The following is a 288,358-nucleotide window of genomic DNA, read 5'->3' on the forward strand; positions in this document are numbered from 1 at the left end:
TGGCCGCTCCACTTAGCCACCCAGCTACCAGCGTCTACCCATGGCTATCCGACCACTCCACATAGCAACCCAGCTACCAGTATCTACCTACGGCTATCCAGACGCTCCACGTAGCCACCCAGCTACCAGCGTCTACCCACAACTATCCAGCTGCTCCACGTAGCCACCCAGCTACCAGCGTCTACCCATGGCTATCCGGCCGCTCCACGTAGCCACCCAGCTACCAGCACCTACCCACGGCTATCTGGCCGCTCCAAGTAGCCACCCAGCTACCAGCGTCTACCCACGGCTATCCGGCCGCTCCACGTAGCCACCCAGCTACCAGCGTCTACCCACGGCTTTCTGGCCGCTCCACGTAGCCACCCAGCTACCAGCGTCTACCCACGGCTATCCAGCCGCTCCACGTAGCCACCCAGCTACCAGCGTCTACCCACGGCTATCCAGCCACTCCACGTAGCCACCCAGCTACCAACATCTACCCATGGCTTCCCAAGCCACAACAAGTAGCTTCCACGCTACCATCCGTCTGCAAGCCCATCTTCTAGTAACCCGACCAGCTCAGTCAGCCTTCCTGCCGGTCCCAGTCCGGTTCGTCCAAGTCCACTCACCTCACGGCTCATTAGCTGCACCAAGTAGCTTCCATGCTACCATCCACCTGCAAGCTCATCTACTGGTACCCCGACCAGCTCAGTCAGCCTACCTGCTGGTCCCAGTCCGGTCCCTCCAAGTTCCTTCTGGTCTCATTCCAACGTCTCAAGTTTCCAGTTCCAGTCACTCATCACCAAAGGCAGTTTTCACTGCTACCCTCTTCTTATATTAAAAGAGCTATTCATGTTACCCATGGTTCCAGTCCAGCCGGCCTCCAGTGATTCCAGTTCATCACCTGATACAAGTAACTCTCTAGCACCAACTGTGACAAACACATTCCAGTATCTCATTGCAGACTATGTGCTGTTCTCACAGTGCCAACACATCTGTGCCTCTCATTACACGTGTACATGCTGTTTCCACACTGCTAACACATCTGTGCCTCTCATTGCACGTGTACAATCTGTTCCCACAGTGCTAACACATTCCAGTATCTCATTGCAGACTATGTGCTGTTCCCACAGTGCCAACACATCTGTGCCTCTCATTACACGTGTACATGCTGTTCCCATAGTGCCAACACATCTGTGCTTCTCATTACATGTGTACATGCTGTTCCCATAGTGCTAACACATTTGTGCCTCTCATTGCACGTGTACACGCTGTTCCCACAGTGCTAACACATTCCAGTATCTCATTGCAGACTATGTGCTGTTCCCACAGTGCCAACACATCTGTGCCTCTCATTACACATGTACATGCTGTTCCCATAGTGCTAACACATCTGTGCCTCTCATTGCATGTGTACACGCTGTTCCCACAGTACCAACACATCTGTGCCTCTCATTACATGTGTACATGCTGTTCCCATAGTGCCAACACATCTGTGCTTCTCATTACACGTGTACATGCTGTTCCCATAGTGCTAACACATTTGTGCCTCTCATTGCACGTGTACACGCTGTTCCCACAGTGCTAACACAGTCCAGTATCTCATTGCAGACTATGTGCTGTTCCCACAGTGCCAACACATCCGTGCCTCTCATTACACATGTACATGCTGTTCCCACGGTGCCGACATATCCGTGCCTCTCATTACATGTGTACATGCTGTTTCCACAATGCTAACACATCTGTGCCTCTCAGTGCACATGTACAATCTGTTCCCACAGTGCTAACACATTCCAGTATCTCATTGCAGACTATGTGCTGTTCCCACAGTGCCAACACATCCGTGCCTCTCATTACACGTGTACATGCTGTTCCCATAGTGCTAACACATCTGTGCCTCTCATTGCACATATACATACTGTTCCCACAGTGCCAACACATTCCATTATCTCATTGCAGACTATGTGCTGTTCCCACAGTGCCAACACATCCGTGCCTCTCATTACACGTGTACATGCTGTTCCCACAGTGCCAACACATCCGTGCCTCTCATTACATGTGTACACGCTGTTCCCATAGTGCTAACACATCTGTGCCTCTCATTGCATGTGTACATGCTGTTCCCACAGTGCCAACACATTCCAGTATCTCATTGCAGATTATGCGCTGTTCCCACAGTGCCAACACATCCGTGCCTCTCATTGCATGTGTACGCACTGCTTCCACAGTGATATTGCATTTCTGTATCTCATTGCACACTACGTGCTGTTCCTACAGTGCCAACGTATCCATGTACTGTTTTACATGCTACCAAACTACCACCCCTCGGAGTACCGCAGCTATACCCCTTTCAGTGTGTTCTCCCATAGAAGCAAAATCCTGAGATTTCACATAAGCTGGTGTAGTGTTCACCTATAAGTCACAAAGTCTAGAGTTAATTCAGCTTCAGGCATTGTTTTCAGGGCATTAACAAGTGCATTGTATGTGTCAGGCAGAGGATGAGGCACCTTGCCATAAGGCAAAAGTGATAACTAAGTGACCTGGGGAACAAAACATTGGAATTTTTTTGTCCATGGCCAGGAAACTCCCCAGACCTTAATCCCATTGAGAACTTGTGGTCAATCCTCAAGAGGCGGGTGGACAAACAAAAACCCACAAATTCTGACAAACTCCAAGCATTGATTAGGCAAGAATGGGTGGCCATCAGTCAGTATGTGGCCCAGAAGTTGATTGACAGCATGCCAGTGCTATATGCAGAGGTCTTGAAAAAGAAGGGTCAACACTGCAAATATTGACTCTGCATAAACTTAATGTAATTGTCAATAAACTTTTTTTTGCTTCAGGATACCATAGTAACATAGTAACATCTGACAAAAAGGTCTAAAAACACTGAAGCAGCAAACTTTGTGAAAGCAAATACTTGTGTCATTCTCAAAACTTTTGGCCGTGGCTGTACATATATACATATACAGTATACGTGTATATCTATCTATCTATATCTATCTATCTATCTATCTATCTATCTATCTATCTATGTATGTATGTATGTATATATATATATATATATATATAAACAAAGTTCAGAATCCTGCTGGAACTCACTATATACAGTGCATCCGGAAAGTATTCTCAGCGCGTCACTTTTCCCACATTTTGTTATGTTACAGCCTTATCTCAAAATAGAATAAATTCATTTTTGTCCTGAAAATTCTACACACAATACCCCATAATGACAACGTGTAGAAAGTATGTCTGAGATTTTTACAAATTTAATAAAAAAAAAAACACTAAGAGATCACATGTACATAAGTATTCACGGCCTTTGCCATTAAGCTCAAAATTGAGCTCAGGTACATCCTGTTTCCACTGATCATCCTTGAGATGTTCCTACAGCTTAATTGGGAGAATGTATCAAGCCTTGGAGGGATTTAAAAGTAACCATTTAGCTTCTGTTATTTACCTACCACAGTATTTTCCACTTTATCTTCTCCAAGGCTTGATACATCTACCATTAAGGGATATCTATGTGCTTGCAACATTAGCATATCAACTAAGGTGTAATCTAATGAAACATTGAGGATTACATCTCTCTCTCTCTCTCTACATATATATATGTAGAGAGAGCGTTTCATCCACAAGGACTTCCTCAGGGGTGAAAGTCCTTGTGGATCTGAGGAAGTCCTTGTGGATGAAACACGTTGGGTCCCCTGTTGCAGCTCCTCTCCACACTATTGATTATGCAGATAAGCATCCTTTTATCTTATTCCTATGTTTTTTAACCCTATGTGTACCGTGTATTCCCCATGTACTAAGTATTATTAAACCACTTGTTGATGTAAGCCCCCCTGAGTAAGAGTCACTTTCTGTTTGATTTAAGTTGACCTACTCCACCTGCACATGCTAATGCTGGGGCCATTGTAAGAGTTTGAAGTGGCGACTTAGTACTTGACGCATTAATCCAAGTAACATTCTGGTACGCATTTATAACTACTTCACCATATTATTTGTTTGGGACACAAAATTACTACACTATGTATGCGTATTTGGGCTCGACTTGAGCCAATTTTATTTAAGATTCCTGGTCACCCTGAAGTTGTGACACCATTTCACCATATGAGGTTCCAGTGAAACAACTACAGATAAGCTACAAAGATTTATTTTCTGGTACGCACATTTATATACGAGCACGTGCTAAAAATATTTTTTTAAATACTACACTATTAGGCGCATGTTCTTTCCATACCCTATTCCCAGATCGCATTCACCCTGACTGCCATTCAGGAATACGGGAAGACTGCTGCCACCTTCACCAAAAGGGATCTAAGTGTCACACCTGTTAGCACTAACTGGACTTTACCACTTTTGGACTACGGTGCAATACAATTTGGAAGTTGAACCAGAGTGCCGTTCTATACATCCTATACAAGTACCTATATATATATATATACATAGTCGGGCACTCGTGGTGACTATATAGGGATGGATACAGGACCCCTGTATAATATCAACGTTTCAGAACTTTAACAGCGGTCTTTCGTCAGGATACAAATGTAACAATAAGAACACATACATTTATAGCTTCACCTCGTGGGGACGCCCGCCCACCCACCGCCCGGAAGCGGAAGGAGAGGTCCTTGTATCAAAAGTGTAAATAAACCATCTCCATGGCAACAACCAGAACCAAAATAATAAATTTAAGAGACAAACAACATATAAAGACAAACAGTGCAATGACATATAATAACAAAGTGGAAATCATAATAAGATAGAGCAACATATGATAAGCTAAATCATAACAACAAAAATGTCAATCACAAGATTCACCACTACAAGATCGTATGCGTCTAAATGCTACTGCACTCTGCAATACTAGTAATAAGCAACGACCAATAAGAACAGCATCTCTGGACAAATAGCATACAGATTGAAATAAAACATATCACCTATAGGTGTAAGATATTGCGAACATGTAAGATATTGAAATACTTAAATATATATAAATATATGGTAATATATATGGTAATACGTTTAGACATTCCTCTACTGGCAAATAATTTACCATTCATCACCATCTCACTTGTACTACCAAGTATGTTGTTTATGTAATTAGCTGCCCATGCAGCAAAAATTACGTAGGCAAAACTGACCGCATGTTTAAAGAATGATTGACATTTTTGTTGTTATGATTTAGCTTATCATATGTTGCTCTATCTTATTATGATTTCTGCTTTGTTATTATATGTCATTGCACTGTTTGTTGTTATATGTTGTTTGTCTCTTAAATTAATTATTTTGGTTGTCATTGTTGCCATGGTGATGGTTTATTTACACTTTTGATACAAGGACCTCTCCTTCCGCTTCCGGGCGGCGGGCGGGCATCCACACGAGGTGAAGCTATAAAGGTATGTGTTTGTATTGTTACATTTGCATCCTGACGAAAGAACGCTATTAAAGTTCTAAACGTTGATATTATACAGGGGTCCTGTATCCATCCCTACATCAGTCACCACAAGTGCCATCTACCCGACTATGTATGTTACGTCTCCACACTTTTGTGCGAGCAGACTGAGAGAGGCACCGGTGCATTACTATTTTTTCTAATTAGTGAGTGCCATATATATATATATATATATATATATATATATATATATATAACAAAGTCCCTGGTGTAGGGGTCTGTCTATACATTTAGGCAAACCGCTGGACAGATTTTGATGTGGCTTTCACTATTCTATACAGCAGGGGTGGGGAACCTTTTTTCTTCCGAGGGCCATTTTGATACATATAACATTATTTGCAGGCCTGGTTTAGGCCATGCCCCCTCTGCTGACATCACACTGGGACGGGGCCACAATCGCAGGTAATTACAGCAATGCCCGGAGCATCCTGAGTATGCTTCGGGGAGCTGTAAGGGCAGCGGTGTGACCATCTGAAGCATCCTAAGGATGCTGCAGGTGGCACTGCTGCATAGATTCTGGCTGCAGGATGCCATGCTAGGCACCCTGCTAGCGAAATGAGGCTAGCAGAGAAAAGCTCTGAAGGTCAGAACAAATGATACCGAGGGCCTTATAAGGTCCCCTGGCAGGAGGTTCCCAATCCCTGCTATACAGCAATTGGCAAAGAAGGTTTAGGTGTATGAACCATTCATCTATGATAAAATGGAGCCAAGCAGTGATGATTTTACTGCAGCAAGTCACAGAAAAAACTGTTGTGCTGGGTGTGTGAGTGACTGACTGCTGCAGCAGGAGTGAGGGCTCTGATTGTGATACAGTGAGAACTAATCAGAGATAACAATGTACCCTGTTGCTTAGCAGCAGCCTATAAATGGGAGAGAGTCAGTAACTGAGCAGTGGCAAACATTGGATCGCCACCATCAGATAGTAAACACAGAAACATCGATGGATAGTAATGATCGGATTCCGATGTCCGTCCGTACGATGACCTGCAGGCGTACTCCGGCCACCACTCCTCCACCGCGAAGTGCTCCCTCTCCAGCATGATGTTCCCGCTCAGCCACCTGCCCTTGGTGAACAGGTGGCACATCCCATTGAAGTTAGCATTGTTCTTGGACAGGGGCACCATGGCAAGGAAGTTCAACAGGAAGACCAGGAAATACAGGGTACATTGTGCAAAGAGGGTGCGTGTGGAGGTTGTGGAAATATGCACAGGTTCCCCAGCCCCAGGGAAATGTTGCTGAAAATGCTTACGGTAGCTGCAATACAAATCTACATCCATGATCCTCCTGTCCTTCCCAGCACATTCCAGTGGCCGAGTCCCAGCCAGCTGCATGGCAGCAGCAGGGAGGTTGTGATAACACTGGAGAGATGCAGGGGGCAGGAGTTAGAAGCAGCGGGTTGTGGTGAGATGCAGAGGCCTGTGATGAGATGCAGGGGACAGTTGTAAGAACCAGTGGCAGGAGTTAGAAGCAGGGCCTTGTGGTGAGATGCAAGGGGCTGTGGTGAAATATAGGATGCTGTGGTGAAATGCAGGGGGCAGGAGTGAGAAGCAGGAGGCTGTTTTGAGATGCAGAGGGCAGTAGTGAAAAGAAGGAGGCTGTTGTGAGATGCAGGGGATAGAAGACAGAAGCAGGAGGCTGTGGTGAGATGCAGGGGACTGTGGTGATATGGTGTAGGATGTTATGAGATGCAGGGGGCTGTGGCGAGATGAAATTGCTGGGGCAGGTCATTAGTTTATTATAAAGGAGATTCATTATAAATGTTGTTTTATTTATTTCAGTAATAATGTTTGCATTTTGTTTTTTGAAGTACAGTTAATAATTTTGGATTTAATCAAAAAGTAATTTTCATTTTGCAACAAGATTTATTGTCTTGAACAATAATGTAATTTAAATGATATTTGGTGTTTCATTTTTTACTACACTATATAGTCTGAAAATAGTGTGTGTAAATGGTGATCTTGGCCATATTCTCTACTGTAGCTTGGATCTTTGTAAACCAACTCTACTCTATACAAATCAAAAATTTTATTTTGTTGCTTCTTTTCCCACAGATTAGATTGCATTAAAAACAAATGAACAAAAAAGATACACTATGCATATATTTTACATCTCTTTTCCTTTAGAAAGAAATGAATCCATCTGGCAGACTGACGCCACGGATAGATTATTTGTCAGTATGATGAAGTATAGCTGTAATGTATCATTTGGATATACTGTATAGTCTAGTCATTCTCCTTTCTTCATATTTATACCCTGGGAACAATCTACAGTAGATCACAACTGAATGAAATTGACCATTGATTGTCGAGGATAAAATGCTATAGCAAAAATAAATAATAATAACCTTTAAAAAAAACAAAACAGATCTTCCCATAACTACGCAGTGCAGAGCGTACTTTGGCCTCAGGCTTTAGCATTTATGCCAGCCTGATATTCCAAACCAATCTTATTTCCAATGATATGGGAACTGAAATTCCTCGAGGACATCATTCGCTTTACAAATCCAAATTAAGATGGAAAAAATCCCATAAGCAAGACTTTCAGAGCGCAGACTGAAAATTAGGAAACGGTGTTATGCTTGAAAGCTGTGCCACCCACATTCTCATGGTAAAATAACTTTTGTGCTAATATACTGTTTCATTTTGAGCCCTGGCAAGCCCATAGAATGTTTGCTACATATTTTCAAAGGTGATTTTGGCACAATTGTTTCCATTCAGCTGACAAATGATACATACTGTAGCTGTTATATGGAAGGGAAACTTTATATACAATATCTTCAAAAGGCACAAATATGCTATTTATATGTAAAGTCAGTTTTTGTTCTTTAATTAGTAATGTTCTAAGTAAATTATTAACCTGTATTATTAATCTGGTCGGGATCCCGGCTGTCAAAATCCAGACACCGGCATCCCGACCGGGTTAGGATACTGACACCTTTCGGTAGATATCCTAACCCTCCTCCTCTCCCTACCTCTAAATCTAACCTCACCCCCTAGTACGTAAACCTTACCTCCCCCTCCCCGCACCCTAAACCGAACCCTCCCCCCTTAGTGTCTAACGCTAACTCCTAACCCTAATGCTAACCCTCCCCATAACCCTGCTACTTACCTTCAGGATGCCAGCACCAGGATTTTGACAGGTGTCGGGATTCCAGCACCAGTATTTTAAGTGCAGGCATCCCATGTGCCAGGATAGTGACCGTATCCCATGGAAAGAATAGCATGACTTTTCCATTTTGGAGCATTGTAACAAGCCCTGTAAGGAGAGCTGCACTATCATCCTTACTGAGTGTGAAGATCTAATGTGTCTAAATCCCATATATATTCTCTATGCCTTAATGCAACTGATTAATTATCTTTGTTCTACCTGCAGCTGTATGTCCTTCCCTGATCACCCCCCCTCAAAAACAACAACAACACTAAACAGGACAGAGAAGAAAACGAATCAAAGTTTCCATGTAAAAGAGCAAAATTCTCCTCTGCCTAAAGAATATAGAGTTATGCTTGGTATTGATGGTCTGTGAGCCTGATTCATTAAGGATTGCAACTGCGCTTATGCACATAGACAGCCGATTGTTTTGCACTGCGCATGCATATGCATTGCAGTGTGTGAAACTTCCACAGTGATTACACTGCCACCCACCGCAGAGTTCTTGACAGGAAGTGACCGTTTGGGGGTGGTGATGGGAGGTGGTCAGCGAAACACAGGCATGTCAATGCGTCTGAAGGTCGTCGCATGGGCGTGTATAAATTTGCCACTGCAATGCCATATGCAGCTTGAGATTTCACTACGTGCGAAGAAGTTAGCAATTCCTGAGTAAGGTCAGACCTTGTGCAAGTGTGCGTGAGGCTGCGATGGTACTCAATGTTACCGATGGTTTTGCAGACTTGCAATGCATTACAGATGTGAGTAAGGGGATGTGGGCTTCCTTATGTTAGGCTGCGACAGCATTGTGATTGCAAACATTAGCATATTTTCGCAGTGGGTCTGCGTGCGTAATCGCAACTGTGATTGCAATAGCGATCCGTAATGAATCAGGCCCTGTAGCTCCACCATTCGCTTCATATATTTAAGTGATTGTTAAATAAAAAAGAAAGTATTAAACTTCCCAAATATTGATGGGGCATACGTATCTGACCACTTCAGTGATCTTCAATTATTAGGCAGATATATTAAGTCATTGTAAAAATTCCCTGCACATACTGTACTACATTTCCAGATCTTTACCTAGCAACTAAGATAATTCACTCTATTGTGGTTATTCTAATATGCCTTTTTTGGGGAAATATCATCAAAGTTATTATACTTATTATGTTATACTAGTACACCTAAGGCACATGTAGTCTTAGCTGCTCCTTTGGGCATCAGTTACCATAATCTAAGGCTAAGTAATACTCTTACAAAGTTACTCCTACCCATCATTTTCAAAAATAGCAGACTTCAAGCAAGAAAAGCATGTGTTCAATTCCCTAAAATGGGCACTGAAAGTCAATTCGTTAGAGTAATATGAGACCCAGATATCTTTACTTCCTCTCAAGTCCAATTGTAAACCCAGTACATATATTTCCCTTTTGTAGGAGGCCCACACACCACTGCTTTTATTTAACTGCATTGTATTTGTCAGTACAGAGTATTTCAGCTCAACCCATTCCAAGATGGCTATATATGCTGTATGTCGCTGTCTGACAATTTCCAAGATGTTTCCCAGTTCTACAAGTCTTTCTTACATTACTACAGATCACCATCCAGGTCTTTGTTTACAAAACATTGATAATTTATTCCTAAAAATGTTTGCCCCTTATAATGTCTCTATATCTCAGTGCTGACCAACTGCACAATTACATGTCTCTTTTTCTGCATGTTGGATTAATTTCATACATGCTTACATGCTACTGTATTCTTAGTATCTTAGCTTCATTTAGCATTATAGAAAGAATTTATCAATGGTAAAAATGTAGAAAACTCAAAAAACTTTTCTGAGGTTTACTGCAATAAATCAGAGATATCTACTGCGAAGCTGCGGCACAGCAGTCCCCATGGATACTATTGGGCTGCGATGAGTCCGCGTGCAGCAGGCTCCGGGAGAGCATATCTTATTGGAACTTGTGCCTGCTATGCAACACCATCAATAGATGACATTGCCTATAGAAGCCTATAAGCTTCTTATCACAAAAATCCCAGGATAGGTATCTGATGGATCCTCTCTGTTCCTTGGGGCTTGCGCATGTGCAGGCTTATGGCCTCACATGCGCATTTGGACTCCTGAGCCATATATCCTGAAATAACTGCATCACTAGGACAGCTCTGCATCTGTAGAGGGTAAGTATTCCTGTATACAGGGGATCAAAAATGCTGGTATGCCGGCAAATAAAGGGGAGATGTATCACAATTTATTTATGATGATTGATACATCTCCACCTATGTATTTAATATTTAAAATGCAAGAAATACTCTAGAATGACATTCACTTCACATGACATAAAGGGGTGCTTCAAGGTCACAGAGACACAATGTGCTATAATATTAAACTGCAATGTAGGTAAACTACAGATGAATATTTGTGAATATGCAATCTTCAGGTTGTTGCAAAGTTTTATCTTGTTTATTTTTTGTATTTATTTATTATAAATAACAGCTTACGCAAAATAACATACTGTTTTGGGGCCTATATATCAACAATCTATCAGCACAATGCTGCGTTTTGGCGATAAATTGTGTCAAAAATTTTGCAAAATCTAACAAGTTGAACATTTTTGATTCGACGATTCTGACTCAAAATGATTGGAAACTGCAAGTCGGGGAGTTCCAACATGTTGGATTTTGGCAATCGTTGGAGAAACAGAGATAGGGAAATCAAGGAAAAACATGGCAATGGGTCAGGGAATCGGATTGGGGAAATCTGGCAATTGATGTTTGGGCTCATTATGTCGACATTTCAAATAATTGGCACTGCATATCATCATCTTAATTATTTACTGGGTTGGCTGGTTTAAACCACCTTGGTTCAAATCAAATGTAAAAAAAAAAACCACTCTGGTTTTTTTAACATGCTGTGACTACAGGCACAGCACCATGACTTCTTAAAAAAAGCCTATTATAAGGGAATCCCCCTGGTATCATTCCACATATAACCAATACAGTGAATTCACACACACACACAGAGAAATAGGAAGGGTGAATCTCCAATATCAATCCTATAAGACAGGCGAAAACCACAGTAACCATTCTCAGAGGCTCATTTACAACAATCCTAAGAATCCTATAAGACATCTCCTCCCCTAACAATCCTATAAGACAGAAGAAAACCACAACTACCATTCTCAGGGGCTCATTTATCAATGAGTTTTATTGTACGCAATGAGTTTTAAAACGTGTTGCATATGATAATGATACTCTAGCCAATCAGCTCTTAACTGTCATCTGTTTTAAAAATGACAGTTGGGAGCTGATTGGCTTGACAGCCATTCATCATATGCAACAAGTTTTCAAACTTGTTGAGTATGAGAAATCTTGTTTATAATTGGGCCCCTCAATCTTAAAGGGAAAGCAACTCCAGGCAATACACAGAGAAACACCTCATGGTTTTATCTCCTTCATGTTTATTTCAATTCAAAACCTTCAGTCCTACTGAGATGAGTGGAAGGAAGAAAGACATAAGCTGGGTACACACTGACACTTTACACCAGTATGATCTTCCAATATGCCCCCCAGCACATCAACATACCCACTTGCACACCAACATGCCCCCAACCCACCAACATGACCCCTCTGCACACCTACATGCTTTACTAGCACATTAATATTTTCCCTACACACCAACCTGCCTCCCAGTACACCAACAAGCCCCCCTGAACACCAACAGACTCTCCAAGCACATCAATATCCTCCCTCTGGAAACCAAATTGCCCCCTCTGTACTACATGTCCACCACACACCAATATTCCCTCCTGTACACCAAGATTCCCCTCCCACAGCTGGTTAGTCTCATTACAATTTTACTTACCTAATTTCCTACAGTGCTGTCTGACACACAGCACATGGAACAGCAGCTGTGTGTGTACCATGTGACTCCAACAGTCACAGGTCACATCAGCAGAGTGTCATCTGATTTTGATTCAGATATCTTTGATATTACACAGCCACAGGGAAACAGCTGTGCAATACCTTACAACTAAGATAATGCAACTAATATACTGGTGCCTGCAGGAGGTGTCTGAAGGGAAAAAGATGCCTCCAGTCGGCATCGTAGTTGTGAGTGCTGTGTCCGAAGATGCAGAATCGGATCAACATCGCGACCACCATCTGAAATGTATCTAAACCATTGGGTTTATGTACATTTCTGAATCCAGCCCTCTGATTGGTAGCTACTAGGGGTAGTTTTCTTCTGCACCCTAAACGACGCCCCCTACCTGCCCTGGTGCCCGGAGCTTGAGCTCTACCTGCTCCTCCCATGATAGACTCCTAACTATACCTCATTACATTGTTAAACAAGATACATTTTGAACATACATATTGAACTACCTATCCACTCTGATTTATTTATAAATATTGGTTTAATAAATTATGTCACCATTTTACCCTATAACATTTTAGTGTAACATAATAGGGGGTATATTTACTAAAGGTCGATTTTAGGCAAAAATGACCTTTAGTAAACATACTCCTTGTAGTTTTTGTTGCTTACCATATGCATCCCGAGTTTTAGTCAGTGTTTTGTATTGTTTATGGCTTCCATAAGTTATGGTATTGATAATTTGTGCCACACATGACATAAAAAAAGTTGACACTAACTAAAAATATTCCCTTTGATCTATATAGAAAATTGGGAATGTAATTACAAAAACTAATGAGTATAGAACCTTGTGCAACATATGTAGATAATTATTAATAATGCAGTAATCAGACTATTTACTGTAATGTACCTTGTCATGGTAGAGGTGGGATCACACAATATGTCATAGTAAGTGGTCATTAGTTTTCAAATAACGTGCCCTACCTACATGGAGTTTTTGGTTGGATTTGACCGGTGACTGACACCCAAGTTTTATTGTATCTGCAACTTTTAAATGTTTTCCTCTACATTCACCTATTAGTTGACTGATGTCAATTGGTTAAATTCAAGTTAGTTGTGATGCTAATGCTTTTATTTCTACAGAACATATTATTTTGGGCATGTTTGATCACAGATCGCAATTGCAACAGCGTACGCAGATCGGCTGATGTGACGTACTGCGCAAGCGTATGCATCGCAGTGCACATGCGTGAGTTAGCATTGCGATAGCACTGCAATCACTTCTGTAGATACAAAGACACTTCTGTAGATACAAAGACATCGCAGAGTGAGTGACAGGAGGTCAGCATTTGGGGGTGGTGACGGGCTGACTGGTCGGAGAAACACAGACGCGTCTGTCCATCTGAACACCGTTACCTGTCAGTTTGTACACCGCAATGCCATCCGCAGCTTGAGTTCTCACTGCATGCGATGAGGTTAGCAATTTCTGAGTAAGGCCAGACCTGCTGTAATTCTGCTGTAGGTTCCTATGTTACTCAATGTTCCTGATGTATACGCAGGACTGCGAGGTATTACGGATGTGAGAAAGTGGTAGTGGGCATCTCTATGCTGGTTGTGCGGTGGCTTTGCAGTTGCATTCATTAGCATATTCTTGCAGCAGACCTGCATGCGTGATCCCAGCTGCGATTGCAATAGCGATCCATTTTGAATCAGGCCCATTGCCTTTTTTCTCTAAATCTAGCAGCTCAATATACTCTGGTATTATTTTGTATTTGAGGCTTTGAAACAAGGTATTTCTGCAATACAAGTTTTTTGTTTACTCTGACCAGTTATCCTGTCTTGTCGACTTACTTCAAAGGCATCATAAACATCATATATCAAGAACCTCTCACTAGATCAAGCACCCCACAGCCCACTTCTTCTCATCCTGGTGGAGATTTATCAAAGCTTGGAGAGAGGTAAGTGGAGAGTGATAAAGTACCAACCAATCTGCTCCTAACTCTAACATTACAGGCTGCGTTTGAAAAATCAGAGTTAGGTGCTGATTGGTTGGTACTTTATCTCTCTCCACTTTATCTCTCTCTAACCTTTGATACATCTCCCCCAATGTTCTTTCTCTCCTGTTACTGAGGAAATGATGATGATGAGGAGGAGGATGATGATAGTGATGATGATGATAATGATGATGATAGAAACATCCCTTGGCAGATTGCTTTTAGTTACAGTACCTTGTCCTGATCAGTGATGGATGTACTGGATGGATGTAATGCTCTACAAGGTTTAAATGTAGCTGGTAGAACTTTCTTTGGACCTACATTCTGAATTTTTGAAGTAGTAATGATCTATCCCTTGAAAGCAGTGTATCTGCAGTTTAGCTATACTTATAAATCAAACTAATTAAAATGTTTCTGGTTGTTTTCTCTGAAAAAATAATTGGTAATGCAGGATAGTACAAAGCAATTGATTAATACACAAAAATGATACAAATTCTGTTTAATGAAGTGTTTGGTAATTGGATGAATTGAAAAAAATACTTTCGAAACTGGAGCTAGTGAACTAAGGAGAAACATAACATTTAAAACCTTTGAAAAATTAATTGGAATGGCAAGTCTGGAATGGAAAACTTGTATCATTCTTTAATGTTTTTCATCTTTTTCTGCATTCGTTTTAATTTTTTTATTTCAACAGTTGGATAATAATACATTTCTTAATTAGCCCGCGAAATATGTTTATTGAACATAATTAATCTTTAAAAGCAAAAATCATAACAAAATTAAAATAAAATGTCTTTGTAAGTAGTCAGGATAGATCCTTAAAGTATCTTACCTAGACACTTGTGAGGCACTAAAGCATAGAATATTAATAGCATTATATACACAAGCAATATTGATAGAAATGTCTGTTTAAAAAAAAAAAATAAAATAAAGTAGGTCAGCTCTTTTCTAGCTTATTGCAACATTCTCGCTATTGTGCCTATAGTGAGAGAAAGAGATGTGAGGGGCATTACTCATTTTCTGCATCCTGATAAAAATAGACTGCAGTTACAAAGACTTGTCAGAAGTTAAGCTGAAGAAAAAAAAAAGGTATTGTATAGGTTAAACAAAGCACCTGACAAGTATTAAATGCTGTAGATTATAGCCCAATACTGGATAAACAAAAATAAAATACAGCGCACAAAATAGAAATATTTTTAAAAAGCAGTTGAAGCTTTAAAATTGCATAAATTCTGTACTTTTTGGGAAAAGTAATTATATCCTAAATTGATTCTGAAGTTTCCCATATCTAGTCCTTTTCACTTTTTTTTACAGCTAACCTCATGTGCAGTTTTTTCACTTGTTCGTTAAAGGTGCAAAATAGATATTATGGAGCTGTAAATGTAACTAGGACTTACCTGTTCTAGATCACCTACCATGTTTGTGGGCCATTTGCAGCATGTCACTGCTCACCTTACCAATTATCTTGTCATTTGATTTCAGCAATTTAGTCTGAAAATCTATTTAGTTACATCCTGATGACATTGGAGGACTGATGCTGAGTTGAACATATTTCTGTTTGCAGAGCCTATCTTGCACGATTTTGCACTGTGCATGCTCTGGAACTAAGAGCCTGATTCGGAGATGGACGCAGTGCCGATGATTACACAGTAGAATGATTATCTGTAATCTGTGTAATATGCATCTGACTCGCAGTGCGCATCTGTCATGTTTTATTACCATTGTCACTAGTAGTGTAGATTTATTTGCAAAGTGATTGACAGGCAGGGACCATTTGTGGGCGGCAATGGGAGGTGCTGACTCAAAGACAGGTGTGTCACAACCATTTTTGTGTGACTGTATGCTGTAAAAATGGCTCCGGTGTCTCAGTTCCTGTGGCCATGCAGCATGACCATAGCGTTACTCAGAAGGCTAATTATTGACTGATCTGCGACCAGTGCTGCAACCATGTATGCAATCGCTGGCTGCGGCAGCATTAGTGTCCATCTCTGAATCAGGCCCTCAGCGTATGCAAGTACCATCAAGCCAGAGTTGTATGCTTCTCAACTGCATGTCCGCTTATGATTGAAAGGGTGTAACTGGGTTATAATGGGGTATTCTCACATAGGAAAAGATCAATGAGGGCATGTTGATGAAACTGTGGACTATTCAGAGTTGGGCATAAGCAAAGGCTGGTGCAAGTGTGCACTGATGATGACTTGCAGCAGATCAGGACTACAATTAAGGGGCATTTGCATGGTAAGATAAAAAAAACTCAGTGATAGGGGAAGCTGACTGATGTACTGTAGTCCTCTTGCGGACTTTTGTGTTTTTAAAATAGAAAACAAGAAGAACAAATGCTCTGGCTACACTGTATTTGTAAATGTGAGCATAAAAGAGTTTATCTATATTTAATGTACTTACTTATGACATACCACCTTATCAGGGCCATGGAGAGCAGGACTGGTTAGGGTAGGGACGTGGCCTAATCGGGGAGGCGTGGTGTCCTACAGAAAATTATTGACATAATCTCATTGTCAGTGCTGTAATGCCCCTCAGCCAGTGGAAGATCCAGGGTAGGGGGGGCAGAGGGAGCAGGCATAGCGGCAGCAACCTCCCTGGACCCACTGCAGCTAAGCACACAGTAACATGTTCTGGGCTGGGGAGAGAGGCTGCTGCTGATAGGTATGAAAGAGGGACGGTAGACCCTGACCCCCACCAAGCCTCTCGAAGCAAAGGCCTGGGTAATTAGTAACCCACCCCCCTTGGCGCCCCTGCCCCTCATGGTGAAGCCACATACACTCCTGATATTTACCTAATAACAACATCACATCATCCACAAACAAGAATGCATAAAAGTATAGAAGAAAGGAAAAAGACATGCAATAATGCACAGATATAAAAAGACAAAATTCAGCACTAATTAGATACATTGTCAATCTATAAACAATCAGTGTTTATCAGTATGATATCAAAATTTATTTAGATGAATATCTAATTTAAGCAGCAGATAAAATCAATGTGCCTGAGGCAGCATACAAAGAGATGCACCTGACAATCAGGTGTACCCAAAAATGGAAAAAATGTATATTGAATATCTGCGCTAATAAAAATATAAATATAATCCCAATAGAATTGATGCATGCAAATCACCACTAGAACAATAGTTATAATTAAAAAAATATATTTTTACTGCAGTTAATCCAATATGACCGGTCAAAATATAAACAACAAGAATAATCATACACAATTAATAATTACAATAAAATGAGAAAATAAATGTTGCAAATATTATACTATATTAATGTAGTATTAAATTAATACTGATATTAAAAAATCGCTGGAGGAGGTGGATCCAAAAAATGAAAACAAATACATTAATCCATACTGTCCGCATTTGCAGTTGGTGATCTTCAATCTCACCAGGAGTGTAATGAGATGTTGTTAATTAGTTATAAGCTGCATGCAGCCATGCTCCTGGCAGGTAATGTTATATGCAATAACTTACAGATCACTTAATTCGCATCTGAGCAGATGAAAGGTTGTATGAGCGGTGGAGGAGGCTTCGGAGAGACGGAAGTGTATCGGCTCCTTGGTATTTAGGTAGTGCTAATATCGATCTGGCCACGTCTCAATCCTGCCTCTACTCCAGCTGCTGGCTAATGTCCAGCCAGACCATAGTTCTCCAGTCTCGGTGTGCGGATGATACAACCAATGCACAAATGCAGATGGATAATCCAATGGGTTCAAAAGAAAGTACACTAACACGTTTCGTTCCACAAATCTGGGGCTTTATCAAAGAGTGAATAAAAAACTCCACGTGGACCTCTTTTTAAATGCAAACTACTCAATTTCATTGGTGTATAAATCATATAGATTGTTAACACCTGTGCAGGATCAACCTCCCGTTCACCTCCCCCAGCAGATACTTGATTCCTGTATAGTCTTCAAAAGTTACAAAACAATATATATATAAAACATAAGATATACTATAAACACAAATAATGAATAATAGTTAATATAAACAAAAAAATAACAATGCTCCATATCGTTTAAAAATAAACCTATATATAAATCCTTATTTTGGACTCAGTTTGTCTCAAACCTGTAACCTTGTGTATCCCAAAACGTTGCCTTACCTCTACACTATTGCTCTTAGCCTTACTCTGAAATAGGATTGCTAAACCTATCAACCATAAAGTTAACTGTAAATAATCCTTCTATACAAAGCACAGGTCTCATATCTAATGTAGCACATCACTTAAATCCACAAATCTTTTATTATATATCTCAATCTTATGGAGAAATATGTATAATTACATTTAATGATGCATGAGCCCTACTGATAAAGCTATACTATAAAACAGTACAAGAATAAATACTAAGTGCGATTGAACTATGCAATATTCTAAACTAATCACCATAGTTGGAAATTTACAAACTCATACACATGTGTACTAAAAAACAATGTGAGCCTTTATTTTGAAGAAAGACTCAAAAAGCTGCATACAAGTGTATATATATATATATATATATATATATTATCGATCTACTATTTTCCTTCGTTTGATACACAGCTGAGGGAGTAGTTGGGATCCATGGTGTAGTGGTAACACCATGAACTGGGAAGAAAGAGATTTTGAGGTCATGGGTTCTGGGTCCAATAAAAGGAAATCGTAGAACGATAATAAATATATATATAATATATATATATATATATATATATATACTGTATATATACACTTGTATGCAGCTTTTTGAGTCTTTCTTCAAAATAAAGGCTCACATTGTTTTTTAGTACACATGTGTTTATATGAGTTTATAAATGTCCAACTATGGTGATTAGTTTAGAATATTACATAGTTCAATTGCACTTAGTATTTATTCTTGTACTGTTTATAATATAGCTTTATCAGTAGGGCTCATGCATCATTAAAAATATTTATCCATATTTCTCTATAAGATTGAGATATATAATAAAAGATTTGTGGATTTAAGTGATGTGCTACACTAGATATGAGACCAGTGCTTTGTATAGAAGGATTATTTAGAGTTAACTTTATGGTTGATAGGTTTTGCAATCCTACCCCAGAGATAGGCTAAGAGCAATAGTGTAGAGGTAGGGCAACAGGTTCGAGACACACTGAGCCCAAAATAAGGATTTATATATAGATTTATTTTTAAACGATATGGAGCATTGTTATTTGTTTTGTCTATATTAACTATTAATTATTGAGGTTTTAAATGATTTATGTATATTAATTAAAGACAATAGATTATTTAATATTTATTAATGTGTTTATAGTATATCTTATGTTTTATATATATATTGTTTTGTAACTTTTGAAGACTATACAGGTATCCAGTATCTGCTGGGGGAGGTGAACGGGAGGTTGATCCTGCACAGGTGTTAACAATCTATATGATTTATACACCAATGAAATTGAGTAGTTTGCATTTAAAAAGAGGTCCATGTGAAGTTTTTTATTCACTCTTTGATAAAGCCCCAGATTTGTGGAGCGAAATGCGTTTGTGGACTTTCTTTTGGACCAATTGGATTATCCATCTGCATTTGTGCATTGGTTGAATCATCCACTCACCGATACTGGAGACCTATGGTCCCACTGGACATTAGCTGGCAGCTGGAGTAGAGGCTGGATTGAGACATGGCCAGATTGATATTAGCACTACCTAAATAGCAAGTAGCCGCTACACTTCTGTCTTTCCGGAGCCTCCTCCACTGCTCATACAACCTTTCATCTGCTCAGATGCGAATTAAGTGATCTGTAAGTTATTGCATATAACATTACCTGCCAGGAGCATGGCTGCATGCAGCTTATAACTAGTTTACAACATCTCATTACACTCCTGGTGAGATTGAAGATCACCAACTGCAAATGTGGACAGTATGGATTAATATATTTGTTTTCATTTTTTGGATCCACCTCCTCCAGCGATATTTTAATATCAGTATTAATTTAATACTACATTAATATAGTATAATATTTGCAACATTTATTTTCTCATTTTATTGTAATTATTAATTGTGTATGATTATTCTTGTTGTTTATATTTTGACCGGTCATATTGGATTAACTGCAGTAAAAACATATTTTTTTAATCATAACTATTGTTTTAGTGGTGATTTGCATGCATCAATTCTATTGGGATTATATTTATATTTTTATTAGTGCAGATATTCAGTACACATTTTTTCCAATAATGCACAGACCCCATCCAGAAAGAACACCCTGTAGAGGAGAAAAGGGGGAATGTGCCAAAAAGTACAACAGTAAAGATGAGTAGACAAAAAGTAATGCTAAGGATAATCTGTATAATAAATGAAGTACTGATAAAAGAAATAGATGAAGGGGAAGAGAGAGATGGAATAAGTGGGGAAGAGAGAGAGGTGTAGAGAATCTGTTGGCAAGCTGAAGATAGAGAGGAGGAAAAAGAGAGACAGAAGGAGGAAGCGAGAGAGAGAGAGAGAGAGAGAGAGAGAATAAATCCCAGACAGTGCCGGGGGCACCATCTAGTAATGAATGGAGCTGTGGTATGGTTAGGGTAGGGCTGTTATGAACTATGGCCAAATTACATAGGGTAAATTTGCTCAATTTCATGCCCAAAGGAGAAAGGTTTGCTAATTTTTATATAATATATAATTGAAAGTTTTACATTGTAATATATATATATATATATCTGTTTCCTACTAATTTAACCCATGGTTGACTGTGGCACTAGGGCTGTTGATATTTTGTAGGAGAGTGCCGGACTATTATTCTTACATATATATACACATATATATATATATATATATATATATATATAGAACGCAAGGCGGCACTCCGTAATAAATGTGTTCACAACCAGAAGATAATTTTGCAACGTTTCAGTCTGACTTGTATGCTTGACGAAAGCGCGGAATAAAGCACTGAAACGTTGCAAAATTATCTTCTGGTTGTGAACACATTTATTACGGAGTGCCGCCTTGCGTTCTATGTATCCAGTTTGCCCTGCTTCTTGAGGCTGACTGTGGAAGGCACCCGGCTCAGATACCTGTGGAACCTGTGAGTGCCGGAGTGATGGCTATGTATATATATATATATATATATATATATATACAGTCAGGTGCATAAATATTGGGACATTGACAGAATTTTCATATTTTGGCCTCTATTCACCACCACAATGGCTTTGAAATGAAACAAACAAGATATGCTTTAACTGCAGACTTTCAGATTTAATTTGAGGGTAATTACATCCAAATCAGGTGAACGGTGTAGGAATTACAGCGGTTTCTATATGTGCCTCCCACTTTTTAAAGAGCCAAAAGTAATGGGACAAACTAAACAATCCTAAATATAACTTTCACTTTTTAATACTTTGTTACAAATCCTTTGCAGGCAATTACAGCCTGAAATCTGGAACGCATAGACATCACCAGACACTGGGTTTCATCCCTGGTGATGCTCTGCCAGGCCTCTACTGCAAATGTCTTCAGTTCCTGCTTGTTCTTGAGGCATTTTCCCTTCAGTTTTGTCTTCATCAAGTGAAATGCATGCTCAATTGGATTCAGGTCAGGGGATTGACTTGGCCATTGTATAACATTCCACTTTTTAGCCTTAAAAAACTCTTTGGTTGCTTTTGCAGTATGCTTCGGGTCATTGTCCATCTGCACTGTGAAGCGCCGTCCAATGAGTTATGAAGCAACTGACTGAATATGAGCATATAATATTGCCCGCAACACTTCAGAATTCATTCTGCTGCTTTTGTCAGCAGTCACATCATCAATAAATACAAGGGAACCAGTTCCATTGGCAGCCATACATGCCTACGCCATGACACTACCACCACCATGCTTCACTGCTGGTGGTAGTGCTATGTTTTGGATAACAGTTCCTTTCCTTCTCCATACTCTTCTCTTCCCATCACTCTGGTACAAGTTGATCTTTGTCTCATCTGTCCATAGGATGTTGTTCCAGAACTGTAAAGGCTTTTTTAGATGTTGTTTGGCAAACTCTAATCTGGTATTCCTGTTTTTGTGGCTCACCAATGGTTTACATCTTGTGGTGAACCCTCTATATTCACTCTTGTGAAGTCTTCTCTTGATTGTTGACTTTAACACATATACACCTACCTCCTGGAGAGTGTTCTTGATTTGGCCAACTGTTGTGAAGATGTTTTTCTTCACCATGGAAATAATACTTCTGTCATCCACCACAGAATGTTCCAAACACTTGATTTGGCCACACCTGATGTTTCTGCTATCTTTCTGATGGGTTTGTTTTGATTTTTCAGCCTAATGATGGCTTGCTTCACTGATAGTGACAGCTCTTTGGATCTCATATTGAGAGTCGACAGCAACTGATTCCAAATGCAAATGTCACACCTAGAATCAACTCCAGACCTTTTACCTGGTTAACTGATAATGAAATAACGAGGGAAGAGCCCACACCTGTCCATGAAATAGCCTTTGAGTTGATAGTCCCATTACTTTTGGCCCCTTAAAAAGTGGGAGGCACATATAGAAACCGTTGTAATTCCTACACCCTTCACCTGATTTGGATGTAATTACCCTCAAATTAAATCTGAAAGTCTGCAATTAAAGCACATCTTGTTTGTTTCATTTCAAAGCCATTGTGGTGGTGAATAGAGGCCAAAATATGACAATTCTGTCAATGTCCCAATATTTATGCACCTGACTGTATATATTTCTTCTTATCACATCTGCTGTCACTTTTTAGCACTCTAGCATCAATGCATAGAAGGTCCATCACATTATTAATATGAGAAACATATAAGCTGCCTTTGGAAAAACAGTGGTAACAATAACAAACTAACTACAAAATACAGAATTCTGTAACTGTCCAAACTTCAATGAATTGTCTTGTTATTCTATCATTCACAACCCAAGACTGAACCGCAGGGGAGGTGGAGTGACCATCTGCTTTAAAAAAGCACTTAAGCTAAGGATACACCCAATGGAAATTACTAACTCATTGGAGTGCATTGCTGCTCGAAGTTCTACAGGATTAGGATTCAGAGTATTTCTCAATTACCGCCCCCCTGGAGATGGATAGATATTTCTACAAGAATTTGCAGATTTTGTTGCTGGAGTAGTTCTGTAGCATCAAAGATGGCTGATTCTTGGGGAATTCAATGCAAGGGTTCATGATGAACTCTCACACCTTGGCCAATACCTCCTGTGCACAATGAATGCTTTGGGCCTCACATAAGTCATTCCTTCTGTTACACATAAAAGTGGTCACACTCTTGATCTATTCTTTCAGATTGGATTAGAAGTCTCTGACCTGAAAATAAACCCAGTCATGTGGTCAGACCACCACTCAATTCGGTTCTCAGTGGCAACCCCTTGAAATAGAACTTTGTCCATGGAGTTGACCAGGTATCATCCAAGGAGGGGTATGACTTCCCAGGCTCTTGCAGAAAACCTGGATCTCTCTGCAGAAATGGGGGACTGTGAAGATCCTTGTTACCTAGTCCATTACTAAAACAGGGATGTGACAGCTACAATGGATATTATTTCCCCTGTGCATACCACATCGTCAAGCCCCTTGTTTTGACAACAGTGTTAGTGAACACAAGAAAAATGGTCGTAGACTTGAAAGGCAATGGAGGAAGATGAACCTGGTACAGGATAAGTTAAAACTAATCAAACATATTGGAGAATATCAATCAACAATCAATCGTAAGAAAACAGAGTTCCTTTCGAATGAGATAATAGCAGCAAACAATAGGCTAGCTCAGCTTGCAGATGCTTTGCAAACTAACATGCCTGCAACCTGATGTATCCCTCTCCCTGTAAAGATGCAATGAGTTTGCAAAATTATTTGCAGATAAAGTATCTTCCATATGTGCTGGAATCCCTACAGTGCTATCAAATGAGTGTCAAACTACCAAGCCTGCCAAGGTGAGTAATCTTTCTTCACGGAACAACTTTGACATAATGGATGGAAAAGACATTGCTAAAATTACCCGAATGTTGCAAATGTAATAGGGTGAGAGGTTAAAAAATGTGAGAAACTTACATGTTTTTCAAACTCAAAAAACTCTCAAGATTTAAACTCTCATCTAGGTGTTTCCTGTATTGAAGATACAACTCAATCAATGTATTATTGTGGGAGTTTTACTGCTAAAGTCTCACATTTTCTAAATTCTCACTCTATTACATTTGGCAATGCATGTCTAAGTACAGACCAATAGTAAACCTTCCTTTTCTAGGAAAGGTTATTGAAAAAGTGGTGGCAACTCAACTAGAAACCCGCCCGTCAACCCATGATATTTATGATCCATTCCAGTCAGGATTCGGGAGCAGACACAGCACTGAAACAGCCCTAGTATGTGTGCTTAATGATCTTCTGATGGCAAGAAACAGAGGTGTCTGTTCAATCTTAATCTTTCTGGATCTCTCTGTAGCATTGATACCATGGACCATGGGATTCTAATTGAGTGCCTGAAACATTTCTGTGGACTAGATGGCACAGTCCTTAGCTGGTTCAAATAATTTCTCACAGGCTGGTCACATAGAGTTTCTTCTGGAGTAAACTCTTTGTGATCAGTGCCATTTCCATATGGTGTCCCACAGGGTTCTATACTATCTCCCATGCTCTTTGCAGTATAAGGTACATTCTACCACTGGGTGAAGTAATCAGACCTCATAGCCTGGTCTACCACTGCTATGCAGATGATACACAACTGTACCTGTCTGTTGCTCCAGGTACTAAGAGCCCACAACCTTATATGGCTGTCTAGTTGAGCTCCAGGAGTGGTTGAGTGCCAGTTTGCTGCAACTGAACCCTGCTAAAACAGAGGTCCTGATGACAGATCACAGGACAAGGCTGCAGCATAGCCAACCAATAGGACTAATGCTTGGGGGTTCAGAACTACAAAACATTGAACATGTGCGGAATCTTGATGTTGTCACAGATAGTGGCTTGCCACTTAAACATCAGTTATCAGCCACAATGAAATCCTCATTCTATCATCTGAGGAACATAGTCTGAATCAAACACTTAATTTCCTCAGAAGATCTGCCTAAAGTCATACATGCATTTATGTCATCATGCCTAGACTACTGCAACGCCCTCTACCTTGGTGGTTCCCAACAAAAGAATTGCACACCTTGCAGATGGTGCTAAATGCAGCTGCCAGACTATTAACCAACCAGCCCCGTTCCAGCCACATAGCACCCATTCTTTATCCCTTCACTGGCTGCCTGTAAGATGGTGAATAATTTCCAAGATTGGCTTACTGACATTCAAAGCCCTACATGACCAGGGCCCAAGGTACTTAAAGCAGCTTCTGATCCCCTATTGTCCCACTTGATTACTGTGATCCATTGATGAAGGACTATTAACAGTACCTAGAATCTCCCGGAATTCACTTGAGGGTTGAGATTTCAGCTTTGTGTCTCCGACTGTATAAAACTCGTATCCCCACACAGTTCGAGAAGCCTCCACTCTAGAGTCCTTCAAAAAGACTTTCCTGTTCACCCAAGCATTTCACTAATGTCCCTTGTTAAGCTTGTTTTCTATTTTGTGCTGTAAAGGCAAATGTAAAACACTTTAAGTCCTCTTAGGAGAAAAGTGCTATATAAATAACATTATTATTATTATTATTATTATTACTATTATTATTATTGTTCATATACAAAGTAAGGGTTATTCAATGTGACAATCTAAATGAACAATTATGCATGGTTATAATATTGCCGTATTAACTACAAACAACAGTGTAATTTTGATAATTTATTTAATGATTGTGCTCTCACACTTGTGTGAAACTATAAATGTAAAAAAAAATAAAGCAAAGAAAAAAAATAACATGAAATATATATTTCTTTAGGAGATTACATTTTCCTGATTGTTTTCACCATGCTGCTCTGTATAGCTCCTATAGTGTATGAAGCCTATTCTTGAATTGTATTGCAGCATTAAATCATCTGTGACTATTTTGAGAGAGAAAATAGCTATTATCTAATGTTCTCTGTGTTTTCTCTACACTAGTTGTGGAGGCCTGTTCTCTTACAGTAGGACTTAGTACACAGTATGGATCTATTCAGTTCACCTTTTAACTCTTTGATGTCATAGTCACAAGTCAGTGTGCTATTTAATATATGTGTGGTATGGCATTTATTTTATTTTAGAGTTATGAATGTTTAGACACCAAGAGAAAAAGGTGCATGATTTTAATTACAATTCTGTCTCAGCATGAATTCATTATTGAGCACATTTTATTTTGTTATTGGTAGATTGAAAAAGTGAATATTCCAATATTTATTTAAAGCTGTTTAACAAAATCAAATAAGCAAATTGTTCTGATTTAGGTTTTACAGCCCCGCTGTGAAAGGACTGTTCTGCTGTCAAATTATCAGGACTTTTCCCCTATTCAGATGTTGCGTTATATCCCCCACTGTTTAATGCTCTGTTCATGTCACGCTAGTATGAATGAGTTTTCAGGGGAGGAGGAGAGAGGAGTTTGGAACAGCCTACCACATTGAGGGGGAAATGTACAATATCAACCCTTGGAAAGTGATAAAGTGGGAAAGTTGCTCATAGCAACCAATAAACATCTAATTGTCATTTCAAAGACTGTACTAGATAAATGGCAGTTAGAATGATTGGTTGCATTGGGAAACTTCTTCTGGGTGGGCCCTCTCCTCCTAGTAGTGGACCCACCCAGCCTGCAAATTACCTTTTGCCGGCAAACAGGTATTTAGTAAATGGCGCATGCGCATAAGAGAACATAGGCTCTGGGACAGTGCCAGAGTATATACTTTCACTGTTTGGTGCAATCTTCCCAAAGATCTGCACACCCTCCACCCATAATAAATACGCCTATGGCTGTATCCCAATTCAGAATGTCACAATATTGGGATATACAGTATGTAAGATTACCATGTCAGTAAAGTAATAATAATAAATCTAATGGCAAATCTTCTCACTGTGGGCCTGATTCAGAAGTGAATGTTGATGCGGCTGCGACTTTAGCTGCAACCATTATGGCATCTTTATGCCACAACTGATTGTTAGTCCCACTAGCAGTGGCACCATTTGGTCTCTGAGCATTTAGATGCACCATAATTCATAACATCAAAGCTGGCACCAACCCTATGACAGTCATCTGAACATGGAGTCCTGTGTCAGTGCTACTATGCCTTGAGATGCAGTCACTGTCAGCGACATGCCCATATCTGTCTATCTACCACCAAGTTATCGCCCATGAACACCCATTGAAATCCCCAGATCTTGCATCCAAGATTATTCTGCATCTCCCAGCAGTAATCATCAGGACGCAGGCGCAGTGCGACTAAGAAAAAATCCCCGGCCACTCTATTGTCAACCAGTAATAAGGACCAAATAAAACTAAATTAATTTTCTAAATAGAATGCAGCTGTCCCAGTTAGACACATTTGCAAATACGTATATGATAAGCCACCTGCTATTCCATGACACTTCTTACTGACCATAACTCTACCCTACATTTAGTCTAATATTTTCCCTATACTGGCTAATGTTTCTGAATTGCGAGCTTAATTGCCATAAACCTCCTGTGCTCTTTCTGCCAGCTACCATACTTACCTACATTCCTGGAAGGTGCGGAAGACTCACAATTTTTCGGGTAGTCCCTGCAGCCCGGGAGAGTGGACAGATCTCCCGCATCTCGCACAATTCCTAGTGAAATGGGGAAATAATACTGGGAATTGCCGGTCCATAGTGACGGGGTGGGGCTAAGCACAGGAAATAGCATCATTTTAGCAGGGTGGGGGCGTGGCCTAATAACGTGAGAGTCCGGTCCCTTAAAGTGGTATGCTGCACCTCCTCTCTGGGCTTCTCTTGGAGAGGAGACTTTAAAAGTAGGCAAGTATACCAGCTACTGTTCCCATGCATGCCACATACGCAGGTATAAACAAAATGCAAGCTGCAGAATCAGCAAATAAGCAACAGCAGGTTCTAGAAAGGGAGGGGTTATATAGACAACCAGGAACAAAGGTCAAATAAATTTGCCTTGCATTTCTAAATAAGATGACAAAGATTAGCAAGTATATGATAGGATACCTGCCACTTCATTGCGCTTCACTGTTTACTACATTTCAATAACTTGTATAAGAAGGAACATTTTTCAGATTGGAAATGTTCTTCTTTGTATAGATAATTATATTTTCCTTGAAGACGATAATCCCCTTTGTTTTCTCACAAAAGAGCTTTGGTTCCCCAGAGGCAGCCAGCTAAGCACACAGTTCTGTATATCTGGTTTAGTGAACAGAACAGTTTATGGCTTCATATAAGATCAGAAGAAAAACCAGATAAATCAAAAACCTATTCATCTATCTTACTGAGCAGTATGAGATTATATTGTAGTATTATTTACGAGCAAGATATTATTTGCTCCACATGATTTAGTTGCAAAAGCTACAGATGACAGATCAGCAGTTATTGTACCAGTTTAAATCTGTATAATCCATTCTCTCAAATGGCAAAATAGGATGTGATCTGTAATGGGTGTTTGAAATATATATTTTAAATGAGATTATAAATAAAGGTACTGAGACTTTGGCTTCCTCTTGGGGGCTGCAATCATTATGGTGGCAGATGGGGCTTCAGCCACATGCTTCCACCTATATCCCTATATATGATGGATTATAGTAGAAAGTGACCGCATAGACCAGAGGCTTGTTCATGGCAGGAACTGATGTGAATGGCCTAATATTCTCTGTTTAAAGTGCTGCGGAATATGTGTGCGCTATATAAATAACAGGTAATAATAATATTAATGAACCATGCATCACATCCCCTTACACTGCACCATAAGCATTGGATGTTCCCTGTGTATACATTGGCTGTGCATGTAGCCTATGGAGGTATGCCTAATAAAGGGCTGCAAATGGCATCTATTTTAAATGAACTACTGTACATTTCTATCTGGAACTACAGTTTACAAGTTCCTTAATAAAAATAAGCATATTAATTCACCGTTGGCAACAGTCATTTGCAGATTGTTCCCAAATGTCAGCAAATAAATAATGCCCAGTGGAAATCAGGAGATTCCCAGTACATGGAACGTAAATAACCCAATGAGCAAACTTCAACAAATGTCACGTCCTGAGCTTTTCAAGAGGAGCCCCTGAGACGCTGATTCTTCCTGCTTTGTACTATGGGAAACAACTGTGGACTCTCCACTGTGGCTAGTAGTAACCCAGACTAATGTACAATTGTGTCGTATTGCCAGCCTGATGTATTTTTTCATTTTTTTCTGTTACAGATTTTATACCCAAGTTCCAGAACACAATTGTTTTTGTATTTGTCATTAGCACCTTTAAATATCTAGATGTAAAAATACCTAAGAATGCAGTCTTTCTGATCTCAGTTTGGGGCACTGAGAGAGAGTGGTGATGGTGGAGGAGACATGTCTATTTATACTTGATTTTTGCCATCTTGGCATTTCAATGAGAGGCGTACCTTGCCACGAGTGACGTTATAGCTGTTATAGCAGAGGTAGGCGTATCACCAGTGCTACCTGTTCAGTCTGCTAAGCCTCACCTGTGCCAGATGCCTTCAAGTTTGTGGCCGGGTCTATCATTAACACTTGCCTAAGTTTCTATACTCTATTAGGGGGCACTATTTTTCAAACATCTCCATCCATTTGACATACCTCAGTTTGATCTCTGGCCATAATGTATGTATTATATTATTTCATTCTTGCTAGCATGTAGTGAGGAACACCATGGCATGCCATATCTGAGTAATTAGTCCTTCAGTAGAGAACAATGGTGGAATTTTTCTATGGAGAAGCTTGCTTCCTCATGTTTGCCCAATATTGATGAATGCCATTGCCAATATAGTAGAGCTGTGAGATCCACCTCATACAGGGCCATAACTAAGGGTTTGTGAGCCCAGGACATTGGAGGTGGCATCATCGCTCCCCACAGCACCTGCATTTGGTTTACAGAGTGCTCGGAACAGCACCCTGCAGCCAGTAGTGTTGCTGCAGAGCTGTCCAGAGAATGCTCCCTGCAGTCTGTACAGCCTTCTGAAGCATCCTAAGGATGCTCCAAACAGTGCTAAAGTTCCAGGTGCCGGTGGCCCACCCCTTTTGTGTGACCTAAATCATCCTGCTACGCCATGACCTCATACCTTTGTCCCCTTCCCTCAGCTCCTGCATACTTGTGTTGTTCACACAGATCATCTTTTAGTTTTTGTAGAAGTCTTAGGGGTAAGTTTACTAAAGTGAGAGTTTTTAGAAAGAGTTTTAGAAGAGATGTTGCCCATAGCAACCAATTATATTCTAGCTATTATCTTCTATAAGGTGCTAGTTAAATGTTAAATATAATCTGATTGGTTGCTATGGGCAACATCTCTTCTAAAACTCACTTCTAAAATCTCTCACTTTAGTAAATTTACCCCTTACAGTGCTTTTTTCCTTCCATTACACTTCTAGTAATAGAAGCTACAACATTTATTTTTATATAATTTGCTGCCACTGGGCCAGCTTGTCAGCTACAAACATGTATCTCTTTTCTCTATTTCCGCAAAATATGTAAAACTGATACTGTATTTCCACCTCTTGTTTTTGTAAAGTTGTGTTTGATTTTTTTTTTCGCTTTCTCGCTTGCAGAGAACTGTTGTCTGGCTTAGAGCTTGATGGGTAAATTTACTAAGCTCTGTATTGGTCCGAATTTGCAGTCACAGGTGTATTTTGTCATTTTTGCAAACTTGGAAATTTACTATGGCAAAAATGGGTACATATTCTGTATTTTCAGAGGTGAACAAGCCCGAATCTGAAGTTACAATGCACCCATAAATACAAATAGAAATGAATACACCATCATCCAAGTAAGGCAGTACTTTCCATAGACAAAAATACAACACAGGAATTTACCAAGAATCGTGATTATAATCACGAATGTAATTGAAGCAAACTTGGTAAAAAATAGTAGTTTTTAGTAGCTGTCAATCAACAGCCACATGGCACACAGCCAATCATCGGACAATTAGTCTAGAGCAGACTCTAATTGGCTGACGGCATGGCAAATGATGTTAGTCCTTCATTTACCGGGGAAGAGCTGTAGGTTGAAACACAGACATCTCTTCAATGTCCGCATTGGTCTGCGTTACTCGGTTTGTTATTTTTGTATGGTCAAAAACTCTACTGGAGAAGAGGACCGATCTGCACCAGGAGTATGTGAGTATTTTTTATTTGTTTTGTAGGGATAACCGTGGATTACTACTGGTGAAGGGGACTGATCACCGGGTAGAAGATGAGTATGTCTGTGTGTGTTTTGTGTGTATTAAACCTTTACTTTACATGATGTGTGTGTACTGTAATTTTTACTAGTTTCACAAGTGCCAAAGGGCAGGCATGCTGACACCTGTAGTCTCATGTAAAAATAAAAGTATAAATATATTATTATGACTATTACCCCTGAACCCACCGGCCAGGGGTGCAGGGAAAAGCCCCGGGCTTCAGCCTAGGCCTGGGATGCTCAGGTGAGAGGGGAGCCCTTTATTGGGGGGTTCCACCTCCCCTGGTATCCCTGACCTGGGATGACTAATCTGGGGTGTTAATGCTTTGGCTGGGGTGACCCGGCGAAAGAATCCCATTGGTGTGACATTACATTCTGGCTAGTTTGAGTCCGCTGCTTGTTTTATATATGGGGAACCCCAGACCATTTTTCCACAGATTTTTAAAACAAGGACTGGCTCACAGAGCCAGGTGCTGGTTCACAAAATACGGGGGACCCCTACACATTTTGTCCCCTGTATTTTTAGAAACAGTACTAGCTCCCAGAGCCTGGGCTGGTTGTGCTTTTGGGGGGAACTCCATGCATTTTTAAATTAAATCAACCCTTTATTTAAACATTAATACACACAAGCAGCCTGCACGTATATCGCTAATATGTGCAGGGTGCTTGTTTGGGAGTGTTGGGTGGGGGAAACACGGGCAGGAAACACAGGTAGGAATGATCACATACACCATCAGAAAACACGATCCCGTCAATAACGGGAGCTTAGAAAATTTCTGAATTTCTTTTAAACTCCCCCTGTGTATAATCGATCCTATCCATGTTTAAACTCGGGTAATTTCGGACCAGACACAATTCTTAGTAAATTTACCTCTGTGACTTGCTGAGCCTATAAGAACATTAGGAGCTGTGTACATGCAAGTAATGATACAGCTTTCAGTACGCCCACTAGAAAAAAACACAGGAGAGGGTGTATAAATTTTTTTTAGAAGGGGTGTACCATTGCTTTGGGGGCACAAAAATGGATGGTCCTTGGCAGTAGACCTGATGTCCACAAATGCTGGCCCTAAATAAGGTTTTTACTATAAATGTATTTGTTCAACAGTTAAGCTATAATGTACGAAAAGGAAGACATGAATAATGCCATTGCAGCTCTTAGAAGTAGTGTCGCATGGCCTATTCTTCTGAATTAAGTACCAGAGCTCAATTAGAGGCCTGTGATCAACCCTCCAAAGGTGTAAGCAGAAATCAGCGGTAACTGCTTCTTCAGGGCTGCTCGCAGGTTGACCACAGGTATCTAATTGAAAAAAAAACAGGGCACTGTATCTAGAAGAAGAGACTGCGCGATGCAACCCGTGGCTAGTTGAATCTGCCCTTTAAAGTTAAAGAACAGGTCCATAAAAGACTTCAGGGATAATCAGATGAAAATCTGAATGTTTGATGATAGCTGGAAATTCATTATAATAATGAGAGAAATAAAACTTAACTACACTGAGCACACACAGAACATATGCTCTTTATGAAAGTATAATAGATGTGGTTGTAAAGACCAGGGCTACAAGATAAACTGAGTGACTTATACTATATTGCAGTGGGATTACAGTATGAACAGAAACATGAAATGACAATTCAACTGAAATACTATTAAACAGAACATTGAGGGTTATGTTATACAGGTTGGACTAGGTGGAAAGATAAAAATGTAACATTCTAAAGATAGCCACACTCAATAAGATGTAGAGAATACAACATCAGGAGATGTGCTGTATGGAAGAGGGCAACATTTAACAAACAACAAACTAAAAGTACAGTAGACATCTAAACTACATGAAAGAAAGAAGAAGAGACTAAAGCAGGAACATAAGTTGATACATACTGTATGCCTAAAGCTAGAAAGTAAGCTGATATTAATGTCAGATTCCTGTAATATTTATTAACCAATTTTTATATAGCATCCACAAATGATGAAGTGCTTTACAGGGAATGGGTAATCATTCAGATCAGTCTCTGTCCAATTGGAGTTTATGGCTATTGTCATTAATATACTGTAAGCAAAATGGTAACAATTTACAAAAGTCTCAAAAATAGCATCTTAATAATTGTCACCTGCTCACAACTAGTTTATTAGAAGCACAATAACCCCATAGAGTAAAATAAATGGAGGATTAAACACCATCTGAACATCCTAACAACTGTGGGTGGGGACATGCAATTTGATCCTTACTAAACCGCATTGGCCTGCTGCATTCAGAAGCACTAGTTTGCAAGCAGGGATACAGCCAGAGAGACAGATCCATAAATCCAATGAGCAGACAGCTGTTTCAATAGTGTTAAATCTCATCAGCGCATCATCAGTCTCATCATGTTAGAGATCATTAAGGAAATAGAACAGAGCAGTAAAAAAGCCAGTAGTAGAGTGGAATCCCAAAGGGACGAGGAAGCAAAGGAGATTTCATCAATCATGAAAAAGGGGCCATTGAAGCAAAGGTTTTATCCTATTTAGGAAATTAAAACACTAGACGAAAACAGGATGAGATAATGAATTTGTGTGGAATCCCTGAGTTACAAGGAAAGGAGTAGAATAAAATTCTCTTCCACAATAAGAAAACAGTCTTTTACTGATCTTTATGTAGCAAGTAAATGCTTTTCTTACAAATGGAACTAAGCAGGTCCAGACATTCACAGCATATATGTACAGTAGACAGTAGTGGTGGGTCAAGATTGCTCTCCTGTATTACTATAATAATGGATATAAATTACTTTTTTAGAGAAGAATGTATTAAAGTATTTATTTCACTTGCCATGCTATGCCATTTAAATCTGCTATCAATCCGCAACATACAGTAAATTTATGTGTCTTCAGATTCCACAGTGATGCCATGTATATGTGATATTATTAAATACAGTATCGAGATTGAATATTGTTAATATGTTGTGGTAGATTGAAGCTAGGTGTCGTTAGAGGGCCACTGAATCTGTGCTAGGATTGTAGGATCCACCCAAGCAAGTTTAAAAATGGTGTTACCATAGGTGTCAGAACAGGGGGGGCAAGGGGGTGGATTAAACCCCCAAAAACATTTCTGAGGTGCCAGTGGAGCAGCAGCCATGGAGGGTCAAGGTTTGTGCATTACAGCAATAAACTGCACAGCCCATGCACTGCACGGAGGAGTAATGTGCAGTCTTTAAGTTAAGTTTTTTACTAAAGGTTAGTTTTGAGTTTTTGGTCATCTTTGGTTGGTTTTGCAATCCAACCATTTATTAAAGTCAAAACTGATGGCAAAACAATCAAAAACCCTGACGTTAGAACATCGGACGAACAATCGATTTTTTTAATAACACATCTGCCCAGTGCTGGTTGTTTTCTTGTGAGAAGGTACCCCATTTTATTTTTGGGGTCCAGACAATCTGAGAAATTCCAGTCGTGGGCTGACCAGTTTGAGGCTGGTTGATGTTATGGCAGGGGGACTCCATTTCTCTTCTCTTTTTTCTCTTTCTCTTTTGGTTTTATTTCTTTAGCGTTTATCCTTTTTTTCACATTTACTTTTTATTTTCCATTGCCCTTACATGGTTCTTGTGCAGAGCCTTTGATTAACCTTTTATAATCAATTTCTGGAACAATGAGGCAACAATATGGCTTCCTAACTGCTTCTACGCTAAAATATAGATTATATAATTTTACGCATAATTACAAAACAGCAAATCACCTTAGCTCCTTGCCCAAAATATCAAACCAACACATAAGAAGATAAAATCCATATTTGCCTTTGCATAGGTTTTCAGACACATTTTTTTGTACATACAATACTTGGCTCATGCAATTTTATAGTTTAAAAGTTTTAAGAATGCTTTATTCTTATTTTTATATTTTTGGTATATTTTACACTTCAAAAAGACAAATTTGCTTTTGCTTATCTCCAAGAAACTATGATGCTAATTTTTATCGAGCAGTGATTTATATGCTTTCTCGAGTCTGCTTTAATTCAATGCACTTTGTAAATCCTGTCCTGAGATGTCCTTCTTCTTACTTAGAGATAAGCTGATAAAATAGTTCTAAATATGTCATTGCCTGCGAAGGCACTTTGAGCAGATTAAAAAGAATAAGAAGACTGAGGAGCATTTAAGAGTTGTAAAGAAGGTTTTATTCTTTAGTCCCTACTTTATTTATGACACTAGACTCCTAGTTCAAACTTTTGTTAACCCAGCAGTAGTCTTATTAATCTGTAACTGGAATTATGTCCTTCACAGCCAGAAAATAAACCATCAAAACTTATATTGATTTTAGATTGGTCAGTTTATTTTACATCATGTTTACCATAGAAACAATAAAAACACTACAGAATTAGAAATTATAAATGTAGTAGAAAGATAGTTTAACGGTGATAGAGGCTGTCAAATGAAATATGGAAATTCGCAGGTAATTGGAACTAATGTCTCAAATTAAATCAAAATGTAATATGTTATTTTGGAAATGTAAGAACCATTTTTATGTTTTGAAGAATGCATAAAGAGTTATTGGAAAGAACTATTAGTGATCTGTTAGGCTGCTAAAGCCTTTGGCTGGTAAAGTTAGTGTTAGTTTCAAAGTGTTAGATTATAAGTGTACTTACAATTTAATAACTAAGACGGAGTTACGCTGAAGATTTTATTAGCCATATGCACACCATGCAAAGACTGATCTGACTTATCTTTCTTCTGAATTTCAGGTAATTTGCTACTACAGTCCTCATCAGATGCTATTACCTTGATTGCTATTGCGTGGTTTTAAAAATTATTATTTTAGGTAATCTGCTACCACTGTTCTCATCAGATGCTGTTACCTTGATTGCTATTGCGCAGTTTTAAAAAATTATTTTAGGTAATCTGCTACTACTTTTATATTAGCTGACATTACTATAAATTAAGTAAGGGTTTTTTTTTTCTGGTGAATGTGTGATGGTCTGCTCCCATCTCAATATTTGTTTATCTTAGACTTTATTGCATCCAAATCTAGTGTGTGTTAAGTACTGGGGGAGGGTTCCCAATCAGTGAACACACAGACACATGTTTGTAGCTATACTTATTAGCGACCTGTTAGACTGCTAAAGCCTTTGGCTGCTAAAGTTAGTGTTAGCTTCAAAGTGTTAGATTATAAGTGTACTTACAATTTAATAACTAAGACAGAGTTGCGCTGGAGTTAAACTGGAGAAAAACTGAAAGAGAACATCCTGAAAGCCAGAACACTTTCTTTGGGACATCAAACTTACTTGCAGCACAGACGGTGTAATGGTTAGCGTTACTGCCTCACAGCACTGAGGTCATGGGTTTGATTCCCACCATGGTCCTACCTGTGTGGAGTTTGTATATTCTCCCTGTGCTTGCATGTGTTTCCTCCGGGTACTCCGGTTTCCTCCCACACTCCAAAAATATACTGGTAGGTTAATTGGCTCCCAACACAAATTACCCCTAGTGTGTATGTGTGTGTACATGTGGTAGGGAATATAGATTGTAAGCTCCACTGGGGCAGAGACTGATGTGAATGTCCAGATCTTCTCTGTAAAGCGCTGCGGAATATGTGTGCGCTATATTAAATAACTGGTAGTAATAATAATAATAATAATAATAATAATAATAATAACTTGTATGTATATCCAGTAAACTCCTTACTGCACTCCATGCTTAAACATTGCAAGTACTTCCCAAACTCTGTGCTACCCTAACTGATTGCTCTTGTTATTCAAAACACTTTTGACTAGATCAGCTCTGTACATTATAATTTTTGGCTTCATGCTACTAAACATCTTGTTTGTACTCTGTTGCCTCTTTCCATTGCTTCACATATATCTGCTTTAACATTCTTTATTTTAGTAACTAATTTCTGCTCCCACTACTCAATTATTTCTATTTATATCTCACCTTTGTAGCTGTGCTCATACATTAGCAGCACTGTTATACTGTTACACTGTATTTTGAACATCTAACCACTTTTATCCACACTGTCTCCACATCACACAGCATCACACAGCATCACACAGCCTCCACTCCAGTTTTCTTCTCACTTATTACCTCATCCACAGCATGAACACCTTTACCTCAATCACCCCCCATATTCAGTGTCAACATAATCTCTGCTTTACCTACTTTTTCCACCTCTATCCTCCCCCTCTAGTCTGCTCTACTTGCTGTTCCCCCTTTTTTCTCTCACTAGTCTCCCTTCCAACCCTCTACTTCTCTCAACCACCCTTCTTGTTCCTCCACTCTTAACCACCTTCCTCCCTCCATGGACTTGCTACCTCACCACTAAGCTCTATTACCTACTTTCTCTGCTGGTCCCCTTTATGGCTGCCATGAGAAATCCTGGACCCGAGTATAGCAGCATCCTGGGGGTCCCCCCTTGAGGGGGCGTGGCCACTGCATTTTGGGGATGGCTGCACCTCCCTGTAGGTGGACCTAGCATGTAAGAAGGACCCACTAACAGGAGCATGGCATAGCATCCAGCAGCCGGGACTATAGTACTCACTAGTAGGATGGCAGGGCAGTCCAATATAGCCACATTTTTAGCTGGATGTATTTAGATGCTAAAATGTAAATGACAAAAATTATAGGGCAACTACTTTATTTTGTACATCTCTCATGTAAATAACACATAAATAAAATCTATTTTTGTCATAGAGATAGATGAACGAAGGACTTAAATTTGACATAACACAATGTCATCTTATAACATACACATTCCACGGCATATATCCTAACCAACTGCTCCATGCTCCTTCCTCACTATCTACCCATCTTTTTTGCCGCTGTCTGTTGCCCCTCCCCTTTAGAATGTAAGCTCTCACGAACAGGGCCCTCATCCCTCATGTGTTTTGCCTCCCCTACTTTTACTATCATGTATTGCTAACTCCCAAATTGGCACCTAACACTTGGTTGCTAATGCCCTGCTGCTTGTGCTATGCAGCAATGTTTATAAACCATGTCTTTGTTCTGCATTGTTTTGTACTACTATTAATGTTTTTTCTTGTGTGCTCATTTATGTACTGTGTAAGGCGCTGCAGAACCTTTGTGGCGCCATATAAATAAAGGATAATAATAATAATAAGAAGAATAACTAAAGGAGTCAGAGACTGTCTGTAATTCTATGTGACAAATTTGTTCAAATAATCTTTTAGCAATATTATGTTCTCTACATTAGACATTTTCAATTTGGGGTACAAGCTAGAAGCAGGTGGCATGCAAGGAAAGAAGCCCACCTGCACATAATCATTTTCCTCCAGGAGAGGTTGTGGCAATATGAGCATACCTCCCAACATGGGAGTTCTCTGCAGCGAGACAAAGGGCATGGTGGCAAAACACTCACAGGCATTTAAAAAAAAAACAATATTTTTCTTAATGCTGCACGCTATGGAAACACCTGACTACACTACGTGGTGGCAGCTCAACACCTCCCAACCCCGGGTAAAAGTTCTGCCCATTGTACACCAACAGGAAGTCTGACTATGACCTCAACTGCATAATATGTATTCTGGGATCCAATGTTACCACTCTGTGAAGTTTTCATCCAAATCCATCCAGTGGAAGGCCCAGAACAGGCTCCCTGGATCAAAGTTCTGCCCAGCGTACACCAATGGGAGGTCCGACTAGGACCTAAACCCCCTAGGATGGCTTCTAGGATCCAATGTTACCACTCTGTGTAGTTTTCATCCAAATAATGTGATGTCGTCCAAATCCAGTCATTGAATGGCCCAGAACAGGCTCCCTGGGTCAAAGTTCTGCCCAACATGCACTTTGCCGTGAGGTCCAACTGAGATCACAAGCTTAGGCTTCCAAGACAAATTGCCACCCCACTGTGAAGTTTTCATCTAAAGCCATGCAGTGGAAGGCCCAGAACAGGCTCCCTCGGTCAAAGTTTTGCCCAGCATCCCTGGGTCAAAGTTCTTCCCAGCATACACCAACCAGAGGTATGAAAGGTACCCCAACCACCTTGTATGTCTGGGATCCAATGTTACCACTCTGTGAAGTTTTCATCCAAATCCTTCCAGTGGAAGTAACTGCAAATGATGGGTTAGAACTGCGCTCTGCTGTACGGGCAGATGGGATGTGAGATGTATTGTTTGTGTCGGGGTGCTGCACCTTCCTAAAAGCAGGAGCACCGGGTCCTGTGTAATGATATAATGGGGTAGAGGGTGCGGAGGGTTCGCTCGCCCTATGGGTGTAATGCTGGAGTAATAGTGTGTTGTGGTCTTTTGTGTTCGATGTTGTGTGTGGAGTGATGGGGTGTAGGGAGGGAAGGGGGTCTAATGGACTGGAGGTGGTGGGTGAGGAAATGAAGACAGAGGCAGAAATGGGGGCCAAAGGGTTTATTGGAAAAAAACCCTGGCATTCCACACATCATACAGGTTAGCAATACTAACCACTACTCCCACCCTCCCACCACACGCGGCCATCATCTAGACACCATTATACACATAACAGGAATGTCCACTACAGCACTACCAGCTTGACACATGCCACACGCACCAGTCTTATTCCATCTCCCCCTGCCCGATCACCTAGCCACCATCCCCGGAGAGATGCCCATCCACACCTCCCCGGACCCCTGCGGTCACCCGAGCCACCAACCATCACCCTCATAATCACCCCCACACACACGCTTGGCCGCCTGCACCACGGGACTAAACTACCACGACAATGCGGTTTCACATCCCCACCTCCACAATAATTGCCTTACACACCCCGATGCCCCTGACCCCCACCCTACTCGCCACATGCCCCTGCCCGCTCATTAAATCCTCCACACAGCACACAGCACTCCGCATACCTCCTCCGCCCAACGCACGCCAGAGCCAGCTGTCACCTTAACCCATGTAAACATACGGAAACCCTACACAGCACAAGATTGGCTGCCAGCACCACGTGACCACCTCCAACCAACCGCACCTGGTCTCGATCCCCATAGCAGCTGCATAATGCATTAAAGCACTCCAGCCCCAGCATACACACCCACACCAGCAGAGCATACGATTGGCTGCCGACACCACATGACCGCCGCTGACCATTCACAGCCGGTCACAATCCCCATAGCAGCCACATATGCACCCAGACACGAGCCCCAGCTAACACACCCACAGCAGCACAGTAAACCATTGGCTTCCCAAACCACGTGATGTTATCACCCAACCACAGGCTTAGCCTCGCACAATCACCCACGACCTATCAGATACATGGGCCACGCCCACTCTTAGCCCTGATTGGTCATCTCCACCACCTGACAAACACAGAACCCGGAAGTTCCACATTTAAACCTCACACATGCATAGCCACACTTCTTACCTCCTTGAAGAAGGCAGAGCCCCTGCCGAAACACGTTGGAGACCCCCTACATTCTGACACCACAGCCAGCTTACACTAGAGCTCTTCATTCCTGCGGAGAACTCGGTCGAGCCTTGCTGCTTCCAGAACCCTCTCTACCCACCACCCGCAGGGCCGCGCTGGGCATCACACCTAGCAAAGCCCTTCGCACCCCTCTTGATCACCACTCCACCTGCTAGACCCAGGCGACCACGCACGGCCCCCTGGGAGCAACCAACACCAGCTCCACTCACAGCTGTTCGTCCAGCAGCAATCCCTAAGTGATCCACACCAGCAGGCACCCACCAGGCAGCGGGAACAGAACGCCAGCAATGCGGTGCACCAAGCCCCACAGTGCACCAGCAAGCCACTACCACACACAGAGCTTCCTCCAAACGCTGACACCACAGCAGCCAGCCAACACCGCATCTGCAAAAGGAAACTAACACCAGCTACCAGCAGCCCAAGCCTTTTTCACCAACAAATCCTACCGGTAGGTAAGTGACTCCGAGACTTATACCCCTGCGCGGGACGCCGCCAGGGTGTACATCCACAACCGCCAGACCCGCTGCCAACCCACCACTCCCCTCCCCCCGAGACATCCTAAGACTGTTGACCAAAGGTCCAGCAGGGGTAACGTGCCAGTCTATTGAACTGCACGGAAAGGAGCCCCCTAAAAGGGTCTACTCACCTCCCCAGTCTCCACCCACACACACCCCCAAGTGGATCGCTCACCCCACCTGGGTACCTGGGACCGAACAGAATTAGTACTGTTTTTTTCCAATAAACCCTTTGGCCCCCATTTCTGCCTCTGTCTTCATTTCCTCACCCACCACCTCCAGTCCATTAGACCCCCTTCCCTCCCTACACCCCATCACTCCACACACAACATCGAACACAAAAGACCACAACACACTATTACTCCAGCATTACACCCATAGGGCGAGCGCACCCTCCGCACCCTCTACCCCCTTCCAGTGGAAGGCCTAGAACAGGCTCACCGGGTCAACGTTCTGCCAAGTGTACACCAATGGGAGGTCCGACCGGGACCCTAACCCCCCTAAATCCTGGCCAGGATCCAACTGGACCACCTTGCATTGGTTTCTTCCTAATCGGTCCATGGGTGACCGAATGCATAACCAGACAGCAGACAAACAAACAGACCAATGAATTTTATATATAAGATGTTATCTTATATGAAAGCATGAGTGTGTGTATCATACATTGATTTTGAAGATACTGAGAATTTGGACTTTTTTGGAGCAGAATTTATGGATTGCATATTGTTTTCCTTAATCTCATGTGGTATTTTAGGGATTTCAATCCCGGTTGGATACAGAAACCCAGCGGTGACCATTCCAATGGTCACAATATCAGTAGCAGAATCCCAACGGTCAAAATCCTGATGAATGTTTGTAAGTATTCTAACCCTAACCCTTATTCTAACCTTAACCCACCTTTTCCGCAGCTTAACCCTAACTATCATCTTTGGCAGCCTGACCCTAACCCTCCCCATAGTGCCTAACCATTACTCTAATACTCACCGTCAGGATTCTGAACATCAGGATTCTGGAGCCGGTATTGTGATGCCAGTCTGGATTCCATAGCCGGGCTTGTGACCGTTGGAATGGTCACCTGCAAGACTACGAGAAACATGCATTACCTTGGAATTGACACAAAGGACTTTTTTTAAGTACTTCATACATTGGAACAAGAAACATGCAGAAAACAAAGCACAATATACATTGATGCAGACTTAAAACAAGGAGAAAATTAAAGTATGTGTGGAAGGAAATAAAGGAATCCCTTGATGTTCCCTTACTCCCAGAGGCCAATGAAACATAAAAGGTGATATATTAGGGGTATAGGGGAGGGGGGGTGGAGTGGTGAATATATATTTTTTTAATTAATACAAGGGTCCAGGCCAAAGTTTCAGTTCTGCGAGACATAAATTGTGAAATCCAGCATTTTAAATCACAATGACTCACTCCTTGGATGCTCTGATGGATCTTAATATTGTTCGGGAGGTCAGAATTTAAACCGCAGCATATCACAGCACATCACCAGTTATTCTGCCCTTCGAACTCATAGATTTATAGTGTAGCAGCTGCTTTATGGTAATAATGGGACTTTTAAAAAGTGATTTTATTTTCTGACTGGTTGATTTCAAACCACTTAAAACATATGTGCAATATTTAACTCACCTGCACTATATAAGGCTGCCTATTGCCTACTATAAGGTAATAGTTCGTGCAGATATGATTGTTAGCAGAAAGAGCAGGGAGAAATTGTACACTAGAGATTAATAGATTGGTACAGTATGCTGTAATTGAATATTGATTACTGATTGTTTTGTCTGGTGCCTATGTTTTGTTGAGGCAATTTTTTTGGTCTGTTTACAATTTATTGGTCATTGCCGTTTTAATTTTATTGTATTCTGTCCTATTTGTGCAAGAGTAAGTATTAGTACTGTCATGTTTTTTCTCTGTGTTTTCGCTCTTGTCTGTCTTATTTGTTTCTGTATGCCTAGATGGTTAGCAGCAGGACAGGGGGATGAAGATAGGGATAGCGTTGACAGGGAGGTAGATATTCCTTAGGGCAGCACGATAAAATCTGTCCACATTGTCAGATTCACTTATGAGGCGAACAGTGATCTAGTATCCAGCATTATCCACTGCTGTCAGGGCATTTTGGGCAGCCAAACTTCAAAAACATCAGTGGATAGAAAACAACAACTGTGGGTAATAGTGTGCTGAACTATATTAAAGGGAAAATAAAATATCTTAATTGGAAAACTCCAAACAATAGCAAAAGATGAAACTTTTGCCTTGATCTCTATCGACATAGAAGTCAATGACAGGGATGCCTATTTTTCTAGTGTAAACAAAGTAATATAGGAAAGAGGTTGATGTGCTCTCAGTGTGCCATGCTGTAAGGTTGTTTTTGCTGTGGTTTGGTAGTTGATGACAATACAATACAGTACACACACAGTACAGTACTGTACCAGGATAAAGGTGTCACAAGTTTAGCCCACATGGCAATGTGAGTGTACTGGGCAATGCTGTCAATATAACAAACAAACAATGTCATTAATAAACAATTTTAAAGGTTAAAACAACAGAAGCTTAGTGATGTCAATTTTGCATAAACACGTGAAAAATGTGCCAATGAGCTATAAGTTCAGCAATGTTACTAAAATGTTAGTAAATAGGCTTCTCTATATAAATGAATGGCAATTTATGTAAGTAATGTTGCTTTAGATTAGGTTTTGTTGGTAACCCATGGATTGATGTAGGATTGGACACATTTGCATCCAAAATGTTCACTGAAAAACAGTGTTGCAAAAATATAACAGCTACATAAGATATGTGCGACTCAGCATAGTGTCCATATGAAGATACATCCCATGGTACAGCCTTCAATTTGAAGATGATGACTAGTGTTTCAATTTAGGCTTAAAAAATAGAAATGAATATAAATCGAAAAACAAATATGTGGCACAGCAAAGGCAGATCCAGAGCCAAGCAGTGATAGGTTTAGCTGGTCACACAACAACAGGTAAACTTGCAGTGGGGCATTGAGAAGGTAGACAAGAGGGCATGTGACCGTAATGGGTCATTGATGGAATGCCTTACCACTGGAAAGATTAGCTCTGATCTAAAGGTTGCTGACTCTGCTGATGATCTTCTTGTGGCTGTCCTCACCTTGGTTCCATGGTCATGGAATACAGAGATGTGCCTTCACCCTTCTCTCACTTCTTTGTTTTCCTCTCCTCAACTGCCCACCTCCTTTACTTCCACAGCTAACACAAGTTTCACTGTCAAACTGCATGGTTAGCTTTTCCCGGCTTGCAACCTCTTCTTATGCCATGACCTCTCAGGTTAGGAGTGGGACATGTACAGTGTCAGATGTTTATGAGTTGAAGAAGATAAAAAGTAGCTGCAACAGTTCATTAACTAAAAAAGCCAAAACAATACCAAGTATTAGTGGTGCCACTTGTTCAGGAAAACTAGGAGGAACATGAATGGAACTTTAACTGAGCTAAGTCATCCATCTGAAGAAGAAAGAGGCAAGAATGGCTATTATGAAGTGTAACGTAGTTTTACTGCCCCAAAAGCTCTATTTAGCATATTGTTTGGGTACCTCTAGATCTAAAGTCATATATTTTTTGCTGCTTAATATTCAAAAATGTACAATTACTATGAATACTCCTCAACCTCATGAACTTTTTTTTAGAACGTTTGTTTTTCATGATAAGTAGTACACACTACTGAAATGTAAGTAAACACTGCATCCACCTTCTTTACAATGATTGGAAGTGACAATTGCCTATGCCCTTCAGGGTCACAATCAGGAAATGAGATAGTTTTCACATGTGCAAATTTTTCACACATAAATGCGTATCGTGCAATCCCATTCCCGGAGTTATTGCATGTGTGAAAACTCCATAGACAATAACCGGCGAAAAGTTTTAATCTCAGAGCAGGTGAAAAAATGTGCAAATTCACTATTTTTGGCTAAAATTGCGGGGACTTGGTTCAGAACCCTTTGGACACCCCCCTAATAACTAATTAGGCAAAAATTACTTTTTCAATTAGCTTAATTCCCCCTAATAATAAGTCATTTTTAGGTTGAAAATTTTTAAATAGTTGGAAAATTGGTTTAAAGTACTGGGTCAGGTATTTTAAGGGGGCTTTATGGATGGGGCAGGTGTTTTTAGGATTGCAGGTGGCTGCAGCAGGTGTTTTTTTTTAAACTGCACTTTATAGACACAAAAATATACTAGCATCCATTTTTATGTACTCCCAATTTATATACAGCTATTATTTTCTTAAAAATATTGCTTTTTATCATTTTTCAACACTTATGTAAATATGCATATAACAGCCATTTGACACAAATTAAGAACCCAAACTACTTTTATTAGGGCTATTAATACACTTCTATATTGATTTCTAGTGTCAGTTAGACTTTTCATGGGGTACAGACTTATTTTCCCAATATGTGCTGTACTTTTTGCTGGTTTCGCCATGCGCTGTTTTCGCATGTATGCGTTTTTGCATCTTGTATTATAGAATAGAGTGAAAAACGGGAGCGCGCATTGCCGAAAGACGCAAAATTATTGCACCAAAACCTGAGAATAGTGCGAAAACTTCTCAGGCTTAAGTTTTGATTTTATCGCGGCTACTTGAATCCGGACCCCAGTGTGATTGCAAGATAAGTGTTGGTGTTAAAAGAAGAAACTAAATTCTGTGCTGTGGATAGGTCCCTGTTTAAATAATAAATAGATCATATATGTAATGGCCTTAGAAGACCAGAGATGTGACAAACCTGTACCCCCACAAATGTCTGGATAAAGCAATGTATAGGTTCACATAGATTAGAGCTAATTTGGTGGCTATAGCCGTCCCCATCACTTGTAAGTAAAAAGTGTCAGTAAAAAAAATAATTTTGTTGATCATTTCCTATTTCACCTGACACAGTCTCCATCTCATATTAAAAGGATTATTTACCTGTTGATGTTTGTATTAGTTTGAATCATGACATCGGCCCTCAGACCACCCACCTCACTTGGAAAGTGGACGGCCACGGGAGACTAGCCCACTCTTCCAGGGATCTGGGAGAGCCAACCAAGATTCGGGAGAGTAGGCAAGTACACCACAGCATAACAGTATAATCTGCTCTCTATTGTTTAATATGTATGTATGCTGTGCTTTCTATTTTGGGCTATTGGGACACTATAGTTGTTCCTATTGCAGCAGCTTGGCCTATGTATGTGTTTGTAAATCTGTACTAAATTCTCTGCTTTTACTGTTTATATTCATGGCTAGATTTTTTAATATTTGGTCAATGTGTGCCTCTAGAATTTTTTTCCTTGTTTAAAGTACAGGGATGTGCCCCATGCCATGAGCACCTGGCTATACATTGATTAGTAAACCAAAGTATATAAACTGAAACATATATTGGGAATTCATCAAAATATCATTAAAGTGCACTAATAAATATCAATCTCAAAAAGTTTTAAAATAACTTAAAGGTGCAAGATCTTTCGAGGTGTATGTGGAAGTGCCTCATTAAAGCGAACAAGAACCAAAAATATAAAAAAAGATCTGCACTATTTTATATCTCTGTGGAATCCTGAATAGGAGAACTCACAAATCCACAACAGATTTTAAAATAACATCTATTACACGTAGATCCATACCACAATATAAAAAATGCAGGCTATTAATGAGGCAAAAGAAAAAAAATAATAATCTAGCACTAACCTTTGATGTGAGCCAATATATTACAATACACGACAATAGGCTGACTGCTGCTTCCAAAATATTTTGGGAAAACTGGAACCCCAAAAAAATTAAATAAAAAAAATTATATTAGGAGCACTGTCAGCTCTAATAAAGTTATTAGAATCAGTATGTATAAAATCAATTCATATACACAATATGATAAAAAATAATAACAAATCCCACTGCCGGTGTTAATATATATATATGTATATATATATATATATATATATATATATATATATATATATATTACTGATATACATATTAAAAGACCAAGATTAGGAAAAAGGATTAATCAGTAAAGAACATGCAGTAAATAGGGACATTAACGCATACAACAAGCACAAACTTAGGGAGAGTGTTAGTTTTTAGCGCAATACTTACATTAAATGTACCTACTCAATTCCTTTATTTTAGTCCAGTCCATAGGCTCTCCTTCAGGATAGATGCCTAGTAATTGGCAAGAAGGAGTCTCTCACTGCAGTTCAGAGTCAGGTTCTCAGTGTCCCACTGGAATATTGCACTTAGAAGGCAATATCTATGTGTTTCTTTTCCTTACACTATCAGTGGCTTCCTTCTTGTTGATATCATCAGAATGCATGCCAGGCTTATTGTGGTTTATAAAAATCAGAGAGGTAAAAAAAATAGTAATGAAACGCATTGTCTATCCTGCTGAGGACCACTGTAGTGCACCCAAGACAGCTGCCTTGTCTGGTACTTTTGTGGGTAGGATGAACAATCCATAGAACTGATGATTATATGGGTATTTTGTTTTGTAGTAATTTGTATTTCATACTATCTGTATCTCCAAATGTGTAAATCATATCTCAGTGTATTTCTTATCCCATCCATGTAGTATATCAAAGATAGCTGCCTCTTCTGGTACTTTTGTGGATGGGATGAACACTCAGTGGAACTGATTCTGGATACCTTGTACTTTGTATTTCCTATTTTGCACTCACCCACAGTAATTATGGTAGCATGCCCTGCCTTCTGTTTAATATGGCTTATTTCCTTTCATATGTAAAATGTGTTTAATCCTTTTAATCCTTTTGGAGAAAAGTGCTAACAATTAAAAAATATATTATTATTTTTGCTATTACTGGACTTCCATCAGTATTAATGTCAAAAACTGCTGATTAGTTCTTGGACCTAACAGAGACAGCTGAGAGACCTCCAGTCCAGTGATTTCAGTCAGTGCCGCAGCACATTACCTTTATCTATTTGGCCAGGGATGATTCAGTCACCATGGGTCCCATCTAAGTTGTGGTCTTCATGTCTATTCTCGTTATGAATCTAAAGACATCATTCTTTTTAGGATGCTCATAAGCCACATTATTTGTGCACCAGTACCCCATGTTTGCTTCCTAAGTCTTTGGAACTTTTTACTTTTGCTGCTAGCCAGAATTTCCTGTAGATCAGGATTGCTCAGCGGCCATTCATTTCTGTGTTAGTTTTTGCTTTATATTTAGCATGGCAAATCTGCGCTTGTCTTTGGAATGCATTGAATTAAAATTAGTTATTACATAGCAACTTGACAGATGATTCAGTACAACTTACTTTCTTCCATTTAAATGTGTATGCTTGGAATAAATCCCCTTATTGATAGTCATCACATGCATTGAGCACTTGTGCTAAGGTGGTTGAAGAGAAAGCATTGCCTGCTTGTTATAGCTTTCCTCACTTCGTATTGAATAGATATGCACAGTATCCATCTTCATGACAGCCTTTACCAAACACACTATTAATGTGCAGCAAAATGCGGTGAAATAGACAGTGGAAACCACAGTTATCTATTACTTTGAATGAAATAAAAACTGAAATGTGAGTAGCCAATTGTCTTGTGAAAGTAACTTTCAATCTTGAAGATTTTCCAATAGCCACATTTATGGGTATTGTAAATATAACTAAGACTAGCGCAACATCCAAATGAGGAAAGAATGAATACATACCTCCATAAAAGCATTACTTGGCAGTGGACTGGGTAGATCATAATATTTATTTAATGCCTTGTTTGTTAGGTTTCAATTCATCTCTATTAAAACCCTCGAAAGCTATTACTTTTAGCTGCTTGATAACATGATATCTTTACAATGGACAAACTGCTCCTTCTGTATCTTTAGATTCCACAGTCTGAATACAGATATGTTTCATGAACATATGTTACTTTTATAAAACAAAACTGTGATCATTTACATTTTATTATTATTATTATTATTATTATTATTATTATTATTATTATTCAATTATTATTATAGAAATAATAATTAACATTTAAGCTGCAAGCTTAAATGTTTTGATGAAAATGTGAACAAAATTCTCATGCTTTTATTTGCTAGAAACATTATGATATGCCGGTGCATGAGAAGCTGGCGGTTGAAATACCAACGCCGGATACCGATGGTGCAGAATACTGACAGGGTCCGGTAAGTACCCTAACGCTCCCCCTCTCCTCCCCTAACCCTTCTTTGGCGGTGCCTAACCATAACCTCCCCATGGTGGTGTCTAGCCCTAACCTCCCCCCGATGGTGCGTAACCCGTGCTTCCTGCTCCCTAAACCTAACCTTCCCCGGGTGGTGCCTAACCCTACCCCTTCCCGGGGGTTGCCTAACCCACCTGGGGAGGTTCCTAAACCTAAACCCCCCTCCCCGGGCTCAGTGTAATACTTACCCGCATCCTTACGTATGGGATGCCGGCAGTCGGGATTCCAGGCGTCGGTATCATGATATGTTTGCCATAGAAGCATCTGCATTTTGCTGGGCATCGGGATTCCGGCATCAGTATATCGACGTCCGGGATCCTGTCTGCTAGCATCTTAAATGTATCCCCTTTAAACAGTATAGATATTTTACTAATAAATACATTATTGGAAAGATGGCAGTGTCATCAAGAGAACCATTAGGGGAGGGGGCATTGTATGGACTATATCTGGCGCCAACAAGAGGGGGGCCAACTGTATGGTGAGGGGGCCTACCACACACAGTTGGGTTCTGAAGGGGAAGGGGAGCCAGTGTAGGGCTTGTAGGAGACGGGAGGCAGAGGAACTATCTTTGGAGAGGAACATGAACCTGGTCAGATTGGAGTGGAAAGAGATTGGAGACTGGGAGGACAGATAAGGTGATGTTGATAAGGTGAGGTTACAGTAGTCCAGAATAGATATGACCGGTGAGGGTATGAGGGTCTTAGTTGCCTCCAGGTTGAGAAAGGATCTGGTCTTTGAGATATTTTTGAGAAATGGCAGGACTGCGATATGTACTGAATGTGTGGTTTGAAGGTTTGAATGAAAGGTAGAAGTCAAGAATAACTCCAAGACAGTGCACATGCGGTCTAGAGATGGTGGTGCTGTCAATAGATAATGAAATCAAGGGAGGTGAGTTTATTCAGGAGGGTGGGAAGATTATCTGCTCAGTCATGTTAAGTTTAGGAATATGCTGGGACATTTACATAGTAAATAGCAGAGAGGCAATTGGAGATACAAATGAGGGGAGAGGGGAAAATGTCAGGGGAGTAGAGGTAGATCTGAGTGTCATCAGCAAAGTGATGATATTAGAGGTAAAAAAGCTGATGAGTATAAAGGAAGAATACAGTAGAAGAGGTCAAAGAATAGAACCTTGGAAGACATCTACTGATAGAGGAAGCAGGGGAGAAGTGGAATCATGAGAGGAGACAGAATGGTCAAATGGATAGGAGGACAGCCAGGATAGGGCAGTATAATGCAGACCAAGGGAAAAAAGTATGTAGAGTATGTAATTACGAGGGTCTGGTGGAGTGTGTTATCCTGATGTGTGGATTACATTTTAGATGTGAAGAGGGTGGCAAAGTAAAGGGCAGAAAAAGAGGAGAGAAGATGAGGGGGCAGTGGAGGGAATTGAAAGTGGTGAAATGACAACAGGAGTTGGAGGACTGGGAGGAGATAAGGGTCTTGATATAAGACTGTTTAAAGAGGGAAAGGACAGCACAGCACTGTAGATCAAAAGCATACATTTGAAATTGAAGAAGTCTGCATTGGAGGGCAATTTTCTCCAGTGTTGCTCAGCAGTTCATGAATACTTTTGAAGGTACAGTATCTGATGCATTTAGAATGCCAAGGTTGAGGTGTGGATATGGAAGGAAAGTAGTGACCACCGGATCAGCAGAGTAAACAGCCGAAGTAAGGGAAACATTGTATATGGTAACAGCTTGATCAGGGCGGGAGTGAGAGACAATGGGGGGAAAGAAGTGAGTTAAGCAGGGAGGATAAGTACATAGTGTCACTAACCTTAAGGTTACACTAGGTTATGGTAACCTTGGGAGGCTGAAGTGGAGACGGACTGAGGGATAAGTTAAAATAAAGAAATTTATGGTCAGAGAGAGGGAATGGGGAATTGAAAAAGTTAGAGATATCACATTGGTGAGTGAAGATCATATCAACTGAGTGTCCACTCACATGGGAGGGTGAGAAAGTCCATTGAAAGAGACCAAATGCTGATGTTTAGAGGCAGTGGGGGCAGTGGAGATATCAATATGGATATTGAAGTCACCTAAGATGAGGGAGGGAAGGTCTGAAGAAAAGAAGTGGGGGAGCCAGTAAGCAAAATGTCAATGAATTAGGAAATATGGCCAGGGGGATGATAGATGACAGCTACTCAAAGGTGAACAAGTTGGAAAAGGCAAATAGCATGAGCCTTAAAGGACTACATGGGATGGTTCTGAGGGTATAAGTTGGATGGAGAAGCAGGTGGAAAGAAAGATCCCTACACCGTGTCTGAATTGCAAATTCAGGATTCAGTGATGGCTGAGAGATTCAGGGATTTGTAGATTAAAATGTCATGCATGGTGACTAGTCTGTTACAGACAGAGGGCACAGGAGAGAGAGACAGAGTTAAGGGGTGAGAGATGCAAATGGGATTATCAGGGTTGCTGTATAGTAGAGGTGAGATTGATTTGGTGTAAGGAAATGAAGAAAGCATTGGAATGGTGTGGGCACTCTGCTCCTTCTGATCACTATATAATACAGCAAGCATTCTAGTGACTGATATATAATACCTAAAGCATTATAGTGACATCTGTACAATACTTATAGCATTCTAATAAATCATTACAACATAAAAAGCATTCTAGTGACATTAAGTGTTCTATACAACTTTTATTTTAGACCCATCATTAATTGGGTCGCTAGCTATTGGGCTCTGCATTGATAAAGTTTAATTTTTCTCTGTCTTTTCCTAGCTCTCTCTCCCCTCCTCTTATTCTAATTATTTCTCTTCCATTCTGCCCCACATATCTCTATCTGCTCCCCATTTCTCTTCCCTGTCTTTCTATTTTTCCCACACTTCCATATGATGCCTTTAGTGTACAGCCATGGCCAAAAGTTTTGAGAATGACACAAGTATTGGTTTTCACAAAGTTTGCTGCTTCAGTGTTTTTAGACATTTTTGTCAGATGTTACTATGGTATACTGAAGTAAAGTTACAAGCATTTCATAAGTGTAAAAGGCTTTTATTGACAATTAAATTAAGTTTATGTATTCACTATTGCAGTGTTGACCCTTCTTTTTCAAGACCTCTGCAATTTGCCCTAGCATGCTGTCAATGAACTTCTGGTCCACATACTGACTGATAGCCACCCATTCTTGCCTAATCAATGCTTGGAGTTTGTCAGAATTTGTGGATTTTTGTGTGTCCACCCGCCTCTTGAGGATTGACCACAAGTTTTCAATGGGATTAAGGTCTGGGGAGCTTCCTGGACATGGACCCAAATTTTTTATGTTTTGTTCCCCGAGCCACTTAGTTATCACTTTTGCCTTATGGCAAGGTGCTCCATCATGCTGGAAAAGGCATTGTTCGCCACCAAACTGTTCTTGGATGGTTGGGAGAAGTTGCTCATGGAGGATGTATTGGTACCATTCTTTATTCATGGCTGTGATTTTAGGCAAAATTGTGAGTGAGCCCACTCCCTTGGCTGAGAAGCAACCCCACACATGAGTGGTCTCAAGATGCTTTACTGTTGGCGATGCCATACATAGCTTGGCCTTTCACTGCATGCGATGAGGTTAGCAATTCCTGAGTAAGGTCAGACCTTGTACAAGTGTGCATGAGGCTCCATTTGTACCTGTTATTAATGATGGTTTTGCAGTCTTGCTAAACATAAGATAAGGTGGGCGTCATTATGTAGTGCTGCGACGGCATAGTGATCACAATGGATTAGCATATCATCGCAGTGAGACTGCGTGCGTAATCGCAACTATGACCACAGTTGCGATCCTGAATGAATCAGGCCCTGTGTCCACTAAGCCAGTGAGAGCTGTGAGGGGATGGAGGGAGAGAGGCCTTCCTTCAACTCTGAACTTTTTGCTAGACAAACGCCTTGTCTTATTATATAATAGATACACAGGGCTTCATAGCATCTTATGTACAATAAAGCATTCTATGGTTCTCTATACAATAATTAATATAATAAGAAAATAAAATATAATTGTAACCTCTAAACAATACAGATAGCATCCTAATGACCAATATACAAAACAGAGAGAATCTTATTAAACAATATACATTTCAGAAAGAATCAGAAGTCCTGTGTAGATGAACTTTAGTAAAAATGGACTGAAATGGTAGAGATGTGCGCCGACCCCCGTGTTTTGGTTTTGGATCTGGATCTCCCCTGTTTTGGATCTGGATTGGGATTGCCAAAATCTCACCTCAGTGTTTTGTTTTCGGGTTTTGATTTTGGATCTGGATTTTTTACAGTATTAATAACCTCAATAACATTTATTTCGACTCGTTTCCAGTCAATTTTGACCACCTCACTGCTCACAATTTTGATTTTTTCATCTAGTTAAAGGGCCAAAAGGTTGCATGCAGCTAGCTGGCTCAAAACTGCTTGATATAATTATTAATAGAGTTGAGGACTATGCAAAGATGATGGTTGGGATACCCTTAAGGATTGAATAATTGATAGTTGATAGTTGGTGCAGCCCCTGGCTGTAAAATTGATAATAAATTAATTAAAAAACAATTCATTGGTGCAGCCCCTGGCTGAATAATTAATAATAAAAAGAAATTCATTGGTGCAGCCCCTTGCTATAAAGTTGATTATAAATTACTTAAAAAACAATTCAATGGTGCAGCCCCTGGCTGAATAATTAATAATAATAATAATAATAAATTCATTGGTGCAGCCCCTGGCTGTAAAATTGATAATAAATTAATTTAAAAACAAGCCATTGGTTCCTAAACCAACCATAACATTAATTTAAAATGTCAGGAGCAATGCCCCAACCAGCACATAATGGAAAGGAAAAAGTGCAAGATGGAATAGTCCTTGGGCTCTCCCATCCACCCTTATGTTGCATACAAAACAGGACATTCACAGTTTAACAAAAGAGTCATTTCAGCGACAAGGACTGCCAATTGTGGCTGAAATTATTGGTTTGTTTGGACACCCATAAAACAAGCTGCCAATGTGCATTGGACATGGAAATGAAAGTGATCCCATACACAAACTGGCTTTACATTACATGTTGTCGTCGTCCTCGTCCTCGTCGTTCCTATCAGTGTGTACATCCTCTTCATCACACAATATTAATTTGTCCCTGCTGGAATCCACCATAGGCGCCTCTGTAATTTTTTCATGTAATTGTTGGTAGAGGTCTTCCTCATGGAATTTGTAATTCATTTTAATGAACATCATCTTTTCCACATTTTGAGGAAGTAACCTCCTATGCCGATCACTGACAAGGTTGCCAGCTGCACTGAAAACTCTTTCAGAGTACACACTGAAGGGTGGGCAACTTAAGTAATGCAAAGCCAGTTTCTGTATGGGACTCCAAATTGTCTCTTTTTCCTGCCAGTACTGAAAGGAACTGTCTTATTAGGATGTTATCTCTGAAATAGTTCTCCACCATTCTGTGAATGGAGACTGTATCACACATAGTCAGGGTAGAAGACATCTCACTAGTAGGCAGTTCTCTCAGGCCTGACCAGATGTAATTTTTTGGTGAACGATCTGCATGACCAACAGGAATTCTGTAAGGAAAATTTATTTTTTTTCCTGGCAGCTGCAGAAACTGACGCAGAAGATGATGGTGTTTCATTTGCGGCTGCAGCTGACAATTTTTTTACCAACAGCTCTTTGCATAGTTTTAGATTTCGGTCTGTTGAAAAAAAACTCACAAGGTAGGACTTAAACCTAAGATCCAGAATGGCCAACAAAATATATTTTTCAGATTTCAATAGATTGACAACTCTTGGATCCTGGTGAATGAATCAAGGGCTTAATCCACCAGTCTGACATACCTTGCGCAATTGCTCCATTTCAGTTCCTCCTTCAGTGTCTCCAGCTGTTTTTGCAAAAGTCTGATTAAGGGAATGACCTGACTCAAGCTGGCAGTGTCTGAATTAACTTCACGTGTGGTAAGTTCAAAGGGTTTGAGAACCTTGCACAACACGGAAATTATTCTCCACTGTGCTTCAGTAAGGTGCATTCCCCCTCCACGGCCTATGTCATAGGCTGATGTATTGCCCTGGATGGCCTTTTGCTGTTCCTCCATCCGCTGAAGCATATAGAGGGTAGAATTCCACCGACTTACTACCGCTTGCTTCAGCTGATGGCAGGGAAAATTTAACAGTACCTGATGGTCATGCAATCTTCGACAAGCATTTGCCGAATGTCTAAAATGTCCAGATATTTTGCGGGCCAACATGTAATGCTCTCACAATATTGGTGGTGTTGTCAGAAATCACAAATCCTAAGGAGAGTCCAAATGGGGTAAGCCATTTAGCAATAGTTTCCATGAATATTTCTAAGAGGTTCTCAGCAGTATGCCTCTTAGTGAAACCAGTTATACAAAGAGTAGCCTGCCTCTGTATCAGCTGTCTTTTGGTAGATGTTGCTGCTGCTGCTGCTGTTGAAGGCAATACACCTACCCAGTGGGCTGTCAGTCATGTAATCCTTAGTTTGTCCTGTCCCACTTGTCCACATATCAGTGGTCAATTGGACAGTGGGTACAACGGCATTTCTGAGGACATTAATAAGGTTTTTTTTAATGTCACTGTACAGACTTGGAATTGCTGTTCTAGTGAAGTGGAATCTAGAAGGGATCTGGTAGCGAGGACACAGGACCTTAATTAACTGTTGAAAACTCACTGTAGTAATGGCGGATACTGGACGCACATCTAATACCAGCATAGCAGTTATGGCGTCAGTAATCCACTGTGCAACTGGGTGATTGCTGTCATACTTGTTTGACCTTGCAAACGATTGTTTGACAGTTAATTGTTTTTTGGAGGTTACACTACAAGTAGTCTTCCTCCAGGTCCCCTTCTGGGATGAAGATCCACTCACAGCAACAGCAGCAGCAACAGGCATAGTCATTAAGGATCCTTCTGAGGAGTCACGGATAGGAGAGGAGTCAATCATGCTTCGAATAACAACATTGGATGCAGCAGGACTACTCCCGATGACAAATAAGGATGTTGATGATGCAGGTGTTGGTGTTGGAGATCGAAGGTGCTTGGATCCCAGAGAGGGAGCAGGTAGGTGACACTGGACTTGTTACATTTTGTGTTTTGGAACTTGGCGACATACACTTTCATATTTGATGAATGCGCTCCAAGTGACTTAACAAGGAGGAGGTTCCTAGGTGGCTCAGGTCCCTCCCTCTACTCACTCTTGCTTGGCAGCGGTTACATATGGCTTGACAACTGTTATCCGGATTTTGGTGGAAACAATTCCACACGTGAGAAGTGGATTTTTTGTCTTTTGCCCCGGCATGACAACAATGGGCTTTGGCTTTTTCAATCCATGGGCAACAGCTGCTGCCTTACTTAAACAAATGACATCCATGGCATCAACGACCTCATCACCAACATCTTCATCATCAACATCCTCATCATCCTTAGTGCTTTCAACTACCAAAATATCCTCCTCCATGTGCAATTCCACAGAAGCAACCTCAATGACTACGTCTGCACATGGCAACCGCGGACACACTTGCACTCTCCTCTGGGATTTGTGATTTCGATTTCTGAAGGCACACAGTTGGTTTTTCCGGAGCTGTCTTACTCTTCTTAACTTTTTTAATGGTACCACCACCACCACTACTACTACAAGCAGAAGGGCTATCAGAACCAGCAGTCAACATAAATAAAGGCCAAGGCCTTATCCTTTCCTTGCCACTTCATGTAGTGAATGGCATATTGCCAATTTTTTGTTTATCTAAAGGCAACTTGCATTTCAATTTTTTTTTCTTTACTACAGTAAAAGTAGCTTTACCAATTCCATGGCGTGACTTAAGCCCTGGGGCATGGGCCTTCATAGAGGATGAGGAAGTTGACGGCCTTGCATTATCATGATGACTGCTGGCGGCAGCTACAACATGTGGTTCTTGGCTATGCTCTCCTGTCATGTGACAGCCTTCCATATTTTCTGCGGTCTTGAAACAGTGTCACAAGCACCAATAGTGAAGCCAAGGTGCGGTTACAAAATTCACACATGTGCAGTCGTGCGCACAGAGAAGACATATTGGACGAAAGACACTATTTTTTTTTTTTTTTCGGGTCCAGAACTTGTGCCCAGAGCACAGATTGATGATGACTGGAGTCGGGCAGTACTAGGTTGCATTGCTGTATCTCGTGCAGTTAAGCCTAACAAGCACACAGACATACAGAAAAAATTTTGACAAAAAAAGACACTATTTGTTTTATTTTTTTTTCGGGTCCAGAACTTGGGCCCAGAGCACAGATTGATGACAACTGGAGTTGGGCAGCACTAGGTTGCGTTGCTGTATCTTGTGCGGCTAAGCCTAACACACACACACACACACACACACACAGAAAAATATAGACAAAAAAAGACACTATTTGTTTTATTTTGTTTTTCTAGTCCAGAACTTGGGCCCAGAGCACAGATTGATGACGACTGGAGTCGGGCAGCACTAGGTTGCATTGCTGTATCTTGTGTGGCTAAGCCTAACACGCACACACAGAAAAAAAATAAAAAGGCAATATAAATATTTTTTTTTTTTCGGGTCCAGAACTTGGGGCCAGATGGACGCAGCAGACAGCACAGCACCAGCCCAGATGGATCAGCAACAGCACCAGCCCAGATGGATCAGCAACAGCACCAGCCCAGATGGACACAGCAGACAGCACAGCAGTGACAGTACCAGATGGATCAGCAGTGCACCAGCCCAGGACACAGCAGACAGCACCAGCACAGGTAGTACTACCAGCACAGGTAAGTAGTAGTACCTCTCCCAGCCCTACACTACCCACCCTCCCTGTTCAGTCTCCACAGCCGGAGTAAAATGGCAGCCGCCGCAGGGTAGATAGAGACGAAAGCTTGCGTGCCGCGTGATTTTGTTTCTATGGTTTTACCTTGGTTTGAGATCCGTGGCTGGCGGGGGAACCGAACGCACGTTCAGTTCTCGCCCCGGATCTCAAAATTCGGGTGGGTCCGGATCTCTGAGATCCGAACCCGCTCATCTCTACTTAAAAGTGTCTATTTGTAAAAAAAAATCTCCGCCTTTTCATTTAACTCATTCTGCGCATTAGCGGGCAGGTGCATGAGCACTGGGCTACCAACATATGTTGCCATCTTTCACATTTGTGAAAGACAACAACAAAGATGATTCATGCCAGTTTTAGCTTTACTGGGACTGGTCTTTTTTGCTTGGACTATCTTGGGTGGATTTTTTTTATCTAAATTTGGTGGTCCCAATATTGGGAGACATGCCGAAAAATGCTTAACATTTTCAACAGTATCGCAATTTTTACTAAAAACTATGTAGAGAACCACATACAGTTTTAGTTTAAAGCACATAAAAGTAATTATTTAATAGTTGTTCAAAATCACTAATACATATGTAAGCAAATTAAGAATTAAGTTATTATGTTTTTACTGAATGAAGTGATTTGAGAAAAAACATAATGGACCTCATTCAGAGTCGGTCATAAGCGGCCGCTCGGTCGTACGCCTAACGACTGAGAAACTGAAAAAGGAAGTAATCGCACGGCCGGTCGGTCGCAACCAAAGTGACGCCCATACCTGAACAATGCACCTCCTCTAGCTAGCGAGTGATAGCAGCTAGCGATCGAGTCAATTGTTGTCAGTCGCTGTATGTTCATTTTCTTCTGATGGTTGCGGCCGCTTGTGTTGTGTTGATGCCCACATGTCATGTTTCCATGCTCTATCGATCAGCTTGTTACTAGCTTGTTGACAATTATTACTATTCACTAATGCAAATGCAACTGAATCAATTACAAGCCAATTAGCAGTGTTATTAGCTACAACAAACGATTATTAGCTGCTTGCATTGTGTGGCTCAAAATAGAAACATCAATCCTAACATCAGTAACATTCGATAGTGTTGATTGTACTCTGGGGCTTGTGAGAGCACGGACCCAACCTCAAGCTGTACGATCAGCCAGGCCTCGAACCTGCTTGCAGAGTGACGTTTTACTACTTCCGTCCTTCTATGTCGGTCGTAGCAGGTAATTTATGTACGCCCCTAAAACGCCCTGAAAACGGTGAGGAACACCTGCGTTTTCAGTCCACCACCCCCGTCAACACCCACAAACGGCCTTTCATGTCAATCAACTCTCGGAAGCCACTTCCTGCTCGTAAGCCGTACGATCGACAGCATTTTGGATCGCAAGGACTCGTACGCACATGTGTACAACTAACCGTACGCATGCGTGGTTTGGAAACATCGGACGCGTACGACCGAGTGGCCGCTTACGACCGACTCTGAATGAGGTCCAATATCCTTCCCTGATTTTAATCTCAATATATTTCTTGTTTTTTTTTAATTAATACAGGTTGAGTTTCCCATATCCAAATATTGCGAAATACAGAATTTTTTTAGCATGACTGAGATAGTAAAAACTTTACTTTTTGATGGTTCAATGTACACAAACTTTGTTTAAGGCACAAAATTATTATAAATATTGTATAAAATTACCTTCAGGAATTGTGTATAAGGTGTATATGAAACATAAATAAATTTCTTGTATGTACACAAACCTTGTTGAGCCACAAAATGATTGAAAATATTGTATAAAATTATGCTGTATGTATAAGGTATATATAATACATAAATGTATTTTGTGTTTATATTTGGATCCCATTCCCAAGATATTTCATTATGGAATGCAATTATTCCAAAATACGGAATATTCCTTTATCCAAAATACCCATAGTCCCAAGCATTTTGGATATGAGAGACTCAACCTGTACATTATTTGTTTAACTATGACTTATTTGTTAGAAATCAGTGCACTACTGCAATATATCCCCTATCCCCACCCTGCATACATGCTGGACACTAGGACCCAAGTCTGCAGGGAGGTCTGCCCTCCAACCTTATGTGCTCCTGAACATATGACTGCAGCCATTTTAGCTCTTTGTGAGAGTGGTAGATAGTTGTCTACTACTTAGCTCCAATGAGAGACCCTAGTGTAAACCTGCATAAATATGTTCCAGCATCCTGCATCACTACCTGCAAGCGGCAAACACTCATTGGCTGATGAGCTGTGTAGGACTGGGCTTCACTCAAGCTCCAATCCATTACCAGTGTACATGTAGCAGTGAGTACACCAGTACCTGCTATCTATCAATAAACCAACACCACTGGTTAAGTAACTGGGCTGTTCATTGTTTGAGTCATCTGCTGTTGTGTGCCTATATAACTGCAATATCAACACCTGTATACACATAATTTCCTACATTATTTACTAATTGACGATTTTAATCGATTTTTGATTGATTTTAAATCAATTTAAATAGATGTTGTGTTTCACACATTTACTAATAGCCAATTTTTTTATTGTTTTTTTTTTAAGTGTTAGCAAATATGTGATTTAGTCCCAGAAAAACATCAATTTAGTTCGATTTAAAATCAATCAACATAGATTAAACTTGACCACTAGTAACTTTACCCCCATCAGTCCTTTTCCACTCCTGTTTCTTTATCCCACAATAAGAGTAATTGGATAAATTTGTATTGAAAATGGATATTTAAGTTGAATCCCAAGTATCTGATGGCTATAATGCACTAATGCGGTAAGCAACCCATCAAATATTTACTGAATTTAATTTTCCTGGATTAAAATGTTAGTCACATGGGTATTGTGTGGTAATATCAGATACCTAGAACCATTTGTGATTATTATTGCATTGGCAAATTTGCCAATATTCTGGATGCTTGGTGGTTGCATCAAATTACTGCCTGACATAGGTGTACAAAGCAATGAACTATGCCAAGATGCATGGTCAATTTTATTAGGAATTGTAAACACTAGGCAACCCAGCAGTTTACCAAAAAAAATCCTTAGTAAATAATGCATCATTAAGTTTGCTTCTCTACATATTTATATTAGAGATGAGTGGTTCGGTTTTGCTGAAACCCGAACACACTCTCACTTTGCAGCTTCGAGTTGAACCAAGTCCTGACTCAAGTCTTCTCGCAAGTTTGGAACTCGCATCTAAAAACTGAATCTCGCTTAATTTATATTGCATTTAATTCCCTCCCTCATGATTTCAGGTGCTGAGAGGTGTACAAACTTCACTGGAAATGACTGTTATTGATGTTAATTATACTACAGGAACAAAAACAGGACCAAGTTACATGATTTTAGCTGTTTTTTTTATTTTTAAAGATATAAAAACCAAGACTGAACCAAAATATTTGAGAGTTGTTTTGCCAAAATCAAAACCAAAATATGATGATGATTTGCAACCAAAACCAAAACATAGGGTGGGCGTACTTCTCTATATAAGTAGGCTTTGGAGGCCATGATATAATATGGCCTCCAAAGCCAAAAATGTAACCACTGGCAATACCGTATGAACTGTAACTACTTAGAAAATATTTAATGTAAATAAATGCAAGTGTCAAAAACTTTAATAAACTCAACATAGTTTCTGCTGTGGGTAATCAGCTTACCCCTTTGGGTTCTGTTAATTTGCTTTTAATAATTTCAAAGAATAATGTAATTCTGTATACTTTATGTTGAGTCACAAATAACTGTATTTTAAATCTATTATGTTTTTCCTTTGATACAACTTCAGATTAAGTCTGGTAAATTGAACCAAAATTGCATTTTTGTCAACATTCTTAGACATTAACGTGAACTGTCAATGTCAAAAATTGCTTTTTTGTTAGCTTTTAGTGCAGTATAGCGAGGGTACTGTAATTGTGCCCAGCATGCCCTCTCATCACATACTGCTGGAAGCATTCTTGCATAGGCTGTAAAGGCTGGTCCACTCCCTTCACAGGCTCCTGGGGGCAATCAGTCAATTTACATTCTACTTGTTTTGCACTTTTAACTGCTTTCAAAATTGATGTGTCTGGAGATTGACAGCTTAATGGCAAAAAACAATATTTCAACGCTTTTGTGCATGCTTGTAAAACAAAACAAAAAAAACTACTGTGCTATACAATGTGCAGTAGTTATGGGTACAGCAAGGAGAGACCTTTCAACAGTGAGGGAGGTTGGAAGAAAATGAATAACATTTTTCATTTTTTCCTTCTCCTAGAGAGGTCAGCAATGCATTGTGTCAGTTTGTTAAACCCTTGGTCTGGGAAATGGGTAAATTACATTCTATATATCAACCATTCTAGAATTTATTTAAGGAGCCACTACAGCTGAATACAAGTTGATTTAACATGAAAATATCACAAAATTTCAGATATTGTATCAAAACTAAAGTGTCCTTCACTTGAACAAAATGTTTTGTGTAATAAAGAAAATTAAGATTCTCCCTTATGGTTATATTTTGCATTCAAACAACTCTAGTCCTAAAAATGTTGCATATGTGCCGCCAAGCCGAGATACAGTACACCTATTACTTTAATGACCTCTCTCTCTCTCTCTCTCTCTCTCTCTCTCTCTCTCTCTCTCTCTCTCTCTCTCTCTCTCTCTCTCTCTCTCTCTCTCTCTCTCTCTCTCTCTCTCTCTCTCTCTCTCTCTCTCTCTCTCTCTCTCTCTCTCTCTCTCTCTCTCTCTCTCAAAAAGAAATCAGTTTACATAGGGTTGCACTCAATCCCTTCTTAATCTAAATTCTGTTACAATATACTTTTAATTTTAATAACACTAAATAAATAAAGATTCAAGCACAGTTAAAAATGCAGTACCATGCACCATACACAACATGTCAAACTGGTATAGAATATAACACTTATCGCATGAGTATATGTTATATCTTATCAGAAAGAGATCACCTCTGCAGTAGGTGTCTCTATATAATACCACAGTCTAAAACTTTGACTTGATGATCAATAAGCAACAAGGCACACAGGATCGCCTGGTCTTAATGAACATGATAAGTGTAGAATGGAGATAGGATTGACAAGCGCTGTGACAGATCTTCTATTGAGCTGGATGAATCCCACTTGTATATCACAAAAGCTGCAGACAAGGCCCAAAGAGCACGTTATCTCTATAGATAGTGATCCATATTTAAGATCTTGTGAGTGTTAAATAATTTTCTAAGTGCTCCAGGGTATACATTAATTTACTAAATACTCGGAAGTCAGACTCTGTGTCCTATACTTAGAGAACAATGTAGCAAGATCAACAACAACACTAAGGGGGAGGTATATAAAACTTTCTAAATGGTGGTGAATTGAACAAGTGGAGAAGTTGCACATAGTGACCAATCAGCTTCTATCTATCATTTTATAGAATGTACTTGGTGAAGACCAGCTAGAAACTGATTGGTTGCTATAGGCAATTTCTCCACTTCTCCACCCTGTGCATACTCTGTGTTTCCAGTACTCCACACCTCCATCCTTATTGCAGCTGACCCTAGTTCTCCATAATTATAACACTCTTTCTGCAGCCACACTGCACACTTTCAGTGCTCTATTACTAAAGCTGCATACACACTAGGGGTGAGCGGGTTCGGATTTCTGAAATCCGAACCCCCCCGAGCCCCCCCGATCCGAGTCCGATCCGAGTCAGGCTCGACTTTTCCCGCCTGACTCGGATCTGACATCGAGGCAAAACGTCATCATCCCGCCTTCCGAGTCTCGCGGGTTTTGGATCCTATATAAGGTACCCGCGTCGGCGCCATTTTCTCACTCGGCTGTGGACAGTGAAGAGGGAGGGTGGGAGTTAGTGCTGTGTAGTGTAGTGTAGTGTAGTGCTGCTGTTGTCCACTACTTCAAAGTCCATAGGGGCTGGCTGTGTTGTGCTGTGCTGCTGTTGTTAATAGGGGCTGTGTCCACTACTTCAAAGTCCATAGGGGCTGGCTGGACTGTGTTGTGCAGTCAGTTCTCCATAGGGGCTGTGTCCACTCCAAAGTCCTGTGCAGTGTCCCAGTCCTAAAGGGGTGCTGTAGTGTTGTCCAGGGGGTGCTCTGTCCATCAGGGGTGCTCCCCCCAAGTGCTAAAAAAATAATATATTTTCTGTGTTTGTGAATTGTGTGCGCAGTAGCCGCACGTGCATCAACAAAGTAGTGCCAAGCGTGCGCCTGTGTCATAAGTAAAGGGCCGGCTGGCTTGACCGTTAAAGGGTGCTGTAACCCCCGAAAGTACACTCCAGTCCAAACCAAAAAAAAATTATTTTCTGTGTTTGTGAATTGTGTGCGCAGTAGCCGCACGTGCATCAACAAAGTAGTGCCAAGCGTGCGCCTGTGTCATAAGTAAAGGGCCGGCTGGCTTGATCGTTAAGGGTGCTGTAACCCCCGAAAGTACACTCCAGTCCAAACCAAAAAAAAAATTATTTTCTGTGTTTGTGAATTGTGTGCGCAGTAGCCGCACGTGCATCAACAAAGTAGTGCCAAACGTGCGCCTGTGTCATAAGTAAAGGGCCGGCTGGCTTGACCGTTAAGGGTGCTGTAACCCCCGAAAGTACACTCCAGTCCAAACCCAAAAAAAAATTATTTTCTGTGTTTGTGAATTGTGTGCGCAGTAGCCGCACGTGCATCAACAAAGTAGTGCCAAGCGTGCGCCTGTGTCATAAGTAAAGGGCCGGCTGGCTTGACCGTTAAGGGTGCTGTAACCCCCGAAAGTACACTCCAGTCCAAACCAAAAAAAAAATTATTTTCTGTGTTTGTGAATTGTGTGCGCAGTAGCCGCACGTGCATCAACAAAGTAGTGCCAAGCGTGCGCCTGTGTCATAAGTAAAGGGCCGGCTGGCTTGACCGTTAAGGGTGCTGTAACCCCCGAAAGTACACTCCAGTCCAAACCTAAAAAAAAATTATTTTCTGTGTTTGTGAATTGTGTGCGCAGTAGCCGCATGTGCATCAACAAAGTAGTGCCAAGCGTGCGCCTGTGTCATAAGTAAAGGGCCAGCTGGCTTGACCGTTAAAGGGTGCTGTAACCCCCGAAAGTACACTCCAGTCCAAACCAAAAAAAAATTATTTTCTGTGTTTGTGAATTGTGTGCGCAGTAGCCGCACGTGCATCAACAAAGTAGTGCCAAGCGTGCGCCTGTGTCATAAGTAAAGGGCCAGCTGGCTTGACCGTTAAAGGGTGCTGTAACCCCCGAAAGTACACTCCAGTCCAAACCAAAAAAAAATTATTTTCTGTGTTTGTGAATTGTGTGCGCAGTAGCCGCACGTGCATCAACAAAGTAGTGCCAAGCGTGCGCCTGTGTCATAAGTAAAGGGCCGGCTGGCTTGACCGTTAAGGGTGCTGTAACCCCCGAAAGTACACTCCAGTCCAAACCTAAAAAAAAATTATTTTCTGTGTTTGTGAATTGTGTGCGCAGTAGCCGCACGTGCATCAACAAAGTAGTGCCAAGCGTGCGCCTGTGTCATAAGTAAAGGGCCGGCTGGCTTGACCGTTAAAGGGTGCTGTAACCCCCGAAAGTACACTCCAGTCCAAACCAAAAAAAAATTATTTTCTGTGTTTGTGAATTGTGTGCGCAGTAGCCGCACGTGCATCAACAAAGTAGTGCCAAGCGTGCGCCTGTGTCATAAGTAAAGGGCCGGCTGGCTTGACCGTTAAAGGGTGCTGTAACCCCCGAAAGTACACTCCAGTCCAAACCAAAAAAAAATTATTTTCTGTGTTTGTGAATTGTGTGCGCAGTAGCCGCACGTGCATCAACAAAGTAGTGCCAAGCGTGCGCCTGTGTCATAAGTAAAGGGCCGGCTGGCTTGACCGTTAAAGGGTGCTGTAACCCCCGAAAGTACACTCCAGTCCAAACCAAAAAAAAATTATTTTCTGTGTTTGTGAATTGTGTGCGCAGTAGCCGCACGTGCATCAACAAAGTAGTGCCAAGCGTGCGCCTGTGTCATAAGTAAAGGGCCGGCTGGCTTGACCGTTAAAGGGTGCTGTAACCCCCGAAAGTACACTCCAGTCCAAACCAAAAAAAAATTATTTTCTGTGTTTGTGAATTGTGTGCGCAGTAGCCGCACGTGCATCAACAAAGTAGTGCCAAGCGTGCGCCTGTGTCATAAGTAAAGGGCCGGCTGGCTTGACCGTTAAAGGGTGCTGTAACCCCCGAAAGTACACTCCAGTCCAAACCAAAAAAAAATTATTTTCTGTGTTTGTGAATTGTGTGCGCAGTAGCCGCACGTGCATCAACAAAGTAGTGCCAAGCGTGCGCCTGTGTCATAAGTAAAGGGCCGGCTGGCTTGACCGTTAAAGGGTGCTGTAACCCCCAAAGTACACTCCAGTCCAAACCAAAAAAAAATTATTTTCTGTGTTTGTGAATTGTGTGCGCAGTAGCCGCACGTGCATCAACAAAGTAGTGCCAAGAGTGCGCCTGTGTCATAAGTAAAGGGCCGGCTGGCTTGACCGTTAAAGGGTGCTGTAACCCACAAAGTACACTCCAGTCCAAACCAAAAAAAAAATTATTTTCTGTGTTTAGCCGCACGTATATATCAAATCGATATAACATAAATGGAGGACCAAACTTTCTCCGATAAAAATAAAATAGAGAAAGATCAAGAACCACTTCCTCCTAGTGCTGAAGCTGCTGCCACTAGTCATGACATAGACGATAACATGCCATCAACGTCGTCTGCCAAGGCCGATGCCCAATGTCATAGTAGAGGGCACATACAATCCCAAATGGCAAAGTTCAGGAAAATGACCTTGAAAAAGACATTTAAATCAGCTGAAGAGAAACGTAAACTTGCCAATATGCCATTTACGACACGGAGTGGCAAGGAACGGCTAAGGTCGATCCCTAGTATGTTCATGACTAGTGGTTCAGCTTCACATGACGATGGAAGCACTCCTCCCACTAAAAAAATCAAAAGAGTTAAGCTGGCAAAAGCACAGCGAAGAACTGTGCTTTCTAAGAAGATATCACAAATCCCCAAGGAGAGTCCAAGTGTGGTGGTGGTTGCGATGCCTGACCTTCCCAGCACTGGACGGGAAGAGGTGGCTCTTTCCACCATTTGCACGCCCCCTGCAAGTGCTGAAAGGAGCACCCACAGTCCACTTGCTGATATGCAAATTGAAGATGTCACTGTTGAAGTACAACAGGATGAGGATACTGGTGTAGCTGGCGCTGAGGAGGAAGTTGGCGAGGAGGATTCTGATGGTGATGTGGTTTGTTTAAATCAGGCTCTGGGGGAGACAGTTGTTGTCCGTGGGATGAAAAAGCCCATCACGGTCATGCCTGGGCAGAAGACCAAACATTCCACCTCTTTGGTCTGGCAATATTTCTATCCAAATCCGGACAACAACTGTCTTGCCATATGTACCATATGTAAAGGTGAAATAAGTAGGGGTAGGGACGTCAACCACCTAGGAACATCCTCCCTTATACGGCACCTGCAGCGCGTTCATAAAAAGTTACTGTCAAGTTCAGAAACTTTGGCTCAGACCGTAAGCAGTCCAGGGACACCTAAATCCCGTTGTCCTGTTGTATCCAAGCGCCTGCAAACCACACCGTCAACTCCCTCCTCGTCAATTTCCTCCTTAGTCAGGATCGGAAGTAGTCCTGCAGGCCATATCACTGGCATGACTGACTCTCCTATCCGGGATTCCTCCGGAGGATCCTGCATTGCTACGCCTACTGCTGCCGCTGCTGCTGTTGCTGCTGCTGCTGGGAGTCGTTCATCATCCCAGAGAGGAAGTAGGAACACCACTACTTTTACTAAACAATTGACACTCCAACAGTCCTTAGCGAGGAGGATTAAGTACGACAGCAGTCATCCTGAAGCAAAACGTATAACTGAGGCCTTGACTGCTATGTTGGTGTTAGACGTGCGTCCGGTATCCGCCATTAGTGCAGTGGGATTTAGACAATTGATGGAGGTAGTGTGTCCCCGGTTCCAAATCCCGTCTAGATTCCACTTCACTAGGCAGGCGATACCGAGACTGTACAGAAACGTCAGAAAAAGTGTCCTCAGTGTCCTGAAAAATGCCGTTGTACACAATGTCCACTTAACCACGGACATGTGGACAAGTGGAACAGGGCAGACTAAGGACTATATGACTGTGACAGCCCACTGGGTAGATGTATCACCTTACGCAGCAACAGCAGCAGCGTCACCAGTAGCAGCATCTCAGAAACGCCAGCTCGTTACAAGGCAGGCTACGCTGTGTATCACCGGTTTCAGTAAGAGGCACACCGCCGACAACCTCTTAGAGAAACTGAGGGAAATCATCGCCCAGTGGCTTACCCCACTTAGACTCTCCTGGGGATTTGTGATATCTGACAACGCCACCAATATTGTGCGGGCATTACATCTGGGCAAATTCCAGCACGTCCCATGTTTTGCTCACACAATAAACTTGGTGGTGCAGAATTTTCTGAAAAGCGACAGGGGCGTGCAGGAGACGCTTTGGGTGGCCCGAAAAATTTCTGGCCACTTTCACCATTCAGCGACTGCGTGCCGAAGACTGGAGCGCCAGCAAACACTCTTGAACCTGCCCCGCCATCACCTGAAGCAAGAGGTTGTGACGCGGTGGAACTCAACCCTCTATATGCTTCAGAGGATGGAGGAGCAGCAAAAGGCCATACAAGCCTATACATCCACCTATGACATAGGCAAAGGAGGGGGTATGCACCTGACTCAAGCGCAGTGGAGAATGATTTCCGTGTTGTGCAAGGTTCTTCAGCCCTTCGAACTTGCCACACGTGAAGTCAGTTCAGACACTGCCAGCTTGAGTCAGGTCATTCCCCTCATCAGGCTTTTGCAGAAGCAGCTGGAGAAAGTGAAGGAGGAGCTAAGACGGAGCGATTCCGCTCGGCATGTGGGACTTGTGGATGAAGCCCTTCATTCGCTTTGCCAGGATTCCAGGGTGGTCAATCTGTTGAAATCAGACCACTACATTTTGGCCACCGTGCTCGATCCTAGGTTTAAAGCCTATGTGGTGTCTCTCTTTCCGGCCGACACAAGCCTGCAGAGGTGCAAAGACCTGCTGGTGAACACACTGTCAGCTGAAGCGGAACGTGACACGTCAACGGCTCCTTCTTCATTTTCTCCCGCAACTGGGGCTGCCAGGAAAAAACTTAGGTATCCTAAGCAACCCGCTGGCGGTGATGCAGGGCAGGCAGGACCAAGTTTGGACATCTGGTCCGGACTGAAGGACCTGGCAACAATTTCTGACATGTCTACTGTCACTGCATATGATACTGTCACCATTGACAGAATGGTGGAGGATTACATCGGTGACAGCATCCAAGTAGGCATGTCAGACAGTCCATACCTGTACTGGCAGGAAAAAGAGGCAATTTGGAGGCCCCTGTACAAACTGGCTCTATTTTACCTGAGTTGCCCCCCCTCCAGTGTGTACTCCGAAAGAGTGTTTAGTGCAGCCGGGAACCTTGTCAGCGAAAGGCGTAGGAGGTTGCTTCCACAGAATGTGGAGAAGATGATGTTCATCAAAATGAATTATCAGCTCTTCCAGGGAGACCAGCCTCCAGAACGTACAGAGGGACCTGTGGTGGTGGATTCAAGTGGGGACGAGTTAATACTTTGTGAGGATGAGGATGTACACACTGAAGAGGGTGAGGAATCGGTGGATGAGGAGGATGAGGATGACATCTTGCCTCCGTAGAGCCAGTTTGTGCAGGGACACATTAATTGCCAGCTTGTTTTGTGGGGGCCCAAACGAACCAATCATTTCAGCCACAGTTGTGTGGCAGACCCTGGCGCTGAAATGATTGATTTGTTAAAGTGTGCATGTCCTGTTTATACAACATAAGGGTGGGTGGGAGGGCCCAAGGACAATTCCATCTTGCACCTCTTTTTTTCTTTGCATTATGTACAGTTTGGGGCCTAGTTTTTCTAACTGCCATCCTGTCTGCCACTGCAGTGTCACTCCTAGATGGGTCACGTGTTTGTGCCGCCCACTCGTGTCGCTTAGCATAGTCATCCAGCTACCTCGGTGCAACCTTTTGGACATAAAAACACTATTGTGAGGTGTGAGGTGTTCAGAATAGACTGGAAATGAGTGGAAATTAAGGTTATTGAGGTTAATAATAGCATAGGAGCAGAAAAACCTACAAATTCTGTGATTTTAGCTGTTTTTATGCTTTTTTTCAAAAAAATACAGATCCAAAACACAAAACCCAGAACCCAAAACACGGAAGGGTGGTTTTGGCAAAACCAATCCAGATCCAAAACACGAAGAAAGATCCAGATCCAAAACCAAAACACAAAACACGAAAAGTGGCCGGTGCACACCCCTAATACACACACAACGATTTTTTTAATGAACGATTTTAGTAAACGATTTTTTCCCTTGAAAAAATTAACTAAAATCGTTTACTAAAGTTGTTCATTTACTAAATGTCATGAACGATTTTTATGAACTACAAACGATTTTTGCATATTCCCTTAATGAAAATCGTTGAGTTGACAAGTCTGACTGAACTACAAACTACAAACGACAAACTACAAACGTGAACGCGCATGGACGATAATCGTTCATCGTTTGACTCAGAAAGTGAACGATTTTTGCAAACGATTATCGTTAAACGATATTGTTTAACGATAATCATTAAAAAAATCGTTGTGTGTGTATGCAGCTTTAGTATTCCCTACACCAGTGTTGGCTAACCTTGACACTCCAGCTGTTGTGGAACTATATATCCCAGCATGCCCTGCCACAGTTTTAGCATGCCCTAACAGCAAAACTGTAGCAGTGCATGCTGGGTTATGTAGTTCCATAACAGCTGGAGTGTCAAAGTTAGCCAACACTGCCCTACACAATATCTAGCCTTGCAACAATGGCTGAATAGCCGCCGGGGGAAATGCTGATGCCGGAAGCAGCAGAATCCCGACGGGGCAGGTAAGGATGCTAACCCTACCCTCCCCCCCCCTAACTCTATCCCTCCCTTAGGGGTGCCTAACCCTAAAACTCCCGGGTGATGCCTAACCCTAAGTCTCCCCAGGGATGCATAGATCTAACCCTCCCGTCCCGCACCCTAAGCCTTGCCCTCCCCATCAACATGTATTCAGCATAATTATTTACGGCTGAAGAAAAGGAGAAAGTGAGCAAAACTTTATTTTCTATTATCAACTCACACACTTCTGAGGTGCGAGCTAAAGCAAACATTATTACATTTATTAACTTGAAATATTTTATTACGCATATGTATTTTAATAGCAGATATCTGTTCTCACCTGTATTTTTTAGTGGCATATACAGAACAAGTAAGTAAGCAACATTCTGTGATACATTAACACTCGCTATCATCAATGAAAAAGTGGTTATTTCAGTCCCATGATTCATTAATACGCCTTAGCTAAAGGAAATCAAACCCACTGGATGCACTTCGCAGCTAACACGCAGGTAAGTGAATCAGCCCCTACGAGTATAAATGATGACATCACTGCACACAAAATCTGAGAATGTATTTTTAGTTGACCTGAAAGATAGAAAGATAATATAATATAACAGATGATATAAGATAGAGTTGGAAATGTGTATCTAAGAGCAGGTGAAAATGCTTCATAATTACCTTTGGTTACACAGCTTTCTGCTCTTCTTACAGGCAGGTTAATAAATCACACCATTACATCTACCCTCTCTGACAGCTGTCAAAGTTATTTGCAATGAACATTTCTGTGCCAAAAAACGGTAATGACCTGTTTATTAAAAGTACACCAATTTATTTTTTTCTATGTTCTGCTTGATCAGATATTCTCCTTTTAGGTTTTGTTGTCAGTAAACAATTGTTTAGTCTACACAGCTTTTCTGTTTCTGTAGATAGGCTCAGAATGACTTGCTGAATCAGCTGTGCATACAGTATAAGCACTGTCAGAGGCATGACTGCTGACAGTCCTAATTGCCTTCAGTAAATGCCTTAGTGTCCTGCAGGCTGGATGAAAGACACATAGTCTATCTAGTCTCGCTTATAATTAGCAGAATCATCCTGAAGAATTTGAGTTGTCAGAAGAATGAGCAATTAAGATAAAAGGAAAATATCTACTAACATAAATTGTCTGGGGTTTCATCACCACTGTGTTGCCATGTACTGTATGTGTGATTGCTAGCTTCTCTCAAATTGTGCCAGGATAGATATTATTAATTGTAAAATTCATTACTACAGATGTAATTCATGAATCTTACAGGAGTTTCTGTGTTTGACTATGTGGTTACCCTATTAAATAAATTCTAATAATAAACTATTTAACTTCTCATACCTCACGTTATTAGAGTAATTGATAACTATAGTACAGTCTATCTATCTATCTATCTATCTATCTATCTATCTATCTATCTATCTATCTATCCATCCATCCATCCATCCAGGGGCTGATTGAAGATTTAAAGTGGCCCTAGAAAAAACTCTGAAGGTGGACCTATGTGTGTGGTCAGGCAGCAAGGGGTGTGGTCTAATGTGAAATGCCATGCCCGCAAGCCACTCCCCCCATTTTCATCATGCTGGGGGCATGCCTACCGCTCCAGGAGTTGATGGGCATGCCCACAGTCGCTCTCACTAGTGGATAAGCACAGCAAGCATGTGAATGCGTATCTTCTTACCTATATGATTTCTTTGCAATGGGGAACTCTGAAGAAATTGATCCTCCCTGAAGAGGCAATGTCTTGAGTCGATATTCACTATTCATGCAGGACATCACATGGTCTGTAATATGCCTGTTTGTGTCACAACACAGCCCCTGTCTTCATCATGCAACAGAGGTACAACCAGATAATACATTGTAACATAAGTTTTGGGGAAGGACAAAATGTTAGTTTTCCATATCAAACAATTTTATATTAATAAAATATATTTGCTCATTTGGTACCATTTGCATCAGTAATATGGTTTCGTTAGAATTGTTGTCTTACTGAAGATTACTGTCCCCCAGTCTTTTTATCTAATAGTACCGGTGATCCTACCGTACTATATGTGTCCAGCACCATCATCTTGGTGTTTCTCCAGCCCATCCCCCCATGTGTCTCTCCAGCGCTATCCCCCTGCGACTCGCCAGAGCCACCCCCCTGATTCTCTCCAGCACCATCCTCCTGTGTCTCCCCAATGCCATCATCCTGCATCTCCCCGGTGCCATCATCCTGCATCTCCCTAGCACCATCCTACCGCACTAGCACAGAAAAGCCCCCCTCTTCACAGACAGATCATCTCCTCTTAGTACAGCAGATCTCCCTCCCCTCAGACAGATCATCAACTCCCCTTAACACAGAATAGCCCCCTACCCCACAGCCAGATCATCTCCCCGTAACTACCACAGATCTTCTCCCCTCAGCACAGAATAGCCCCTCTCCCCCACACACAGATCATCTTCCCTTAGCACAGAATAGCCCCCTTCCCCACACACAGATCATCTTCCCTTAGCATATAATAGCCCCCTCCCCCACAGCCAGAGCATCTCCCCGTAGCAGAGAATATCACCCCTCCACCGCAGATCATCATCTCCCCTCAGCACAGAATAGCCCCCCTCCCCACAGACAACTCATTGTCTCCCCCTAGTACAGCAGGTCCTCCCTTCCCCAGATCAGGGGGGAGGGCGGGGGGTTGGTGGGGCCACAGATTACAAGCGGACCCACAGACCAATAATCTACAGTATCTATCTATCTATCTATCTATCTATACAAACTACAATTTACACACAGGCAGATGTATTAAGCTCTGGAAAGTGATAAATTAGAGTTATAATGTACCAACCAATCAGCTCCTGTCATATTTCAAACACAGCCTGTAACATGACAGTTAGGAGCTGAGTGGCTGGTAGTTTATCACTTTCCAATTTATAACTTTCCAGAAGGCCTAAAGTTTAGGCCTTCTTTTTAATACTGCTTAGAATTAGGGGTGTGCACCAGCCACTTTTCGTGTTTTGGTTTTGGATCTGGATCTTTCGTCGTGTTTTGGATCTGGATTGGTTTTGCCAAAACCACCCTTCCGTGTTTTGGGTTCTGGGTTTTGTGTTTTGGATCTGTATCTTTTTTAAAAAAAGCATAAAAACAGCTAAAATCACAGAATGTGTGAGTTTTTCTGCTCCTATGCTATTATTAACCTCAATAACCTTAATTTCCACTCATTTCCAGTCTATTCTGAACACCTCACACCTCACAATAGTGTTTTTATGTCCAAAAGGTTGCACCGAAGTAGCTGGACGACTATGCTAAGCGACACGAGTGGGCGGCACAAACACGTGGCCCATCTAGGAGAGACACTGCAGTGGCAGACAGGATGGCAGTTTGAAAAACTAGGCCCCAAACAGTACATAATGCAAAGAAAAAAAAAGAGGTGCAAGATGGAATTGTCCTTGGGCCCTCCCACCCACCCTTATGTTGTATAAACAGGACATGCACACTTTATCAAACCAATCATTTCAGCCCCAGGGTCTTCCACACGACTGTGGCTGAAATGATTGGTTCGTTTTTTTCCTGCCAGTACATGTACGGACTGTCTGACATCCCTACTTGGATGCTGTCACCAATGTAATCCTCCTGCCTTTCTGTCAGTGGTGACAGTATCATATGCAGTGACAGTAAACATGTCAGAAATTGTTGGCATGTCCTTCAGTCCAGACCAGATGTCCAAACTGGCCCTTGACTTATGACACAGGCGCACGCTTGGCGCTGCTACTGTGTTGATGCATGTGCGGCTACAGCGCACACAAGTCACAAACAGAAAACAAATTGTTTTTTATTTTTTGGAGCACTTTGGGGTTACACCACCCTTTAACAGACTTATGGGACACAGGCGCACGCTTGGCACTGCTCCTTTGTTGATGCACGTGCAGCTACAGTGCACAAAATTCACATAGACAGAAAAAAAAAAATAATAATAATAATAATTTTTTATTTTTTGTGGAGAGCACTTTGGGGATTACACCACCCTTTAACAGACAGATGCATGGTTGGCGCTGCTGCTTTGAGGATGCACATACAGTGCACACAATTCACACACACAGAAGAAAATGTTTTTTTTTGTTGGAGTGCACTTTGGGGGTTGCACCACCCTTTAACAGACAGACGCATGCATGACGCTGCTGCTTTGAGGATGCAGGTGCAGCTACTGCACATACATTTCACACACAAACACAGAAAAAAAGAAGATTTTTTTATTTTTGTTGGAGCGCACTTTGGGGGTTACACCACCATTTAACAGACAGATGTACGCTTGGCGCTGCTGCTTTGAGGATGCACGTACAGTGCACACAATTCACAAACACAGAAGAAAATGTTTTTTTTTGTTGGAGTGCACTTTGTGGGTTACACCACCCTTTAACAGACAGACGCACGCTTAGCGCTGCTGCTTTGAGGATACACGTACAATGCACACCATTCACAAACACAGAAAAAAAATAATTTTTGGAGTGCACTTTGGGGGTTACAGCACCCTTTAACGGACGAGACAACCGGCCCTTTACTTATGACACAGGCGCACGCTTGGCTCTGCTCCTTTGTTGATGGACGTGCGGCTACAGCGCACACAATTCACACACACAGAAAATATTTTTTTATTTTTGTTGGAGTGCACTTTAGGGGCTTACACCACCCTTTAAGAGATGAGCCAGCCAGCCCTTTACTTATGACACAGGTGCACTATTGGCATTATTTTGTTGATGCACGTGTGGCCACAGTGCACACAATTCACAAACACAGAAAATAATTTTTTATTTTGTTTGGAGTGCACTTTGGGGGTTACAGCACCCTTTAACGGTCAAGCCAGCCGGCCCTTTACTTATGACACAGGCGCACGCTTGGCACTACTTTGGTGATGCACGTGCGGCTACTGCGCACACAATTCACAAACACAAAAAAAAATGCACAAAGTTTTTTGGAGTGCACTTTGGGGGTTACAGCACCCTTTAATGGACAAGCCAGCTGCCCCTTTACTTATGGCACAGGCGCATGCTTGGCGCTACTTTGTTGATGCATGTGCGGCTACTGCGCATATAATTCACAAACATAGAAATTTTTTTTTTTTTTTTTGGAGTGCACTTTGGGGGAGCACCCCTGATGCACAGATCACCCCCTGGACAACACTACAGCACCCCTCTAGGACTATAGCCTTTATGGGACACTGCACAACACAGTCCAGCCAGCCCCTATAGACTTTGGAGTGGACACAGCCCCTATGGACAACTGACTGCACAACACAGCCCAGCCAGCCCCTATGACAGCAGCACAACACAGCCCAGCCAGCCCCTATGGACAACAGCAGCACAACACAGCCCAGTCAGCCCCTATGGACTGAGTGGTCACAGCCCCTATGGACAACAGCAGCACAACACAGCCCAGCCATCACTAGCTCCCACCCTTCCTCTTCACTGTCCACAGCCGGAGTGAGAATCCCAAACCCGGGAGATCCGGAAGGCGGGATAATGAAGTTTTGCCTCATTTTAAGACCCGAGTCAGGCGGGAAAAGTCAAGTCTGACTCGGATACAACTCAGATTGGGGGGGCTCGAGGGGGTTCGGATTTCAGAAATCCGAACCCGCTCATTCCTACTTAGAATAAGGGCATATTAACCTTCCTCTGAGCAGGGCCCCCACCCGCAAGCCATGTTTCTGTGCGGGAATCCTGTGCTTCGCACAACCCTGCACCCATTGTAAATATTCCTATGGCTTAGAATGCATTGTATGGTGAAGTGAGATATATGGTAGAAGCTAGGTGTGAGTGTACAATAACATTATACCTGTTTCTCTAGTAACACAGTTTAGCCTGAAATGTTATCCTCTATATGTACCTTGTTTAGAAAAAAATAGTTCTATACCAGTAATACATATGAGTACAAGTTTATTCTGGATGGATGTAATTGTATAGAGCCCTAACCCATTGGGGGGTAAGCATCACAAGCTGGCGAATTGCTGGTCTGTATATCAACATTAGATCACACTGTTTAGCACCAGTGTTACATGCAATCTTTCAAGTCCTCTTCTTTATATTGCATCCTGCTGGCTCCGTGAAGAATGCACACAGGGCAGCCTCCTTGATATTTTGTCTCAAACTGAAATAATTCCGACAGTGAATAAATCACCTTCTGTCCTTAAGTATTTTCAAGATTGCAAGTCATAAAGCTTAGCTCTTCCATGATGGACTAGTCCTTTATATAGGATACAACACAAAAGAAAAATATATTTTTAAGTATTAAGTAACAAAACTACAAATCAACTGCGACCAACTATGAATAGGCAGCAAAATGTGACTCCCTCTGCATGCAGCCACCATTATCAACAGCTGGCACACATGCACCTGGGTTGGAGTACCTATAAGCCGTGTCCTTCCAAACAGTCACAGATGTGACTTGCACCAGCCATCTTACCCGCAATTTACATCAACCCACCCACAACACATCTTTACTGTACTTTAGTAGTGTCTAAAAGCCCCCTTCAATACCAGTCCTGGCCTCCATGGCATAGTTGCATGGGAAATAAAACAGCCACTACTTGCGTTTGCATTTGTCCTGGATCTAACAATAAAATATAATTGTATGCATATGTGGTACCCCCAAGTTTGTTCCCAAATAGGGGTCCCCCAATATTTTTTTTTTATGTATGTACACATAGATATACTGCAGCCCCATTCCACATAATAGGCAGGTATAGTGAACTTTGACTGACCTTGCTCTCCCTGAACCCAACTAAGCATGTGCAAACAGGGAGGTAGAAAATGCCCCTTGGTCAGTGACCCATTTTTGGAGGGAAAATCCATTGATTGGTACCCTAGGTGTCCAGGCAGAGATCCCTGTAGGGGGCCTGTTGCTGGGTCCCCTCTGTCCACTCATAGATGCCAGACCGACAGGGAGGAGAGTGAGGGAGAGCTTATATAATACCTTCCTCAGGGCTGTCAGTGCTGAGTCTGGGAGGAATTTCTGAAAAATGATTGTCTGTGAGGAGTTGCTGTGGAGTGTCCCTGGCTCTGTACAAATATGGGAGCAGTAACCCCTCTCATTTACCCTGGATTACAAATACTGCACCTGGTATGCTGTCTGTAATGAGTTGCTGTGGAGTGTCCCAGGATCTGTACAAATAGGGGAGCAGTAACCCCTCTCATTTACCCTTGATTACAAATACTGCACCTGGTATGCTGTCTGTAATGAGTTGCTGTGGAGTGTCCCTGGATCTGTACAAATAGGGGAGTAGAAACCCCTCTCATTTACCCTGGATTACAAATACTGCACCTGGTATGCTGTCTGTAATGAGTTGCTGTGGAGTATCCCTGGATCTGTACAAATAGGGGAGCAGTAACCCCTCTCATTTATCCTGGATTACAAATACTGCACCTGGTGTTGTCTGTAATGAGTTGCTGTGGAGTGACCTTGGAGCTGTAAACATAAGGATGCTATAACTTTTATGTTTGCCCTGGATTATAATTACCAGACTTCACATTAGCCCGGAAGGCTAACTTTCCAATCTGCCAGGAGAGGTGCTCTGATGCTGGATGTGAGTCCCTGGAGGAAGCTTGCCTGGGGGATTTGCATAGAGCACCCTGCTTTGGAAGAAGCCCCCTCTGAATAGAGGACTGCCTTCCTAAGTGCCTGTTATCAGGAGGAGCCACATTTGTAAATCTGCACATGCTGGGAGAGAAAAGGAACAGCCTAGGAAGGAGGTCTCATCGCTCCATCGTCGCAGATAAAGCCCCAGCAGAGGAAAAGGTCCCGCCAGTGACAAAAACCCTGCTGGCACCCGCACGGGCAGAAGAAAAGACAGCCCCAGAGGAAGAGTGCTTCAGGACCACTCCTGCTGCTGTGTGTGTTTGCTGGACAGAGTCCCTGTGGAAAGGGATTTTGCACCTGTTGCTCCTTGTAAAATACCTGCCAGAGGTCTGCAGCTGGAAACTCTGGTGCGGTGCCTAGCATCCTGGAGTTTCCCTGGACATTGTGGGAGGCTGAACAGCCACTGCTAGGGGTGAGATCATACCAGAACCTCCCTATACTCTGTCCCTCCACAGCTCCTATCTTCCCTCCATTAAGGCCCTGCCCCTCTGTACACCTATCCTATCTTGGTCCCCTGGGTCTATTGCATTATCCTTTACCTTGTGGCTAAACATGATTAGGCTGGGAGACTAGGTTTTGTGTAAAAGCTGGGACCGGAGGTTAGTCTCCCACACAACTGGGTGTAGAAAGGGGTCATCGTATCTTAAATTAGGTAAAGTGTGTGTGTAGTGATGAAATAGGGGGGAAGTAAAAGATACGTCACCCCCTCTTTTTCCCAAGAGTTGCATTTGTGGTCATTTTCTTTCCTGTGAACCTCTGGCTCATGTCCAGGAGGGGACATGCCTTTTGGGTTTCGGCTCATGTCCGATGCCACTGTGGGTGATGTACAAAATATTTTATGTCTAGCTTTAAAGTAAATTTAATGCCATGTGATATGTATTTGGCTCTGTTTACTGTTTGATTCGTGTGTTAGCTAAAGGGTTGATAGTGGCCCTCCGTGGCCCTTTATCTGTTGTAATACTCTGTAAAGCTGTTCACTGCTTGCTGTGTTATTATTGTCAATGCTGATTAATATTTTGCTTGCACGAAATGTTTGAGTATTTACCCGTATTGGTGTTGATGTAAATTGTTTCTTATACACTATTTTGCCCGGTAACCATTTCAAAGTCCATTCATGCTGATGTAATGTATATTGCTTGTTTATTTAGCCCTGTGTAACCCCGGCTGGCAATTCTGGTGATAGTAATTTGTGGCATATGCAATTAGGAAGACTGTTGTCCCTATTTTCTCAAGGCTCAAGGACTGTGTTACATTATTGCAAGTGGCCGGTGAACTACTGCTACCAGCATAGCCTCAGTTTCCTTATTTTCTCAAAGCCCAAAGACTGTGTAAGTTACTGCAAGTTGCCGGTAAACTACTGCTATATGCATAAACTGTAAGCCGTTTTCAGCTGATGAACTGTTGTTGTTACAGCCGGTGCACTACAAGAACCTATCCAACCTGCATGGGTATAATCCTGCTTGGAGCTAATTATTTTGCATAGACTATTTGTTGGTACAGCCGGTGCACTACAAGAACCTATCCAACCTGCATGGGTATAATCCTGCTTGGAGCTAATTATTTTGCATAGACTATTTGTTGGTACAGCTGGTGCACTACAAGAACCTATCCAACCTGCCGGTGCATAACCCTGCTTGCAGCTAATTATTTTGCATAGACTATTTGTTGTTACAGCTGGTGCACTACAAGAACCTATCCAACCTGCATCGGTATAATCCTACTTGGAGCTAATTATTTTGCATAGACTATTTGTTGTTACAGCTGGCGCACTACAAGAACCTATCCAACCTGCATGTGTTTTCCCACGTTTTCTCAGCAAAAAGGGAGCATTAACCCAGACTGTATTTCACAGCTATAGACTGCTGGAGCACCAGTGATTCAAGCTATACCAGCAGGTTTCATATTTAGGTCTCTCCTTTGTTTTTTTTGGTAAAGTAAAGTTCTGCAGGAATTGTGGTTCTTGTTGGTTTCACATGCTTGCTAGCTGGGGTCACCGGTAGATGACGGGGAGGTAATAAATAAATACCTTGTCATTGAATAGTGTAATTAATTTCATTCCATCTGTTAATGGTAAATATCTCCTGTCAGTTGTTGTTACTTATTAACAAATAATAAAATTGCGTTGCACCTTCCCTCCTGACTGGTCATTGTGTCTGCAAAAGGGGAATTCAGGCTTGCCTCTCTGTCACGGTGTGTCCTATCTTAAAATCGGCCACCGAAGCAATCCGAACACACCTGAACCTGGTGCTAGTGGTGCAGCACTGTACAAACCAGTCAGTACATCACACAGACTTTAGGATCTTTTTTTTAAGAAACTGCAAAAATTTCATTTTGTGATTCTATTCTCCTATTTTTATATTACTGCACATATTAATATGTGTAAGCACATGGCTCTGCCTGATGAGAGATTGGGATGATCTGTGTGATACTTGCTGAATGCAGACTAGCCGCAAACATACACCTTACTAGGCATCTAAACACAAAACACACACAAAAAAACAGTGTGCTGTGGATTGGGGGATGTAAATGAGCTTTGGTGTTGAGATTGTGCATTTAGGGATATGATCCCGGTTTAGAAGGTCAAGCAGAGAACTTCCCGCACTATTAAACAGGCTTTGGGGAAATGACCTCTGTGAAGCATTCACTCCCTGGATTGAATGTGCAGTATGATATGGAATAGATGACAGAATAAAGTGGATGTGAGCTTCTTCTAACATAAATCTCAAACAGTAATCTTTTCCTAACTGACATATAGTATATTGCATTATTAAAATTAGATGTGGCCACTCAGAGATCCATTATTAAACATTGTAAATGATATAGGTATGGAATAATATGTATAACGTGTCACACTGTGGGCCTGATTCAGCAAGGATCAAAGACGCACACAATTGGATGATTAATTTGCACTGCGCATGCGTATGCATCACAGTGCGTGTGCGCAAACTAGCAATTGCGATGGGAACTGCATCTGCAGAAACTACGCAGACCCAAGGCAGAGTGATTGACAGGAAGTACAGAAACAGACAAATCTCAGGTGCACAACTCCAAATTATTAATATATATATAAATGCAATAAAATTTTGCAATCAATAGAGGTTTTTAGCATAATCATGGCCAAGGTTATGGGCCTACCCACCATATCCAGGTAACCTCTTTCGAGTAGGTCCCTAACATACTAGGGTTCAAATCCAGAGCGCAGGACCCCCCAAAACTGCCCCAGCCAAGCCGCCCCATGGCACCAGCATAGTAAGAAAAGTGCAGTGTAAAGAGATAGTTAGGAGCAGCTGCAGCTGCATATAAAGAATGAAAATAAAAAAGTGAAGTACATATATATTAAACACACAGTGAAGGGTTAAAATGTGTTATAATGGAAAATGTGTTATAATGCAGTGCCCTGAGACAAATCAGCCAACGCAATCCAAGGGGACCCACGCCCCAAAAATGAACCAAAGTTGCACTATAGTATATAACTTTTAGGTAGGACTTACCTAGAATTGTGCCTAATACAGTGTGCATATACATTACCATACTCCATGCTTTTAAGCCAATAAGGTAAGGTGCTAGTCCAGAATGAGGGCGTCTCATTTCCCTCAGAAGTGCAATAAAGCACATTAAATGGAGTATATGGGAAAGATTTCTGGACTGCACAACCTGACTATATATATAATGGGAGGTGCTACCTGATGAGACTAATTGCCTGCATTATTTTGCTATGTTGCACAAGTATACGAATGTGTGTAAGGGGAAGTGGGCGTCCTTGTGGTCGATGGTCACGATGGTGGACAGCGCCGGGTAGGCGACCAGATGAGTAAGCCTCAGCTTACTCAGGCTGTCCGGCTTGCGTGCCCAGCAAACTGCGTACATCTATGCAATCTCTGGGCTGGCCACACCTGGAAAAGCCCGGCCCCACACCACCCCTTAAATGCCTCTGCCTGTTAATCAGACAGAGGCATTCAAGGGCTTGTGCGCATTTTAGCAGGACCCATTCTGCACACTCACAGATGGGTCTTGTGCACGCGCAGATTCCCGATAATCGTGAACCTGTATTCCCAGCAAATGCTAATTCATTCAGAGTTGAGCATAAATGCAAGTTGTGGGTTTTTTCTAGAGATGAGCAGGTTCAGATCTAAAAGATCCGAACCCACCCAAATTTTGTAGATCCGAGTCAGATCCAACCCGGCTCGGAGGTTCCCGCCTGACTCGGATCTCTAAGATCGAGGCAAAACCTTACAGACGAAATCTCGTGGCTCGCGAGCTTTCGTATCTATATATAAGGGACGCGGCGGGCGCCATTTTTGGTGCAGTGCTGTCTGCTGCGTCCATCTGGGCCCAAGTTCTGGACACCCCAAAAAATATATGTATATATTGTCAATTTATTTTCTGTGTGTGCGTGCGTGTTAGCCTTAGCCACACAATATACAGTAAGTTGCAACCTAGTGATGCCCGACTCCAGTCGTCATCAATCAGCACTCCGGGCCCAAGTTCTGGAGCTGAATTTTTTTTTTTTAATTTTCTTTTTTTGTCTAATAATTGTCTGTGCATGTTAGTCATAGCCGCACAAGATCTAGGAAGTCGGCAACGCAACCTAGTGCTGCCCGACTCCAGTCGTCATCAATCTGTGCTCTGGGCCCAAGTTCTGGAGCTAAAAAAAAGAAAAAAAAAAAGTTTTTTTGTCTAAGTGTTTGTGCATGTTAGGCTTAGCCTCACAAAATCTAGCAAGTCTGCAACTCAACCTATTGCTGCCTGACTCCAGTTGTCATCAATCCGTGCTCTGAGCCCAAGTTCTGGAGTAAAAAAAAAATTAAAAAAAATAGTATTTTTTTGTCTAATAATTGTCTGTGTGTCTGTGCATGTTAGGCTTAGCCGCACAAGATCTAGAAAGTAAGCAATACAACCTAGTGCTGCCCGACTCCAGTTGTGATCAATCCGTGCTCTGAGCCCAAGTTCTGGAGCTGAATTATTTTTTTTTTGAAAAATGACTTTTTATTGTCTAATTGTCTGTGCATGTTAGGCTTAGCCGCACAAGATCTAGCAAGTCCGCAATGCAACCTAGTGCTGCCCGACTCCAGTCGTCATCAATCTGTGCTCTGGGCCCAAAGTTCTGGAGCTGAAAAAAACTTTTTCTGTCTAATAATTGTCTGTGTGTCTGTGCGTGTTAGGCTTAGCTGCACAAGATCTAGCAAGTCAGCAATGCAACCTAGTGCTGCCCAACTCCAGTCATCATCAATCTGTGCTCTGGGCCCAAAGTTCTGGAACTGAAATTTTTTTTTTTGTCTAATTGTCTGTGCGTGTTAGGCTTAGCCGCACAAAATCTAGCAAGTCGGCAACACAACCTAGTGCTGCCCGACTCCAGTTGTCATCAATCCGTGCTCTGAGCCCAAGTTCTGGAGCTGAAATTTTTTTTTAATAATAGTATTTTTTGTCTAATAATTGTCTGTGTGTCTGTGCATGTTAGGCTTAGCCGCACAAGATCTAGCAAGTCAGCAATGCAACCTAATGCTGCCCGACTCCAGTCATCATCAATCTGTGCTCTGAGCCCAAGTTCTGGAGCAGAAATTTTTTATAAAAAATAGTATTTTTTGTCTAATAATTGTCTGTGTGTCTGTGCGTGTTAGGCTTAACCACACAAGATCTAGCAAGTCAGCAACGCAACCTAGTGCTGCCCGACTCCAGTCATCATCAATCTGTGCTCTGGGCCCAAATTCTGGAGCTGAAATAAAAAATGTATTTTTTTGACTAATAATTTTCTGTGTTTCTGTGCGAGTTAGCTTAGCCGCACAAGATCTAGCAAGTCGGCAACGCAACCAAGTGCTGCCTGACACCAGTCGTCATCAATCTGTGCTCTGGGCCCAAGTTCTGGAGCTGAAATAAAATAAAGTAAAAGGGTCTTTTTTTTGTCTACTTGTCTGTGCATGTTAGGCTTAGCTGCACAAGATCTGGCAAGTTGGCAATGCAACCTAGTGCTGCCCGACTCCAGTCGTCATCAATCTGTGCTCTGGGCCCAAGTTCTGGAGCTGAAATGTTTTTTTTTCAAAATTTTATTTTTTTGTCAAATAATTGTCTGTGTGTCTGTGCTTGTTAGGCGTAGCCGCACAAGATCTAGCAAGTCAGCAACTCAGTGCAACTGCTTCAAGACCACAGAAAATATGGAGGGCTGTCACATGACAGGATAGCAAGGCCAAGAACCACATGTTGTAGCTGCCGCCAGCAGTGCAAGGCCGTCAACTTCCTCGTCCTCTATGAAGGCCCATGCCCCAGGGCTTTAGTCACGCTATCGATATGGTAAAGCTACTTTTACCGAAGTTAAGAAAAAAAAATTGAAAGGATATTTGCCTTTAGATAAACAAAAATTTGGCAATATGCCATTCCCTACACGAAGTGGCATGTGGCATGGAAAGGATAAGTCCTTGGTCTTTCTTTAGGAAGACTGCTGATTCTGATTCTGATAGCCCTTCGGAAAAACCAACTGTGTGCCCTGAGAAATCGAAATCACAAATCCCTGAGGAGAGTGCAAGTGTGTCCGCGGTTGCCATGTGTGAGCAGACCTAAATACTAGTGTACTGGAGGATCCTCCAAGTTCCAACATTTGTGTGCCTTCTGTAAATGTGGGGAAGGGCAGTCAACATCTTGCAGACGTAGTCATCGAGGATGCTTCTGTGGAATTACACATGGAGGATATTTTGGTAGTTTAAGGAGCTAAGGATGATGAGGATGTTGATGATGAAGATGTTGGTGATGAGGATGTTGATGCCGAGGTTGTTGATGCCGAGGATGTCCTTTGTGTAAGTAAGGCAACAGCTGTTGCCCATGGTTTGAAAAAGCCAAAGCCCATTGTTGTCATGCCGGGACAAAAGACAAAAATACAAATTCTCACGTGTGGAATTATTTCCACCCCGATCCGGACAATAGTTGTCAAGCCATATGTGATCATTGCCAAGCAAGACTGAGTAGAGAGAGGGACCTAAACCACCTAGGAACCTCCTCCTTGTTACCTCACTTGGAGCGCATTCTTCAAATATCAAAGCGTATGTCGCCAAGTTCCAAAACTCAAAACGTAACAAGTCCAGTGTCACCTACCTGCTCCCTCTCTGTGAGATCCAAGTGCCTTCAATCTCCAACACCAACACCTGCATCATCAACATCCTTATTTGTCATCGGGAGTAGTCCTGCTGCATCCAATGTTATTATTCAAAGCATGATTGACTCCTCTGTTATCCGTGATTTCTCAGAAGGATCCTTGATGACTACGCCTGTAGTTGCTGCTGTTACTGCGAGTGGATCTTCATCCCAGAAGGGGACCAGGAGGAAGACTATTTGTAGTGTATCCTCCAAAAAACAATAAACTGTTAAACAATCGTTTGCAAGGGCAAACAAGTATGACAGCAATCACCCATTTGCACAGTGGATTACTGATGCCATAACAGCTATGCTGGTATTAGATGTGCATCCAGTATCCGCCATTACTGCAGTGGGTTTTCAACAGTTAATTAAGATCCTGTGTCCTCGCTAACAGATCCCTTCTAGATTCCACTTCACTAGAACAGCAATTCCAAGTCTGTACAAGGACATTAAAAAAAACCTTATTAATGTCCTCAGAAATGCCGTTGTACCCACTGTCCACTTGACCACTGATATGTGGACAAGTTTGACAGGGCAAACTAAGGATTACATGACTGTGACAGCCCACTGGGTAGGTGTATTGCCTACAACAGCAACAGCAGCAGCAACACCTACCAAAAGACAGCTAATACAGAGGCAGGCTACTCTTTGTATAACTGGTTTCACTAAGAGGCATATTGCTGAGAACCTCTTAGAAAAACTCAGGGAAATCATTACTAAATGGCTTACCCCACTTGGGCTCTCCTTGGGATTTGTGATATCGAACAATGCCACCAATATTGTGAGAGCATTACAATGACGGCAAATTCCAACACATCCCATGCCATGTTGTGCTCACACAATTAATTTGGTGGTGCAATGTATTTTAAATACTGACACGGTCGTTCCGGAGATGTTCTCAGTCTCCCGCAAAATATCCGGACATTTTAGACATTCGGGGACCGCTTGTCGATGATTGCATGACCAGCAGGTACTGTTAAGTTTGCCCTGGCATCATCTGAACAAGTGGTAGTAACTCGGTGGAATTCTACCCTCTATAAGCTTCAGTGGATGGAGGAACAGCAAAAGGCCATCCAGGGCTATACAACGGCCTATGACAGAGGCCATGGAGGGGGAATGCACCGTAAGCACATTGGAGAATAATTTCCGTGTTGTGCAAGGTTCTCAAACCCTTTGAACTTGCCACACATGAAGTTAGTTCAGACACTGCCAGCTTGAGTTAGGTCTTTCCCCTCATCAGACTTTTGCAAAAACAGCTGGAGAAAGGAAGAGGTGAAACGGAGAGATTGTGCAAAGTATGTCGGACCGGTGGATGAAGCCCTTGATTCACTTCACCAGGATCCAAGAGTTGTCAAAAATCTGAAAAATATATTTGTGCAAAGAGCTGTTGGTAAAAAAGTTGTCAGCTGCAGCTGCATGTGAAACACCATCATCTCCTTCAGTTTCTGCAGCTGCCAGGAAAAAACTCAATTTTTCCTTACAGAATGCCTGCTGGTCATGCAGATCGTTCACCAAAAAATTACATCTGGTCGGGCCTGAGAGAACTGCCTACTAGTGACATGTCTTCTACCGTGACTAAGTGTGATACGGTCTACATTCACAGAATGGTGGAGGACTATTTCAGAGATAACATCCTAATAGGCATGTCAGAGAGTCCCTGTCAGTACTGGCAGGAAAAAGAGACAATTTGGAGTCCCATACACAAACTGGTTTGCATTACTTAAGTTGCCCACCCTCCATTGTGTACTCCGAAAGAGTTTTCAGTGCAGCTGGCAACCTTGTCAGTGATTGGCATAGGAGGCTACTTCCTCAAAATGTGGAAAAGATGAAGTTCATTAAAATTAATTACAAATTCCACAAGGAAGACCTCTACCAACGATTACATCAAAAAATTACAGAGGCGCCTATGGTGGATTCCAGTGGGGACAAATTAATATTGTGTGAAGGAGAGGATGTACACACTGATGGGGATGATGAGGACGAGGATTATGACAACTTGTAATGTAAAGCCAGTTTGTGTATGAGATCATTTTCATTTCCATGTCCAATGCACATTGGCAGCTCATTTTATGGTGGTCCAAACAAACCAATAATTTCAGCCACAATTGGCAGTCCTTGTTGCTGAAATGATTGGTTTGTTAAACTGTCCTGTTTCATATACAACATAAGGGTGGATGGGAGGGCCCAAGGACTATTCCATCTTGCACCTTTTTCCTTTCCATTATGTGCTGGTTGGGGCATTGCTGCCTGACATTTTAAAATAATGTTAAGGTTGGTTTAGGAACCAATGATTTATTTTTAAATTAATATATTATCAATTTTACAGCCAAGGGCTGCACCCAATGAATTGTTTTTTAATTAATTTATTATCAATTTTACAGCCAGGGGCTGTACCAATGAATTGCTTTTTATTAATTTTTCAGCCAGGGGCTGCACCCAATGAATTGTTTTTTAATTAATTTATTATCAATTTTACAGCCAGGGGCTGCACCAACTATCAACTATCAATTCTTCAATCCTCAAGGGTATCCCAACCATCATCTTTGCACAGTCCTCAACTCTATTAATAATTATATCAAGCAGTTTTGAGCCAGCAAGCTGGATGCAACCTTTTGGCCCTTTAGATGAAAAAAAATCAATATTGTGAGCTGTGAGGTGGTCAAAATTGCCTGGAAACGAGTGGAAATAAATGTTATTGAGGTTATTAATACTGAACAAAAAAAGGCCCATTTTATGTGATTTTAGCTGTTTTTTTAGCAGTTTTTTTGATTTTTTAAGAAAAAATCCAGATCCAAAACTGAAAGAAGAAAACAAAACATGGAGGTGAGGTTTTGGCAAAACCAATCCAGATCCAAAACCAGGGGAGATCCAAGACCAAAACCAAAACACGGGGGTCCTCCTGAGCCAAGCATACGTAAGTAAAGTATGGACGATGCATACTAATGCACATTTCAATTGCATCTCCACTTGCGACTTAGTAGGCGTAACTGAGATCCAATGGGGCATTTTTACATAGACAAAGTTCAGTGAGGATGTATCAATTGCGGGTTGGACCTAGTTTTTCTTTTGCACCAAATGCAACTGCACACTGATGAAAATGACAAATAGAAAACCAAGTGTAAAGTTAAGGGTCTGGTGCACTGAAAGCTTAAGGCAAATATATGCATTATTTAATTTCCTTCTATGCAATGAAGGAGTGCATAAGGTAGATTTGTTTTCAACTCTGCATCAAGCCCTACAGTCAGGGGTGGATTGGGAATTTAAAGTGGCCCTGGAAAAAAACTTGGAAAGTGGCCCCATGCGCGCGCGCCCCAGGCGCGCACGCGAAAAGTGGGTGTGGCCTTGTGGCAGGGGTGTGGCCTAATGTGAAATGTTATGCCTGCAAGCCACTCCCTCCTTTTTCATCATGCTGGGGGCATGCCCACCGCTCCAAAAGCTGATAGGCATGCCCCCAATCCTTCTTTCTAGTGAATAAGCACAGCAAACATGTTAATGACAATGAGTATTTTCTTACCTATATGATTTCTCTGCAACGAGGGAACCTCTGAAGAAATTGATCCTCCCTGGACAGGCAGTGTCTTGAGACGGTAGTCACTATTCATGCAGGAGATCACATGGTCTGGAAGCTGCCTGTTTGTGTAGTAATAAAGCCAATGTCATTATCGTTCAACAGAGGTTCAATCAGATGTTTTGGGGCAGGACAAATGTGGGTTTCCCATATCAAACAATTTTATATTAATAAAATATATTTGCTAATTTGGTTCCCTTTGCATCAGTAATATTGTTTTGTTACAATTGTTGTCTTACTGAAGATTATTGTCCCCTAGTCTTTTCTTCTAAAAGTTCCAGTGATCTTATCATCCTCTATGTGTGTCTCCCTCACCCTCCCCCCCCACACACACAGGGGTCAGTGCCAGCCCCCCTCACCCCACACACATACACAGGGGTCAGTGCCAGCCCCCCTCACCCATACACACAGGGGTTACTGCCAGCCCCCCTCACCCACACACACAGGGGTTAGTGCCAGCCCCCCTCATCCACACACACAGGGGTCAGCGCCAGCCCCCCTCACCCCACACACATACAGGACAGTGCCATGGAGCTGCTGGGGTAGAATCACAAACACTTACCTTGGGACCATGCACTTCTCCTCCAGCCACTCCACTGAGCTCCAGTACCAAGCCGCCACTAAACTCCCCCATCACTCCTCCATGTCTCACTCCACAGGCTCCACACGTGCAGGGGGAAGGGATCCGCCCGCATGTCTCGCTCCCCTCTGCTCCAAACGTACAGGAGGTAGAGGGGAAGGGATCCGCCGCTGCCGCTGCTGTACCGGAGACTTCGGCTGCAGACCCGCGCGTCTGAGCAGTGAGCACTCTTCCTACAAAGTGCTGACGCGCGGGCCGGCGCAGTGTCTGACTGGGATTCGGGGGGCGGGGCCAAGGCTCAGAAGGCTCTTCTCGCGCTAGAGGTGGGCAGGCCACGGGCCATGGGCAGCTTACTGCTCTCTATGCCGGGCTGCCGTCATGCTTAAAAAAAATCACAGCCGGGTGATGCGATTCGGGGGGCGGGGCCAAGGTTGAGAAGCGGCCCCACAGACCAATCGGCCCACTGGGATTTTCCCCGCTAAAAGTAAGGGCCAATCCGCCCCTGCCTACAGTTAAAGGAATATATATATAAAAAAGGGTAACATATACATAACATATAAGGGGAAACAAGGCATGAAACTTTTGCAGAAAGCCTCTGGAGAAAGCCAACAGTGGGATGTATGTCCACGGTCCATCTCCTAAATTTTCATCTACTTGTATATATATTAAGTATTATGGCCATTTATCATAAAGGTAATGCAGGAGAAATCACAATCTTATCCGCTGTTCCTACACACTAGTATAGGGACCTAAATTAATCACACTTCGAAAATACAATATTTGACAGCAGGAACATTCACTATCTTCAGATGGCATTGGCTCCTGCTCCCTGCTCCTTCCCTATGGAAAGGAGTCATGGGTTTCAAAGAGGATCCCTCCGCCACTGCCTGGCTCCTTCTGTCGGACGCCGGGACTTTGTGCACCTGTGTGAACCCTAGTTCATGCAGGCGCAATAGCACTGCCAAGTCAGACTCGGCAATGCTAATTTTCCCCGCTATGGTAGTAGCAGTGAAAATATTCGTGGAGATAGCTGATTTTCGGATCAGGATATTTCCACGCCGCAGCAGTGAAGAATTGCTCTGGCGCTCACTGTGAGATGGTATGTTAATTAATATACTGAAAAGGGTCCTTAGGGAGAGAGAGAACAAGCAGCACGTGCTCTTTTCTAGATTCTTCCTCCCTGCCAGCAGTGGCCTCTCATTGTCTGAAGATATTAGATTAGAGTCCTCCAATAGATCACACATGAGAAGCTGTAATACTGCTGATTACTGTTTTTTTTTAAACAATCCAATTTCCTGGGTTATAAACAAAACATACCTATAACTATAATAAATATATAGCCATATGTAATTTAACAATAATGTAAATCTGGAAAATTTGCCCTGAATACAGACACACATGTGGTAAAAAATGCTGTGAGAGTAAGCATGGCGGTTTCTAGATGATATGGCTCCCAGAACGAACAGTCAAAATGCATCTCTCCCTTCCCCCGGTTATTTAACAAAAAAATAGTACCTTCCGAAAAAGGGTGCATGGCCTAAAAACAAGGGGTGTGGCCTAAAAAAATACAATGGCCCCAACAGTAAAAAATAAAAATACACAATAATAGCCCCCACAGTAAATAAAATAAAACACGCATTAGTTGCTCCCAGCTTCCCACAGAAGACTTACCTGATGGTAGAGCTTATTTCCTCTTCGTGCTAGGGACCTGGAAGTGACGTGAGTGAGGGCGAAAGTGCAGTTCCTGCCCATGAAAGCCAGCTAAAGAAGTACTTTGTCCCCACTTAAACAAGTTTGTTGTCCCCTCGTGGGCTCGCTGCGCTCGCCATGCTACGGGTACGGTGGCTCGCTACGCTCGCCATATGGTTATATTCCCCCTCTGTGCACACTTGGATGGCAGGGAATGACACTGGCCACTGGCTGATGACGTCAGGGTCCTCTCCATGAAGGGGATTTAGACATTACCCTTACCTGACCTGTTGGCAACACTGGAGAATAGAGCTCCCAGACCCTCGCTCTGCCTCAGCTGTGGACAGCAACAATCAGAGCAGCACTACAGCCTTAGAGATGCAGAGGCTGGCTGATGGGATGAGCTTAGTTCCTCAGATGCCACATCAACTCCTGGGGCTCCACTGCCACATCCTCTCCTGGGGTCAAGCTGCCACATCCTCTCCTGGGCCAGTGGGCGACTCTGTGACCTATGATGTCACGCCGCTGTGTCGCCGTAGATCATGACCTGAGCAATGTCTAAGCGATTAACAGAGCCCAGCACTGCCCAGACCTGAAGGTAGGCCTGGCGGCACTGCTGTTGCCATCAATCGCACTGTTCCCCCGTTCCCCTACTCTGGTGGCCAGTGTCAGCAGGGTTCGGAGCACCCCATGCAATTGCACAGCTTGCCTGTCCATAGAAATGGCCCTGAGAGGAAACAGTATTAAAAGGGCTACTCTCTTAATTACTCATGTGCACAGCCAAGTAGGACAAGGAAGAGGGCACAATTAAGTATGACAGAATATTGATTTTCTTTTTTTTATAATCCACACTCTGTGCCACTGCGCGAGCTGTTATACTTGGAACCCTGGACAATACATTTCCTGCATATAAGGTGCTATGTTACATCCTGACGTCATGTTAAGCATACTGGATGACAAGAGGAGCAACAGCATGGCATGTCAAATCAAAGAACTGGATATAGCAGAGCTGTTTAAGGATAATGATGAATTAGAATGGCGTTTACATAGGTCTTTTTGGCTTTATACACATTATGTCTTCATATATCTTCCCGTTTCCAATTTATGTGCATAAGTGTTATATGAGTGACACTTGTGTGGGTGCTACCCTTAAGGTAAATGAAGAACACTACAACATTTGAAAAGCATTAGAGGAAGTACCATACTGCCTAATCACATACATAACTGCTGATCCACCTGGAGAACGGAATCAGTATCCCGACAGCGGCAGCCCGGCAAGGGTGAAAATCCTGATCATTAATTAAGGTAAGTATCGCTAACCCTAACCCTCCCTAACCTCCCCCCAAGTGCCTAAACCTAACCCCCCCTTCCACGCATCCTAACCCTAAGTCTCCTGGGGGGGTGCCCACCCCTAACCTCGAGGGTTCCTAAACCTAACCCCCCCTTCCCCACATCCTAACCCTAAGTCTCCTGGGGGGTGCCTACCCCTAACCTCCCCCCAGGGGTGCCTAACCCTAACCCCTCCTTCCCCTAGATTAGCCCTAACCCTCCCGTGGGGCTGCCAAACCCTGTCCCCCCCGGGAGCCCCTAAGGTAACCCTCACCCCCGTGGCCTTTGATCGGGATGCCAGGCGTCGGGCTCCCGATGTAGTTAAAATGACAGGCGTCTGGATTTCGACGCTTGTCATTAGACCCTTGCAGGGATTAGACAGTCAGGATGCCGTTGGTCGGCATTCAGACCGTCGGCATCCCAACTGCATACCCTCGAGAACGTACCTCTGCACTGGTCTGAGTGCTAATATAACCATTTACAGATAAGATTTCCACCATTAATATATACTGCACTACAAAGAACTAACACCTTTTAGCAAAGTCCCAGCATGGACAAATATGTGCGAATCAAACATACCATGATGTTTTATAATATCAAATATGTTTATTAAAGACAAAGGGGACAATTCATGAGCAGAAGACACGATGATTAAGTAATCAACTTTCCGCAAGCAATATGGTATTGCTCCACTGTGGGGACAGCTGGCCCCCGCAATCAGTAATACTCTACAGAAGTAGTAGTGATACTACCGGTGCCCGTCTGGCTGATTGCACATGTATGACCTGAGGTCATGAATGCGCACAGCCGCTGGGTGCTCAATACAGAGGCAGTAGAGATCCATCTTCGCAACTCCAGACCACCTTCCCATAGGAAGGAGCGGATGTCTGGGAACCAACGCCATCTGAAGATGACATTGATCCCCACAAGCAAACTCTGAATACTTTCACTTTTTGGAGTTTGCTGAAAACTGTCGGGTCCCTAATAATAAGTGGGCCTGTTACAAAAACACTTGCGGAAACTAGTGTTTCTGCATGTGTAACAGGCCTGTAAGTGATGATGAATAGGTCCCAAAAAGAGAGTACTGTTTACCTATGGCATTGAGGATACCTCCCTCGCATTTAACATGGAATTCTGGGTTCGATTCAGACCAGCTCGCTAGATGCATTTGCACGCTAGATGCGTATGCAAATTTCAGCAAGGCGAGCAATCGCACGGCAATGCATTACCATTACATTTGGACTTTTTTAATATCTATGAACTTTCCATTTTTTGACTTGGATTTTTTCAACCTTAATTTTCATGTTTTATTTATTGATCTAATGCATTATATACGTCTTATGTTGTGAAATGCAACAATAAATGAATATCTTTTACTCTCAATCAAGCCGTATACAGTCCTAATCTTAACCATTTACCACTTGCAAGTATATTGTATTATTACATGTATATTTATTTGTGATTTGTAGAGACACATTTGATTTATAGACTACCAAATTTATTAGACACACTATCTCTGTCAACACAGGGACTCCAGCACAGGTTCTTTCATCCATCCTACTTACCCTATACACGTTAGGAGTGTGACATCCTCCATGAACCAGCAGCTTATTGATAGTGCCATTCTGATCTTTTTGTTTTTTTATTTGTCTTAAGATGCCCACTTGCGCACGTCATCTCCAGAAAGTGTATGTAACCATTGGTACATCGAGTACCATCGGAAGCGAACATAGCGCTTGTGGCTGACCCTACCCTACCGCTAGCACTGCGAGTGCTTCAGTGTGAAATACAACCAGGTGACGTGTACTATGACGCTGCCTTTTAATTATGCACGGCATTAAGACGCTCAGGCACGCCTGCATTCACACCTCCACTCCCCCGTTTCTAGTGGCCATCCCCTGTCACCACCCACAAACGGCTTCTCCTGTCACTCAGTCAGCCGGGCAGGCTATGCCATGCTAGCGTACACTTCCCGATCGCTCACATTATTATGCGCACTGCGATGCATACACATGTGCAGATAATGGAAATCGGCCAGCTGCATGCGAACGCAGCATAGCGAGCGGGCCTGAATTTTTTTTCTGTTTGTATGTGAAATGTATGCGCAGTAGTCGCACGTGCATCAACAAAGGAGCAGCGCCAAGCGTGTGCCTGTGTCATAAGTAAAGGGCAGGCTGGCTCGTCTGTTAAAGGGTGGTGTAACCCCCAAAGTGCACTTCAAAAAAAATAAAAAATTCTTCTTTTCTGTTTTGTGAATTGTGGGCCTGATTCAGAGCCGGACGCTATTTGCGCTCGCTCGATCAGAAAAAAGGGGTGGCTATTCAAATGAACCGTTCGCTCTTTGGGGTCTGTTCACGCCTCTATGTCTGAACGAGCAAACAAAACTTGCGGTCATTTTTTGGGAAACTACGCCTCCTGGCCGCTCGCATCCTACGTCATGTCCGCTATTTATTAGATTAATCGAGTACATCGACCAGCGTATGAACTGCTCGCTATTCTTGTGGTTGGTTTTTCCTACCGCAATCTTGCGAGCAGTTCTGACTATAAAATAACCCAGTGACGTGGTCAATGACACTGCTGTATTAATTATGCACACCCATAAAACGCCCGTTTTGACCTTTAAGCACGCCTGCGTTCGGATCTCCACTCCCCGTTTTCAAGCACCTTCCCCTGTTACCACCCACATACGCCTCCTCCTGTCACTCAAAATAGCAGGCATTCGCTATTTAGCGAACAAACGATTTTCGGCCACACTGACTGGTTCGCGAATGCGTATTACGATCCGTACGCATGCGCAGTTGTGCAAACATCGCTCGGAACGAACGAGCGGCCGCTTACGAGCGGCTTTGAATCAGGCCCTGTGTGCGCTGTAGCTGCACGTACATCAACAAAGGAGCAGCGCCAAGCATGCGCCTGTGTCATAAGTCTGTTAAAGGATGGTGTAACCCCCAAAGTGCACTTCAAAAAAAATAAAAAATTCTTCTTTTCTGTGTTGTGAATTGTGTGCGCTGTAGCCACATGTGCATCAACAAAGGAGCAGCGCCAAGCATGCGCCTGTGTCATAAGTAAAGGGCCGGCTGGCTCGTCTGTTAAAGGGTGGTGTAACCCCCAAAGTGCACTTCAAAAAAAATTAAAAATTCTTCTTTTCTGTGTCTGTGTGCACCTTAGCCGCACGTATATATCAATATAACATAAATGGAGGACAAAACTTTGGGGGTCATTCAGACCCGCTCGTGAGCGTCAGGACGCTCGCAAGCGGGTCAATGTTCCCCACTGCACATGCGCACGACGGAGGGAGCTCCGTCGTGCGCATGCGCGAGACCCGGGGAGCGAAGGGCTCTCCATCGCTCCGGGTCTGGGCACCAAAGGGGGCGTGCTGTTGATGTTGATTGACAGCACGCCCCCTTTGGTGGGCGTGCCTGCCAGATGGAGGAGTTCCCATGGGAACGCCTACCGTTTGAAGCCGGCCCCACTGACATCACTAGTGATGTCAGTGGGAGTGTTTTTGGCTCTGATAGAGCCAAAATCACACCAGGGCTTGTGGCAGGGAGACCCTACCGCAGGGTCTCCGTCGCAAGTCTGATGGTCGCGATGGTCAAGACCATCGCGACCATCTTTTTGGCCGCTTGCATATGCTGTGGGTGGTCACCCACAGCTATACGAGCGGCCAGGAGGCCGCTCCATTTGCTTGGAGGAGGGCCCTGATTCAGAGCGAGCGCTCTGGTCAGAGCGTTCAGCTCTGAATCAGGCCCTTTGTCCGATAAAAATAAAATAGGGAAAGATCAAGATCCACTTCCTCCTTGTGCTGAAGCAGCTGCCACTAGTCATGACATAGACAATAAAATGCCATCAACGTCGTCTGCCAAGGTCGATGTCCAATGTCATAGTAAAGGACATATAAAATCCCAAATGACAAAGTTCAGGAAAATGACCATAAAATTTTTTTTTAAATCATCTGAGGAATACGTAAACTTGCCAATATGCCATTTACGATACGTAGTGGCAAGGAACGGCTATGGTCTTTCCCTATGTACATGACTAGTGGTTCAGCTTCACATGACGATGGAAGCCCTCCTCCCACTACAAAAATGAAATGAGTTAAGCTGGCAAAAGCACAGCGAAGAACTGTGCGTTCTAAGAAGAAATCACAAATCCCCAAGGAGAGTCCAAGTGTGGTGGCGGTTGCGATGCCTGACCTTCCCAACACTGGACGAGAAGAGGTGGCTCTTTCCACCATTTGCACACCCTCTGCAAGTACTGGAAGGAGCACCCACAGTCCACTTGCTGATATGCAAATTGAAGATGTCACTGTTGAAGTACAACAGGATGAGAATACTGGTGTAGCTGGCGCTGAGGAGGAAGTTGGTGAGGAGGATTCTGATGGTGATGTGGTTTGTTTAAATCAGGCTCCGGGGGAACCAGTTGTTGTCCGTGGGATGAAAAAGCCCATCACGGTCATGCCTGGGCAGAAGACCAAACATTCCACCTCTTTGGTCTGGCAATATTTCTATCCAAATCCGGACAACAACTGTCTTGCCATATGTACCATATGAAAAGGTGAAATAAGTAGGGGTAGGGATGTTAACCACATAGGAACATCCTCCCTTATATGTCATTGCAGCGCGTTCATAAAAAGTTACTGTCAAGTTCAGAAACTTTGGCTAAGACCATAAGCAGTCCAGGGACACCTAAATACCTTTGTCCTGTTGTATCCAAGCGCCTGCAAACCACACTGTCAACTCCCTCCTCATCAATTTCCTCCTTAGTCAGGATTGGAAGTAGTCCTGCAGGCCATGTCACTGGCATGACTGACTCTCCTATCCCTATCCGGGATTCCTTTGGAGGATTTTGCATTGATACGCCTACTTCTGCCGCTGCTGCTGTTGCTGCTGAGACTTGTTCATAATCCCAGAGAGGAAGTAGGAACGCCATTACTTTTACTAAACAATTGACCCTCCAACAGTCCTTAGCGAGGAGGGTGAAGTACGACAGCAGTCATCCTGAAGCAAAACAGATAACTGAGGCCTTGACTGCTATGTTGGTGTTAGACGTGCATCCGGTATCCGCCATTAGTGCAGTGGGATTTAGACAATTGATGGAGGTAGTGTGTCCCCGGTTCCAAATCCCGTCTAGATTCCACTTCACTAGGCAGGCGATACCGAGACTGTACAGAAACGTCAGAAAAAGTGTCCTCAGTGTCCTAAAAAATGCAGTTGTACCCAATGTCCACTTAACCACAGACATGTGGACAAGTGGAACAGGGCAGACTAAGGACTATATGACTGTGACAACCCACTGGGTAGATGTATCACCTTATGCAGCAACAACAGCAGCGTCACCAGTAGCAGCATCTCAAAAACACAAGCTTGTTCCAAGGCAGGCTACACTGTGTATCACCGGTTTCAGTAAGAGGCACACCACCGACAACCTCTTAGAAAAACTGAGGGAAATCATCACCCAGTGGCTTACCCCACTTAGACTCTCCTGGGGATTTGTGATATCTGACAATGCCACCAATATTGTGCGGGCATTACATCTGGGAAAATTCCAGCACGTCCCATGTTTTGCTCACACAATAAATTTGGTGGTGCAGAATTTTCTGAAAAACGACAGGGGCGTGCTGGAGAACAGCTCCTTTTTCATTTTCTCCCACAACTGGGGCTGCCAGGAAACAACTTAGGTATCCTAAGCAACCCGCTGGCGGTGATGCAGGGCAGGCAGGACCAAGTTTGGACATATGGTCCAGACTGAAGGACCTGGCAATAATTTCTTACATGTCTACTGTCACTGCATATGATACTGTCACCATTGACCGAATGGTGGAGGATTACATCGGTGACAGCATCCAAGTAGGCAAGTCAGACAGTCCATACCTGTATTGGCAGGAAAAAGGGCAATTTGGAGGCCCCTGTACAAACTGGCTCTATTTTACCTGAGTTGCCCCCCTCCAGTGTGTACTCCGAAAGAGTGTTTAGTGCAGCCGGGAACCTTGTCAGCAAAAGGTGTAGGAGGTTGCTTCCACAAAATGTGGAGAAGATGATGTTCATAAAAATTAATTATCAACTCTTCCAGGGAGACCAGCCTCCAGAACATACAGAGGGACCTGTGGTGGTGGATTCCAGTGGGGACGAATTAATACTCTGTGAGTATGAGGATGTACACAACACTGAAGAGGGTGAGGAATCGGTGGATGAGGAGGATGAGGACGACATCTTGCCTCCGTAGAGCCAGTTTGTGCAGGGACAGATTAATTGCCAGCTTGTTTTGTGGGGGCCCAAACAAACCAATCATTTCAGCCACAGTTGTGTGGCAGACACTGGCGCTGAAATGTTTGGTTTGTTAATTTGTACATGTCCTGTTTGTACAACATAAGGGTGGGTGGGAGGGCCCAAGGACAATTCAATCTTGCACCTCTTTTTTTTTCTTTGCATTATGTACTGTTTGGGGCCTAGTTTTTCAAACTGCCATCCTGTCTGCCACTGCAGTGTCACTCCTAGATGGGCCACGTGTTTGTGCCGCCCACTCGTGTCGCTTAGCATAGTCATCCAGCTACCTTGGCGCAACCTTTTGGACTAAAAACAATATTGTGACGTGTGAGGTGTTCAGAATAGACTGGAAATCAGTGGAAATTAATGTTATTGAGGTTAATAATAGCATAGGAGCAGAAAAGCCCACACATTCTGTGATTTTAGCTGTTTTTATGCTTTTTTAAAAAAAAATACAGATCCAAAACACAAAACCCAGAACCCAAAACACGGAAGGGTGGTTTTGGCAAAACCAATCCAGATCCAAAAGATGAAGGAAGAGCCAGATTCAAAACCAAAACACAAAACACGAAAAGTGGCCAGTGCACACCCATAGTTTTTATATTGGTAGCTCCTGTCAACATTGTGATACTCTAGATTGAACTATTTTTGGACACTCAAAACACCACATCAGAAACACTACAAAACACCAAGGGTGGAATGTACTATCCCACCTCTCTTTCTGGTGCATACCGTGCTCATTACTGTGGTATGTACCTAGAATATTGCAAAGGACAGCTCTCCTGATAAGAGCTGGCCTTTGCGATGGCTCCAGACAGAGGGACTTTCAGGTTTAACACCCAGAAGGCCCTCTGGCATTCTTCTATGCATGCGCAGAAGGCCGCTGGCCGCGGGGGATGATGGGACAAATCCGATCAGTGCGTCCCTATAAGAAGCCCATAGGCTTTGATTGGGTAACGCCACCTGAAGATGGACGAACCCGGAAATGTTTTTTTTTTTTTTAAAGTGATATTGAAAGCGCTCTCCATAGTACACAAAATTACAATCATATAACAGTATATACTGGGTCCAGGTGCTTCCGTGTTGAAGTAGTACAGTAACAAGACTTTAGCATCACTAGTTTCACTATTTTTAAAAACTCCCATTGACCTACAATTTGTTGTTGCCACAAAGTGGCGATAACGTCTAATCTACCTTTGACTAAATCTATACATGCAGCCTGGCCATACATTCACAATAATTGAGAGTGAGCATGGCAAACCCTACAAATGTGAGGTAGAACCTTTTAGTAATGGTGAAATCGATATATTAATTATTAAAAGTGAATGCCTAATTTAATGGTTTCAAGGTTTGTTACATGCATGGTAGAGGCTGCATGTAAATTGGGGGCTTGATTAGTTACATATTAAGGTCCAATATGGGCCCTATTTTGTTCAAAACTTTTTATTTATTATCTATGGGTGAGACTTTTTTTAATTTCTAGAAATAATGGGAAATAGATTCCAGTCAGTAGCTACTACAGATTGGTATGGGACAGATAATTACCGGGACAGCTGTGCCACATGGGTAATTAGTCTGCCATGGCAGGTTGTTACTGTAGTTACAAACAGTGATGTTATAATTACTGTTATCACAATGTGTCAATACAAAGAAGAAGGTACAAAAATGGAAAACAATGACAGTTTATATGTTTATGCTTTTCAACACCATTGTGGATTTTATTTGAATACCACAAGTATAAACTTTGGAGTAGTATGCCCAAGCTGCAGAATGTGAAACAATACTTATTATACTAATTGTAGCTGGATCCACATCTCCCAACCATCCTGACTTCAGTGGCACCGTCACCAGGTCAGCATGTTCGTCCCAACTCACGGGAGGCAGGTTTGTATTGATTGGGTGCCACATGCAGGGTCCAGCAAAGCAGAAACTGAGGGGTGTATTTACTAAGTTGTGTTAGGAGATAAAGTGAACGGTGATAAGGTACCAGCCAATCAGCTCCTAACTGTCATGTCACAGACTGTGTTTGAAAAATGGCAGTTAGAAGCTGATTGCCTGGTACCTAATAATCACTTTATCTCCTAACACAGCTTAGTAAATAGCCCCCTGAGTTCCAGGCACCAAAAGCAGGCAGTCACAGCTGCAAGAACACGAAGGAGACAGCTTCATTGTCTGGCTGCTGCCCCAATTCTTGGAATACATTTCTGATTTTAGACACCTTATTTAGCAGGGACAGGTGAAAGGTAGAGAGGCAAAATAGACCAGTCACATAGCAATAATGGGTTAGGTGCACAATTTTGGTGCTGATAATACCAGCGGCCAGGATCCAAGCTAAGTAATACCGAAGGTGTAAATCCCAACGCATGCAGGTAAGTAATCTAACCCTTCCCCTAACCCACTTGTCCCGCAGCCTAACCCTAACCCTCCCCACCCACATCCTAACTCTCTCACTGGCAGTCTAACCCTAACCCTCCCCCTAGTGCCTAACCCCTAAACCTAATACTCACCATCAAGATTGCAGTCGTGAGGATTCTGGAGCCAGAATTCTGACTCCTGACGCGATTCTGGCGTCGGGATTCTAACCGTCGGCATTCTGTGCGTCAGGATGCCGACTACATCCCTTAATACTGTAGAAGTAGAAAGTAACTGAATGATTGATTTTCTTTCTACTGTATTATTGTTATTATTGTACATGGTTATTGCTCTATCACTCACTTTCTGTAATGTGTAGGGGACATTTGGAGGCTCTCTGTACCGTACAGATGCCAACTGGATATTTATCATGATATAAATCAAATATATCTCTAAACTGTAATTATTATTATCGGCAAAGTTCACCCAACCCTGTGAGAAGATATGACTTGCTTCATGCCCACACAAGTTCCATAGTACTGGTGCATGACAGATCTCCCTGCGGCCCTGGTTACAATGACCTCATAAACAGAATTTAAACACTTTTCCCAAATGTTTGTATTAACGTTTACTGATTGACGTGCTTATGAGAAGCTCATTGCATCTATAGTTGCTATTTGATGAAAATGAAACAGTATTAGAGAACTCATCAGTATTGGCAGAATAGCAGTTTGTTGGCCTCCAGATAGTTAAAACAGACAAGAGTTCACAAATAGCTCTAAATATACTCTGCAGTCAGGCAACAACTACAAATTTTTCCTATTATTGTTATAGAGTATATTATTCTGTCAAAGTTCATATTTCTAGACTCAAGTTAATATATGATATCAGTCTTTCCAAAACTGATAGATACACGGTATCCTAGCTTAACTATCTCTCAGGCTGAAGGCATGTCATCTAGCAGTTTCAATGACAAAAATCTGTTATATTGTTTTAATGTAGTAACATTGTGATGCAGTCATCTCCATTTGCATGGTAGAGGAAAAAATTGGCTTCCTTTCAAATAACTCTCTTCTCAGGGATTCCATACTTTCTGTTTTTGCCAAGATAGTTGAGCATTATAACATGCTTCAATCCTATTAATGCTCAGCACAGTCTGTTTGAGCTCTTAACATCGACAGATGTCAAAGGGGTATTTTATGACATACTATTTCAGTCATCTTTGGTAATACACATTTGGCGGTCAATGTACAGCTATGACAAGTAGAACTCCAACAATAAAGTAGTAGCTATTTGTGTGTGTAGGAAAGTGCTTTAAAAAAAAAAAAAAGAATAAAATAGATCTATCGCCTGGTTAATATAAAAAGCTTTTTTAATAGAGATTGAGTAAAGTTTAGAAAAGGACATTTCATGTTAGAATAAAAAATCCCTACAGTAACTAGAACTCTGATAGCTGACATTTCATGAAAGATGATGCGAATTCTGAAACATTGCTTTTTCTTAGATCGTAAGATGTTACAATACTTTTAAATTGGTACATTTAGTTATATATATATATATATATAGACAAAAAACCTTACGGTTTCACATGTCCCATTAAGGCTTCTTAGACATGTTCTGAAATTTCACAAAAACCTATCGAATTTCTGCCAATTAAATGTAAAAAGCAATGAAATTCCAATCATTAAGGCTGATGCCTTAATGGACGTGTTCCTTTCACAATGGTGGAGCTGTTAATTCACAGAATTGTGTGTTCATTGGAATACACACATGCAGTCTATGCAACTGAGGTCTGAGCAGAAGATAGAGCTGTGCAGATGGGATAAGAGTGGTGTGGATCGGGAGAGGAGACAAAGGTGTGTGGATGGGTGAGACATAAAGCCATGGAGAGGGGGGAAGATTAAGCAGTACAGTGGGGGGCCCAAAGTGATGTAGGTGGGTGGAAAACAGTGTTGCGGATGGGGGGGAAACAGAGTGGTATGGTTTGGGGGGACAGAGCGACCTGGATGGGAGGTACAGAGTGGCATGAACATGGGAAGCCAAAGCAGTGCAGATGGGTAAAGACAGATTGGTGGGGATGAGGGAATACAGACTAGCACAAATGGGAGAACGCACAACAGTAGGGATTGGGGAAGACAGATTGGTGCAGATGGGGAGGGGACAGAATGGTGCGGGTGGGGGTGAGACAGAGTTGCACGGTTGGGGGGGACAGAGTGGTGCAGATGGAGGAAGAAAGAGTGGCACAGATGAGAGAAAGATAGAGTGGCGTGGCTTGGGTTAAGGCAGTGGTGCAGAAGGAAACAGAGTGACATGGATGCAGGGCGGTGCATATAGGGAAAGACAGATTGGTGGGAATGAGGGAACACAGCTTAGCACAGTTGGGAGACCACTCAGAAGTAGGTATTGGGGAAGATATAGCAGCATGGAGGCTTATAATGGAAGAAAGAGTACATGCATAAACAGAGTATGATAGTTTTAGAAATTAGGGAGCTGAATGTGTATTCTGAATGAGCTAATTGTATGGAGTGAGAAGTATGTTGGAACCCATTGGGATTGTTGTGGTGAATGACTGTGATGATTGTGGGCACTAAGTGGGATCTGTGTGCCACATAACTGCTCAGACCTCAGTTGCATAGAATGCTCCCCCAAACTTTCCCCTCATGGGACACTGTGGCCAAAAGCAGGAGAGTTGGGAGGTATGCTATAATTCTGTGGGGTATTATGAATAGGGGCACTAAAGTGTAGCATAATATTAAAAGGAGCAGGGTCCTCCTTCCCACTGTCTCAAAACCTTCTTCTCTAGCACTTCTATGACAGCCTTCACCTTCAGAGCTGTACTGTGTATGGAGAATTGTGTTGCTAATTGTTACTTGTATTCTGTTTATATTTTGGTTACTGTAATGTAATGTTCTGTGTGCCCTTTACTGTATGTACGGTGCTGCAGACCACTTGTGACACCCTATAAATAAAATTTAATAATAATAATAATAGTGTTTAAAGTATTTGCCATATGGCCACTCCACATGCCTTATCAATGCTCCTCAGACCACCCCACATGCCACCTCAATGCCCCTCAGACCATTCCATATACCCCATCAATGCCCCTCAGACCTCAGACCATTTCACATGCACCATCAATGGCCCGCAGACCATCCATTGTATTCATCCAGGATACTATCCAGACCAACCAGGATTCCATAGTGTTCACCCTAGGGGACACAGATGGCATATAACACTGCAGAGCTGAATAAGTAGGATAAAGGTTACACTGTACACTCCCTCCACACACACCCTGATGCCCCGGCTCCATACACACACATACACCTGGCACTCTCAGCGGCTGCACATATACAATATATAGAGGGAGACATTCCCCTCCTCCAATGCCCCTGCTATGCTCCACGTCTGCTGCTTCTCTCTCACCCACCATGTTGCCCCCTGGTCACTGCTGATTCCGGGATCTGGATGGATCACGGACAGGGTTGGACTGGCCTGCTTGGTGGTCAGTATTCCCCAGAGGGCCCCAATGACTCTAAGCCCCTCCCTCTGCTGTTATGTGTGCTATAACAAGGAAGCACAGCCGGGGACCACCCACAGTTGGTAATTAATATGTTTTCTTTTTAAACCCTGGCCATCTCAGTTAATCTGAGTCCTAGTACTCAGACGGGACAGAGCCTCAGGAGAGGAGGCACAGCCTCGGGAGAGGGACAGAGCCTTCTGTGTCACAACATGGACTGATGTGAAAAAGACTGCTTCTGTGACTGTTCCTGTTGGATGCACGGCCCCAGACTGGAAGTCACAGGGAAGTCGGGCTCAGTGAGTGATGTCAGTGCTGGAGATTTCTTAGTTGAAGTGAGCCCAGCCTCTGCCACCCTGGTGGCTGGCCATACCTCTGGCCCCTACCATTGCATTTCCCATGTAGACCCTGCATGCCCCAGTTAAACACTGATCATGGAGGTGGATACCAGTGGTGACGATGGGAGGAGGGCAGATGATAAGCTCTGCTTTGGACATGTGGTGCTTTAGGTAAATTGGGGGATCCATGTGGAAAAAATTGAGGTACAGTTAGTTACAAAAGATAGTACAGTTGTGGACTGGTGTTAGATTTGGGTGTCATCAGTGTTGAGATGGTACTGGAGGCTGAATCAGCATATTATTTCACCAAGGGAACAAATGTACTGTACAATAAGAACAGCAGAAGGCCTATAACAGAGACTTGTAGGACATGGGCTTTCAGTTCCACTATACATATGTGTGGTAACTTGAATGCACACAAGACTGGCCCAGTGAAACAATAAGATAGCACTTATTGCTCTGGGTCAGTTCTGTCATGGACTCTTGTTGATACAGTAAACTGAAGTACTAAGGGATTTTTTGTTGCAGTGATAAATGTAACACCCTCTTTGAGATGTTAGCAGAATAACACCCCTTTTAAATGAAGCCCTAATTAACCCACCAGTTAATAAGGACATTAGAGTATTAGCTCATTTAAATATAAATAAATTGTTACGGATGATATAGTACCCATTATCACCTCCTATTAGGGCAGTAATTGTACATAAAGAATATATAAATATTTATGTTTACATGATACAGTATGTATATATGTATATACCTTATTGATTAACAAATATATTATATAAAGTATTTTTGTAATTGTGTAGTTGTATAATTAATGTGTAAACTGTGAGGAAGTTAGTGCAGGAGACCAAGCATGCAGGGTAGGGGCTAGTGTTTTTTAGTGTAGGAAGGTCTCGAGGGGTTGAGGAAAATGCCAGAAGTGGCATGAGATGGCTCTGAAGGAGCTCGAGACCCAGATATAAAGGGAGAGCCGTTGGACTAACGGTGGTCTGCCGTTCCCCTCTCCAGTGTTTGTCCCTCTGACTTACCGGGGCTGCTTAAAGAGCTATAGTATTGGAAACAACTAAGAGTCTGAGAGGCAGAGACCAGTGTGGGGCAGCCCATGGTGATCGGTGTTTAGCGGCGATTGAGGAGAAAGGTGGTGGTGAGAGAGACTGCAGCAGAGGAAGCCGGGGACTGCTAGCTGTTGTTAGCTGAGTGAGTCACCAGCAGCAGCAGCAGAACGGATAGGCAGTAGCTGCCAGTATCCCTTCCTGATACCCCTGTGGGAGGCCAGCTCTCAGCCTGACAGTGCAGTGGCCGTGCAGCACAAGAGGAGGCAGAGCATCAGCTGTTATATAACGCAGTGCAGTGAGTGAGTACAACCCCTTTATCACAGCACACTCACCTAGAGGCTCCCCAGCCAGTCATTCAGGGACAGGATTGCCGGATCCATATTTAGTAGAGAGGAGGCTTATTAACTGTGCTCCTCCTGAGACCTCCTATATCGCAGCTAAAGTACTGAAAGTTTCCAGCCATATGCTGTTATTGCTGCTATGCTTCAAATGTATAAGAGTTAGGCAGCAGCTAAGAAGTCTGGAACATTAACCTATAAGGTAGGGGGAGTTATCAGTCCAAGCAAGAATAGTAATGCTGAAATAGTTAACCACAGAAGAATGAGAGCAGGAGCAAAGATAAAGCTGCAGGTTATCTCCGTTTTGCCAGTAAAGCTAACAAGCTGTTATGAGACGCTAAGCTGACACAGTATAAGTACTGAGTTTCAATTTGCAAGAGATACATTTAATTCAAGGGTTAGGGAAACAATTGTAGCTAACTCTAGTTACTGTCACTGTACTGGACTAGTTAAAGCTATAATACAGGACACATAAACTTCTGCACTAACATCTGCAATCTACTGTAATATTATCGATGTATCAATTCTAAGCATCTTTCTTGGAGACTATACCATTTTTATTTATGTAATTGGAACTGTGCCAACATGAGTAACACTGCAGCCAAAGGCTTAGCAGTAATCTTTCCCTATCAGAACTACTGAAAGTGGCACAACCTTTACTGGACACTAAGGACTCCTACAGTACTAGACTTTGAAATATATATATGTAGATATCTGTACTGACAGTTATAAGTGGTGAGAGTTACTGTTTAAAGATATAACAATTGTATGAATTTGTGTCATAGATGGTATTTTTATTATCCAGTGTACCTATATAAGTGGAATATACCATATATGAATATGTTAATGTGGGCTAACATCATTTTATAAAATTGTAAATGAACATATGTATGTCTTCTGTGGATGTACTTACCTTAAGGTGTGTCGAAGTCCAGCTTGCCAGGAGTAAAGGATTAGGAGACAGGTGGTTTGGTTTGCAAAAGGCCATAATTGTGAAGTATTGTTTAATGTAAAGCACAATCAGCACACACACTATCCAATAGAATATTCATATAGTTCATCATATCATTAGGCTTTCCCGGGTGAGCCAATAAAACATATACAATATAACCTGGGTGGAGGCACTGTTATATATAGCGTGTATCAGAGGGTTACATAATGCCAAAAGCTGCTGCTTATTGCAGATACTGCATGTTTGAGAAAAGATGTTCAAATCATGGGACCCAAATAAGAGGCTTGGCCAAGCAGGAAACATGCAGCTTTAAGATGCCTTTCTAAATGTGGAGAAAAAGAGCAGGATATAGGTCTGGAGCAAGTAAGATTTGGAAGCCTACAGTGTGAGCAGCCCAGTGAGATTCTCCATCATACAGCACACAGGAGAGGGTAAGTGCTGCAGAGCTTTTGCAACGCTAGGAAATGGAGTCCTTTATACATTAGAGGGGGGTCACTGTTGGTGCAATGTGGCTATAAAAGAGCCTTCTATGTAGGAGAGGGTTGGGCTGTAGCTGAAAGTATTATAGCTGCATTGAAGAAGTCAGTGTACTGATGTCCCATGTTTTGGAGAAGAGGTGCAAAAAAAGCAGATGTGTGATGCCATCTGTATATTGCTGGCCCTTAAGGAGCAGCGAGAGGCAGACTGGGTTGAGGCATTCTGTACATTGTCTGCAGAGAGGCAGAGTATAGTAGCCCACGAGTCATATATAATGCACTTGCATAGGGTGTTCTCCTCCAATAGAGCTGCAGAGATGAGAGCAGTGATTAATGTGCTGAAGAACTACAGGCACCAGCCAGCACAGCGTCAGATGGACCTGCATGTGTAAGGTTCAAAGCATTTATTATAACTGTGCTTTAAGACAGGTGAAGAAGAGGTGAGGAAGAGTATGATGTAATGTAACCAAATCCATAAGATTGTCATACACCATCTGACATGCCAAGTATTTGAGCAGGAGGGAGAAGAGAAGCTGCTGTAACCATATTCATGTCCTTTAAAGTCATGTGCAGTAGGAGAGAAATAAAGGGGTGTATATTTATAAGAGAAGGTCTACGAGGTGTATCACTCCAAATGCACCATGCACCACACCGCACACTGAAGGGAAGGTTACATAACAAATACCACATTTATCGCCATGAAGGGGCTTTTAATATTGAATATTTCCTAAAGTAGAGGTCCTCAAGGCTCCCCAACAGTGCAGGTATTAGAGATATCCATGGCTGAGCACAGTTGATTTATTTAGTACCTCAGCCAATTTGATTTAACCATGGATAGCTCTAAAACCTGAACTGTTGGGGAGCCTTGAGGACTGCATTTGGGAACCTCTGCCATAAAGTCACCAAAAATAGTTAAAATCATATATTGCATGACTTAGCAATAGTTATTCAAAGCAAAAAAAATCTGAATATAAATCAACTGTACAGATCACATTTTTCTTGTCAGTCTGGTGTGGAAACTGGGGTGCACATGTATGGATATTGTAGATGAAAGATGCCAATACTGTACATTCTCTTTTGCCATGTGTAATGTATGAAAGCAATATAATGCTCAGTGGAGGAAGTGTTTTGAAGTAAGATTTATTTTAGTTACCATTTCATGGCTGAGATCTTCCCTCCTAATAAACTCCCAGGGCTCTGGCCTCATCTGGGATCCATACTGCACTGACAATCATTAGTGCTCTTGGCAGAATATCTGCATGGATCAATGCAATTCAAGGACTTAATTTAATTCCATGGTGTTTGGAATGTTTTACTGCTAAGAAGATGGAAGTGTTAAATCATAACACAGAAATTATGTTTTAGATCTGGAACAGAGCTGCATAATTGTTTCAACATTTCGTCCACAAAAAAACAAATTACAAATATTTTCAGATACTTTTAGAAGACCAGAGTTGTGTTCTGTGGAACAAAAATGTAAGTCTTAGAGAACCATAATTTCCCATAGTCCTATGCTGTTTACCATAAACTGAATTGATTGGGTGAGGGAAATAAGTGGCAAAAGACGTATGGAGAAAATACTGAAGATTGATTTTTCTCACTAATTTAAAATCAATCAAAATTGCCCCCAAAAAAGAAAAAAGTGTATTCATTGTCCAAACTCTCTAATCTGTTTATTGATTTCACAATCAAACACATTGAGGTGATTTCCAACACTGTCGGGCAATTATACAAAAGGAATTTACCAGCAATATTCACTAAATATTCATTTCAAATGTCTATTCATTTTAGTGGTGCTCCTAGCATGTGTGCTACATGTAAATATTTAAATAAAATGAATGGAACTAGTGACATGAATAGAGCTCTACTGCTTTGCTAAATGTTATTATCCCACATTAGTAGAAATTAATTTAATACTTGGGATGTTATTCATTACTAGCCAAGCAAAAGTGGCTAGTGTAGGAAACTGCTTGTTGTAATTAGCTTCTAGCAAGAAGGAATCCCATGGACTGCCTTCTGTCATGATTTTGTTACGTGCAGAGGGGTTGGGTACGTGATCTCGGTGATTGGGATGCAGGCGGTCAGAATACTGACAGCAGCATCCTGACAGTCAGAATCCCGACACATGAAAGTAAGTATACTAACCCTAACCCCTAGCTCTCTCCCTAACTCTAACCCACCCTTCCTGCAGCCTAACCCTAACCCACTTCCTGTAGCCTAACCCTAACCCGCCTTAGTCTAACACTAACCCTCCCACCCTCAGCCTAACCTTATCCCTTCCCCTAACCTCTAGCCCTAACCCACCTTTCCCGCAGCCTAACACTTTCCCTTCCCCCTGCAGCCTACCCTAACCAAAGGGCAGACTAGAATCGGCCAAGTGCTTGTTATCTGCTGTCAAATTCTATGTTTCTATTTTCCCTTCCCCTAGTCAGTGGCAAACACAGGATTTCCAGAGGGGGGGTTCCAAATGCTTAATTTTAGAGTGAGTGTGGCCTGTCAATGAAGAGGGCAAACTTAGTACTTAACCAGCTTTAATAAGCGTCATACAACGTGTATTATGTGTAATAATTCCAGCATATACAGGACCAGTGATCGCAGTAAGCCATTAGATTCATCAGTTGGCCATCCTGCCTGAGCTGAATGTATTTATTTTGGATGTGAGCACCATTCCAGACTATTGGAGCAAGTCCGGGAGCCTGGAGGAGCAGCAGAAGAACCTAGCACTGCCCTGGACACAGTGGCGTAACTACCGTGGGTGCAGGGGGTGCGGCTGCTATGGGGCCCGGACCAACCTGGGGCCCGGCCTTCCCCCTGCACCTACGGTGCCAGGCCGCTGTCCGCTGCCCTTCCCTCCGCACCCTCCTCAAACCCCTCTACTGCACTTACCTGCTCCGGGAGCTGCATGGAGAAGGAGCGCCGCTGATCGACGCTCCACCTCCATTGGCGTAACTACGGAAGGTGCAAGGGGTACGGTCGCACCCCTGCACCCTCCATTTGCTGGGCGCCCGCTGAGTGTGTTACCAGCTGGTGCCCAGCTCCTATCCTCCTGGCGGTAGCCGGAGGACGGAGCTCCCTCCGTCTTCCGGGTCCCGCAGTGCACTATGGGAGTGACATAATGACGTCACTCCCATAGTGCCGAGGAGCGGATGCCGGGGATGGACGGCAGCAGCACTGGAGCGGGGATAAGGTAAGTTGTTTGTTTGTTTTGTTTTGTGTGTGTGCGCGTGCGGTGGGGGCCATCACTACTGGGGGCAACTACAGGGGCCTACTACTGGGGGCAACTACAGGGGCTCACTACTGGGGGCAACTACAGGGGCCTACTACTGGGGGTAACTACAGGGGCCTCACTACTGGGGGCAACTACAGGGGCTCACTACTGGGGGCAACTACAGGGGCCTACTACTGGGGGTAACTACAGGGGCTCACTACTGGGGGTAACTACAGGGGCTCACTACTGGTGGCAACTACAGGGGCCTACTACTGGGGGCAACAACAGGGGCTCACTACTGGGGGCAACTACAGGGGCCTCACTATTGGGGGCAACTACAGGGGCCTACTACTGGGGGTAACTACAGGGGCCTCACTACTGGGGGTAACTACAGGGGCCTCACTACTGAGGGTAACTACAGGGGCCTCACTACTGGGGGCAACTACAGAGTGCTCACTACTGGGGGTAACTACAGGGTCCTCACTACTGGTGGTAACTACAGGGGCCTCACTACTGGGGGCAACTACAGGGTTGCTCACTACTGGGGCAACTACATGGGCCTCACTACTGGGGGCAACTACAGGGGCCTCACTACTGGGGGCAACTACAGGGGACTCACTACTGGGGGGCAACTACAAGGGGCCTCACTACTGGGGGCAACTACCGGGGCCTCACTACTGGATGTACTGCATAGGGGGACCATTACTGGGGAGCACTACATTAAATAAAAGGAACTGCATAAGGGGGGCGGCGGCAGCTGGGGCTTGAATAGGTGCTGGGGGGTGGTACATTTTAGTTTGGGGGGGCACCAACATTTATCTTGCCTCCGGGCACCAGGGATGAAGTTACGCCACTGGCGGGGGGGCCTCAGACTGGGGGGGGGGGGCAAGAGCGGGACGAGATTGGGGGCCGCGGGCTGAGAGGGGGGCCCATAAAAATTTTTGCTATGGGGCCCCTGTAGGTATAGTTACACCCCTGCCTGGACATATATGTACATATTGGTCTCTATAGCAGCAGATCCCTAACAGTGCATGTTTTTCAGATCTTCTAGTTGGTGCACAGGTTATTTATTACTGGCTGATACATGTTAAAAGATCCACAGGTGGTGCTAATTATTTCATTTGTGATACTGAGAAGAACATGCAGCACTAGTAACAATCTATTATATTACTATTTCTATTGTGGTCATGGTGTGGGCTGGGGAGGGGGGTTTCCAGGCAGACGGAAATCCCCCTTGCGTTTGCCTATGCTAGTGCCTAATTTACCCTAACCCCTAACTCTAAACCTAACCCTAATACTTTCTGTCGGGATGCCGGTGGTTGGGATTCTGGCACCGAGATTGCTGTCGGGATTCCGGTGCCATTATTCTGATCTCCAGCATCCTGACCCCTGGGATGGTAACCACATCCCGTGCAGAGTGAGTGTGCTGATGAGTTGTTGTTCTGATTCCCTGCCCCATCTCTTTCCATTTATATCCATGGCTCATTCATTTAAATGATATGTCCAAGTTTGAGCTACATATAGAAACTTCATTAAAATAAACAGCTATTTAAGAGACTAGGAACCCTTTCCATTCATTGCATTAGTTTTAAGATAAAACATATTTTTGTCATGTCTGGACACTTATTCTGTCTTACCACCAACATGGCTCTGGTCTTTTAAAAACAAGATCTCTACCCATAAATGCTGCACCCACAAGATTTACTTGAACGATCACTAATCTGCGAAAAGTAAAGTTCTAGATAAAAACATATTGTTCAGTGGCCACTTGTTTTTCCACTATACTGTATGTCTGTTTTAAAAGAAAAGTATTACCTTATCTATTACAGACAGCTTATGCCCTCTAACATTTTTAAGACAGCATTAAAACCTGATAATGGAGTCATTTTAATTACTGTTGTATCTCTGGCCCTGTCACTGTTTATAAATCAAACATCCAATCTATCCAATCTGACAATCTTTTAGTCACCCTGTGTCTGCTTTTATAGAAGCACTTACCTTTTAACATGACAACTTATAGTTTGGGATCATTATGTAAGTAAGTCAATTTAAATTGTTATGTTCAGCAATACACAAGCATATACAGATCGACCATCACTATTTAGCTGCTGAACAGACGGAACTTAACTGTCGTTGCTTCTGCCATATCTGTTCAGCTATTAGACACAATGAGATCATGTCCAATCTGCCTAAACTATTAACTCCAGTCAGTTTAATGCAAAGGAACCTCCGCCTCCATCATTGGTCTGCATAACTTTAATTATTTCCTCCTCCTCATTCTAGGAATACCTACACAAGCTTATCCACATTCATCCATATAAAAGGAAGAAGATAAGCAGCACTATGATTCCTCTGTGTAAGATTGGTTATCTTAGATGAAATCCCCTCTATTGCTCCAGCTCCTCATTTCATCCTTAAACATTCCATCCACCTCATACTTCCAAGCCTTCTATCCATATTCACATGTCTTCTCTCCCCTCCCTCATCTTTTCTTCTGCACTTTGGAACACAAAATATGCCTCTGTCAATGATCTATTCATTTCTTCAAACAGCTGGCTTATATTATATTACATCCTCTGCATCTCTGCTATGGTGATTCTCCCTGAGCCACACTCCCAGACAGGGAACAAACAAGTTGACAGAGTAAGTATCCTATTTTTGCACCTTTTGAGTAATACCACCATAGTCATCCCACTGATTCTCTTCATTTGAAGTCCACACTATCAGTCTTTTCTCTCTTCCAACCTTTGTGTAACTCTTATTTATCACCGCCAAATCCAGTTTCCCATTTCTTTAGCAAGCTTACTTATTTTCTATCTAGTGTGACCTGCACACTATAAAAACAGGGGATTCCAACATTCACATTGACAACTCATCTATGTTACGAATGTCAGGGATTCGACACCCAGAAATCCCTGTGGGAGAGAGGAACAGACAAGGTGGAAAGAAATGTTCATTATAGTCCCGGACAACTGGCTGAACGCCACACAACACATGGCTAACCACTGGCAGAAACGGCTGAGTAACTGAGCGAAGCGGCTTGAGGCAGATGTAGCGGCTACTGAGCCGATGCTGTCGAAGCTGATTAATTGGCTGAGACAAGTTCAGTTTAAAATTGAATTGCGGCGATGCCATCTTGCAACTGGCCGCAAGACGCCATCTTGAAAATGAGATCGCAAGACGCCATTTTGCGAATGGCCGCCTAAGCGCCATTTTAGATAAACTCACGTTTTAGTATATGTGGCGATAATACTATTAGCACCATGCGATTGCTTCTCCCATCATTCCTCATATACACAATAATACGCATAATAGCGCTATTAACTAGTCGCATATTAGCGAATGCACAAGACCCCGAATGAAAACACTGTTTAGTAGCTAAATGCGCATGCATCCACACCAAGTTAACTAGCATCTTCATATCAAGCCCCGTACACTCACACATTACATATTCACTTACAAGGTTCCATTAGCTTTGAGATATACGATTTAAGTTGGTTCAGTTAATATAAACGCTGTGAAATAAAGATATTTGATAACTAAGGTTTTATACATGCCAAACAAGCCGTGTTTGGTTTCGTACTGATACGTACTCTTTCCACAGTATTCCAGTGTTATCGGTGGGGAGATCGCATCATGCATTCTCGAGTTATGGATCGCAGAGACTTCAAGCAACAAAATGTTAGGATGTTACAGGGGGTGGGAAGGGAGAGACCCCCAGCTGTTAGAGGTAGGGAGAGTCTATTTGAACCAGCCTGTTAAATGCTCCGTAACGGATGGATCCCCCTTGGGAACCAATAGCATCAGCAACAAACGTCTCTATTGTTTTGTCTATTCCTGGGGGTATAAATATGTGTGCTCAAACACTGGGTTTTTAGTCTTCATGCTGCATGCTGATAGATGAGGGGTTTCTTGCTGATGCCTAACACCTGGTCCCGGAAGCACTGCGTATGTATACTGTACTCGGGTCTGTATAATTCCTTTTGCGCCTAAATTGTGTCTGGATCAATTGCGTGTAACTGTCTGAACTTTTACTTGAATAATACTTGTGCTTTGGAACCACAGATTCCAGGTCTAAGTCTTTATTAACTGAATGACTGCATACGCAAATTAGCTTTATCCTCAGAAGGTATAGGCAGGTTATCAGAAGGTATAGGAAAGAGTGTATAGAGGTTCTGATCCAGTATCGTTAATGTTGTAGCTGAGGCCGATGTTGCGGCTGTGGCTGATGTTGCGGTTTAAGGTTGATGTTACTGCTGAGGCTGATGTTGCGGCTTGTGAGTCGACGGTGTGGCAAGTTGCTGGAGGTTTGGCTGAGTAGCTGAGTAAAGCGGTTTGAGGCCGGTGTAGTGGCTACTGAGCCAATGATGCGACTCGTGAGTCAATGATGAGGCAAGTTGCCGGAGATTTGGCTGAGTAGCTGAGTGGAGTGGCCTGATGCCGATGTAGCACTACTGAGCCGATGGTGTGACCCGTGAGTCAATGGTGCGGCAAGTTGCCGGAGATTTGGCTGAGTAGCTGAGTGGAGCGGCTTGAGGCCGTTGTAGCAGCCACTGAGCCAATGGTGCGACTTGTGAGTTGATGGTGTGGCAAGTTTCCCGGGGATTTGGCTGAGTAGCTGAGTGGAGCGGCCTGAGGCCGATGTAGCGGCTACTGAGCCGATGGTGCGACTCATGAGTCGATGGTGTGGAAAGTTGCCGGGGATTTGGCTGAGTAGCTGAGTGGAGCGGCCTGAGGCCGATGTAGTGGCTACTGAGCCGATGAGGCAGGCTGTGGGTCACTGGAATGGCTAGGAGGCCGGGAGTGCAGGCAGTGGAATAATGACTGCTGGAATGGCTTGGAAGCCGGGAGTGCAGATTGTAGAAGAACAGCTGCTGGAGTCCGGGAAGCAGTCCACAGTGAAGAAGCTGGGAGGCAGGAGAAAAGCTGACTGTGCAGCAGAGCCGAGTGCTGAAATTAACGCTATAGCCAGCGAGGCAGCAAGTCCAGTGTGTTTAAATAGAGGAAGGACTCATCAGGTGACATGGGAGGAACCTAGCCCAGGTCTCAGATGTCCGGATCTCCTGGAGACAGGTCCAGTAGGAACAGGATCAGGAGCAGGAGGATCTTGAGCCATGTACAAGTCCTAGACTGGACTTGTAACAGTCTATCTCTGCTGCTACTAAACTTCTTTTTTTTAATTCCTCCTTTGGCCTCTTCCTCCTAAATTCTTCTCCATTTACCTTTCTTCTCACACATCTGTGCTATCTCTAGTTTCTCTATTGCTTTTCCATTCTTACACCCAGCATCCTTTTCTTCAGCATCATCTTACCACATACAACTTAAATAAAATATGTACACAATGACATCTTAATACTCTCAATCAAATCCACTCTTCATTTACACTTAAACTACTAGTATATCTTATAACAACCTGGTCTTTCCCTGATCTGTCAGCTTCTTTCTAAATCAAGACACTCACATCAGCCACAGACAAAACAGCCACCATGTACAGGGGCCTATGTATCAAAGCTGGGAGAGAGATAAAATTGTAACAAATAAATTACCAACCAATCAGCTCCTAACTAGCATTTTTTAAACACAGCCAATAAAATGTAATTTGGAAGCTGATTGGTTAGTACTTTATCTCTCACAATTTTATCTCTCTTCCAGCTTTGATACATAGGCCCCACAGTCTCCAACAATATAAATGTCAATTATGGCTCACAAAACAGATTTGCAACCTGCCCAAGTGTCCCCACTGCTGAGCCTTGCTGAAGGCAGATCATTTGAAAGCTGACACCCTCTTTATAAATGCATATTTTTCTATTATAACACTGCCCTTTCACTTGCCTACAACACATACTTCACTTCTCCAATGTCCACACAGACTTTTACCATGCCTTTTTGACACTTTCAACTTGTTTCTCACCACTTCTCTTTGCCTTCCTCCCAGTCTATGAGATTGTCACAAATATAAAATACAAAACTGACACCATTCAACAAGATACTTCCACATTCCAAATTCCACATGTCTAATCTCCTAGACTTCCAATATACCCTCAGTTCATGATGTACTCATCATCTCAACCCACAAGCTATTACATCAACTTCATTCACTCCACACAGCTTTCCAACTCCCTCAACCTCACTAAAGGTCCACCTCTAACTCACATCTTCAACCCTTCTTCCCATTGGACTATTTACATCCCCTTTAAATGTGCACTCATATCACTAAGTCTAAAGATGGCCTCTCTGTATAACTACGCCCATACCCCCACTTGCTTCCATATTTCTTAAGCAACTTAACTGCATTGCTCACTTTATGTCCGCTCATTCCCTTATCGACTCTTTGCAATTGGGATTCCACCCCCAACACTGACACTGTGCTCACAAAAGTGATCAATAATACAGGTCTACACTAAAAAAATTTTTTAAACATTTTCATACTTTCCATAGATTTTTAATTGCTGATTTCAGTAAAAACACTAAAATAGTTCCATCCCATACTATTTTCTGCTATCCACTAATTCATCTATTCTTAAGTGAAAACCAATTATATTGATTTTAGCCTCTTTGTTTACAGAATTTAGTATCATTTGACAAAGCTACTGAAAAATGATTATTTTTGGAACCAAAAGGAAACAGTGAGGTCTCGAAGTGATCATGTAAAAAGTTTCTGAGTCTGTCAGATGACAAATTGAAAGAATAAATTTTTTCGCTGGACCAAATATTTTAAATCTGCTAAGAAACAATGAGTCTGAAAAACAGGAAACTGTTGAAAGAGAGGCTTGGAATGCTTATAGGAAGTTGTAAAGAAGTACTTGGGGACCTTCAAAAATCAAAGCTACAAGCAAATAGTGGGAAACATGCTAAAAAATACAAAGCATCAAGTTGTTTGATGAACTTGAAAGCACACTATCTGAACAATCACTTGGGATACTTTCCTGAAAATCCTGGAGCTGTTAGTGAGGAGCAAGAAGACATAAAGGATATTGAATGACAATACCAGGGAAGATGGAATGTCAGCATGATGGGAAATTACTGGTGTATGCTACACAGAGGAGACCTGCAAGCAGTGTATAGTACCAAACAAAGTTTGAAGGGAAAAATATAAAGGCATTTTAAGGACTTGCAAATTTAAGTAATATTGTAAAATGGATCTTTGTTAAATTTTTTGTCTATCAAATATTTTTTAACTTTTGGTAATAATTAACATTTACCAGAATGCATGCGAATAGACTATTTTCCCATATCCTAGCATTCATTTTGTGAAAAATCATTATGTTTTAGAGAAAAATCGTATTTATATTTTAAAATACCTTTGGAATCAGCCAGAGAATTGTAGACAATTTACAGTGAATTAACTTTTAATCTGTCTATAGTAAAGTCTAATGATCATATCTCCATACCTTGGACCTCTCTTCACAGTCGAATATCCTCTTCTCTTGCTCACCACTCCAGTCCTTTTTTTTATTAAACCACTCCTTTAGAGCCTCTACAAATGACACAACCTCAATCAACTACCACTATCTTTTGGGGCTGCGCAAGTCTCTGTTTTCAACCTTCTCTCTCCTCTCGGTTAACTCATTTTTTATTCTATCTCCAGTATCACTTCTATGCTGATGACACCCAAATATACCTCTTCTCCCCTGACATCTGCCCTACAATTCTATCTTGTACAACTCAACATGTCCATAAAAGAGCTTTTTATCTTCCTTGCTTACAGAGTCATGACCTCCCCTCAAATTTACATCTTTGTCAATAAAACCACAAATTCTTCTATACCTTGATGTCACACTTGACTACACTCTCTGCTTTATTAATCACATTCAATCACTCTCACAGTCTTGTCACCTTCACCTTTGAAATATTGGCCCTCATTCAGAGCCGTTCGCTATTTGTGGTCGCTCGTTTAAAAACAAGGGGTGGCTATTCAAATGATCCGTACGCACATTGCAGTCTGTTCACACCTCTAAGTCTGAACGAGCGAGCAAAACATACGCTCGTTTATTTGTTAAAAACGCCCCCTGGCCGCTCGCATCCTACGTCATGTCCGCTATTTATTAGATTAATCGAGTACATCGACCAGCGTATGAACTGCTCGCTATTCTTGTGGTTGGTGTTTGCTACCACAAATTTGCGAGCAGTTCTGGCTATAAAATAACCCAGTGACGTGGTCAATGACGCTGCTGTTTTAAATATGCACACCCATAAAACGCCCGTTTTGACCTTTAAGCACGCCTGCGTTCGGATCTCCACTCCCCATTTTCAAGCACCTTCCCCTGTTACCACCCACATACGCCTCATTCTGTCACTCAAAATAGCAGGCCCTCGCTATATTGCGTACCAACGATTTTCGGCCGCACTGACTGGTTCGCGCATGCGTACTAAAAACCGTACGCATGCGCAGATGTGCAAACATCGCTCGGAACGAGCGTACTGCCGCTAACGAGCGGCTCTGAATGAGGGCCATTGTTAGACTATGTTCTTTTCTTCAGCAGAAAAGAAAGGGGGAAGAGCAGGTGCACACTATAAGCACCAAGAATTCTAGTGATGAAAAGTCTATAATAAACTGCAACAATTAACATGGTTTTAAAAGTAAGGTTTCTTAGTACATGTTTGGCCAAATATGTTTGCTCACCTACCACGTAACGGTGAACCTTATACAGGTGGGTCCCTAACATTCCTAATACTGACACACTAATTAATTTATCTAGGACTTACAAAATTCTTTGGGCAAACATGTACTAAGAAACCTTACTTTTAAAACCATGTTAATTGTTGCAGTTTATTATAGATTTTTTGATCACTAGAATATAGACTTTTGGATCACTAGAATACTTAGTGCTTATAGTGTACACCTGCTCCTCTCCCCTTTCTTTTCTGCTGTAGAACTACAGGTCTCAGCATGGTAGCACCTATTATCATGTTTAATATTAGGATGTGCAGCCCAGCCCCTCCTTTTTCCTATGTGTGTGTATTTAAGGTATATTCTGAAGGTGAGACCCCTTCTTTGGGCTAGCACTCCTCCTACCTGCCCCAGGTGATTATAATTGGTATGGGTCCTTGCACTGCAGTACACACATCTAATGGGCCCTATGAAAGGTAAGTCCTAGATAAATTAATTAGTGTGTTAGTATTAGGAATGTTTGGTACCCACCTGTATAAGGTTCATCGTGACGTGGTAGGTGGGCAAACATCTTTGGCCAAACATGAACTAAAAAAACCTTACTTTTAAAACCATGTTAATTGTTGCAGTTTATTATAGACTTTTTGATCACTAGAATTCTTAGTGCTTATAGTGTGCACCTGCTTCTCCCTCCTTTCATATGTTCTTTTCTTACCTAAGATGCTAGAACATTTCTTATACATTCCATCATCATCCCCAACCTCGGGGACTGTAACGGGCATACCAATTACCGACCTTTCCCAATCCAATACATCTTAAATGCAACAGCAAGACTGATTTTCCTCTGTTGACAGTCCATATCACCACACCACTTTGCAAATCATTACACTGGCTCCCTACATCTTTCAAAATCCAATTAAAAGTACTCACTCCCACATCCAAAGCCCTCAACAACACCATCACTTCATAAAAATTAAATATAATTTCAAAACACTGTTAATAATGTCCTCTTTGACTTATATTGACCTGCATCTTGCCTTGTCTCTGGTAACCATCTCTCGCGTCCTGGACGTTCCAATGCCTCTAATTAGATGACTCACTACAGTACCTGTCTACAATCACTTGAAAATGGTGCACATTTATTTTCACCCAGTAGCATAAGTTGTTTCACTATATATTGTTTATTTACTATTAAACTCTTACAGTAGATATTGGTTCGCTCACATAATAGGAAAAAGCAGCACCTGGGGATTACAGTAATCCTTCAAAATTCTAGTGAAGCTCCCAATAAACTCCTAAAAACTGACTGACATTTATTTTTGAAAAGAACTTCTAGTAAAAACAGCTAAAAGAAAAGGGAAATAGACTCATAAGAAAAAGCAAACCACCATGGTTTCTGTAGTACTGTAGCAGTGAAAACATTCATTCAGATGTGTCCCATACATCTAGGAGTATATTTACTAAAGTGTGGGTTTTTAGAAGTGGAGTTGTTGCCCATAGCAACCTATCAGATTCTATGTACATATCATTTATCACATTCTAGAAGATAAAAGCTAGAATCTGATGGTTGCTATGGGGAACAACTCCACTTATAAACACCTGCACTTTAGTAAATATACCCCTTATTCTCAAGTCCTGCAAAATAGGTCCGATTAGAGCTACATGGAATTTGTGACTTAGTCGCGCCGCTCATTTCTTAAAATATGCATCTTATTCTGTGACTTTATATCAATTATTTTGCGATAGAAATACTAATCCCTAGTACTTAGTACACTATAAGCAAACTAAGATGCAAAATAGAGGAAAATGTATGAACAGTAATAAGAATAAAAAAGTACTAATCCTAAGTGGGATGGGTATGGGATGCTGGCGCTCGGGATGCCGGCGGTCAAATACCCGTTGCCGGCATCCTGATGCAGTTACAATGCCGACACCTAAAGGTAAGTACTCCAAACCTAACCCCTAATCCTACCCATTTCTCCCTGCAGCCTAAACCTAACCACCTACCTAGTGCCTAAACCTAACCCTCCCTTCCCGCTCCCTAAACCTAACACCCCTGCCTAAGCCTAACCCTCCCTCTAGTGCCTAAACCCTCACCCTAACCATAATCCTCCCCCTAACTCCAGTACTTACCTTTGGGATCCAGGCGTTCGAGATGCCGGCGCCGGAATTCTGATAAGTTTTGGGATTCCGGCGTCAGCATTCTGACTGCATTCCTCCTAAGTACCTAGTAGACTATAAGCAAATCTGTATGTGACTAAAATGCAAAATTCAGGAAAAAGTACACAAATATGGGCATCGCTACCCATAGATGAGTGTCTAAGTTGCGCCAGGTGTCTTGACCCATTTCACACTAAAAGGATAGGTGTACGAGGACATATCAGTACATCACCTACCTAATTAAGATGAAAAATATCATTAACAACTTATATATTTTCTTAATAAAAACAAACATAAAAATACTCATATGATTTGATTACTGCACCTTGATTATTATTTATTTCAGAATAAAGCGTAGCATGATTAAATCTTTTTTATTGTTGGTCTGAATAATTTAATTTGATAAGGTTTCTATTCACATAAATGTGAATTTAAGTTTCTCTTATTTATTTTTCTTATTATATACTGTAGTGCCCACATATTATGCAATGCTTTACAGGGAACATTTAATCATGCATTTAATCAGTCCCAAAAATGAGGAGAATATAATTTCTTATTGCCACGATATGCAATAAGTATATACGTATCACCTGATTATACCAAAAATCTATGGCAGGGACAGGGGCTGCAATAAGAGTCTGTCTCTATGATGTGTCAAAAAGAAAGTGCTCGCTAATACTTCCAGGTTTCAGACCCCGGCTGTGTTACTGTGCATGCCCAGTCTGCTGATTTCACATGTGCTAATTGAGATAACCAGAACACTTTGTGATGTGTAGTCCACAGCTGCAGTGGCTAATGACATTTGAAGATAGCATTAGCTATCGGGGCAAAGATCCACTATTTTGCAAATTTCCCAATTTAGCAGCTATGGGGGCTGCTTCTGCTCTTTTCGGGAGAGCTGTCCCTTGCGATATTCTTGGTACATACCGCGGTATGTACCCAAAGCCAGGGGGGTTGTACCGCATCACGAATGCGATGCTTAGTACATCCCGCCCTGTGTGTGTTATGTATGAAAGTGTTCTCACTTATTTTATGTACAGTACCTCCCCTCCCAGAACTTTGCATTTGGAAACTTGATGTGATGTGTTTGCAGTGTAATGAATGGGAGCTTTCAGCCAGACCCTTAGCATTCTCACTTCCAGTGCAGAATCAGCACCACATGAGTAAATGGCCCCCTTCCCCACATGTTTGACCATACAGACACTTTATCTGAGTACCAGGACTGTCTTGGCTTTACCAGGGCAAAGATGGGGCAATGTTAATTAATTCTGACAGCTTAAATACCTGGTTACTTGTAACTGCAGAATTACCACAATTTCACCTTATATACTGCCCGGCACTGACTAGGTTAATTGTTTAGGATTTTCCCATTGCTCCTCCCAGGGTTTCTGCCAGAGCAAAGTAAACACCTCTATGCCTCCAACACACAGGGCCAGCTCTAGGGGTGTTCGACCTGAGCGGTCGCACAGGGGCGCAACCCATAGAGGGTGCACCCCTTCCTAACATCCCAATTTCAGCGGGACATTACTGTCCCACTGTTTCACATGTGGGCCGAAGTGGCCCGCGGGTGGTTAAATCGGGAGGTTGGGGACCCCCACTGCCGCAGCTGTGCGGTGGTGCCAGACCCCGGAGACTCTGAATGGATGCTGCGCGCATGGGCGCGGCATCCATTCAGTGACGGGAGAGGGTTGGGGGAAGCCCAGCTAGTGAGGCTCCCCCCAGCCTGACATTATTTGGAGATGGACACGCCTCCTAATAATGTCACGTAGGGGGTGTGGCCTATGGTGATGCCCCCATTTCTGAAGATAGGGCGCTCTGGAGCGGGCCGGCACAGGGTGCTCCGGCCCCTGGAGCCGGTCCTGCCAACACACACAGGGGTCAATTCAATTAGGTGCAATTTGCGAGATGCAAGGTGCAATTAGCTGTTTTCTCTGACAATTCCCATTGAGAATTCAGTTTGCAATCCAAATAGCAACTCGCATTAAACCAGTTGGAGTAAACTCACATATTTCCGTTCGCACCTCCCTGAGGGTGAGAAATGGTAGGGAAAAGGTTAAAATATCAGGACACTATGCAGAACCTATTGGATAACCCCCTTAATGACTAATCAGGCAATTGGAAGTTTCCAATTAGCTTAATTAGTCCAATAAATTACATACATGCCATTTTGGGGGGATTTAAAAAAAATTACCCCAAAATCAACTATTTTGTTGCTTTATGCACCCCAAATTTCATTAAAGTATTTTTTTTTTAAATAATTGCCTTTTACATTTTTCTATTTTTTTTTAGTCACTTCAAAGCACCCCAAAAGCATCTTTTTTTCCAAATTTTTTTGTATTTTTCATTTTTGTCGTATTAAAGTAAACAAATTATTTTTTTTACTTTTTTTAAAAAAAATGCACAAATCAGCCATTTAACATCATTTAAATATTTCCTGTACTTTTCTTATGCCCACTAACAGCCTTCTGTATGATTCTGCAAACAAAATTGTCCGTTTTATGGGGTCCGGGAAGGTCATCTCACTTTTTCATGCACTTCTCTCACATCGCATTTGGCTGACATTTTGCAAACACCCGATGCGAGTACCATGAGTATGCATTTTTAATTGAATTGGAGAATTCTCACAAGTGGCACCTAATTGGTTTGACCCCACAGTCTGTGACTGGCTGCATTCTCTCTCTCTCTTTCTCTCTCTCTCTTTCTCTCTCTCTCTCTCTCTCTCTGTCACTCACACTCTTTGTCTGGCTGCATTCTCTTTCTCTCTCTCACACACTCACTCTCTCTGTCTGGGTTTTTGGCTGCACTCCCTCTCTCTCTGTCTCTCACTCACACTCGCTCTGTTTGGCTGCACTCTCTCTCATTCACACTGACTATCTGCATCTGCATTCTCTCTCTCTCTCTCTGTCTCTCACTCACACTAATACCTCTATCACACCTGCTGCAATAACCCAGGTTATTGCACGTGAATGCGCAGCAAACCGGGTTACTGTGCAGTATGAAAGGGTCAGGTTTAAATAAGCCGGGTCCAGCATTTCCACCCTGGTCATGAGAAGTGTTGAACATGGGTTCAACCTGGCTTGTGATGCAGTGTGTACGGTTAACTCAGGTTGATGCAACCCGGGTCCCACTCACTGCATACGAAGAGCCGGGACTTGGAGATGATCTCATCTCCATGTGCGGCTCAGCACCATGTGGTGGTGATGTCATTGACCTGACATTATTGCCAGGTCAGGACATCATTCTGAAAGGAGTCTCAGCCGGGTCGCACCCTGGATGGACCCGTGTACAAAATCCCGGGTGCGACCCTGCATTCTACTGTGAAAGGGGTATTACTCTGTGTTTGGCTGCATTCTGTCTCTCTCTCACTCACTCTCTGTGTCTGACTGCACTCTCTCACACACTCTGTTTGGCTGCATTCTCTCTCACTCACACTCACTCTGGCTGCAATCTCTCTCACACACTGACACTCACTCCCTGTGTCTGGCTGTATTATCTCTCTCTCTGTCTGGCTGCACTCTCTCTCTCTCTAGGGCATATTTATAATTATCAGGTCTTAGACCAGGGCCGAAACTAGGATTTTTGTCACTCGGGGCAAGTGAGTAATTTGGCGCGCCCCCTCCCCCCCTAACTATTGACTACTCAAATCTGGCACCCGGCCCTGCACCTACACAATAAAATGGTTTTCAGGATACACATGTCAATGTGCATGTAGGATTAACTGCTTTAAATTGTTAGTGAATACAAGACTACTCTCATCATGGCGATGACACAGTATACATCATTTTATGTAGCACTGAATCATCAAGACAATACATATGGACACTGCTCCGAAACTTGTATACAATAGAGGCAATTGTGCCCATCTCTTGGTGATCTGCATGGTAATCTTGTCATAAAAGTGCAACACAGTTGTGCCCCAGGAAGCTAAATGTGTGCCTGAGAGTGTAACAAGCAGATCAGACAGAAATTGCTCTAGGAGCTCCCTTTCATGATCAGCGCCGGCTCCAGGAAAAGATAAACCCACAGCACAGGTCGCAGGAGTACAGAGCGGCCTCGTTCTGAAACTTGTGGCCGGCCCCTGGTGTCTGAGTCTGGGGAAGGTCTGTGAACCTGGACCCTGTGGCTAACTACGGGGATCGCGCCACCTGCATCCAGGAGTCAGGACTGTGAGCAGGGGAATTACTCCTGTCAGCCAGCACCGGAAGCCGGGGACTGAGCCAGGCAGACAACGAAGTGACAGACCCAGGAGGCACTGCTGTAACAGTGACATCATAGGGGTAATATACTGTATGCAGCAATAGATGGAACCAGGACAGTGAGTGTGACTAGAACGAATACTACCTCATCACCGGACCAGACAGCTCCGAGCTCTCGGCACCCCCTCAAATCTGGCACCCGGTGCACGTCTACCCTTAGCCCCCCCCCCCCCCCTAGTTGCAGCACTGCTAAGACCCAATAATTAAAATTTCTTATCGCTGCTATTTACTGCAATAAGAAATGAAGATTCACCTGAATGTATTAAAATAAGCATACAGACAGGAGTTCTGAAAGGAGTAATTGACCCAATCTTCATTAGTACATAGTTAGGGAATATGCTGTATGGCGTTCACTCGGATGCTGCCATTACTATGGATATTGGTCTGTCAACCTCTCCAATGTTTGGTTTGGGCCACTTTAGATTCCCAATCCACTCTATCTATCTATCTATCTATCTATCTATCTATCTATCTATCTATCTATCTATCTATCTATCTATCTATCTATCTATCTATCTATCTATCTATCTATCTATCCTTACCAAGTAATTTAACAGCTAGATTAATTATACCCCTTTTATACCAGAGCTAAAACCCGGGTTATTGCAGGGTCAACCTGGATAGCTCCTTGGTGTAAAAGAGGAAAGGGTTGGATTGCTGGGTCGAGTGACCCAGCAATCCAACCTAGGTAAGTTGCAGGGTTTAACACGGGAATAACCCGTGAAACCCTGAAGTGTGAACGGCGCACTCCGGGTCACGATGACCTGGAGTGCACCACATGCCGGTCTATTGGTCACGCTTCAGTGGCGCTTGGAGATGATGTCATCTCCAAGCGTCCAAGCGTCTCCAAGCGTCCACTTCAACGCTGGAAAAGCTGGGTCAATGCAGACCCGCCTCCGGTGTGAATGGAGCCAACTCAGGAATATCCTGGGTCGGCGCCGGGGAAATTCAGGGTCTGATCCGGGTTGAAACTCTGTTCCAACTCTGGGTCAGACCCGGAATTTCGGTGTAAAAGTGGTATTAGAAGCGGTATTAGAAATATATAACAGGATAAGGCAGAGACTCCAATTAACAGTTAATCATGGTGCACCTTTGTCTGCAATACAATCTAGAACACCTGTATGTATATAACAGCACAACTCTGTGTTGAAGACAATGTGAAAAGTAGAGATCAATGCAATTATCAAATAAACCAATGTTGTGCTATACAAATAGAGAAACACAGCTACTGTAAACATTGATTATATGATCAAGACACAGAAACTATGAACACAATTTACTCTGTAAACCAGATCGCATTGTAATGAACAAGGATTTTTTAAAAATCTGAAATAAGACTTTACAGTCCATATATATAATTATTTATGACTAATTTAACTTGTGCAATAGAATTCCCTGTCTATAAATATTTGGTATTTTTGAAACCTCAATTAGCAATTATATGTTTTCCAAACAAGTTACCTTTAAGAAGCAGCAAGCTTGAAATCAATTTCTAAAATTCAGCTCCTCAGAAAAGACAAGGTAAACCTTGTTTTCAGTTTTATTATTGTGTTCTGAATATGATCCTACTCAGAATTACTGTAGAGGTCATTATTTTAATAAATCTTAAATGGAAAAACAGTATTAGAGGGAATAACCTACACTGAAGCAATAGCGGTTAACAATGTAGTCTAATTAAATATAATATTTAATGTATAATATGCAGTCTCGTTGATATGCAAATGTATATTTTTCCATTAAGGTGAGTAATTTTATTTACATAGTACCAATCATGCATAAAAAATTTGCAGAATTAAAATACTGTATGGAGAGAAACTATTAATAGCACTAATATAAATAGTTTATATTCTAAATAACAGCAAAAAGTATATTGGAAACCTTATGCTGGCCATACACCAGACCAACTTTCATCCAACTAGTTGGTTGGTTGGAATGAAAATCCGGTAATGCATGGGAGCAAATAACAATCAGCAATTTGCTCTCAAACACCAGAAAACACGAAAAAGGTCGTTCAGGCAAGTTGGTTAAATCTGTTTGAGTTAAACAACTTGTCTGAACAACAGCTTTCATCCATTTCCCGGTGTTTGGGAGCAAATGGCTGATTGTCATTTGCTCCCATACATTACCTAATTTTCATTCCAACCAACCAACTAGTTGAATAGTTGAAGGAAAGTTGGTCTGGTGTATGGCCAGCTTTAGAGGTCAGTAGCTATGAAATATTGGTGCATATGTGGCATGTTTAAAGTTATATTAACTTGGTTATTTAAGCTATAATGTTTCTGTTTTAACAGACCTGCTCATTGATTATAAGGTTGTTTTCGTGTGCATAGAAAATTGGTTTCCATATAATTGACTGGTTTAGGTTTTCCATGTATATATTCTGAGATGTCAGTAAACAGCACATTGCTTAAGTACATGAATGCAAAAATAGGATTCCATTGTGTAGGAGGGATCATGCAATGAATAGTAGCGTGCCCGCTAGGCTATTTTAGCGGGGCACGGCGCCATGCGCCCGTTATCTATTCTCCCTGTCTGCGGCGCTTGGGGGCTGCCCGGCATATCCGTAAATGCCAGGCATGCCCCCAAGAGTGACGAAAAGGGGACGCATCTTATAGACACACCCCCTTTACAATGACCATGCCCCCTTTTCGGGCACGTGCACAAAAGTGCCCTCTCTAGCTTCGGCGCCCTGCCTGTCGCCGGAGCTAGAGTGAACACAAGAATAGCAATGGGTAGAATATATGAATCACATGCCTGATTCTGTGGCCTCTTTATTAATTCTGTTTAAGCTGTTTAAGGATGTTTCCTAATTATTACCACTTCACTTCTGGTGGTGGCTATCACTGGGGGGATCTGGCGATAGGCCCATTTTACAAGGGCAGTGTCAATGTTAGAATGACAATAGCCAGTGGTAGGAAAGGAAAAATGCTTTATTACCAAGATGAGCATTTCTTCCTAGGATGTGATCCAGCAAAGCCAGCCAGGTCATGCAAACATACAGAGCCGTAATAAGCAGAAGGGTATGGATGCTCGTTGCCCTGCCCCCTTCCCATTTAAGGCCAGTACACTCCTTGTAATAAAAGCCTGTCTCTATAAATGACTGGGTGTCTATGTAATGACAATAGCTATCAGATCACTTCAAGGAAATCTTCTTGCCACATCTGCTGTAGCGGGGCCAGCCCCCCGCACTCCATGCATGTAGGATTTGGTTGGGGCGAGATATGACTCTAATGCAGATGCTAGCAGGATTGTGCACTCTAATATGGCTGTGCCCCAGACACCAGCACAGTGTGTCCTCCTATCCTGTGCACCCAGCTGCACCTACAGAGACAATCCCAGGATGGTCTATGCCAGAGCTCTCCCTACCTCAGGGATGGAAGAGAGGCTGCAGGTACTCCAGGTGTAGTAAGTGTCCTGTATGGGCAGTCAGCATTTTGAGCACCCTGATGGGCAGTCTGTTCACCTTGCGCAGAGGGTGACCTGGTGCTGGGGCTTGAAGGGGTGCTTAGTGGCAACAGTCTCTCCCCAGCCCATCAGCAGTCTTCACTCTCTCCCTGCAAGTACTGTATTACAGGCGGGTAGGGGGGCAATGATTGCACTGATCAACCCAGCTGGATCTGCCCATTCCCTGGTGAAGTGGTGCCATGCATTGTAATTTTTTAAAAAGTTGGGAGTGGGTATGGCTACAATTTCTCAATTTGTCAACGCCCCCCCAGTACTGGGTTCCGTTACTGCTCTTGACGGTTCTGGCAGCTGATGGTTGTGGGCAGCTCTGTGGCTTTGTCTCAGTGCTAGATCAAAGGGGAGAACAGTTTGGAGAACAGTTTGGAGGAGGGATGTCAAAGGTGCAGAGGTTCCCTTTGAGCTCCCTTCTCTCCATCTGACTGCAAAGCTCTGTATGTTAAACCCAACCCAGACCTCTCAGCACAACTTCAAAGACTTGTGCAGAGCTGTTCAACCAGGGGTGTGTGGACAGGGCAAAGGATAGGGGCTACACTTAAAGGAAGTCAGGATGCAAATTAACGCTTTCCCATAGTGGGGGCAGGCCGGAGTGGAGGCTGGTGAGATGATGAGTGGGGAGAAGGGTGCTGACGAAAGGGGGTGGACTGGAGGAGTAAGGTACGGCCACCACTGTCCTAACTGTCTCAGGCCCCCCGAAGGCTTAATCCGGCTCTGCATATGCACAGCTAACCTGGACTGGCTGGCAAAACAGTAAGATCGAAGTAATTTCTCTTATTCTGCCAGTTCGTATCTCACCAAACAAAGGGCCTGATTCAGACCCGCTCGCAAGCGGGTCGATGTTGCCCAAGTGCGCATGTGCACAATGGAGCGGCTCCGTCGTGCGCATGCGCGATACCCGAATAATGATGGCCAAGCCGTCGTTATGGGTCTTGCAGCAAAGGGGGTGTGCTGTCGATGGTGATTGACAGCACGCCCCCTTTGGTGGGTGTGCCGGGGGCGTGGCTGCCCAGACGGAGGTGTTCCCATTTGAACGCCTACCGTCTGGGGCCAGCCCCACTGACATCACTAGTGATGTCAGTGGGAGTGCTTTTGGCTCTGACTATAGCTGTGGGTGGTCACCCACAGTTATGCGAGCGGCCAGGAGGCCGCTCCAAAAAGAAGCAGGGACGTCCCTGATTCAGAGCGAGCACTCTGTCAGAGCGTCCGGCTCTCAATCAGGGCCAAAGGGCCTGATTCAGGATGAATTGCAGTTTCTAATACACATGCAAGCGGGCAATTGTTGCGTTCTGCACATGCGTATGCATCGCAGTGCGCATGCACGAACTAGCTATTGCGATCGGGACTGCGATCACAGAGCCTACGCAGACCCCTTGCAGAGTGATTGACAGGAAGCACCGTTTGTGGGTGGTGACGGGGGGTGGTCGGGGAAACATAGGCATGCCAGTGTGTTCGCACGCCATTGCAGGGGCGTGCATAAATTAGTCACTGCGATGCCATATGCAGTGTGAAGTATCATAGCATGCATGGATGTTAGCAATTTCTGAGGTCAGGGCTTGTGCAAGTATGTATTAGGCTGTGATGGTACTCGATTGTACCGATTGTTTCGCTATTCTGCTAAACATTACGGATGTGTGTAAGGTAAAGTGGGAGTCCTTATGTTGTCGTGAATTTGCATTGCTTACGCAGTGGATTATCTTGCTGTCGCTGAACTGTGTGCGTACGCAGTATTGCGATCCGTAATGAATCAGGCCCAAAGACCCACACAAGTTCCTATAGTATGAATGATTAATTATTCAATTACAACTATTCCCTTCTGCTTTATTGAAATGCTTCAAGTGCACCAGGACCATATCCTTGAAAAAGTTGGGTATTACCGAACAAAAGGAGACCTGTCCAGATCATTGAACCTTAGGCATTAGGAACTGTGATTACAGTCTCCTAGACCTTCACTAATAAAATGACAACTATATTAACCTCCTCATACGGTACTCGGGCAGTTACATACAGTATATGGGTTTTTTTTCTCTACAAACAGCAGCATATAGTTCCCTATGGACCTTCTAACCATCCTATCAATTATTAATTGTGACTATGCTTAACTAACCTATAGCTTGTATGTTTCATTAGATTCAATAGTTAATATATTTTTATTTTATTATTTGATTTGCTTGTGTTTATGTTGTTCATTTTTTATTCTTATTATTCTTGTCCTGATGTTAGTAATTAGATTAAAAAACCTTTTATACCCAATGCAGGTTTTCTTGATATATTTTTTCTTCTGGCAGAGCACCTACTATTCACCGGACCAATCTCAGCTGTGCTCTTTGTCTATGCCCTTATTTACTTTCTATTTTGTGGGAACTTGTTATTCTCGCCTTATGGGCAACAGCTGTATCATTTGTATCTACAACTGCTATCTATTTAGTGCTCAGATACCAGTGGTTTATTCCACATGCCCTCTCCTTTCTGAAGAGCTAATCTAGCATTTGGATCGGGTCTTTTATAAATAAATGTAAATTATGTCAAGGTCTAGTTTGGGAATATTTTATGTGTGATTGATACCAGCCAGTAATGGCAGAGAGCTGAGCATCACACAGCTGGTCCAATAAATGTTTATTGGTAAATTGGGCTGAAAAAGATACTCTATTGCTACGATTAGTGGCGATAGAAAATATTTCTTATTGTACAATGTTGTTTAAAAGTTTCTTAGATTCTAAAAGGTCTTATAATGAAAGACACTCTTGAAGAACTGATGCTTCCACTTATACACTCCTCATATAGTCTGTGCAGGAAGAAGTGCTCAGTTATTACAGAATAATAAACATGTGTTTTCCTCCTGCACTGCCAGAGGAACATGCCAGATGCTGATAGTGGGACTGGAGGAAGTACATTGGAGCCAGATATGTCTCTCCTCTACTCTAATTCTGCTGTTGGCAATCTGAATGCTACTCATACAGTCACTGAATGTGGAAACACAATGTGCTAAAATATCAGTGTGCACTTTATCTGCCGGTAGCAGAAGGGGCAGATCAGGCGTTGGGTTGGCAGGGACTCCACATTGCACAGATCAAATAAATTCTCACAGAAATAGAAATAATATAGAAATACTCAAAATAAAATTGAGAAACATTTAGTAATGAGCCCTGTTTGATGTATTGAGTTATTTAATACATAAACAAATGTCACAAAGGCAGCAGTTTAGCAGAAAAAAAGTAAAAAGTTGTGATCAATTATGGAAAGTGGGCTTACAATGTGCAAAAGATGGGTACAGTAGTGTTGTAACTATGTATAATACACAAAAACAAAACCGCAGCACTTGAAATCAATCCAAAGAAGCCAAATGTGCACAAATCCTTTGGGGCAGTCCAGCTTGTAAATCTTCACTGTTTTTATTTGAATCGAAAATAAAGCCAACAAAGGCACCTCTTCATGCAATGTTTTAGTTAAATAAATAACTATCGTGATATCCAAAAATATATAATGTGTTCAGTGTGGAGCCGTCTGTGATCTCCTTCAACTGCAAAACACTTAAGCAGATGTGATACTCCTGGCTCTATAGGAGCCAATTGACATTGTAGTTTAGCCGCAACGCACCAAAAAGAGACAAGCCAGCAACAGAACAGGGAGTTACTGGTTGCACCAGCGCAGTGGAGTTGGAGAGATGCCGGTAGTGGAGTAGCAGAGCTTCGTGAGGCGCTGCAGGTCTGAAGGGAGAGACGAGACAAGTGATGATGCTGAAAAAGTACAGAGTAACAAGTGCCACTGAATACCCACTGATGGTGCACTGGGGACTGCTGCAGGGCGCCAGCAGATGAGGCTGACATCTGGAGATAGTGTCTCAGCAGCTAAGATCTGTGGAGGCTGTGTGCGAATAAAAGCTGTAAAAGGGAGACTTCCCTACTGTGATACTGAGAACTGTTAAGTGCTATTGACAGATACTAAGTATTATTGAGAGATACAAAGCCCTATTGAGAAATACTGAGAGCTATTGAGAAATACTGAAAACCATTGACAGATACTGAGAACTAATTTCTCAAACATTTATCTCCCTGACTCCATCATTTCCTATCCTTTTATGTTCCTCACTCATCATGATAGTGACATTATTCTTATGCCTCCAAGCGACAGTACTCCCTCTATTCCCCTCTCTCAGCACCTCTAGAGGACTGACTTTTTTACTCATCAGGATGGCCACTGGCTTAAACTTGTATTCTCTAGATTACGCTCATTTTCTGATTTCATAAACAGTCCATTCTCTCTCAGATCATCACCTTATCACTTGCAAGGTCTCCTTCTTCAGTACTTATACCTTTCTGCTATTGAACTCTACCAAGCCTTCTCATACCCACAGAAGGACAGCTGAAGGTTTAGGGGCTTATGTATCAAAGCTGTTTTTGTGATAAAATGGCTTTATCGTGTTTTTATTGCATTTTTATTTTTTCTGCAGATTTATTATTTGTGTTATCGTATTTTTATCAAACTATTTTATCCCATTATTGTTGTGTTATTTGTCTGCATTTAGTAATAATGCAGAACAGTTCCAGAACCATGTAAATGAATTGAAGTGCATTCAAGTTCATATACTGTATATGAAAATCTTACGCCTCATGGCTTCTGTACTTATCAACATGATCTGAAGGCGGAATTTGGAACAGAAGTGGATATTTTGTAACCTTATCCAGTAATGTTAATGTAATTATTAATTTTAAAAAGTACAATATTTGTTAAATATATTTTGTATTAATTAAAATTACATTTAATAAACCTTTTTTTTGTATCTTTTTATTTTATTTTTACCTCACAATCAGTATTGGGGGAGAGAAATGAAATATAGATATATGCTGTATACTTCTATAATTTCTGTATATATATATATATATATATATATATGTATATATATATTTATATTTATTTACTTATGGTTTAAAAGGGTTACCTAATACATTTCCATATTGTGGGTATTGCTGCCTGTTTTGCAGCACAAATTATACATTATGTAAAAAAACAATAATGTAAAAGTATTAGTATACAAAATACATGAATATATAAATATATATATATATATATATATATATATATATATATATATCCAGAGGAAGTCCTGTACCTAACAAGAACAGAGTGTACTCACCAATAGCCAACGAATTCTTTTTATTCCATAACTCACATGGGTGAATAACTTTAGTCTTAGTCGACGTTTCGATCCCAGAGGACCTTTGTCAAGAATATCTTCACTTGTACTTGATAGCCAATAGTGTCACCAACACACATATATCACCCGTGACATCATAACATATAATGAACATACAGGCCCCTATTTATACCATACCTACTGCCGCCGCGTGCGCAGTCCCACGTGTAGCGCATCACGGAAGTGACAAACACTTCCTGTCACATGGCTCTGACATCACGCTGCGTCTCCGGCGGTTGCTATGCAACCAGAGACTGCCAGTCTCAGACGCGATCCTGACACACGATACCAAAACACAGGATCCCAGCGTGTTGCTAAGCACCAAAATAGCCACTAGAAAAATAAAGACGGCTTACAAATAGCCAACGTGGCCAATCAACAGAGTGACTGTCAGATATGTAATCGTGCAACATCATATCACTAATGGGCATACCAGAATAATATGCCTAACATCGCGGCTCATTGCTATGCAACCCCGAGATGCCAATCCTAAATGTGCAAAGGCACACATCCGGTCAGTCAGCGCATCCAATACGTCATGTCCAGGTGCGTTGCTAGGCGCCAGAAAACTAGCGCCACCGACTTACATAGCAACCACCAAATTAATAAACATCACGCATTGAACATAGTGCCACTGTCTTTTGCATCCTGAGGAAGGGACGTATTGTCCCGAAACGTCGATGTATCAGCATTAAAGAGAGCTGTTATATTCTTTGAGAAGTCTCCTGAGTGCCGCCTCTGTGGATCGTATGTTGTGGGGACGCAGTTCCCCAATAGGAGGGCACCGGAGCGATGAAATTTATATAACATTTTGTGAGTGCCGGATAATTTCTGTACTACTATATATATATATACATATATATATATATATATATATATATATATATATATTATATATATATATATATTAGGGGTGTGCACCGGCCACTTTTCGTGTTTTGTGTTTTGGGTTTGAATCTGGATCTTTCTTCGTGTTTTGGATCTGGATTGGTTTTGCCAAAACCACCCTTCCGTGTTTTGGGTTCTGGGTTTTGTGTTTTGGATCTGTATTTTTTTTAAAAAAAGCATAAAAACAGCTAAAATCACAGAATTTGTGGGTTTTTCTGCTCCTATGCTATTATTAACCTCAATAACCTTAATTTACACTCATTTCCAGTCTATTCTTAACACCTCACACCTCACAATAGTGTTTTTATATCCAAAAGGTTGCACCGAGGTAGCTGGATGACTATGCTAAGAGATACGAGTGGGCGGCACAAACACGTGGTCCATCTAGGAGTGACACTGCAGTGGCAGACAGGATGGCAGTTTGAAAAACTAGGCCCCAAACAGTACATAATTCAAAGAAAAAAAAGAGGTGCAAGATGGAATTGTCCTTGGGCCCTCCAACCCACCCTTATGTTGTATAAACAGGACTTACATACTTTAACAAACCAAACATTTCAGTGCCAGGGTCTGCCACACAACTGTGGCTGAAATGATTGGTTCGTTTGGGCCCCCACAAAACAAGCTGGCAATTAATCTGTCCCTGCACAAACTGGCTCTACGGAGGCAAGATGTCGTCCTCATCCTCCTCATCCACCGATTCCTCACCCTCTTCAGTGTTGTGTACATCCTCATCCTCACAGAGTATTAATTCGTCCCCGCTGGAATCCACAACCACAGGTCCCTCTGTACGTTCTGGAGGCTGGTCTCCCTGGAAGAGTTTATAATTAATTTTATGAACATCATCTTCTCCACATTTTGTGGAAGCAACCTCCTACGCCTTTCGCTGACAAGGTTCCCGGCTGCACTAAACACTCTTTCGGAGTACACACTGGAGGGGGGGCAACTCAGGTAAAATAGAGCCAGTTTGTACAGGGACCTCCAAATTGCTTCTTTTTCCTGCCAGTACAGGTACGGACTGTCTGACATGCCTACTTGGATGCTGTCACCGATGTAATCCTTTAACAGACAGATGCACGCTTGTCGCTGCTGCTTTAAGGATGCAGGTGCGGCTACAGCCCACACATTTCACAAAGACAGAAAAAAAAAGAAGAATATTTTTTGTTTGTGGAGCACACTTTGAGGGTGTCACCGCCCTTTAACAGACAGACGCACGCTTGTCGCTGCTGCCTTAAGGATGCAGGTGCGGCTACATCCCACACATTTCACAAAGACAGAAAAAAAAGAAGAATATTTTTGTTGTTTGTGGAGCGCACTTTGAGGGTTACACCACCCTTTAACAGACAGACGCACGCTTGTCGCTGCTGCTTTGAGGACAGTATCATATGCAGTGACAGTAGACTTGTCAGAAATTGTTGGCACGTCCTTCAGTCCGGACCAGATGTCCAAACCAGGCCCTTGACTTATGACACAGGCGCACGCTTGGCGCTGCTACTGTGTTGATACACGTGCGGCTACATCGCACACAAGTCACAAACACATAAAAAAAATAGTTTTTTATTTTTTGGAGCACTTTGAGGGTTACACCACCCTTTAACAGACAGATGCACTCTTGTCGCTGCTGCTTTGAGGATGCAAGTGCGGCTACAGCCCACACAATTCACAAAGACAGAAAAAAAAAGAAGAATATTTTTATTGTTTGTGGAGCACACTTTGAGGGTGTCACCACCCTTTAACAGACAGACGCACGCTTGTCGCTGCTGCTTTAAGGATGCAGGTGCGGCTACAGCCCACACATTTCACAAAGACAGAAAAAAAAATAAGAATATTTTTATTTTTTGTGGAGCGCACTTTGAGGGTTACACCACCCTTTAACAGACAGATGCACGCTTGTCGCTGCTGCTTTAAGGATGCAGGTGCGGCTACAGCCCACACATTTCACAAAGAGAAAAAAAAGAAGAATTTTTTTATTGTTTGTGGAGTGCACTTTGAGGGTTACACCGCCCTTTAACAGACAGACGCACGCTTGTCGCTGCTGCTTTGTGGATGCAGGTGGAATCTAGACGGGATTTGGAACCGGGGACACACTACCTCCATCAATTGTCTAAATCCCACTGCACTAATGGCGGATACCGGATGCACGTCTAACACCAACATAGCAGTCAAGGCCTCAGTTATACGTTTTGCTTCAGGATGACTGCTGTCGTACTTCATCCTCATCGCTACGGACTGTTGGAGGGTCAATTGTTTAGTAAAAGTAGTGGTGTTCCTACTTCCTCTCTGTGATGATGAACAAATCCCAGCAGCAGCAACAGCACTAGGAGGAAGTGGTTCTTGATCTTTCCCTATTTTATTTTTATCGGAGAAAGTTTGGTCCTCCATTTATGTTATATTGATATATACGTGCGGCTAAGGCGCACACAAACACAGAAAATATTTTTTTATTTTTGCTGGAGAGTAGTGCACTTTGTGGGTTACACCACCCTTTAAGAAATGAGCCAGCCGGCTCTTTACTTATGGGACACAGGCGCACGCTTGGAGCTGCTCCTTTGTTGATGCACGTGCAGCCACAGTGCACACAATTCACAAACACAGAAAATATTTTTTTATTTGGTTTGGAGTGTACTTTTGGGGTTACAGCACCCTTTAACTGTCAAGCCAGCCAGCCCTTTACTTATGACACAGGCGCACGCTTGGCACTACTTTGTTGATGCATGTGCGGCTACTGCGCACACAATTCACAAACACAGAAAATATTTTTTTATTTGGTTTGGAGTGTACTTTGGGGGTTACAGCACCCTTTAACGGTCAAGCCAGCCGGCCCTTTGCTCATGACACAGGCGCACGCTTGGCACTACTTTGTTGATGCACGTGCAGCTACTGCGCACACAATTCACAAACACAGAAAATATTTTTTTATTTGGTTTGGAGTGTACTTTGGGGGTTACAGCACCCTTTAATGGTCAAGCCAGCCGGCCCTTTACTTATGACACAGGCGCACGCTTGGCACTACTTTGTTGATGCATGTGCGGCTACTGCGCACACAATTCTCAAACACAGAAAATATTTTTTTATTTGGTTTGGAGTGTACTTTTGGGGTTACAGCACCCTTTAACGGTCAAGCCAGCCGGCCCTTTACTTATGACACAGGCGCACGCTTGGCACTACTTTGTTGATGCACGTGCGGCTACTGCGCACACAATTCACAAACACAGAAAATATTTTTTGATTTGGTTTGGAGTGTACTTTGGGGGTTACAGCACCCTTTAACGGTCAAGCCAGCCGGCCCTTTACTTATGACACAGGCGCACGCTTGGCACTACTTTGTTGATGCACGTGCGGCTACTGCGCACACAATTCACAAACACAGAAAATATTTTTTTATTTGGTTTGGAGTGTACTTTGGGGGTTACAGCACCCTTTAACGGTTAAGCCAGCCGGCCCTTTACTTATGACACAGGCGCACGCTTGGCACTACTTTGTTGATGCACGTGCGGCTACTGCACACACAATTCACAAACACAGAAAATATTTTTTTATTTGGTTTGGAGTGTACTTTGGGGGTTACAGCACCCTTTAACGGTCAAACCAGCCGGCCCTTTACTTATGACACAGGCGCACGCTTGGCACTACTTTGTTGATGCACCTGCGGCTACTGCGCACAGAATTCACAAACACAGAAAATATTTTTTTATTTGGTTTGGAGTGTACTTTGGGGGTTACAGCACCCTTTAATGGTCAAGCCAGCCGGCCCTTTACTTATGACACAGGCGCACGCTTGGCACTACTTTGTTGATGCACGTGCGGCTACTGCGCACCCAATTCACAAACACAGAAAAATATGTATTTTTTTAGCACTTGGGGGGAGCACCCCTGATGGAAAGAGCACCCCCTGGACAACACTACAGTACCCCTTTAGGACTTGGACAGTGCAAAGGACTTTGGAGTGGACACAGCCCCTATGGACAACTGACTGCACAACACAGTCCAGCCAGCCCCTATGGACTTTTAAGTAGTGGACACAGCCCCTGTTAACAACAGCAGCACAGCACAACACAGCCAGCCCCTATGGACTTTGAAGTAGTGGACAACAGCAGCACAGCGCAGCACAGCACAGCACAACACTACTCTGCACTACACTACACTACACTACACAGCCCAGCCAGCCCTAACTCAAACCCTCCCTCTTCACTGTCCACAGCCGAGTGAGAAAATGGCGCCGACGTGGGTACCTTATATAGGATCCAAAACCCGCGAGACCCGGAAGGCGGGATGATGACGTTTTGCCTCGATTTCAGATCTGAGTCAGGCGGGAAAAGTCGAGCCTGACTCGGATCGGCCTCGGATTGGGGGGGCTCGGGGGGGTTCGGATTTCTGAAATCCGAACCCGCTCACCCCTAATATATATATATATATAATATATATATAAAAGCCCCATCATCCTGTGTCTCTCCAACACATCCTCTTTCGTCACCCCAGTGGGATAAGGCTGAGAGACACAGATGGGGATGAGGCTGGAGAGAGATAGAAGGGATGAGCTAATGGTCGACTGACCTGTACCTATTGAGGAGGGATGGTGGACACCAAAAACATGAGTGTTGTGGGCTCCAAGAGTTCTGTTGCCGGCCCTAGCTGGAATACCACAAGTCTCAGTCCTAGATCCTCTACTCTTCTCTATCTATACCACTTTTCTTGAAAACCTAATAAACTCATTTGGATTTCAGCATCATCTTTATGTTGATAATATTACTTATCGTCCCTGGATTTCTCACATTCTGTTACTGACTGTCTGTAATTTCATCTTGGATGTCATCTCTCCACCTCAAACTGAATCTTTCAAAAATGGATTTAATAATATTCACTCCAGAAGCTACATACCTTACATGTCTACCTCTGTTGACAACTGTACACCTAAGGCTCATTGCCTAAATGTCATCCATGACTTGTTACTGTCCTTTGTTCCCAACATTCAATTTGTTTCCAGTCCTTGTTACATAAACTTAATGTAAGAAATTTTTTAAGAATATGCACTTATCTCGTAGCAAGACACTGATGCACTCATTATCTACTGCATTCAATATTACAAAGCCTCCTTACTAGTCTTTTTCATAGCAGATTTCACCCCTACAATCTATTTTGAATTCAGGAACTCGACTGATTTTCTTTGCAAAACATTATTCTACTTCTGCTCATATTTGGCAATCCTTACATTAGCTGTTTGTATTTTACTGAATCCAATATAAAATACTTCTACTGATCTGCAAAATCATTAACAACACTACACCAACATACATCTCTTCTTTGTTTAATGATATTTCTCAAATGGACCCCTTTGACTTTCATTCATTATCTGCTTCCATTCCCAGTTAAATGACTTTTTATTAGGAATGTCCTTCTTCGTAGGACTTTCCTCTAGTCGCCAAACCTTCAAGCATTTCCTGAAGTCTTACTTCTTCAGACAAGCTTATCAAACTCCATAAGCACCCACTTAACCCACTAAGCTGTTCTTCATAATAATAGTCTTCCTGCTACACAGATCATTTCTTACATGTGTTCTTTCCATTCTCAAGCAATCCTATGGCAATAGACCAAAACTGCTACCTATGTTGCTTTATGACTGGACAAGACATCCCACTAAGCATATTTTACCATTGTAATCTACCTGGATCAGTATGCAACATGTACAGTAGCACTCAACCTCATGTGTCAAATTTCTATAGCCCTAAAATTTGTAAACTTGCATGCAAGGCCCTCTTATCTCTCTGTCTGTTAATGCTTTATTTCTGTGTTACCAATAGTAAAGTGGAAAGTAATATGTTTCCGCTATTCAACGAATGTTAATACCATAGTTGCCTAGTCTCCCGGAATGGCCTGGAGGCTCCCAACAATTGTGTGGCACTTGTGGCTACCTGAAAAGAAGCCAAGTCTTCTGGTGTTGGCTGCTACTCTGGCTCCACAGTGAAGTGGCCAAAGTTGCTATTCACGGTGAGAGCGTCATCTTGGCACTGCAATGTCATCCTCTCACTGTCGGATTCTTGTGGGTTTTGGATACTATAAGGGAACCCGGTCATCAGCGCCATGTCACTCCGGCTGTGGAGAGTGTAGTGAACGTATGTGCTGTGTCCGTCCTAGAGCTGCTGTATCTATCCAGGGCAGGGGCTGCTGTGTCCATCCAGGGGTTGCTGTGTCCATCCAGGACAGGGACTGCTGTGTCCATCCAGGGTTTGCTGTGTCTATCCAGGGGCAGTGACTGCTGTGTCCATCTAGGGGTTGCTGTATCCATCCAGGGAAAGGACTGCTGTGTCCATTCAGGGGTTGCTGTGTCCATCCAGGGACAGTGGCTGCTGTGCCCATCCAGGAGATGCTGTGTCCATCCAGGGACTGCTGTGTCCATCAAGGGCAGGGGCTACTGTGTCCATCCACAGTCTGCTGTGTCCATTCAGGGGTTGCTGTGTCCATCCAGGGGCAGTGGCTGCTGTGTCCATCCAGGGGCTGCTGTGTCCATCCAGGGGTTGCTGTGTCCATCCAAGGGCTGTTGTGTCTTTCCAGGGGTTGCCGTGTCCATCCAGGGGCAGTGGCTGCTGTGTCCATCCAGGGGTTGCTGTGTGCATCTAGGGCAGGGGCTGCTGTGTCCATACAGGGGCAGGGGCTGCTGTGTCCAACCAGGGTTGATCTGTCCATCCAAGGGTGCCCAGTGTATAAAAAATAAAAGCTAATAATATAATTAATACAAAAAAAATATAGTTTTTGTGCTTATCCCCAGTGTACTATATTATTATTTATTTTTACTGTAATGCTGCCGGTCAGACCACAGTGTGATATTCATACACGTATAGTTTGTGACACTGTAAGTGGTAGCGCAGTGTATTATAAATATTGTGACATTGTCAGTGGAAAACGCAGTGTATTCGTTAAAAATATTGTGACACTGTAAATAGAAAATGCAGTGTATTTGTAAAATATATTGTGACACTGTTAGTGGAAATGCAGTGTATTCCTAAAAAATATTGTGACACTGTAAGTGGAAAACACAGTGTATTCATAAAAAATATAGTCACACTGTTGGTGGAAATGCAGTGTATTCATAAAAAATATTGCGACACTGTTCATGGAAACGCAGTGTATTCATAAAAAATATTGTGACACTGTTCGTGGAAAATGCAGTGTATTTGTTTAAAATATTGAGACACTAAGTGGCAGCGCAGTGTGTTATTCTTTTCTTATTCATAAAAAAGTCTTGTGACTGTAAGTGGTAGCGCACTGTTATTCTTATTCATAAATAATATTGTGACACTGTAAGTGGCAGCACAGTGTGTTATTCTTTTCTTATTCATAAAAGAATCTTGTGACACTGTAGGTCATTGATACCACAGTGTAATATTTTAAATTGGTACAAATTGACGCGTATGCTGTACCCCACTTCATTGTGTGTTGATATGGAGAATGATCAGTTGAGAGGAAAGCAGGAACCACATACTAGTGCTGGAGCTGCTACCAGTGCCACCAATCATGATGATACTAGTCCATCTACATCATCTACTAAAGCCAATGGCCAAGGGCATACAGGGTTTAAGTTAGGGCATCTAAAATCAGGAATCAATCTTTTACAGTGGTAAAGAAAAAAACATCAAAGGGCAAGTTAGCTGCAGAAAGACATACAATTGGCAATATGCCTTTTAACCACATGTAGTGGCAAGGAAAGACTAAGGCCTTTATTTATGACTGGTGGTTTTGCCTCATATGATGATGTAAGCACAAGTGAACATGCTGACTTATAAGTCGAGGATGCTTCTTTGGAAGTGCACCAGGATGAGCAGGATATTATTGTAGCTGATGCTAATAAGGATGTTGTTGATGAGGATGTTGTTTGTGTAAATCAGGCACCAGTGGAAGAAACAGTTATTACCCATGATAAGGAAAAGCCCATTGTCATGCCTGGGTACAAGACAAAAAAATTAACTTCTTATTTTAGTCAGCCAGCTAGCTTGGTGCAAATTTTGGTCCTAATTCATATGAAAACAATATTGTGAGCTGTGAGGTGGTCAAAATTGACTGGAAACGAGTGGAAATTAATGTTATTGAGGTTAATAATACTGTAGGAACAAAATATATATATATATGTTATTTTAGCAATTTTATAAATTAAAAAAAAACAAATAGAGATCCAAAACCAAAAGCAAAACACCCAAGAGACGGTTTTGGCAAAAATAAATCCAGATCCAAAATACGAGGAGATACAGATTAAAAAAACCAAAACACGAGCGTCGGCGCACATCCTTAATTAATATTCCCCATTTAATAATTCAAATAAAATTAATATTGAAAACTAAAAATGTATTAGTTTTGTGACCTTAGATGTCAAAATCTTGGAATAAACCCTTAGAACTTGCCAGTGGTAGCCTGAATGGATACAAAAGAGACACCAATCAAGCTATATTGTCAGTGTACATAAAACAGGTACTCACGCAGACCAAATGTAGTAATGGTCATTTTTATGCACACTAGTTAGACAGCCTCTAGAAAGTAATCAAAGTCTGCCAAAGACGTATGCGAGGTAATAGTCCAAATATTTTATCTATAAGCACCACAATAGTTCTGTTGCTCCATTCAAGCAGGCCAGGTCAGAGGTCATGCTGTGACACAACTCCGGCACTACACAGGTCCCTATCTGCTCTTGTTTCTTTAAGCAATAAAATAATTGTCAGGTTGCAATTCTGTAATTATATATACATAAGAATTTGTCCGCACTGTCTGATTTGGGCAACTTTTCACTCATGTAAATTGTTGTATGAGCTGTATGTTTTCTGATATCTGCTGTGGAGACTTGGACAGCAGCCGCAACTCCCATAGGTTTCTACGTGGGTTGTCAAGCTGTCAGATATACCAATCTCCCGAATGTGAAGAGTTCCAGAGTTTGGCCCATGCAGCTTACACCATCTGAACATGACGTTGTGCTGTTGTAGCCTATGGAGTACTGTATACTATGCAGAATTTACCAGGAGAGGATTCCCTTCCCGGCAATGGGCGTTGCACATGGGTAGACTGTGTATGCGCAGGAGGCCCGATAGAGGAGTGGAGACCATTGATGTGGTCTCTTCACTTCAAGCATATCAGAGGGGTGGGCTCCTTTCAGAACCCCTGTCTCTACATGTGCTAATTAATATATTCTGGTTGCATTATCGCATACTGCAATGTGATCATGGGTGCTAATATTGAGCCCAGATCACAATGAGTATGTGATTCTTGATAATTGGGCCCCCAGAAAAGAAGATAAGACCAAAAAAGAAGGAGTTGAGAGTTTGGAAGATGAGATAGTTTGTGCATGTAGATTACTGTAGATGCACCAATGCTAGATAGTTAACAACATAGTGCAGCTTTGCTCCATTATGTTATATGTACAGTATTATTTTCCTAACTGTTCATTATAGTATGTAATGTACAAGAAATACATGCAGTATTTTATAATATAAGCTTTCCATATGTTTAAATCTATTTTGAGTATAACTCTTCTTCTTGGGGAAAATGTTTTCTAATTGATCCTCATTTAGCCTTTACTATCCCCTATGTCTCCAGCCTCAACTCCCTCCAAACAGCCTTTCTGCAATCTCCGCGTTGCCAATGACCAGTGACTCAAGCACCCACTGATAATCACACTTTGGTGTCCAAGACTTCTCCCATGCTGCACCACACCTTTAGAACACACACCCACATTGAATCAGACATTCCACCAGTCTACAATATTTCAAACTCTTCTTAAAAACCCAACTCCCAGTAGTCCAGCCTCCATACACCCATATTCTCTGTCACCTTCACCCGCTCTTCTGTCAGTCTTGCCCCTCCCTATTAGATTGTAAACTGTCACATGCAGTGTCCTCATTCCTCAAGCCGTCTATTCCGCTCCAATCTCATCTACCTGTGCTTCCTTTTCTCTTGCTGTATTATGTTATATGTACAGTATTAACGTTCACTACTTTGCCTGTTGGTGCTGTATGTCTTTGCTCCACTTCCCTATTGTACAGCACTGCAGAATTGTGCAGTGAATTATGATAGTAATAATGCATAGTTAAAATGGCATAAACATACCTGAAAACAGCATATGGAGTATAAGACACTAACTTTGTAGGACCTTTGTTCCCACCAGATACATCAAATAGTAGCCTAGTGCAATACAATTTTTAAACCATTTGAATCATGTAAGCACAATGTCCATTTGTACAACAATCACATGTTGTTGTTTTTTACAATACAGTACTAAATTACCAACGCTGTACATGTTTTTCTTACAGAATTTGCCCAATGACACAGGATGCGGTCATTGAGAGAAGGGTCACTCCATTGTGAGAGAGCCCCTCAGGTGTCACACATTGTTGCTTAAGTGCATATGATTAACGTATAAAATATGTTTTATGGGTACCATTTAAAAACTATTTATGTAAAAGTAAATTAACCATTAAAGAAAAACTGATCCTACAGTAGATAGTTGGTGGAATATAGGCAATTACTTTCTGCACTCCTTGCTAAGTGAATTCCTATTGTGTCTTTAAATAGCTTTATACAGTAGTACAAATGTACTGTATTTAAAAAATTTAATTTGAATAACATTTATAAAAATATTCATTAGCTACTGTAGATGTAAGAAGACTTTACTCTGTATCAAATCCATCCCTAAATATACTAAACACTAAGGCAGTGCTTAACTAATGGTGTATTTACCCAATGACATTTCAGAATAAATTTTGAATAGTGAATTTTCCCTTTTTATTTTCTTTATTGAACATACTAGTAGTGGATATCTTTCTGACTAGTCCTGGCTTTCCTGTGTTTGTTTTATTCCACATATGTTATACACCTTTTTAATTCCATTAATACAATGTTACTTATTAATACACATACAGAATGTTCATCAAATGTTTAATTAATTGACCCTTGTTTTACATACTGGAGCCAGTCTCACTAGACAAATCTACAGTATGTCTTAATTAGGCTGGCTAATTCAAACTAAAATTTTGTGCTGGTCTGTAGGCAATACATTGCCCCACTTCAAGTACATTCTAGACCACTTTATAAGAATGTACCTCAGCTTTTATCCACCTATGTTTCTAAAGCTGTATACACACGTAAAGATTTTCTGTCCAACCATCCAACTAGTTGATTGGTTGGAATGAAAATCTGGTAATGTATGGGAGCAAATGACAATCATGAATTTGCTCCCAAACGCTGGAAAATGGACAAAAACTGTTGTTTGAACAAATTGTTTAGCTCAAACATTTAACAAACTTGTCTGACGAACATTTTCATCTGTTTTCTTTCATTTAGGAGCAAATTGCTAATCGTCAGTTACTCCCATACATTACCAGATTTTCATTCCAACCAATCAACTAGTTGGATGGTTGGACAGAAAATCTTTACATGTGTATGTAGCTTAAGTAATACTTTTGTTATTAACAGGAAATATTAACTTATATTTAATTGAAAAAAAATATCTCACAAAAGAGAAACAAAGAAAACGAAGGCATCTCAGGAATATCAGGAAAGTATTACATGTCACACAGTAGTATTATGATCCCTCACAATAGTGCCCCAGTTCGTAATCTGTCTCCATAATATCAAAATTGACAGACATACTAGTTTTGCTTTTACAAATATGATATTATTCTGAGAATAGCTGCTGAGCTTGCTCTGTGTCTTCAGTACAAGTGCAATGTGATGTGATAGATGCTGCAGTTGTCACTGGTAATCTATGTATAAATAGTGTGCTGGCTGTGGCGGGCTACTTGTGCCGGAACTGAGGCGTGGCTAAGTCACAGAGTGCAGAGTTTATGACATGGCAAATTTGATCATATGGCTAAATTTTAGGAAAGGTGTATGTGGACACATCTGTATATAGGTCATTCCAATTCCTGCCAATGATGTGACAACTCAACATCATCTTTGGGAAGGGGGAGGGGGTATAAGTGTATTAGCTCAGTTTACTGTTTTTAGCTGACATGAATTGAACATGGTGTGGTTCTCTGCTGCTGTAAGTTCAACATGCTGTGCATTTAGAGATGCTCTACTGTTGTTGTAACACATGCTTATTTAAATTATTGTCACATTCCTGTCAGCTTGAAACAGTCTGGCCTTTCTCCTCTGAACCCTCTCATTAACAAGCACACAACACTCACTGGATGTTTTTTGTTTTGCACACTATTCTCTGTAAACTGTAGAGACTGTTGTGCATGAAAATCTCAGGAGATCAGCAGTTTCTGAAAAACCCAATCACCCTATCTGGCATTAACAATCATTCAATGGACAAAGGGCTCTATTTACTACAATCCGCATATTGAATGCAGATTGTAGTGTGATATTATAGACTGAATTCGCATTGCAAATTCAGCCAATATCACAGGGATTTACTACAAATCCCTTGCAGGGACAGAGCTTACGATAAAGCTCTGACTCTGCGAATCCCCTCCGCACTCTAGTCACAGTATTTTTGCAAAAAAATACAGTGACAAAGTGCCCCCGTGACCCCCCTCCCCCCCACCCCCCACCCCCCACCCCTCTCCCTTAATTACACTTACCTGCATGATCCGGGCCTCCGGTGATGTCTTACATGAATACAATCAGGTGATCTCCCATACTGCACTGGGACCCGATCACCTGAAGACCGGGCCGCAGTGCACTATGGGAGACCAGCTGACCGGAGGGGAGACATCACCGGAGACCCGATTACCAGTCCCTGGAGTTAGGTAAGTAAAAAAAAAAATTACAATTTTTTTCTCTTTTTTTACAGTAATCAGCTTGCGGTCTGTTTAGACCACACAGCTGATTACTAGGACCAGCTCCGGGCTCTGCTTTGCCTTTTAGAGCAGAGTAGGAGTCCGGTAACCGGGGGAGACCCTGGATAATGCCACCTCCAGGTGGTGTTATTATCACAGGGCTTTCCGCAATATTTTTTTACTATTTATTTTTAGTAACTCTTTGGATCACATTTCCCATTACAATTATGGGAAATGCGATCTACTTACTAAAAATAAGTGATACTTAGGGGTTGGAGTAGAATTTTACGAATTCTACTCCAATTGCCCTGTAATAACTATAGGTGATACTAAAATAATGTGAAAAGGGTGTGAAAACACCCTTTTTCACTTTATTTTAATAAAAATAATGTTAATAAATAGAGCCCAAAGTCATTTAGATCATGGTGTTTGGTCTGAACAACAACTGAACCTTTTGACCATGTTTTATTGTATTATGTATTGGCTGATAAAATATTTGCAAATACAAGAAGCAGGTGTACAGGTGTACTGTACCTAATTAGTAGTCTGAACCACTGAGGTTTTCAGTGATTATTATTCAGTGCTTTACAGGGAATATTTATTAATTCACAAAATTCCCTGCCCTGGGATCGTACAGTCTACCACATAGACACACAAATTAGGGTTATTGTTTTTCCGATGCCAATTAAGCTACCAGTATGTCTTTGGAGTAAGGGAAGAGCATTTGGAGAAAACCCACACAAACATGTGGAGAATATACATACAGACTCCTTTAAAGCAAGAAATAACTCTGGAGTATAAAAATATGTAATATGTAATATATCCATTGTATTTTTTTACAGTCTCAGTAGAACTCAATTTCAAACATAGGAGAGAAGTCAAAAGCTGTTAAGAGCTTGGGAGTAGAATGACAGGTCCAAATGATAAGTTATAGCTGCCATGAAAGGTCACAGTGGGATCCTGTGTAGAAAATATGAGTAGAGAAACTTAAAATAGTTGTCTTTTAAGAACTTCAAATGCCAAGAAGTTTATCAATACTACTGTGTGTCAATTGTTGTTTTGCACATTGCTATTCTTCTATACTGCTGTGGTCATTTAGGGCTCATTCAAACCTATCTTTTTTTTTACATTTTAATAATCTTATTAAAATACATGAAAAGGTCAAAGAGTCAATGGTACCAATCTACTGTTGAGTTATAGAAATGTAATGCTGTAATTCAAAATGAAAATATCTATTTCTCAGGCCTCAACACAATGAACCATGCATGAAAAGTACATAGAAAACAAAGCAGAACAGCAATCAGCAATGCAAATGATATATGGCACACTACACAATAGGGCAAACTAAATAAGCATATGAGACAACATACTGCATATAGTGATAAATTACCCCCCAATTACGCCCCTGCAAGTAATGCATCACATGGAAATACTACCAATACTAATGTAGTATGACACGACTACATAGGCTGTGTATGGACAGCCTGCTGCTGCATCCAGCTGCTCCACTATACTACCAGGGAGGCCAAAATGTATCAGAACTTGCACCATTCCAGCCATGACCTTTTAGTCTGGTATCTCCTGTGAAACTGTACTTGATAAGTTATCCCAAATCTAATTGCTGTGTACAACCAAGTATTAGCAGACATATGCCTATATGTAAAGGCTTTGTCAGGTATGGTTATGCTAATTTACTGTATCTTGTTCATGAGTTTTGTAAATTACTGTACCTGTGATCCTCAGTTGCCTGAAGCTATGAACAAGCACCATGCCTGCAATTACTTACAGCCTGGAGCCGGAAAGTAGCACTGTACCTCTGATCATCAACTGTCCAGAGCCAGTAACTAGCACAAACTGTCAGGAACTGGCACTCTGCCTGTGGTTATCAACTGCCCAGGGCCAATAATATCACAGTGCTTATATTCCTGAACATTTATCCAATCCAATAGCAGCTGCTACTCACAGGGGCATAACTACAGTGGATGCCGCTGCTATAAGGCCCCAGAGGTTTAGGGGCCCATCTCTGGGCCAGCCAACCAGCTCATGCCTTACAGCAGTAATGGATGGAAAGATTTTTTACCCTACTTCTTAGATTGCAAACTCATTTAGGTAGGGCTCATCTTTACCTTCTGCTTCAGGTCATTGATTGTTAGTTGTATCACGATCCCCTCCTGAGGGACCCTGAGGCAGTGCTTCTGCAGAACATGCTGCTAACGTACAGGTCTATTCATTTCAGCCCAATATGACTGAATTCACTCTCCATCAAACACATTCCTTAGACCATTGGTAAACACAATTCAGTCAAATACGATTCTTATTAAATCTGAGTGTTTGATATAGAATAACTGACAAGTGTCTCAGCGATGCCTAGTGTGTTCATTCTTGGCCAGACATGTTTCTTAGTAAGTGTACTGTTAGTAAATGTAATCTCCTCTAGCATGTCTGCCTTTTCTGCTGCTCCCAAATATAACAAAATCTTGAAAAAAGTCTTCATTGAACTGAAATGCTGATCTACTTGACCGCTTTTTGTCTGCTAATTATCTATGCCTCGAGTGCCGCACCTTCCGTTCTACATATATATATTCCAAAGATGGTACTAAACAGCACTCAGTCCTCTGGATTTCTGTATATGCAATGTCTCTATAAAGGTGGGTATCCACTAATAGATATACAAACGAGAGCACGATTATGACATTCCAGTCTTGTTTGTATATCTAGTGATGTGCCTAGACTGAACGTTCACTCGTTCAGTCCAGGTACATCCCTCCATCCCCGCACATGCTGAACCTGACGAGATCGTCAGGTTGACCAGCATGTACGGGCGATGTTGGGTGTCGGAAGCGACCAGCAGGCACGCGCATCGCTGGTCGCTTCCGACCAAAACGTGCCCGATGCATGCACGATGCATGCGCAATTTACAAGCGATTGCACAATAACAATGTCGTTATCGTGCAATCGCTTGATAAAATCGCCTAATGGATACCCCCCCTTAAGTCTCAGTCTGTTCAACTATAAACCCGGAGTCCTGCTGGTAGCTCAAAGTTCTCCAATTGGACCATTGTTGCACAATCCCAAAAATTTATGAAAAAAGGAGGGTGAGAACAAACACCTTATAGTGTAATATGATCAGCAAGCTTGGCACACTTTACAATAAATAAATGTGTACCGTTTTGCCCCAGAATAACAGGCATGTAGTTGTAAATCCTTATAGTGATATCCTGTGTTCACACCAGTACAACATCCACTGCAGTATAAAGCCTTTTAGCTCCAGTAACCTGCAGTCAGTGTGGACCCAGCAGGATGAAACGCCCCTTTCGCTTTACAGGCAGCAGCAGCAGTTAATCTGCTATATATAGTAGTGTGCATGTATATATATATATATATATATATACAAACACTGTGTATGTATATATATATATATATTGTGATAGAAGCACTGGTAAAGTGGTCAATGGCAGGTACATTTGTCCTAGGTTTTTGGCCAATGTGTTCTAAAAAACCCCAGGAGAAGTCTGTTTTGTAAGCAGACCAGAGTGTCGGCTTTTGGAAAAGCTGGTTTGGGTACTGGGGGTGTGGAGGTGAGCAGAGGGAGGGCTCCATCCACAGGCCACTCCAGGTTTTGGGCCTTTCAGCCTGGTAACAGGCTCATTAGGGCTTGCAGCTGGGAATGGCTAATATAAAGCATGGTTTGTTTGTGGCTGAGTGTCTCACACCTGGGAGAGAAGGCAGACTAGCCTGTTCAGAGGCAATAGGCCCTACCATTATTATAGAGAGGGAATCTGCTGTGTAGCTAGTGCCCAGCCGGGCTAGGACTTATGTTTATGTTTTGTTTATGTTTATATTCATTTGGCACAATAAAGACTGGCGCCGACCAGTTTGTATGAGAACCCCTGACTTGTATCCTGTTTCTACAGCTGCTTTGTGTGTAAAGAGGGAGTCCATCTACTCCCAGGATAATGACCCCTATCCCGACTGTGTCACATAAATATATATATATATATATACACACACACAGGTTGTGGAAGACAGGCGCCTTAAGTGTACCAGTCAATTGACAATGTTCATAGAGGATTTTTTGTTCACAGTGTCCTTTGGGTTAGTTCCTGAGGTATCCTCACTTTACGAACCTCACGGTGTGTATCTCCAAGTAACCAAAAAAGAAAAGAAACATAGTGTAGCTGATAATAAATAAATATATAGTGCTCAAACACACTAGAAATAGTGATGAAATATTCAGTGAAAAAGCACTCCACTCGTGCTCAAAAGCCAGATTTCCTGCACCGATAATATCAAAGACTCTTACCACCTGTGTGTCTTTGTAAATTAACATAGATTAAGTTCTTTGCTTATCCTGGACTTCCTTCAAGATTCCTCCAAAGGTGCTGTACTCATAAAGGTACTGCAGTCCTGGGCTCCCCAGCAGCTCATGAGTCTTTGACTCATGAGCAGCTTATCTGATAAGCTTTTGATATTTCTTTTTAATGTAATTGTTTTTTGTATATATGTTTTGTGTGTGTGTATTAAAATTTTGTGTAGTATTACACCATGAGAGTGTTATCTTGTCTCCATATATACTAACTGGGTCTGGTGACAATCGGTCATTATCAGAAAAACTTCTGCTATTGGCGATAACAATAATATACTACAAATCTATATATGTGTGCAGCAATTAAAACAAAGGGGATTTTGTCATGATTTGATCAAAGCATTTAAGCCTGCAGCCCAGCATCAAGGGACCCCATTTTTCTGCAGGTCCCTAACACTAGCATATATGCCCAGCACATCATTACATTGCAGTTAAATGTACACAAGGAAAAATTTTGAAACAAAACAGAAAAGAAATATGCCCGTGCTCGGTTTTACCCATATCATACATGGTACCAGCAGCATGGCAATATTAATGCCATAAATGTATACAAAACAGAAATACTTCTGCTATCGGCGCTAACAATAATATACTACAAATCTATATATGTGTACAGCAAATAAAACAAAGGGGATTTTGTCATGATTTGATCAAAGCATTTAAGCCTGCAGCCCAGCATCAAGGGACCCCATTTTTCTGCAGGTCCCTAACACTAGCATATATGCCTAGGACATCATTACATTGCAGTTAAATGTACTCACCTCCTAGATACAGAGGGACACATCGATACATATTTCTTTTCTGTTCTTTAATCGGTCATAATCATCTCACCAAATCATATGAGGGAAGAGGAGTGAGGTTCCCAAAAGATCCCATACTACATGCCTATGTATTAGGTTAATACGGTACGCATAACATATTTGTGTGGTGTGTGTCACAATTATCATAACAGTATCACACTATTGGACGCTTGTTTCCACATTTTGTATTTTTCATATATATATATATATATATATATATATATATTGTGAAACAGGTAGGTTAGGGGGTCCCTCTCCTGGGTAGAGGACTCCTTCCTTACACACACACACAGCAGCAGGGAAGCAGCACACCAGTCTGGATGCAAGTACAAGCTGGTCAGCGCTAGTCTTTAATTTTGCAATGTCAGAAACATAAAGAAAACATAAATATAAATCCTAGCCCTGTCGGGGCACTAACTTCACAGGTAGTTCCCTCACTACCAGAACCTGGCAGGGCCTAATGCCCTCGCCAGCAACAAAAGCACAACACAACACTCACGGTTAGGTTTCCAAGTGTCTCTGAGCAAACTCCCTGCCTGCTCTCCCAGGTGAGACAATCAGCCCTAAACAAACTAGGCTTATATTGGCCACTCTCAGGTGGAAAACTAACAATCCTGTTACCAGGCAGCGAGAACCAAAACCTGGAGTGGCCGTGGGTGGAGCCCTCCCTCTCCTCTCACCCACAAAAACCCTGGTCCCAAACCGGCTTTTCAAAAAGCCGAAACTCAAGCCTGCTACACTTCAGACTTTCTCCTGGGGGTTTAAAACACAAAAGACAGGAATCTGGGACAAATCTACCTGCCACAGACCACTTTACCAGTGATCCTATCACATATCCCCCCCCTTTGTTTCGACCTGTGGGGCGGAACAACTGAAGCCCCCAAACAATGAATGCGTGACAATGCGTCAGCATTGGCCAGCTGGCTTCCTGGCCTGTGTTCCACTGAAAATGTAAAAGTTTGTAACGCCAATAACCATCTTGTAATTCTTGCATTACTGTCCTTATTTTCAGACATCCACTTCAGAGGGGCATGGTCAGTGATCAATTTGAACTTTCTTCCGACCAAGTAGTACCTGAGAGCCTCTAACACCCACTTTATGGCCAACACCTCCTTCTCCACTGTGGCATAGTTTCTCTCATGTACATTCAACTTTCTGCTAAGATAGAAAATAGGGTGTTCCTCACCCTCCTTGTTCTGGGACAGGACCGCTCCTATACCTACTTCTGATGCATAGGTTTGTACTATGAATTCCCTTTCAAAATTAGGAGTCATCAGGACTGGTTGGGAACACAACGCTACTTTCAACTCCTGAAAAGCTTTCTCTGCCTCAGGACTCCATTCTACCATGACTTTTTGTTTGCCTTTGGTCAGGTCAGTCAGTGGGACTGCCATGGTGGCAAAGTTGGGTATAAACCTCCTGTAGTACCCCGTAATTCCCAAGAAGGCTCTCACCTGCTTCTTATTCAGAGGCCGTGGCCAGTTTTGTATGGCATCAACTTTATTGAGCTGAGGCTTTATCAGGCCTCTGCCAATGGTGTATCCCAGATATTTTACTTCCTCCATGCCTAGACAACACTTTTTTGGGTTGGCTGTCAAACCTGCCTTATAGATGGAGTCCAACACTGCTTGCACCCAGGGTAAGTGAGACTGCCAATCAGGACTATGAATGACCACGTCATCCAGATAAGCAGCCGCATACCGTCTATGGGGCCTTAGAATCCTGTCCATAATTCTTTGGAAGGTAGCAGGTGCCCCATGTAGCCCGAAGGGCAACATCTTGTACTGAAACAAGCCCTCTGGCGCTGAAAAAGCTCTTTTGTTTGGCGCTCTCGGTTAACGGTACTTGCCAATACCCTTTGGTTAGGTCAAGAGTGGTTAAATACCTTGCCGTCCCTAGTCTCTCAATCAGTTCATCCACTCTTGGCATCAGGAAAGCATCGAATTTTGAAACACTGTTCAGCTTTCGGAAGTCATTGCAGAAACGCACACTCCCGTTGGGCTTTGGAATCAACACAATGGGACTTGACCATTCACTATGTGATTCTTCAATAACCCCTAACTCTAGCATATTTTTAATTTCTTTCGACACCGATTCTCTTTGTGCTTCTGGTAACCTATAGGGCTTTAGATAACCTTTTCTCATAGTATAAATGAAGGCATGGACACCTTAACCTGCATTCGGTATGATTTACTGCTGGCTGCATGGCCGGTGGTTCAAATCCTGGCAGCGGCAGCCCGACAGAGGAGGAAATCCCGAACGTCCTAAAGGTAAGTATAAACTAACCTAATTCTACCCCCTAACCCTCCTTTAAGGTGCCTAACCCTAACCTCCCTCCTGTGCCTAACCCTAATCCCCCCAATAAGTGCCTAAACCTAACCCCCCCTTCTCCACTGCCTAAACCTTAGTCCCCCTGGGGGATGCCTAACCCTAACCTCCCCCCCGGGGGTGCCTAACCCTAACCTCCCCTTCCCCTAGCCTAACCCTAATCTCCCAGGGGGGTGCCTAACCCTAAGTCCCCCCCGGGAGCCCTAAACCAATCAGGATCACAATAATGAGAAAAAAAATCTTACCTTTATAGATACACACCACCCGTGCAGTACGCGCCCTCCTTCGGGACCCGATGACATTGCAAGCCTGCAATGCATGCCAGCCAGTCAGCCAGTCAGGTACCGTGTCGCCCTAGAATATGGGCATGTGGTGAAGGGTCTTTCTTAGAGGATTTCCCTTCTGGTCCCTCACGTTTGTTTGGTGTAGGATTTAACACAGGACCCAGGCAGTTATAGGGAGATAAATAACACTCTCATGGTGTAGTATACAAACAATTTATTACAATCACACAAACATATAAAAAATGCTCAATTACTTTTAAAATAGATTTCAAAGGGCTTATCTGAATAAATCGCTGGTCAAGTCAGTAAGCTGGGGTCACTTGTTCTCAACGCATTTCGTCTCTAACGCTATTATAGCTGGACTTCGTCAGGAGGATAATCTGAGAGAACTATCCCTGTCTTATACACCCTAATAATTAATTAATGAAAGCCCATACAAGGATAGATTGGATGTCCGGTGGGCGCCGCCATTTTGATAGTAACCACGCATGCACTGGACTTGTAAACCTTGCGGTGGTTCCGATGTGTGTTATGACACACCATCTGCGTCAGTGGTACAGTCACTCTCTGTACTAGATACGCCTCTATCTTTGCGTGGTCTAGTAGCCATGCTTGTTCAATAGTTACATGTGCACTGCTCACCAGGCGGCGGACATTTTCTTGAAGTGAACTTAATACAATATACGGACAACATTTTGTCGGGGTACTAAGTACTATAGTCTAATGGGTATAGGTCAAAACAGGGATATCTAGATAAGGCAAACTATTCTTAATACAGCTGTAAATAGTACATAAAATAGTTAATATCAATACAAACTAGGGATGAGCGGGTTCGGTTCCCTGAGAACCGAACCCACCCGAACTTCGGGGATCCGGGGCGATCCGAGCCCAAGCTCGGATCTCCCTGTCTGCCCCGGATCCCTCTCCCGAGGCAAAACCTCGAGATCTGCTGTCGGATCTCGAGGTTTTGCCTCGAGCGGCCATTTAAAAAAAAATGCCTTTGCCTTTAATGGGCAAAGTGCTGATTGGCTGACAGAGCCGTCTGTCACGGCTCTCAGCCAATCAGCATTATGGTGCTCATTTGCATGTAGCACGGACTCGTGAGATCCGTGCTACATGCATCTGTGTGATTGACAGTGACACAGAGCACAGATGGGTCAGTGAGACCCGTCTGTGCTGCTGTGTATTTCAATGACACAGATGCACGCACGGACCAGGAGATCCGTGCTACTTGCATCTGTGTCATTGACACAGAGCACTAACGGGTCCGTGAGACCCGTCTGTGCTGCTGTGGTAAATAAAAAAAAAAAAACCTGTGTAAAAAGAGAAAAAAATGGCGTCCTCCCCCCCAAAAAAAGAGCAACCAGCCCCGGGCATTAGTGACCCAGTGCTGGGTGTGCTTAAATACAGGGGACAAACGACATAGGGGTCCCCTGTACTTAAACACAACCAGCACCGGGCTAGTCAGAACCAGAGCTGGTTGCCAAAATACGGGGGACAAACGACGTAGGGGTCCCCCGTATTCTGCGCAACCAGCTCTGGGCTCTGATCCGGTCCTGGTTCTGGAAATACAGGGGAAAAAAATGAGTAGGGTTCCCCTGTATGTTCCAGAACCAGCACTGGACTTTTTCTAGCGGGGGGCTGATGCCACAGCCAGGGGAGCCCTTTCACCGGGCCCCCCAGCCGCAGCATCAGCCCTGACCGCTAGTCAGCCCAGGCCGGGGATCCCTGGAGAGCTGGGGACCCCCCCAATAAAGGGGTCACCCTCTCCAGGGCACCCCAGGCCCAGGCTGATAGCCCGGGGCTATCCCCGCCACCCCTGGTGGCGGTGGGTGGCGGGTTGATTGTGTGGTGTGGTGTAAATAAAGAATATCAAACATTGTCTTTACAAGTAGAACTGCAAGTCCCAGCTAGCCTGCCCCGCATGCTGGTACTTGGAGAACCACAAGTACCAGCATGCAGGGCATTAAGGGCCCACTAGTACCTGTAGTTCACCTGTAAAAAAAATGTTTAAAAAAACACAGGACACACACACCGTGACAGTATAAGTTTATTAAACATACATACACACACACACATGTACACATACTCACCTATGTAACCCTGTAGCATCGGTCCACTTGTCCGGTAAAGTATCCATAGGGGACCTGTGAAAAAAAACATACTCACCATCTCCTATGCGAGGTTCTGTCCTCTTCGTTCCAAAGTAGGCATCCCCGGACTTGGCAAAAAAAAAAAAACGAAAACGCGATCCACGAACTTAGTACCGTTCTATAGAACGGTACTTCCCGAATGAGAGCTTAGCGGCGGGGTATCACCATGGAAACCCCGCTGCTAAGCGTTCATTGGCTGAGAGAGGCCATCTCCCGTCTCTCTCAGCCAATGAACGGCTCCCTCCATTGTAGTCAATGCTGGGAGCCGCAAGGTTATTAAAGTTTACCCTGCGGTTCCCACCATTGACTACAATGGAGGGAGCCGTTCATTGGCTGAGAGACGGGAGATGACCTCTCTCAGCCAATGAACGCTTAGCAGCGGGGTTTCCATGGTGATACCCCGCCGCTAAGCTCTCATTCGGGAAGTACCGTTCTATAGAACGGTACTAAGTTCGTGGATCGCGTTTTCGTTTTTTTTTTTTGCCAAGTCCGGGGATGCCTACTTTGGAACGAAGAGGACAGAACCTCGCATAGGAGATGGTGAGTATGTTTTTTTTCACAGGTCCCCTATGGATACTTTACCGGACAAGTGGACCGATGCTACAGGGTTACATAGGTGAGTATGTGTACATGTGTGTGTGTGTATGTATGTTTAATAAACTTATACTGTCACGGTGTGTGTGTCCTGTGTTTTTTTAAACATTTTTTTTACAGGTGAACTACAGGTACTAGTGGGCCCTTAATGCCCTGCATGCTGGTACTTGTGGTTCTCCAAGTACCAGCATGCGGGGCAGGCTAGCTGGGACTTGCAGTTCTACTTGTAAAGACAATGTTTGATATTCTTTATTTACACCACACCACACAATCAACCCGCCACCCACCGCCACCAGGGGTGGCGGGGATAGCCCCGGGCTATCAGCCTGGGCCTGGGGTGCCCTGGAGAGGGTGACCCCTTTATTGGGGGGGTCCCCAGCTCTCCAGGGATCCCCGGCCTGGGCTGACTAGCGGTCAGGGTTGATGCTGCGGCTGGGGGGCCCGGTGAAAGGGCTCCCCTGGCTGTGGCATCAGCCCCCCGCTAGAAAAAGTCCAGTGCTGGTTCTGGAACATACAGGGGAACCCTACTCATTTTTTGTCCCCTATATTTCCAGAACCAGGACCGGATCAGAGCCCAGAGCTGGTTGCGCAGAATACAGGGGACCCCTACGTCGTTTGTCCCCCGTATTTTGGCAACCAGCGCTGGTTCTGACTAGCCCGGTGCTGGTTGTGCTTAAGTACAGGGGACCCCTACGTCGTTTGTCCCCTGTATTTAAGCACACCCAGCACTGGGTTACTAATGCCCGGGGCTGGTTGCTCTTTTTTGGGGGGGTGCACGCCATTTTTTTCTTTTTTTACACAGGTTTTTTTTTTTTTTTTTTACCACAGCAGCACAGACGGGTCTCACGGACCTGTCATTGCTCTGTGCCAATCACACAGATGCATGTAGCACGGATCTCCCGGGTTCGTGCTACATGCAAATGGGCACCATAACGCTAATTGGCTTCCTGTCTGCCACTGCAGTGCCACTCCTAGATGGGCCACGTGTTTGTGCCGCCCCCTTGTGTCGCTTAGCATAGTCATCCAGCTTCCTCGGTACAACCTTTTGGCCTAAAAACAATATTGTGAGGTGTGAGGTGTTCAGAATAGAGTGGAAATGAGTGGAAATTAATGTTATTGGGGTTATTAATAGCGTAGGAACAAAAAAAGGCCCATTTATGTGATTTTAGCGGGTTTTTTTTATTTTTTAAGAAAAAATCCAGATCCAAAACACAAAACCCAGAACCCAAAACACGGAAGGGTGGTTTTGGCAAAACCAATCCAGATCCAAAACACGAAGAAAGATCCAGATCCAAAACCAAAACACAAAACACGAAAAGTGTCCGGTGCACACCCCTAATACAAACTATATAGCAAATATAATAAAGATTATATATATATTTCTAAAAGGTAAGTATTATATGGAAATTTATATGTTTAAAAAATTAATATTATATAAAAAAATCAAACACACCACAATAGCATATAAAATTGATTTTGCAGTCTGCGCTCCTCAAGAAGGGTTTGTGTTGCACCACTAGCTGCTACCCCAAGGGTTGTCCTTACTTCCCGAACTTGGAACAAAACAATTATAGAGGAGGGAAGCGCTCTGTGGTGGGGAGAAGGAGTAGAGTTCTAGGGAGATCTATAGTAATATTACTTAAAGTGTGGTGTGGTATTGATAAATGTAAATATAGGCTTCTAAGTATAATATAGTCAAATAGAGATGTTTATGTAGAATGCCCGGTAGGCAATAACTTGAGGCTGGAACTTGTTGATATCATAAAGTAAAGCAAGATATATAAAAAACTATTCTATAATCAGTATATGGGAAACCATGGGTAAACTAAAAACTCAAGATACTCAATAAAGTTACATATTTGAAGATACATTAAATATGATAAAAACAATGATATCATATAAATGGTGCAAGTTCATAACTTTCATTAAGACCATTAGGGGCCATAGTGTTCAATGAAAAGATCCAAAACATTTCCCTCTGGGATCATTTCTTTTCTCTATCCCCTCCTCTATCGCCTAGCTGTACACATTCAATAACTTTAAGTTTGAGGCCTTATGGATCTCCGTTATGATATTTACAGAAATGTTTGGGTACAGAATGATTGTCCACTTTGTTTTTAATACCCCTTACATGCTCTTGTATTCTTAACTTTACATTTCTTTTGGTGTTCTCAACATAGAGGTGACACGGACATTCCAAGATGTAAATTACCCATGTGGAGAGACAATTAATTCTGCTATTAATATTATATGACACAGTATCATTATAATTTAGAAAATTTGGTGTAATTGTTACTCACAAATTTACACATATTTCAACTACTGCATTTATAAAAACCCTTTATTATGTAACCACAATTTTGTAGTATTTACAATGGGTTTTAAAGTGCTAAGTGTTAAATGATTTTTTAGGTTCCTTGCTTTTCTAAAAGCTATCCTTGGTTTTATGGGAATCACTTGATTTAGAATGGGATCTGTTTTCAATATATCCCAATGTCTATTTAAAATCCTTTTTAATTTATTTTTCTTTGTTGTTATATTGTGTCACAAAAACAATTCTATTTTCATTCTTTTTATATTGTAACTAGCTGGAGTACCCGGCGTTGTCCGGGATTTTAAGAATGTTTGTTTACACATCATCCTCCAACAAACCTCTCCTTAGGCAGGCCTCACGAAAAGTGTGACAAACTTCCCCATCAACAGGCCTAAGGTCTTCGAAGGAAGTAGGATCTGTAACAGTGTAAAGCAAACTTCGGAGATAGAAGCATTCAAAATGTCTTGGATGTACAGTGTAAACACGGCAAAGAGCTTCTGTTGCTCTGATACCAGGATGACCATCTACAGTGACTCCCTGTTTTCTGCACATAAAATCTTTTCAAGAAGCATTCCATGTGTAATATTTTGCCAGCTCATAGTACAGCAGGGTCTCTGCAAAGTAATCATTTTGACACAGTTCGAAGAAAGAAGTCAATGTTGTTGTGTAATTTGGTATAGTCAGAGAACTGAAAATGCTGGGAAAGCCTGCTAAAGCTCTCTTCAATAATAAACATTAAGATCAAGACAAAGCATGACAACACAAAAGACTTGCTCTGAGGCGTTACCCATATGCCGTGAGGCCCCACAATGAGCATACAGCAAAAATTGAGGTTTTTAATTAATTACAAATGAACAGGAATTAATTTCAATTTCCAATTTTTTTTACTTGCCTCGGCTGTGTTTTAACATTTCACAATCTTGGCTTGAAAACTGTGTATTTGTATAGAAAGACAGAAGGACAGAAGTAGAGATGGATATCGATGGTCGATGTTTATCGACCATCAATGTTTTTCTTCCAATGTTAGTGATTTTACCATTTGATGGCAGCATTCCAAAGTTTGCTGCCATCGAATGGTAATCATTCAATGGTGTTTCGATGGTGGCTTCTTTTCTTTAAATACTATATGCCCTGCCTCCCATGGCTGCTGTGTGCTGTGTCTCTGCCTCTGATAACCTTTCTGGCTTATGCTGCTGGGATCATTGGAGGCTGTCTCTCACTGCCTCTCACTGCCTCAGACCTGTCCCTCCTTCCCCTCTCTGCTAGCTCTGATTGGCTCTCACAGTCTCAGAGAGCCAATCAGTGTGCAGCCCTGGCCCAGTAGCACCAGTCACTCACAGACACACAGAGTGACAGCTAACAATGTTTATACCAGCAGAGATGGGGAGTGATTTCTCTGCCGGTGCTGTAAGAGGTTCATTTTCTGTGTGTTATAAGTATATTTTATAATGTTTTAAGACTTCAGTTTATTGTTGCTTTAAGTGCCCACAGCAGCAGCAGTGTGGCAGTGACTGAGTGTCTCATTCTCCTCCTCATCCTCAGTCAGCTCTGTCTGCCTTGCCTGGATTTTTTTTGTTGCTTCATTTCTGAGCCCCTCCCCCAACCCTGCCCCTTTACTATTCATAAGAATAGTTTTTACCATTGAATGCTTTTGATGCGATGGTTAGTTGCCATTGCATTGAAAGATTCAATGATGGAAGCACTGCCATCATATGATGGTGGGCTTCCGATGTCCATCCCTAGAGAGAAGGACAGAAATAGTATAAATAGTAGAGATAAGAAAGTTCTTAAATATAACCACTGGATGCAGCAGACAGCAGTACTGAGTGCAAGGCCCCACAATGAGCGTCCAGCAAACATTGTGGTTTTTAATTAATTAAAAATTAACAGTAATTAACTTCAATTTAAAATTTTTTTAGTTGCCTCGGCCGTGTTTTAATATGCTCGTATGTAAAATTTCACGATCTTGGCTTGTAAGCTGTGGATTTATATAGAAAGCAAGGACAGAAGGACAAATTTTCACTTTTAAGTAGTAGATAGCATGTCTCTTTCTACTACACTAGCCTTATCTTTTGCTTTCTGTATTACTTTCTCTGGATATTTTTCGCCTGGAATCTTTCAGAAAAGACCTATATTTGTTGTTTGCATATGGTGTCATTACTACAATTCTTGCGGATTTTGACAAAATTGCAGTGGATGTTTGTCTTTCAGTGATTTGCATGGCCACTTTTAAAATGTACATAGCTGTTTGTATTAACACGTTTGATAAAATTATGATTAATTATACCTTGATCATCACTATTAATCACTAGATCCAGATACTCAATCTCACCATACCTAAATTTATGTGTAAATGATAAATTACTGTCATTAACCTTCAGTTAATCCATGAACTCTATAAATTCCCCTTCTATACCATTCCATATGATCAAAATGTTGTCTGTATATCTTGCATATAGTACTAAATGGTCTTTAAACATGTGGTTGCCATATATATGTTTCTGCTCCCAGCTTCCCATATGTAGATTGGTGAAGCTGGGAGCAAACACTGTGCCCATGGTGATGCCTTCTACTTAAAATGAGTTTCATTAAAAGACAAATAAAATCCTTATGTTGTATACCTAAATTCTCATCATTCTGCATAAATTCTTGACAACTCAAAATCCCCTTGTCATGTGGAATGGATGTATACAGGGACTGCACATCAATAGTAGCCCACTTATATGAGTCCCGCCACTGGACATCTTTCAGGATCTGCAACATAGCCGTGGTGTGCTTTACAAACATATTTCCTTAACATATTTTTTTAAGGATTTCTCAACATATTGTGAACACCCTGATGTCAGAGACTCTATGCCCACCACGATAGGGTGACCCGGAGGATTGATAAGCCCCTTTTGGATCTTAGGCAAGTGGTAAAAGGTAGTAATCACTGGATTGTTTTTAATGAGAAATTGATACTCATTTTTAGTAAAATGCCCTTATGCAACACCTCAACCAATATATTATGCAGTTCTTCCATGTATTCAGAGATAGGCTCGTGGTCTAGTTTATTGTAGGAAGATTGATCTCCAAAGAGTCTGTTGGATTCTTTAATATAAACTTCTCTATTTTGTATGACCAAACCTCCTCCTTTATCTGCTTGCTTGAATACAGGTAGTTCATTTTTCTTAAGCTTCTTTAAAGTCTCTTTCTCAAAGTTGGTCAAATTAGATCTTTTAAATTTTGTATCCTCTAGTGTATTAAAGTCTCTTTTAACCAAATCAAAAAAGGTCTCAATCTGGGTACTCTGGGATTCCAAAGGACAATAATATATGCAAGATAAATAGATGACATTTTGATCATATGGAACAGTACAGAAGGGGAATTTATAGAGTTCATGGATTACTTGAAGGTTAATGACTATAATTTATCATTTACACATAACTTCAGTGATGGTGAGATTGAGTATTTGAATTTAGTGATTAGTAGTGATGATCAAGATATAATCATATGTAATTTTATCAAGCATGTTGATATGAACAGCTATGTACATTTAAAAAGTGGCCATGCAAATCACTGGAAGATGAACATCCCCTACTCCCAATTTTGTCAAATCCGCAGGAATTGTAGTAACGACACCGTATGCAAACAACAAACATAGGTCTTTTCTGAAAGATTCCGGGAGAAAAAATATCCAGAGGAAGTAATACAGAAAGCAAAAGATAAGGCTAGTAGAGTGGAAAGAGACATACTATTACAATATAAAAAGAAGGAAAAGAGTGCAAATAGTATTGTTTTTGCGACACAATATAACAACAAAGAAAAAGAAATTAAAAGGATTTTAAATAGACATTGGGATATAGTGAAAACAGATCCCATTCTAAATCAAGTGATTCCCATAAAACCAATGATAGCTTTTAGAAAAGCAAGGAACCTAAAAAATCATTTAGCACCTAGCACTTTAAAAACCATAGGAAATACTACAAATCTGTGGTTACATAATAAAGGGTTTTTATAAATGCAGTAGTTGCAATATGTGTAAATTTGTGAGTAACAATTACACCAACTTTTCTAACTATAATGATACTGTGTCAAATAATATTAATAGCAGAATTAATTGCCTCAAGTATGTTGGGAAATCCAAAAGAAATGTAAAGTTAAGAATACAAGAGCATGTAAGGGGTATTAAAAACAAAGTGGACAATCATTCTGTACCCAAACATTTCTGTAAATTTCATAACGGAGATCCATCAGGCCTCAAATTTAAAGCTATTGAATGTGTACAGCTAGGCGATAGAGGAGGGGATAGAGAAAAGAAATGATCCCAGAGGGAAATGTTTTGGATCTTTTCAATGAACACTATGGCCCCTAATGGTCTTAATGAAAGTTATGAACTTACACCATTTAGATGATATCATTGTTTTTATCATATTTAATATATCTTCAAATATGTAACTTTATTGAGTATCTTGAGTTTTTATTTACCCATGGTTTTCCATATACTGATTATAGAATAACTTTTTATATATCTTGCTGTTGTGGTGTGCTTGATTTTTTATATAATATTAATTTTTTAAACATATTAATTTCCATATAATACTTACCTTTTAGAAATGTATATACATATATTTTTTTTATATTATATTTGCTATATAGATTTTTATTGCTATTAACTACTTTATGCACCATTTACAGCTATATTAAGAATAGTTTGCCTTATCTAGATATCCCTGTTTTGACCTATACCCATTAGACTATAGTACTTAGTACCCCAACAATATGGCGTCCGTATATTGTATTAAGTTCACTTCAAGAAAATGTCCGCCTGGTGAGCAGTGCACATGTAACTATTGAACAAGCATGGATACTAGAGCACGCAAAGATAGAGGTGTGCCTAGTACAGAGAGTGACTGTACCTCTGACGCAGATGGCGTGTCATAACGAGGTTTACCATCAAAATGGTAGCGCCCAGCGGACATCCGATCTAACCTTGTATGGACTGTCATTAATTAATTATTAGGGTATGTAAGACAGAGATAGTTCTCTCAGACTATCATCCTGACGAAGTCCATCTATAATAGCGTTAGAGACGAAATGCGTTGAAGACAAGTGACCCCAGCTTACTGACTTGACCAGTCATTTATTCAGATAAGCTCTTTGAAATCTATTTTAAAAGTAATTGAGCATAAATCCTACAACAAACAAACATTAGAGACCAGAAGGGAAAGCCTCTAAAAAGACCCTTCACCACATGCCCATATTCTAGGGTGACACAGTATGCAGTCTATATATGTGTGTGGCGTGTCGATACTGTTGAAACGATTTACACTATTTTGGCGCTTGTTTCCACTTAAATATTTTCATAAACATTGAGGACCACACAACAGAGGTTCTAATTGTGAAATTCCGAGCTGCCACCTTCAGGTTTTGGAATATAGTGTGACGTAGTGGATCACCCGTTTGAAAGATTGACTTCTTGAACAGGGTTAGCGCTGTAATCAGTACTTTGATTATAGTAACATATATATATATATATATATATATAATCAGTCTATCTCTCACCTTCCCTCTCCTCTCCCCTTCCTTCCTCTGCCTTTTTGTTATTATGAACATGCTTCTCTGCTGTTTTCTACCTTCTTCTGTCTCTTTTGTCTTTGAATGAATGATATTAATAATAATAATAATAATAATAATAATAATAATAATAATAATAATAATAATATTATTGTTATTATTATTATTATTATTATTATTATTATTATTATTATTATTATTATTATTATTATTATTATATATAATAGACATATTAACTTTATTTAATTATTTCTTCCTCACTGCTGCTAATAATTAGGTAATCTGTTTTATCTATATGACTGAACTTATATTATGCTGCAAACATTTTTAAATGTAATTTCTCTATGCTTTATTTTATTGTCAATGAGAAATGAAAGTTAGATTTTATAGACATATCATGGGATATCACTGACCCCAATCCATTTCTTTTACATAATTATCATCCTTCTCTATGATAATGGGAGAAAGAATTTTGAAGTTTAAAGGGCATTTCTCTTGAATAATTATTGAATTTATATTTACCCTTTTTACAATTATCTTAAAATAAAGTGCATTTTATATGTATTCATGTATTACACTTTGATCTTATTTTTACAATAGTTTTATTAATAAAAGTAAGGTGACATTGGGGTTTTATGTCTCCAGTATAGATGTGATACCCCACAAAAGAATGGGTATCAGTTTAGCTAGTGCCGCCCCTTGTGTCAGTGTTGAGGACGACATTGTCCAGTGTACCCCGAGGTGACTAAAGTTTTGGTGTATGCGCTGTACAGCTGAGGTGAAAAGACTTTATAAATAAGTGAGGTGGAAATATTTGTCACTACTCATATCTTCTGGTTTTCAGTTCTACACTATTGTTATATCCTTTTATTTAATAATAGTAATAATAATAATTAGAATATGTATCAAACTTTTGGTCTACAATAGGAAGATCTCATTACAACAAACACAAAGAAACCTTTCAAAGTGTGATTTTTTATCTTTTATAGGTGAATGTCATAGCGCTTATGTGTGAATATATTGAACTATACTCAGGATTGCACTATTGTGCTTTTCACTTTCTTTTTTTTACATCTAATAAAATGGATGAAATAAGAATCTAATTTTTCCCCTTTATACATTGGATTTCATATCACACAAGATTTGGAGGACACATCCAAGTTTGTGTCAAGTCAAAGACAGCACTTCTAGGCCTATCCATTTGTGTTTTATATATCTCCCAAAATAAGCCAAGTCTTCAGGCAAAAAATCCTAGCCAGTTTGTGGATTGTCCCACTGATCAGGCACCTCTTTGTTATCCTGAATGTATTTTTTGCCACTGTATAATGCCCTCGAGCTGACCACCCACATCCCATCCTACATCCTTTGTTGTTATATGTTATGTATAGTTCTACTGTATATACTGTATGCTATGTTTAGAAATATTTGTTATACAGTATATTCAGTTGTGTTATATATGGATAATTTATAATACATGTTACTAATAGTTATATTGTTTATATGTTATGTTTTTAATTTAATTATAAAGTCCTTTTTTACTGCAGTTGTTATCCATTAATTGTCAATTCATGTTAATGATATAATTTCTCATGTAGGGACAAAAACAGCACAAAATAATATGATTTTATCTGTTTTAGATCATTTTAAATGAAATCCAGATTAGAAATCAGAAATGAAACAGATGGGAATTTATGGCAAAACCAAAACCAACACCTAAACACAAAGATGGGTTTAGATTTAGAACCAAAACCAAGCCAAGGATGTCTGCAGACTCTTACATTAACCACACCTCTCCTCCTCTAACCTCTCATTTCTGCCTTTGAAATTCATATAATTTAAGAATTAGTAAGTATTTTTGGACGTAATATAATATAAAAACTGGTGTTGGTGTACTGCTGATATATGGGGGCTGGAGCAGGGGCTCTGAGAGGGGTGCAGAGAAAGCATGAAGTCCATTCCTGTCTGGGGTCCGTGAGGTGGAGCCATGGCATGATCAGGCCCCTTTAACAATGCAGTATGACTATTTCCCAACAGACTTGATCACACCCCCTTAATACTCACCAAGTAGCATTTTGAGAGCCCTTGGTGTGGGTCTGTATTAATGTTACAATATGTGGGGTATTAATGTTATGTAAGGTGTTGATAGGTATACATGTATGAGGGGGCTGGTGGAAAGTAATAATGATGGACATGTATTAAATATGGAGACAATGTGTCTAGCAACTGACTTAGAACTGGTGTGGACCAGGGAATCTGACTGTTTAAATAAAACTAGTTAAATGGTTGGGGGCCTATTTATTAAAAAACTTATTTTTTTAAAAGTCAATGCTATTCATTTTATTTGGGGCTATTTGGGAAAATATTTATACTATTTATTAAATGTAAATCTGTTAATTTTATGTCTGATAATGTTGTGGTAAGAAGGGCCAAGTTACGATATAAAATGTGGTTGCTATTAATACAATGTTGATGCAGGTTAGATGGGGCACTAAAGAGTTTACAGGAGGCAAAGTAGTACTTATAATGTCACAGGGCCTCAAGTTTCAAGGATTTTACCAAGCAGAAACTGCGCCTTAAAAATAAGTGGCAACAGGCAAAGCTGCAACAACAAGTAGGATAAAGCATAACAGTCTGCCAACTGTTCTGTTAGAACAGATCAGATTGTAGTATCAGTCATGCAATGTAAAGATTATGGGCCAATTGCATGGGAAGGTGGGAGGTGTTTCCAGCTTTAGCCAATTTACTAGTGAAGGGGAAATCTGTATGCACCCAATCTGTCCCTCTTTGTAACTACACTTTAGATTGCAGCACATACCACATAGATCATGTATGATCATATACTACACAGCACCATTGCCAGGCTCACACTTATGGAGGGTTTCCTGTTGTCCAGAAACCCTCTTTACCTTATCCCATGGCTATATTCATAGATTAATAACCATATTTTGGCTCTTCACCCTCAACATACTATACATGAAAAGCCAATAGAAATCTGATGAACATGGCCAATAATGCTGGCAGCTCACTATCTGACTTTCAGTCTGTCTTTGCAGGTCTGCCTATGATAGTGAAGGCAAATGAGGAATGTTTGAACTGATTTCACTGAGCACATGAAGTAATACTGTACATTGAATAAAGGTGAGTAAAGAGAAGATACGCAAACAGAAAGAACTATGAAATCATAATTTGTATAATTTACAAAATCAGGATTGTGGATTCATAAATGGCTGTTGACTGTGTAGTTAGGACTTTAGTAAATTACATGGTTTACAAACTAAAAAAAAAAGAAAGTAAAAGCCATATGGCGAAACCGCACTTTGTTAACTTTTCCACCTGTTGTGGTTCCTATCCCCTAATGTTTCATACTATCTTAAAAAGTTGTTGCCTGGTTTAAGAGTGTATAAGTGTAGGTACAGTGTTGTCCATTTAAAGTGTGCTCAGACTGACTAAATATCAGAGGCTGTCTACATCTTTATCTATGTGTCTGGCTAATGTAAGCATCAAGTTACCAATCAAGAGTAGATTGGAGTTCGTGGTAGCAAGGGTACGGCAAGTGGGGCATGTGTCCTGGGTGCCGGATCACTGAGAGTGCCAGTAAGAGGCTTGCATTCAAGGTCAACCTGGCTCACACAATCACAGTGGGCCATGCTGCAATAGAGTCTCAAATACACCTGCACAGAGGCAGATCATCACAGGTGTGTAGTGTGTTGCTGACAGCGCTCGCTCTGAATCAGGGCCCTCCTCCATGAAAATGGAGCGTCCTCCTGGACGCTCGCATAGCTGTGGGTGACCACCCACAGCTTATGCGAGCATCCATGATGATGGTCGCAATGGTCAAGACCATCGCGACCATCGGGCTTGCAACGAGACCCTGCGGTAGGGTCTGGCTGCCGCAAGCCCTGGAGTGATTTTGGCTCTATCAGAGCCAAAATCACTCCCACTGACATCACTAGTGATGTCAGTGGGGCCGGCCCCAGACGGTAGGTGTTCCCATGGGAACGCCTCCATCTGGGCAGACATGCCCCGGCACGCCCACCAAAGGGGGCATGCTGTCAATCAACATCAACAGCACGCCCCCTTTGGTGTGAGACCCGGAGCGACGCTCCCTCCGTCGTGCGCATGCGCAGTGGGGCAACATCGACCCACTTGCGAGCATCCTGCGCTCGCGAGCGGGTCTGAATGACTCCCGCAGTCGCTTAACCGCTCACATAGGAGGCGTCTACCATAGGATTGGTGTAAGTTTTGATGGAGTGACCAATGGTGCATCTACAGACTCACCAGATGGTAATGCAGCATCTATAGACTCTGCAAGTGAGTGTCTCAGTCCTTGCACATTTGGACTCATGGATGTACACCAGGAAAGGATTTTGTAGCGGCATTAGCATAAAGTCACAGATGTGACTGGTGCAAGAGATGCAAGGTTGGCAGCCACTGTGTTAGACTTGGAATCATCCCCTAAATGTTTCACACTTGTTTTCATTAATGTCCCTACAATTCTTATCCCCAATAACTATGATAAATCTTTTTCTTACTGTCAACTATTACAATCTCATTAAGGAAAAGACATAGAAGCACTCCTTTTTTTGCTTGTGACAGGTTCACTTCAAGCAGCAGTCACCATATACTGACAATATCATGACCACTTGAAGAACTATGAACTTTGTACATTGCACTTGTAATTGGTCAATTGTTGGGAGAGGTGACTGTCTGTGATGCTCACTAAACAAATTGATGATTACTTTTTAAAAGCTGTTTAAGTTGTGATGATCTTTAAGGGCTCCAGCACAGATCTACCCTGAATGCATTAGGGGTCATTCAAACCCTTTGCAGAATGTACCGCAATACTCATGAATGTTCTGGATGAATGCTCGGTGGATATTGTTGCAACATGTCTTATTGTCCAATACCACTGTGCAGCAGATGGAGATGGGTGTACAGTGCTGCCAGTACCAGTGTATGCTTCATAGGGTACAAGTAATACTGTGTGCAGTATTGTATGAGCTGCAGGAAAAGTAGCTGTGATGGAACAGTCTGCGGTTTCCCAAACACGACCACTGTGGAATTTCTATGAAGGCAACAGCACTGTGTCTGCTGCCGTATCTCTACTCCATACAAAATAGTGTACTGCATTTCCTGTGCTGATTGTATCAATAGGAAAATAAATGTGGGTAATGCAGAAGCAGTCATTGTGTCACGATATGGTTTGGTAGAACTATGGTGGAATGTGTGCTATGAAAATAATACACCAAATAAGTTCTTTGAAATGACCATCGGAGCAGAAAGGAGATCATTTCTAGATAGCAGGGCACCTTACAGATCTATTTCTGGTACTGTTAATGCTTTTCTATATCATATGACTATATTTGTACATTTCATTTCATGTCTTTGGGACCACTTTTTGTTTTGAACCAACCTCGCACTATAGAGGTTCATTAAAAGTGAGATATTCTTTAATTTGCCTTCATATTGTACTTTACATACAGTAAGACCCATTCTAATGAGAGGCTAATGACCCACTTAGACCCTGGTGCTCATGAAATTGGTTTCCGGGATTTGGTGATAACGGTTAGCCATTAAAGCTGATGCTGTGAAATTACATTTTATCACATATAGGGCCTGATTCTGAGTTGCACACAATGCTGATATTCACACAAGTGGTCAATGGTTTTAAATTGTGCATGCATCTAAGTCACTAAAAAGATGCACTGTACATGCTTCCCAAGGTGTTTATGCTCATAGGCTCAGTTACAATTGAGAAGCGTGTTATCTTAATTGTCTTGCAAATGTGCTGGGTGGCAACGGTGGCTATTCAGATGCACAAAGATGGTTTGTCTTATGGTCGTGCTATGGGAGTACATAGGGTCCCGCCATCGTTGATCACGGGTCACTGGCCCGTCGTTGGTGGGTTGGTGGTGTGCTGGATGAATGATAACGATCATCCAGCACACCGGGAAGGTGCAAGACAATCAGTCAGCGATATCATTATCACTGCTTGATCGTACCGTGTGTACGCACCATTAGTCCTTGCACAAAAGATGCACACACAGATACTGTAGAGTCTGCCTCAGAATCAGATCCATAATGTTAAACACCTGTATAATCCAGATGTTTTCACTAGTTGATGGATATTTTGACTATCTTTAAAAAAAAAAAAAAAAACTGTTACTTTACCAAATAAAACATTGTCATTTTCTATTTACCAATAATTGGAAACTAAGTAATAAAATAGATGGTCGATTTTTATCGATCTGATCGATTTAAAATTGATGAAAATCAATCAACATCGATGTTGTGTTTCTGGGGTAAATCACACATTTACTAATAGTCAAATTTTTTTTTAAGTATTAGTAAATGTGTGATTTACCCCAGAATCACAACATCAATGTTGATCGATTTTTATAAATTTTAAATCGATCAAAATCTATAAAAATCAACTATCTATTTTTAAACCTAGTTTCCAGTTATTGGTATATAGAAAAGGACACTGTTTTTCACTGTCTGCAGGTGTAACATGAAAATGCAATAAAATATGAGACTGCAAGCTCCTTATTTCTTTGCCTAGGTATTATAAACCTTACCCAAACTGTATTTTAAACTTAAAATTACAATATGGCACATTTATTTGCCCTTAGAGGTCACAGGTTTTATTTATTTGAATTATCATAAAATACATGCAGCCAATCTGCTTGAGTTATCAAAACACCACTGAAATAGGGCGATTATATGTCCTTGATGCAGCTATGGCGAAAACCCACTTTCCAATACTTGGGCAAAAACCCACTTCCCCATACTTGGGCGAAAACCACTTGCCCATAGTTGAGCGAAAACCACTTCCCCATACTTGACATAGTAGTGACTAACTCGCCAACTTTAAAATGGAAGTGCTCCATAGACACCCTTTGCAGCACCTATGGAAACTGAAGAACAATGCTTTCCTGGCAAGCTGTCTCCTCTGTTGAAGTAAAAGTAGCAAAACACAGAAAAAACAATCCATCAACGCAAACCCATAAAAAAGTGAAAGGGGCAGTGGTAATCCTGAAAAAAAGAGGAAGAACATTCACAAACAGCCACATGAATAATCTCTCTCAAGCAACCGAACCATTTGCATTATATACGATGCTTCCCAGTAAACAGAATGTCATTCTTCTCAGAGCATTCTATACCCCTCTGATCAATGGAGAATATGCCAGATTTCAACTACAACCTAGGTGCTTATATGTCCTTGGGCCAATAAAGCCTTCAGTTAATTTGTTTACTGAACATTTACTGACCCATAAATTCATATAGCGAGACATTTACTAAACATCGATTTTGTTAAAACGCCGGTTTCTGGCTGTTTTTCCAAACCATGAAAAACCACCTAAATCGAGCGAGTTACAAAATACTGCAATACATATCACCATCCCAACTTTCTGAGTTGTAAAGCATACAAACATGTTGAATTAATAGGCAATATTATTTTTTCATTATTTTAAGATGTCAATAATATTTAATAATTATATTATGGGGCAATATTTATGATGGGGCAATACTTCATGGTTACTTCATGCCACATTTTGAAATAACCAATGTTGTCCCTGTCATATATAAATACTTATGCCCCCCATAATTTCATTATTAAATTATTTAGGATTAGGATTAGGAAAAATGCAAAGGAGAATGTGAATACTTTATTTTCCAAAATTGTGTGCAAAATGGCACAAACTTTACTATTGTGGGTAATTAATAAAAATGTGCAAATGGACAGTGACCATTCTGCAATTATCTTACCTATGAACTTTTGAACTTGGATAATTAATAACCTGCATTGTGCTCTGCTATTACATAGATGAAAGATAAGAAAACCCATCAGACTGACATAGTGCTTACAGTTATGCTTACTGCCTACTTTGAATTTGTCTGGAATTTACATGAGTTTATTACATTACTACAGAATCTAATATTAGAATTTTAAAAACATAAACAAGGAAAGGGTTATTTTTCTCTGAATATTGAATTTTTGCATTTGTGGAAGCAACATTGGGCTGTTTAAATTACTGCCTATTGTTTTCTGCAGAACAGTGGCACAGTGATTGGTGTGCATCTTCTATTGTGAGCAGTCATACAATTAGCTTAACTTGGTTATGAAGAAGGAAATTGTCATTTTGTACTGTAATTAGAATACAGCAATAAAATGGAATGCATTTACTATCATGTAATTCCTGATTAGAAATAAAATAATACATTTACTGCAAACTACAAACCAAATCTGCTCCATTCATTATGAATGATAAATGTTGAAAAGCTAACATTTGAGTAACTGAAAAATGATATGGGCTATTCTTATTTTTCTTAATTACATATGGCAAGGTTAAAAAATTCCCAACTTAGAGCCGTATTCAATTTGATTCGCACCCGCAATACTTTTTCGACTCCAGGAACTTTCCGCCTACTTCGCCTGTTTTGCATGCGGAAAAGTATCGCGCACATGCCCGTGTATCCCTGTATTTCAGTAAGCGAAAACGGGACCCGGTGAAACTGAAACAATGCGAAAATCCTGTCAGATTTGGGGAAATCAGCCTGACACCCCCCAAAAGATGCTCTGACATGGGGGTTAGATATGGTTACTCCTGATTTGGCTTGCTGAAGGTATTTGGTGTTTTTAAACGGGTTCAATAGCTGCTAAATAGCGTTTTTGTATAAGTGGTGCAGAATAGTATTCAGGAGGTCTTTAGGCAAAAAATAACTTATCCCAGCAAATTTGGGGTACTTGAAAATGGGGGCGAACATATTTAGTTGCTAAAGTTAAGTATAAAAAATCGTGAAAATCCACCTGCCGCAAGCACCTGCATTGAAAAATACACCTGGGGCATACTTGGGGACCCCCCTGGAGTGTAGTTCGCTAGTTTTTAACTTTGTCCCCAATTTTTTTTTTATCGCCCCCAAAATGAAAGTGATTTTTTGGGGTGTTCTTTAGTGGTTTTTTTTAAAAAAATTGATGCAGTTTACCTTTGGGGGACTGTCTGAAGGCTACACGGGGGTTCCCGCAACGTTGCACCCCAAAACCCCAATTCTGCACTTTGTTCTGCCTGCTATTTGTAGGCGAAACTTTTTGCCTATTACAGTACATTGCATTGACTTTCCGCCTAGGTGGAAAGTCTTTCAAATTGAATATGGCGATACTTTTCCGCCTGGCGAAATGACGTCATCTGCAAAACTTTTCGCCGATTCCGGCTTTTCGCTCCAAATTGAATACGGGTCTAAATAGGAAAGTAATCCCAAGTTTTCTAAATTTGTAGTATTTACAGCCTATGAATACAGCTGGGATGTTCATGGTCAATTCATTTTGGTATTCTTGTGGTAAGGCTTGAAAGATTTAAGGTCAAATTCTGCAGCCTAGATGTGTATACTTCATGGCACAGTTTTGAAAATTTTGCTCATCTGTTCAAAATACTGTATATATTTTTTTTCTATCAATAGTATTTATTGAATTATTTGCAATATAAAGGGGAAGGGATGCAAAAACAGAAAGATAGAAAATTGGTGATAAGATCAGGGGTCCAATAAAATGCTACAATTGGAGCACAAGACAATAGTGCTTTAAAAGGTGATCCAAGAGGGACATGGTTGCAGCACCTCAACAAGGTTAAACACATGAGAAGAATCAAACGGTCTGGTAGGTTAAGAACTAGCAGACCCATGGATCCCTCAGCCACATACGCATGCCAAAGGAACCACTTGACTGTGGGGGATAATAAGGAGTGTTAAGCTGGGTACACACTGACAGATATATTGGCCGATCAATTGATCAGCCAATGTATCTGCTGCCCGTCGGGCAGTGTGTACTCGCAATATGTACTCACAACATATCGCATTGGCTGTGCTGCACAGCCGATGGACAGATATGTCTGCAGACATATCTATCCATCGGCAGGTGTGTACGGGCAGTCGGTAGACCGCCCGTACACACACAGCAGCAGCTGTGAGGAGGGAGGTGGGACACACCCCCCACCCACCGGGACACACCCCCTGGTCGCCGGGACCTATGGGCAGGCACAGATGACGGTTGTTCAGTGTGTACAAACAACCATCATCTGCAGATATATCTGCAGATCACTCTATCTGCAGATATATCTGTATAGTGTGTACCCAGTGTGTACCCAGTTTAAGTGGTCTTCTTACCAAAAGCATATTGAAATTTAGATATTACTTTCCTAAAGGGAACATTTTTTTTCAAAATTGGGCATTGGATTTTTTGGAAGCAGTGAGGATGTTGCCCACAATATTCCTATTGTGTGTAGGGAGGTGTATAGTAGATGCAATAGTGCCAAATAGAGAGTTAAGTTGGGCCAGGTTAAACCTGACCTCTCTCCAGAGTGGCTTAAACAAGGGATATGAATACATAAAATAGAACCCCAATCTGGGAGTAGTTACACCAGCAGGACTTAGAATATTGGGGAAACATTTAGTGGAGTTTCGATGGAGTGAAGTACAATCTATGTAATAGTTTAATTTGTATTTGAAGGTAGCTTGAGCATAGTGAAAACCGGTAGGTGGTATTATAAATGGATACCACTGTTAAGGTGATAAAGTAGTTTTAATGTATACTTGAAGTTCCCATTGCAGTTCAAGTTTGGTTTTGGTGGTGGTGTCATTTCAGTAAAAAAAGTTATGGGTCTTAACCAGTGGCATATTTGACAGCAAGGGAGATCAAAACATGTTTGGAAGAGGTCAAATGGGAGGACAGAATTTGCTGACAGCAAATCAGCAAATGTAGAAATACCTCTAGAGAGCCAAAAGGAGATGTGAAGATTATTATTATCCTTTATATATATTGTTCCGCAAGGTTTCCACAGCACCTAACAAAGTACATAAACAAATGAGCAAAAACAAGAAAACAGTGACTTTCAGTACAATACAACGCATGACAATTACATGGTTTAAAAACATTGCTGTATCAATGGTTATAACATTCAAATAAGCAGCACGGAGACAGAAACAAAGGGCTAGGTGCCATTGTAGATGATGTAAACCTCAATGGATGATAGTATAAGTAAGGAAAGAAAAATCACATGAGGGAAGTGGGCTCTGTTCATAAGAGCATAAATTCTAAAGGGGTGGGGCAGATAAACAGATGTGACACAGATGGGTGTCGAAGCTGAATAATTGAGTAAGTTCAGTTTAAAATTCAATCACAGCGATGCTATCTTGCGACTGGCCGCAAGACTCCATTTTTGAAATGCGATCGCAAGACGCCATTTTGCGATTGGCCGCCTAAGTGCCATTTTAGATAAACACATTTTAGTACATGTGGCGATAATACCATTAGCATCATGCGAAGGCATCTGTGACCATTATCATATGAAGCAAGTGGCCAGGTGACAACTGGCTTGGGTAGATAAGTTTCCTGCACAGTGTTTGTTCACTACGGGTGGTCTGGCTAGAATAAATTAGCAAGCTTCCTGCAATGACACAGGAAAGGTGGGAGGGCCTGCTGACAGGACATGTAGAACTATCTAACCCAGTATGCCACACTGCTAAAATGTTCACTCAGTTAGAGACAAATGCATTTTCATACACACATTAAATATGTCTTTATACCAAAACCTGAATACCCACACATTTCATATTCATACATAAGGTTCAATAAGCTTTAAAGTGTATGATTCAAGAAGGTTCAGTTAATTTAAATGCTAAGAAATAAAGATATTTGTTAACTAAGGAATTATACAAGATAAACACGTCATTCTTGGAGTTGTTCTGATGCCTACTCTTTCCACAGTTTCCCGGTGCTATCGGTGAGGAGATCGCATTATGCATTCTCGAGTTATGGACCGCAGAACCTACAAGCAACCAAAATGTATATTTTAGATTCAACTGTTAGGATGCTGAAGAAGGCGTGAGGAGGAAGACCCCTAGCTGTTAGAGGCAGGGAAAGTCTGTTTAAACCAGCCTGTTAGATGCACTGTAACAGATGCTTCACCTCTGAGAACCAATGACATCAGCAACAGACATACCTTTTGTCTTGTTTATACTAGGGGGGTATAAGTATGGGTGCACGGACACTATTTGGGAGTCTTTGTGCTGAATGCTGAATGACGAGGGGTCTCTTGCTGAAGCCTATCTCTGGGTCCAGAAGCGCCTGCGTACGTATACTGTACTTGTGGTCTGTATGATTTACTTTTGCACCTAAATTGTGTCTTGATCAATTGCGTGTAACTGTCTGAACTTTTACCTGAATATCACTTGTGCTTTGGAACCACAGGTTCTATGTCTAAGTCTTTATTTATGGTGTGACTGCGTACGCAAATTAGCGTCATCCTTAGAGGTTTATAGTAAGGATTTTAGAAGGTACAGGCAGGGGTACATAGAGGTTAATTTCTAATATTGTTAGTTGGGGGCTCGTGAAGAAGTCACTTACCTGCTCACACGGTACATACGGTCATCGATATTTCAGCAAAGGGTGGAGTGGCCTCATGCAGGGTTTGCCTGCAACCGCTTTGTGTTGAAAGATCGCTATCTGTCTCCGTGTGAATTAAGGAACCTGACTAGAATCCTGGGACAAGAGAGGAAAAAGTTTGTTTTCCTCTGTTGATAGAACCTTGTGTTTAGAGGGGTGCCGCAGTATTGCGCACTCGGCTAAAACGCATTTTTGCATACGCAGTAAAAAAGTAATTATACGGTTGTGTGGTAGTCGCATAATTGTGTATGCGGCTGTTCGCACAATAGCGTATACGCACTTCCGGTTCTGCTGCCACGTGTTTGAACAAAGCCATTGAGGTTTACATTTTTTTTTCTATTACCGATATCTGGGTTAAACGTGTATTTTTCTGCGCAGGAAAAAGTGTGTAACAGTGAGTGTATTGTTGGTAGGGGTAATCTTATCCAGGTGTGGAAGTTGCCTTACTAAATCTTATCCAGGTGTGTGGGCGCCGCCGACTTAAATCGTCCACAGGTAAGTGAAAGTGTCTTGATTGTCTTTCACCGGTTTAAATTTTTATTGAAAAGCGTAGGAGTTGTCTCAGAATGGGAGCCACGCAAACAGTAGAGATGTTAAGCAATGATGTGCTGCTAATGGAGGCGCCGATCGGATCGGCCCGTCGTATCATGCATACCAAGTACGGTACTTATGCAATAAGGTATTGTGATATATGGTTTAATATGACGAGGAAGAGTGTTAGACCGTTTCCCAGAATTGGTAGTTTTGACAAAAATGTGTTAGATAATGTCCAGGATCACATCAGTATGGTGCGATCCCGAGAGAAAAAGATTAAGTATTTTGAATGTTTAAAACTATGGCAGCATGAAGGGGATGCTTGGCTTAAAAATGTGCAAACGACGCAAACTAGCGTTGCGAACGCATTGCCAGAAAATACATCCACGACGCTGAATTGCAATATGGGCGAGCCGCAAATTGGTGTGCACGTGCGGCAAGGTAGCACCGTGGAGAGTATTGCCAGCAGTTCACGCTCACCTCCCCCACCTTATGTGGATGGAGGTGCAAGTACAGTTACCAAAAATACCAACAAAAATGTAACAAGTAATTTGTACCCCCTCTTAAGTAACCATAAAGAAAATGTTTATGACGTAGATGATGAGCCTATTGTAATGTCTGCCATTTCCCATGCTGTGCAAATGATAGATGCTGCATCACCACAATCACGGGTGGTACCGCCATCTCCATTGGTAACAGCAAGGGAAGTGTTAATACACTCTGCACCCATTGAGGAAGTTGTTAATACCATACGTAGCAGCAGCAGAGTAAACCCCCAGCCAGATAATCAGGTCAGAGGTAGCAAAGCTGCTGGTCTGCATCCCATTCGGACAATAACTGTTCCGAATGTAAATGCGGGTGCAAACCGTGTAGTGCCCACTAAGGAAGTAGTAATGCTTTGTCCATGGACAAGGGCAGAACTAAATTCCATCATAAATGATTTCCCTGATCCAAAAAAGGAATTAGCCAAATCTCAAAGATTTTTGAGAAATTTGGGTAGTTCTCATGAGCCCACTAATAAAGATTGGCGTGTAGTGTTAAGGGCCTGTCTACCACGCAATACCGACATGACAAAATTTATCATGGATTGTGTATTGGATGGCGACGTTCCCTTAACAGACCAAGTAAACCAAAGTAACATTTCCCGCATTGTGACTCAATTGGGTATATATTTTCCGGTAGTAGTTAACTGGAACAAAATCTTCACAATCAAACAAAAGGAGAGTGAAACTGCAGAAGACTATTTCGATCGGGCTCTGCAGGCTATCACCCAGTACACTGGGATAGAAGATATTAAAGATAGCACTCACCACAGGGGAATGATAGTCACGATATTAATGGATGGTTTAAAAGAGAATTTAAAAACTCGGGTTCAGACCTCACAGCCTGGCTGGAGGGGACTTACAATAGATAACCTCATAGAGTCTGCCATAGAACATGACAAAAACATCTCAAAAAAGAGGGAGACCCAGAGCGAAAAATTAATGGCTGTCAGTATACAAGCTCTGGAGGGAATGATGGTAACACCACAGCCAACAGACACGCTTGCACTTGCACACACACTCATGTCAGAACAAGTTGCTCTCACTAACCCCACTTAACAACAAACACAACTCTATCCTACTAACCCAATGCAACCACAGGTCCCAGGATATCCACCTACTTCTTATCCCCACAATACCCTTACCCTCCCTATCCTTACCCATATCCACCACCATTACCCTCTGCTCAAACTCCACAACAACACATGCTTTCACCTGAATCACGGACATGTTTTAATTGCAAGCAAACAGGACACTTAAGTAGAAACTGCACAGTAAAAAGAGTATGGACCCCACACCAAGGGAAACCTGGATATCCCCATAAGGGATATGCACAGAGATCAGCAAATATTCAGCAAGCACCAGCTCCAATTGTAGCCATAAATGCTTTATTGGAGAATGGTAGCCAACGATAGGGGTCAGGTCATACCTGTAGTCTACAGATAGTCAGGTTAACGGGAAGTACAAGGGAAGAACCAGTCTTGATGGTTGATGTAGCTGGTACTGAATATCCTTTTCTTGTAGACACAGGGGCGACCAAGTCAGTGATGAAATCTCCCGTTAATTTACAGGTGACCAACAAGACAATACCAACAATGGGTGTGACAGGTAGAGTGGAATGTTATCCTTTAACAAAGTCCGCAGAGGTTAGAATTGGGCCGTTGCATACCAGACATTCTTTTCTCCTGGCTGCCGCGGCTCCTACTAGCCTGCTGGACAGAGACTTGTTATGTAAAATGGGATGTGTCATATATTGCACCCCTGATGGTGTATATTTAGATGTCCCAGAGAGAATGGTATACGAGGTGCGGGATATGTTAGACACTCCTCAAAGGATAATGTATCACTCTACCGTTTTAAAAGAAAATCCATCACAAGTAGATGAAATGTTGTCCCAAATTCCAGATTCCCTTTGGACAAAAGATGGACAGGACACTGGATTAATGGCAAACGTAAGCCCGGTAATGGTAAACTTAAAAAGCGGTAGGCAAGCTCCAAAAATTCCCCAGTACCCACTAAAACAGGAAGTAGAACTAGGGGTGTTTCCAATAATCGAGCGATTATTGCAGCAGGCAATTTTAGTTCGTACAGCTAGTGTAGCCAACAGTCCCATCTTTCCAGTAAAGAAGAGTGGTGGGAGGGGTTATAGGCTGGTGCAAGACCTTAGAGGTGTTAATAAGGTAGTAGAGAGCCAATTCCCTGTAGTGCCGAATCCAGCTGTCATCCTGATGCAGATCCCACCAAATGCAACCCATTTCACTGTCATTGACCTCTGTTCTGCTTTCTTCTCTGTGCCTCTCCACCCTGACTGTCAGTACCTATTCGCATTCACATACAGAGGTGTGCAATATACATGGACACGATTGCCCCAAGGTTTCATAGACAGCCCCAGTATTTTCTCCCAGGCATTGCATGACTGTTTACAAGCTTTTCAACCTGCCAATGGATCAGTTCTAATTCAATATGTGGATGATTTATTGCTATGTTCTGACTCTTTTATGTCATGTGTGAATGATACTAAACTTTTGTTACTGTACCTCTCGCATACAGGATACAAAGTGGCTAAGGACAAGTTACAGCCGTGCCAGCCCAGAGTAAAATATTTGGGACACTGCCTAACCCAGGGGTTATGACATCTCACAAATGATAGAATCCAGGCCATACAAAACATGACACTGCCGCAGAATCAACAGCAAATTCGTACCTTCTTGGGAATGTGTGGATATTGCCGAACGTGGATCCCAGGTTTTTCTATTTTGACCTTGCCTTTACAGGAACTAGTCTCTTCCTCAAAGCCCAATCGCGTCACGCACACTGAGGAATCAGAACAGGCTTTTCTTAATCTTAAGGATAGTCTGACAAAAGCTCCTGCATTGGGAATACCCGATTATGAAAAACCTTTTGATTTATATTGTATGGAAGCCGATGGTTGTGCTGCAGGTGTCCTTAAACAAAAACATGGTGATGCCAGTAGGCCCATAGCATACTACAGTGCCCAATTGGACACGGTAGCAAGATCACTCCCCACCTGTTTGAGAAGTGTAGCAGCTACCGCTTTATTGGTGAGTAAAAGTGAGGACGTAGTATTGGGCCATGATATGATTGTCTACACTCCCCATGCTGTAGCTGCTCTGTTGAACTCAGCTCAAACCAGACACGTCTCCTCGGCTAGGTTCACCAAATGGGAACTAGCCCTAATTGCTCCTGCAAATATTACTGTTAAACGTTGCAGTACGCTAAATCCAGCAAAATACCTACCATATGTACAGCATGATGTACAAAGGGTGGAAGGAGAGGAGTTGCTGGCGGGAGGTGAGTTCAGCAGACATGATGACACTCACGATTGTATGACATATCTGAATCAGACCTTTACTGCTAGACCTGACATACATGACACACCTTTAGAGAATGTGGATGTGACTTTCTATACGGATGGGAGTTGTCATGGAAGCTAAACCTCTCGGTCCTCCTCACTCAGCCCAGGTGGCAGAGTTAGTAACACTGACTAGAGCATGTGAACTGGCAGCAGGCAAATCTGCTAACATTTACACTGACTCGAGGGGTACGCATTCGGGGTGGTGCACGATTTTGGGGCTCTATGGCGTCAGAGAAATTTTATGACAGCAGCAGGCACACCAGTTGCACACTCCCGACACATAAAACATCTCTTAGAAGCAATCCAACTGCCCAAGGCAGTGGCAGTAATTAAATGCAAAGCCCACACATGTGAGGATGACCCGGTTTCACTGGGCAACAACAGAGCTGATGAAGCTGTAAAATGGGCAGCAGGGTTAAAAATGTCTTCCCCGATTGAAACAATTATGTCATTCCAAACCATTGGTATGCTGAAATTAATTGAGATGAAAAATTTGTGTTCAATTCAGGAAAAATCCATATGGAAGTCCAAGGGGTGTGGGCAAGAGTCCTCTGGGCTCTGGAGGGACGGACATGGTAAGCCAGTAGCCCCCAAGGCATATTACCCCAGCCTGGCTGAGGCAGCACATGGTCTGACTCACCTGGGCAAACAGGGTTTGTGCAAGTTGGTGAGGGCATACTGGTGCGCACCAGGTTTTTCTTCACAAGCACAGAAGATAGCAATGTCCTGTCTGACCTGCTTGAGAAAGAACATAGGGAAAGTGATCCCTACCGAACCGTCCCACATTCCTCCGACTAATGGACCTTTCCAGGTGATACAAATTGATTTAATCCAATTACCACCCTGCAGGAACCTTAAGTATGTACTAGTGGGCACAGACGTATTTTCTAACTGGGTTGAGGCCTACCCAGCGGCCACTAATACTGCTGCATTTATTGGCAAGAAAATAGTTCAGGAATTTGTATGCAGGTACGGTATCCCTAGAATCATTGAGAGTGATAGGGGTACCCATTTCACAGGTGATGTTTTTCAAAATATGTGTAAGCTGATGGGTATTAATAGCCGACTTCACACCCCCTACCGACCGCAGGCCAGTGCCAAGGTAGAGAGGATGAACAGAACTATTAAAAATAAGCTAAGTAAAATCATGGCAGAGACTGGACTAGGATGGCCAGAAGCGTTACCTTTGGTCCTACATAGCATAAGGACCACTCCTAGGTTTCCTCTGAATCTGTCCCCATTTGAAAGACTATTTGGCAGACAACCTCATTTGATTATAAGTCCCCAGGAAGACTTGAAGGGTAACAATGAGGTAACTGTAAAGTATCTTATATCAATGAGTAGGCAGTTAAAGCAACAGCAGCAGAAATTGAAATTGTTGTCTAATGATATGCCTGAAACTAACTGTCATGATGTTGAACCAGGAGAATATGTAATGATCAGAAATTTCTTGCGTTCAGGTTGTTTGACTGATCGGTGGGAAGGTCCATGCCAGGTGCTGCTGACGAGTACTACATCTTTGAAGGTGGCCGAGAGAGATACCTGGGTCCATTCCACTCACTGCAAAAAGGTCAATCAACTGGTGGAGAAACAAGGCGGAGACAAGGCTGATAGTGTGGACCTGTCGCTCGCGAGCTTGTTCCGGGAGAATTGAAAAGGTTGTAGTGAGATTGCTGAACCGAGAGAAATTTTGCAGGACTTGTTGTTAAAATGGACAGGCCTGCTGTGTTCATTCTCATATTCTCTTTTAGAGTGTTCACCATCCTGGTCAGTTCGGGAATATCCAGTGTCTGTGACGGGGGACCGATTGAGGAAACAGGAGCTGATGGCAGTGCTGATGGAGTGGAGAAAGGTGGAGTGCAATGCCAATCAGGGGAGTGTCTGACCTATCTTAGTACTGTTATTGTTAAGAGAGCTGTCATTCCGGATACTCAGGGAAGGTGTGGAGGTTTATCATCTGAAGATTCCTGTATTTGTGAGTTTTGTGGGTCCCTAGTTGATGAGAACTGTATCCAACGGTGCCAACCTAAATATAACCTGTACTGGGGAGGGTATCCTTTAGAGGATTATCACAGCATGGTAGGCAAAGTGTTAAATCAAACTGATTGCTGGGTGTGTTCACACGTGCCACAGGGACAGCATAATGTAGCGTGGGTGCCATTTCCGCTGAATATCACGGAAATTTTAGATTTACAAAAAGGGAAAACTTTGGATGGAAAATTCCTCTCATCCAAACCACCTCATTTCAAACTCTATCAATTCCAAGTAGATAGATCACTTTTATGTTTGAACATAACCAACCCCAATAAACCCGGAGGTTGGGAAGTGACGGGGAATAATCAGACGATGACCTTTTCACAAAGAGCTGATAATGAGTCCATAAACTATGATCTGTTACGCTCAATTAAATCAAGTGGAAAACATTTTAGGTACCGGTATACATTGAGTTCCACCAAAGAAATGATTGGTAAAGTACCAGATGGTTATTGTGCTAAAATAATACAACCTGAAACTTGCATATACCAAATGGAAGAGCCTGAGATAGGATTGTTTGCAAGAGAAATGTGTTTAATGATAATGATGCATACCATTCCTTATGTTCTCCCTGATAATGTATATTTTATATGTGGAAGAAAAGCGTATAAATGGCTCTCCCCAAGTTCCAAAGGTTTGTGTTATCTGGGAAGAGTAGTCCCAGAAGTTATGACCCTCACACAAGTTGAAATGTTGGGAATACATAAAAACACACCATCACCATATCTTCACACGCAATATGAACACAGAGGCAAGAGAAATATGATACCTGGTGATATGCATGAAGCCGCTCAGTTAATCAGTGAGACAACTGGCTTCCAAGTTTTAGTCGCCCTGGATCCCACCAGAATTGCTAGGGGTACATTAAATTTTAGATATATCCAGGAACTTGCTAAATTAATAGATAATATCACCGAGATGTACGATGACACATTCAGGTACACGGGGAGAGAATTGCAAGCGTACAAGAAAGAACTAGTGCAACACAGGCTAGTGTTGAATTATTTAACCGCTGTTACTGGAGGGTATTGCGTAACATTAGCCACCCAATTTGGAGTAAAATGTTGCACTTATGTCACCAATAATACCAGCGACCCTAAGGAGGTGATAGACCAGAAGATGGATGAGATTCTGCAGCTAAAGTGGGAATTTCGTAAGAACCATAACGCATCAGTGGCTGAAGCAGGGGAAAAGATAGAAGGATGGGTGTCATGGCTGAACCCAGTTAAATGGTTCTCGGGTCTAGGGGAATGGGTCCAGGAAGTGATCGCCAGCATAGGCAAATTCTTGGTCCTTATACTGATTGTCATCATAATAATTGGCATATGCGTCCGGTGTGTTCCTATTGTGTTGAAGTGTGGAAAATTTTAAAATAGAGTAAATTGAAAGAATGAAATTATGATGGTGGTCAGAAATGATAATATGTATACCAAGGTAGATACAGAACTGCATTACAACCCTGAGCTAGGAAGTACCATCATTTAAATGTATAATATTCAGACATGCATAGAAGATATTATTGAAATGTTATTTATAGAACACCTCAGATAATGTAAAGTCTCAAATTCCCCTTCAAGACTGCTGTTATAAGACTGGTGCATTCCCACACCTGTCACATGATCTCCCAAGATCCGTGGTGTGCGTATAATAGTAGTTTTATGTCCCCACCCAGAGACACATTATTGATGGATTAAGGAACACTTTGTGCCATCCCAGAATAACACTAAATAATATGTAAATGTAAGCCTAAAATAAATTTATATAACAGATTGTGATAGCGTGTTGTTTGCTATCAAAGGGTGGACTGTCGAAGCTGAATAATTGAGAAAAACAAGTTCAGTTTAAAATTCAATCACAGCGACACCATCTTGCGACTGGCCGCAAGACTCCATTTTTGAAATGCGATCGCAAGACGCCATTTTGCGAATGGCCGCCTAAGCGCCATTTTAGATAAACTCACAATTTACTACATGTGGTGATAATACCATTAGCATCATGCGAAGGCATCTGTGACCATTATCATATGAAGCAAGTGGCCAGGTGACAACTGGCTTGGGTAGATAAGTTTCCTGCATAGTGTTTGTTCACTACGGGTGGTCTGGCTAGAATAAATAAGCAAACTTCCTGCAATGACACAGGAAAGGTGGGAGGGCCTGCTGACAGGACATGTAGAACTATCTAACCCAGCATGCCACACTGCTAAAATGTTCACTCAGTTAGAGACAAATGCATTTTCATACACACATTAAATATGTCTTTATACCAAAACCTGAATACCCACACATTTCATATTCATACATAAGGTTCAATAAGCTTTAAAGTGTATGATTCAAGAAGGTTCAGTTAGTTTTAATGCTAAGAAATAAAGATATTTGTTAACTAAGGAATTATACAAGATAAACACGTCATTCTTGGAGTTGTTCTGATGCATACTCTTTCCACAGTTTCCCGGTGCTATCGGTGAGGAGATCACATTATGCATTCTCAAGTTATGGACCGCAGGACCTACAAGCAACCAAAATGTATATTTTAGATTCAACTGTTAGGATGCTAAAGAAGGTGTGAGGAAGAAGACCCCTAGCTGTTAGAGGCAGGGAAAGTCTGTTTAAACCAGCCTGTTAGATGCACTGTAACAGATGCTTCACCTCTGAGAACCAATGACATCAGCAACAGACATACCTTTTGACTTGTTTATACTGGGGGGGTATAAGTATGGGTGCACGGACACTATTTGGGAGTCTTTGTGCTGAATGCTGAATGCCGAGGGGTCTCTTGCTAAAGCCTATCTCTGGGTCCAGAAGCGCCTGCGTACGTATACTGTACTTGTGGTCTGTATGATTTACTTTTGCGCCTAAATTGTGTCTTGATCAATTGCGTGTAACTGTCTGAACTTTTACCTGAATATCACTTGTGCTTTGGAACCACATGTTCTATGTCTAAGTCTTTATTTATGGTGTGACTGCGTATGCAAATTAGCGTCATCCTTAGAGGTTTATAGTAAGGATTTTAGAAGGTACAGGCAGGGGTACATAGAGGTTCATTTCTAATATTGTTATGGGGTAGACATTGAGCATGGGGGAGCAGGCTAAGATGAGAGTAGAAAGACTTTGGTGAAGAAGTGGACATTGAGAGCCCATTTGAAGTTTTCTAGAGAGGTGGAGAGTCAGAGAAGGAGAGAATTCCAGAGGTAGGGAGCAGCACTGGCATAATCTTACAGATGGGAATGGGAAGATGTAATCCGTTGGCTGGAGAGGTGGCATTCAATTGAGGAGCGAGGAGGGCAGGCTGGAGTGTGAAGGGAGATAAGGTCAGAGAAGTAAATGGGAGAGGATTGGGTGAGTGCTTTGTGAGTGTGAGAAGCTTGAATTGGGTTCTGACGGGGAACAGGAGCAAGTGCTTGTAGGAGAGTGGAGGCAGATGTTATAAGTTTGGAGGGGAAGATGAGACAGGCAGCATCATTGAGGACAGATTGAAGTGGTGAGAGGTGGGAGTCAGGGAGGTTAGGTTGGAGGAGCTTATAGTAGTCCAATCTAGGGATGACTAGTGAATGAATGAGAGTCAACACCACCATCTTAAATGCTGCCAAACGGCCGCCCATTCAAGAGACCTCCAAGCCAAACAATGACTTCATTAAGTCAGAAATGTTGCTGAAGTTTTGGACATAATTCACTTTTAAAACATCCTCAAGGGAACTACAGTAGGGCTGCATATGCCAAGGTAGAACAGGTAATCTGATTTGCAGATGTATTGGAACTGCATGTGCACATTATGTATAGTTACTTTAGAGATATTGAAAGGTAGGGCTTTAGATTGTTTTGTTCAATTTTTAGCAAGATGTACAGCTAAAATCGTGGAGGACACCACTAAAGCAGAAAAAAAATATTGTTGACATGTAGCTGCATCTGAAACTGGAATTGGTATGCATAATAAAGTGACTTTATCAACAATGTTAATGTTTGTGACACTAATATTTCAATTATATAGGAAACTTTTAGTCCTACTTTTAGGGGTAAATTTACTAAGATTCGTTTTTGGTCGATTTGTGTTTTTCTGTGATTTTGGTGTGATTTTGCAAGTTGGAGATTTATTAAAGCCCAAATCAACAGCAAATCGCATGTGGAATACGACTTCACACTCCAATACACGACAATGCACCATTGGACCAAATATTGTATGGTTAACATTAAAAAGGATAATAATCATCGATATACTAAGAACCATGTTTGTCAAATCGATCAAAATCACAATGAAATCACAGCACAATACACAAAATAAATAGATCTGCCTGTGGCAGGTGTGTTTGTCCGAAGCATAGTAGTCTGTGCAGCTTTGTGTTACAACATGTAAAGAAAGAGTTAATATTAAAATTTAAAAAAATTATATGGGGTCTTCCCCCAAGAGCATAACCTCCCCTGGACCTGTGAGCCCGGTCTGATACTGGAAAATTTTGGGTTAAAACAGTGTGGGGGTCTCCCCTATTTTTTAAATAATCAGCACCAGCCTTAACCAGTTTGCATTATAGCAGAGAGACACAAAACGTGGGGCCACCTTGCCATAATGGAAAATCAGCCCCAAACTGGTCAGCCCAGGGCTGGAAATCCTCAAAAAGTGGGGACTGAAAATATAAAATTGGGTCTCCACATCCAAAGATCAACCGGTACCCCTGGAGCCATTGGATGCAGGGGTAATGGTGTAAATGATAGATTTTATATTTTTCATTACAGTGCAAGGGACTTGGAGAACCAGAAGTGCCAGCATGCCTATAGTACTACATACCTATAGTACCACTGTATAAAGAAATATTACAAAAAACACGGGACACACCCTGAATGCTGTAACACTTTATTACACACACGCACTACTATAGGTGCCAGCGGGCCCTTAATGTCCAGGAATTCTGGCACTTGTGGTTCTCCAAGTGCCTTTCATGCTGAGGCAGGCTTGCTGGGACCTGTATAGTCACATACTGACCAACTCTGTTTACAGTATCCAGTTTTACAATCCAAATCATTATTTGACATTAATAAATACAATTATTCTTAAATAACTTACATGTAATGTTTGTTATGGTATAATTTATGTAGAAAAAAAACATTTAAATTACCCCAAAAGGGCATTAATTTGTATACATTTTGTTTGCCTTTTTATATCTTAGTTGCTAAATAACCAGAGTAGACTTGTATACACATGTTGCTCGAAGAATTACTTACAGCACACAAAGAATTGCAAAGGCCATTACTAAAGAAAAGCTGCTACTCCTTGATAACACTCTGGTGAGGAATAAAAAGTGATATAACTGTAGGCAGCTCGGTGCAATTTATAGAATCAACAAATAGTTTATAGCTTTGAATTTTCCTGTTAAGCCTCTGGAGACTCCATTCAAACCAGCTGTTTTCTATTGATACAAAATATTGCATTGTACTGTAGGTACATATTAATATTTCAAATGTAAAAGTATCACATTGAACTTATTACATTTACCCACAGTATAACTAGATGTTGACCAGTGGGATTTAAGCTATGGTGAAGTCCCCTCTATTAATGTAAAAGGACTATACATAAATAAATATGAAATCAATATATTGTCTATGTATTTACTAAAACACAAATGACCTATACATATTAGTGTGTGTATTCTACATTAAACAATAAGCTACTCATATAAATTAGTCTCTTTGCAGTACACCCTGCATATTATTTAGCATCATTATGGTGTCATATTTTAATTATAACTGTTTTACACACTATGAATTAAGGTTAAAATGTTTTTGTTTGTTCACTTTGACTGTTGGATTCCAAGGAATATATTAGGTAAAAATCAAATCATATTCTACTGTGCCGGCACTAGCATCCCCTTAGAAGTGGTGCCCCCTCTCTTGGATATTGTGCCCCCACCCCTGTTGATTCCTACCTTGCTAGGCAGGTGATGGGAGTTGCATCTGCACAACATCATAGTCAGTGTTGGACTGAGCATTAAGGGCCTTCCAGGGAAATGCAACATCAGGGGCCTGCTGGAGAGATGTGACTAACCATTGGGCAGGTGTGATCATCAACGAGAGGGGCGTGACCCTCCCACACAGGACAAGGCATATTCTGCATTGTCAGATTCTCAGACATGGCACTGTGCCCAATTTAGTCTGATAAATTTTATCTGTGCCCTCTTTAGTCTAATAATTATATGTGGAAGCATTTGTATAATAATAATGGGATAAAAATAATAATATATGCTACGGTTTGCCACCTTTAGTTTTATAATCAGTGTTGTTTTAGTCTAATAATAATAATAATAATAATAATAATAATAATAATCTGTGTCCCCTTAAGTTTAATAATTATAATCACATGTGCCCAGGACCTTAGAGAGCCGGTCCGGTCCTCGGTTATATTCAGGGGGAGGAAGGCATAGTCTAATAGCGGGATGCGTGGTCTCACCCCCTTAGGAAGATAAAATAATAATAATTGCAGTGCTGCTCTCCACTGGAAAAGGAGGGGGCACTGTCAGCCAGGGAGTCGCAATCAATCTGATCGCTCCCCACCCAACCCTGCACAGGCAGAGGAAACTGCTACTGCTGCTCAGAGCCAGCAGCCTACCTAGCCCCACTGCAGCCCAGCAGGGCTTCTGACAGGTAAGACTTAAAAGACAGGGGGGTGGGGCGGCAGTAGATCCTTGCCACCCTGGGCCCCTCCAAGGAGCCCGGTCCTGGGTAATAAGTAACCCCCCCCTCGTCGCTCCTGCTTGTGCTCACTTTAGTCTAATAATAATCATCTGTGCCCACTTTACTGTAATGATAATATATACCCTCTGTGCCACTGAGGGATAAATTTACTAAAGTGAGAGTTTTATAGAAGAGAGTTTAAAAAGTGATGTTGCCCAAAGCAACTTCTAGCTATTATCTTCTAGAAGGTGCTAGTTAAATGTTAAGTAGAATCTGATTGGTTACTATGGACAACATCACTTCTAAAACTCACTTCTAAAAACTCTCACTTTAGTAAATTTACCCCTCACAGTCATTAACACACACTCTGTCTCTCCTGACATGCAGAGAGCTGTCATGCTGTGCAGGAGATCACAATAACTAATTTATGCACACTAATTAAATGGCATTTAAATGGTTAGACTGCGTTTGCTTAACCATCCCCAAGTGCTGACTACCTGTTACTCACTTTGCGAATGAATCCTTTGTGCATGAGTAATTGCAAAACAATTGCTGTGCATGCACAGTATAGCTGACATGCATGCACATTGGCAAACAATCGCTTGATCGGCATAAATATCGGCATTGCGTACATCTCTGTATCAGACCCACTGTGCTTCTCATACACACTGACGCACACTCTGTGCCTCTAACACACACTGACACACACTCTATGTCTCTCACACACAATGACACATACTCTATGCCTCACACACAGATGCACAGTATACACATACTGGCGCACACTCAATGCCACTCCCACACACTGACAAACACACAGTGCCTCTAACACATACTGACACACACTGGGAAGCAATCGGGAAGCCGACTGCCTAAATACCGGCAGCCGGCTTCCCAACTGTCTTATCCCGGCATGGGTCTAGATGTAGACGCCCGCATTTCCCCGACGCCGGGAGACTGGCGCCCGGCATCACGATCGTAGTGATGCCGGGCGTCGCGAGCGGACAGCCGCGGGGGGGAGGGTTAGGTTTAGGGCTCCCGGGGGGGACTTAGGGTTAGGCACCCCCCCGGGAGGGTTAGGGTTAGGCTAGGGGGAGGGAGGGTTAGGGTTAGGCACCCCCAGGGGGGACTTAGGGTTAGGCACCCCCCCGGGGGACTTAGGATGAGGCAGGGGGTGGTTAGGGTTAGGCACTTAGAGGGGGGATTAGGGTTAGGCACTTTGGGGGGGGAGTTAGGGTTAGGCACCCCTAAGGAGGGTTAGGGGGGTTAGGTTAGTCTATACTTACCTATCCACGATCGGGATTTCCAGCGCTGTCGGGCTTCCGCTGTTTCGCACTCTGCTCCTGTCGGGCTGCCGCTGACGGGAATCGTACCCATTCCCACACACTCTATGCCTCTCACAAATACTGATGCACACTCAGTGCCACTCCCACACACTGACACACACTCTGTGCCTTTCACACACACTGACACACACTCTGTGCCTTTCACAAACACTGTCTCTTTTTCCATCAAATAGCGGTTATTCGATGGATACAAACCATTGAATACAGCTTTTTGTACATCTGTGGACAGCCGATATTGGTGTCCGTAGTTCAGCTAATGTGCACATACATCAAGCTCTGAATGCTTCTGCATATGTACACATTAAAACCATCAATGATTATACTATCCAATGGTTGCTATGCAATATTTAGGAGCCATCACACACTGGATTAGATGTCATTAAGCCATCAATCATTCAATGCCAGGCTACCAATGTCCATCCCTACTCCAGTGTCCACTGCCTCCTGTTCCCTCCTATCCTGGAAGTCAGTGTATGTGGAGGGCGTTTCTGTGCTTCGATTGACTGAGTGACTGTGTGATGTGTCATTCAGCCAATCAGAGCACAGCAGATTCTGCTGAGGAGAACCTGCAATGATTAGGAAACTCCTCAGCATTACAGGGCACTGGGCAGCACAGCAGGTGTATTACGTGGAGACAACTTGTCCAGGTCTAGGCAGTCCCATTGGGATCAGTCACTAACCTGTATTGGCACTAGCCCCCGATGATAGTGATAGTGAGCAGAGCTCTGAAGCAGTGGGGCTCACCGCAGATTTATCCAGCCCCTCAAAGCCAATCTGACCCTGATTATAGCCAAGCACCACACTCCCTGCTCATCACATGGACATGGACTAGCAGTGTCCGGAATCTTCACTGCTAAGAAGCTGTTGGCTGATTCTCCTGCATGTCAGTGACAAGCTCTTTGTGTGGTGAACTCATAAGTTCTTTAAAAACACAGAAAGATTGACATTGCGTAGTTTATCCATAGAGTATGCACTACCTAATCATTGGTTAACTAGGCAACCTCCTGGTATTGCCTAATAGTAATACCAGTCCTGAGTATTGCCAAAGTTTGCATTTATACTTGTATAGTCCACAGACATACAGAAGGATGACACATTAAATGTACATTGCTGGTTAGTGGACATGTATGGTACATTTTCATAAGCAGTTTACAATGATAATGGCTCAAAAATGTTTACAATGATAATGGTATCTAGCACAAGAATACTGTAGCAGTGTTTTGCCATAAGACACTTTGAAGTATTCCTGTTGCCTAAACATGAATTGCACCCATTATCATGAAAAAATTATTTCGTACAGAACTTGTAGCAAGGAGACAAATAGCACCGAATGGGTATAAACTTGATAGGCTTAATATTAATTCAACATACAAAAAATAGTGGCATCTGTTTTGTGGAGGAGATGGGTATATTTTCATGGGCAAATAATTAAAAATATGTAACAGTGTATGTGACAGAACAATGGGGAGCCAACGGGAGAGCTTAAACGTAAACATTCTGGGGTAAATTTACTAAGAATCGAGTCTGGGAGAGTTTGCAAACTTTGGAGAGTTTGGGCATTTTTCCCACTCGCAAATTTACTAATGTAAAACTCGGGAGAGAGACCTCCTTTGCTCCAGGCAGGGCCGGATTAAGGTCTGTGGGGGCCCCTGGGCAACAAACATGTGGGGACCCCTATTAAATGTGACAAACTGGGGGTATGCACAATGGGGACCCCAGAAGTGTCAGTGCCCACAGTGGTAGTGTCCCGTATGCAGAGCCCACAGTAGTGGAGCTCTTTATTCAGTGCCCTCAGGAGTGGTGCCCCTTATGCAGTGCCCCCTATGCAATACTCCCATTAGTAGTGCCCCCAGTAGTCATGCCCCCTGTAGTTATGCCTCCTGTAGTAATGCCCCCTGTGGTTGTGTCCCCAATAGTAATGCCCCCCGTAGTCATGCCGCCTGTGTGTGCCCAATAGTAATGCCCTAGTAGTAATGCCCCTGTATAAATTCCCTCAGTAGTAATACCCCTGTTGTTGTGCCCCCAGTAGTAATGTCCCCTGTTGTAGTGGCCCCAGTAGTAGTGCCCCCTCTAGTAGTGCCCCAGTAGTAATGCCCCGCCTTCAAGTAGTAAAGGGTAGAGGCCCCCAATATTAATGCCCCCCAGAGTAATGCCCCCAGTAGTAATCCCCTCCGAGTAATGCCCCCAGTAGTAATCCCCTCCCCCCGAGTAATGCCCCCAGTAGTAATCCACCCCCCTCGAGTAATTCCCCCAGTAGAAAAGCCAATTGCACTTAAAAAAAAAACAGCTAATACTTACCTTGAGCCCCGCTCCTGCTGCCATCCACGTCCATTCCGCCCGGCTGCTCCTCTGCACTATGGGTGACCCGTCATGATGTATCTCCCATAGTGCACTGCATGAGCCAGAAGCCAGAGCTCACATATGAGCTCCAGTCTCCGGCTTCGGCTAACACTGCGGGGAGGGAGCAGGGCACCCACTGGTTACAATCAGCAGGCATCTGGCAAATAGAGCCTCCCCGTGGTGCCGGGGTTAGGTTGGCCGGAGGAGGCTGAACTGGTTCTGTCTCCTCCGGTTAACATTAACCCCAATGGGTGTGGGGGCCCTTCAGGTATGAGGGCCCAGGGACAATCGCCCCTGTCACCCCCCCTTTAATCCGGCCCTGGCTACAGGAATATACTGGAGAGTTAGCAAACTCTCTTCAATTCACCATCAGCAAAACTCAAGAACCTTTTCACTAGTGAAGATAGGATTTAAGAATTTACCAAACAGAGTTTCTAAACTCTCATGAGAAAGGAGAACTCTCCTGTAAAAACTCATGAAAAAAAATGTACCTGCCTGTGATCTGCGAATTTGGCTGAAACATACACAGATCACTGTGATCCATGTATTTTTCTGCCTGTAAATAGAAAAAAAAGGTTAAAAGTTTTAAAAAAAATGACATAGGGTCCCCCCCCCAAAAGCTTAACCAGCCTCGGACTTGCCAGCCAGCCCTGGTTTCTAAAATTACGGGGAATAAATGTGTATTGTTCCACCGTAAATTAAAAACCAACACCAGGCTGCCGGGCCAGTTCTGGTTTAAAATATAGGGGGGAAAAAATTGCGTAGGGTACCCCCTGTATTTAAAACCAGCACCGGACCCAAAACGGCTGGGCTGTAATGCCACAGCCTGGAGACCCTATTATTGGAGATCCGTGGCCAAAGCATTATCAGCCCAAGCCGCTCAGGCTTGGACTGCAGCCCGGAGCTCTTCCCCGAACCCCTGGAGCATTGGGTACGGGGGTAATAAAGTGAAAAATAGAATGAAACTATTGTATTTTACAGTGGGACTACAGGTGCAGAATGCCTGCCCTTTGGCACTTGTGGATCTCCAAGTGCCAGAAAGAGGGCGGCACCCGTACCCCCACTGTAAAATATATAGTTAAAGACAAAACACACACTGTGACTAGTATTTCATTCCCCTACCCACTCACACATACTTACCTGCTGCCAAATGTTTCTGTCCTCTTCTCCAGTAGAATCGTTAATGAATGGCCCTGCAAAAAAGATTGCATACTCACCTATATCCTGGCGCTGCTCTCCGTAGCATCCACGGAACTTGGCATTAAAAAAAAATTATTTACCCGAGCCACGGACCAGTATCTCTTTGTGTGTTGCCACACATACAGATAACCTCGCGAATGCCAGCTGATGGGACTGCATGGGGTTTGCACGTCCTGCCTGCCAATCAGCAGCCACTAACTGTAGAGCGGCCGCTGATTGGCTCTGGCTACTGATAGTTCCCATGCAATTTTTCCCCCCCTATATTTAAAACCAGGATTGGCCCTGCAGCCTGGTGTTGGTTTTTACATTTCGGTGGAACCCTACTCATTTTGTTACCCGTAGTTTTAGAAACCAGGACTGGCTGGCAAGTCTGGGGCTGGTTAAGCTTTTGGGGGGGGACCCTATGTAATTTTTTTAACAAACATTTAACCCGTTTATTTTACAGCTACAACACAGGCAACTTACACATATCTCACTGCAGAGAGAAGACACTGCAATCTCTGGTGAGTTTCGGCAAAGTTTCGGCAAAGCTAATCAAGTTGAAAGAAAAAGCAAACTCTCCCAGACTCGATTCTTAGTAAATTTACCCCTCTGTGTCTCAATGCCCTGTTTCATCTCACAATCCATCTTCAACCTCCAGTCACTGTAGATCATCATTCATTCAACTATGCTAACCTATGTTATGGCATTCTGTCTGCAATCAATAAAGTATTAAATATGACTATTCGTGAGGTATAAAACCATACCATGCTCAACATTTTAAATATACTTGATACTACTTATCATGCGAACTACAAAATATTGACTGCATTAAGCTTTATTTGTGTTCATTCTTCTAATTTGTTCTCTGTGAATAATTTGCTATAAGCAAATAACCTAAACGATTACTGTTACATTGCTGTAACTACTGCAGGATATCCAGTTAGCAGCAGCTGAGGTATAATGATAGGAAAGTGAGGAAAACTGCAATCTTCTGCTGAAGTACATTCCCATCTGGGGATAAAAGCTCTAAGCATATTCCTCTGTGATTCCCAATTTATTTGTACAAACAGCACAACATAGTAAACACAATTTTCTTTCCTGCTCAGTTACACTTAAATGTTCCTTGGTTTGTGCTGTATGTTATCCCATGGGTAAAAACTAATCGTATAGCAGTACACTACTTTCCAAGTTGTATACTCAAAACTATGCTGATGCTCTGTATATAGACGTACTTTGAAGTTTACCACTAAATTAGCTAATCATATTAGTTCTTTTCTAAATTAAACTGAGAATGTCACTCCAAACACTTTATTCTATGTTTTCCTGCTGCATATACTGACCTTAAGAGGTATATTTACTAAAGTGCAGGTTTTTAGAAGTGGAGATGTTGCACATAGCAAACAATCCAATCAGATTCTACTTAACATTTATCTAGCACCTTCTAGAAGATAATAGGTACTGTAGAATCTGATTGCTATGGGCAACAGCTCTACTTCTAAAAACTCGCACTTTAGTAAATATACCGCTAAAAGAGGGAAAATAATGTGCAAGTTCTCTTTTCACACTCTTCTCTTTTTAATGAATTATTTGCTGCAGATACAGAAAATTGCAGTATAGATGGAACAAAGGAGCTCATTCAGACCCGCTCGCTAGATGAATTCACTCGCAGCTGTGCAAATCCAGCGCATCCCTAGCAAGGCAGGTGATCGCACGGCAATTCATTAGCACGCCCACTATGTCTTGGCGTGCAGTCACTTAGTGTATGCAGACGCCCACCGGCCATTCATAAGACACCCACCTGCGCATGTCATCTCCTGGAAGTGCATGAAAACATTGGTACATCCAGCACGGATGCGATCACAGTGCTTGAAGTTGACTATACCCTGCCGCAAGCACTGTGATCACTTCAGTGTGAAATACAACCAAGTGACATGTACTTTGAAACTGCCTTTTAATTATGCATGCCTCTGAAATGGCATTGCAACACTCAGGCACGCCTGCGTTCGCACCTCCACTCCCCCGTTTCTAGTGGTCTGCCCCTGTCACCACCCACAAATGGCTTCTCCTGTCACTCACTCTGCTGGGCTGTCTACGCGCAACGAGTAAGTGCATTCTGATCTTTTGCAGTGGTTTGTGCACGTGCATTGCGATGCATGCGCAGATTGTAACTATCAGTCAGCTATGAGCGAACGCATTCTAGCGAGCGGGTCTGAATCAGATCCAAAATCTTTTTTTTGGGCCAGTTATTCATATGCATTAAAGATAATACATTTACCAGGTTTTTTTAACCATAGTAAAAGCATGTCAACCTACTGGCTCACTGTACCATGCCCGCTTCTGTGGTTTGGAGATGTGTTGCTGCCTGCTCTGGTGAAGGTGATTATGTCAATGGTGCACCCTCCCCCTCCAACGACAGATCCAAGCACCGACTACACACACCACTTGGCAATTCCAATGAGTCAGTATTTGGCTAGGGATGGCCATCGGAATACAATGGTTGACAACTATAAATCTTCCAGACCTGATGGAAATGCTTTTTCCATTTGTTGTCAGGATTGCAATGGTTGACATCAATGCATGTTTCTTGTGTACACTTCTTGTGTACCATTCTTCTTGTGTACATGACTAAATGCCATCACAAAGCACGCTGACATAGTGGCAACTCTACTGCTATTTGGTGGACCCCATGTGATGGTCAATCCTACATCTGGAAAATACTGTAGCTGGCAGAAGAAAATGCACCAGATTGTGCCAGAACATACACTCCATTTGCATGAATGCTACAAATAAATACAGTGCTATGGAATGGGCATGGTGTAAAGGTGCCTACTAGAGATGAGTGGGTTCGTATCTCAGAGATCTGAACCCACCTGAATATCGGGGATCCGGGGCGATCTGAGCCAAGCTCGGATGTCCCTGCCTGCCCCGGATCCCTCACCTGAGGCAAAACCTCGTGATCCCGCTGTCAGGTCGCGAGGTTTTGTATTGAGCGGGCTTAACGCTGATTGGCTGAGAGAGCCGTCTGTCACGGCTCTCAGTCAATCAGCGTTAAGCCCATTTAATATGCACAGTTGCACAGTCAGGAAGCAAAAGAAGATGGCGCCCGCTATCCCCCACTGCCTGACACCGCTGGCACCACCTGCTGCCGACACTGCCAGCACCGACACTGGCAGCATCCCCTGCTGCCGACACCACCGCCGCTGACACTGCCAGCAACCCTGCACTGATGCCCCATGTGCTGAGGACACTGTCAGCGACCCCCACACAGCCAACACTGCCGGCACTCCCACACTGAGGACACCACCAGCACTCCTGCACTGCCGGTCACTGTCAGCACACATGCACTGAGGACACCGCTGGCACCCCCGCTCTGCCGACACCGCTGGCACCCTGCATTGAGAAAACCCCTGCACTGCCAAAACAGTCAGCAAACCGGCACTAAAAACACCACTGTCACTGCTGACATTGCCGGTACCCTTCACTGAGGACACTGCCAGCACCACAGCACTGGCATTCCATGTACTGAGGACACCGTCAGCAACCCCCACACTGCTGACACAGCCAGCAAACCTGCACTAAAGACACCACTGGCACTGCCGACATTGCCGGTACCCTTCACTGAGGACACTGCCAGCACCACAGCACTGCCATTCCATGTACTAAGGACACCGTCAGCAACCCCTGCACTGCTGACACAGCCAGCAAACCTGCACCGAAGACACAGATGGCACCCCTACTCTGCTGACACCGCCGATACCTTGTACTGAGGACTCCGTCAGCGATCCCGCTCTGCCGACAGTGCTGTCACAGTAAGTGCACTATTGGTATTTCCAACCCACACTGTATAACACACTGTATCCATGTTGGAAATTGGAAGCTGAACTGCCACATGTTAGTGCCGCCCACTGTGTCACTTAGCTCAGTTAGCCAGCTAGCTGGATGCAACTTATTGGCCTTAACTTGATGAAAAAAAATAATATTGTGAGGTGGTCAAAATTGATTGGAAATGACTGGAAATAAATGTTACACACATAGCGATGTGCTCATAATTCCACGATGTGTACGATTTCCCCCTGAACACTCCCTGAGAGCTCCACGGCAGTCGTGGGCACGATTTGGTCTGAAAAAGCTGCCAATTTGACACACGATCTATCGTGCCTCCTAAACTATCCAGTGCATCGTGACTTGAGATTGTCAGATCTGCCCTACAGCACAGCAGATCTGAAGAAGCGATGTGCGACCTGCAGGGACGCGCATTGCATCATGATCGTGAGTGGGGACTCATGATTTGGGCATATTTTACACGATCTATCGTTCCGATGAGTCGGAATCGGCCAGATCAGGTAAAATATCGCCATGTGTGTAGGCACCTTAACTATATTAGGAACATTCCAAAGGCTCTACTACAATAAGTAGAACTATTGTGTGTTATCTATGGTACAGTTAGATTGAGCAGTTGCTATAGGAAAACATTATATTATGGCAAACAAATCTTCTATAATATTTAAATAATCTTCACACTAAATATAACAGAAACTACTTTCCAGGAGTGTCCTGAATCTGAGTACAGAAGACCCGTTTAATACAGAGATCAGTTGTAACTAAAATAAGACACTATAGCAATATGCATCGTTATTTTACTTAGTGTGTATACATTTCTCAATCTGTATTTATCATAAGTAGAAAATAGCTGTTAATTCACTTCACTCACCTGAGCTTTAACTCTAATTCCAGTGTCCCCTGTTTATGCCACCCCCTTTTTAATGCCGCCTGAGCTTGATATTAGGTAAATTATGTGCACAAAAATTATTTATGCATTATTATGTTATTTCATTACATACCACACTCTTTATTACCCCAACTTTAGCTTGTGTTTTAATTACATTAGGTATTTTTAGTGACGTGCGGTGAGGTCAATGGCTGGAGAGGCACACATGGAGATGGATCTCTACTTACTGTAACTCTCCCCTCACTACACTAAACTTTGTTATCTATTGATTCTCCTACCTGCATCACTGCGTCTTCTCTTGCTGCTGAGCTCCAATCTCTAAACACAGCAGTTCACTTCCTGGTCACATGACACATCCAAGGTGTCCATCAGTGCTCAAGGCATGCCCCCATACTCAGAGGCTTGCCTCTATTAGCTCTCTTTCTGTGCAGCTTAAAGCCCTTTGTGTGGCCCCGCACCCAGCTCTGTAAGCAGTGTCTGACTATACAGAAGCAAGGCTGAGCTATTGCTGCCTCACCCCTCATCTGTCTGCAGTCCCAGGGAGCTCCACAAAGCTGGTGAGTGTTAACTATAAAAACGATTACAATAAACAGAGATGATTAGACTATATATATATATATATATATATATATATATATAATTATTCTAATGATTTTTATATCAAAACTCAGCAATAATTACAGGGATGGCTCTGCCTCCCCTGCCTACCCTGACTGCACATCTCTGGGTATTATAAAGGAGGACTACGATACTACAATTTGTCAAAAGCATGTACTGTATGTAATCCTAACGCTCACAACTATACATTTTCTTTGCAAAGTTGAAACAAAATACTGAAACATTTTACTTTTGGAACTTCTTAAATTGCTAATTCAGCCCTATCCTCACCACTTCCCACTCCTTCCAACATTGGAAGTCTCTGGAGCAGTGCATTTCTATGAGCAGATATCTGTAAAGCCCACTGTAAACCATACCTTATAAATGTCTTCTCCCTGTCTTTTCTCTATCTCACTTTCCTGTCAACAGTAATTTTTCTTACACTCATGATCCTGACCTTTGGTGTCCTCTTGTGCACTTACTATCAGCTTCTTTTCAGTTTCACCTCCTAAATTCTGATCTCTCTAGACTGATATTCTGTAACAAGATTGATAGTTTACCATGCTGTGAAATGTAGACTTTTAAAAACAAAAGTAAACCCAAAACATATAAAATGTTCACATATGGTATTACACTTGGAAATAAATTCCATAGCTGAAGCTTAACCTGACTTTCCACTCTAGCTTTGTTTAAATGTAAAGTGGATTAGGATATGTGCTCTCTGAGTCCCATCCATCACAAGCAGAAAATACATTTAGCACAACTTAAATTCAATGACTAAATCCATGCTCAAATAGTTAAAAATAGCTTGAATTGCAAAGGATAATGCTGGTCATACAAGACTCAGATAGATCTTTGAAGGTTTAAGCTTCCAAGCAGCATAATTCACCTGCTGGTATTCAACACATTTATCAGATTAGAGTTAGCCATCTTTTGCATCCAGACAATTTACGTTAAATAATGCATTTAGTAACTGATGCTTATTTTTGAATCTTTTACTCTTTTCTGTTGTTAGGAGCGAGTTCTAAGTTGTGAAAAATAAATTGCTATTTTATTGTCTGATGGATTATCCTCAATGTGGTTTTCATGTAAAGTTGGATGTGTCTTTATTCTTATAATATGCATTTTGTGAATGTGCACAAACATATTGCTTCCATCCATACGCAGTTTGCATTTTATAATTCCTTAAACTGATTGAGGTAGAACAGTGGTGAGAGCAGATGTGCAAGTGTCAGTCGAGTACACTAAGCAAAACACAGCAAAGACTCATATATACCTGTCAGGAGGCATACAGTATGTATTGTGAGTGCTCAACCCTGGTGCAGAATGCGCACTGATAAGTATGATGAATTTCAGCCATAGGGCCATAGGGGATGCAGTTCAATTACCGGCGTCCGGAATGCCGGCTGACGGATTCCTGACGCTGGAAGCCCGACCTGGTACTAAAGATAGGCATCTAAATCTTGACACATATCTTTAGCCAGACCGGCGAAATCCTGATGGCCGGCATCCCGAATGAAGATAAGCTGGTAATTGTAGCTTGTAGCCACGAGGGGGGGGGGGAGGGTTAGGTTTAGGCATCCCTGGGAGGACTTAGGGGTAGGCACCCCCCAGGGAGGGTTAGGGTTAGGCTAGGGGGAGGGGGGTTAGGGTTAGGTACCCCCGGGGGTCTTAGGGTAAGGCACCACACCGGGAGTTTTAGGGTTAGGCACCACTAAGGGAGGGTTAGGGGGTGGAGAGGAGAGGGTTATGGTACTTACCGGCCCCTGTGGGTTCTTCATGCTTCGGCCTTCCGGCGTCAGTATTTTATCTGCTGGGTATAGATCCGGCGGCATAACATTCCGATTCCGCTCATAGCAGTGTTGTAATGCACCTTGTGTCAGCCATTACTCTGAGCATGTGACTTCATGATGTCACAATGAGGGGGCAGGTCCATTGGACCAGGGAGAAGCTGAGAGGGCCACCGGGACTAAGGACACTTCGAGTGGCTCTGTAAGGACTAATGAGTGGCTGAGCACCTGAAGAGACCTAAGGATACTCTAGTTGGTGGCTCTCTAGGCTGCAAGATGACATCTCAGACACCCTGCATATCAAACACAGTTGCCATGGGGCAGCAACAGTGTCACCCCCTAGGTCATGTGCCCTGGGCAGCAGAATCACTTCTCCTTCCCCCTAGTTACAGCCCCTGGCAGCCACTTCTAATTGGTTCAGTACGTCTTGCTGTACGTCTCCCACTGATACAATATCAATTATTATTAGTGTTGTTGCAGTAGTCTAGTCTCTTTATTTTATTCATTCACAAACAGAAGAGAATATTTCTAGTTAATTTTTTATGGTCTACACCAGGGGTTCCCAACCACAGTCCTCAAGGCACACTAACAGTCCAGGTTTTAAGGATAGCCATAGTTGAGCACAGGTGACTTAATTAGTACCTCAGTTATTTTGATTTAACCATCTGTGCTTAAGCATGGATATCACTAAAACCAGGACTGTTAGTGTGCCTTGAGGACCGAGGTTGGGAATCACTTGTCTACACATTGCAAAAATTACCGGAAAAGGGTTTACAGGAGCCCTCCCCGGCAATGGCTGCCACGCATGCATGGTCTATAGACTACACATGTGCAGGAACCCAGCACAGGAGTGAATAGACGTTCTCTTCACTCCAAGCACCTTGCAGGGATAGGCTCCATTCAAAGCCCCTGTCCCAGCAAGGGCAATTTGATACATGCCAGCGCTAGTTACATGCCCAAATTGCAATGCAAATGCAATTTTGATAAATGGGCTTTTATAGTTTCCTCTTTGCCAGCTACATGCGTCACTCTGACTGGCACTGTCCTGACACCAGCCATAACATAAGCAGGGTCCCTCTAATCCTATTATAAATACAGGGGCTTTTGCTATAAGTCCCTGGAGACTATAGGAGAATACACCTATGTTAATTAAGCACTAAACGCCCGAAGGGGTACAGACCTCTCCAAATAAAGTGATAAAAAGGGAATGGTAACACAATACAGTAACAACTATAATATGTATACATTTATATAGGTGGGTACATACTGTACAGTGGGATGTAGTCAAGATGCCGGCAGTCAGCATTACGGTGGTTGAAATCTCGACCTGCTGCCAGAATACAGGCACCGGAATCCCGACATCATATGAGATGCCGACGCCAGAATCCAGAGAGTCAGCATCCCGAAAGTAAGTATAGCAGGGCGGGGTAGGTTTACGCCGCGCATGGGGAGGAAGGTTAAGTTTAGGTAACACCGGGGTGGTTAGGGTTAGACAACACCGGGGTGGTTAGGGTTAGGCAGCAGGGGGGAAGGTTAGGCACCACCAGGGGGTGTTAGTGTTAGGCACTAAGGGGGGAGGGTTAGGTTTAGGCACCAAGAGGGAGGGTTGCCTATTTTATCCCCCACCACTTTTGCCGTTCAACAAAGTTTTCGTCCACGATCACTGACAGACTCTGTGGTGCTCCATCTCTCTCTCGTAACAAAGTCCTGACACCACCAGACTCAGCACCACCGCCTGCTATTAGGTTTAGGCACTACTGGGGAGGGTTAGGATGCAGGGAAGGGAAGGGTTAGGATGCAGGAATGGAGGGTTAGGGGGTGAAGGGGGGAAGGATAGTATTCTTACGGAGCCCCTGTTGGTTTTTTGAGTATCGGGATGCCGCTGTTGGTCTTTTGACCGCTGACATCCTGACTACTGGTCTCATATTTGTACTCTGTATGTGGTTATATATCGCTTTAGTGGGGTACCACATAAATGGCATATATTCTACCCTAGGTTACTGTAGCTGGATGCATGTTGAGATGTGTCCATGGTGTGCAAAATGCATATTTTTCAGGTTCATTTTATGCCTTTGTTTTATATGCAAAATGAATTTAACTCTACATCAGCTCCTGACCGTTTCACTTCCAAAAGCAATATTTTATTGCCTAACTTCCTTAACAGTGCTATAAAAGTGGAATCGTCACAGTTTAGTTTCTCTTTGTCAGTTACATGTTACAAATTTTAATAAGGTTGCCCCTATAACCTACATGCATATGTTCCCTAGTATTGTGTGAGGAACAGGGTGAGAGGAGTCAGGGCCTGATTCAGAGCCGGACGCTATTTGCGCTCGCTTGTTCAGAAAAAAGGGGCCAGCTATTTAAATTGAGCGCTCGCTCTTTGCAGTATGTTGACGCCTCTATGTCTGAGCGAGCGAACGAAATATGCGCTCGCTATTTTGTAAAGACGCCCCCTGGCCGCTCACATCCTACGTCATCTCCGCTATTTATTAAATTAATCGAGTACAACGAAAGGCGTCTGAACTGCTCGCAGTGCTTGTGGTTGGATTTTCCAACCGCAATCATGCGAGCAGTAAAGGCTAAGAAACAACCAAGTGACGTGGTCGATAACGCTGCTTTGTTAATTATGCACACCCTTAAAACACCCGTTTTGACCGTTTGGCATGCCTGCGTTCGGATCTCCACTCCCCGTTTTCAAGCACCTTCCCCTGTTACCACCCACAAACGCCTCATCATGTCACTGAAATTAGCAGGCACTCGCAATTTTGAGAACACACGTTTTCTGACCGCACTGACTGGTTGGGCAATGCACATTACGACCCATACGCATGCGCAGATGTGCGAACATCGCTCGGAGCGAACAAGCGGCCGCTTACGAGCGGCTCTGAATCAGGCCCTCAGTGTGCTATCCTGCTACCTCTCTTAGCATAGTAGAAAAAGAAGGAGGATTTAACCCCCTATTGTACCTCAGCACACTGAATAATACCTGCAACAATATATGAAGACTATATGGTCATAGAAATTCAGAGATATTAGTTGCATGCATTTGCAAATACATGGGAGGCTGCTGGGCCACGTCACGGCTTCTCTGTTACCAGCAGTCCCTAACACTAAGGGGTTCACGTCGGGGCGCAGTGCACCCCAAAAAATGTCCAGCCCAGAACCCCCCCAGGGCATCACACGAAAATGGAAAAAGAGTGACAGTGCAGTGTAAAGTATAGCTGTGTGTGAGTAATCATTATGTGTGGAATAAGAGGTTAAAATATATGTGAAAAAATACATGAATAATAAACAAACATAAAAGGTGATGTGAAATGCAACTATGTGTATTAAGTGGTGATGCCCTGAGGAGGCCCAGCCAGACCAGTCCCGGGGGCCCTACGCCCAAACACTCACCCCAAATGTAAAATATACCAATTATGAGCCCAGGTGAGGAGCTTTCTTAACTCTGGGGCCACAAAGGACTTCCCTGTAGGAGGCTGTAGCTGTAAGGTGGCGAAGACTCTAGACTCCAAAACAGAGGTATTTTGTTGATTCTCTGATTTGTCATCAGAGCGGAAAGATCTGGACAGGGAACCTGCCTTTTGATTAAGGGCTCCAGACCGGAAGGTCAGGGTGAACTGGAACTGAGCAAAAAATATCACCCATCGGGCCAAACGAGGACACGCACTGAAGATTCTTGAGGAAGAGCAGACTTCAATGGTCAGTGAAGACAGTGAAGGGAAAGTTGGCACCTTCCAGCAGGTATCTCCATTATTTTAAGGCTAACTTTACTGCTAAAAGTTCTTGTTCACCAATGGCATAATTTCTCTCAGCAGGAGAAAACTTCTTGGAGAAGAACCCACAGGAATGAGCTCGATTATCGTCATAACACTGGGAAAGAACTGCACCCACGGCCTCTGAAGATGCATCCACTTCCACTAGAAATGGCCTATCCAGATCTGGTTGTCGTAAGACTGGAGCTGAAATAAATGCCTGTTTTAAAAGTTGGAAGGCAGTCTCTGCCTCAGGGGGCCATAGTGCAGGGTTAGTGTCTTTTCGGGTCAAGGCGGTAATGGGAGCCAACAATGATGAAAATCCTTTAATAAAATGCCTACTGTAGTTGGCAAACCCAAGCAATCTCTGGATGGCTTTCAACGTTTGAGGATGGGACCAATCCAAAATTGCCTGTACCTTCTTGGGGTCCATTTCTAGACTGGAGCCAGAGATGACGTAACCAAGGAATGGCACACTGGGAACCCCAAAGACACATTTCTCCAGTTTGCAGTAAAGGTGGTTCTTTCTTAGACAGGACAATACTTTCTTCACATATTCATGATGTTTTGTTACAGAAGACGAGAAAATCAATATATTGTCTAGATAAACTACAACTGAGATGTACAACAGGTCCCGGAAAATCTCATTAACAAAGCCCTGAAACACGGCAGGGGCATTGCATAATCCAAAGGGCATCACAAGGTATTCAAAGTGTCTATCTCTAGTATTAAAGGCGGTCTTCCATTCATCGCCAGCACGAATGCGGATGAGATTATAAGCCCCTCTCAGATCCAGTTTTGAGAATATGATGGACCCTTTAACTCTGTCAAACAATTCTGTGATCAGGGGAAGAAGATACCAATTCTTAATTATTATGTCATTGAGGCCCTCCTGGATGTACTCTGACATGGCTTGAGTCTCAGGCACGGATAGAGGATAGGTGCGACCACAGGGTGGCATCTTGTCAGGCAGCAGCTCGATAGGACAGTCCCAATCTCTGTGGGGAGGTAAGACGTTTGCCTTTTGCTCTGAAAAAACATCAGAAAACATCTGGTACTCCTCGGGTATAGCTGGAGATGGTAACGGAGTTGTCTTTCTTATAGTTCGTATTTTGGGAAGACAGGATTTCTGACAGTCAGATCCCCATGAAAGAATCTGCATTGAGCACCAGTCTATCCTGGGATTATGTTGGCATAACCAGGGTAGTCATAAGATGATTTCTTGAGAAGCCTCTGGTATCACTAAGAAATTTAAAGACTCGGAGTGGAGTGCCCCAACATGAACTAATACTTGGTGACCACTCCTTTAGCTAGAGGATGTCCATCTACAGAAGTCAGGGAAATTGCTTGCTTGAGAGATGAACAAGGAATCTGTAGTTTATCAACTAGGCTGGAAGTCATGAAGTTTCTGGCTGCTCCAGAGTATAATAGAGCAGAGACAAAGACAGGGTTGGGCTTGAGATCCAAAGCTAAGGAAATCTTGAAATCTTCAGTATTTGGGGACGGGCAAATAACTCCTAACTTGATGTCCCCAAGGTCAGTTAGGAACGGGCATTTGCCGACTTGCGGGAGCAGGAGGCCACCAGGTAACCCGAATCTCCGCAGTACAGACAGAGGTTTTTTAGCATCCTTCTCTGACATTCCTCTTTGGAGAGATGGGTTTGGTTCACCTGCATGGGCTACTCATCTATAGGAGGATGGGGTGGACGGGTAGGCAAGGGAGACGTAAATGACCTTTGCCGGTCAGTTCTGTGCTTTTCAGCCTGACATTCTCTGAAGCGTAGGTCAATTTTGTTGCAGAGTGAGATCATATCATTTAATTTGGTAGGAAGCTCACGGGTAATCAGATCATCTTTTAATCGGTCGGACAGACCATGCCAAAAAGCTGAGGTGAGGGCATCCTCATTCCACTTAAGCTCTGATGCCAAGATTTAAAACTGTACGGCATATTGGCTGACAGGACAGGTTCCTTGTCTCATGGTCATGATGCTGGATGATGCTGACACTGTGCATCCAGGTTCATCGAAAATCCTCCTGAATGAAGATACAAAGTCTGTATAATTATCCAACAGTGAGTCTGAACGCTCCCAGAGTGGGGAGGCCCAATCCAGTGCTGAGCCGGTCAGCAAGGATATGATGTATGCCACTTTGGTTCTAGCAGTGGGGAAGTTATCAGGCTGTAATGTAAAATGTGTATATCACACTGATTTAAAAAACCACGACAGAGCTTAGGATTGCCGTCAAATTTGCTTGGAATGGGTAGATGTAGATGAGGGGATACCCTGATCCTTGTATTACCAGGCACAGGAGGAGGTGAAGATGCTGATACCCCAGGGGTGATTAACAAGGTTTGCAGAGTATCTTGGCGTTTAGACATCTCCTGTAAGAACTGGGCCATTTGATGTTGCATAGCTTCCAGGTTTTCTAAACGACCAGCAATACAGCTAAATAAATCCACTCCAGACTCCTGTTCCGTGGCCGGATACATGGGGCCAGTGCAAACTGTGAGGTTCTGTATTTGTTGTGGACCAGGGATGGTGATAGGAGCAGACACAGAAGCAGACTTAAATGAAAAAGTGGAGTTTTTAATAAGTGACTTAGAAGACATGGGAATGGCAAATAAAAAGTCCAGGTATAGCACTAAAGTGCACTTGATAACTGTAGTGGGGGTTAATGGGGAAATGTCCAGATAGTGACAGGCAGGAACAGTCCAGTAAATAAGTATGGTGAGCTGAAAACAGAATGCAGGTATGATGAGCTGTAACTGAATGCAGGTTTGATGAGCTGTAACTGAATGCAGGTTTGGTGAGCTGTAACTGATGCAGGCAGAGGTAGTAAAGTCCGGCTGGGAGTGAAATGAAGCAATGTGCAGGAAAACAGCAGGTTCAGGTACTCAGGCAGGTAAGAAGGTATATGGAGGGTGCAGGGTAAGTCCAGCGGTTGGAGCAGGCAAGGTTCAGGCCAGAAGCGTATAACAAGCAGGCAGATAAGGCACCGGTACTCTCTCTTAGCCACAGCTGAGAAACAAGTTGCACTGGCAAAGGAAGGAAGGCTCTGGACCTTCCAAAATACTCAGTCCTACCTACCAGTTTTTTAACAGCCGGAATCACATGGCCGCAGGCAAGATGGTGGCGCCCATGCCAATGAAACGGAAACACCGCCAGACCTCACCAGGCCTAGTGACAATGTGCACGCACAGAACCACGCGCAGCCAATGGCCCTCGCCAAACACCAGCACCGCTGCCAGAGACCCCCCCGCCATAATGACCTCACAGGTAATACCCAGTGACTACCATGCCGAGAAACCCTGGCCGTGACAGCAGGAGCTCACTTTGCGCATAATTTTTCATTCTTTACAAGATACTGGGTCTGATTCTTCAGTGTTCGCTAATACGCAGCGGCGAAAATATGCTAATGCTTTCTAAAGCTCAGCCGACATAAAGACGCCCACTACTGCTTTCTCTCATCTGTCCAATGTCGCTCTTCTGCGTAAATATCTGTACCATCGACGCACATCACACAGGTACGCAGCATTTACACCAAGTCTGACCATCTGCAGAAACTGCAAGTCTCCTCACACACAAGGGGCTTTTAAGCTGCGCAAGCAATCACAGTTGCTAATTTATGCACGCCCAAGCAAAGGTGTTCAAACGGACAGACACGCTTGTGTTATTCCGACCACTCCCCTGTCACTACCCCCAAACGCTTACAGCCTGTCACTCACTCTGCGATGGATTCCTCTGTGCATGCATAATCACAGTGTGATCGCAGCGCACGCACAGTGTGGCTTATACGCATGCACACTGGCTAACAATCGCTCGATTTGCGTACATAGCTGCATCAGGCCCACAGTGTAGATTTAGAAGACTATGAAGCACTATGGCAGTGAGGCACACAGAAATTGGGAAAGGTGGTGTGGGCGGTATAAATGTAGGTCCAAGATTGGTACTTACTTAATATAATACAAAATATAATAATATGGAAGTAAGGTTACTATTAATCTATATCTATTCTATTTTGTGATACTCAAAAGTGCCTGACTACTGCATTGTCAATTTTATTGTCTTGTATACTCAGTAAGAGAATAAGGGGGGTTAACGCCTTTTATTATTTTCTTTAAAGGACATGAAAGGAAATCCCAGGATTAGTAATTATATACTAATAGCAATGGCTATTGTATAGCAGCCATGTCATTATATACAGCCAAATTGTGTATTTATTCAAGGTGTGCCGGGAAAGATACAGCTGGTCTCGTAAATGATGATTTATGATATACTGTAGTAAGGATGTTTGCTGGTTCCTTTGTACCTAGAAGGGAAGATAATTGTTTCAGAGTTAGAGCATTTTCCTTGTAAGAATATCTTATTCTTCTGACACCAATGGTTTTGCTGATAACTTTATCAATAACATTATCAATATAAAAGATTTACAAATCTTTTTGTTGCAATAAAGCTGTTACAATCCTTAGAATTGTCCCAAAATTAGGGTAAAAAATTATGCCATTGGCAGCATGCAAGTAGAGTTTACTATGAGAAAAACAGTTACAGTTCTATTTTCGATAAGGATAGCATTTAAGATTTATTCATGAGTATTTAAGCAGTTTTCCTTCTTGGATTGAGTCTTATGGTGCATACACACGGTCAGATTTGTTGTCAGATCTGAACGATAATGATTTTAAAAATCGTTCATATCTGAAAGAAAATCTGACATGTGGGCCTGCAACGATGAACGATGCACGTTCCTGCATGTCAGATTTTGACAATTTCATTCATTTTAATACTGTCTGAAATCGTTCAATCGTTCAAATCGTTGGTAAAATTGTTCAATCGTTCATCGTTCATCTGACAGATCTGACCGTGTGTATTGTATGCACCATTACTTACATATTGTTATTATGTCATTTTAAACTTTAAATAGTAAACCTAGGGCCTGATTCAGAGCCAGACGCTATTTGCGCTCGCTCGTTCAGAAAAAAGGGGTGGCTATTCAAATGAACCGTTCGCTCTTTGCGGTCTGTTCACACCTCTAGGTCTGAACGAGCGAACAAAACTTGCAGTCGTTTTTTGGAAAACTACGCCCCCTGGCCGCTCGCATCCTACGTCATGTCCGCTATTTATTAGATTAATCGAGTACATCGACCAGCGTATGAACTGCTCGCTATTCTTGTGGTTGCTTTTTCCTACCGCAATCTTGCGAGCAGTTCTGACTATAAAATAACCCAGTGACGTGGTCAATGACGCTGCTGTATTAATTATGCACACCCATAAAATGCTCATTTTGACCTTTAAGCACGCCTGCGTTCGGATCTCCACTCCCCGTTTTCAAGCACCTTCCCGTTACCACCAACATACGCCTCCTCCTGTCACTCAAAATAGCAGGCATTCGCTATTTATCGAACAAAAGATTTTCGGCCGCACTGACTGGTTCGCGCATGCGTATTACGATCCGTACGCATGCGCAGTTGGGCAAACATTGCTCGGAACGAACGAGCAGCCGCTTACGAGCGGCTCTGCATCAGGCCCCTAGATAGTTATCAATTAAGGGCCTGATTCAGTATGGTTCACAATTGCAATTGCAGCTGCGATTCCGTACGGAATGCAGCTGTGAAAATATTCTAATCCATGCCAAAGCTCAGCCGGCATATAGACGCCCACTTCTGCTTTCTCACATCCATCCAATCCCGCTCTTAGGTGTAAACATTGATGCACATCGACCTCTCACGTAGCATTTACAGCAGGTTTGACCTGCCGCAGAGACTGCAAGTCTCCTCGTACACAGAGGGCTCTCACACTGCGTATGCAATCGCAAAAGCTAATTTACTGTATGCACATCCAACCACCCCGTCATCACCCCCAAACTCTGACATCCTGTCACTCACTTTGTGATGGGAACCTCTGAGTGTCCGTAATCGCAGTGCGATCGCTGCGCACGTGCAGTGTGACTTAAATGCATGCACGCAGCAAACAATTGCTCAATCTGCGTCTGTAGTTGCACTTACGAACGGTACTGAATAAGCCCCTAAGTTCACTGCCAATATTTAAAATGTGTTGAAAAAGTTAATTATCACCCACCTATAAAATTGTCAGGAAACATATGTATCAGATGATTTGATATGCTTGTGTTACAGAGACCATTTACTAGGTATTTGCATCGCAAAAGTATTTAATTTATAGTTTAGTTATGAAAATAAATGTGTGCTTTTGTTTAACCGCAGTGTAAAATAACAGATATGAAGCAGACATATTACTTTTAGATGTCTTTTTGCCTTTTTTTTCCTTCTTTTTATGACTTGTTTGCTTTGATCATTGCAAGTATGATAGGGTAGGGTTGAATCATGTTTTTAATATAGACATCTTATTCCTTGGTTTGTGTGGATTCCAAAAGAACCAGAAAATATTGAGTTCTATTTGAATTCCTGACAAATGTTTAGTGTCGTGCTTAGCATATTACTCAAATGACTGTGACTAATGATTATTTTTAGCAATACAAAATATAAATGTAGATAATTTAAATAGTAATGAAGAGAATTACAATTTTGTCAAATGGCAGCATTGCATGATGTATCCAGTCCTGGGACGAAGTCTTTGGTCAGGCTCGAGTTGCTGTTGTCCGGTGCTCTGTACGCATCAAAATAAATATGAATTTTGTCATTAAATAGAATAAAGCAAATCATGCTTACCATGGTAATTATGAGCAAAATGGTTGCAGTGACAATTACAGTATCCAATAGTATTAATCGGGTCAACCAGGGCCTGTGTTTCTTCTATGGGAGGAATGTAATAGGTTCCAAAATGGTTCATAAATGGATGTTGGCTCCAGAATCAGGTACACTGGGAAGCTGGGCCACCAGGCAAAGCAGCAGAATGGGTTAAAATGATTTTACTGACAAATGCACAGACTGGCAAATGAAAACAAGGCAGATACAGTAAGCCATCTGTTTCTTATTCCCCGGGACAAAGCTCTCTTGTAAGCTCTGACCCGAAACCTACACATTAATACATCTTTGTGATTATACAGTATGTAATATCGCAATCCGATATTACTCAATATCACATCACAATCACATATCAAGTGTGAATTGTGATAAAAAGGGGCCATAGAATCTGGAATTTGGTTTGGAGATTCTGCCACCTCTGGTAATATAGAAAGTCTCTCTCATGATGTATCATTATATTGCATGAATGCTGGGGTATCCTAAGCCACAACAGTAGGTGCGCTTGCATGTTCAGTTGACAATGAATTAGATTAATCAGGCACCACCGACAGGAGGTGCCTGTTGCACTCGTACAGGGTGCACTGTGCTCAATTTGTCAAATCCCACAGGAGTTTGAATGCACGCTGCCTGACCTGGGTGTAAGTGACCCAACTGGTGTGATGATTTGTCATAATTGGCCTTGAGCCACATTCTGAAGGTTGTTAATGTGATTTGTATGTTTCAACTTTTGGCTGTAGCTTGGGCTTGACCATGGGGATAACAATTTGAATTCACCTTGAGAAAAGCAGATGTGCTCACGAGGAAAGACCATCCCTTGGGGTATTTTCATACTTAGAGGTACCATAACTAGTTCAGAACCAACTCTGGAGCACTTTTCAAGCAAGTGTTTAGCAGAGTTTATTTGAGTGTTGCTATTGGGAGCTGCTGGTAGTGTGAATAATTTCCCATTGTTTAGTGAAGGTCTGAAACTCTGTGCAGTGAGCTGCATAGCATTGTCTGTGAGTAGCTGCTGCGGGATGTATGCAGGTGGTTAGATTCCTGGTGCAAGAATCTCAACAGCAGTCAGAATCCTGGCTCAAGAATCCCGACAGCTGCGATCCCTACAGTGGATATTACGGTTAAGGGGAAGCTTAGGTTTAGGGTTAGGGAGAGGGTTAGGCTTAGGTACTAGGTGGAGGGATAGGGTTAAGCTGTGGGAGGGAATGATTAGGGTTAGGCCGCGGGGTGCAGGGGACATTTTGGGTTAGGCAGCCAAAGGGGAAGGTTAGGGGTAGGCTGCTGGAGGGAAGGGTTGGGGTTAGAGATAGGGTTAGGGGAAGGGTTAGCATACTTACCTGCATGCGTCAGGAGCCAGTGGCCTGTAAACTTATGTTTACAAGACAATGTAATGTAATATCTTTCTAAAATTAAATACTTGGAGTTTTCTTTGGTAATTTTTTAATTTGTTTTTCTAAATACGTTTTAAGTTTTCAAAGTGAAGATAAGAAATAATCAGTATCTTTGCAATGATACAGTGAAAGTCCAAAAGAAGATAAAAATTAAACCAAAAGCAATGTTCATCTTTTGGGGTTGTGCTGAACTTAAAAACACATTGCTACTTATTGGTAGCAATGTTTGTTTAATTAGTACCACAATTAAAATGCAATATTGTCTTGGCTCAGTTACTGACAATGGTTTCTGATTAATTTTAATGAGCTTTGAGTATTCTGCAGCTGAGCTATCAATCAGACAGTGTTTCAAGTCAAATAATAATGGATTTCTGTAGATACTTTTGATAGTCAATGTTTTATAAACCTCAAACATAATTTATAAATTGTGAAACATTATTACATTAATTGGATATTATCAAATTGTTCAGATATTATTACAGACCAAAACAGATTCCTATGAGCATTCACCACTGTATTAAGGAAAGTATAAATCAGTGCACTTGGCAAAACAGGCTGTGTGCTGCTGATGGTTTAAATTAGTACTGCCATAAAGTTTATTATAACACTGATAGCCGATTTAACTACCCCAAGCAATGTCACAGGCCTGGCTTCAGGAGAAAATCCCTAGTGATGTCAAATGTTGAAAATCTTCTTTAATGTGTGGAAGCACTCCCTTATTTCTGCACTGTACAAACATCATTTGCAATTACTGGTAGCATGACCAGCAGCTAAAAAAAATCCTAGCTTCCTTTACTGCACTCTTTGGCTGTTACCTACTGCTGCGATCAATTGTGTAAAGTTTGCACCCTTAGTTATAACTACCTACCATAATGTCCAGGAGTCTCTCAAATTTAGGGATTTCTCCCAGACTAAGCAAAGTTAGACAAGCTCCTAGAGACTGCCTTCTTCCCTAGTGAAGTGACTTGATGACATGATTTGCTGTGACTTCTATAATCATGACCCACTTCCTGCTGCATAATGATGCAGATCGTGGTCTTACACAGCAGAGTCATGATGGCATAAATTGCATCAGAACACCTTCCCATTGGCACCAAGAGGAGGTGGAGCAGGTAATAATTTATTCTACAACAGTGTGGCCATTGGTGTATCTGTAATGGACTGTGCAGTACACAAGGGTTCATACCTTCACCCAACAGATTCACGACTGAGCTTGTGTGATGATCCCCACTTGCAGGTGAAGGATCCATTTTTCTGGTAGTCTTTTCAGAAGATGTTGCCAACACAGACTCTGACACTGCTAGAATTATTGCTATCCTCTGCATATGCACCATCTTTTTGAATTCAGCATTAGAAAGATTTCACCACCAGCAACAGGTATAAGGATGGGGGGCTGTACCAAGGGGAAACATGATGGCCATGGGTCGCGCATTTTTAAAATGCACCTGGGTGTGGCACAGACTACTGAAATTGGGATTAATTGCAAAGTACTGTAGGCCAATAAAAAAACAACTCCTTACAACTGATATGGAGAAAATTCACTTGTAAGAAGCTAAAAAAATAGCTAGACCAGTAAAGAGTGGAAAAGGATATGTTTTCCTTTGAGACCCACTTATTTTTCCAAAAGAACAGAAAATTGTTGCATGGAGGAGCCAAGCTGATCCTGTCTATGAGCAGGACATCTTAAGCAGTCAGTAAAACATGTTTTATCTCTACAGGGCTTTGAACCCTGGTTTCCATTGAAGGACTGATGAGGTCAGAAAAATACAGTGATTTTCTGAAGTGCAGATATTTTCCAGCTATGGAGAAGAACTTCCAAAACAATGTCAGCATTTTCCTTTGCCTGGGAAATACCATTATTTAAACCACGTTTAGTAAAGCTAAGGCCTAGATAATTGGAATGTTCAACTAAGCAACAATTTCTAACATATTAAAACAGTAGTTTCATGATGGCAAAATGAGAAATTTATGTGATAAAGTTTTGCAATTCTTGTCATATCATGTAGAACTGGTGATTACAGCTGAGGGTAGACATATTATTTATCTATAATATAAAGTAATTCTGAATTTTGTTCCATATGTTCCTATTTATTTTTTCATGTATGCAATAATTATGCAGAATGTGTTATTGTCACAAATGACAAGTCATAGTCTTGTCTTAATGTGCAGGGAAGGTGTGTTTTTTTGTTACAGATTTTTCATAGATTTTCTCTTAACTTTGGGAGATCCAAACAGAGGGAGAGGTCTGATGGTTCACACCTACCTACCTACCTTGACACCACCACTTTTACAGCTAATATAAATAGGATCTCTTATTCCTCTACCCAAAGGTGCTCTATTGTATTGTGATCTAGTGACTGTGGAGACCATTGGAGTACACTGAACTCATGGTCATCTTTATAGTACCAGTGTCAGATGACATGAGCTTTGTGACATGGCATATTTCCTTCTGGAAGTACCCAACAGAAGATGGGTAGACTGTGGCTGTAAGGAGATGCACATGGTCAGCAATCATACATAGACTGTGGCATCTAAATAAAGCTCACTTGGTGTTAAGGGGACTAATGTCCCCTCTCCTTGCCCACAAACCACATTCTTAGAGGTCATCCTTGTCTCCTCCTCTCCCTCACCCTTCCAGTTCATGCTATCTCTCAATTCTGCTGCTTCCAACTCCACAAAATCCCTAAAATATATTTCCTCCTTACCTATGATGTTACTATATCCCTTAATTATGACCTAGTCATCTCTCTCTTGATATATTGCAATCTCCTCTATGGTCTTTCTCTCTCTCATCTGTCCGCTCATATCTATCCTCAATGCTACAGCTCATCTTGTGATACCCCAGTAGGAAGGGTTAAACTGTTAGGGTATGTTCCCCCATCATATGGAGTTAGTCATATATAAATTAGTTTATGCATGTTTAAAAAAGAATAGTTCATATATGTACACTGAAAGAGAACATGTTTATCTGTATGTTTGACTTAGGGGCAGTTTGTGTATTTACACAGCGTTAAATAGTAAAAAATGCTGTTCAATGTGTCAGCCCCCCACCAGAGAGGACATTGGAGCCGGCTGCCTTCGTTTGACTGTGTGGACTGATGGTCACGCGGCAAGGGACAGATAATGCAGCCGTTGTGTTGGGGGAGAGAGAGCCCCATAGTGGACTAAGTAATGCAGGGGCAGAGCGGCGCGTGCGGTCAGCGGGAAGCACGACCACTGGATATAAAAGAGAGACTCCCACAGGGGCCGCTGGGAAGTGCTGCCTGAGGTGAAGGAGACGGGACTTACTGTAGCACGACGGAGAAAAGGCACTGCTGGGACCGGTGTGAGCTATGAAGATCATCGCTGCCAGAAGGAGATCCGGGTGTGGAGCAGCCAGAGAACTGCAAGGACACTGCCGGGAGGAAGCAACATCAACAGGGGCCACCCCCAAGTCTTTCCCCTCTTGGTGACTGACAGCCGGGCTGGAGAGTGCTGAGAGCTGAGGTACGGCTTCCACAGAACAGGACAGAGGCGGAGCAGTGAGTAATAAATCCAACCACTGCTATCTCACACCCATCAGTCAAAGTCAGCTCCCTGCCAAACAGGGACTAGTAGCTGAGGAAACATTAATAGACTCATTGCAGCAGTGCAGATAGTCTTCAAAGACTACATTGTTCGTTACGCAGGCAAAATTAATTGAGCACAACAGCAGTGCAGTATATGTGAGAAGTCAGCTTGAATAAAATAAATCAGCAGACCACAATATACCTCTCCAGGTGATACGAACTTCAGTGCATAAGCTTATATTGCATCCGCTTGCAGAGGACAAGAGTGTAGATAGACAGCAGTGCATGTCTCCACCTGCTGCCTGTGTCCCCACGGATACCCCGTTGAGCTAGTAAAGTGGCCTCCGTATAGAACCATATAAGAAAAAGAACCAGGATAAGTGTAGCCAGGAGAGAGGCAGTGTAGGATTTTACATAAATAGATGACACTTTGACTCATCCTCCACAAATTAACCTTCAAACCGGGCAACATTTTGCAAATACTGACTATTAGGCAGATAATATCTTGCATGCAGGGGTAGGACTAGAGGCTATTGTCTGTTGTTTTTCTTGGTGCACCAAGTAGCTGTCGGTCATATTTCTTAATTTGAGCTATTACACTTGAATGTTACGTTTATATACACGTTTGCGGTTTACTTATTATCTCCGCAGTTCGATTGAGAATCCAGAGTTCCCGTTTAATACATTTTACGGATCCCAGTGCAATTTTCTGACTCAAATGTGTGTAACAAATTGTATATGAACTTGTTAATAGTGTATTGCTAATTGTAGAAGTTATCATTTGACTGGTCTGCAATTGTTTGAATAAATATACTCTTTTATTGCACACTATTGCCTGTATCTAAATTATCACCTTTCGGAAGCTTTCAAGACTATCCAGGGCAGTCTTTTTTGGTAAGCAATCTATTACACCACACCTAGCATTACCTGTCCGTATAGTGGGTGTTACATTCTTATCCCATCGTTTTGAACTCATCGTAATTTGCAATCCACCTTGCTCTCTGTGCTATTCCTCTGACTGTCACCTTGCCTCTGCATTGATTACCTCATCCTGCTACCACATGCAAGATTTCTCTTGTGTTGCACCCCTCCTCTGGAACTCTCTCCCTCCACCCTATGAGACTATCTACCAGACTGCACAGCTTGAAACACTTTATTAAAATGCACCTGCTTCTCAAAGCTCACTCTCTTAGCTCTCATATCTCTGTCCACCAACATCATTCTTCTCAGTTCATCTTGTAGTTAAAACCCACATCTTTTAGGGAGAGATGTACAGTATCAAGCAGTGAAAAGAGTGGAAAAGTGCCCATAGCAACCTATCTACTTTGAGGTTGTATTTATAAAGTAGATTCTATAAAATGATAGGTAGAAACTGTCCCTCTTCTCTACTCTTTCCACTGTCTAATAAATCTACCCCTTAATCTGTAACCTCTCACAAACAGGGTCCACTAACCTCTTGTTCTTTCCCTTCAGTAGCTATGTCCCCAGTACACACCTACTCAAGGTTGTTGTCAATGATCCTTCTGTCTGTCCACTCCATGGCACTAGGTCATTGAGTTAGACTGTTTTATTTGTTAGAAAGCAATGTACTCCCGCACTTTCCCATTACTATGCATACATGCTGGGTACTTGGACCCAGAGTCTGCAGGGAGGCCCTTTCTCTAACCTGATGTTCTCCTGCACCTGTGATGGCATGTTGGAAATAATGTGTGTGCAGATGTTGAAACCGCCGAGTTATATAGACACACACCAGCAGATGACTCAAACTATGAACAGCACAGTTACTTAACCAGTGGTGTTGGTTTGTTGAAAGATAACAGGTACAGCAGTACTCACTGTTACATGTACACTGGTAATGGAGTGAAACTTGTGCGGAACAGGGTCCTATACAGCTCATAAGCGGATGAGTGTATGGTGCTTGTAGGTTGTAATGCAGGATACTGGAACAACATTATTTTGCACTTTTAAATTGTATTTTCAATGTATATGTTTCTCTGTATGATGTATCCAACACATAATAAAGGGTAATAATAATAATGTGTGCCAAACATACAATTCTCACACCCTTACACTATCACCACCAGCCTGAACCTTTGACACAAGACAGGATAGATCCACGATTTGATTTTGTTTATGCCAAATTCTGACCCTAACATTAGTTGCAACATAAAACAATATTTATCAGACCTGGTGACACCTTTTTCGATTCTTCATCTGTCTAGTTCTTGTGAGCACATGATCATTGTAAATTTATTTTTCTGTTCTTAGCTGAAAGGCGAAGAACCCGATGCGGTCTACACAGGGCCGTAGCTAGGGTAGTGCAGCCGGTGCCATCACACAGGGCACCACAGGTCAGGGGGCCCTGTTTGGGCCTGTGAAATTTCTGTTTATTATCATTCTTGCTTGTAGCTTCCTCTTTTTTCATCCCCAGCATCTCCTGGTCTCTCCTATCTCTTTCCTGGCCCTTCCCCATGAAGCCCTGGACCTTTTTTGGTGGGCATTATGTCCCTTTGAAAAATGAGGGGGGCGCCAATGCTCTTTCTGGCACAGGGCACCAAAAAGTCTAGTTACGGCTCTGGGTCTACAGCTACTGTAGTCCATTTACTTCAAGGATTGAGGTGCTGTTCAGAGATGTCTTCTGCATGCAACTGTTACAAAGCATGGTTATTAGAGTTACTGTTATTTTCCTGTCAGTTTGGACCAGTTTGGTTTCTCTCATTAACATGCTGTTGGCAACCACAGGACTGACAATCTCTAGTTTCTGTTTCATTTGTGAACCATTCTCTGTAAACTCTAGAGGCTGTTGTACATGACTATACCAAGAGAACAATAGATTATAAAATGCTCACTGGCACAAAAATACATTGCATGGTCACATTTCTTCCCTGTTCTGGTAAATTGAACAACTAACCAAGTTTGCATTTTATGCACTGAGATGTAAAGATACCCTGATGTGCACATTATATGCATTATATTATTTTTATTTATGACCAGTTATTTATATAGCGCACACATATTCCGCAGCGCTTTACAGAGAATATTTGTCCATCTATGTTCCCTATCACATGCACACACACACTAGGGTTAATTTTTGTTGGGAGCCAATTAACCTACCAGTATATTTTTGGAGTGTGGGAGGAAACCGGAGTACCCAGAGGAAACCCACGCAAGCACAGACTCCACACAGTTTGGGCCGTGGTGGGAATTGAACCCACAACCTCAGTGCTGTGAGGCAGTAATGCTACCATTACACCGTCTATGCTTTTCTTGTGTAAGTAAGGTATGCATTATACCATTTAAAGAAGAAATACATTATGTTGCAGATATAAAGACATCCTTATATATGTCACCTAATATTGTTTTGACGTAAGTGAGGTACAAACAACAGTACCACGTCAAAATTAACATTATAAAAAAGCAATCAAAGCCATACCATTTCTAAACTTCACCTGGATATTTTTATCAGAGAATTCTTATCAGAGAGATTTTATACATTCTTTTCTTCTTTACCATCTGGGATTTTATTAAACTACACATTTTTTCTATCCACCTTTGTCTCCACATATTTTATGAAATTATCTATATTTTTCTGGAGAACAGCACGGGAGGATACAAACTACTCAGCAAACAACCTTTCTGATAAGTATACATTCTTATTTTTGTTTTTCTGCTAAACATCAGCGCCATCTTCTGCACCGACCACCAATTTTTATAGCTGTACAGGTGTACCTAATGGTGTGGCTACAGGGTTTATACTGGGATGTGTAGTTCCACAGCAGCTGGAGGGCCAAGTTTGAAGACCCCTGCATTAGAGTTTACAAGGTCAATATTCCTATACCATACGTTGTACACTTTGTTGAGTTCATATCCTAAAAAATGCCAGTATATTCTGATAGCAATTAGGTAAGCCACTATTAGGTAGATGTACAATATCTACTAAAGTGACCACTCAGAGTAAACTGCCATTGAATACAGATTGCAGTACAATGAACGGTGCAGAAGTTTCATTGAGGAGGACACAGTTGCTCATCTTACTAGATGATTGGGCTATTACAGACATGTGACCTCACCATCATTTTCCATTACTTATCTTGCCAAAGTAAGTGCTCACAAACTACCATTGATATATAGTATACTATCGGGGAGTACCCCATTTCCCTGGAGGAATGAGTTTCACTCTCATATCCCGACAACTTCCTATTGAAGTGGGCAGGATGGGAAAAATAATATGTGGATTCGTGGGTCTGTGTTGAGTGGATGAGACCATTATAATGTAATTCTGTGAGAATTGTGGCTTTTCACCCCCTCCCCCTTGTCAGAGTTCTCTGATTCGTGGTTATATACCCTGAGGGAGATGGACGTCATTATGCGATTAGTCCGGGTTCTCCAGGAGATAAGAAGTCGGTAAATATGATATATAGTGATTGGCTGGCTAGTGAGAGGTTAAAAGTGAAAATTAGATTGTGGTAGATTAAGGTTTTTCTGACTTGACAATAGATGTGAATGTCTCAATTTTCCCTTTTTTGACGGTGGTGGTGTGGTAAATGTTTGTTGCTTCCCATCCTCCTTGGTGGGTTTTGGGCATGATGCTGAATATTGTGGGCAATGGCATGTTAAGAGAGGAGGGAGCCCATGGCAGTGTCCTTCTGGGCTCCCTCTTCTCTAGCTGGTAGCGTAAATGAGTAGACTCTGGCGCTATCCCAGAGTCTATTACACATGAGCATGGTCTCCAGGAAAATGTTGCAGTAGCCATTTTCCTGGTGATTTTTCTACTGCACATGTGCAAATTACTGGGAAAATGGCCACCGTGCCATTGTCCTGGTGATTTGTGCTGTGCTCCTTACGCGGGACTCCAGGGAGGTTAGTATTGAACAACACGGGTACAGTAGCTGCTGTGTGAGCACCCCTGGACCCAGGGGCCCATATACACAACACATCCTGCACCCATTATAGGGAATAGGTATGGAATCCCGGCTGCCGCTTGGCCGGCAGTTCGATTCCCGGCAGCGGCAGCCCGACAGATCAGCAGAGCCCGGCAGCGGAAGCCCGACAGCACTGGAAATCCTGATCGTCCCTAAGGTAAGTATAAACTAACCTAACCCCCTAACCCTCCTTAGAGGTGCCTAACCCTAACCTCCCCCCAAGTGCCTAACCCTAATCCCCCCTCTAAGTGCCTAACCCTAACCCCCCCTTCCCCGCTGCCTAAGCCTAAGTCCCCCGGGGGGGTGCCTAACCCTAAGTCCTCCCCGGGTGCCCTAAACCTAACCTTCCCCCCCCGCGGCTGTCGGTTCGTGGCCCCCGGCATCCCTTCGATCGGGATGCCGGGCACCTGTCTCCCAGGGTCGGGGAAATGACAGGCGCGAAGCCGGCTGCTGGTTTTAAGGTAGCCGTTTTCCCGATTGTATACCCATTATAGATATGCCACTGATTGCTGGTCTTTTATAGAAGAGGAGGGAGGCTACACATTTATTTTACTTATTGTTTTAAGCCCATTTTACATCACCGGCATTTTGGAATTTCATCCTCCAGATTTCTAAGTATTATATCTGGCAATTTTGGAGGTTATAATTGCTGCCAATTTGCCATAAAATGTGTAGTCCATTACATTCCCGATTAGTTGTGTCATTGTTTACAGCATAAAGTTACACCCTGATCCTTCTATTTGTATTTTTACATGCTGTGACAGGATGGTATACCAAAAATTAAAAGACTGTACAGTAAACTTTAAATATGTACATCATGGACTGCTTAGAGAACTGATCCATCCTATATGGGAGTTTGCAACAAATTTAACTTATTTATGGATGTTTGAAGAGGACTTTTTATACATAACAACTTGCTTTTATTTTATTTGTTTGACCTTATTTTGTGATACAATATAGACTATAGATTGTTTTTATTTTATAATATCCTACATTGCCAGTTACATATAAAATCTGATTCTAAATCTTCACTAGATTACAATTATATTTACCTACAGGTAGTATTAGGGAACTGCAATGACAGTAAAGAGATGCACAGATTACTGTATTTTATCGCTTTTCTCAAAAACCCAGTCACAGTCATAAAAACCCTATTCTACAAATAAAGACTCACCAAATGTCCCTCTTTATTGCAGTCATACATCAATATGGATTATTGTTTACTCTGTCCTGTTATAATCCAAGGGTTAAAAAAAAGAGAAAAACCACTCACAGGATGACGCACAACATGCCCCTAGCAGAGATGAATTGAAAGCAAAGAAGCCAGTCCATAACTATTTAATGAGACAGGCTTTCCACTGATTGGCTGATGTTGGGAAAAACATACAGAGTGGCTAATCAGGTATAGAACTTCCTGGTCTAATAAATGAACTACATTGTATCTATAAAGTTAATTGATAAACTGCAAACTACAGTGTATCAATAAAGTTAATCAATAACCAGTAATATAATAACTAAAACAGTTATTATATTTCATAAAACCGCAAAAAAAATAAAAATAAATCCTGTGGTAAGAATAATATTTTTTTTTAAAGTAAGAATTGTATAAAATAGATTACATTTCAATACTTGAATGAATATTAATAGCATACTAAATCTGACTTGTAGCTCATGTGTGCCTCACAAAGACAGATTGAAATATAATTTTTGGGATATTACAATTTTGGAGAAAGGTACTTAGCTGCAAGGTTTTAGATGGCTCTGGCTCCCAATCATTCCTGAAATAAAGATTTATATTGATCTTGAATATGCAGTTTAAATTCTACAAGTGCCTTTTAGTATTTGCTTAAACGTGATAGCACTTGGATAAAAATATAGAAGGGAAGGAAATAGACAGAGATAATTCTTGGTGCTTTTTTATTATTATTACTGGCCTCAGTGGTTGTTTTTCATTATGTGTTATGATGTATTGAGGCTTTTATACAAATTCAATGGGAATTCTGATGGCTCATTACCTTAGGCATGAATCTTAAATTGCTATAGATAACTAGCCGACTGTGTCAGAATTAAAGAGCACATTACACTTTATACAGTAAATAATTCCTTCATCTACTCTGTAACTGCTTTTTGGAATGTGTGGAAGAAAGTTATGTTCTGCTAGAGTGAGTAGATATGCATTGCCACAGGCACGGCCACTTATTCCAAAACTAATATTTATAAACTCAAAACTGTTCCTGTAGTAGTTACACATGGATAAGCTGCAGTTTTGTATTTTTTTTAAGCATAGAGGGTGAAGGCAATGTAAGAGTACTGTATATATATGCTTGTATCCTAAGGGTTTGGATGTAGGACACAGAAAAAATACATTTCACATAATAGGTTTTGTGTGGAGATAATTTGACAGAAATACCAATTGGTACTTGATACTATGCCATAACTTGCATACACGGCTTATACACTATCTAAATCAATGTAAATGGTGAGTCTAATTAATGTACAAATCATCCTTCCACTCATGCAAACTGGACTTTCGATTTATATTGGTTGTCATTAGGGGTGAGCGGGTTCGGATTTCTGAAATCCGAACCCCCCCGAGCCCCCCCGATCCGAGTCCGATCCGAGTCAGGCTCGACTTTTCCCGCCTGACTCGGATCTGAAATCGAGGCAAAACGTCATCATCCCGCCTTCCGAGTCTCGCGGGTTTTGGATCCTATATAAGGTACCCGCGTCGGCGCCATTTTCTCACTCGGCTGTGGACAGTGAAGAGGGAGGGTGGGAGTTAGGGCTGTGTAGTGTAGTGTAGTGTAGTGTAGTGCTGCTGTTGTCCACTACTTCAAAGTCCATAGGGGCTGGCTGTGTTGTGCTGTGCTGCTGTTGTTAATAGGGGCTGTGTCCACTACTTCAAAGTCCATAGGGGCTGGCTGGACTGTGTTGTGCAGTCAGTTCTCCATAGGGGCTGTGTCCACTCCAAAGTCCTGTGCAGTGTCCCAGTCCTAAAGGAGTGCTGTAGTGTTGTCCAGGGGGTGCTCTGTCCATCAGGGGTGCTCCCCCCAAGTGCAAAAAAAATAATATATTTTCTGTGTTTGTGAATTGTGTGCGCAGTAGCCGCACGTGCATCAACAAAGTAGTGCCAAGCGTGCGCCTGTGTCATAAGTAAAGGGCCGGCTGGCTTGACCGTTAAAGGGTGCTGTAACCCCCGAAAGTACACTCCAGTCCAAACCAAAAAAAAATTATTTTCTGTGTTTGTGAATTGTGTGCGCAGTAGCCGCACGTGCATCAACAAAGTAGTGCCAAGCGTGCGCCTGTGTCATAAGTAAAGGGCCGGCTGGCTTGACCGTTAAGGGTGCTGTAACCCCCGAAAGTACACTCCAGTCCAAACCAAAAAAAAAATTATTTTCTGTGTTTGTGAATTGTGTGCGCAGTAGCCGCACGTGCATCAACAAAGTAGTGCCAAGCGTGCGCCTGTGTCATAAGTAAAGGGCCGGCTGGCTTGACCGTTAAGGGTGCTGTAACCCCCGAAAGTACACTCCAGTCCAAACCAAAAAAAAAATTATTTTCTGTGTTTGTGAATTGTGTGCGCAGTAGCCGCACGTGCATCAACAAAGTAGTGCCAAGCGTGCGCCTGTGTCATAAGTAAAGGGCCGGCTGGCTTGACCGTTAAAGGGTGCTGTAACCCTCGAAAGTACACTCCAGTCCAAATCAAAAAAAAATTATTTTCTGTGTTTGTGAATTGTGTGCGCAGTAGCCGCACGTGCATCAACAAAGTAGTGCCAAGCGTGCGCCTGTGTCATAAGTAAAGGGCCGTCTGGCTTGACCGTTAAAGGGTGCTGTAACCCCCAAAGTACACTCCAGTCCAAACCAAAAAAAAAATTATTTTCTGTGTTTGTGAATTGTGTGCGCAGTAGCCGCACGTGCATCAACAAAGTAGTGCCAAGCGTGCGCCTGTGTCATAAGTAAAGGGCCGGCTGGCTTGACCGTTAAAGGGTGCTGTAACCCCCGAAAGTACACTCCAGTCCAAACCAAAAAATAATTATTTTCTGTGTTTGTGAATTGTGTGCGCAGTAGCCGCACGTGCATCAACAAAGTAGTGCCAAGCGTGCACCTGTGTCATAAGTAAAGGGCCGGCTGGCTTGACCGTTAAGGGTGCTGTAACCCCCGAAAGTACACTCCAGTCCAAACCAAAAAAAAAAATATTTTCTGTGTTTGTGAATTGTGTGCGCAGTAGCCGCACGTGCATCAACAAAGTAGTGCCAAGCGTGCGCCTGTGTCATAAGTAAAGGGCCGGCTGGCTTGACCGTTAAAGGGTGCTGTAACCCCCAAAGTACACTCCAGTCCAAACCAAAAAAAAAATTATTTTCTGTGTTTGTGAATTGTGTGCGCAGTAGCCGCACGTGCATCAACAAAGTAGTGCCAAGCGTGCGCCTGTGTCATAAGTAAAGGGCCGGCTGGCTTGACCGTTAAAGGGTGCTGTAACCCTCGAAAGTACACTCCAGTCCAAATCAAAAAAAAATTATTTTCTGTGTTTGTGAATTGTGTGCGCAGTAGCCGCACGTGCATCAACAAAGTAGTGCCAAGCGTGCGCCTGTGTCATAAGTAAAGGGCCGGCTGGCTTGACCGTTAAGGGTGCTGTAACCCCTGAAAGTACACTCCAGTCCAAACCAAAAAAAAAATTATTTTCTGTGTTTGTGAATTGTGTGCGCAGTAGCCGCACGTGCATCAACAAAGTAGTGCCAAGCGTGCGCCTGTGTCATAAGTAAAGGGCCGGCTGGCTTGACCGTTAAAGGGTGCTGTAACCCCCGAAAGTACACTCCAGTCCAAACCAAAAAAAAATTATTTTCTGTGTTTGTGAATTGTGTGCGCAGTAGCCGCACTTGCATCAACAAAGTAATGCCAAGCATGCGCCTGTGTCATAAGTAAAGGGCCGGCTGGCTTGACCGTTAAAGGGTGCTGTAACCCCCGAAAGTACACTCCAGTCCAAACCAAAATAAAATTATTTTCTGTGTTTGTGAATTGTGTGCGCAGTAGCCGCACGTGCATCAACAAAGTAGTGCCAAGCGTGCACCTGTGTCATAAGTAAAGGGCCGGCTGGCTTGACCGTTAAGGGTGCTGTAACCCCCGAAAGTACACTCCAGTCCAAACCAAAAAAAAAATTATTTTCTGTGTTTGTGAATTGTGTGCGCAGTAGCCGCACGTGCATCAACAAAGTAGTGCCAAGCGTGCGCCTGTGTCATAAGTAAAGGGCCGGCTGGCTTGACCGTTAAAGGGTGCTGTAACCCCCAAAGTACACTCCAGTCCAAACCAAAAAAAAAATTATTTTCTGTGTTTGTGAATTGTGTGCGCAGTAGCCGCACGTGCATCAACAAAGTAGTGCCAAGCGTGCGCCTGTGTCATAAGTAAAGGGCCGGCTGGCTTGACCGTTAAAGGGTGCTGTAACCCCCGAAAGTACACTCCAGTCCAAACCAAAAAAAAATTATTTTCTGTGTTTGTGAATTGTGTGCGCAGTAGCCGCACGTGCATCAACAAAGTAGTGCCAAGCGTGCGCCTGTGTCATAAGTAAAGGGCCGGCTGGCTTGACCGTTAAAGGGTGCTGTAACCCCCGAAAGTACACTCCAGTCCAAACCAAAAAAAAATTATTTTCTGTGTTTGTGAATTGTGTGCGCAGTAGCCGCACGTGCATCAAAAAAGTAGTGCCAAGCGTGCGCCTGTGTCATAAGTAAAGGGCCGGCTGGCTTGACCGTTAAAGGGTGCTGTAACCCCCGAAAGTACACTCCAGTCCAAACCAAAAAAAAATTATTTTCTGTGTTTGTGAATTGTGTGCGCAGTAGCCGCACGTGCATCAACAAAGTAGTGCCAAGCGTGCGCCTGTGTCATAAGTAAAGGGCCGGCTGGCTTGACCGTTTAGGGTGCTGTAACCCCCGAAAGTACACTCCAGTCCAAACCAAAAAAAAAATTATTTTCTGTGTTTGTGAATTGTGTGCGCAGTAGCCGCACGTGCATCAACAAAGTAGTGCCAAGCGTGCGCCTGTGTCATAAGTAAAGGGCCGGCTGGCTTGACCGTTAAAGGGTGCTGTAACCCCCGAAAGTACACTCCAGTCCAAACCAAAAAAAAATTATTTTCTGTGTTTGTGAATTGTGTGCGCAGTAGCCGCACTTGCATCAACAAAGTAATGCCAAGCATGCGCCTGTGTCATAAGTAAAGGGCCGGCTGGCTTGACCGTTAAAGGGTGCTGTAACCCCCGAAAGTACACTCCAGTCCAAACCAAAAAAAAATTATTTTCTGTGTTTGTGAATTGTGTGCGCAGTAGCCGCACGTGCATCAACAAAGTAGTGCCAAGCGTGCGCCTGTGTCATAAGTAAAGGGCCGGCTGGCTTGACCGTTTAGGGTGCTGTAACCCCCGAAAGTACACTCCAGTCCAAACCAAAAAAAAAATTATTTTCTGTGTTTGTGAATTGTGTGCGCAGTAGCCGCACGTGCATCAACAAAGTTTTGCCAAGCGTGCGCCTGTGTCATAAGTAAAGGGCCGGCTGGCTTGACCGTTAAAGGGTGCTGTAACCCACAAAGTGCACTCCAGTCCAAACCAAAAAAAAAATTATTTTCTGTGTTTAGCCGCACGTATATATCAAATCGATATAACATAAATGGAGGACCAAACTTTCTCCGATAAAAATAAAATAGAGAAAGATCAAGAACCACTTCCTCCTAGTGCTGAAGCTGCTGCCACTAGTCATGACATAGACGATAACATGCCATCAACGTCGTCTGCCAAGGCCGATGCCCAATGTCATAGTAGAGGGCACATACAATCCCAAATGGCAAAGTTCAGGAAAATGACCTTGAAAAAGACATTTAAATCAGCTGAAGAGAAACGTAAACTTGCCAATATGCCATTTACGACACGGAGTGGCAAGGAACGGCTAAGGTCGATCCCTAGTATGTTCATGACTAGTGGTTCAGCTTCACATGACGATGGAAGCCCTCCTCCCACTAAAAAAATCAAAAGAGTTAAGCTGGCAAAAGCACAGCGAAGAACTGTGCTTTCTAAGAAGATATCACAAATCCCCAAGGAGAGTCCAAGTGTGGTGGTGGTTGCGATGCCTGACCTTTCCAGCACTGGACGGGAAGAGGTGGCTCTTTCCACCATTTGCACGCCCCCTGCAAGTGCTGAAAGGAGCACCCACAGTCCACTTGCTGATATGCAAATTGAAGATGTCACTGTTGAAGTACAACAGGATGAGGATACTGGTGTAGCTGGCACTGAGGAGGAAGTTGGCGAGGAGGATTCTGATGGTGATGTGGTTTGTTTAAATCAGGCTCCGGGGGAGACAGTTGTTGTCCGTGGGATGAAAAAGCCCATCACGGTCATGCCTGGGCAGAAGACCAAACATTCCACCTCTTTGGTCTGGCAATATTTCTATCCAAATCCGGACAACAACTGTCTTGCCATATGTACCATATGTAAAGGTGAAATAAGTAGGGGTAGGGACGTCAACCACCTAGGAACATCCTCCCTTATACGGCACCTGCAGCGCGTTCATAAAAAGTTACTGTCAAGTTCAGAAACTTTGGCTAAGACCGTAAGCAGTCCAGGGACACCTAAATCCCGTTGTCCTGTTGTATCCAAGCGCCTGCAAACCACACCGTCAACTCCCTCCTCGTCAATTTCCTCCTTAGTCAGGATCGGAAGTAGTCCTGCAGGCCATGTCACTGGCATGACTGACTCTCCTATCCGGGATTCCTCTGGAGGATCCTGCATTGCTACGCCTACTGCTGCCGCTGCTGCTGTTGCTGCTGCTGGGAGTCGTTCATCATCCCAGAGAGGAAGTAGGAACACCACTACTTTTACTAAACAATTGACCCTCCAACAGTCCTTAGCGAGGAGGATGAAGTACGACAGCAGTCATCCTGAAGCAAAACGTATAACTGAGGCCTTGACTGCTATGTTGGTGTTAGACGTGCGTCCGGTATCCGCCATTAGTGCAGTGGGATTTAGACAATTGATGGAGGTAGTGTGTCCCCGGTTCCAAATCCCGTCTAGATTCCACTTCACTAGGCAGGCAATACCGAGACTGTACAGAAACGTCAGAAAAAGTGTCCTCAGTGTCCTGAAAAATGCCGTTGTACACAATGTCCACTTAACCACGGACATGTGGACAAGTGGAACAGGGCAGACTAAGGACTATATGACTGTGACAGCCCACTGGGTAGATGTATCACCTTACGCAGCAACAGCAGCAGCGTCACCAGTAGCAGCATCTCAGAAATGCCAGCTCGTTACAAGGCAGGCTACGCTGTGTATCACCGGTTTCAGTAAGAGGCACACCGCCGACAACCTCTTAGAGAAACTGAGGGAAATCATCGCCCAGTGGCTTACCCCACTTAGACTCTCCTGGGGATTTGTGATATCTGACAACGCCACCAATATTGTGCGGGCATTACATCTGGGCAAATTCCAGCACGTCCCATGTTTTGCTCACACAATAAACTTGGTGGTGCAGAATTTTCTGAAAAGCGACAGGGGCGTGCAGGAGACGCTTTGGGTGGCCCGAAAAATTTCTGGCCACTTTCGCCATTCAGCGACTGCGTGCCGAAGACTGGAGCGCCAGCAAACACTCTTGAACCTGCCCCGCCATCACCTGAAGCAAGAGGTTGTGACGCGGTGGAACTCAACCCTCTATATGCTTCAGAGGATGGAGGAGCAGCAAAAGGCCATACAAGCCTATACATCCACCTATGACATAGGCAAAGGAGGGGGTATGCACCTGACTCAAGCGCAGTGGAGAATGATTTCCGTGTTGTGCAAGGTTCTCCAGCCCTTTGAACTTGCCACACGTGAAGTCAGTTCAGACACTGCCAGCTTGAGTCAGGTCATTCCCCTCATCAGGCTTTTGCAGAAGCAGCTGGAGAAAGTGAAGGAGGAGCTAAGACGGAGCGATTCCGCTCGGCATGTGGGACTTGTGGATGAAGCCCTTCATTCGCTTTGCCAGGATTCCAGGGTGGTCAATCTGTTGAAATCAGACCACTACGTTTTGGCCACCGTGCTCGATCCTAGGTTTAAAGCCTATGTGGTGTCTCTCTTTCCGGCCGACACAAGCCTGCAGAGGTGCAAAGACCTGCTGGTGAACACACTGTCAGCTGAAGCGGAACGTGACACGTCAACGGCTCCTTCTTCATTTTCTCCTGCAACTGGGGCTGCCAGGAAAAAACTTAGGTATCCTAAGCAACCCACTGGCGGTGATGCAGGGCAGGCAGGACCAAGTTTGGACATCTGGTCCGGACTGAAGGACCTGGCAACAATTTCTGACATGTCTACTGTCACTGCATATGATACTGTCACCATTGACAGAATGGTGGAGGATTACATCGGTGACAGCAACCAAGTAGGCATGGCAGACAGTCCATACCTGTACTGGCAGGAAAAAGAGGCAATTTGGAGGCCCCTGTACAAACTGGCTCTATTTTACCTGAGTTGCCCCCCCTCCAGTGTGTACTCCGAAAGAGTGTTTAGTGCAGCCGGGAACCTTGTCAGCGAAAGGCGTAGGAGGTTGCTTCCACAGAATGAGGAGAAGATGATGTTCATCAAAATGAATTATCAGCTCTTCCAGGGAGACCAGCCTCCAGAAGGTACAGAGGGACCTGTGGTGGTGGATTCAAGTGGGGACGAGTTAATACTTTGTGAGGATGAGGATGTACACACTGAAGAGGGTGAGGAATCGGTGGATGAGGAGGATGAGGATGACATCTTGCCTCCATAGAGCCAGTTTGTGCAGGGACACATTAATTGCCAGCTTGTTTTGTGGGGGCCCAAACGAACCAATCATTTCAGCCACAGTTGTGTGGCAGACCCTGGCGCTGAAATGATTGGTTTGTTAAAGTGTGCATGTCCTGTTTATACAACATAAGGGTGGGTGGGAGGGCCCAAGGACAATTCCATCTTGCACCTCTTTTTTTTCTTTGCATTATGTACAGTTTGGGGCCTAGTTTTTCAAACTGCCATCCTGTCTGCCACTGCAGTTTCACGCCTAGATGGGTCACGTGTTTGTGCCGCCCACTCGTGTCGCTTAGCATAGTCATCCAGCTACCTCGGTGCAACGTTTTGGACATAAAAACACTATTGTGAGGTGTGAGGTGTTCAGAATAGACTGGAAATGAGTGGAAATTAAGGTTATTGAGGTTAATAATAGCATAGGAGCAGAAAAACCTACAAATTCTGTGATTTTAGCTGTTTTTATGCTTTTTTAAAAAAAAATACAGATCCAAAACACAAAACCCAGAACCCAAAACACGGAAGGGTGGTTTTGGCAAAACCAATCCAGATCCAAAACACGAAGAAAGATCCAGATCCAAAACCAAAACACAAAACACGAAAAGTGGCCGGTGCACACCCCTAGTTGTCATGTACTAGGACAGTGTTTCCCATCTCCCCTAACAGTACATGTTTTACAGATCTCATCTATATCACAAGTGAAATTATTAGCACCATCTGTAGATTTTAAAATGTGTCAGCCAGTAATGGATGCACATCTGTGCCACCACTAAGAGATCTGGGAGACATGCACTGTTAGGGGTCCACGGGGGCTAGAGTTGGGAAACACTGCACTAAGGTCAGCAATTCTTAGGCCCAGATTTATCAAAGAGTGACATTCCTGTTATCACTCGCTACTAATCTTAAATGATGTCAGGGCCGCCATCAGGGGAGCGACTGCTGGTACTGCAGTGCCGGGCTCGTACACTCTGCAGAAAGGGGGGGGCCCACTCACTCCTACAGCACCCCCCCCCCGCTCTAACCACCCACACTAACCCCTGCCTCAAAGGGGACATTTTCTCCACTGTCCCCTGTTCCTACTGTAGCAGAGGAGCAGCCGAGCGGAGTGCTGATTAGCATCAGTGTCGCTACTCCTCTGTGCTCTGCTGCTTCTACTGGCTGCGGGCCGCCGTCACATACAGTAGCAGCCGGCCGCGACCCTGACCAGCCGGAAGTGCGGGTGTGCCGGTAGGAGGACAGTGTGGCATCTGTCATTGTATGGACTATGGAGTGGAGGGCAGCCGGCCCGGGAGAGCAGCAGTTGCAGTGGCACCTGTAAGTACTGGGGAGGGGGGACTGAGTGGTACACTTAAAGAGCCAGATAGTGTATTAATGACTTTAATATAGATTAGATACACCTCCAATGCTTTGTATATATATATATATATATATATATATATATAAAATTATATATGTGCAGGGGGCTGCCTAATTTGACAGTCCCGGGGCCCACAATTTGTAATAGCAGCCCTGAATGATGCTACAACCAACTTCTAACTATCATGTCTTTAAATAGTGACAGTTAGGAGCTGATTGGTTGGAGAACCATTTAAAATGAGTAACAAGTGATAACAAGAATATCACTTGTTGATAAATCTGGGCCTTAGTGTCAACCAAGATTAACGCTGGAAGAATACGAGGTGATGTAGAGTCTAATTGACTCCCTGGTATAAACCCCAATGTCCAGCTAAAGAACATTTGGGTTAAGCTACAGGTAGACAACAGGTTGTGGCTCTTAGATATGTTCTTGGAGTGACAGGGAGGCTGCTAATCAATTGTGGAGCACAATCATATATAAGTGTAATAGTAACAGAAGCAGAGATCTAAACTCAGGAGAGTACAGAAAAAGGATGTTCTGATGCCACAATTTGTACCACAGGAAGCACTGAGTAATCAGGATGCTGGAGCAAGGTTTAAAGAATAGCATCTGTTTAACATTGTCGGTCACCTAACATAAGTGAGAGACAGAAATGCAAAACTATCCTTATACATCACAACGTGCAGCTCTGAAACGGGTAAGTGATGCTGTTTTTCCATTGATTTCAATTATAGCTGCTTTGCTCAAGGACTAGGCAATATCCTTGTAAGTTGAAAATTGACTCACATTTGCAAACTAATTGCCAATTTTCCACCAATAGATGCATTAGCATAGTAGTTCTCAGACTCGGTCCTCAATGCACCCTAACAGTCCAGGATTCAAAGATATCCATGCTTAGGCACAGATGTTTTAAATAGTACCCTAGTCAGTTTGATTATACTTGTGCACAAGCATGAATATCTTTAAAACCTGGACTGTTAGGGTACATTGAGGACCAACTTTGAGGACCACTGCATTAGTACATTGGGATATATTGGATAGAATACTGTATATAGTTAATACAATGCTGAACTGAAGAAGCATACTACAGAAGTACTGTTGAAAGAGGAGTATGCTCCAGTCTTCCTGTTCTCCAGGGAGGCTTCATGCCCTGTCCTAAGATGATGGCCACTGGGCTCACAAGTGAGCATGTGCAGGGGCAATCTTATTGTCATTGTGTAGAGTGCAGTGATGTGCAGTCAGGTGAGGCAGGTTAGCAGAGCCTTTCTTGTCATACACAGGTATATTCCAAAGTTTTGACTATAAAAATAATAAAAATTAAAGAAAACATTATAAATATCTTCTTTGTATTATTCTAATCATTTTTATAGTCAAAACTCTGGAGTGTAAAGTGTATGGCAGGTGAGGCACTGCCTCCCCTGTTTACCTTTTCTGCACATCCCTGATCAATACACACCGAAATTTCTAGCACTATATACTGCTGCACCTTTGTATAATACCCATATGAACCCTCGGGTTCATATATGTATGTATGTGTAAATGTGGCTCTGATACAAGCCAGTGCCTCCCCAGCCATTTACCTCACCGCACGTCACTGGTACAGTGACATGGTTGGAGACAGGTCTCCCATGAGATACCCGGTTAATACCTGCATATAAAGATGTCCCAGCATCTCTGCACTGCTATCCATTTGTAGCATACAATCAGCATATCATACCTCCCAACTGTCACGCATTCAGCAGGACAGTCCCGTTTTTCTGGGACAGTCCCACTGTCCCACCCACGGGCCATAGTGTCCCGCAGTGCCCCCCACTGCGGGACACTGTGGCCCGTGGGTGGGACAGCGGGACGTTGGGGAGAGCACATACCACTGCTCTGCATAGCAGAGCATCAGGTGTGAAGAAGGTGAACAGATGCCGTGCGAATGTGTCCGTCATCTGTTCACTAGTGTAGTGAGAGCCTGGGGGCTGCCCAGCACTCTCCGAGATGCTGGGCATGCCCCCTATAGTGACGTAAATGGGGGTTGCCAGGAGGCTCTGCCCCATTTTCTAGATGCCCTGCCCCTTTTTGGGAAGCCACGCCCCCTTTTCGGGCAAGCGCGCCGATAGGTCCCTTTTCCCAGCCTTCAAAAGGGGAGGTATGGCATATGGTGAGCTGTATAAAACCCTGCTCTGCTCCCTCACCAGTGTACATGTAACAATGAGTATGGCTGTACCTCCTTTACTACAATAAACCAATACCACTGTTTAAGTACCTGGGCAGTTCATAGTCTGGTGTGTGTCTATATAACTCTGCAGTATCAACACCTGCACACACATCATTTTCAGCAAATACAGTGGGGTAAATGTAATAAGGTGAGGAGTTCTTACATCTTTGAGTCCCGTGCAAGACTGCCTGATGTTTTAAAGTAGCAGTTATTTAACAGGCAAAATCTACTTGGTTTTGCCTGTTAAATGACTACTACTTTGAAACATCAGGCAATCTCGCAGGAGACTCACCAATGTGTGATATCTCTGAAGCAGCTATCATACATTCTTAAATGTGTGTAACAAATGCGGGCCATAAATCAACGCCACATTCCCTGAGCCCCCGACACTGTTTCTATGCACCAATTGGCGATCAAAACTGGCAATCCATCAGGGAATCAGGGAAATTCTGCTTTTTAAAATTCCCTGAATTGACAATTTCGATAACTTTTTTGGTCAGGATCAGCAAATAATGGAAATCCAAAATGTTGGATTTCCCCGATGCACCGACCGAGGCGTCAGGGGATCGGAGAAATGCGGCAATCAGTCGCAGATGTATGGGCCCCTTTGAGGGATCTAAAAGGAAGTTTTAATTGGTATGTTTAGTACTTGCTAGCAGCAGTGTGCTGGGAAATTGTATGTGTTTCTTTTCTAGATAAGCCCTTCCATTTAAACTCATGCAGTAACTTACAGTATGAATTCACTGAGTAACTTCCATTTTTTTATTTAAAGGTGTACCTAATATACTATATGTAGTGTATCGTACGTTTGGTCAATGAACATGGCCAATAAACTGTTGCATTTGTTAAAATATTGAGCTAAAGTACATAAGTCACCCATAGTTTTATTATTTTAAACACCGCTCTTAAGCTTAACTTCACTAATAAATAAGATACAGACAACTGTTTAGAATTGGAAAAAAGAGGTCACAGCCAAATTTATTTAGATAGGATTAGAAATTGAATTAGTTAGTCATGGTGGCGAAAAAGCAGTGCTACCTCGGTCTACAGCTCATAATAATTGTTCGCTTTACCAAAATGGGGTGGAGTTTTTCCTCCCCGTGCGCAAGCCATCCCGGGTAGTACCACCGCCCCTTAACTGGCACAGTGCTGGTCCCTCCTTAAGATGAAGACCTGGTTCTCCCGTAAAGTAGCAACCTACTCGCCTCTCTCAAAGGGGAAATGTTAGCAAAGCTCCGCTGCGCTAAATTGAGCTGCCAAGGAGCACTGCTTTCCGCCTGCTGCGCATCACCTGCTGGAAAAAAACATAATATATTCCAACTAATACATATTGGTACAAACCAATTTCTCACAACGAATAAATATTGGTACAAACCAATTTCTCACAACGAATAAATATTGGTACAATCCAATTTCTTACAATGAATAAATATTGGTACAAACCAATTTCTCACAACGAATAAATATTGGTACAAACCAATTTCTCACAATTCACTGAGTAACTTCCATTTTTTTATTTAAAGGTGTACCTAATATACTGTATGTAGTGTATCGTACGTTTGGTCAATGAACATGGCCAATAAACTGTTGCATTTGTTAAAATATTGAGCTAAAGTACATAAGTCACCCATAGTTTTATTATTCTAAACACCACTCTTAAGCTTAACTTCACTAATAAATAAGATACAGACAACTGTATAGAATTGGAAAAAAGAGGTCACAGCCAAATTTATTTAGATAGGATTAGAAATTGAATTAGTTAGTCATGGTGGCAAAAAAGCAGTGCTACCTCAGTCTACAGCTCATAATAATTGTTCGCTTTACCAAAATGGGGTGGAGTTTTTCCTCCCCGTGCGCAAGCCATCCCGGGTAGTACCACCTCCCCTTAACTGGCACAGTGCTGGTCCCTCCTTAAGATGAAGACCTGGTTCTCCCGTAAAGTAGCAACCGACTCGCCTCTCTCAAAGGGGAAATGCTAGCCAAGCTCCGCTGCGCTGCGCACGCCCCCGGAACTCCCACCAAAAGGGGCGTGCTGTCAATCAACATCGACAGCACGCCCCCTTTGATCAGACACAACGAGCAAAGGACTTTCCTTCGCTCGTCGCGTCTGGCGCATGCGCACGACGGAGCTCAGTGCAGAACATCGACCCACTTGCGAGCGGACAGCCGCTCGCGAGTGGGTCTGAATCAGGCCCAAAATTCTCACAATGAATAAATATTGGTACAAACCAATTTCTCACAATGAATAAATATTGGTACAAATCAATTTCTCTCAACGAATAAATAAATGGTACAAACCAATGTCTCTTCTGAATAAAGATTGGTACAAACCAATTTCTCTCAACAAATAAATATGGGTACAAACCAATTTCTCACAACAAATAAATATTGGTACAAACCAATTTCTCACAACGAATAAATATTGGTACAAACCAATGTCTCACATGAATAAATATTGGTATAAACCAATTTGTCACAACGAATAAATATTGGTACAAACCAATTTCTCACAACGAATAAATATTGGGACAAAACCAATGTCTCAATCGAATAAATATTGGTAGTCACCCATAGTTTTATTATTTTAAACATCACTCTTAAGCTTAACTTCACTAATAAATAAGATACAGACAATTGTTTAGAATTGGAAAAAAGAGGTCACAGCCAAATTTATGTAGATAGGATTAGAAATTGAATTAGTTAGTCATGGTGGCGAAAAAGCAGTGCTACCTCGGTCTACAGCTCATAATAATTGTTCGCTTTACCAAAATGGGGTGGAGTTTTTCCGCCCCGTGCGCAAGCCATCCCGGGTAGTACCACCTCCCCTTAACTGGCACAGTGCTGGTCCCTCCTTAAGATGAAGACCTGGTTCTCCCGTAAAGTAGCAACCGACTCGCCTCTCTCAAAGGGGAAATGCTAGCCAAGCTCCGCTGCGCTAAATTGAGCCTCCGAGGAGCACTGCTTTCCGCCAACGACATGGACAAAATGGCCATATAACGCCACCAAAGGAAAAAACCTAGCCCCTCCAAACTATTCCAACGAAGTCAGGATATCCTTGACAAAAAACAAACAACTCAAAAACCTTGCTCAATGAAGTGCATTCCATCTGGCCTATAAAAATGCGCCGCCTCATAGCGGAGACGAGGGTGCTTGATAACACGCCCATCTAAACAAATCACAAACCTAGACACTGCAGCGTTCTGCTTCCTTCTAACTCTGTCTAGGGTTGATGGCGATTATTAGTTCAACCCCCTTTACACGTGCCAAGGTCATTACCACCTAAGTGCACAACCATACAGTCAGGGGTCCCCCAATTGCTCGTAGACTGCCAAAGAAGGTCCAAAAGGTCACTCCACTTAAAAATCTCTTTAGCCAATCCAATGGACCTTAAAAGGGAGTAAGGCGGCACAGTTATGTCTGCGAGCCCTGTACATCAAAGAATGCCCAACAATCCACACCCAGCAATCTAACTTCAACAATTCTGTGATGTGAAAAATTCGTATAACATAAGCATTAATATAATATAATAATACAAACTCAAACAGACAAAAACGGGGGAGAACTGAGTTGTTTGGGTGACCCAGATGGAGGTGAACAACACCAAACCTCTTTATTTGAGGGCAAAGGTGAAAAGAACTCCAATCCCCCTAGCTGCGGGTAGCATAAGGCACTGGGATTCCCAAAGCACAAACTCGCCAGGAGTGCCACTACTTCTGAAATTTATCGCCCCTTATATAATGCTTGCAAGGCAAAGACTACCATCTACCTAAGTGCTTCATTGCCTCCGTGGAAGGACCTGGCGCTACTGCGCAAGTTGCTGCCCCAAACCTAAACAAATGGGTGCCGTACTTTTTAATCGGCAAGTTCCAAAGCTATCAGGCATCTATTGAACACACTTGTAAACTGGAACTTAGATAGGGGGAAAGATCTTCATGAATAAGCCATTGAGCCTCCCCATTTATACGATGCTGATTATACCTTTTAACTAGCGTTACCGGGCAGTTGCCCGGTTCCGGATGCGAGGGGACAGAATTCCAATGCCCCTTACGCATCTAATCCGTTTTTGATTTCTGCATTTTACCAAAATTAAATTAGCCTTAATTACAACAATATCCATTAGCAACCTTGTGTTGGCTGGTTTTTTGTTTGCTGCTACTAATTCCCGTAAAGCGCCAAAAACAACCAGCGCAAAGGACAAGCTGAACAAAACCGCTTCAAAATTGCCCTTAGCTACTCCTGAGACTGCTAAAACTAAATCCCTCAACATACCCACATCTATTGGCCTATGCGAACCACCTTAAATCATCTGCCCCCTCGCCCAGCCTCTGAGCGCTTAGCAATAATAAATGATTTTGTAGGATCAATCGAACCATACTGATGTGAGAAATAGGAAATGCCAGCTAAAGCGCAAGACATAGAAGCCTTTGAACGTCCACTCTCATGCCCGAGCCATGCAAACTCAGGCATACTGACATGCAGATCCCTACTGGCCTACTTCTTCGCTAGAAAAACCTGCCATTCATTCTAAGCTGCTGAATATGACCTCAACGTACCTGGAGCTCCCAAAGCGAGACCTACAATGCCAGATTTATGATCTGCCAGACAGAATCAGGACAAAGCAATCCCTGAATCCTGGCTAACGGGGCCAATGACCAAAAGCTAATCCCTTGGAAATGAGACAACGCGTCCACAATCTCGTTCTCAACACACGGGACATGTTTGCCGTAAAATCAATATTCCTAAACTGATAGACAAAAACTAAATGTCTAAACATTTGGGGGCAGACCGACCTCTGATTGTTAATAGCTTGAACCACCCACTAAGTTGTCGCACCAAACTATGATTTTCCGATTGCTAGGCCTCGAAGCCCAAAGCTCAACTGCTACCACAATTGGAAACAGTTCCAACAGGAGTAAGTTATGAGTCAAATCCTCCGAATGCCACAACTCAGGCCAAGCCTCCGCTCCACATTCGCCCTCTAAAAGTGCTCCAAAAAACCCAACGCCCCCGATGCGTCTGTAACAACTGAAGTTCGCGATTGGCCACAGACAAAGTGAGCCAAATGCGAACCCTGTTAAATTCCTGCAGGAATCTAAACCAAACCTTAAAATGCTCCTACATGCCCGCCGAAAGGCTAATCATATGGTTAGCCTTCTTGACGCCCGTGGAGGCTCGCTCCGCCCTGAGACAAAATACCACACCATGGGGATGACACAACAAGCAAACCTAGCAGTGACCGCAGTTACTTGAAAGATATCCTGTTGGATGAAACAAAACTCACTAACAACTCGCTAATGTTCCTTACCTTTTCACAGGGGAGTCTACACAAACCCAACTTGGTGTCAATTTCAATACCTAGGTAAGACAACTTAGCAACCTGCCCTTCTGTCTTTTTGTGCCAAATGGAAACTCCCATTCACCCCAAAAAATGTTAGAACCAAAAACAGCAGCTAACTACAAATAGGGCTAGAGGCCGGCCCTATAAATAGAAAGTCGTCAAGACAATGAGTGACGCCTGACTGGCCAGTACCACCTGAGGCACCATTGTAATAAAGAGCTACGACACCCCAAAAGAGGACAAGAAATATAACAGCCCGCCTACCTAAAAACCCATACATCTAAAAGACCCAGGATGTAACGGAAGCAACCTGAAAGTCGATTCGATATCAATTTTTTCTAACAAAGCCACTTTCACAAAATCCCGCATGATACAAAGTGCCTACTTTTAGCTACAAGTAGAACTGGATGAAACCACAGTAACCTAAAAAACCCTCTTTAAAACCTTATAATAGTAAGGCCGCTTCCTCCCTAGAGGATGACCAAGGCTCTAACGCCTCTAATTTAATTGGAGACACCGCCTTACTTAGAATGCGTTCACTGATCCCCCTTTTCTAAACGTTATGCCTAGCTGAAACTTGCATGCCCTGCACTAAATGTAAATACTTCAACACGTTCAAACATTCGCCGGGCATGCCTCAATGCAACATAAATACATACATGCCATTATTCAGCCAAACTTGATAGCTCCTCCTAGCTTCCTCTGCTGCCACTCACCCCTTCCTTCTAATCTTGGAACTAGCAATGGACCACATCCTCCAAAGCAAATATTTCCTAAGCTTGCTCGGTCACTCCCCCAAACTAGAGAAATCGGAAGAGTCATCAGAATGAGACAGCGGAGCAAATTAAGGTACTGCAAAACTCATCTCACCTGATCCAGATGCCAACGGGATCGCAGGAACGTCCTTGGAAGTGGAAACTTGTCCCTCGTTGTGCGGCATGCCCACCGCGCTTTGAAATGCTGACAAACGCTCCTTTGTGATCACATCCCCGGGAGTCGATGCGGATGCCCACGGCTGAACTGAAGAGACCTGTGGACTTAATACACTTGCATTAGGCACATAAACTGCTGGTACACAGATGGTAGGGTATTCAGGTGGTGCCTTTCGTGGCGGGGGTTAAAGGAGGATGAGCTGGTGAAGCCTGCACTGGAGTTGGTGGCAGGGGAGGGGGCAGGGCTTGGGGGACGGGGGTTTGAATCAATGGCTGATGGCCTGGTTGCTGGTCGTTAATCATTTGGACCTGATGATACACGGAGGGGGAGAATGGCAGGTGCAGCAGGGTATTGTTGTGTGAAATGCGCAGGTACCTGTGGGAATGAAGGGGCATAGAATTGATGGCTAAAACCTGAAAATAGATTGGCGAATGGCTGCTGGCATGAGCTCTGGCTAAAGTACGGGGCGAAACAAAATGCCGGATTTGAGGCGGGGCCGGGTGGATAAGCCCAAGCATGCGGCCCTGCATGTGTACTAGCCGCAGCAAGTGGAGGGGTTAATGCTGGTGCTAGCTAACTGGGCTGAGAGCCCCCTTAAGGGGATGCTTTTTCTTGCAGCCGATGCGGCCTATGTATATTAAGCACGGGGGGGTGTAACATGTTTAACATGCCAGCATCCTGGCTCAAGAGTGAAGCCAGGATGCTAGGGGCGGGAGAAAACCCAAAACTCCTGTTTGGGAGTCTGAGGAGGTCCGGACCTCCCCAGCATCTAAAATGGCGCCCGTTATAGAGGGGGCGGGGCTAGCCGCTGGGGGATCCCCGCGCACCAGCCCGCCGATGGCCGGATAACTGAGCGGGCGGGGGGCGCTTCCAACGCCCACCGAGCCCCTCACCAGCCAGGCCTGAAGCCAGAGGGTGAAGGAGCCAGCGGGGGCGGTGGGTGCACACAGGCAGCCGCGACAGAGGACGAGGGGCAGGGGCCAGCACGCTGCTGCTGGGGAATCCCCACGCACCATCCCGCCGGAGGCCGGAAAACTGAGCGGGTGGGGGGGTATTTCCACTCAGTCAGCAGCCGGTCGGGGAACGAGGAGTGGGGGCTGGCACGCACTGCAGACAGGCACCCACCCCTGGCCACAGGTGAAGCAGCGGCGACCGATAACAGTTTAGCCGCCTATACCAGATGGCAGAGGGGGGGGAGGGGACAGCACATTATCATAGGGGAAGGTGATGAAAAGGGGGCAGAGAGAACCTGACAGGAAATTGCAGGGAATGAAAAAGGCAGAAAGAGAGGGAATAAAGAACTAGAAGAACAGAAGAAAAAGCTGTGAGGAAAAGCTGAGGAAAGTAAAAGAAATTAAAGGCTTTATGTATAGCTGTATGGCAAAAGACAGGAAATAAATGGAGGGAACTTATCAGTCAGGGATCACAAACTGGAAAGAGGCAGTTGACTCCTCCCCCAGCCTTAATATACCACTGCTAAACCCCGCCTTGACAGGGCAGCTAATAGGTTAACACATAATGATTGGCAACTGACCTCTACCAATTATAACCATCAACAAAAACCAGCTCTAACTAGTACTGTACCAAATAAAATCAGGGTGCTTATATCTTCTCAAGCTTATTCAAGCATTCGAATATTTTTTTGATTTTCTGGATTGAATGAGCAATTTCCAATAATGTAGTTAATTTTGTGTGTATACATTATTATAATTATCCTTTATTTAAATGGTGCCACAAGGGGTCCGCAGAGCCTTACAAAGTACATATATACAAAGTACATATATACTTACAAAGTACATATATACATATATATATATGAACAAAATAAGAAAAAAGTGACGTACAGTACAGTACAGAACATTGCAGGACATGGTTTATGAACATTGCTGCATCAGCATAATACCCAAATATGCAGCAGGGCAGCAGAACCCAAGGGATAGGTGCCAATGTAGGCAGTGAGTAGGAGATGATGATTTATGTGAGGGAAGGAAAAGCTCACGAGTGAAGAGGGCCCTGCTTGTGAGAGCTTACAGTCTAAAGATGGATATTCTAATGGCTTAGAATACATTTAGGGGTATATTTACTGTATTTTGGGTAGTACAAAAATGTTAATGTATCATGCCCTTTACATGTGTTTAAATTGCAATACTACATCACACTTGGTCTCCGGCACCATGCTATGCCAGGCTGGGTTGGTCACACAATAATTGGGACATAATGTGAGTTAGCCACAGCATGGTTAACATGTGACTGAATGCACTAGGGGAGTTGGACCCACCAAAAAAGAGTGGGGTCCCTTATTTACATTGAAATGGTAATTGGGTTTTTATGAACTAATGACTTTTCAACTATATAATTTGAATAGCATATCAATAGGAAATCACATCTGGTGGTAGAATATACTGTAGAACAGTATGTAAAACTTTGGGGCATATTCGTCATTGATAAATGGCCCGGTAACCATGCAGAAAAACTAATTTGCACATATTTAAGTTAAAAGGTAATTTATCATCTAGGGTCCGATAGGACCCCCTGATATTCAGCAAACTCTGAAAACTAAAAGTTTTTGGAGTTTGCTCACTAGAACATGTTCCACCTTCAGATGGCGCTTGCTCTCATAGCCCAGCTCCTTCCTATGGGAAGGAGGTCTGGGGATGCGAAGAGGGATCCGAGCAGAGCCCTCCGCCGCCTTCTCACGGACTTCCCGGCCGCTGTACACATGTGTGACCTCGGGTCACACATGCATAGCCAGACCGAAGAGGAGGAGATAAGTAATGCAGCTACATCTGTAGCTGCAATACTAACCGAGGGGACAGCTGCTTTTCGGAGCAGCAGTCACCGCATCGGAGCGGCAGTCACCGCATCGGAGCAATGATGAATTGCTCTGGTGTAAACTATCCCCCACTTTGAGTTGGATGCTTAAGTATCCCTCACAGCGAGAACAATACTTATCATATGGCTTCCGATGATGAATAGGCCCCTATTACTTATGAATTAAGATATCCGCAAAGTGACAAAATGCATGATGTCCCGGGTGCTATGTTAATGCTTTTTTTATCTACAGTATATAATGTATGCAAATAAAATGTTTCCAATCTGCCGGCAAATGCAGCCTTAGTTACTCCTAGGGGGAAAAAAAAATTCTCTTTGGCACACTGAGGAATAAAATCATCTATCCGATTTAACGGATACATTCAATACGTGTATAAACTGTTCTAATTATAAAGCATACTTATCTACTCTCCTGGAAGTTGCAGGAGGCTCCCTAATTCGAAGGTACAGTACCCCTGAAAGAGTGTCCGTATCTCCTGCAGGATGGGGAGATAATTGATGGGAATCTCATCCCCGTGTGGTTGGGGCGGTGTTAAATTACGTGAAAACGCATAATTTTGCCCTTCCTTTCAGTTGCGACATTCACCGCAGTTTACTGAGACAGGGGCGAGGCCTAATGACATAGGATCCTGGCTCCGCTCAATGAAGTAGCCAGCTGTGTCTCCTCTCCGGGCTTCTCCTGGAGAGGAGAAGCCCGGAGAGGAGATTTAAAAAGTCAGAAAGTATGTTATGAAGTGTTGACAGAATCATGTTGTGTGGGTCCGGGTTTCTGAAATCTAAACACAACTGAATTTAGGGGCTCCGAGTAGAACCGGATCAAAGTTTGGATTCTCTTTTGTGACCCGGTTCGAACCAAGTCCCGGTTCAGATCTGTTGCTGGTTCGGAACTCAGGTTTAGGATTTGGAAATTTTTAGCTGATGTTATCGATTTTTATCAGAATTCAAAACCAAAACCAAAACACGAAGATAAATCCAGATCCAAAACCAAAACATGGGGGTCCACACACATCTTTAGTTTTGACAGAAATGGGTTAAAATATTAAAAACAAAACTGTTTGTTAATGCTTAAATATGTCCCCACATACATCAATTATTATTATTATTTTTATTATTATTATTATTATTATTATTATTATTATTATCGTTTATTTATATGACACCACAAGGGTTCCGCAGCACCTTACAAAGTTCATAAATACATGAGTGAACAAGAAACAGTTACTTACACTACAAAACAATGCTGGATAAGGACATGGTTTATAAATATTGCTGCATCATAACACTCAAATAAGCATCAGGGCGTTAGGTGCCATTTTAGGGTAAAAGACAGTATGAGTAAGGAAAGAAAAAGCACATGAGGGAACAGGGCCCTGCTTGTGAGAGCTTGCGTTCTAAAGGGGAGAAGGCAGACTGACAACCCGTCGGTCGGGATGCCGGTGGTCAGAATACCGACAGCGGCATCCCGACAGAGGGCCTGATTCAGAGCCGAACGCTCTGACCAGAGCGCTCGCTCTGAATCAGGGCCCTCCTCCCTAAAAATGGAGCGGCCTCTTGGATGCTCGCATAGCTGTGGGTTACCACCCACAGCTTATGCGAGCGTCCATGATGATGGTCGCGATGGTCAAGACCATCGCGACCATCGGGCTTGCGACGAGACCCTGCGGTAGGGTCTCGCTGCCGCAAGCCCTGGAGTGATTTTGGCTCTATCAGAGCCAAAATCACTCCCACTGACATCACTACTGATGTCAGTGGGGCCAGACTCAGACGGTAGGCATTCCCATGGGAACGCCTCCATCTGGCAGCCATGCCCCCGGCACGCCCACCAAAGGGGGCGTGCTGTCAGTCACCATCGACAGCACGCCCCCTTTGGTGCGAGACCCCGAGCGACGTATTCCTTGTCGCTCGCCGGGTCTCGCGCATGCGCACGACGGAGCTCCCTCCGTCGTGTGCATGCGCATTCGGCCAACATCGACCCGCTTGCGAGCGTCCTTCGCTCACGAGTCTGAATCTGGCCCAGAATTCCAATGCTTGAACGTAAGTAGCCTAACCCTAAACCTCCCCCTAACCCACCTTTCCCGCAGCCTAATCCTAACCCTCCCCTCCCGCAGCCTAACCCTAGCCCTCCCCCCGCAACCTCACCCTAACCTTCCTCTCTGCAGCCTGACCCTAACCCTCCCCTTAGTGCCTAACACTGAACCTAACCCTCCCCCTAACCCACCTTTCCCGCAGCCTAACCCTAGCCCTCCCCCGGCAGCCTCACCCTAACCTTCCTCCCCGCAGCCTAACCCTAACCCTCTCCTTAGTGCCTAACACTAAACCTAACCCTCACCCTAACCATAATACTTACCAATGAGATGACAGGGGCCGGGATGCTGGAGCCGGGATTTCGACTGCTGTTGGGATTCCTGGGCCGATATTTTGAGCACCAGCATCCCAACCGCCGGGATGGTAACTACATTCTGACAGACAGGGGTGATACAGGTGGATTAGATGGAGTTGCCATTTTACACGAAGGATTTTAGTTTCTAGTAACTTGTGGGCACGTGTTTGTGTGTGTGTGTGTGTGTTTGTGTGTGCACTAATTTATTTAATGACAATTCCATTATATAGGTACTTTTTTACTGAATTGCCCTACTTACGTGTGCATGAAATGTGCATGTCTGTATAAGCACATACTGTATATATTATGTGTAATTTTCACTTTTTAAACAGCAGTTTTTATTTTCTGTTCCCAAATCTGGAGTCTCCAATTGCCAAGAGGTACTATAAGCTTGTATGTTTTTCTATTACACACAACTGATAATTACTAGAATTATAAGTACTTGACAAGATATAGTAAAATATATATATATATTTTTTTTCAAATGAAGAGTTGTATAACATAAAAGCTTAATTTACAAGGGTTTCATCAGCAAGACATGTACTTAATATTGATGAAAAAGAAACAAATTCTGTTTTCAGCTAAAAGTTAAAAAAGACTGTTGAATATTTAAACATTCCCTTGCGCCTTATTCCACCAGATAATATGAAAAACTCAAATACTGGATTTGCATGATAGCCTCAAGTGTCATTACCGGTACTTGATGACATTAATTTATTCCCGGCATCTACTGAAGTAACAATTAGGTCCCAAGATGTAAATAATTGCAGAACTAACATTCAATAGACTACTTAGTGGTAAATTATTGATCAGTTTTCTAAATCAATATGAAATATTTCTTGTTCTGTTGCAGTATTTTAAAATGTAGTCATAATATATAATTTAACTTTATAATAATTTACAGTAGGTACTTTAAAATCCCCTCCCCCATGTTAAGTACGTATCTTAGTAGTAGATGGCATACGGATCCTGTTGGGTGCTATTTATTTGGTCTGCATCTTGGTGATTTGTATTTTTTATGCAACTACTGTATAATAACCCATATAGCTTGAATTTAAATGTTATTAAAGTCAATGTTTTTTAATATTGCCTGATGCAGTGGTACTTTGCATCGAAAAATGCATTGCAAGTACTTCCCCAAGTGAGAATAACTTATTTTATGGCTTATTTTTATTTTTATATTTTTTTCTAATTTAAAAAATATTTATTTTACTGCCTATTATGTTTTGTTTGTCACTTTATTTGTGAAAATACAGTAATCTATAGGTTCAGAATTATTTTCTTCTGCATATATAATACCGTATACTTTTAGAAGATTTTTATTGGTTATATCATCTATATTATTGTTGAGAGAGAAGAAGTACAAACTCTCAATTATGTTGTAACCTGTCCTATCGCATCATATTGTTTTTTTTTGTTCTGGGAGTGATGGATTGAATACCCAGATATTATTGATATATTTATTTTGCACAAAATATTCACATGATTTACGTATATTGGATTATCTTTAATTTGTTACATATTATTATAAAGACTAGAGGGTAAATTTACTAAGAATAGAGTTTGGGAGAGTTTGCATTCTCTGGAGAGTTTGGTCATTTTTTTCCACTCGCAAATTTACTAATGTAAAACTTGGGAGAGAAATCTCCTTTGCTACGGGAAAATACTGGAGAGTTAGCAAATACACTTCACTTCACCATCGGCTAAACTCGAGTAACTTTTCAATAGTAAAGATAGGATTCAGGAATTTACTAAGATGATAGTCTATAAACTCTCATGAGAGCAGACAACACTCCTGTAAAAATTTGTGAAATCAATTCACCTGCCTGTGAGCTGTGAGTTTGGCAGAAACATATACAGACCAGTGTGATTCATGTCTGTTTCTGCCTGTAAATAGTAAAAAAAGGGTTACATTTTCTTTTCAAAATGACGTAGGGTCCCCCCCAAAAGCATAACCAGCCCGGACTGCTCAGCCAGTCCTGGTTCCTAAAATTACATGAAAAAAATGTGTAGGGTTCCACCGTAATTTAGGAACCAGCAACTAACTGCAATATAGGGGGGAAAAATGCGTAGAAGTCCCCCTTTATTTAAAACCAGCACCGGACCCAAACCAATCTGGTTGTAATGCCACAGTCAGGAGACCCTATCTCCGGGGCTCCATGGCCAAAGCATTTACACCCCAAGTTGGTCAGGCCAATCCAGGGATCTCAGAGGAGATGTGGACCCCCCAAGAAGGGGTTCCTCCTCCCCGAAACCCCAGGTTTGGCCTGAATCCCAGGGCTCTTCCCCGCACCCCTGGGCTGTGGGTACGGGGGTAATAATGTGTTAAATAGTTATAAACTATTGTATTTTACAGAGAAACTACAGGTGCCAGCATGCCTACCCTTTGGCACTTGTGGAACTACAAGTGCCAGCAGGCGGCCGGCACCTGTACCCCACTGTAAATAAATAGTTAAAAAGAGATAGAACACAGACACCGTATCCAGTAAAACTTTATTACACACCTACCTAACTCACTCACACATACTTACCTGTGCCAGCTGGTCGGTCCACTTCTCCCATGTAGAATCCAGTTGGAGTACCTGGAATAAAGATCCTATACTCACCTCCAGCCTCACGCTGCTCTCCATAGCATCCAGGGGACTTGGCAACATAACAAACCGATTAACCGAACCCATATGGAAAAGTATTGGTATGTGTTGGCACACACACCAATACTTCGCGAATGCCAGCTGACGGGTCTCCTCTGGAAATCCCACGGCCTGCCAGCCAATCAGAGGCCGCTTTACACATAGCGGCCGCTCATTGGCTGGCTAAGAAAAAGGGAAGAAAAAGACTTATGGGCGGTGAGTATAACAGTTTTTTCATGCCTAGCTATAAGTAGCTATAAGGCCAGAGCTGGCTTCAGCATATAACTGGTATATTATAAATAGCGACTTTTGACCTTGACATTATATCATGCATCAGTCAATGCTAGAATATCTATTTACTGTCAATTACAGCAAAAATAAATAAATATATACTACGAAAGAGTTATTCCTCATGTTCAGACTAATACAGAGGTTGTAACATATCATTAGATTCTGCTGCATTAGAGTCAAGAGAAAATTGGATGCTAATTATATGCCATGACACTAATTTGTCATAGTTTTGCAATGTTTATAGTTATGAGGTTAAAGTCTTCAATTAGCAAAGCAGAATGTATCACTTCTTACGTCCTCATACAGGCTCTCTTTCTCTACTCTGTGTTTAACTGGATTTCCATTTTAAAGCAGAATCACATATATAATTTTAAAGAATATATGTTCCATCATTCTCTTTCAATTTCAAATAAAATTATTGTAAACATTTTCTAATGTTACAAGCCAAGAAAGAAATAAGTTGTATGACTTATTTAATAAAAAAACATTACACCAACTCTTAAAGATATTACTGACCAAATGTAATAGTCTGCGATTTGCAGGCGCCAGTGCAATTCCAGGTTGGTTTTACCTTTAAACTAATTTCCACTTTAAATCAATTGACTATCTCACTGGAATGGTGCCGACTCTTAGAAGTGCAGGCTATTACATATGACACTAAGTGGTAAATTTATTAAAGGTAAATATTAATCAATCTACAATTGATTAACATTGAGGTTGTGTTTGAGGGGCTAAATTGCACATTTACTAACACCTAAAAATCTATATTAAAAATTGTCTGTTAGTAAATGAGTGATTTAGCCCTTGAAACACAACTTCGACGTTGATCGATTTTTAATCAAATAAAATCAGCCTATAGTAAATTTAACCCTAGGAATTAAATTTTTTTTTTAAAAATGTGGCTTTGGCAGTAGAGCAACATTTGGAAAAAGAAAGAACTCTCCACTTGCACAAAAATGATAAATGGAATATTTATCACTATACTGTACTGTGGCCCTTTTTTTCCTTTTTTTTCCCCTTCTTTTTATACAAGTGTTTTTAAATGTATAAACAATAGAAGGCTGATTATGGTTGGTGTCTATGTGCTTTATGTAGTTTATGCATTTTACAGTTTGGTTTAAGATGATGTTTACAGTATAAATCTAGATTAATGTTTGTATAAAGTATGTGGTTGATTTTGTGATATATTTCTGATTCTAGTGTTAAATAAAAGTATGTGCGGTAAATAACTCTTACCACCGGTATAATATTTATAGAATATGAATAATTGGTAAATTATTCTGCCAGAGGTTACAGAATTGTACAGTTCATCATCCTGATTTTCTATCTCCTTGGGACACAGTTGGTTATTTTTTTTTTGCATTTATCCCCCATCAGTTGTCTTTACCTTGGCTGTAAAAATAAGTTGTTAAAAAATTTTAATTGGTGGATATTTATCAAACCTTCTAAACATGATGGGCGAGATGTAATAGGGTAAAGGTTTAGAAAATGTGTGAGTATAGAGTTATACTCGCACATTTTTAGAGCTCACCCTATGTAATAGGTTGCAAGAACATGCAAACCCTCACAAATCGCAAATGGTAAAGCACGCATCCAGATGTTTTGCAATTGTGAGGATACAACTCAGGCAATGTAATAAAGTGCGAGAATAGTTTAAACAGGTTCGAGATGCACAAAAACATGCACAGATCCATGAGATCCGTGCATGTGTCTGTGGTTTAGAAAATAGTAAAATGTAAAAATGAAAAACAAAATGACATGTGGTTGCCCCAAAAAAGCACAATTAGCACCGTGCTTTTCTGAGACGGTCCTGGGTTGTGAAAATACAGTGGAAAATAAATGTAGGGTTTCCCCTGTACCAGGGGCGGATTGGGCCGTTTACCACTGGGCCGGCCCCTTTTTTTTATAGCTTTTAGGGGCCGGCAGCCACCCTTCCCTCACACACCCCACTGGCGGCCCAGCTGCAGCATTGCAGCTTCCGCGCATTGCCGGCAGCCGTCCTTCCCTCAACTTGCCCAGGGCAAGCTCTCTGCCGCGATCGGAGCTCAGCTCCGATTGGGCAGTATTTTGACCTTTACAAAAATGGCCGACAGGGGAGATCCCCCATAAGCCTTTGCAGAGCCTGTCAGTCATTACTGATGGCTCCGCCTACAAGCTGTCTGCGGCCCGCCTCGGCGCCTCCAGGACCAGCATGCATGGGCAGGAATGGACACTGTCTGCATCAACTTCAAGCTGCATACATAGAGAACTACAGTATATACAGAGGAACAGCAGCAGCAGCTTGCAGAGAGGAGCCGGCAGCATACAAATTCTGACAGTAAGTAAACTGAATTATTTGTAATCAATGTATGTCTGCCTGCCTGAAATATATATATCTTTCTATCTATATATACATATATATATATATATATATATATATATATGTATAATATATATACTATGTATGTGTAATATATATATATATATATATATATAAATAAAACCTGTAGGGGTCCGGCACTCTCCAAAGGATATAAGTATTGCCCCGGTGCCACAACAAACCAAGAAGGTATAATACAGGGAAGCAAAACTGAAGGGCACTCAACAGGACTTTCACAACCTAGGTAAATGTGATCAAGAAACCAGGCAGAGCCAGATGTACTGTCAACGTTTCAGCAGAAGGTGCTTTTATCAAGACATGAAAAAGTGGGATCCAGTGATGTGGGCTGCGGGCTTAAATGCATTAATCAATCCATGAACCAAATCCCCATTATTTATTTATTTATACATCATTGTGAGTGTTTAAACATGGTGAGTGCTGGGTTTTCTGATTTTATTTATTTAAGCAATGTGGTCACAGGCCACTTGCACCCCAGTCCTGGGAATGGCGAGTGCAGGTCTGCACCCCAAATATATATTATATTGTCCATAATAAATTTTCATCTATACAAACAGCTTTTGGGAAACTTTAGATGCTTTTCCTTTATTTGTTCCTTTTTAAGAGGGTTTGGACAGAATCCCTCAGTTGTCAGCTGCAATTATTTAAACAGGACAGCTCCTATTTCTGAGCGCACCTATACATTTTATTTTTATCCCAATGGGTGCAGGGGTGTCTGAATGCATAACTGGACAAATAAACAAACAGACCAATGTATTTTATATATAAGATACATGCACACTCACATTCACACTCACGCATACTCTCCATTAACATTCATTTATCCAGTAGCATCCACAACACCTGTACAAAAAATTCCATACTCACCTATTCCTAGTGTAGATCATGTCCTCTTCATTCCAAGTAGGCATCCAAGGGGTTAAAAACAAAAAAACGTATGACCCGATCCAAGACGGACAGGAGCTAGGGTATGTGTTAACACTTCCTCCGCATGCATGAATGAGCGGGTACCACGGGAGTCCTGTCAATACAGGAGCTGGTAGCCAATCAGCATTCACCTCTATTAACCATCTTAGGATACAATCTAGCGGTTCCTACCATAGACTTCAATGGCACTTTCCCACCATTAAAGTCTATGGGGAAAAGTTGGACAGTTTGAGGGGAGTGTGAATGTGCAAGGACTGAGACACCCACTTACAGCATCTCTGCACGCTGTGATTCCGCTGATGATTCTTTAGAGGCCAACATTGGAGCACCATCACTCAAACCATCAATACTTGCACCAGCCCTATGGCAGGTGCATCTTCTCCGTCAGACTATGTCCTCTGTGGCTACAGCTGTGCGTTTGGTAATGCAGCTGCTGTCACTGACACACCTCGATGCTCCCATAACACACCCATGGGACTGAAGTTTTTTGCGTTCACTTGTAGCCACTTCCCAGTCACCGCTCAGGAACGCCCATCATTTTGCTGCCCCATTTCTGATACCATTTGTCTTGATTGCAACAACTCCCTTGTGCATACACTCTGTGTAATGCATGCGCCATAGTGCAGTTTTTGGACATGCGCAGATGCAGATAATCACAAACATTTGCCTTGTGTGGGTCTCTGTAACAGGCCCATAATGCATATGCAAAAGGAAATAATCTTAATATTTATTCATGAAATTATTGCTTATATTGATTATTGGTAAAACTGATTATTAGAATCATGCCCCATGACAGAAGAGTGGGATATAGAAAAGTGTTCCAAAATGTAGCATGTTTCGTGGCCAGAATTTGTCCTTATCCCGATGTCAACTTCTAAAAATTGTAGCTGAATTTCACCTGTCTCAACTTGGGAAGACTGTGTTGTAATGTACCCCCAACCCTGCATTAGTATTTATTAAAACCTATTTCCTGTGAAATATTGTTAATTGTTTGCCCTTCTAAAGAGCTGCATCCAAAGAACAGAACATGATCTGATTTACCCAGCTATAGCCTTCAGTTGGTTGTGTTCTTCTTACAATATTACACAACTCAGAAGCCTTCAGATTCATTACTGAAGAGCCAGACGTAGTTTTGGATCATGCACAGAACATATTAATTGTATAACAGCAGCAGTAAGCTCTTGAGTTGGGCACAGTGCCCGGTGTGCCATATGGTGAAGCAAACACAGCTGAACTAATTGTGCACCAGAGGTATTTGTGTGAGATATAGGAACAAGGGATGGCAACTTTACATTTTAATGTATTAGTGTAGCTGCTAAACTCCTGGATTAATTGAAAAGCATACAGAAAGTAAGACTTCTTGGGAATGCATAGAATTTTATGCCTACAGTTATTATATTCATAAACATATTTGATCATACAAAAAAAGGGAATCAAACAACCTGAAGTGCGCAAATACAATGTTTTAGCAGCCTGTAATGCCATATACGTATAATCAGTAAATATACTACTGTTACTTAGTACAGTATACGTATATATAAAATGTGCTTGTTAAATATACTGTATTACTATGGCATGGCATTTAAAAACTGAATGGAAAAAAATATTTAAACAGGATCACAGCACACAAGAAGTCATTAGCAGCAGATACAACTAAAACAATGGTTCACCAAATCAAAAACATAAATGACAAAAATGGTTTAGTCAGTGTATAATCATGCGCCAGACTTGAATACAGACTAAAAAAGACACCTATAAGGTCTCAATCCAAACTATTTGATCTCACCCACAAATTTGTGAAAGATGTGATGTATATCCTACAATGAGTTCCAAAATATCATAAGGAAAAAAAAGAGGTGGGGAGAGAACAAAACAAACAATGTTGTATCAGTTTCTGAGAGGTATTGCAGAGATGACACCTCAGTGTTAAAAGTTCAAATTGAAGTCTTCCCATACAGAAGCTTCTCTCCATAGTATAAGAGCCCGGGTGCACTTGAAGTTGAAAAGTATACACCCTCTGTGTGTAATGTGCATATACAGATGCTCACTTGTATGCTTACATATATATGGTTGTCAGCAGGCACATAAAGGTGTCTTTATCTCCCCAAATCCCATATGGATCAAATATCACATATAGGGAGAAAAAAACAGACTAATTGTGTAGATTGAAAAAATACACATTTATTAAAAATTTTATAAAAATATAATAATAAGGTAACATGTATCCATTCCATACCAGATGTTATAAAGGGGTCTATGTGCTAAGTAGTGTTAGAAGACAGAATGAAAAGTGATAAGGTGCCAGCCAATCAGCTCCCAACTGTCATTTCACAGGCTGTGTTTGAATAATGAGAGTTCGGAGCTGATTGGCTGGCACTTTATCACTTTTCACTCTGTCTTCTAACACTGCTTACTAAATAGACCCCTTAGGGTTCTATTTACTAAGCAGTGTTAGGAGACAGAGGGCTTGATTCAGACCTGGTCGCAAGCGCTGAGCGCTCACAACCGGGTCGATGGTGGCCCACAGCGCATGCGCACGACGGAGCCGGCTCCGTCGTGCGCATGTGCGAGACCCGGCTAGCGATGGGCACTCCGTCGCTCCGGGTCTCACACCAAAGGGGGCGAGCTGTCGATGTTGAGTGACAGCTCGCCCCTTTGGTGGGGCGGGCCGGGGGGGGTGGCTGCCCAAACGGAGGCGTTCCCATGAGAACGCCTGCCGTTTGAGGGCGGCCCCACTGACATCACAAGTGATGTCAGTGGAGAACTTCCGGCTCTATTAGAGCCGAAAGCTCTCTGGGCTTTGCAATGAACGAGACCCTACCACAAGGGTCTTGACGCAAGCCCGATGGTTGCGATGGTCTTGACCATCGCGACCATCATCATGGCCGCTCGCTATAGCTGTGGGTGGTAACCCACAGCTATGCGAGCAGCCGAGAGGCCGCTCCAAAAATAAAAAAGCCTGGCCCTGATTCAGAGCGAGCGCTCTGCCAGAGTGAGCGGCTCTGAATCTGACCCAGAGTGAAAAGTGATAAAAAAGTGATAAGGTACCAGACAATCAGCTCCCAACTGTCATTTTTCAAAAACAGCCTGTGAGATGGCAGTTGGGAGCTGATTGGCTGCCACCTTATCACTGACTTATCACTTTTCACTCTGTCTCCTAACACTGCTTAGTAAATAGACCCCTAAGTCACGTATGTAGTCCAAGCAAAAATGAAACCCAGGTGTTCAATACTAGGACATCATATAGGACTGGGCAGGATATTTAGTGCACCTTTAAGACACTGTATTATAAGCACTCTTTATAGGTGTCCTTTTTTGTCTGTATTCAAGTCTGGTGAATGATTATACACTAAACCCTTTTTGTCATTTAAAAACTGAAGTCTGGTGACTCACTATGATTACTGTACCAATCTCATTGTATATATGATGTCAGCAGACAGTACCTGAACACAGATGTCATGTAGGGCAAGATTAAGGTTTGTGGGGGCCTCAGGGCAACTAACTTGTGGGGGTCTTTATCCGTAAAATTGTCAATATGATATGCTGGCGGGTAAAAAATATTATGTGTAAATCGTTCCAGGACTACAAATGTGTGAAGCTAACTGTTTACACTGTGCCACACAGAAACCACAATTCACATATGCCCTAGTGTCATCCATGCTGGTGATGTAGCTATGTGTGGGACACCCTGGGTAAATGCCCCATCTGCTCTGTTTGTTAATGAAGCACTGATTTCATGTTATCTTTCTTACACCTTCTCATCGTTTGTGGTTAAATTGTTATTCCAGTTTCCTTTGGCATGTAATCTAATGAGTAACGCATGTTCTTTTGTTTTAATTGTCAGAAAATACTACTAAATACTAAATAGCAGTATTCCAGTCAATATTATACTTGGTTGTCTATGTATTAAGCCTTGGGGAAAGAAAAAGTAGATGGATATAAAGTACCAACCAATCAGCTCCTAACTGTCAATTTTCAAACACAGCCTATAAAGTGATAGTTAGAAGCTGACTGGTTGGTACTTTATCTTTATCCTCTTTATCTCTCTCAAGGCTTAGTACATAGACCCATTGATTCTTAAAGTGATTAGAATAATGTGAAATGATTTAACTACAAATGTTGCCACAATCCATATTTAAATTAAAATAAAAACCATGAAACTATCTTAAAAAAATCAATCCTTTATAAGTACTCTAGAAAATGCGCTATACACTTGCATATATGTAATTATCTGGTACTTACAGTAAATTGTCACTATAACTCTTGTCATCTCTAGAATGCAAGGACATTACTACTGATGACTTCTCAAAAGATCCAGGAACAAACCCAACTAGTACAACTAAATTAATTATGAATCTATACAACATAATTTCTTTTAATGTATGTATTCTCTTCATGTAATTATTCCTTTCCTGTACAGTTTTATGCATCATTCTCTACCTAGTGATTATAAGTACCTTCCCATCTTCCATCCATGTAGCTTCGAAGTAAAACTTCACAAGCCTTGCTGGATCAACCTGCATTAAGTCCAAGTTACTTAGTTTCCTACCTGAACATGGCTGGAAGGTTTTGTTTGCAGAGATATTTTTTCAACATACAGTACGCAGCAAACTTGTATTTACCAGTAAGTGCCTTGAGACACTATAGAGGCTAAAGGTGAGATTCACTGTCTTAGGGCTTATACACATGGGCATTGAAAAACAAAGCTAGTTATCAGCATAGAGAAAACCTTGTGTTTGTTTCTCACTTTAACAGTGCATTAGAAATGTGTTCATTAATGCAGCTCAAAGCTTTCCTGCAGCATAATGCTCTATGTGCTTAATGAGTGTTCACATCGAACGCTGTTATATTTTACTAATCATTAATGCTTGTGAATGTTGCAGGCAATATTGAAATTGACACAAGGTGCCTTTAAAGTGATTTAAAACTGCACATTAAATGCTTGTGTATGATTCCACACAATGGTGCCTTTACTTATATACATTACATGGGCAAAAATATGTGGACACTTCTAATTAGTGTGTTTATAAATTTAATAAATAACTGTTAATAAATAAATAATACATTTAAGCCACAGCAGGGCATACAATCAAGTATATTGCCATGCACTCCCCTTAGTCAAACATCAGCAGTAGCATGGGCTGTACTGAAGAGCTCAGTGACTATCATTGTGTCTTAGGATGCTACCTTTATAACAAGCCACTGCACCCTTTTTCTGCCCTGCTAGAGCTGTCCTGGTCACCTGTAAGTGTTGTTATTGTAACTGGAAATGTCTTGGACCAACAACAACTCAGTTGCATTGTGGTAGGCTACATGAACACACAGACTGGAACCACTGAGTGCTGATGTGCATAAAAATAATTTGTCCTCATGACCAAACTGCCTCTGGAAGCAACATCATTATAAGAATTGTTCTTTATGAGCTTCATGAATTCTGTTTTCATACCTGAGCCACACACAAGGCTCATGTGCAATGCTTAATCTCTACCAGTGGACTTTGGAGTAGTGTAAACGTGTAATTGGAGTGATGCATTATGCTTCAACATCTGGCAATCTGACAGTTGAATCTGGATTTGGTTGATGCCTTGAGAATGCTTCCTGCTGGAATGCCTACTACCAACTGTAAAGTTTGGTGGAGGAAGAATAATGGTCTGGGGCTGTTTTTCATGGCCTAGCCTGGACCACTTGATTCCAGTAAAGGGAATTCATAATGCCACGAAAAATATAAAATGACATTTTAGAGAATTGTATGCTTCCAAGTTTGTGGCAACAATTTGGGAAGGCCCTTTCTTGTTTCTGTATAACAGTGCCTCCATGCACAAAGCCAGGTCCCTCATAAAATGGTTTGAGGAGTTTGGTGTTGAAAAATGTTGCTGTCTACACAGTCATCTCACCTCAACCCTGTCCAACAGCTTTGTATGACTTGGAACGCTGACTGTGAGTAAGGCCTTGTCACAAAACATGAATGCCTCACCTCACCATTTTAAACTATTTGCAGGCCATCTCTTCATTGGAAACGTATGAAATTCCTGATGGTTGGATGTGAATCCCATCTGGTCTATTCCAAAATTTAGCGGAAAACCTTCCCATAAGAGTGGAGGCTGTTATAGCAGAAAAGGGTGGATTAACTCCATATTAACGTCATTAGTGTTTGAATGATATTTCAAAAAGCACATATGGGCAGCGCCGTAACTAGGGTAGTGTGACCAGTGCCTTGGAACAGGGCACTGCAGGGCAGGGGGTGCTGTTCGGGCCTGTCAATTTTATTGTTTATTATCATTCTGACTTGTAGCTTCCTCTCCTTCTATCATCTCCTGGCCTCCCCGATCTCTTCCCTGGTCCTTCCTTTTTCTGGGGCACTATCTTATGTCCCTATTTAATAAAATAGGGGGGGGGGCTCTCTCTTACACAGGGCACCAAAAAGTCTAGTTAAGGCTCTGCATATGAGTGTCCACATATAATAGGCTATGTAGTGTAATATGCTATATGCTGTATGTTAAACATAAGAGTTCAAGTTGTTGTTGGTACATGCAGAGACTGAATTTTTGGTTTTGTAAAATAAATGTTAAAAGATACAGTTTAAAAAATAAATACATAATTTATGCTTTGAAAAAAAAAACAATAATGTATTGCAATTTAATACTTTTAAGATCTTAACATTGATATTTTTTCTTTAGCATGGACAGATAGCTGAGAGATATAACAATTCAAATATTCAAATAACCCTTTATGAAAAAGGGTATCTTCTTGTGTTAGTGGCAGTCACCTGGAAACACAAGACAATAAGGGACTATTTTCCTGACAAGCCTTTTTAAAATGATGTGTTTCAGTGACCTGTAAGTATAGCAGGGCATGTTCCATCTTGAAGACGAGGCTAGAACAGTGTCAGGCAACATTCTAGCAATAGTGAGTCCCCATTGAACATGTGTAATTTAACACTCTATCATGCCCCCTGAATAACTGCAAAAGAGGTGTTGTAATTGTCTGTTGCAGTATGAAGCTGGTAAAGCTTTAAGCCCATCATGAAAAATGTATGAACTACATGTCTTTGTCTATAATTCTTCACTATATTATAAGGTCAAAATAAGGAACAATTCTGTGAACATTGGAAATTCAATAATAAATAGTAAATTACACAGATACAGTGGAATAATTCCTCCACTAGATTAGTCATCTTTAGCATGTCAATTTCTGAGACATATTGTGAACTTCATAAATTACAGCATTTACCTCTTAACATAGACACCAATTCTCTTCTTCGTTCAGTCCCGTTTTGCCACTTATACATCAGATTAAAATCTTTCACTGCAGAATTTACAATGTAAATGTCAGCCTGCTGAAATACAGTGGTTTATGCTGCTTTTTAGTAACCTAAATTGACAGGAAATAGCAGACAACATGACTAAAGCTAATAACATTGATACAAACATCAGGTACATATTAATGTATTTAGAGATGAACGAATGGCTCACTTTTGTAATTCATCACATTTGAGGGGTTTCTGAGGTATTAATTTAATTATCAGAAGCAAGAAAAGTCTGTTTCCTCATAGTGGTTACACATAGGCATGTGTCACACCCTATAGACACTGCTAACCTATACATAACATATTTTATCACATCAGTATCGATTGGTGATTATTTTACTAACAGTCAGTAAAAATAAGTCTTTTTTTATGTCAGTAAGCAAAACTATGACAACTTGCCAATATCACTAAACTACTAATTTCTTATTTTGGTGCCTACAGTATTTATTAAGTATCATATTTTTGTTCTGATAATTTTAATTTCTTATCTCTGCATAGTGCGGCAATAAGAAATTAGATATAAATGCAATTTATCAATATTTTCTTACAGGAACTCCTAATGGGGACTGTCCCTGCCAAGTCAAAAAATTAAAGTGATCTCTTACACAAGCACTTTACTTTCAGGTTCAGACCCAGCTGTGTCAATATGCATGCACAGTTAGCAGGCCTTGCATGCCCTTGTCATAGTTACTGGAGAGGGTTCTCCGACATGAAAATGTAGACCATTAGCTACATTGAATAATGCATCAAAAGATGGCACTAGCTAACATAGCCAAGCTCTGAAACAGTGGCATAACTATACATTTTACTCCCCCCTGCCAAAAAAGTTTCTGACACCCCCCCCCCTCCGCCCATGGCATTTGGATGAGGTAGGAGCAGTGATGTGGTAGGTCAGGTGCTGATGTGAGACAGTTGCACTGCATGTCACTAATGTTCCATAATTAAATCCCAATTAATCAGTGTGGGGCAATGTAACTTGTTCATGTTCTATTGCTCTGTCAGTATATGTCTCACAGTACGCATCTGTGTTCTTTATGATGTAGAATCATTCCTTTCATGAGCTGCAGAAATAATACATTCTGAGGGCAAAAGGAGATAGTTGAGAACATATTTGAAAATACCGGTTATAAGGTTTGTAACAGGATAGAACCAGCTGGGGCTTATAGTGCCACATAGGAAAATATTAAACAACTAAATGAAATACTTTAATACTATGGAAAAAACACATATACACAAATCCCCCATTTTCTATTTTATTAGACTCCTAACTTCATAGTTTCTTATAACGCATGTATACTGGAACCTGATTGATACAATGGAGTTAATTTGGACTAGATCAGAAGTTCCCAAATTCAGTCTTCAAGACACCCAAACGGTCCAGGATTTAAGGATATCCATGGTTGAGCACAGATGGTTAAATCAAAAGACTGAGGTACTTATTAATTCACCTGTGCCCAAGCATGGTTATCCTTAAACCTGGACCATTAATTAGGGTGCCTTGAGGACCAAGTTTAGGAACCTCTGGACTAGATGGAAATAACTAATCAGAGTGGATTTCTCATATTCTAATAACTCAGACAGAAGTCACTCTACGGCTCTCCAAGAAGTAGTTTAGTGTTGTCTAAAATCCTTTTAAATCCAGAAGCCTAATAAAGAATGAGCGATTGTGGAAAATGTATGTAAAATATAGGACTATTTCTACAATGTACTGTATATTTGTATGTAAAATATAAGACTATTTCTACACTGTATATTTGTATATAAGTATTTTAGTATGTAACACTACAGGTCCCCTCAAGCGTTGGATATCAGGGTATCCTAGAGTAAAACTATGTTCTGGCAGCCATGGGTATGTTTGTACTTGTAGTTCTACAAGTGCCAGCATACCCAAGCAGTTTATGGCCTGCCCCCAACTGGGAACAGTAGGATCACACGAGTCAGGGGTGTTGAGAGGAAGCCGCAGTGCTATCATCCTGGGTCTCTCCTCCTCTCTCCACTCCAACCTGTCCTCGAATCTGCAGCTTGGCTTGTCTTCCTCTCCAAAAGTTCTACATCTGCCTCTCCTCTCCTAAAAGCCCTCCATTGGCTCCCCTTCACTCTCAGAACCCAATTCAAGGTTTTTACACTCGATTACAAAGCCCTCACCCACTCCTCTCCCATTTACTTATCTGACCCCATCTCCCTTCACACTTCTATCTGCCCTCCTCGCTCAACTAATGCATGCCGCCTCTCCTGCCAACTGATTACTTCCTCCCACTCCCGTCTCTAAGATTATGCCTGTGCTGCTCCCTACCTCTCGAACTCTCTCCCTCTCCCCATCAGATTCTTCACTTCTCTACAAACAGGCTCTCAAGACCCACTACTTCATCAAAGCCTTCCAGCTCTCATCCTAACCTCCTGCTACCTACTCCTTCCTACCTGTCTACTCCATCTGTGTCAATCCTGTTTGTCTGCCCCTCTCCATTAGATTGTAAGCTCTCACGAGCAGGGCCCAATACCCTCATGTGCTTCCCCTTACTTATATCTTTATCTACTCCTCACTCCCCACTTGGGCACCTAATACTTGGTTGCTTACATCCTGTTGCTTATTTGAGTGTTATGATTGCTAATGCAGCAATGTATATAAACCATTTACTTGTCCTGCATTATACTGTACTGTAAGTCACTGGTTTCTTGTTCACTTATTTATGTACTTTGTAAGGCATTGCAGAGCATTTGTGGTGCCATATAAATAAAGGATAATAATAATAATAATAATAATAATAATAATAATAATCTGTTTTATGCAGAGCTGGGCACTTTTTTGTGGGCTGATTCTCAGGAGTGCTGAGGGAAGGGACTCTAAACAAGCCCTCCAAGATAGCATGTCCACCGCCCTTTTTAGCATGGCGATTCCCATAGGGATGTGTGATCCTCTTTACTAGCGTGATGTGTGATCCCCTTTACTAGCGTCACCAGGCAACAAATCATTGCTGGCATCGTGGGTGCTTCAAGGCCCTGCAATATTGTGCAAATTTCTTAATACAACCTGTCTGTTCCCAATGTTTGTGGTCTGCGTTGAATTTGCTGCAAATCTGCACCTTATATTTAAACCTGTTATATAGTAATGGAGAAAAAAGTCACATTTTAAATTATTTATGCTATGTTATCACAAAAGTGTCTGCAAGTTGAGTCTCACTTGCTTACTGGGGGCTACCGCTAGTCACTTTCAGACACCCCAGCATGGCCTAATAATAAATGCTCCAAACCTGAAGTAATGTGAACTCTGAATTTATCCTTGAATACAATCCCACCACTTCATTCCATCTCCCCACCTCCCTGACATGTCCCCTGGCAGCAGGATTGTACATTGCACATGGATTACAAATTGCTGCTGATTCTGCGGCCCAGCCTCTCCATTTTAAGTAAGATCTGTCTGTCTGTCCTTCCTATTCCTGATATGGACTATATCTATTTCCAGTCTCCTGACCCTGGGAATATTCCTTATGTAACTCAATAAACAAAGGGAGGTATTGTATAACGGAAGCACATGTTTCACTGTAAATGCAACTTTCCCCTCTTCCTAAGCTCTTAAGTAAGAGCCTGCTGCATTCAGTACTGTATGGTTAAAAGATATGCCTGGTTACAAGCAGGTGCAATAGGAATATTTGCACTTACTTGCTGGTCTACATGAGCCATATTTGGGTGAACGTGGCTTTACTGAACAGGTGGACAAGACTGAGCTGATAAGTATTGCAGGAGAAAAATGAAAATTTTGACTTTTTCCTAAAAATAGGCAGCGGACTGTGCACTTTAAACATTTCCACCTTTGCACTGTGCACCGCTAATATTTTCCTCCTCCGGCATATTGGCTCCAGTTTGTAGAGGTGTCTCCTGAGAATACAGACAGTACTTTTCACTATTAGAGGCCGTTTTGTCTCTTCCCTTTCATGTGGTTTCCAAGCCTGGTATTCCTATTAAGGAAAAGGAAAAGGTGAAAGGAGAAGGAGAAAATAAGGAGCATATTTGTGAATGGAACTCTGAAAAAAGTTAATTTGGAAAGCTTCATCTGTATATTTCGGAACTGTATATTTCTTATACCCTCAAAAAATATTTTTTACTCATTTGAGGTGCGCAAAGGGGGTACACTGTTTATTCGTTCATACCTATATCTGCTGCATCCAGTGCTGCTATTCGAAGCATGATTGACTCCTCTCCTATCCGTGATTCCTTAGAAGGATCCTTGATGACTACGCCTGTTGCAGCTGCTGTTGCTTTCAGTGGATCTTCATCCCAGAAGGGGACCAGGAGGGAGACTACATGTAGTGTATCCTCCAAAAAACAATTAACTGTCAAACAATAATTTGCAAGGGCAAACAAATATGACTGCAATCACCCAGTTGCACAGCGGATTACTGACGCCATAACAGCTATGCTGGTAGTAGATGTGCATGCAGTATCTGCCATTACTGCAGTGGGTTTTCAACAGTTAAATGAGGTCCTTTGTCCTCGCTACCACATCCCTTCTAGATTCCACTTCTCTAGAACAGCAATTCCAAGTCTGTAAAAGGACATTAAAATAAACATTATAAATGTCCTCAGAAATGCCATTGTACCCACTGTCCACTTGACCACTGATATGTGGACAAGTGGGACAGGGCAAACTAAGGATTACATTACTGTGACAGCCCACTGGGTAGGTGTATTGCCTACAACAGCAACAGCAGCAGCAACATCTACCAAAAGACAGCTGATACAGAGGCAGGCTACTCTTTGTATAACTGGTTTCACTAAGAGGCATACCACTGAGAACCTCTTACAGAAACTCAGGGAAATCATTGCTAAATGGCTTACCCCACTTGGACTCTGCTTGGGATTTGTGATTTCCACCAATATTGTGAGAGCATTACATGTGGGCGAATTCCAACACGTCCCATGTTTTGCTCACACAATTAAGTTGGTGGTGCAACATTTAAAAAAAATGACAGGGGCGTGCAGGAGATGCTCTCGGTGGCCCGCAAAATATCTGGACATTTTAGACATTCGGCAACCGCTTGTCAAAGATTGCATGACCAGCAGGTACTGTTAAATTTGCCCTGCCATCAGCTTAAGCAAGAGGTAGTAACTCAATGGAATTCTACCCTTTGTATGCTTCAGCGGATGGAGGAACAGCAAAAGGCCATCCAGGGCTTTACAATGGACTATGACATAGGCCATGGAGGGGAAATACACCTTACTCAAGTGCAGTGGAGAATAATTTCCGTGCTGTGCAAGGTTCTCAAACCCTTTGAACTTGCCACACGTGAAGTTAGTTCAGACACTGGCAGCTTGAGTCAGGTCATTCCCCATATCAGACTTTTGCAAAAACAGCTGGAGAAACTAAAGGAGGAAGTGAAACGGAGCGATTGCGCAAGGTATGTCAGACTTGTGGATCAAGCCTTTGATTCACTTCTCCAGGATCCAAGAGTCGTCAATCTATTGAAATCTGAAAAATATATTTGGCGACCATTCTGGATCCTAGGTTTAAGTCATACCTTGTGATGTTGGTAAAAAAATTGGTAGCTGCAGCCTCACATGAAACGCCATCATCTCCTCCTTCAGTTTCTGCTGCTGCCAGGAAAAAACTAAATTTTTCTTACAGAATGCCTGCTGATCATGCAGTTCGTTCACCAAAAAATGACATCTGGTTGGCCCTGAGAGAACTGCCTACTAGTGACATGTCTTCTACCGTGACTATGTGTGATACGGTCTCCATTCACAGAATGGTGGAGGACTATTTCAGAGATAACATCCTAATAGGCATGTCAGACAGTCCCTTTCAGTACTGGCAGGAAAATGAGGCAATTTGGAGTCCCATACACAAACTGGCTTTGCATTACTTATGTTGCTCACCCTCCAATGTGTACTCCAAAAGAGTTTTCAGTGCAGCTGGCAACCTTGTCAGTGATCGGCGTAGGAGGTTACTTCCTCAAAATGTGGAAAAGATGGTGTTCATTAAAATGAATTACAAATTCCATGAGGAAGACCTCTACCAACAATTACATCAAAAATTACAGAGGTGCCTATGTTGGATTGCAGGGGGGACAAATTAATATTGTGTGAAGTAGACGATGTACACACTGATGGGGATGACGTGGAAGAGGACAACAACAACTTGTAATGTAAAGCCAGCTTGTGTATGGGATCATTTTCATTTCCATGTCCAATGCACATTGGCAGCTTGTTTTATGGGTGTCCAAACAAACCAATCATTTCAACCACAATTGGCAGTTCTTGTTGCTAAAATGATTGGTTTGTTAAACTGTGAATGTCCTGTTTCGTATAATACATAAGGGTGGGAGGGAGGGCTCAAGGACTATTCCATCTTGCACCTTTTTCCTTTCCATTATGTGCTGGTTGGGGCATTGCTGCCTGACATTTTAAATTAATGTTATGGTTGGTTTAGGAACCAATTATTTGTTTTAAAACTAATTTATTATCAATTTTACAGCCAGGGGCTGCACCAATGAATTTCTTTTTATTAATTATTCAGCGAGGGGCTACACCCAATGAATTGTTTATTACTTTTTAATTAAATTAATATTAATTATTCAGCCCGGACCTGGACCAATGAATTTTTTTTAATGTATTGTCAATTTTACAGCCAGGGGCTGCACCAACTATCAACTATCAATTCTTCAATCCATCATCTTTGCACAGTCCTCAACTCTATTAATAATTATATCAATCAGTTTTGAGCCAGCGAGCTGGATGCAACCTTTTGGCCCTTTAACTAGATGAAAAAATCAATATTGTGAGCTGTGAGGTGGTCAAAATTGACTGGAAATGAGTGGAAATAAATGTTATTGAGGTTATTAATACTATAGGAACAAAATGCCCATTTTATGTGATTTTAGCTGTTTTTTTTATTTTTTAAGAAAAAATCCAGATCCAAAACCAAAACCCGAAAACAAACCACGGAGGTTAGGTTTTGGCAAAACCAATCCAGATCCAAAACCAGGGGAGATCCAGATCCAAAACCAAAACACGGGGGTCGGTGCACATCTCTATTTGTAACTATTGGCAGTGGGGTGGGATTAAGAGTAAACAGCATGATCTATGTAATGTGCATCTGGCGTGCAATAGCGTCTAAAGCAATCTTACTCCATCTGTCAATATAAGACCCAAAAGAGGTTGGAAGGACAAAGGGGGATTCAAATTCTAAAGTGAGACAGCTGTGATATATATACTGATAACCTATAACTTCCTCTTATAGTAGAGTGGCAGCAATGTCAGTATCCATTCTAAATTTGATATACATTTGCTTTTGTCACTTAGATTGCTGCCTGCGTGTTTGACTCTTCCCAGCAGCAAGTGGCACCAAATCCTCTTGCTGATTTGGTGCCACTCACAGCTGCAGCGCCACCCAAGCCACTGCGGGGTCTGCAGGGACCAATGCTATGCCACTGCTTCAAAAAGCACAATTTTCAGGGTTTGATAAATCTGGATTTTATGCACTTCCCATAGAAACCTATGCAGATTTCCATTACAAGCATATAGAGGGGGAAAGGAGCAGATATCTCCAATAGCCCTTGTTAAATACTACCAATGCTCAAAAATGCAGCAATCCTCATAAAACAGGTGCTTTCAGAGGATTTTGGGGCTTGAAAAATGGGCACCATAGAGATAAACAGGGGAGATCCCTTATGCTCACTCCTTGGTGGGCTTGTGTGTGGTCATTTCCAGAGGAGGTGAATGGTGTGGTTGGTGATGGTGAATATATAGGTGTGGGGCAGGGAAAAGGAGTGATGGGTAGTGGGATCGTGAGTAATGGCAGTAATGGTGGTGCAGACTGTCTATTCAGAGTTCAGCTTGGGAGAGTCAGGGTATGTCGAGGTTCAGTGTCTGTAGTGTGACTTCAATTCTGCATTGTCCTTTGCGGTAGTAGTGTGTGTGTGGCTGTAAGGGTCAGTAAGGTCACTGAGCATATGCATCATGACAGTGGTATGTGTGTTAAAGGTGCATGAATATGTACAGTATACAGTAGGCAGGATTGGTGTTTAAGACTGGATGTTGATGTCAATTTTTGTATTTATATAAAACTTGTCAGGCTGGTGCCAATAGATGGATATAGCTCTGGCTGGTGGCCTTTCAGGGATACTTGTCCTCTGGCTCTGGTTGTGAATTAGAACTGGGCAGTGCAGTCTGGAAGTCAGTAGGTTAAGGGCTGTGTAGGTGTTATGCAGCCCAAAAAGATTATTGGGCAGCACAGATGCTGTAATGGTTAGCATTACTGCCTCACAGCACAGAGGTCATGGGTTTGATTCCCATCATGGCCCTACCGGTGTGGAGTTTGTATATTCTCCCTGTGCTTGCGTGGGTTTCCTCCGGGTACTCCGGTTTCCTCCAACACTCCAAAAATATACTGGTAGGTTCATTTGCTCCCAACATAAAATTAACCCTAATGTGTATGTGCGTGCGCATGTGATAGGGACTATAGATTGTAAGCTCCACTGGGGCAGGGACTGATGTGAATGGCCAAATATTCTCTGTAAAGAGCTGCGTAATATGTGTGCGCTATATAAATAATTGGTAATAATTATAATAATAATAATAATTATTGCTCTTCCTTACCCATTTGTGGATGGAAGCTGTTCTCCAGGCAGTAGATGCTCCATCTCGCTGGTCCTCCATGGGCAGTGGCCCCTGTAGGGAGTGTTGGAACTGCTTGTGTCCATAATAATAATAATGCAGGTGACCAGTTGTCCTCTAGGGGGGGATGCCAGTCTTTCATTCCCAGCACTACAGGTGTGTGGTAATGGTAATGGGTAGTCAAGTCCCTTCAGGCAATATATTAGTGTATACTCTGTGACTATGTCTAACAAAGTCAAAAGTAGCAAGCAAGCGACTACACCTGCATTGCTCTCATGCAAATCCTGTACTGTAGTAGGCTGGAATGAGGAGGATGTTGTCCAAGACGGACTATGTACAACATGTTATATTACACCATGTACGTCTTCTGCCCTTGCCCAGGAGCCTCCTTGGCCATCCCTGACTCAGGTGCTAGCTACTATTGCAGACCGACTGACAGTCCCTGCAGTAATTCCCCCTATGGGGTTGCCTCAACAGGTACAGGCAGTACCGGTACCTCCATGGGTAGATGTCCTCTCTACTTGCATGGTGAGAAGCCCCTACTACCCAGTAAACCTACCAAGTGTACTGTGTTGTCTTCATAGTCTATGCAACTTTCAGAATCTGAGGTATCATCTGAGGCAGAAGATGCTGACGATCTCTTTGATACTGAATCTCCTTCAGGGGAAGGAGAGCATCAATCTAAAATTAATATACCTGCTTAGTTGTGAACTGTCAGATCTATCCTCCAAATAGAAGACGATGAGCCCACCCCCAAATCAAAGCACACACTATTTAAATGACAAAAAGTGGCTTCAGTAGAGTTTCCTCTCTCTGATAAGCTAGCAGAACACATGGCAGCAACATGGCAGCAACTCGGCAGATGCCTGGTAAGAGATTTCAGCTCCAAAAATGCCTGCCCTTTTGATACCATTTTTCTGCAGCTCATTCGCAGAATGGGAGGCTCCCCAGTAGTAGATTCCCATGTTACGCTATTGATTAAAAGCTCCACATTACCTATCCCTACAGCTTCCTCATTAAAGGACCCTATGGATAGAAAGATTAAAACTGGCCTTAAATCTGTGTATTCCCTTTCAGGAGCCATTGCTCGCCCAACCATGGCTATTACCTGGGTGGCAAAAGCAATTGAGAGCTGGGTAGATGCCCTAGAAGAGTCTTTCTCCCTAAAGGCCACTAGGGATCAAATGTCTTATATAGCTCACATAAGAGCTGCAGCTTCCTATATCTGTGAAGCGACCTCGGATGCTAGTCTTCTGGTCTTCATAGCATCGGCTACATCAGTGTCTGCCCGCCACACTCTTTGGCTATGGTCATGGAAGGCAGATTCAGACTCTAAGAAGGCCTTAGAATCATTACCTAACACTAGTGAGATCCTGTTTGGCCCAGATCTAGACAAGACTGTAGCATCAAAAACTGCTTTCTGCCCTCAGCAACTACTGCAAAGCCTTGGACAACGTCCTTCAGGTCCTTTCATCCCCAGGGAAAGCCTAAGTCCTTTTCTCAGCAATCGGCTTTCACAAGGGCCGCCAAGCCCAGGACCAAGCAGACCTGGGCCACCCAACATCCTGCTTCCAAATCTGAGGACAAACCTTCAGCCAGAGTAGGAGGCCGACTTCTTCAATTTTCCCAGTATTGGCGTCAAATCAAAACAGATGCTTTGGTACAAGAACTGTTCTCTCACAGGTGCACCCTCTCATTCCTAAGACGGCCACCCCACCAGTTTTTCTACACAAGCACTCCATCAAACCCGAGCAGGGCCCTGCTTATCCAGAAAGCCATTCAGTCCTTGCTGCAAGTAAGGGTAATAGTTCCAGTTCTGCTATCACAGCAAGGGAACAGTTATTATTCTACCCTGTTTCTGGTGCCAAAACCAAATGGGTCTTATCGCCTATCCTCAAACTCAAATCCCTGAACAAATTCATAAGGAGGCCCAGATTTTGGATGGAAACACTGCGCTCTTTTGTACTAGCTATGGAGCCAGGGGACTTTAAGCTATCTCTGGATATTCAGGATGCTTACCTACATGTACCTCTAATGCCCTCTCATCAGCGATATCTCCGGTTTGCTGTTCTACAGCAACATTTTCAATTTCAGGCTCTGCCCTTTGGACTTTCTAAAGCTCCACGGGTCTTTACCAAAATTATTGCAGGAGTCAGGCTGTTACCATACTTGGATGACCTCTTGCCCTTAGTATGCTCCCCAGAGGTTCTTCAATGCCATCTTCAGATAACCATTGCCTTCCTACAAAGACACGTCTGGTTAATCGACTGGAAAAAGTCCTCCCTGAACCCTTCACAAAGATGGTCCATCTGGGAGCTCTTTTGGAATCTCAAGCTCAGAGAATCTTCCTGACAATGGGCAAAATCTCCACACTTCAACAACGAGTGTGCAGATTACTCTGCGGTCACCGACTCTCAGTTTACTCAGTAATGCAGATCAGGGCCAGCTTAAGGCATGTTCGACCAGTGCGGACGAACAGGGGCGCCACCCCATAGAGGGCACACCCCTTCCAACCAACCCGATTTTCAACAGGACAATCCTGTTCTTTGGGTACTACCCCGCTGTTCCACCCATGGGCCGAAGAGTTCCGGGGTTGGTCGCACAACTGTGGCTCTGGCTCCGGAGGAGAGGAATGGATGCCGCACGCATGCATACGGCATCCATTCAGTGCAGTGTGAAGGCTGGGGGCAGCCCAGCTACCAAAGGAGTGCTGGGCTCGCCCCCACCCTGATGTTAAATTGGAGGCATGCCGTCTAGGCATGCCCCCAATTGGCATCACCCAGGGGCATGGCCTATGGCAATTAGGCCACACATCCTATTTGGACGTTCATGGCAGAGCCACACACAGTGTGAGGGGGCATCGGAGTCCCTCTCTGCACAGGGCACAGCAACACCTGGAGCCACCCCGGGATCCATGGTATCCAGCTTCGACATGGTGGAGTACTCTCAGTTCCATTCCAGGCCTCTGCAACACCTATTCCTCTTCAGGTGGAATGGGTTTCCCCATTGGATCAGATACCAGACAATGATTCTCTCTCCAGAGGTGTGTCGGTCCCTCTCCTGGTGGTTACAAATGTCCAACCTAACCAAGGGTCTCCCCTTTTGGATCTCAGAGAGGGTACTCCTTACAACAGATGCAAGCCTCTGGGGCTGGGGTGCAGTGACAAGTCAACACTCCTTCCAGGGCTGTTGGACATCAGTCGAGTCAACCATTGTATTGGAATGCCGAGCCATCTACAGAGCCCTCACTCTGGCTCAGGACATTCTTCAGCACAATCCTGTACAAGGGCAGTCCATCAATGTCACAGTCAATCACCAAGGAGGCACTCAAAGTTGGCCAGCAATGGCAGAAGTGTCACGCATTCTTGTATGGGCCGAAGTTTACCTCCAGGCCATCTCTTGTGGTGTTTATTCCGGGAGTTCTCAACTGGGAAGCGGACTTCCTCAGCCATCACAACGTGCATGACAGGGAATGGTCTCTCCACCCAGAGGTCTTTCAACTCCTGGTGGAAAAGTGGGGCCTGCCAGAAGTGGACCTCATGGCCTCTTGACACATTCACAAGCTGCCAGTGTATGGGTCCAGAACAAGGGATGCCGAAGCAGCCTTTGTAGACACCTTACCGGCGAAGAGGACTATCTGGCGTACCTATTTCCTCCAATCTCCCTTCTTCCTCGAGTCCTTCGGAAGTTCAAACAAGATGGAGGTACTGTTCTGCTGGTGGCTTCGGCCTGGCCCAGACAACATTGGTACACCGATCTTTACAGCCTCTCCATCGATGCTCCTCTCCTACTTTCTCAATGTCCATGTCTACATCTGGACCTGGCCCATCTGTCTTTGACGGCATAGCTCTTGAGACATCCCTCCTAAGGTCCAAAGGATTTTCTAGCTCAGTGGTCCAGACTATACTCATGGATTCAGTATGATTTAGCGCTAGTCACATTGCCGGTGGTTCAAATCCTGACAACGGCAGCCCAACAAGGATGAAAATCCCGATTGTCCCAAGGTAAGTGTTCACTAACCTATTCTACCCCCTAACCCTATCCCTCCCTTAGGGATGCCTGACCCTAATCCCCCCTCTAAGTGCCTAAACCTAACCCCCTCTTCCCCGCCGCCTAAACCTAAGTCCCCCGGGGGGGCCTAACTCTAACCTCCCCCGGGGGTGCCAAACCCTAACCCTCCCTTCCCCTAGCCTAAACCTAACCTCCCGGAGGGGGTGCCTAACCCTAAGTCCCCCCCGGGAACCCTAAACCTCCAATGCCGGATGTTCACACCTTCCTTCAAGGTGTCCTGCATATTCCACCTCCCTTTGTCCCTCCAGTGGCACAGTGGGATTTGTCAGTGGTTCTCCAGGCCCTTCAGGGCCCTCTTTTTGAACCTCTGGAATCTGTGGAATTCAAGTGGCTCACAGCAAAGACTCTCTTTTTTCTGGCCTTTGCTTCCACCCATAGGGTGTCAGATTTAGGGGCGCTTTCTTGTTGCTCCCCATTCTGATCTTTCATCATGACAGGGCTGTTCTTCGAACTCGTCCTGACTTCCTTTCCAAGGTCATTTCTCATTTCCATATTAATGAGGAAATTTTAGTCCCAGCCTTCCAATCACCAGACCACTCGGCAGGTTAAGCCCCCTTGGATGTGTTCCATGCTCCGTACAAGTGCTCTTCGAAAAACAGATCCCTATTTTTCCTCTATGGATTCCACAAGATGGGCTGGCCAGCTAACAAACAGATTCTGGCCAGATGGCATCACAATAACTATCTCACAGACTTACACACAGACGGGTCTTCCTGTGCCAGCTACCGTCTCTGCTCATTCCACTCGCTCTGTGGGTCCCTTGTGGGCAGCTCACCATGGTGACTCAGCTGAATAGCTTTGTAAGGTGGCCACGTGGTCTTCTGTTCACACCTTTCTTAGGTTTTATGCCTTTGATACCTTTGCCCCTCAGTAAGCTTCATTTGACACAAGATACTCTGAGGTTAGGAGCATCCCCACCCTTGAATACTGCTATGGGACTTACCCATGGTATCCCTGTGAATCCCTATGGACTCTGAAGAAGAAATTGAGAGTTATGGTGAAACTTACCTTTTGTTAACTTTCTTTCTTCGAAGTCCACAGGGTCCACAGGGTGCCCGCCCTGATGCCCCTGGCTTCTCTGGGTTGGGTTTACTGGTCACCGGTTTTCCGTCTCTTTGATGTGAGAGTGTTATTCTCTTGTTTACCAGTCTTCCTTCTCTCCTCTTCTCCTCCTGCCTTGGGCTTATTAACAAACTGATTTGCCTCAGGGGCGGGGTTTAGGGGAAGGGACCGTTGCATCCTGGCAGTTGAAAGCTTAACTATTTGGTGTCCTGTCCTTATCCACCACCTACACCCCATGATATCCCTGTGGACCCTATGGACTTTGAAGAAAGAGAGTTAACAAAGTTAAGTTTTACCATAACTCTCATTTTCACTAGAGATGTGAAGTTTAATTTTCCTGAAATAAGAACACACTCAAACTTAGGGTTTCCTAGTCGAATCAAATCTCAGTTTGGAATCACTTTGGGGTTACGAGTGGAACTGAGGGCCTGATTCAGCAAGGAACGCAATGGAGAGTACGCACGCACTTGGTCGATGTTTTTGCTCTGCGCATGCATATGCATCGCAGTGCGCATGCGTGAACTAGCCTGTGCGAACAGGTTATGGTATGCGGACTACACGCAGCATGCAAGCAGACCCTTCCGATATTGATTGACAGGAAGTGCCATTTGTGGGTGATGACAGGGGGTGGTCAGGTGAACACAGGCGTTATAACGCCATTATAGGGCCGTGCATAATTAAGGCACTGCGGCGGCATATGCAGCCATACCGTAAGCTGTACACGAGAAGCTGCCAAAATCCTGCGGCAGGTCAGGTCAACCACTATTGTGCTTATGGGTCAGATGGTTCTCAATGTTACCGATGTTTATGCTATCTTGCGTACTGATCAGGTTGTGAGTAAAGGGAGATGGGGCTGGGCGTCTGCATCTTGTGCCTTGGTCTCCGTGCGTATGCATTGATTAGTATATTCTCGCAGTGGATGGGTGTGTGCGTCTGCTAGTGTGCGATCCTTGCTGAATCAGGCCCTGAGTCCCAGCTCGGGTCTGCTGTCTGTTCGGAACCCTGATTTAAAAAACGGGTTTTGGATTGCATGTAAACAGGTCCAAAGTATATTATTTCAGCTGTTTTTATGCATTTTTTTAAATAGATTTTTAAGGAATCCAAAACTGAACCAAAACTGAGTCCAAACCAAAACACTTGTGAATAATTTTGCCAAAACCAAAACAGGATGATGAATTAAAACCAAAGCCAAAACACAGGGGTCCGCACACATCTCTAATTTTTACCTACATTTAAGGATAATAAATAGATCCCTTAAACTGTACTACACCATTCTTTGGGCTATAAGTAGTGTTATCATCCATAATTTTCAATTTTCGAGTTGCTTTATCAACTAAATTGGCATTCATTTAATTGCTTTTAACATTTTTTTTAATTTCTTTGTTCAATAATGAATAATTTTTGCAGTAATTTCCACTTGAGAAGGACTGTGCTTCTATGACCTTAATATTACCCTCTTTTTACTGTACTTATTCATATTTACATATCAATAGTGCAGTACTCAAACAGTTAATAAAACTGTGTACATAGTGAAGCGAACTACAAGGATTTTCTCTTTATTTTTTTCATTGCAACGATAAAGTCTAATAGTATTTTTTACAATATGAACAGGATTAATAACCACTAGAGCCGTAACTAGACTTTTTGGTGCCCTGTGCCAGAGAGAGCATTGGTGCAACCAAACCACCCCCCTATTTTTTTAAATAGGGACATAAGATAGTACACCTGAAAAAGGGCCATGGCCTCATGGGGAATGGCCAGGGAAGAGATCGAGGAGGCCAGGAGTTACTGGGGATTAAAGAAGAGGAAGCTACAAGTGAGAATGATAATAAACAGAAAAATTGACAGGCACAAACAGCGCCCACTGGCCTGAGGTGCCCTGTGCCATGGCACTGGTCGCACTACCCTAGTAACGGCCCTGACAGCCACCCATTCCAAAATTAAATGCATACAGTATATACTGTACTTACTACCTAAATGGAAATAATACACTAAATTATTCACTAGTCAGTTTATATTTCACAATGAATAAAAACAGAACACTAATATCTAAAAAAATGAGCGCAATATGCAAAATGATTTACATTGTACAATTCTTTTTTTTTTATAAAGTTCAAGGATTTCAGAAGTGTGAGTTCAGCACAAAAGGAAGCAGCAGCTCTGAGTCAGATAACAAAGGTAAAAATAAAATGAATTTGCTATTTCACAGTTAGGATTTTAGAATACTCTACAAACTATATATATATATATATATATATATATATAGTTTTATATATATATATATATATATATATGTATATATATATATATATATATATTTCTACAGCTTTTATCATGACAGTTATGTCAATTCATTTATGTCCTTCAATGGTTTATGGAAACAGTCATTATAATGGTATGTAGTAAAACACTCAGATCACTGCTAATCCATAGTATTTAGGATGATTATGTCGATGATATACGATATCTTATAATGTAAAACATAAATTTCATTCTCATATATAATATAATAATGTATAATATAATATATAATTTAAGCATTAAATAATGTGATGTATAGAAAGTGGCCTTTCAATGGGAAGCATTTGTGAACAAACAATTATGGGGTTGTGTATTGAAAAGGTATTTATTTACCTTCAGCCAGCCCTGATATTAAATTAATAGAATCTGTATTTTACAAAAAAAAGAAAAATATACAAATAGTATTTACATGAAAAAAATAAATAGGCTTTTCTCCCAAATAGCTCCAATATTAAATTTACTGTATAACATTCACATTAAATAAATAGGTATTTTTTTCTCCTAATTAGCCTTAACATCAAATGGATAGTATCTGTGATATGTGTGGAGGGTGCAGGTGTTGCTGGGCAATAACCTTGCTCTACACACTCATACCTTCAGGCCGCTGTGGTATTGCAGACAGTACTGGTATTACATAGACAACAAGAAAAAGGGTCTGATTCAGCAGTGCACTCAAGATTCCAGATTATTGTGAATCTGCGCGTGCACAGGACCCATTATGGTAGTGTGCAGAATAGGTCCTGCGTAGTCTCATGCAGACCCTTGAATGCCTTTGCTTGATTGACAGGCAGAGGCATTTAAGGAGCATTGCAGGGACGGGGTCCGTCCCGTTTTCCGGGAGTGGCCAGCCCAGGATATGCGTTAATCAGACCATCGACCACCATCGTGATGGTGATCCCAGACTGTGACCTCCGTCGCAGTGCTGGGATCACAAATGCATCATGGGGTGTAAAACACCTCCTGCTGCATTTGCATGATAGCAAGGATTGCAATCGCAAAGCTGTCTGCGTGCAGCTTTGCAATTGCGATCCTTGCTGAATCAGGCCCATAGTCCATTGTTCAGTGAGGGGGTTGTGTTACCATCATCCTCGATGCTAGCACTGCAAACACCTGGCATTCACATCTGTGAGCTTACATGCTTAGGTGACATTGGCCAGTAGCTTCCACCTGACAAGTAAACTGGGCTACGGGTATTGCCCTCAGTCTGTGCTAGCACCCACGTGGATCACACAGACTTTGCCTAAAGGGGATACCAACAGGGGAACACACAAATGGTCTGCCCTAGCACCCACATGCATCAGAAATACCTATCGTACAAAATGAACACATAAAACAGAGACTACTCACCAGAAATAGTCTGGACACCTTGACTAACATCCACTGTACCTGGAACAAAACACAAGCAAACCACCAAGACTGGCTACTCTACTCTACTGTAGCTACTCACCTAGCTTAACTGCTAACACTAATAGTAGTAGTAGTAGTACAACACTTCCTGGCCCTAGTATACATAACAATAAACTAACAGGCTAGATGTGTACGCTATCCTAGATACTTCACACTAAATAGATGTTCTAACTTTCAGCTGATAAATAAACCATTAGACAACACAGTGGACTATATAATGAAATGACAAACAATGTAGGCAAGAGGACACAAAAAAGGTTACACAAAATACTCTAGCATTAAGAAAAGGTGAATGTGTGTTTTGAATGTTATCTAGACCTACACTGTACTATGCCTTGGTGGCTAGGTGCAGCATCCTCAGTGTCTTCTGCACTATACACAGGGTCTCCTCCTATTCAAGGATATGACCTAACTGCAGGAAGTGTGTAGTAGGGATAGTTATAGCTGCACCCATTATCAGCACCAAAGAACTGTACCTCTCCATGGCACTTTTAGGGCACTGCATGGAGTTATGCTGGTAAGGTGTGGGAGTTCAGTGTCCTGCACTACTCAGGGGCTCTTTTTTGTCTCTGAATACAGACAGGGCCTGGTGCCCTTAAATTATGGCAGAAAAACAGAGTGGGATGCTGGAGCCAGATAACACCTCCATTACTTGGGCAGCACAGACGGTGTAATGGTTAGCATTACTGCCTCACAGCACTGAGGTTGTGGGTTCGATTCCGACCAAAGCCCTACCTGTACGGAGTTTGTATATTATCCCTGTGCTTGCGTGGGTTTCCTCCGGGTACTCCTGTTTCCTCCCACACTCCAAAAATATACTAGTAGGTTAATTGGCTCCTACCAAAAAATTAACCCTAGTTTGTATGTGTGGTACTGGGGCAGGGACTGATGTGAGTGGCCAAATATGCTCTGTAAAGCGCTGCTGAATATGTGTGTGCTATATAAATAACTGGTAATAATAATAATAATAATAATAATGCTTTAATAAATAAAGGAAGCAATACCCTCTTATTAACTTTTGGACCTAATGCCCACTGGGCCTGATTCAGACCCGGTCGCTATGAGTGTACGCTCGCTCGATGCGTATGCAAATATTTGAAGGTGATGTGGCGGGGAGCGATCGCTCGCCAAGGCATAAGCACGCCCATCTTACCTGTACGAGCGTTCGCTTTGTGTATGCAGACTCCCCTTAGCGAATGCAGAGACGCCCACTGCCCCACGTCATCTCCTGGAAGTTTGTGAAAACATTGGTACATCGACCACTATCGGATGTGAATGCAGTGCTTGTGGTAGCTTTTTTCTACTGCAAGCATTGCGAGGAAAACAAAGTAAAAAAATGGCTGGTGACGTGTACTATGACGCTGCCTGTTAATAATGCACTTCTTAAAACGGCGTTGAAACACTCACGCATGCCTGCGTTCGCACCTCCACTCCCCCGTTTTTACTGGACTGCCCCTGTTACTACCCACAAACGGCCTCTCCTGTCACTCACTCTGCTGGGCTGGCTTTGTTGTATGAGCGAGGGATCTGCGATCCCTAGCTAATCATGCACAGATTAGTAAATATTGGAAATAGCGAGCGCACTGCGGATAGCGTCTGTGTCTGAATCAGGCCCACTGTACAATGGGCCTAGAATCCATGACTCAATGGTTCAGCACCCTTGTGGTCTAGTGGGTGAAAAATACTTGCTTTTGTTACACTCTGTGGGCACAGAGGTGTACCTTCTTTGTAGTAGTCAGAATCACACCACAGCTGGGCCATGTCAGCTTCACTGGCAAAGACTTCATCTGGGCAGTGGAGGACAAGCAAGATAAAAAGAAAAAGAAAGGAATCAGTTTTCAGGTGGGTGCACTCACTCCCTTCTTAATGAAACATATAAAATCACTTCTTATTGAATGTACTTTAAAAAGGTATCAAAACCATCTTGCTATAATTACACATAATTATTGCTCATATATTGAAAAAAGTCTTATTGACTGGTCAAATATGTATACCCTATAAGGGGGATGCAGTCAGGAAGCCGACGGTCGAAATGCAGTCTGCCGGCTTACTGACTGTCTAATCCCGGCAGGGGTCTAATGATAGGCGTCGAAATCCCGGTGTCTATCATTATCCCTATGTCGGGAGCCCGATGCCCGGCATACTGAAAGAAGGTAAGCCAGGCGGCGGACGCGGACAGCCGTGGGGGGGAGGGTTAGATTAGAGGCTCATCGGGGAGACTCAGGGTTGGGTACCCCCCGGGAGGGTTAGGGTTAGGCTAGGGGAAGGGGGGGTTAGGGTTAGGCACCCCCGGAGAAGGTTAGGGTTAGGCACCCCCCCGGGAGATTTAGGTTTAGGCTGTGGGGACGGGGGGGATTAGGGTTAGGCACTAGGGGGAGGTTAGGGTCAGGCCACCTTAAGGGAGGGTTAGGAGGGGGCAGGGTTAGTTTTACTTGCCTAAATCCCCTATCAGGATCCTCACTGCTGCTGATTCCCTATTAGGCTTAATCAAGCAAAATATTAAAATGTAGATAGAATAAAAAATAACATGATAAAAAAAGAAAAAAATCTGTAAGTAAATAAAGATACATTAAACCCAAGGCAGTGTGCTGTCTTTATTTATGACTACTGTTTATGTAAGTCTTCTGTGTATATAAGCCAGGGGTGGCCAACCAGTCAGTGGCAAAGAGCCCAAAAATACCTGTAGGTATGTTAAAGAACCGAGATCTTGAGTGCGCCTAAGACACACTTGCAAAAAGAGGCATGGCCGTGTGCCAGCTAAGCCACGCCCCTGGTATGATTTTTGTAGGAGCATATAAAAGTGTATGCACACAATCACTGTGGAGGTAACTACTAAAGAAGAAAAAAAGCCACAACAATATAAAAATCTTTGTAAAAACTAGACCCACATAAAATACATTGAAAAACCTACATCCACTAATAATACACTGAAAAAGCCACATCCACAAAAATACATTGTAAAGAAAAAAACAGATTAGCATAATACAATCCAGCCCACCCATGTGTCACTCCAGCCTTTCCATGTGTCACTCCAGCCCTCTATGTGTCACTCCAGTCCCCTTCATCTGTCACTTCAGCAGCCTCTCATGTGTCATTTCAGCCCCCCATTTGGCAATCCAGGAACCCCCGTGTCACTCCAGCAACCCCCCATGTGTCACTTCAGCAGCCCCTCATACTTCACTCCAGCACATCATCCTCCTCATTGCTGCAGGTTCAGTCACAAGGTGAGCTCTGTCTCCTGTCATCATGTTGCCAATATATGCCTCCGGAGTGGAGCAGACTGCTGCAGCAAAGACAAGCCTCCTCTGAATAGCTGCATGCCTATCAGAGGAGTCAGTCAGTGTCAGTCAGGGAAGCCGCATCAGTACAATGGAAGAGCTGCATTTGGCTCAAGAGCCACAGGTTGACCACTGCTGATATAAGCTGTTCAGAAAATATTTACTTTTCATCCAGTGAGAATTGTATCAATTCTTCTTCAATCAGTTACTTGTACTTGCTTTTTTGCTCATATACTAGATCTTAAATAGGGAATAATTTAAATATCATATAACGTCAAGTGTTTACTGACAGACCCCCGTTCTATTATTCCCCATTCACATAAGGTCTGTACTTGGTATTGCAGGGAACTTGGTATTGTAGGGAATCAGTTAATCTGCTGCTTTCTAATGCAGATCCCACTTTAATAGTCGCTAATACCAAGTCTAGAATTTATCACTGTGGGGTGCTATGTTGCATACCAGCATTACAATCACCGCTGAGACACAACCACTGACACAGAGTCAATAGCCGCTGACTCCGAGTCCATTGCTTATTATTGCAGGGTACTATTGGACACTCCCATAGTACAGTCACCACTAAATCAACACCACTGACACTTAAGGTGCCCACACACATACCGATGTGCTCACGATACGATTTCTTGTCCAATTTCCTCATGAACTTTCACGGGAGCTCCCTTGCCATTGTGATCATGATTTTGCAAAAAAGACACCCAATCTGTTTTACGATCTCACGATCTATTGGATCGTACGCATCGTGAGATTGGCCATAATAAATCGTGAGTTTAAAAAAAAAAAAACAGGCTCTTGACTATTGGTGGGAAATTTAAATAGCCATAACAATGGGAGGGGCTATCTAGGGAGTATAAAAAGCAGGCACCCTTTATAATGTGTGCACATTCTGCTCTGCTACTAGATGAGGCCAAGTGTATTCCTGCTGAATACTGTACATTGCTACTGTGCTCTTTGTATTTGGCTTGCCTTTTACAAAGTTTATTCTACCTGCAAGTGTCTGCTACCTACCTGCATTCTATCCTGTTCCTGAATTCTGTACTGATGCATCCCTATTGGTATAGAGTGTTGGTCGCTGAAGCTGGGGTCTGGGAGATTAGGAAGAGGGCCCAGTTCAGAAGGACGAGAGCATGCTGGGCCAAGGAGTGGCTTCTACAAAGGGAAACCCGCTCTCACATGTCCCTGTTGATTGAGATCAAGGAGAACAATCGGATAACGTTTGGAACTACCTGTGCATGGATGACGCCACCTTCCAGGAATTGCTGCATCTGGTGACCCCCAAATCCAGAGGCAGGACACAAGGTGGCGAAGGGCAATCTCTGGTGAAGACAGACTGGTGGCTACTCTGAGGTACCTGGCTACAGGAAGGTCATTTGAAGACCTGAAGTTTGGGACACTCATCTTACCTCAGTCCTTATGCGTCATCATTCCGGAGACCTGCAAAGCCATCGTTAAAGTGCTACAGTACCACTATTGCAAGGTAAGTAAAAAAAAAACACACCACACATTGGTTTCTTGTGTAAAGACATTTTTTTTTTTTTTTTTACTCAATATAAAGCAAAAAATAGCCTTCTTTTAGTACAATGTGCACTGACCTGCAGGCAACTGAAAGTGTGCACTAAACTGTGTGCAATATCCTTTTTTTGTAACAATTTCACAAAAGAACATTATCACCAAATTTTATGAATCCCAATAGGTAGCCGGCTGTATATAATAGGGTTGGTCAGACGCCAGTTTGAACAGGCCAATACACATATGGCACAAGTACACATTGTGGCCCCGGCTTCCAGCAATGTGTACTTGTGCCATGTGTGTAGTGACCTTGTCCAAATGGCGTCATCACCACCCTATCCCATGCAACAAGCACCTATTAGAATTCATAAAATTTGGTGATATTAAAAAAAACCAAGACAAAAAAACAACCAAATTAAATATCACCAAATTTTATGAATCCCAATAGGTAACCGGCTGTATGTGATAGGGTGGGTCAGACGCCAGTTTGAACAGGCCAATACACTCATGGCACAAGTACACATTGTGACCCCGGCTTCCAGCAATGTGTACTTGTGCCATGTGCGCAGTGACCTTATCCAAATGGCGTCATTACCACCCTATCCCATGCAGCAGGCACCTATTAGAATTCATAAAATTTGGTGATATTAAAAGCAAGAAAAAATGTACATCTCTGTATATTAGGGCGACCCATCCGCTGCATCCAGCAGAGCATTATACAAGGTCGTGCTGGTGCTTGGTGGGGGAGTAATATCTAACTGGGCAGGGGGGGGACGGACATACCTATTTGTGGCAGGGGAAAATAGCATTGGGTCTGCTATGTATGTAGAATTTGATATATTTTTGCTCATACAGCGACTCAACAGGTCGTAGTTTAACCTGAGAAAATTTATTTGGATATCTGTATCCATATTTCTCAATGTGCTGTTCAAATGAGCTGTGAAATCATCTATTGCATCTGGGGGTTTCTGCAGCAGCCGTTCTGCATTTTGGAAAAAATTGTCCTTACGTTCAGTAAGGTTCTCCTTTCTCCCTTGTTTTTTTTCTTTTTTTGGGGTTGTTGAGAAGATGAGGGTCCAGGTGGAAGTGGAGTTTCCACTTGTGTAGTATTCTCCGGGTCACTGTCACCACCGAGCAGACTGAGGTCCGGTGTTGATGCTAAATCAGGGTCTTGGGTGGGAGTCTATATAGGGAAAAAAGATCTAAAAAATATTATAGTCATGTTTTAACCCCTTTTTTACTATTTTTACAGTTTCCTAAAACCGTGGAGGAGTGGACCAGCATCGTGGAAGATTTTGAACAACGTTGGAATTTCCCTAACTGCGGAAGAGCCATTGATGGGAAACACATCCGCATCAACTCACCTGCCAACACCGGATCATATTACTACAACTACAAAGGATTCTTCAGCATCGTTCTCATGGCAGTGGTGAATGCCAACTACAAATTTCTGTTTTTGGATGTCGGCAAGAATGGCCATGCTTCGGATGGTGGGTCCTTCAAAAAGACAGCTTTCTACCAGAGACTTGAAAACAAAACCCTCAACTTGCCCTCACTGGACCAGACAAAGCACGGCCTAAATTAAATTTTCGTCACAGACGAGGCTTTTGCATTACATGAACATGTGATGAAGCCATTTGCACAGAGGGGCCTGACCAGAGAGAATAGGATCTACAACTACCGTCTATCCCGGGCACGGCGCATTGTGGAAAATGCGTTTGGAATAAAGACTAACCGCTTCCGCATTTTCAAAACCACGATCAATCTACGTGTGGAGAAGATAGACTCGGTTGTGATGGCATGCTGTGTGCTGCACAACTTTCTGTGAAGAAAATCTACACAACGAGGACCAGTCCCAGCTAGACCAGAATATGTAGGACCCCTGGAGGACATTGAACATCTGACAATCTGTGTCTGCACCACCAACTACAACAACATCCACCGCACGTGCCAAAGTAGTGAGGGAGGTGTACATGACCTATTTTAATGGACCAGGTGCTGTACCATGGCAGGAGGACTGTCTGTGAACTACTGACTAAATTGGACATTTGGGATTTAACAACAAAAACATTAAGGATTTTGGTTTAAACTGTGTCACTACTTAACAAGACTTCTGCAACCTCCTCTTCTCGTTCACGCTCAGCCATCAAGACGATAGATTCCCTTTGAGGCTCTTGTTCACTGATAAATGACATCATATGGTACTACCACAGTGCAGGACTATATATTTCATCTGTGCCCGCTCCTGA

Source organism: Taudactylus pleione, unplaced genomic scaffold (assembly GCF_031769625.1).
Source record: "Taudactylus pleione unplaced genomic scaffold, aTauple2 ptg000120l, whole genome shotgun sequence".
In the NCBI taxonomy this organism is placed as follows: Eukaryota; Metazoa; Chordata; class Amphibia; order Anura; family Myobatrachidae; genus Taudactylus; species Taudactylus pleione.